At 38.7% G+C, this 228864-nt stretch overlaps 1 protein-coding gene across 8 annotated transcripts; it reads left to right on the forward strand.

Moving 5' to 3' along the window:
• The first annotated feature begins 2708 nt into the window (after positions 1 to 2708).
• On the forward strand, positions 2709 to 180540 carry LPAR1 (lysophosphatidic acid receptor 1). Of its 8 annotated transcripts, XM_037798043.1 has the most exons (5): positions 3750 to 3914; positions 72034 to 72118; positions 75579 to 75738; positions 109022 to 109769; positions 178187 to 180540. In XM_037798043.1, exons 3-5 carry the CDS (start codon positions 75694 to 75696, stop codon positions 178486 to 178488), a joined length of 1095 nt encoding a protein of 364 aa, XP_037653971.1. In that variant the 5' UTR covers positions 3750 to 3914; positions 72034 to 72118; positions 75579 to 75693; the 3' UTR covers positions 178489 to 180540. The 8 variants fall into 8 exon arrangements, with proteins under 8 accessions (XP_037653974.1, XP_037653972.1, XP_037653973.1 ...); XM_037798046.1 differs by lacking the exons at positions 3750 to 3914; positions 72034 to 72118 and adding an exon at positions 2709 to 2849; XM_037798044.1 differs by lacking the exons at positions 3750 to 3914; positions 72034 to 72118 and adding an exon at positions 3146 to 3402.
• Positions 180541 to 228864: the final 48324 nt, after the last annotated feature.

Genomic DNA, 228864 nt, shown 5'->3' on the forward strand with positions numbered 1-228864 from the left:
AAACACTGGAGATGCACAAACACCCCATTTTAAGAAGGAAGAAACCTATGCCCAGGGGCATCTGAAAAACTTTTCCAAGCCGGGTAATTCTCTCAGGCTATTGTTTCACCAAAATATATTCTTTGACTCAGTCTCTACATTAATAGACTGGTGGGAAAGTTTCCAACAGATCTTTTTGCTGATAGTTTTGATTACTCTCTAGCAGAAAATTTCAAAGGCCTTTTGCCAGATAGAAAGGAACGTGAAGAGGAAGAGTGAATTGGCATGGACAGCAAACCCTTTTGAACAAATAATAGTGCCAAAGGCAGTCACAGTGAGTTTTTCAATTCTAAGTGCTTCTCAAATTATACTCTTTGGACCACTAGATAATATCAATAATCCAACAAAGTCTGTAGTGTCCTTTAAGATAACTAATGTAAACTCCTCTTGAAAAATCCCTTATCAAAGTTTCTCTTCGTTTTCCTGAGAATATTTTTTTCTCACATTTGACAGCACCAGTTGTCTTTGGGCCTTTGGCTCTGCTGAAGTCATTTGAAGAAACAAATCTAGAGAGGTCCTGCTTGGCAGAGGATAAGAGAGGAAGGTTAGGACGCAAGCACCAGGATGACTGTCCAAGAAAAGGTATAAGTCTGAATGGCAAGAGGTAGGTAAAAACATTAAAAAAATTATATCAATTAAGGTATCTTTCTTCATCTCTGGTGAAACAGTATCATCCACCTTAGCATTTCAGCAAGCCCTTTCACATACATAATCTTACTTTGATAAAGACAGCCTGGAATCCTATTGAATAGGCTTGACTATTAGTAGTATCCTATTTTACAGATAAGGAAACTGGTTAATTTGTAACACAATATTAGTTTTGATGGATCAGTCTGTTTGCTGAACTGAATTCTGCACTGTATTTCATTTTCTCTCTCGTTTTACCCTGGAAACATAACTTACATTTGATTCTAAAGTTATTGACCTAGAGCTGGCTGCAAAAGCATTCTCATTCAGACAGGTCCATACTTGCTAGAAAGACAGGTCTGTCCAGGCAGACCTTGTAATTTGTTCTCCGTTTCATTTTCAGCCATGGTAGGCCAACTGAAGAGGAAGTAAAGTGTTTTAGAGCAAATAACTTAGAACTGTTGAACACATGTCTTGTGGAATTCACCTCCCCATCTGATGTCAGAAAGCACCACAGAGTAATTAGGACAGTTAATATATACAGAAGGAGCTGTATTTCTTAAGACAGTAAGAGACAAAATCAATATATTAGAAAATATTCAAGCTGAGTTGTAGGCAGGAAACTCATTTGTACTTTACCTTTTATTTATGGGGAAGGGCTAAACATTGAAATAATTAATTTTTAAAATATTCTTTTCTTAGCTATAGAAGTGTTGGTATTGAGAACCCTAGCAGTAAGTAAAGAGAGTGTGTAGTCAGAGAGAGGAAAATTAGGTAATAAGTTAATTTTTCTGAATTGGGTAGAGCTATGGTTTAAAAATAAAAGCTCCTCTTCTTCTTAACAGTATAATTTTTTTGTTTTATTAGATTTTTACAGTAGACATTCCTATTCATCCTAATATAATATTTCTTGGACTTTAAAATCAATCCCTCTCATTATCTGGAAGATAAGGGAGTGGTTTTATTTTCCCATGTGTGTGTATTTCTATACATTTCTCCATGCTGAATATGAACATATTAGTGCTGTGCTAAAAATTTTCACATTTTAAGTGGATTATTATAAAATAAATCATAAATTGGAAGGCAAGAAGAGAAAGCAGAGTAGTTTAAAATTGATTTTAAAAGGGGAGTGGGTGGGGTGGGTGCGAGAGATTGTTTTAAGAGGAAAGAGCATTAGATTCTAATTGACTTGACGCCAGAGCTCAGCCTTGAAAACCACAGGGAGACTTTGGTCTCAGTTCCAAGAAGCCAGGGACGGGAGATGGTCACCGGCCCTTCAAAGTGCACCTCACTGGAGGCTTGAACAGTTTCCACCCCCTTCAAGGAGGCCTCCCCTTCCTGCCCTCTGCGTTTTGCGGTGACCTTTCTCTTCTGCAAAGCCCAAGATTACCTAGTGACCACCGCCAGCGCAGCCCTCCCTCGCTGTCCTGAATTTTCTCTCTTGGATACAGTAGTATCAGGCTTTCCAAGTCCCCTTGCCTTATTGCTGTCTTACCCTCATAAGTGCGCTTTCCAACGAGTACCAGGCGAGAGCTCACTAAGCTTTTTACTCTTAAGAAGCTGCTTTTGATCTGTGGCAGTCTTAGGATTGGGGCGAGAGGCAGAGAATTCCGAACACTCCGGAAATCGAGGGGTGGGAGGTGGGTGGGGGTGGCGTGGCTGGAGAGCCCCCTATTGACTAGGTGTTGTTTTAGGGCCTGGGCGAATCCCACAGGCTGCCACCCTCCTGGGAACCATCCCCAGGCCTTAGTCCGGCGCCGCGCCCGCCCACACCTCCAGGTGTGCATTCCCCGCCCTTAATTGCTTCTACTAAAATTGATAGTTTGCACTTGCAAAGTTACACTGGGAAAGCGGAAGAGAAATTTATAATCATGGATATGGAGAACTGGGGTCGCAGAATCAGACTCGCTTTGGTTTGCAGACTCAGGAAATTGAAAATCCTGGCATAGACATTTCTACAACCATTCTGTGCGGCATTCAGTTCAACTCTGCGCTGGGAGAAACTCTGTGCCTTCTGGAAAAACGTTTAGAAACTAAACTACGAGAAGGAGGCCATATTTCTAGGGGTTTACGGGCCCCGCAATGTTTTCCAGAGTTTTTCAGGTGGAAAGAGAAGAGCGACAAAATGAAAATGCAACATGCCCGGGAGTCCACCGGAGTCTGGCAAGCGGTCTGGGGCGGAGGTGAGCGCTGGAGAGGGCGGTGGAGGCTTAGCAGGGAGAACCCGGAGCGGGCGGCAGCCGGTTTCCCGCCGGGGGTGTGTCGGATTTAGGATCCGGAGCCAGGCGGCGCGAAGGAGGGTGGGGGGGGGGGGGCGATAAGAGAATTAATGCTAGACGTAGGCTACAGTCATCCCCTCCTCCATCGACCTGCGGCCGCGACGGGAAGTCCAGCAAATGAATGGACGCAGAGGGTGGGACGCGCTGGAGGTGGCGGGACGCACTGGTCGGGGGGAGTCTGGGGGTGCGAGAGGAGCTGACTTGTGCCTCAGCTACGTGGAACGATGAGAAAAGAAAGAAGGCGAGGAAGAAAGGAGGCTGACGTCCGCGCTGCTGCTTTGGCCCTCCTCGCCGCCACTGCCAGCGCGCCAAAGCCGGAGTGGTAGGGGTCGGGCGGCGGCTGATGTTCCCGCAGTTGCGACGCCCCTGGCCCCATGCGAAGCGCTGCCGGGATTTGGGGCGGCCTGGGCCCCGGCGCTGCGGAGCCCTCTCTGGCAGTGCGCGGAACCCCGGCGAGGTGGGCGCAGGGGGCGGCCCCACTCCGAGGGGCGGGCGGAGGGCTGGGCTCGGCTGGCGGCGGGGCGGGGGCTGCGGGAACTGGCCGCGCGGCCAGAGGCCAGCCCCGGGGCAGCAGGAGCGGGACGCGCGGCAGCGGCGAGCGCAGGTAAAGGGGCGGCGCGGGGCGGGGGTCGGCGGCCCCTGGACGCTGAGCCAGTGGTCGTGGTGTCCGCTCGGCAGCCAAATGGCGCGCTCAGATCGCGCTGTCCTCCTGCAGACAGGCTTTGTGGCGTGTGCGTGTGTGTGCGCGCGCGCGCTCTCGCCTGTGTCGGGTGTGGGTGGGTGGGTGTGCGTGTGTGCGATCCGGGCTGCAGGAGGCTAGTTTCTGCTGGCCTCCTTTTGACGGAGCCGTGGGAAGGAAGTTGTCGCAGCAGCCCGGGCCACCGGCCCTGCTGTCCCTCGGCCAGGTCAGTGCGCCCCAGAGTCGGCGCTGCGCCCAGTGTCCGCGCCCAGGGACCGCCCAAGTGACACGTAGGTTGCCTTCGGTTACCTGGGTCTGGGTGAGGACACGGGAAGGCTTGGTGGGGGCGCTGGAAATTTCCCCAAAGCCTCGTCCCAGTGGGCGTGGGATGGCTGGGTGGTCGGGGATCTCGGAGAGCCGAGACGCTGAAGACGCAGGGCTCTGCCACCACTTGGTTCTCACCGACGATTTAGGACTTTTCACCTAACTTTCTATCCAACCGCCTAACAAACATGCTTAGCAAGTAACAACTGGGAAATGTAAGTCAAGGGAGGGATCTGGCTTTGAGTTGGTGGTTTTGAAATCGACCGGCTGGTTTGGTTTGTGGAGGACTAGTTTGTTGTGAATGGGTTTAAAGTTTATTCCTATTTTTCTTTGCTGCCATTTGGCCTGTGATGTGTAAGAGTGACGGCATCCAGCACTAGTTGCTGCCTTACAGTCTGGGGCCTGAGATTGCTACTCTCTGCTGTTCCTTCTTTCTCTCTTTTCCATTTTGTTGAGATCTATGAATTTTTCCGTACATGTGGGTTTCTAGTGAACACTGGCTTGTTACAGTTTCACTATGAATGCGGTGCTTCTCATTGGAATAGATACATATTTGTAAACATGACTATTGAAAACGTGACTCTGGTTATTAGATAAAAATCCTCTATTGCTTCAGGCTTTAACAGGCTGTGCTTTTCACCTATTTGAATAAGTGTCCTTTGCCCAGCCTTAGCATGACTGTGAAGCTGAGCAGTCTGTTTTAGAGCCGGCTACTGATTGAAGGGAGACTGCATTTGGAAAACTGTTAAATTTTTGTAAGAAGCCATTCCCTTGTCAGACAGAAGAGTGATCCCCAAGGAAAAAGGGGTGTGTGTTAGATTATGTTTGTTTGGACCAAAACACGATTTAAATTTTATTAAAAAAAAAACAAAACAAAAAACCACAACATAGATATAATGCCATTTAGTTGGTTTTGCCCGTGATTCTCCAAATTAAGGTAGGAGTGAGCATTCATGAATGAAAAACTATGAATAATGATCAACATTGTAAGTAGATTAAGAATGCATCTCTCTCGATGGACCTTAATTTAAGGATAAAGAAGCCAAGTTGAGAGCAAGAAGAGGTAGCGCGGGGCGGAGAGGCACCGGCGGGGAACAGAGGCGGGCGGTGTGGGTGGTTCTAATCCCGGCCGGCGCCCGGCGCCCCCTAGCGGCGTGACCTTATCCGGGCAGGTCAGCGGGTCCCCCTTGGTCGCGGTTTTCTCATCTGGAAAAGGAGATAATCTTTGCTGTTCTTTCCAGCTCCCCGGATAACTAGGAACTGGCGTATGGTTATCTCACGTTAGATCAGTAGGAAGGAAGTCAAGGGAAGTGTGAGAGGATTGGGCTGGGAGGGAAATGAGAGGGCAGGAGGCCAAGAAGGAGGAAGAAAACCCAGCAGTTGCAGCTGTGCCTGGAAGAAAGGGCTGTGAGCTGGGAGTTGACTACTTTCTATGTTTTCTTTCACTTGCTTTTCTTTCGTACTTCTCTCATCAGGGTGTCAAAATACCTTGGCCGCTCGGATCCATCCTTCCTTATCCTTGTTATTTAAAGTTGTGCGAGCCTGCTTAGCTTAGGTGAAGTCAAAGTGATCCTGCTGTCTGACCCCTTCTAGATACTACCTGTCCATTTTCCCACCCATCTTCCTGTTTTCCTCACTGTTTCTTAGGGGCTGAGTGTTGTGAGCCTCAGCTTGGCTGTCAGTAGCTCTGTTAATGATAGGGAAGAAACCAGAAACAGAGGTGGGGGTATGAGTGGCAGCCTTTTCAACAACTCGTTTTGAAACTTCTTTTATTTGAAGCTCATGTTTTCCAACAAGTAAATTGATTTGTTTTTTAAATTATATCACTGACTTTTCAAGTTTTTGCTGATATCTGTTCTGTTAGACTTAATGAAGCATTCAAAGAAAGTTAAAAAAAAACTCACTTGCTAAGCCATTTTAAAAAAATTTAATTGTTTATTTATCAACAGAAATGATTCCTTAGCTCACATATTAAAGTTTCATAGTTCAGGAACATAGATAAATCAGTGACAAACACCCAGGGAACTCAATGCAAAGAAATTCCCAAATCACTTTGCACTTTGAAAGATACCAGCCTTCCTCTCTCCTCAGAATCTTTCATGGAATCAGTTTCCGTAGAAATCTTTGTATGCCTTCTTTCTTGGTTCTTTCTTGATTCAGCCACAGCAAACTTACAGAAAGCTGCAGTTGCCAAGGACACAACGAATTCTCCAATAATATGAAATTGCAGATGCTTGGCCAAAAGGCCTTGCATTTGAAGTTTTGCCAAAGCACGGGAAGGCATGGTGGTTACTCTCTTTAACACCCTTGCTAAGTCTTTTTGATACACAATGACATTCAGCCTGAAATTCACGGTCAAGAATCCTATTTCAAATGCTTAGGGAGGAAAGTTGAGATCTGGGCAGAATACACTATCATTTGTACTGAGTAACTCCAAGTGTTCAGCAAATGACAAGATTTTTGAAATTTAGTTTGAGGTCAAGATTTTAATGTCTGTGCCTGATGTGTGGCCTGTCTTGCTTTTCTTTATTAGTATTCTTTTGTATCAACATGCATGCATACTTGAAGGACATGTTTTATTTTAAAAGTGAAGTATGATATAATAAAAACTCAAACTTAAATTCTTGATTAAAGTCTGAAAGCCTGCTCTGGCCTTAAGTCAGCATCATATTATTGTTTGGCTTCTTATTTTTCACATATCATGTTATGCAAAAAAGTCATGATAGTGTTGTTTAACTAGCTCATGGAGAGCTCTTATGGATGTGTTAGAAATTTGGGGGTAAAGGAGGAAATTTTAATTCAAGAACAATTATTGAATTTCTTCTGTGTGGCAGATATGAGGATGCTGAAAATGGGGCTCTAGAAAGAGCTTCATTGCAGGGTGGAGGTGGGGTGAGGGTGGGAGGGATGTAGCTAACTTCGATATACCAGCTATATTGCATAACTGGGTGGGAGCTGCCATTTTTAGCATGGCAGAGAATGGAAAATTAAATTCTGACTTTGGGGAAAAATTCATAAAAGGGGCTTCAGGGATGAAAATGATTCTTAAAAGAAGAATGATGGGAGATTGAAGAACTGCTCTCAGAGGAGGATGAGCTCAGAGTTCAGGGTGATGAAGGTGGGAAGGTACAGGGCAGCAGGTTGATGGGTGGGGGGGAGAGTTGGGTGTTACTTTAAGGAGGGGGAAGAAGTATTTTTTAACCTCTAGATGCAGGAAGATGAAGATACTGAGTAACACATATGAGTGAAATGGTTGAGGGATGGCTTTTATTCAATTATATTCTGTAGTAACTCGTGACTAGTGAGTTTTAAGACACTATTGCTGGAGTACATGAAGTTGTAGAATGAACTAATATGAGGTTTATTTCCCCCAAGTTGATGGTGGCCTTTGTACTTTTGAGAAATTTAACTTGATAAAAAATTAAGGAAGTTACTTTGTTACACTTGGTCCTTATGAGCTCTTTAAGTCTGTGGATTAAAATCACTCTCTAGGCACAGCGCTGACCATAATAGAATTCTTTTGTTTTGGGAAGGCCTTCTAGCTAATGCTAATTTAAACATGACTTTTCTGGAAACCAGCATTCTTGACCCTGTTTATGTTATATGTAGTATTTAACCACAGAAGTTAAACATTTGCAGCATTGAAGAGCAAGAATCATTATTAGTTCAGAAATGGGGTTCATGCCCCAGTAATGGGGTGGGGTGGGGGGTATGGGGACAGGACGTAGAGAGAGAGTGGCACTCTTGGTCTTACAATGAGAGCGACACAACCCTGAAAATCCTTTAAGTTTAACATTCAGTACAAGTAGCTTGCTCTGTCCTTAAAGAATAATACTTCTTTAAGAACATTTTTCTCTGATCATTTTTTGTTTTTAATCCTTAGAGCTAAGGTGTTTAGCTCATTATCTCTGGAATAAGAAGACTCTCTGTGGGATCCAGTGGGGTGAGGCCTTTAGTTGTTCAGTTGGGGTCCCTCTCACACCCCTAATACTTCTGTGTTACGGATGGAACAGGATGTCTTTTCACCTGCAGTTTAAACCTGGGACTGATTTGGATAAATTCTCTGCTTGCTCTTGAATCTGGGGATGCTAGGCCACCAAGAGACAGATAATTAAGTTAGCTTCTTCTTAACTGTCATCTGAATACGATTCAAATGATCCTCCCAGCAATCTGTTTCGTTTTCTGCAAGGGAATTTGAAATGGCAAGTTTAATACATTAAGTTAAAGTTGAAGAGGCCCCAGATTAGTATACTTTATTTCTTAGAAGGTTACATTTGTTTGGAGGGATAGGTGGTAGGATTTTAAATTCCCTGGCTTTTTTTTTTTTTTTTCCCCAGTAGGTTAGTATGATTTCAAAGAAGTTTTGTTATCTGTTTATTTTGATTTGTGGGTATGGGCCAAATGCATGAAGCAGATTGTCTCAATATTTTCATGATCTGTGCTATAGAAACTAACCTTGAAGTTCATGTAGAATTCAGATTTCTTTTAGAAATGACAGAGGACAGAGATTTAGGTTATAATTTATTTTATTTTTGTGGTACTGCTTTAAATAAGTGACATAATGACAGGGCAGACTCTTAACTTTAGTCCAGTGCTAAAGTAAACAGGTTTAAGCCTGAATGAAGTAGATCAGGCTGTGTTTATTGTGTTTAAATGGAGATGAGGGAAAATGATTAAAAACCAGCCTCTTTTTCTAAAAGAAAAGGGTTATTAATGACACCTGTTCATGGACTTTTCTTTAGGGTGGGATTTTTCAAAGTTTTAGTCATTAAAGGAAATTTTGTTCATTACTATTCATTATGGCTGCCATGTGTGCTTCTGCTTCTTAAGTTTTCAGATTCACTATACAAGGGTTGCTACTGTGAACCATTCATTTTTAGTAAGTTGTTTTCCCTTATTATTTTCTTAATTCAGTTTTATTGAGATATATTCACATACCATACAATCATCTATGGTGTACAATCAACTGGTGACAGGACCATCATATAGTTATGTATTCATCATCCCAATCTATTTTTGAACATTTTCCTTATACCAGAAAGAATCAGAATAAGAATAAAAAATAAAAGTAAAAAAGAACACCCAAATCACTCCCCCATCCCACCCTATTTTTCATTTAGTTTTTGTCCCCATTTTTCTACTCATCCATCCATGCACTGGATAAAGGGAGTGTGATCCACAAGGTTTTCACAATCACACTGTCACCCCTTGTAAGCTTCATTGTTATACAATCGTCTTCAAGAGTCAAGGCTATTGGGTTGGAGTTTGATAGTTTCAGGTATTTACTTCTAGCTATTCCAATACAGTAGAACCTAAAAAGTGGTATATATATAGTACGTAAGAATGTCCACCAGAGTGACCTCTCGACTCCATTTAAAATCTCTCAGCCACTGAGGCTTTATTTTGTTTCATTTTGCATCCCCCTCTTGGTCAAGAAGATGTTCTCCATCCCACACTGCCAGGTCCAGATTCATTCCTGGGAGTCATATCCTGCTTTGCCAGGGAGATTTACACCCCTGGAAGTCAGGTCCCATGTAGGGGGGAGGGCAGCGAGATCAGCTGCTGAGGTGGCTTAGTTAGAGAGGGCCACGTCTGAGCAACAAAGAGGCACTCAGGGGGAGACTCTAAGGCACAATTACAAGCAGGTTTAGCCTCTCCTTTGTAGCAACAAGCTTCATAAGGGCAAGCTCCAAGACAGAGGGCTCACCATACTAAACCGTCAGTCCTTAATGTTTGTGAGAACATCAGCAACAATCCAGGTGAGGAAGCCCAACACCTCCGAATCCTCCCCCAGCTCCCCACATATGTATTTTTTATTCTCCGCCCAAATTACTTTGGGATGTGTTGCTGTTTCACTCTAACCTATACAAACCTACCATATCTCACTTTGTATTCAAAGTTCCATGTAATTGTGGTGTTTGAACAAACTGACTGTAGAAGTTATATTGTTTAGAAAATACAGGTCCTGCACCAAATGAACATTTCCTCCCTTGGTCTCACATGGAAGTTGAAGTTTTAACACACAGTCAGTTTTAACTTTTACCCTTTGACCCGATCTGCCCCAGTCTCGACCAGATTTGCTTCATTCATATCTCTAATCTATTTTTTTTTAAAATATCAAAACAGTGAACTGAATTTGATTTCATCCAAATCTGCTGTGTTCAGTTTTCTTTCTCTATGTCCAGGTGGTTCTCCTGGACTAATTCCCAAGTTGCCTTCATTGTGAAATTTTGCCCTCACAGAAGGACATCCCTGGCTTTGGAGGGAGAAATGATTCAGGAGCAGATGAGACAAGTTCTGTCAACTCCAAGAGCATTTAATTGAGGGCCTGCTACATACCAGACAAGCAGGGGTGAATTGCTAAGCAAATTGCTGTTCTAATTACTACCCTTGAGGAGATGTTTGTAGACATATTAAGAGGTAATTACAATTCAGTGTGACAAGTGTTAGGAGAGAGATCAGCATGTGGCACTATAAGATCCTGAGGAGGACTCCTGACCTGCAGGGGCACGGTGGTGGGGGCGGCGGCAGAGATGGAGGGCCAGGGAAGCTTCCTGGAAAGACTGGAATCTACAGGGCTCTAGGAGATAACCAAGCCTGGAAGAGAAAAAAGGCACCAAGATAGGGGGAATCAAGAGGCTTTCTATTCCCAGGTTTGCTTGTCGCTGCAAGTCAAAGTGCCTCTCTCTTCACATCTGTAAAATAGGAATAAGGCCTGGCAGTATGTGGTTGCAAATTCTTATCTTCATTTACTTGTTCCTTAATTTAACCTATTTATTTTATTTGTTCATTTTTAAATTCCCATTCGGTAGATATTTGTTGAGTACCTACCTTGTACTGTAAAAAACTAAGATATTGTAAAGTACCTTCTCCCATGGGGCTTGCATAATACTACATTAATAACCAAAGTTCTCTTGAGGTGCTTTCAGATATGTGGCATGTCTGTTAGGTTATTCTTCAATTAGGAACATTTTCTTCAAAGTAGTCCCAGTACTTTGCTTTCTGTTTGGTTAGCTTTTTCCTCTTTAAACTTCTTGGGGAAGGAGACAGAAGCTGGTTTTCTGACCTTCATTTTATAATGGAAATGTTCCACCCAGATTTACCTGTTATTTGTAATGTCTAGAAACAGACACAGATGCTTTTATATCTGTAGCCTACCTCACTTCAATCTCATTTGGGATAGTCTTGCTTTTGACCCAATTTGCATTTGAGTTTCTAGGTTCAGTTAGTTTATGGCTTGCTTCCTAGAATAATCCAAATCACTAGACAGTCTGCTTACATTAACAGATTCAGTTGTTTGTGGGAAGTCAGGCATATTTTGAGGCCACACTATCATGGTACTTGGCTTTCTTAATGCATTTCACTTTTGGTCTTAGGATACTCAGGGATATGAACAAGATAGAAAGTGTTCTAACCAGAAGAAGATAGCTGCATTCCTGCTTCCGTCACTCTCTGCCTCCATTTTAAAAATTTCAATCATTTTAGTTACAAAAATATGTTTTTGTAATGATTCAAACAATGTAGATGTCTTCAAAGTAAATGTAGCGACTTCTTCTGCCACTCCAACCTTCCCCATCTGCTGTCACCCCTTGGTCATCAGTTTGTTATATAGCCTTCTATACTTGGACTTTTATGTATACAAACCTACAGAAAATATGTGTGGGTGAGCGTGGGTATGTGTGTTTATATGTTTATATATGCATTGTGCACATGTGTGGACACGTGTGTGCACACTTCCCTCCCTCCCCTTTAGTTCAGAGAATTTGTTATTGAGGCTGATGCCTCGGGTGAGAAGTCTGAAGCCAGAAATGGTATGGGCTCTTTGTGAATTGGTGCTGCATGACATTATTCAAGAGTGCTTGTCAGAACCCTCAGATATGAATGTCTGGCTGTTATGAATGGGGGAACAAGAAAACTATTTCCAGCTGTGTGGCATCTAAGATGACAAATATCACTGCAGAGAATGTGCTTTCCATTCTTTATCTGAGCTTCAAGCAAGGGGAGGAGGGGCCTTTCAGAGCAAGTGGTTGGCATCTGCAGGCCTTTTGTTAGGTAGAAAACAAGGCATCATGCGAGGGCAATCAACCACTTCTGGAACAGAGGAGATAGTGGAGTTATTCTCTACAGGCAGGTTACATTGTGGGGGTATTAAACGAGGAGACCCTCTTAGAAGCTGGTAATCAACAGTTGATAAGGGTGGTGTGTTCTTACTAAGGGAATAGGTCAGCTGAAACAGAATTGCCTTTTGTTAAGGGGCCGCATCGCCATCTTGGACTGTGATTTGCTGGGAGAGGGATTGTTGTTATGTCAAGAAAATGAGGCATTCATTCCATACCCAGTATTTATTGCAGTTCCACAGAAAACTGCTTACTTTTCTTTCTGAGTAGACCCAGAGACCTTAAAGGTTCAAAGGGTGGGGTGGGTCATTGACTTCTCCAAATTAAGCAGAATTTGTTCTCTAGAGACTGTCTAAGGCTCTGTCAATTCAGTTTTATGTGGCTGATATCTTTGAAGTCCCCATGCTTAGCTGAGTATACTAAAATAAAAAATAAAAAGTAAAGAAAAGAAAAACAACCAAAAAGTGTGGTCCCTGCTTCAAGGAATTCATGAACATGGAGAGAAATGGACTCAAAAGACTGTCAGGTGGCCTGGGATAAATACCATAAACTGTGTCTAAACCAAGTGTTGTTGGAGGAGGGAGGGAGTAATTCTGCCTCAGGTAGAGGAAAGATTTGTGGCAAGATGGTGGTCCTAGTGGACTAGCAAGCTGCAAAGCTCATTCCGGGCAGAAACAGAGAGTAAGAAGGGAGGCCCAGGATGCTGTATGTACCTGGCAGGCTCAGGGAGGAGCAACTGGCATTTAGCATTTGTGGCAGAGCATGGTGGTGCACATTTCAGCAGGTCTTGAAGGTTGTAGAATAGAATGTTCTGGAACCTGTTGGGGACAAAAATTAAAATGGCATATTGGTATCATTAGCAGAGAAAAGGGAGGTTGTATGAAGATTGTTGCAGTGAGGTTTGTTAGTTTTAGACATTTCTAAAACCAAATAGGTAGAGATTTCTAGCTGGTAGCTGGAAATTTTGAGTTTGAAGCTTAGCCTAAAAAGTCAGAGGTTGCAATACTGAGGAATAATCATTATTTGTTGAAGTAAATACTGTTGAAGTATTTGTGATAAGCTAGAGAGCATATTCAGAGTGAGAAGCATGACATATTCAGTATTTTAATAAGGACAACAAGAATTATTTTGGTTATTTAGGCTATTTTCCTTTATAGCAGATGATTAAAATAGTTTTATTAGGTTATCAAACATTTGTCGAGCATCTACTATGACTTCTCTTAATAGGTGGTTCTGGAAAAATACCAAGGAAATAGTGAGAGCTCCCTTGGTGAGAACAGAGTCCCTGAAATGATCCATCCTAGCTACTGTTATCTGACTTGGCAAAGGAAAAAATCTTTAAAATAATTGGAAGGCTGGTGGTGGTTTGTTGGCTGAGGGGAATTGCAAATATAGTTTAAATTCACTACAGATCTGAAAACAGTGAATGTCATTTTACTATAATTACTACAATGAAAGACAAGCTCAAAGACCTTTGGGAACAGAGTGTTGGTAAACCACAGTAGCCTAGAGATTACTCTTTGATAAACTCCAACGAGTTTGTTTTGAAGGTTTGGTCTGGTCAAGTGATTTTAGTCTTTAATTGCCTGAGTTAATAGTAGGATAAATTTCAACTTTGCTCTTTACCTAGTCAAGAGAAAATATTTTTCTAATGAAGAATTTATTTCCATTTCAGATAATTATATTAGCATGCCTTCTGGCGTGTAAGATGAAACACAGATAAATTTGTTCCTAGTTTTATTTCTTTCTAGGCAATTATGATTCTTTATATAGTACTCATTTCCATTTGATAATGAAAACATGTTCATTTTAGAACATTTGTGATATGCAGGCCCCTCAACCATAATTCTACTACCCAAGAATAATTTCTTTATTTCATGTTGGGATAATTTCTCACAGTTTTAAAATATTTGCTCTTACTAAATATTTAATAGTACTTTGTTTTGCATCATAAGTGTTTCCATATGCCCTTAAAATCTCTTTCATTTTTAATTTCTAATGACTACATAATATTTAATATGCACCATAATTAATTATCCTCTATCTCTGCTTGCTTTTTTTCTGTCTCTTTTGGTCTCTCGGCCAAGTATTGGTGCTGCTCTTCCCAGAGTTCTGACCTGTTTTTCTAAATAATCTCCATGTATGAGCTTATCCACACACAGGGATTTGGTTTCCAGGCCTTTGTCATCAGCTGTCCCCGTTCTTTTCTCACATATCCATATATTTGCTCTCTCTCCATTTTCATTCAAATATCTCTTTCATGGTGAGGCTTTCTCTAATTACTACATTTAAAATTGCATGATCTCTCCCACTCCCAGTTTATCTGGCATCCCTGATATTTATTTTTCTCCATTGTACTTTTCTCCTTCTGACTTCTTATTTGAGGAGAGGGATTTTTTTTTTAATGCCTGGATTTTTTTTTTTTTTTTCCCTGCTGTCTTCCCAATGTCTAGTATAATACCTGGCACATAGTAGGAAATCAAATTTTTTGAATAAAAAATTAATGAAATTATGATGAATATTTCAGTAAATGAATATGTATCTGCTGTCTACTGAATGTATTATAGTAAATAAGATACAGTCTTGAGTTCATGAGATTGACCGTCTCGTGAAGGAGACAACCTGTGAACAAGTAAGTACAGGTGTGATTGGAATTAGGGAGAAAACTAGGGTTTCCTGAGAAAGTGTACTAGAGAGACTAACTCCTTTGTCTGGAAGGGGAGGAAAGTTTCTCTGAGAAGTGGCGTTTATGAGTTGAAGGATGAGTTGAAACTCCCAGTGAAGCTGGGAGGTGGGGGATGAAGGAGGAGGGAGACATTGATAAAGAAAAAAAAAAAGGAACTGGTTTATGAAAAAGAAAATCAAGAAAATAGACTTACCTCTGTAATAGCAGCCATTTAGAATGTTTTCTAACTAATTGCTTATTGATTATATTCTCATTTTCTTCTTCATGATGTCCTTATGATTATTCTTCTATTATGGTTCTCACTTCTTGAGTTGATATTAGGTCATTTATTTCAAATGTTGAAAGTATGTGAGGATAGAAATATCAGCTTTTTTGGCCTTTTTGATGTGGAGTACTTCATTTCCAATAATTTTGAAATACTCCATCAGTATTTTTATTTAAAATTTTGAGACAGTAGTTACTGAGGAAGGAGGGATTTTCCATGTGGTGATATTTTTTTGATGGAACTAGCTTAAATTCTACATTTCATGCTAATACAACTTATTGTCAAAATTTAAAACAGTACAAGGAGAGTAAATACGCTTTTAATACCTGACTTCATTGGGAATGCTACTAGTGGTACAATATGATTGGCTGAAAATTGTGTTATGTGTTTATATGTGTAAATTTTTATCGTGAATTACTGGTTTTAGTTATCATGGTAAGTGAATGTGGGTTGTACAGTTTTTATGTGTTAGAAATTAAGGATTACTGTTTCCTGAATGCTTGAAAAGAACATAGTTTTCTATAGGTGACAAGTACAACATACGTTTATTGATTCAGGCATTAAAATAATATTATTCACATCCTCTATGCCGTTTTCTCCTTGAGCTAATATAGACTGATAATGGACCTTTAGTCTCTCTATAAATGTGCTTCTGTTAATTTCTTCATATCAGTTCTACATGTTAAATAACTATGCAATACATAATGGTCCCTGGTAGGCCTTTGTTATGTGTTTACCAATATAAAACAACCCTTGGTACATTTGGAATTACATGCTACTTTTTTTCTGATATTCATGTTGCAACCCTCTTTGCTTTTTTTTTTTTTTTTTTTTTTGTCTTTGATTACTTTATTCATCCTTTTATTTTTAACCTTTTGGTATCATTTTGTGTTAGATATTTTGCCCGCCATCAAGATTTAATTGGAGTTTGTCTTAAAATATCCCTGGGAAACTTACTGCTTTTACATATATTGTTATAGCCAATAGGTCTGATCTTAATTCTTTCATTGTAAGATTTCTGTTTGTTATGACATACTCTAACCTTGTAAAGAATACTGCCTTTAATCAGATCATGTTTTAAAGCCTCTTTCCATCAATATTTAGCTGGTTGACCTTAGACAAATCACATGATGCCTGTAAGACTGTATTTCTTTATTTGTTGTTGTTAGGTTGAATGAGATGAAATTGCTGACATTTGACTGCTCTTAACCGATAAAAACTGCAGTTTTGTATGGTTCAGTCTTCCCTTTTGTATGCTTCCTGGGTTTTCCCCTTATTTTCTGTCCTTTTCTGTGTATTTGTATTATATATCTGTGGTGATTTAGAATGACTAAATCTATTTTTCAGTTTTGCTAGAGTTTGTCTTTATGTTTTCCAGATCCATTCATAAACCTTTGTTTCTCTGGTTCTCAAGGTCAAAGAACTAAATAATGATTTTAAAAATATTTATTTATATGTTTATTTATATATATATATTTAATGAAATAATAATTTTGAACCCACTCTTGTGCACAATGAATGTAGATGCCTTTACTTTTCTTGACTTTTTGACCGTTCCCAATTTCTATTATTTATACATACATAATTTTTTTTAACCTCATAACTTAAATATTAAAGAAAAGACTTTCGTTTTTGTATTCTATTTTGTAATCAAGTTGGCAGCAATATTTTGTCCATCTCCATAATTGGTTTTGCCCCTCATAAGTACATGGGGCTGTTTAGGCCCCTTGCTTTGGCTGGCTTGAAAGTTGCCTCCCGTGAAGGGTACATCCTCATGTTTATCTGCTTGATTGCATCTTGTGTATTCCTAGGTTAGACTCAGAATGCTCCCTACATGCATTGCAGCAAACCTGTCTTGTTCCACTTCAGAGGGTTGTGAGTGCAGTGTGCATGCATTTCAATAAGTGCTTCTTACCCCATGAGTTAGTGAAAATAATGCCTTGATTTTGGCCTTTTTGCTTCCTCTTATCTTTCTACACCTATTGCCAATTTTTGCATTTTTGTGCACCCCCTTGAGCATTTCATGGGAAGCTAGTAGAAGTTGAATTGGGGCATTTGTTTCATGGCTTTCAAACTTTTTTGGCCATGACTCATAGTTAGAAATATTCATACATATATGAATGAAAGAACAGTTTCATACAGCTCACTATATGCAGTAAACTCTTTTCTATTTTTATCTATTATAATCTATTCATTTTCATTTAAAAAATGCTGGTCACAGCTCAGAAGGTTTGAAATCACTGATGTAGTCACGAATTTGATAAACGTTGATCTGGTCTGCTGCTGTGTTATGTGGAATTATTCGACATATATTTGTTACGTACAGTACCAAGTCTTGGACCAGTAGCTGGGAATAGAGTGATGAGTGAAGCAGTCGTTTTCCCTGGGTGCCTGAGGCATAGGTGTAGTAGAAGGAGGATATTGACCACACAATCAACCTAAAAACATAAATACAAAGTATGATAAATGCTAGGAGGAAAAAGAATAGGGAGTTTTAAGAGATTAAAAAGGGGAACCTCCTCTGACTTGGGGGTGATTCAGGAATTCTCTGAGGAAGTGACAGTTGATTAGATCTGCCGAATGAGAATGAGTTAACTATGCAAATGGCTGTTGGGGCAGGGATGTGTGCTTGGGTTCTAGAGTCATGCAAGAAATGAGTAAAGGAAGTGGATGACGGGTGGAAGGAGGTGTTTTATGTTTGGTGAGTTGGGATTTTTTGTGGTACTTAGTGGTGCTTCCTGTTTGTGGCGTCCCCCTCCCCTCACTCGACAGAAGTCAAATAAGAATGAGAAAGATATTTCAGGGGTGAGTAGATGTAGGTGTGTATTGAAGAAGGTTTGTATTATAGCAATTAGGAATTTATTAAATAATAATAGCTAGCATTTATTAAAAGTTTGTACTTTTAAGTAGGAACTGTACAAATCTATGGACAGGTATGTAGGGGAGGTAGCTTTGGTTGGATTAAAACAATGCTGATATATAGTATAGTTACCAATTTAGTAATTATGCATAGTTTGTAAGGAATTAGAGAACTGAAGTTAAGTTTTGGTAAGTGAACACCAGATGATTGGGTGAATATTTCATAGTTGTTTGTTGATTTTTTCATAATGGCAAGACTTATTACTGTTCTAGGATTCTTGTTTTTATTTATTTTTAGCCATGCTAAGATTTTAGAGTTCTTTTTTTTTTTTTGCATACCTGTTTAAAATGCTATATGAAGAGTTAAAAATATTTTAAATTCGAAATCTGTAAAGTAAGTTTAAAGCCAAATGATTTGAGTGACAGTTTCCCCATTGCAGCCTGTGGGCCTTTGACAGGTTTTGAGATTCCCTTCCCAGGCCTTGAGGCCCTTGGCTTAAAATAAAGGACTTGGAATCAATTTGTACAAATCATTCTCCCAGTTCTATTTTTTCAGTGGCTCTGTGCTCTTTATTATCAATTTTGCTGTGGCTGTTTAATCTTCAAAGAATTGGTGGTCCCATGTCGTTTGGCTGACTTAGTCCCTGCAAGCTTAAGCTAAACTTAGAACTCCGAGGATTTGCGTCTCTATGTGGAATCTTAAGATAGGGCTGAGGTGGAACTGACACCCTTAACTTGGAAAACTCTGCTAATGCTCTCCTCAAAACATGGAGGAGTGGGCAAAGATTAAGAGTTTTCCTGAGCAAATCTTTAAAGTTTTTAATATCACGGTTTGTAGTTTGCCCACAATTGAAATTAATTTTTTTAACCTTTCAGTTTGAAGACAAAAAAATCATTATTTAAGGTCCATATGCTGGATGCTTGCTTTAGAGAAAGGTGCACTAAGTTGTATATAATCCACATTTTATAAGAACCCGTTGAACAGTGAGTGATTTTATCTCACAGAGATTTAAAAGGCCGAATGACATTCAGAACGAATTCAGTTTTAATGACTTCCATGTTTAAGGAGAAGTTTATAAGGAATGGATTTTACGTGGAACGAAATGAAAGTTACTTGGCAACTCAGCTTTATTTATTTATTTATTTTTACCAGTATGCTAAATCAATTGACACAGATATGTTTAAAAATTATTGTTCATATTTTCAAAATAGTGTTCAGTCTTTCAGATTTCTTAGCGTAATGTGAATACTTTATTAAACTTATTATTTTATGTTTAGAAATTGAGGGAAAAAAGGAAAGATGCACGTTTTTCTCTTTGTCTGACCTATACCTAATTCTTCATTTATAACAAATATTAATTTGGGAAGCCCAGGCCCCTGGGGGGGTTTACTTTTTGTGTTTTGGTGCTGATTCATCAGCTTACATGCCCTTATTTTCTGTTGCATACCTGATGCTGACTACTGCATGGAAACCTGGCTAGGACTGGCTTGAGGCTTCTGATTGGGCACAAGGCAGGAGCAGGTCACAGAGGTGCAGCAGTGTTTGGGATCAGGCTAGCCTAGGTTCAGGCAGGTGAGAGAAACTAGTGTTGCTCAAGGCTAATACTAGAAATAGGTTGGGTCAGAAGGGGTTGGAGGCATGGGGTTAGGTTAGGTTCAAGGCAGAAAAAGGCTGGAAGAGGCACAGAATGTTCTGATCTGCTGCCTGGAGTTCCAAGGAAAGGTATTCCTGATAGCTCTTTGAGAGAAGTTGTATAGAGAAAAGTATAAAGCAGCATGGACTTTTATTTTCAGAGCTGGGAGCCTCTATTGAGCCTCTCTGCTTGTTCAACGGAAACTCAACAACTCAAGAAGGGCTTCATGACCAGGACCTTGGGAAACTCTGTCTCTGCACCTCCTCAAGTGTTTGACTGCCTCAAAGTGGACAGCCACGAATCATCAATTCTGATTCAGGGATTTGGGACCTTCTTTATCATGAACCCAGGAGTAGGAGTCAGCCCAGGTTTCATGTCTATATATATTATTTCTGTTAGAGATTTACTGTAAGACATATTCAACATTCTTTTACTTTCAGGAAGTAAAGTGGTTTGGTTTGCTAAATGTGTTGGCTTTTCCAATAGGGTTTTATTAGTTTACAAATTTATAGTTCTAAGGCATGAAAATGTCCAAATTAAGGCATCAAAAGGAAGATACCTTCTCTGAGGAAAGGCTGCTGGCATCTCGGGTTCCTCTGTCATTTGGAAAGGCACGTAGCGACATCTGCTGGTCCTTCTCTCCTGGTTCTGGTTTCAGTGACTGTCTCCAAATGTCTCCGAGCATTTCTCTCTTTATGCTCTCCTGCTTCACCTGATTTTATCCTCTCATAAAGGATTCCAGTGAAGGATGAAGACCCACCTTGAATGGGCTGGGTCATATCTCAGTTGAAATGGCTTAACTGAAAGGTCCCACCCAAAATAGGTGGACCTATTTAACCTACAAGAATGGATTAAAAGAACATGCCATTTTCTGGGGCACATAATACTTCCAAACCTCTGAACCCCATATGCACACTACATTCATTCCATTACAATATCACAAAAGCCTTAAATCATTTCAGTAACAATAAATAAGTGCAAAGTCTTATCAAAATCAGTTACAGGCGTGGTCTATCCTAAGGCAGAATTCCCCTCCAACTGTGGGTCTGTGAAACTTAGAACAAGTCATCTGCTTCCAATATACAAAGGAGGGACAGTCATAGGGTAAAGTTCCCATTGCCATAGGGAGAAACTGAAAGGAAAACGGGTCAAAGATCCCAGACAGTTCTGAAAACTGGCAGGGCAAACTGCATTAGATTTCCAAGTCTGAGAGTCATCTACAGAAAGACGTTTTATCCTTGGGGCTTGAAAGAGTGGCAGTCCCACTCTTTCCAGGGGCTTATGCAGTGGCTCTTCTCTCTCCAAACACTGGGGTGAGGGTTCCAACATTGCAAAGCATTGGAGAGACCACTTTGTTCGTGGTCCCACCCTCCTTAAGCATCTGGGTGGCAGCTGAACTCTCTGCCATCTCTGGGGCACAGGCTCAACCCCTTCAGAACAGTGGGCTGGTGGCCAGGCTCTCCCCAATCCCTGGGGAATGTGTTCCACCCTCTCTGAGGCCTGAGGCAGCAACATTCTTCCTGAAAAACTGGAGGAAGGACCACCTTCTGCAAAATTCCGGGGCAAACTCACCCTTTCCCCATGCATGGGTGGATCCGCTCTCCTGGCCAGAGGTTTCTTTGCTCCAGACCTCAACTTCATGGTTCTGCCTTTGAAATGATTTTTCCTTCAACCTGTCACTTTGCTGTCCCTTTTACTCCAGGCTATCAGTGGTTCTGTTCATACAGATCTCACAAAAAACATTGTCAGTTTCATATGCAACACAAAGGGGTCCCAACCATCAGACAGTAAGATTTTCCACAAAACCTTTCTGGATAACTTCATTTCTGATCCTGGCTTGTCCTGAAATGGCTGGCTGGTTCCATGTTTGGTTAAATCCTCACATGGGACACTTCCCTGGGGACTCATTTTCTAAAAGCTCAGAATTTTCCAAACTATCAGTTTCTGGTTTCTTTGTACCCAAGAGTTCAGTTCTCAGCTTATCACTTTTCTCTCACATTTCGCTATAAACTGCAAGGAGAAGCCAGGCTACATTTTCTACATTTAACTTGGAAATCTCTTTGGCTAAAGATTCCAGCTTGTCTCTTTCAAATTAAACCCTCCATCCATCACCAGGGCTCAATTTTGCCAAATTCTCTGCCACTTTAAAACAAGGATCACCTTTTTTCCAGTTGGCAATGACACATTCATCATTTTTGTTTAAGGCCTCATTGAAAGTACCTTTTGCGTCCATATTTCTACCAACAGTCTCTTCAAAACAATGTAGGCCTTTTCTGTTATGCATCTCACAGTTCTTCTGGAATCTTCCCGTTATCCATTTATAAAGCCATTCCAGCATTTCTGGTATTTGCAAATTGCAGCACCCCAATCTTCTGGTACCAAAATCTGTTTCAATTTGCTAAAGCTGCCAGAATGCAACATACTAGAAATGGTTTGGCTTTTTAATTTAAATTCAGTTTATTGAGATATATTCACATACCATATAATCATCCATAATGTATAATCAGTTGCTCACAGTACCATCATATAGTTGTGCGTTCATTACTACAATCAATTCTTGAACATTTTCCTTACTCCAAAATAAATAAATAAATAAATAAATAAATAAATAAATGAATGAATAAAAGTAAAATAAAGCATTCCATCCCCCCATCCCACCTTATTTTTCATTTAATTTTTGTCCCTGTTTTTCTACTCATCTGTCCATACACTGGATAAAAGGAGTGTGAGCCACAAGGTTTTCACAATCACACAGTCATACTGTGTAAACTACATAGTTACACAATTGTTTTTAAGACTCAAGCCTACTCGGTTGTAGTTCGACAGTTTCAGGTATTTCTTCTAGCTATTCCAATACACTAAAAACTGAAAAGGGATATTTATATAGTGCATAAGAATACCCTCCAGAGTGACCTCTCGACTCCATTTGAAATCTCTCAGCCACTGAAACTTTGTTTCATTTCTCTTTCCCCTTTTGGTCAAGAAGATTTTCTCAATCCCACGATGCCAATGCCGGGTCCAGGCTCATCCCCAGGAGTCATGTCCTGTGTTGCCAGGGAGATTTACACTCATGGGAATCATGTCTCACATAGGGGAATGGGTAGTGAGTTTACCTGCAGAGTTGGCTTAGAGAGAGGCCACCTCTGAGCAACAAAGAGGTTCTTTGGGGGGTGACGCTTAGGCACAATTATAAGTAGGCTTAGCCTCTCCTTTGCAGTAACAGGCTTCATGAGGGCAAGCCCAAAGATCAAGGCCTTGGCCTACTAAATTGATAGTCCTCAATGTTTGTGAGAATATCAGTAATAACCCAGGTGGGGAAGTTTAATATTTTCACATTTTTCCCCAGTTCCTCAGGGGAGCCCTCAAATACATTTTTATTCTCTGCCCAAATTACTTTGGAAAGTATTAGGATTTCACATTAACGTGTACAAACCTACCAGATCTCACTTCCTATTCAAAGTTCCACGTGCTTATGGTGTTTGAATAAACTGACCATTCAAGTTAAATTATTTAGTGTGCTACAGAAAATGTAGATCCTGCAGTGGGTTGGCTTTTTCAATGGGGTTTTATTAGGTTACAGATTTACAGTTCTGAGGCCAAGAAAATGTCCAAATTAAGGCATCCTAAAGAAGATACCTCCTCTGAGGAAAGGCTGCTGGCATCTGGGGTTCCTCTGTCACATGGCAACATCTGCTGGTCCTTCTCTCCTGGTTCTGGTTTCAGTGACTGTCTCCAAATGTCTCTGAGCATTTCTCTCTCTATGCTGTCCTGCTTTACCTGCCTTCTATCCTCTCATGAAGGACTCCAGTGAAGGATTAAGACTCATATTGAATGGGCTGGGTTGCGTCTCAGTTGAAATAGCCTAACCGGAGGGTCCCACACATAATAGGTCTGCACCCACAAGAATGGGTTAAAAGAACATGGTATTTTCTGGGGTACATAACAGTTCCAAACCAGCACAAAAAGTATTGACTTTGGCCAGTAGTTCTCCTGGCAGATGCCAGGGGACTCCTTTGGGCTTATTCTAATCTAGAGGGTATGCAGAGAATCATTCATCTGCTAAGTCCCTTCCTTTTTTCCTTCTTCACCCCATTTTCATGACAGACTGATTCAGCAGGTAAAGCATTTTCAGTAAACACATCTTAAAGTATTTAAAACTGTTCAATTCCGTTAAAATGTTTGTTTTTATGTAAAACACTGCTTGGCATATGTTTTCGTTTCCTAGGCTGCTGAAAGTAGATACCACAAAATGGGTTGGCTTAAACAATGGGAATTTGTTAGCTTACAGTTTGAGGCCGAGAAAATGTCCACATCAAGGCATCATCAAGGTGATGCTTTCTTCCTGAATACTGGCTGTCACTGATCCTAGGCTCCTCTGCTGCATGGCAAGGCACACGGCAGCGTCTACTTGTCTCTCCCTTCTCTTCTGGGTTTTATTGCTTCCAGCTTCTTGTTTCCATGGTTTTCTCTCTCTTTTGGCATTCATTCCATTTATAAAGGACTCCAGTAATAGGATTAAGACCACCCTGAATGAGGTGGGTCACACCTTAACTGAAGTAGCTGCATCAAAAGGTCCTACTTACAATGGTTTTACACTCACAGGAATGGTTTAGATTTAAGAACATGATTTTCTGGGGTACATATACTTCAAAGCACCATAGCATATTCTTACAAATGTTTTTAAAAATTATTTTTGTAATCACATTATGGCAATATTTAGATAAATAAACCCACTCAGATTTGCAGTTCCCTGACGTAATATACTTTTTGTTTAATTATGTTCATTTTGTGGTCTATTTTCATTATGGTCTATTTTATGGTTTGCTTCTAGAGGTGACAAATGTATGTTTTTGTTTCTACTGACCATTTGTTACCTGCTGTTATACATGGCAGTATAGTTTGAATCGTTACATTTTTAATATCCTAATAACGCATTAGATCATTAATTGTTGTTTGTTTGACCATTGTCCCATTTTTGGATATTTAGTTTTATTTCCCATTTTCTTGCTCTTGCTCTTTTTAATCCATTGCACCCAACAGCTTTATAGACAGCTTTCTTAGACTAACTACCCAAGAGTGGGGTCACTAATTTGAGAGTGATAACATTTGATTTCCATGTACATAAAAAGTTTGTTTTTTAAAAATTAAACTTTTTAGATTACAAAAGTAATATGTGCTTATTGTATGCAACAAATAAAAGTGTAAATAAGAAGGGAAAAAAATAGCCCAAATGCCACTGCCTAGAAATAGCCATTGTAAATTTTATGGGATATTTTCTTCTAATGTTTTTTCTGTATATTTCTATAGTCAAAATCTTGCTGGGTATAGTCAGCATCCTACCCTTTCCCTCAATAGTTTATCTTAAGTCTGTTCAGTAGTTGTGCCCTGCCAGTGTAAACCTTTGTCTGCAAAGTTTATTCTGCATTTTAGATGTTTTGTTTAGGGTAGATTCCTAGTAACAGAATTTACTGCCTCACAAGGCAGGGATGGCTTTTTTGGCTAGTGATAGAAATGATTAAATTGATTTCTAAAACAATAGTAATAATTTATAGTCCTGTCAGCAGAATTTGAGTAAAAAATTGAAAGACAGCAATTATTATGAATGAAATGAGCTTTTGCAGAACTTGAAAAATGACTAGAGCAGTGAAAAGCTTTAATAATAATTCATTTTGAATGGCACTAATGAAACTGCCTGCACCTCACGGATGTTATTTTACTCTCTCCACTTTGATGATATCCTTTCTCATCCATGGTTTTGCATTATAGCAGAGAACGTCTTCTATGAGGTTTCCTGTGAGTGCACAGAGTTTAATGTGCCATACAAAGTTTTGATTTTAACTACATTCACTGTATCTGCTGAAGGTGGAATATTCCTGTGAGCATGCTCCTGAGAAATAACTGGTTAACTACCAGAAAATGGAATGAGTGTTCTAAAAAAGATTAGCAAAGAAGTAAAACCTATGTCGTATTTATACCTACTTGTTCAGTGTCTAGTTAATCCTCATAAGCTTTATTTTCTTCCAGATCCTGTTGGTGTTGCAGTCAGGGACTACTTTTATGTTTATTATTTCTTATGGGGAAATGAAGTGAACTCTCTTAAGAGGTAGTTAATTTACCATTTCACTGTTACTGGAAGTAATCACATGTAATACAATTCAATTTGATATCCAATTAGTGATCACTGGGATACAAAGGTGAATAAGATGCAGCTCTGTCTTAAAAAACTTCCAACCGTTGGGGTGAGAAATAAATTAAGATATTGTGTGATAAATACCATATTAAAAGTTACTTACTTGTTAATTTCCCAACTGAATCAAATTAAATTTAAGTAAGCACAGGACTTAAATGTGGAAAAAGAGAACAAGAGAGAAAGCAGAGACCAAGACTAGAACTTACAGGATAGGATATACACCTCATGCTTCTATCCATGTAGTAGAAAAGGACCACATATTTCCAGTCCTTCCTAGTAGTTGACATAATCACCTGTCAGTCCACAGAACCTATGGGATAAGGGCTAATGAGGGACACAGTTCTGCATGATCCTGAGAGGAGCAAGGATTTTATCTCATGGTTCTTCAGACACTTGCTATTTTAATGTAATGAGAAATGTCTCCACATACAGTCTTTACAGTGAATACAACAGTGGGGCTCATGGATTTTTTGTCTTTGTAAGAGTGTTGCTCAATGTAGGCTGAGGGCATAATGCCAAATCTTGGAAAAGTAATTCTATGGGAGCCAAAGCAGGACAGTTCAGACAGATAGCTCTCTACTGATATGGCTCTGCCCAAGGAATGGAATGGATGGACTGGCTACCTTTCAGGGTATTGCCTGTGAATATTATTTCTCTCAAAATAGTATTTTTGATAAGTACTGAGTATCCATGAGTTCAAGTTTATACCATCTGTGTTGGTTTGAATCTGTTATGTATCTGATGAAAGACTATGTTCTTATGTTCTTTTAATCCACTCTTGTGGTGACAGACCTATTGGGTGGAACCTTTTGATGAGGTTGTTTCCATGGAGATGTGACCCTGCCCATTCAAGGTGGGTCCTAATTAGCTTTTTGGAGTTCTTAGGAGTGCTCAAGGGGAGAGAGAGAGAGTTCAGAGTTGACAGACAAAGACGCTTAGAGATGCAGACAGAAAGAGTTTGGAGATGCTAAGAGATGAAGCCCAGAGTTTGCCCTGGAGAAGCTAAGTGAGAAGCCACAGATGCTTAACGAGAAGGCCACTGGGATCAGAAGCTGAAAGCAACGTAGCCTGGGAGCAAAGGACCAGCAGACCCTAGCCATGTGCCTTCCCACCTGACAGAGGTGTTCTGGATGCATATGGCCTTTCTTCAGTGAAGGTATCCTCTTGTTGATGCCTCAGTTTGGACACTTTTAGGGCCTTAGAACTGTAAATTTGTGAACTAATCAACCCCCATTATAAAAGCCAATCCATTTCTGGTATTTTGCATTCCAGCAGATTTAGCAACCGGAACACCATCTGACACTGCAGCCTTTCCTTGTGGTTAGTTATATGTGGATCCATGTACTTTACCAGAACACAGGTATTTGGGCTAAGGGAATACCCTTAGACCCATTTAGGAGTCTTTTCACTTCAAGGAATAGAGAAAGATAAATGGAGGTCCCAACAGTTTATGCCATAGGCTAGAGTTAGCAAAACTGGCAGCTTGTGGGCTGACTAGAGTTGCCCCACCCTCACTCCCATGCATTTTCTTCAGCCCAAGGTTTTAAAAGACATTCTAGCCAGGCAGGTTATATGATTGGTTCCAGTGTGAGCATAGTTTCTATATCATGCAAGTTTAATATCTGTTTTCACTAGGCTTCATGTATCTGGATATCTGCTTGGTTCTTGGTGGCATCTTGGTTGTACCTGCCAGAGTATGTAAAGTGTGTATACATTTCAAGGGCAGCATAGAAGAGTTTGTGATTAATCTGAGTGGGAGAAGGGTCAAAAAGGGCACCATTGAGGGAGTGTTTCTGAGGCTGAGGCTGGAAGGAAGAGTAGGTGTTTACCAGGCATACAGTTTGGATGAGGGAAGGTATTCCAGATGGAACCCAGTCCATATGAAAAAACAATGGTGTGAATCAGCATTCTGTGCTAGGGGAGCTCTGATTAGATCCAAAGGTTGGAGCTTAATGAGCAAGGTGGGTCATAGCTCAAGCAGGAAGTAGCTGAAAGACTCAGTAGGCTATGCTTGAGGATGCTGGATTTCAGGCAGTAGGAAACCATGCCAGAGAGCTGGCATGATAGATTTGTGTTGCTGGATGATTATTCTCTACATGGCTAAGAGGAATGCTTGCAGGAGAAGGGACTGGAATATTCTAGGATGATAAATGGGTGCCTGAATAAAGTCAGTGACAGAGGGTTTGGAGAGAAGGCGGCTCATGTGAAAGATACTCAAGAGGAAAACTTGACACAACTTAGCAATATCAAGTAGACTTGGTAGGGCAGGGAGAGGGAGGAGTAATGTGCAGGGATGGGGATGCCATTGACTAGGTTGGAGAAGTAGGAGAGTGTGTGTGCCAGTTTGGATATATTATGTCCCCCAAAAAGCCATGTTCTTTGATGCAATCTTGCGGGGGCGGATGTATTAGTGTTGATTAGGTTGGAATCTTTGGATGAGGTTGTTTCCATGGAGCTGTGACCCACCCAACTATGGATAATACCTTTGATTAGATTATTTCCATGGAGGTGTGGCCCCACCTAATCAGGGTGAATCTTGATTGATTTACTGGAGTACCTTAAAAGAGCCATGCAGGCCCAGAGAGCAGCTGTAGCTTAGAGAGAGACATTTGGAGACGGCCTTTCAAAGCAGACTTTTGCTGACACTTTGCTCCAGAGACGCTAAGAGAGGGCATACCCCCCAAGTGCAACATTTTGAAGAATGTACAGGAGCTGAGAGAGGAGCTAGAACACAGCCTGGGGTCAGCAGACACCAGTCATGTGCCTTCCCAGACAACAGAGGTGTTCCAGGCACCATTGGCCATTCTTCTGTGAAGGTACTCTATTGTTGACACCTTAGCTTGGATGCTCTTATGGCCTTAAGACTGTACATTTGTAGCCAAATAAACCCCCTTTATAAAAGACAATCCATTTATGGTATCCTGCATAATGGCAGCATTAGCAAACCAGAACAGTGTGGGAAGGAGGAGGAGTTTAGTTTGGTACATGCTGAGTTTGAGATATTGATGGGATATGCAGGGGGGCAGTAGTGTTTCTCACATGCGTTTAGATATGTGAGAACACAGCTCAGAAAAGTGCTCCAGGTTTGGTAGTTAAAACAACCATGGTGGATAAAATTGTCTTGGCTAGTGTTTTATTAGTTTTCTAGGCTGCTCAAGCAAATACTGTGCAATGGGGTGGCTTAAATAATGGGAATTTATTAGCTTGCAGTTTTGACGCTAAAAGAAGTCTATCTATTCCTCATTTGGGTGTACTACTCTGGCCCATTTACTGAGTGATCTGAAAAACTGCTATTTTTGAGTGTGGCCTGGAACAGGAGGAGGTTCTGCAACAGGTCTAGGCTGCTGTGCAAGCTGTCCTCCCACTTGGGCCATATAATCCAGCAGATCCAATGGTGGGCAAATAGAGATGCTGTCTGGAGCCTTTGGCAGGCCCCTAAAGGAGAATCACAATGCAGAGCCTTAGACTTTCGGAGCAAAGGCTTGCCATCCTCTGTAGAGAAGTACTCTCCTTCTGAGAAACAGTTTTTGGCCTGCTACTGGGCTTTAGTAGAGACTGAATGCTTAACCATTGGTCACCAAGTTACCATGAGACCTGAGTTGCCTGTGATGAGCTGGGTGTTGTCTGACCTACCTAGCCGTAAAGTTGGGAGTGCACAGCAGCACTCCATCATAAAATGGAAGTGGTATATACAAGATAGAGCTTGAGTGGGTCCTGGAGGCACAAGTAAGTTATATGAGGTATTGGCTCAAATGCCCATGACCCCCACTCTGGTCACATTACCTTTTATTTCGCAGCCCACAGCTATGGCCTCTTGGGGAGTTTCTTATGATCAGTTGACTGAGGAAGAGAAAACTCAGGTCTGGTTTATAGATGGTTCTGCATGATATACAGGTACCACCCAAAAGTGGATAGCCATAGCACTGTAGCCCCTTCCTGGGACATCCTTGAAGGACAGTCGTGAAGGGAAATGTTCCCACTGGGTGGAACTTTGAGTAGTTCGCTTGGAAGGAAGAATGGCCATAGGTGTGTTTGTATACTGATTCATAGGATGTTACCAATGGTTTGGCTGGATGGCCAGGGACTTGGAAGAAACATGATTGGAAAATTCGTGACCAAGAAGTCTGGGGGAAAGGTATGTAGATAGACCTTTCTGACTAGGGAAAAACATGAAGGTATTTGTGTCTCACCTGAATCCTCACCAGAGGGTAACTTCAGCAGATGAAGACTGTAATGATCAAGTGGATAAGAGGACTAGTTCTGTGGATACCAGTTGGCATCTTCCCAGCCACCCAATGGACTCATGAACAAAGTGGCCGTGGTGGTAGGGATGGAGGTTATGCATGAACTCAACAACATGGACCTCCGTTCAGCAAGGCCAACCCCACCAGGCAAAGAACTAAGGCCAGCTGAAGTACTTGCTGATGGTAAAGGGAATATGGCATAGGTAGTGGAAGAAGGTAATTATAAACATGAGCTATGACCCTGTAACCAGTTAGAGAAATGAGAACTATAATGGTTATGAATATTTCTTCGTTTTCTTGTATATTTTTCTACATACATAAAGCAAATAACTTTGTTTTCTAATCTATCTTATTCCCTTACCATATAACATAAGTTGTATTAGGTTCGTGTCATAGTATTTAAGTTATAGGATATCATCTTTAAGAGTGAATTTTACCCAAGGATTTGCACCCTATTCTGGAGAGAGAGTTAGTTTGTTTCTGGTTGTACACAGGACAGTTGAGTATTTCTAGGTGAAAATATGACCTTTTTTTTTTTTTTTTTTTATTTAGAGATTAAGTATGGTTTAAGGATATGTGTAATGCTGCCTAATTGACAAGGAGTGGACTGTGGTGGTGAAGTTTGTGTGTCACCTTGGCCAGATTATGGTGTCCAGTTGCTTGGTCAAGCAAGCACTGACCTGATTGTTACTGTGAGGATAGCTCATGGACTTAAATCATCATTAGTAAGTTGATTGCATCCATGGCTGATTACATCTACAATCAACTGAACATATTACCTTCAACAATGAGAGAAGTCATTGTTGTTTAAAGTTGAAAGCTTTAAAAGGGGAAGTGATGATGTCAGCAGTCTAAAGAGAGAATTTCCATCTCTACTTTAGCCAGCCAGCTTCTCCTTGGGAATTCATCAGAAACCATCAGAGTTCCCAGTTTACAGCCTGTACATGGAATTTGGACTTGCCCATCCCCACAGTCATGAGACAATTTTTATAAGTATCTCATAATTTTTTACTGTATTTACTATATATAAAATCTCCTGTTGATTCCGTTTCCCTAAAGAACCCTGACTAATACACCAGTGATTCTCAACCTTAGCTTATTTGATGAATCACCTGGGGGAGCTTTTAGAACATACCAAGTGCAAGGTCACCATTTCAGAACAACTGCAGTAGTTTTTCAGGGAGAGGCCTGGGCAGTCACTGGGGGATTCTAATACTGGATTCCAACCTTAGATGTTGAGAGTGCTGGTCTAGGGTGAGTGTGATGGTGAGCAAGAGAAGATATCTGAAAGTATAGCCCAGGTCTTTGAAGTGATGGGTGGTAGAGAAGAGCAGGAGGGAAAGGACAGAACTTGGAGGGATGTCTTGCCTGTTATCCATTGATTTCTCCATGATGGAAATGAAAATGATGCAGTTTCTTAAAGGCTTGGAAGAAGTGTTGTCAGAAATGGAAGTTAATGGCTGCTACTGTGGGTTCAGAGATTAGAATGCATTGATTCGTAATGTATTCATAAACCCTCACCTTGTCCTAAAGTTTTCTCCAGGAACCCTCTGGAGGCCACAAATGGAGTTTGAGGTTTAGTTGGGATCAGGGTATTAAAGGGCAGATTGGCAGAAAGGAATTGAGGGTGAGGGGAAGAGGATGGGAATTCAGGTGGCGGACCATGGCACTTTGGCTGGGCATTACGAGAACAGAGGCTGGCTATGGCTAATGAGCAGGAAGAGTGGAGGGGGCAGGAAGCTTGGATCATTTGACGTTCAAGGGCAGATATGGTGTGTGTGATTACAAACAGCTTCCAGTAAGAAGGGGGGATTTTGAAGTGTCATGGGGCAGTTCTGGGTGAGAAGGGGCTAAGTGGAGTAGTCAGATGAAGAAAGAACTGAAAAGTCCAGACTGCTGGGTGTGTTGTAGTTGCCCTTGGTAATGACTTGCTTGATGATTGAGTTGTTTGGATTGAGGAGATGGAGGGACCTTCAAGGTCCCTTCCAGTCTCACAACTGAACAAAATGGCATGTTTTGAGTCACTGTTTGTTTTTATCTTTCTTTTGTTTCAGGATCAGAAGAACAGAGCCACTTGGAAAGTAATGATTTAACAATTCCATTTTTATTGATCCTCTTGTAATTGTGAATGTTTGGCAGATCATGGCCTCTTTAAATGCCTTTGGAAGCCAAAATATGTTTTATAGAGTTCACAGAGGGCAAAATAGTGCATTGGCCAAAAAATGCTTTTCTGTGCATCACTGATTTATCTTCCCCAAAGAGTTGGCTTCTAAGGCCTGTAATGGGTAATTCTGACTGGGAAGAGTTACTGAAGTTATTTTTAAGGTACCATTGATTGGATTCTTCTTTTACCACATGATAAGAGTCATGGTTGTTACATTTACCATTTGAGGTTTGGAGTTTAACCTCTTTATTGTGGATTTGTTGGTCTTAGACATTTTCAGACTTAGTTTTGTGGTAGGATGTTTTGTCTGCAGTTTTCATCTGTATTTGAAACTAGAAAGAGGTGTAGTTTTTTAAACTAGAACTCAAGAAATGTACAGAATTATACAAACACATATTGTGTTCAGTGTTGGAATTCTTTTCTTTGGTATATGAGGAAATAAATTTGATCTTCATTCTGGAATGTAGAAATGACCTTTGATTTTGTTGCAGCAATTGCAGTTATCAACTACTTTGATTTTGCGTTTATTTGGGAAAAATGTTTTCTAAGTCACATAACAGCTACTACAAACACAAGAAAACTTGAAAACTGAAATTCTGAGAGTGAGACTTCAGAACTTAGAACAAAACTACAGGCTGAATCCAGTTATTTTGTCCTGTACAGTCACAGGAATTCCCCTTCTCAAATGCTTGGGGTTTTCCTTTCTTCGTTTTTTTTCCTCTTTTCTCACCTTCCCTTTCCTCTCCTCTCTTTTGGCAGCTTCCTACAAATTGAATAGTTCCTCAGCTTTTTACCACATACCTCCTAAATCAAGGCCTAATATGAGTGAATAATTACTTTAGCTTCTTTGTTTCTCCAAATTCAGCCCCATTTCAATAACCTGCCCCTCTCATCCTCCCGCCACATCTCAGAAACTGTTCACTTTTTGGGGGGACAAGCTTGGACTGACTACAAGATGTGATCACCAGTGCCTGGTTCTACTTTCAGTTTTGCCATCAATGAAAAACAATGTCACATTGGACTAGTCATTTCATCTCTGCCTTTGGAGACTGCCAGGAGATTAAGAGAGAGTGTATGTGTGTTGTGTTTCTGTTTGTTAAAGCAATAAAAATCTGGCAAGCGTTGGGTAGGGCCTTGGTTCTCACAATTTACTGTGCATCACCAGCAAGGTGTGTATTTAACATGCAGAATCCTGTTCCCACCTACAGAGATTCTGATTTAGGAAATCTGGGAAGGATCTAGGACTGCATATTAAATTACTGGTGGACCACATTTTCTTTGAGAAACAGTGGATTTGGGGAATTCAAGTTTTGTAATTTTCAGTCTAATATTAATAGAATTTTTCAAAGCTAAACCTATTTGAGATGGCTGTTATATCAAACTGTGGCTTTTATTTCATTATATTGTGTTCTCTGAACACCTCGTATTTTATCTGAAAGTTAAAATGAGAACAAGCTAGATGTTGGTTTAGCCATACTCTGGACTGGTCAGAACCCCCCAGAACTTCCCGACATGGACACTGTATTGTGTTGGAGGGTCATCCTTTCAGAATAAAATGAGTAATCTATAGTGTCCTTAGTGGAGGGAGGAAAGGAGTTGGAAAGCATCTGTAAAAATAGGAATTATAAGAAAGAAGAAAGAACTAAACAGGTGACCTGATCTCTATCTTCACCTGCCTGATAAATCTTTAAGTGTTTGAAAGATCAGATTCAATTTGATTACAGAGAGCAGCTGGGTCCCATGGATGGGCTTTTCAGATGGGATGATTTGAACTACATTTAAGAGCGAATTTCTTGTTTTTGAGGTGTCTAAGAACTTCATTTCCAGCCTTGTAAGGTAGTGAGCTTCCTGTCTCTGGAAGTGCTCCAGCAGATACTGGCGAATGCAGAGGGGATAAAAGCCTTAGTTGAGTGGTGGAACTAGATGACCTCAGGGGTTCCTTCCAGTTGTGAAATGCTATAAATTTTATGAATGGTCACACTTGACACAGTTTCAGGACACTATACAAGAATCTGAGGGTAAAATAAGACTAAATTATAATTGGGTGATTGCTTATTAAAACCAAACACACATACACAAACACACACACACCCACATGCACACCAATGATAAATGCCAGGATGGTTTTGGGTCCTCTTTGAAATTTATTATTTGCAGGTGTTGAAGCTCTTAGTTTTAGCCTGTAGTGTTTCTAGAAGTGAAACTCTCTCTTGAACTGTCTTTGATGATTTGATGTTTATACATTATGTCTACTGTGAATTTGGAATGAACTGCAAAAATCATTCCTTTAAAGATCACAGGAACGCTGGATAGAATAAACTAAAAGTTTTCTCCTGATATTTTGTATTGTTCTCTGACTCAAGATCTGCCTTCATTGATCAGCTTTTGGGAAGGAGAAGGAAAGTTATGACAATTTGTGTGAATTCAACTAGGCAATGTAAAGTTATCCCATCGTTAGCAAATATATATATATATATTTAAAGTCACATGAAAGTATGTTGCCTGTGGTCTGAATTTTTATTCCTGAATAAATTGAAGATTAAAATCTGGTTTCTAGCTCAAGGATATTATACAAAAACCCCTCATATATCAGATGTGGTTTTGATGTCATTAATAGAAGTAGCAGTAGCCAAGATTTATCAGTGTTTGCCCTTTCTCTTGGTTGTGTTGGTTCTTTTCCCTAATCTTGAAAGGCCTTAGTAAATGTTAACTTTCCCCTTCTAAATGCCAACAAATGTAAATTTTTATGTGTTTCCAGATAGGTGGTTTCAGCCTGTACCTTAATTTCCCAGTCCTTTTGCTTCCACGGTTCTGGTTCCCAAGGATCAAAATTAAGGCCAGATGTGTGTAAACAGAGAAAACTGACTGGCTCTCTTGTTCTCTCTCTCCCCAGATATTAATGAAAAAAGGAAACCACACCACCAGGGACAGCCACTGTAACATTCTTCTATGATTTCTGCCCGTTATTCCCCTGCAGTTTCTTTATGAGATCTACCTGTATTTTTGTTTTGTGCTTTCAAATTTTCACGTTTTAAAGGCAACACTTTTCCATGACATTGCAAGTCTCTGAAAACATTGTATATAAATATGTAAGGGTGCTGCATATTTCTTTTCTTTTTAAGCACTTAATTTATTGGATGAGTTAATGAAGAGAAGGCCACGTAGAATACAGAGAAGGTGTAGTAGTAAGAGGAATAAGAGGAGAACCCTAAGAGTTTGATTTGGTGCCAGTGATGTTACATCCAGTGTCCAGACCTGATTACTCAGGACGGAGAAATATAGTAGATCCTAGGAGAGTTGTTGGATTCCCAGGCAAGCCATGGAGAATTCTCGTCCTTTATCTACTTGGAGAGGACTAAGTGAAGAGTACTTGTTCCAGCCAGACCCATAAAACCCTAGAGGTGCCTCACCCAATGGAGGGGACCTAAGGGATGCTTTTTATTGTCTTCTGAGATAAATATAAAATTCCTTACTAGAATTGTGTAAAGAGTCTGTGGGCATCTGCAATTTGTTTGCAAAATTCCTATAGGTCATTTTCAGCTTATCAGTTCTGCTCTTTCTAGATCTTGGAACTCCTGGTTCTTAGACTTCCTCTTTTTTGGTTCTGTATCTTGGCTCCTGTGCCAGGTTGCCTTTACCAGAGGTTTTTATTTCTTTAGGCTGCTTTGAGCTGCTGCCCAGTGTCTTTTTTTTTCAGTCTGAAGAACTCCCTTAAGCATTGCTTGTAGGGCAGGCCTAGTGGTAATTAACTCCCTCAGCTTTTGTTTAGCTGGGAATGTCTTAATCTCTCCATCAATTTTGAAAGAAAGTCTCACTGGATGTAAAATTCTTGGTTGGCAGTTATTTTCTTTCAGCGCTTTCACTGCCTTCTTGCCTCCATGGTTTCTGATGAGAAACTGATACTCAATGTAATCAGGACTCCCTTGTATATAACACATTGCTTTTCTCTTGCAGCTTTCAGAACTCTCTCCTTGTCCTTTGCATTTAATAGTGTGATCTGTATATGACAGGGTGTATTTTTCTTCATGTTTATCTTGTTTGGTGTTCTCTGGGCTTCTTTGTATAGGAAGTTCTCCATGATTATTTCTTTGAATATCCCTTCTGCCCCTTTCTCTCTTTCTTCTGCTTTTGGGATGCCCATAATGTGTATACTTGATGTGTCCCAGAGATATCTCAGGCTGTTTTCACTTTTTATAATTCTTTTTTGTTTCTGTTCCTCAGCCTGACTTATTTCAAGTGTTTTGTCTTTGAGTTCACTGATTCTTTCTTCTGCCAGCTCCAATCTTCAATCTGTTTTTGAAACCCTTTCTGAGAGTTTTTCATTTCGTTAATGTTGTATTCAACTCCAGTAGTTCTGTTTGGTTCCTTCCTAAAATTTCTATCTCTTTGCTAATATTATCGTATTGCTCATTCATTCTTTTCCTGATATCTTTTAGGTCTGTTATCTCCTTGAGCATTTTTTAAGATTGTTCTTTTAAAGTCTCTGTTTGGCATGTCCACATTCTGGTTTCCTTCACTGGTGTTTTCTGGATTTTTATCCTCTTCCTTTGGATGGACCATCATTTCCTGTTTGTCTTATACTCTCTTGTTGCAAACTGTACATTTTAGCATTTATTCTCTGAGATGTCTATTTCTTGATTTAATGACCAGCTAGTGGTAAGACAGAAATTTTCTTGAGCTTCAGCCCTCCTGTCAGGAATGTCTGCCCAAGGTGAATGCAGTGTGCAGGGTTTCCCGTGTCTTTTCCAGGCCTGTATCTTGTCCTGAGCTTGTGCTTGTTAGTTGTTTTGGAATTGCCCTGTTTACAGTAGTTTGAATGCCACCTCTATTTCCCAGGAGAGAGAACCCCCCTTCCGGGTGTTTAAAGCAGGTAAGCCTTTGCCTCTATAGTTTCTTATATTCCTTTGGTTATCTGAAGCTGCTTTCGCCTGGAGGGCAAATTCTGGCAGGGGCGGGGCATGCCAGAGAAGAGAAGAGTTTCCCAAGTCGGTCTTCCCAGCCAAAATAGGGTGAGGGACCTAGAAAGGGGGCACAAACCAGCTCCAAAGTGCTCTAGGGAGGGGATCAGGATGGGCACCAGGAGCTTCTTCCACAGCTCCCCAAAGCTGTGCTTTCTTGACTTGCTCAGCAAATGCAGCCTGTCAACTAACTGTCCCCTCCAGCCCGAGGAAGCATAGTGTCTGTTAGTCTCTTCCTACCACCTTTGTCTGAGGTTTGTTTGATCAATGGCTGCCCCTGGAGATAGCTAATCAAAATCTGTGATCAGCAATTGGCTGTGCCCTCCTCTGGTCTTGGGAAAGAGGATTTTTATGTCCCTTTGTATTACCAGCAAGCTAGCCAGGGGCCATTCCCCACGGTGCCCTGCTGCAAGAGTGTGAGGTGGGTGCTGGTAACCACCATAGAGAGAGAGCAGTTTACTGGTCTGTACTGCAATCTACCAGCCTCTTCCTCCCATTCTTCCCTGGATGCTGTGCTGTGTTCTTCTGGCCTCTGGAGTTTCAAAATAGTTATTTCAGACAGTTTCTGCCTGCTTAATAGTTGTTCTGGTTGCAGGACTGAAATGTAGAGCTTCTGACTCTGCCATCTTCCCACAATCTTCTCCACCATCTTTCCACATCCCTATATTTCTTACCAGTTTTGATTATTTTAAATGAGATTTTCTTGCACAAAATTTTACCTCTAGTTCTAAGACTAACTGACTTACCTATCGATCCATGTGCTTATATAAGATATTTCATAATTGTGAAATGACAAATGAAAACATGTAAAATATAGACAATAAAAACAGCAAATGAAAATTTATAAAATATAAAAATCATAAATCCTTTAGTAACTTAGCATCCATAATAAAACCAATATTATTGTTTTGAAGTATCAACTCTTTTTCCTTTCTGTATTTTTATGTATAATTTATTTGGTCACCAATTAGAAAGTATAGGTAAAAAAAAAAGAAATCTAAATTGTCACAAATTCTCACACTCTTCAAAAAACAAAAATGGCACCGGACTCTATATTGCTTTGTGTGTGTGATAGTGTGTGTGTTTCGTTAGAAATATATCAGACATTTTTATGTCAATACATGGTCTATTAAATATGTTTTGGTATGGATCTTGCTGTTTTCCAAATCTGAGGATTCATGCTTCCCACCAATTTCTGGGACATTTTTAGCCATTATTTCTTTGATTAATGTTTCACTCTTTTCTGTCGGTTCCCTGTTTCTGGATCTTCATTTAGATCCATTTAGATCGGATCTCCTTTTCACTATCATTCATGCCTCTGAACCTCTCTTTTAAATTTTCATCCCTGTGCCTTTGTCTTCCATTCTGCGTAATTTCTTCATAACAATGGTCTGGTTTATTAATTTGCTCTCTAGTTGTACTTCATCATCTGCTTAACTCACCCATTGAGTTTCTAATTTGAAATAATAGAAACTCTATTTGGATCTTTTTCAAATTTGTGTGGCAATTTCTAATATATCATACTTTAAATATATCCTCTTATTTTTAAACATATTCAACATTTTAATTTTATACTCTGTATCACATAATTTCAGTATCTACAGACTCTGCAGGTCTGATTTTGCTGTTTATCATTTTTAAAATTTTTTATTGAGATTGTTCACATACCATACAACTATCCAAAGATCCAAAGTGTACAATCAGTTGCCCATGGTATCATCATACAGCTGTGCATCCATCACCACAATTAATTTTTTTTTTCAATTTTTAGAACATTTTCATTATTCCAGAAAAGAAATAAAGACAAAAAAAGGAAACTCAAATCCTCCCATACCCCTAACCACCCCCTTTCCATTATTGATTCATAGTTTTGGTATAGTGCATTCGTTACTGTTGATGAAAGAATGTTAAAATACTACTAACTGTAGTGTATAGTATGCAATAAGTATATATATATTTTCCCATATGCCCCTCTATTATTAACTTCTAGTTATAGTGTCATACGTTTGTTCTAGTTCATGAGAGAGATTTCTAATATTTGTACAGTTAATCATGGACATTATCCACCACAAGATTCACTGTTTTATACATTCCCATCTTTTAACCTCCAGCTTTCCTTCTGGTGACATATGTGACTCCACCACCTTCACACACCATTCAGCATTGTTAGTTACTCTTGCAACATGCAACCATCACTTCTATCCATTTCCAAATGTTTAAGTTCACCCTAGTTGAACATTCTGCTCATAATAAGCAACTGCGCCCCATTCTTTAGCCTCAGTTCTATATCCTGGTAACTTATATTTCATGTCAATGAGTTTACGTATTATAATTAGTTCATATCATTGAGACCTTGCAATATTTGTCCTTTTTTCTGCTCAAGTCCTCATCAGAAGTATCTTTAGAGTCCGTATTTCCATAAACAGTCTCTTTAAAGCAGTTTTGGCCTTTTCTATCAAGCTCGTCCCAATTCTTCCAGAATCTTCCCCTTATCCATTTAAAAAGCCTTTCCAACATGTTTGGTATTTGCAAACACAGCAGCAAAAGCACCCCACTTCTCTGGTACCAAAATCTGTCTCCTCTTCAAAACATCACTCACAGCTGCACTGAGTTTCCTCTCTTTGAGTCAGCACGTTTAAATGGCTCCACTGATCAAGGCCCACCCTGAATGGGTGGGGCCATGCCTCCATGGAAATATCCCATCAGTTATCATCTACAGTTGGGTGGGGCGCATCTCCATGCAAACAACCTAATCCCAAAGTTCCAACTTAATCCCCACTATTATGTCTGCCCCACAAGATTGCATCAAAGAGTATGGCTTTTTCTGGGGGACATAATACATTTGAACCGGCACATACAGTATGACTTTTTTAATAGCAGGACATATTTTATTCTTTGAATATATCTTTATTTACCTAAATAACCCCCTTCTTGGAGCATTAAGGTTGCTTTCAATTTCGTGGTTAAAAACATGGTTGCAGTAGATGTCCTCATACAGATATGCATGCATAGATCACTGATTATTTTCCTGGGATAACTGTCTTGATGTAGAATTACTGAAGGCTTGTTTGTCTGGCATTTTGGTATTGCCAGAATTCCCTTTGGAATGATCATTTCATATTGGAGCTCCCAATCACAGTGTTTGAAAATGCCATACTTTCATTGACCCTGAGTACTATAAATTTTTAAAAATCATTAATATGTTGGGGGAAATGGCATTTTATTTTTAAAATTTAGAGTTCTTTCATCATTCAAGAAGTTAAGTGTAATTTTTCTTATTTCATTAACCATTTGTATTTTTCATAAATTTTTTGGCCATGTTTATCAATCATTTATTTCCTATTAGACTTCATTTTTTTCATATTTAATTTCAAATTTTTCATATTTAATTCTAGTGCATAGAAAGTGTATTTGTTTTTGCAATGTAAAGATCTACCTTACACCTCATACAATTCTAGATTTCCTATTTGAATTGATTTGCCTAACTGTGTACCTGTTTGGAGGTATGAGTTGGACAAAGCCAGCTCATTTGGGAATATTTTTTGTGTTGGGGCTGTAACTTTTCAAAATGGAATTGGTAATACAGCTGTTTAAAGAGTGTTAAGGAAGAAGGAATGATTAAAGAAATGTGTAATCGAAGAAGTTTTAACCTGTAATGGTAATTCTTGTTAGAACATCTTAGTACCAATTTGTGTTGCGTGAATGAGTTACTAAAGGAGAATCACTGGTTAGGAAATACAGTTAAGTTGTATTTAAATACTTTGTAGTTTTGGGCACATCTGTTCTTTAGTTAAGTTTTTCATCTCTAGTGGCCATATGTCTCCATTCATTCCTCCTTTTATTATTCAGCAAGCCTTTATTGAGCACCGTCTATATGCCAGCCACACTGAACATTAGGATAAAAAGATGATTATGGTGCTGACTTTGTCCTCAAGGAGCTCAAAGGCCCATAGAGGAGGTTGCCATATAAATTAATAGAGCTTAGTGTGATAAATGTTATCATTTATGTGCAAGGTTACAGAGATGACATACAGGAGAGCACAGCCAACTCACTGCTGTTGTTGATGTGAGTGTGGGGCTGACTACAGAGGAGAATTCTGAGACTCGAGCTGGATATTGAAAGACTGAAAGATAAATAGGAATTCCCCTTGCAGATAGGCAGTAGGAGAGAGCATTTCAATTGGTGAAAATAGAATATGAGTAGAAATGAAGTAACATGGTGTTTTCTAGAAACTCCAGGTACTTTAGTTGGTAAATATTGGAAGAGATGCTGGTGGATGAGGCAGAGGCCAGCTCATGGATTGTCTTGTGGGAGTGTACAGCGGAATCTGGAGTTTGCCTCCTCCTCCCAAATTATTAACATTCGAAAGGATTATAAGTTAGATCATTATAGGGGGTTGAATTGGAGCGGAACAGAGGAGTGAGTAAGATTTGAAATAGAGACATTTGCATTTGTGCAGGAGAGATGACCTTAACTGACAGTAGGGGCTAGAGGGGACAGAATAGATTTGAATACTGTTGAAAAGTGTGGTCAACAGGATTTAATGGGAAGTTTGTTGGATTTGGGATATTTTGGAATTTGAGGTCCTTTACAGATTAATTGGAGTGTGGGAGTATGTTCTGGAATAGAGATGCATATTTAAGAATTGTCAGCCTGTAGGTTCCATGGAATCTAATGGATATGGAAAAGATATGGAAAAGATATTGGATATGGAAAAGATATGGAAAAGATATTGGATATGGAAAAGATGACCCAGTGAGTGAGCAGAGGGAGAAGAGAAAAAAGCTGAGTTAAGAACTCAGGAGGCACCAAATTTCCAGCTGGGCAGATAAAGAGGATCTTGCAAACATGTCAGAGAAACAGATATTCAGAAAGTTGGATAAGAATCAAGAGAGCATGGTGCCACAGGTAGGGTGGGCATAAAAAGGGAGTGATTAATGATGTAAAATGCCACTAAAAGGTCAAGTAAGATAAAGACAGAGAAACGTCCTTATGTAGAGGAAACTGATTTTTTTTCAAAGTTCTGAGTGGTAGGCAGAAGCCATGCTGTATCATTTGAGGATGCAGAAGCAATGAGCACAGACTGTTCCTTCAGTTTTCTTGGCCTTGAACTTAGTGAGAGAGAGGGAGGGAGGAGTAGAGGGAAGGGAAAGAGAGGGCAAGAGGAGGAGGAGGAAGAAGAATTTGGGGTCAAGGGAGCATTACTTTCTTTTTTCTTTTTTAATGGGGATTTTAGCATGTTTATATGCTGAGGGTTGGGAATGAGGAGAGAAAAAAGCTGAAGTTATGGAAGAGAGAATGATTAAATGAAGTAAACTTTAGTTCAAAATTAGACATGGCCAATTGAGGACTAGGTTGGATGGGAGAAATGTCTTGCAAAATCGGTGTTGGCAAAAGTCGGTGACTGTTGCTGTCATTGGAAGATTCAGGTTTTCAAGGCAGGTATTTCACAAAGGTTTATGGGCACAGAAACTATGGCAGCTGTCTACTGGGCGTGTGGTAGAGCCTTGTTTATGGCCTCATGGAACAACAACTAGTTGGGTGTTTTCCCCTAAGTCTGAATTGTTGCGATAAACTTTATTGAAATAAGTAATATGACTGTTGACACTACAATATAAAGATATCAATTGAAATGAAGACATATGTAAATAAATGGTTACTTTTGGTTTATTATTGCTTAGCTTACTTCTGGTTTCTATTACATTCCTGTTTCCAAGAGCCATATGAACCTAAGGTACAATAAAAGGTTTTAAGGGCATAATTACTAAGATACCTGGCTCCAGCATCTTGCCTTCACCTCTACAGAGACTGGTTTGGTTTTCATGCTCCAGCTCTGTAGGATGGTGCTCTCAGGAAGGAAGGAAGCTTCTCATCCCACCATGTTGCATTGTCGTCTGGGTGACTGCCCATTCTATGATTGCTGCCACCACCTTTTAGTCTCTGCATCCTAAATAGGAGTTCACCTTACTCCCCTAACCCCAGTCAGAAGGATGTTTTCTTTCCAAGGAAGAAAACTCTTTAAGGAATCCTCACAGGTGCCTGTGTTTGGTTCTTCTAGTACTTAAAAGATAGTCTTCCTCTTATAATCTGTGGTTCCTTCCATTGAGCAAATTAGATCAGGCTTCCCCAAAGGGTGGGCTCTGGGATGATTTGTGTGTTTCCATCTTGGTCTCACCTTTGCCAGCCTTTTTCTGAAGAAGCACTTGGGATGTGAGTGTGCACTTATTGATTCTTGGAATGTTCTGGCTTATTTTCTAGATACCGGGGACTGGGGCAGCCATAACCACTTCTTCCATGTTTGAGAATGAATCTCTGTGGTTTACTTTCCTGGTGATCCCATTCTAAACTGGCTTCTGAATCCTGCCTGGACTCTCAGCATTCTTGATCTGGGTGTGGAAAGTTGGTGTCATGTAACGAACACTTTCATATTTGAAAGAGAAGTCACTCACCAGAGTGCTTCAGACTTTGTTTGGACACATCTTTCTGGAGCCTGGCCCTTGTATTACTCTTTAATGACAGCTTTCATTGCTTTGTTGTATTAACCTTGGTAGGAAAAATCCTGTCTGTATTTGTGGTTTTAGGTACCTTGGTTTATCCCAGTTTTGGTGGAGGGAAGAGAACACTCATGTACCTAGGTCTCCAGAGGCAAGGGCTATTGCATTAAGTTCATCCTCATTATCTCCCCTTTGTTAGTTTACGTTGTGTGACACTTTTTGCAATTTTTAGGTTGAGTTATTTCTGAAATACTGTGTTCTCACTTTGCATTATGACTCTGATTTTGTGTGATTAACTGACACGGTGTATATTGAATGCCTATTTTGCCTCAAGATAACTTGAATTACTGTTTAGTGTAGAGATTGGGGTAGTTTAGAAGTAAGTTTGAAAATTGGTTTCTCAAGAAAATTTTAAAAGGACAGTATAAGAGATGACTGTGTAATTGGAACCCTCTTCCCTTTAAGGAACATTACTTAAATCAGCTCAGAGTTTAAATGTGTTTGACTTTAATGTATTAAAATTCAAATACATACAATGACCAAAAAGGGGTTATTATGGGCTTATTATAACTGTCTCAACTTTTACATTGTTCTAGATGCATTTAGTTAGATTTAATTCTGACTCCAAAATGACAAAACTCTCTGGAGACTGCATTTTATAGGAAAGAATAATACTACTTCCATTTTAATTGAAAAGTAACATAGCTTTCTTCCACTTCACAGTTTTCTTTGGCAGTTATGCCAGGGCTATCCAATAGAAATTTCTGCAGTGATGGAAATGTTCTATTACTCTGTTGTCCATATATGGCTAGTAACTGTAATACTGGGCAGTGCAGGCCTAGATTTTAGAGTTAAAACCATTTCCCATTTACTAGCTTTGTAGCTCTTAACTGCTTTCAGAAGACTCATCCTTTTGGGCAGGCACAGCTCCACACTCAGGTGCACAGCTCAGAGAGTAGTGTAGTGCTTGCTAGATTTGCAGCCCCAGCTCTCCTGCCTAGCCAGGTGATTTTGTGCAGTGAAACAACCTGTACCACTGTCTGCAGTGGCTCTGCCGGTGGTTGTCCCCATAACCATCCTTGCAGGCTCTGCACCCTGACTGCTGAAACAGCAGGAAACCCTGGTGCCATTCCCCAAAGAAGTCTCCCCAATCAAAGTGGGGTCCATGCTTTCCTGAGTTACAAATCGATGCTAAGAAACTTGGCTAGCGACAAGAAGAAATTCTTCCTGTATTCAGATTTTTTAGAACTGGATTTCTGTTCTCTCATATTCAGGATGCCATGGACCATTATGTATTTAAATACGAAAATATGGTATTTAATGATTTATGAAAACTTATTTTCATAGAACTTTTGGAAGTGTTGGGAGAAAGGGGGTTAGTGAATAGTTGTCTGGTTGTTTCAGAAAGCAGAACCCCATTGTACTGGGGTGTCCCTGCTATTCTGTTTAGAACCTACTCTTTATACTGAAAAACATGATGAGTAAACCTTCAAAACTACTTTTAGCTGTACTTTCTCACTAAGCAGAACATTCAGCGGACATTGATTGTGTTGAATTCAGCTCCATCTGCACTGAATTTAACAGATATTACTCCCAGATTCTTGTAAATGGCTGGCTGTTATTCTTGATTTCAGAGCCATTTTGAGTTTTTTGTCTTTGTTGTCTTCATGTATCTTAACTGGAAATTGGGTGGGGACATATCAAGGAATTTGGGCTGATGTCATCTTTATTCAGAAGTCAGTTTATGACCATATACAGGATTTATTAATTTAACCACAGCCTTTGATCCTAATGAAACATGTCTGGGTTGAACTGATCTCAGAGATTTTAGACTTTAATGTTTCTTAGAACTATTGATACAGCCACACTGAGAATCACATATATATATGAGAATTGTCAAATTCCATTTCAAAATGATATTAAACACTATTGTGTCTTCATCCTGCTGCATTCCTTTTAATTTATAATTTAATAACTTAAAAATTTTTTTATTAATTAGATCTTGCCTTTCCACTGTATCGATGCTATGATCTTATGTTCATGAGCAGGAAATGAACCTCAGACCTGTTAGCCAGTCCTTTTCTTAGACAGCTTGCTATTGACTTTGCTAGAAAGAAGTCTGTTGCTTTTGGCAGACACCCTTCAGCTTTCAGATGGACAGTATTACACAGCTTCATTCCACAGATGAATTCATATAATGATGTGGTGGGTACATTTTGCAGCTCTCTTATTCTTGTGGACACACACTGGGATGCAGTCTTGCTAAAAAATAATGTTCTTGGGAGCTTTACTATGTGTGTGTGTGTTTTTTTTGATGTCCGGTGTTTCTAAATGGTAAAACCCGCCCTTAGATCATTTCTTCACTAGTCAATGGAGTTTCAGGTAAAGCCTTTATTGAATAATTAAAAATGCCTTCCTAAGAATATTTTTGGCAGTCCTCCTAAATGAAAAGGTGAAATGACCCTCAATTTGTATTAAAATGTAATTTATTTTTTAAAAGCAAATACCAAATTTGCTTTTTATACCTGGTATCAAAAGCACATGAAGCTGATTAAAAAAACTTTTTTAAGAGAATTTGTAAATATACAGAAAAATCATGCAGAAGATACAGAGTTTCCATATACACCCCCCCCACACACACAATTTTCTCCATTATTAACACTTTGCATTAGTGTGGCACCTTTGTTACAACTGATGAAACATTATTATTATATGTGAAATTGTTTTTAATCAATAACAACACTGAACAGTTATACTTCAGGCACTTATCAGAGACTTTACTTCTGAGTTACCTACTTTCTAGTTATCTAAAGGCCATGTGAGGCAACTAATTTATTAAACGGGTGGTCAAGTGAGTAGTTCTCAAAGTGTGGTCCCCAGACTAGCAATTCCCGCGTCACCGTGGAACTTGTTAGTAAATGTAAATTGTTAGCCTACTCCAGACCTACTGAATCGAAACTCAGTGGGTACAGACCAGCAGTCTGTGTTTGAACAAGTCCTCCACTGGGTTCCAATGCACTCTAAAGTTTGAGAACCTCTGATCTAATGTAGTAGCTGATACATCTGGTTTTCAACCTAGGCTAACTTTGAGTGCTTGTTAAAATACAGGTTATTGATTCCTTCCCACACAGAGTCTAATTTCATAGGACTAGGGTAGAGATGAGGAATAGTATTTTTATATTCTATGACAAAGTCTGCTTTGGGAACCTCTGCTCTCACTTTATATTATGTTATATAACTCACTAGTTATAAATGTAGAATATAATACATTTGTTTCCATATAAATGTCTTCATAGAACTCTGATTTAAGATAATGACATGTAACCAGAGGCTTGCTTTAGAATTACTTGAGAGTTTAAAAATACAGGTGTCTGGGCTCTAGTACATCAAAAGTTCAGGTTAGGGGTGAGGAGAAGTGTTTGTTTTGTTTTTGTTTTGTGATTAAGTTTCATGGGTGATGTACCCTCTGAGTACCATGGATTTTTGCTTTGAGCTTTCATTGAGGTTTGATAGAAGAAATGACCACACTAGTATTTCTGTATATTTTGTACCACATAATTCTTTTTTTTTTTTTTTTTAATTTTTGTTGTGAAAGATATGTATACAGAAAAGTGATAACCTTGAAAGTACAGATTAACAAGTATAGAGCAAATTTCAGAGTATGGTACGGGTTACAATTCCACAATTTCAGTTATTTCCTTCTAGCTGTTCTAATACACTGGAGACTAAAAATACCTATATAATGATTCAGTCAGTGGTCATAATCCTTTGTTAAATCCTATCTCGTCTGTTGCTACTCCTCCCTCTCGTATGATCACTTTCTCAATCTTCATGGATATCTAGACAATGACCACTCTAACTTGTTCATATTGAAAAGGGGTGTTGACATTATGGAGAAAGGGCATGCAGCTGGTTCTTGAAGAGACTGGTGACTCTGGGATTTGGGACTTCTCTGGCATAATAACAATTTGAAGGTTTTAAATTTATGAAGAATAAACTTAGTGACTGAAACTTTTATAAAGTCTAAGATAGAGACCTGGGTTTTTTTTTTTTAGGGTTTTCAGGAATACTGTTGGTTGGGGCTTCGCGTACTGTGGCAGTTTGTAATATCAAGCTGAAACTTGCATAAGAGTAACCCCGAGAAGAGTCTCTTGACTCTACTTGAAATCTCTTGGCCACTGAAACCTTATTTCATTACATTTCTTTTCCCCCTTTTGGACAAGAAGGCATTGTCAATCCCATGATGCCAGAGCCATGCTCATCCCTGGGAGTCATGTCGCACGTTGCCAGGGAGACCCACACCCCTGGGAGTCATGTTCCACATAGAGGGAAGGGTAATGAATTTATTTGCAGAGTTGGGCTTAGAGAGAGAGAGGCCACATCTGAGCAACAAAAGAGGTTCTATGGAAGTGACTCTTAGGCATAATTATAGATAGACTTAGCTTCATTCCTTCTTACTGCTGCATAATATTCCATCGTATGTATATACCACATTTTGTTTTTCCACTCATCTGTTGAAGGACACTTGGATTGTTTCCATCTTTTGGCAATTGTGAATAATGTCACTGTGAACATCAGTGTGCAAATGTCTGTTCGTGTCACTGCTTTCAGATTTTCTGTGTATATACTGAGTAGTGGAATTGCCTGGTCAAAGGGCAACTTGATATTTAGCTGAGGAGCCACCCAAATTTCTTCCACAGTGGCTGTACCATTATACATTCCCACCAGCAGTGGATAACTGTTCCAGTTTCTCCACATCCACTCCAGGATTCGTTGTTTCCTGTTCATTTAATGGCAGCCATTCTTACAGGTGTGAGACGATATCTCATTGTGGTTTTGATTTGCATTTCCCTAATAGCTAATGAAGATGAACATTTTTTCATGTGCTTTTTAGCCATTTGTATATCCTCTATGGAAAAATGTCTATTCATATCCTTTGCTTATTTTATAATTGGGTTGTTTGCATTTTGTCACTGAGTTGTGGAATTTCTTTATATATGCTGGATATCAATCCCTTAGCAGATATATGGTTTCCAAATATTTTATCCCATTGAGTTGGCTGCCTCTTCACCTTTTTGACAGAGTCCTTTGAGGCACAGAAGCATTGATTTTGAGGGATTCCCATTTATCTATTTTTTCTTTTGTTGCTTGGGCTTTGGGTGTAAGGTCTGAGAAGCTGCCTCCTATTACTAGGTCTTGAAGATGTTTCCCTATCTTATCTTCTAGGAGTTGTATACTGTTGTGTCTTATATTGAGGTCTTTGATCCACTTTGAGTTAATTTTTGTAAAGGGTGTGAGGTACGGGTCTTCTTTCATTCTTTTGCATATGGATATCCAGTTCTCCCAGCCTCATTTGTTGAAGAGACTGTTCTGTCCCAGTTCAGTGGATTTTGAGGCCTTGTCAAAAATCAATTGAACATAGATTCTGGGGTCTGTTTCTGAACTCTCAGTTCGATTCCATTGATCAGTGTCTATCTTTGTGCTAATACCATGCTATTTTGACCACTGCGGCTTTATAGTAAGGCTTTAAAGTCAGGAAGTGTAAGTCCGCCCACTTTGTTCTTCTTTTTTAGGATGCTTTTGGCTATTCAAAGCCCCTTTTCCTTCCAAATAAATTTGTTAACCTGCCTTTCCAAGTCTGCAAAGTAGATTGTTTGAATTTTGATTGATATTGTGTTGAATCTGTAGATCAATTTGGGTCAAATTGACATCTTAATGACATTTAGCCTTCCTATCCATGAACACGGAATATCTTTCCACCCATTTAGGTTGTCTTTGATTTCTTTTAGGGAAGTTTTGTAGTTTTCTGTGTAGAGATCCTTTACATCCTTAGTTAAGTTTATTCCTAGATACTTAATTATTTTAGTTGCTATTGTGAATGGAATTTTTTTCTTGTTTGCCTTTTCATTTAGGTTTCTACTGTATAGAAACATTACTGATTTTTGAACGTTAATGTTGTATAGCACCACTTTGCTGAATTTATTAGCTCAGGTAGCTTTGTTGTCGATTTCTCAGGATTTTCCAAATATAGGATCATATCATTCCAAATAATGAAAGTTTTACTTCTTCCTTTCCAGTTTGGGTGCCTTTTTTTTTTTTTTTAATTTTATTTTGAAATAAATTCAAACTTACAGGAACAGTTGCAAAAACAATACAAAACCCATACACAAACCTCCAGCATACCCCAACCCCCCTCCCGATACCCCGATCCACCAACTTGAACATCCTGTCACACCACAATTTCTTTATTTCTCTCCCTATCTATCATCCATCATCTATTGCTCTGTGTATTGAACGTATGAGAGCAAGCTGCACACATCCTTGAACAAACAATATAATTCACATCTACAATTCCCATGAACAAGAACATTCTTTTATGCAATCCCATTAAGCACAACTAAGAAGTTCAAGAAATTCGACATTGATACAAAGCTTACATTCTATATTTCCTTTTTTTTTTCTCTTATGTCCCAACTGTGTCCCTTTGAGCCTCCTCTCCTCCATCCTCAGATCCCATCCAGGATCATCCTTGGCATTTAATTGTCGTCTATTTAGACTTTTTTTTTTTTTTTTCAGTTGTGGAAACATATATACAGCCTAAATCTTCCCATTCCAACGCTTCCCTAGCCTTCCATTAGTGGGATTAATCACATTTAGAATGTTGTAATGCTATCACCTTCCCACCATCCATTACTAGAAATTTCCCTTCATCCCAAACAGAAACCTTACACTCATTTCTTAACTCCCCATTGTCCCTTCCCCCACTTCTCGTAACCCATACTCTACTATTCATCTCTGTGCTGTGGTCATATTCTCTGGTACTTTCTTTGTGTTTACCGTGGGGCTTAAATTTAACCTCTTAAATCTATAACAATCTTGTTTTTCTTTGATACCAACTTAACTTCAATAGGACACATAAACTATGTTCCTGTACTCCTCCATTCCCCCACCTTTAGGTAGTTCTTGTCAAAAATTACATATTTTACATTGAGTCCAAAACCACTGATTTGTCATTATAGTTTATGTATTTTAGATCCTGTAGGAAGTAAATAGTGGAGTGACAAATCAAAAATACAGTAATGTTGGTATTTATATTAACAATGTGATCTTTACTGGAAATCTTTATTTCTTCATGTGGTTTCAGTCAGTTGTTTAGTGTCTCTTCCTTTCAGCCTGCTCAATTCCCTTTAGCATTTCTCATAGGACTGATCTACTGGTGATGAAGTCCCTCAGCTTTTGATTTTCCAGGAATGTTTTCATTTCCCCCTCATTTTTACCCTCCAGTTGTTTGTGAATTTTGTAAGTCTATGATGGTTATTGACTTCTATTTGTATTCCATTGCGGTCAGAGAATGTGCTTTGAATAAATTCAACTTTTTTTTAATTTATTGAGGTTTGTTTTATATTCCAGCCTTTGGTCTATTCTGGAGAAAGATCCATGATCACTAGAGAACAATGTGTGTCCTGGTGATTTGGGATGTAATGTTCTATATATGTCTGTTAAATTTCTCTATATCTCTCTCTCCTTTCTTTGTTTCTCTCTCGTTAGGGCTCCCTTTAGTATCGAAGTAGGGCAGGTCTTTCATTAGCAAAATCTCTCAACATTTGTTTGTCTATGAAAAATTTAAGCTCTCCCTCAAATTTGAAGGAGAGTTTTTCTGGATAAAGTATTCTTGGTTGGAAATTTTTCTCTCTCAGAACTTTATTTATGTCATGCCACTGTCTTCTTGCCTCCATGGTGGCTGCTGAGTAGTCACTACTTAGTCTTATGTTGTTTCCTTTGTATGTGGTGAATTGCTTTTCTCTTGCTGCTTTCAGAACTTGCTCCTTCAATGTTTGACAGTCTGATCAGAATATGTCTTGGGGTGGGTTTATTTGGATTTATTCTATTTGGAGTTCACTGGGCATTTATGCTTTGTGTATTTATATTGTGTGGAAGGTTTGGGAAGTTTTCCCCAACAATTTCTTTGAATACTCTTTCTAGACCTTTACCCTTCTCTTCCCCTTCTGGGACACCAATGAGTCTTAAATTTGGATGTTTTATTTTATCTATCATATCCCTGAGATCCATTTCAATTTTTTCGATTTTTTTCCCCATTCTTTCTTTTGTTCTTTCGTTTTCTGTTCTGTGGTCCTCGAGGATGCTGAGCCATTGTTCAACTTTCTCTAATCGTGTATTATGAGTATCCAGAGTCTTTTTAATTTGGCCAACAGTTTCTTTTATTTCCAGAAGATCTTCTGTTTTTTTATTTACTCTTACAATTTCTTCTTTATGTCTTCTAGGGTCTTCTTTATGTCCTTTATATCCTGTGCCATGTTCTTCTTCATGTCCTTTATATCCTGTGCCATGCTCTCATTGTTTGTCTGTGGTTCTTTGATTAATTGTGCCAAGTACTGTGTCTCTTCTGATCTTCTGATTTGGGTGTTTGGGTTTGGGTTCTCCATATCGTCTGGTTTTATCATATGCTTTAAAATTTTCTGTTGTTTTTGGCGTCTTGGCATTTGCTTTACTTGATAGGGTTCTTTCAGGATATAAAAAATATTGATCTCTAATTTATCAGATCTACAGCTTGGTGGTGTACACTTTCTCTAACTAACCACCAGATGGCATCTGCAAGTCATCTATTCCCCTCAAGTCAGTTCTCCCCAACTTTGTCTTTGTGGTGTGTGGGGATCTGATTCTTGTGGGGTTCAATTGGTGCACTAAGTTTGGGTGTGTTGTTGGTGCTGTCTGCCCTGAATGTGGGATGTGTGTCTGGGTGGTTAGGGAGGCACGCCAGCTTTAATAGTCAAACCTCCCAGGTGTTCCCAGAGATTTAAGGCTGTTGCAAGAGTCTGAGCTTCCATTTCAGTCTTTCCACAGGTTGTCTCTTCCGCTGACCCACAAGACCTTGGTATTGGCGTAGGATCCCTGGGATTTCCGAGCAGGCCCCCCTTCTCAGCTGTGCTCTTCCAGGATCTCTCTAAGGGAAGGCTGCGCCACATCTCAAGTGTGCGCCAGCCCTCCAGGGAAGTCCTGGGCCGCCGGGACATGCAGGGGCGTTCCCAATCTGCTTTAAAGATGGTTGAATGAGCGTGTTAATTTCCCCTTTTTCATACAGCTCTGCCTTCCCAGCTCTGGGACAATTAGCTGTGTGTGTACTAAAGGCCACTGTCCACAGCCAATATTGTGGCGTGTGCGCAGTGCTGCGGGAATCACTCCCTGTCACACTGGGACCCTTGGCCCGGCACTGGGCTATATCTCCGGCCCAGGCAGGAGCGTCTCCAGGCTGCCAGGGAGATGGCTGTAAGGGGCGCGGTTTCTTTCTCCTTTTGGCTCCCCTCTGCCCCTCTGGGCCCAGGACAATCAGCAGCAGGCTATCCTCCATGCCAAACACAGAGACATTGGTCCAGCCTGCTCCTGCTGGGTTTCACTGCACGGTTCTCACTGTCGTAACCACAGCCATTCCCAGTTTTTTTTTTTTAAGAACTACTCTGTCTCCAAACACTAACCCATGGTTTTCCCACACCACAGCATGGCCGCGGGATTTTCAGCCGGCTCACTCACTCGTTTCAGAATGCAGATCCTGGTTTCACCAAATGCACGGTCGCTGTCGATTTAGCAGACCTTGTCTGGCTGGTGCATAGCTGGAACTGGTGTTCTGGGTCACTTTCTGGCTTTTATCTAGTATTTTTCATGGAGGTATTTTTTTGCCCTGTCTCACCTAGCCACCATCTTAGGTTCTCCCTTGGGTGCCTTTTATTTCTTTTTCTTGCCTAATTGCTCTGGCTAGAAATTCTAGCACAATGTTGAATAATAGTAGTGACAGTGGACATCCTTGTCTCATTCCTGATTTTAGAAGGAAGGCTTTTAGTCTCTCATCATTCAGTACTATGCTGGCTGTGGGTTTTTCATATATGCCCTTTATCATATTGAGGAAGTTTCCTTCAATTCCCACCTTTTGAAGTGTTTTTATCAGAAAAGGATGCTGAATTTTGTCAAATGCTTTTTCAGCGTCAATCAAGATGATCATATGATTTTTCCCTTTCAGTTTGTTAATGTGTTGTATTATGAATGAACCCCACTTGGTTGTGGTGTATAATTCTTTTAATGTGACTTTGGATTTGATTTTCAAATGTTTTGTTGAGAATTTTGCATCTATATTCATTAGGGAGATTGGCCTTTAGTTTTCTTTTCTTGTAGTATCCTTATCTAGTTTTGATTTTAGATTAATGTTAGACTCCTAAAATGAATTAGGTAGTGTTTCTTTTCCTCCAGTTTTTTTGAAAGAGTTTGAGCAGGATTGGTGTTAGTTCTTTTTGGAATGTTTGGTAAAATTCCCCATCTGGCCATGGGCTTTTCTTTGTAGGAAGATTTTTTTTATGACTGATTGGATCTCTTTACTTGTGATTGGTTTGTTGAGATTTTCTGTTTCTTCTCGAGTCAGTACAGGTTGTTCATGTGTTTCCAGGAAATTGTCTATTTCCGCTAATTTGTCTAGTTTGTTGGCATAAAGTTGTTCATTGTATCCTCGTATGATTTTTTTTTTAAATTTCTTTGGGATCCATAGTATGACCCCTTCTGATTTCTGATTTTGTTTTTGGATCTTCTCTTTTTGACTTTGTCTACCTAAGGTTTTGTCAATCTTGTTGAACTTCTTGAAGAACCAACTTTTGGTTTTATTTATTTTCTCTATTGTTTTCTTGTTCCCCAGATCAATTATTTCGGCTTTAGTCTTTGTTATTTCTCTACTTCTACTTGCTTTAGGGATGGTATGCTGTTCTTTCTCTAGCTTCTTCAGTTGTTCAGTTAGGTCTTCAGTTTTAGCTCTTTCTTCCTTTTTAATGTATGTGTCCAGAGCTGTAAATTTCTCTTTCAGCACCGCCTTCACTGCATCCCATAGGTTTTGATATGTTGTATTCTCATATTCATTTGTCTCCAGATTTTTACTGATTTCTCTTGCAATTTCTTCCTTGACCCACTGATTGTTTGAATGTGTTATTTAATTTCCATATATTTATGAAAGGTCTGTTTCTTCGATGGTTACTGATTTCCAGCTGTATTCCATTATGGTAAAAGAAAGTGCTTTGAATATTTTCAATCTTTTAAAATTTATTGAGACTTGTTTTGTGCCCCAGCATATGATCTATCCTGGAGAAAGTTCCATTAACACTAAAGAAGAATGTATATCCTGGTATTTTGGGATGCAGTGACCTATAATATGTCTGTTAGGTCTAATTCATTTATCACATTGTTCCTTTATTTCCTTATTGGTCCTTTGCCTAGTTGTTCTATCTATAGAAGAGAGTGGTGTATTTGAGGTTTCCCACTATTGTAGAAACATCTGTTACACCCTTCAGTTTTGCCAAAGTTTTCGTCATGTACTTTGGAGTTCCTTGATTGGGTGCATAAACATTTATGATTATTTCTTTTTGATGAATTGTCCCTTTTTAACATATAGTGCTCTTCTTTGTGTCTTATGACATCTTTGCATTTAAAGTCTATTTTGTCTGATATTTGTATAGGTGCCCCTGATTTCTTTTGGCTATAGCCTGTGTAGAATTTTTTTTTTTCCATTCTTACACTTTCAATCTCTTTGTGTCATTGTGTCTAAGATGAGTCTCTTGTAAACAGCATATAAATTGATCATACTTTTTAATCCCTTCTACCAGTCTGTATCTTTTAATTGGGGGGTTTAATCCATTCATATTCAAAGTTATTACTGTGAAGACAGTTTTTGAACTAACCATCTTATCCTTTGGTTTTTATTTGTCAGATCTATTTTTTTCCTGTTCTCTTTTTTTAATTCTTTTATGTTACCCTTACTAATACTCTTCAATTCTGTGCCCTTCTCCAGACCTTTCTTTCCTTTCTCTTTTCAGCCAACAGAACTCCCTCTCTTCTTGCAGGGCAGATCTCTTGTTAACAATTTCCCTCAGCATTTGTTTGCAAAAATTTAAAATTCTCCCTCACCTGTGAAGGACAGCTTGCTGGATAAAGAATTCTTGGCTGGCAATATTTCTCTTTCAGAATCCTAAATATGTCTTGCCACTGCCTTCTCACCTCCATTGTGCCTGTTGAGTAGTTAGTACTTAGGCCTCTATGGTTTCCCTTGCATGTGATGAATCACTTCTCTTTTGCTGCTTTCAGGACTTTCTCCTTCTCTTCAGCATTTGACAGTCTGATTAGTATGTATCTTGGAGTAGATCTATTTGGATTTCTTCTATTTGTAATTTGTTGGACTTCTTTCATTTGCATATTTATACCTTTTATAGAAGTTGGGAAGTTTTCCCCAACTATCTTCTCAAATACTCTTCCTAGTCCTTTATTCTTCTCTTCTCCTTTTGGGATACCAATGATTTATTTATGTATATATTTATTTATGTGCTTCATGTTGTCCATCATTTGCCTGAGATCCAGTTCAAATTTTTCAGTCTTTTTCACCATTTGTTTTTTGTGCATTCACTTTCAATTGCTTTGCCCTCTAGTTCACTTATTCTTCCTTCTGCCTCTTCAAATCTGCTGTTTTTTGTCTCTAGATATTTTTAATTTGATCTACAGTAACTTTCATTTCCATAAAGTCTGCTATTTTTCTAATTACTCTTTCAAATTCTTCTTTCTGCTCTTCTAGTGTCTTCTTAATGTTCTTTACACCTTTAGCCGACCCATTGAAGATGTTTTGGAAATTTGTGTGTACTTCTTGGATTAGTTGTTCCAAGTTCTGTGTCAACCTCAGTTTTTTAATTTGGTCACTTGGCTTGGCCATATCCTCTTGGATCTTTATATGCTTTGTGATTTTCTGTTGTTTTCCTAGCATTTGTTTATCGTAATAAGGTTATTTTGGGAGATGCAAGTCTATTTAGACATCTATATAAAATTTGGCAGAAGCTTAATTTGCCAGAGAGCACTTTCCTTGTCTTCCCAGCAGATATCTCTCTTGGAGTACCTCTTTCCCCATGCCCATTTTTCCTTGACTGTGGCTGCGTGCTAGGTGGGGCACAAACCAGGTGGAAATGTAGTCAGCACAGCAGTTGTCAATGCTCACTGGAGACTGCCATCCCTGGGGTGGGGGTAGGCATTGTGCAGTTCGGTGGGGAATCTACCTGATGGCACTGTGGGTCTGGTGATTCCTCTGGTCCAAGTGGATTAATCTTAGGCTGTGGAGCTGAAAGTTTCACCTTTCCCAGCCCTCAGCCAGCTTGGAAGTGCCCTGCTTTTTTGGGCCACAAGGTCCCTGCCTGCTATGCACCTGCAGGCCTCTGGGGTGGGGGAGGGGCTCTTGGTGCTTTCGTGTTGCACTGTCCCTCAGCCCTGCCTCTGTCTATGCATGCATGGGCCTCTGGGGAAGGGATACAGGCAGCACTACACAAACTATCTCTCACCTGCTAATTGTCTAATCGGCTCTCCTCAGCTCTGTGTCCCCTCTTCTCCCAAGGGCCACCCAATCCTCCCCAAAATCAGGCCCCTGAAACAGCCTGCCTCATGGTTGAGGGGTAGTCCTTTTAGTCGTAATTTCTCCGTTTTTTCATCCAGGGCCCCCTTATATATTGTGGAGGTCCTTCTCTGGCCACTTGTTCCCTGGAGCCGCTATATTGTGGAGGTCCTTCTCTGGCCACTTGTTCCCTGGAGCCGCTATCCCATTTGTTTTTCTGTCTTTTCTCTAGTTATTCCATGGGGGAGAATTTTGCTTTGCCTCTCCTATTCTGCCATCTTCCCAGAGGCCATGATAATTCTTATTAGGATTTAGTGGAACAAAATGGTCTCTTTTCCTGATAGTTATCATGAAACTCTTTGTTTTCTCTTTTGCTTTAGTTACCAGAGGACTCAGTAAAGCCTTGCACACCATATTGAAACACCTATTTCCCTTGCTCACTCCAGTCCACTACTCTTGTTCTTCTGTGACCTGACTGAAATGTGTTTGGAGATATGTGGGGTCTAAAACTAAGTAAATGGTGGAATATCTGCCCTTCCCTTTAGAATGGGCTTCTTGTTTGAAGAACCTTTCCCACTTCTGGGTCAGTGTCTCCCTTATGTCTTCCTCCATAAGATGAGTGCCCTGTAGTTGTCAGTTGGCTGACTGTGGAAGGGTTAATGTTTCCCAATACCAGGCACTGACACAGGCAGTAGGGGGAAATCTGGTTCATTTTGTTTCAAAATACTCCATACCTCAAATAAGTATAAGCAGCTGCAGTGTGGGATTGGGGCCAAAAGAAATCTGTGGCACGATGGACTCCAGCTGAGAGGAGTTTGTGTAACATGGGTCTGAGATCAGGCTCCATAACAAAACCATCAGGACCCAGTAGGAGAAGGTCCTTACATGTCACCCCAGTCACCCCCACAGCCACCACCCAAAGAAATGGGTTGCTTTTCCCTCCCCCCTCCAGAGCCCCATTTCTGTAATGGATTGAGCACACTACATTCAGTTCCTTGCAGTACTAGAAACACAGGACTATAAATTAAAGAAACGTTGGAATACAACGGACTTTTAGATATGCCATCTGCTTATTTGATCTCTGTAACTTGACTTAAAATAGCGGTCAACCCTGCAGCACACTCCTTCCTCCTCAGGCCCCTGGAAGATCTCAGTCAGGTAGAAATTGCAGCCACTGCATCTTTTGTTTTTTCCTTCATTTCCCAGTTTTTTTGGGGGGTGGGTAATAGCAGTTCAGCAAAACTTCTTCATTTTTTAGCTGATCCTTTTGTATCTTAATGCACTCTTGTATCTTAACTCCCTTTCTAAGGCTTTAATGCCTCATCTCCTCTTTGGACTGATCAAAAATCCCTTTTTCAGCCTAATGAGAAATTTTTTGCATTATGCTATTTGCAACACATTTGGGTTTTCCCCCTGTGTTTTTCTGTCATATGGGACAGTATCTTCCAGGCGGATGGCTAGAAGTCTTTAAGGTCTGACAGCTGTTTTTAGGTCTTCAGTTGTTTTTAGATTGTGTCTCAGGCATAGGGGCGATGTGGCTTATTTGTGGTTTTTCTCTCTCTCCCTAGTTTATAAAAAGTTCCCTTTTCCCTCCCATTTTTTGATGCTTTTTTGATAAACAGTTTAAACAATTATTTTAAAAAGTGTCTATTATTACAAAGAAAATTATTTTAGAGGAGGAAAACAAGAGTTAGAATACCATTTGCATTAAGTTAAGGAGGAGGCTTTTTTGTGTTTATTTTTATAGTTAGTTGCTAAATCATTGTAGACAGAGGAGAGTCACTTTTTCGCCTTAACTTCAGTTTTCTAATTTCTTAAAAAAGGTGGTAATGTTTGAATTGTTACTCACAGAATTGTTATATTAAAGAATGAGACCAGCTTTTCCTTACTGATTCTTTGAGTTGGTAGAATCGTTTAGTGGAATCCCCAGGAAACTGCAGTATTTACATATCCTCAATCCAGCTGGGAATAATTCATCCTCTAGCACAATGCTAGTTTTCTTTAGGTTTTCTCTCTACCTACTATTTTGAAGAAGTTTTTTAAAGAGATATTGCTGGGGGGGAGGGGTCTTCACTTAGGAGGAAGGGTGCATACAGGGAGAAGGAAAGGAAATGAAATTAAGTGCCTCATTATTTTTTCCACAGTGAAGTAGATATTAGAATTGTTTTCTACAGGTATTATTTTTTTTTCCCTCAAAAGTTTAAGCAGAATGTATACATCTGACTTAGGTTATATACTGATTTTAATTTTTAAGCTAACTTTTATTGCCAGCATAATTAGAGGTTTAGTGAAGGAAATTAGATTTTCTTATTTGGCTCTTGAACCTTCATATTGCTGAATAGTACATTGTGGGCCAAACAATATCTGGAAGAGATTATTCTCACTGTAGCAGAAGAAATTTCATAATCTACTGTCTTCAAAGAACATGGTACCTTGTCACATTTTCCCTATATCCTGGAAACAGAGGAAGTACTTAGTTCCACATGGCTGGAATTTGTTTTGCTTTGAACATAAGTGTATCTCTCTCCTAGCTTAATATTTCCTTAGTTTTTGAAAATACAGCAAAACTTGGTGTATGATGCTGCCTGCACTGTTCACTGTGATCCTATTTGACTTTTGGAAGCTTGCCTCTTATGCTTTGCGATTTGTCTTTTGTCTGACATGTCTTTCCCTTTCTCAAACATCAGGCACATGTGTGTCTGGGATTGTCCTGTAATTTGTAACAGTGTTCTTTAGCCTGATATACAAAATTACTAAGTTTATTCTTACTCATGCTTATTCTTATGGTTAGTACTGACATTTGAACACCCTCTTCCAATTAAAAACAGTTTCTTTTAGATGATGTTGTTTCTCCCCTTCCATCACCTCCTCTCCTTCCTCTCCCAAACTTACAGAAAAGTTGCAAGTACAGTGCAACAGAGGTACAAAAACCATTTTATCTCACCAAATCAATTAAGAGTGTATTGCTGACATGATGCCTAACACCCACAAATACCTTACAATGCATTTTCTAAAAACAAGGACATTCTTCTACATAGTCACAGGACACCCATCAAAATCAGGAAATTAACATCAACATCTCATTATCATCTAATCCTCAGATCCCATTCAAGTTTTCCCGAATTCCCCAATTGTGTCCTTTATAGCAAAGGATCCAGTTCAGAATTTTGCATTGCATTTTGCTGTCATGTCTCTTGTTTGTCTCCTTCAGCATGAAGCAGTTTCTCAATTTTTTTCTTGGCCTTTATGACCTTGATAATTTTGAAGATTACAGGTTAGTTATTTCTTAGGATGTCCCTCAGTTTGGTTTTGTCCCATGTTTCCTCTTGATTCCAGTTTGAATCTTTGGCAGGAATATCACAGAAGTGATGCTGTGTTCTTCTCACTGCAGCCTATCAGGTGTCACACAGTATTGATTTGTCCCCTTGCTGGTGACATTTATTTTGATCACTTGATTAAAGTGGTGTCTTCCAGACTCTCCAGTGCAAAGTTACTGTTTCACTTTGTTATTAATAATTATTTTATGGGGAAGTACTTTGAGTCTAAGTAAATATCCCATTTCTCAGCAAAATTTAAATTTATTTATATTAAAATGAACTCATGGATTCCTATTTTATTCAAAAGGTTATAATCTGTTGCTGTCTCTTTTGAGGATCAGGAATGTCCAGTTTTGGCCATTGGATGCCCTTCAAGCTAGTTTATTTGTTTTTTTTATATGCACCCATAAGTCTTTGAGTACTGTCTTACTTTCTGGCACAGAAAGATGTTGTGAGTCATCATGAACTTTCCCTGCTCCAGCACTGGAATCAGACATTTCTCCAAAGAGCCCTGGTTCCTTTTGGTAGAGAATGGTATTTAGAGACCAAGATCTAAGCACTAGGTGTGCTCATTGTTGTGGGGGTATCTCTGCCCCCAGGCCTTTCAGGGTGCACACACACACATTTACACTCATACTAATTTCTTTATAGCCATTGAAAACCATGAATTGATACCTCTGTCTTCTCCTTTCCTGGATTCCCCCTCACCTTTCAGGCTCTGACACCTCCTTTGGGTTGCCTTTCCATGGGGACATCCTTCTCCCTTCATGTAGTCTCTTGACGTTCTGCATTAGGCTGCCCTTACATTGGTAAAAACTTATGACTTTCTCAACTCTGCAAATAAACTCACTCCCTTCCCCTCCCAGGGGTATAAGTCTCTCCGGCAAACGTGGGTCATAACTCTCAGGGATGAGCCTGGGCCTGGCATCGTGGGATTGAGAATGCCTTCTTGGCCAAAAGGAAGAAAAGAAATGGAACACAATAAAGTTTCAGTAGCTAAGAGATCCCAAATAGAGTTGAGGGGTCATTTGAAGTATCCGGCAAACTTTAGCCGGATACTTCAAACTACCACAGTATTCCAAGCCCCAACCAACAGTATTCCTGAAAACCCTAGGGAGTGCCCTGAGCTCTATCTAAGTTTCTATGAAAGTTTTTCTTGGTAAGTTTATTTTTTCAGAAACTTTAGGCCCCCTGATTGATCCCATGCCAGATAAGCCCCGAAACCCAGAGGTACCAGTCTCTCCAAGAACATCAACCAGTTTCATTCCTCTATCCCATAAGGTCAACACCCCTTTCCAGCATGAAGAAGTTAAAATGGTCTTTGCCCACATATCCCTGAAGATTCAGAGAATGATCAAATGAGAGGGCGGAGGCATAACTGAGAAATTAGGGTTTAACAAATTCCTGTGACTACTGACTCATTACATAGTCTTTTTTTTTTTCTAAGTGTCTAGTGTTTTAGAATAGCCAGAAGGAAATACCTGAAGTTGTTGAACTGCAATCCAGTAGCCCTGATCTTTGATAATGACTATATAACTATATGGCACACAAAAAAAGTCAGTTGCCCGTGTTTGTGTGGATCTACTTCTGGATTTTTTGTTCTGTTCCACTGATCTATATATCTATCTCTGACAATACTACACTGTCTTAGTTAACTTCCATCTATGGTAAGTCTTAAAATTGGGTAAAGCGCCACAGTACTGGTCAATGGTGGGGTGGGGGGTAAGGGGTATGGAATGTTAGGGGTTTTCTTGTTTATTTTTATTTCTTTTTCTGGAGTAATGCAAATGTTCTAAAAATGATCATGGTGATGAATGCGCAAGTATGTGATGATACTATGAACCACTGATTGTATACTTTGGATGGGTTGTATGGTGTGTGAGTATATCTCAATAAAATTACGTAAAAAACTTATGACTTTCTTAAAAATAAGTTAAATAAATAAACAAATAAATAAATTTTCTTGCAGGCTTTCCATTAGGGGCAATTTTATTTAAAAGACATGTTCAAAAATCTGTAAAACAGCATTTTAGAAATAAAATTTTTCTATTAATATAATTTTTTTTCGTGAAGACATACACAAACTGCGCATATTTAAAGTGTGTAATTTGTTTTGTTTTGACATATGTGTTAACCTGTGAAACCATCACCACACTCAAAATAGTGAAGATATCCGCAACCCCCTTTCAGTATTTTAAAGATGTTGATCCCTGTCTTCTTGCTTGCATTGTTTCTGATGAGAATTCTGCTGTCATCCTTAACTGTGTTCCTCTCTATGCCACATGTCTTTTTTACCTATGGTTGTTTGAAAGATTTTCTCTTAATTACCATTTTTTGATCAATTTGATTATGATGTTCCTTTGTGCATTTTTCTTTGTGTTTCTTGTGCTTGGGGTTAATAGAGCTTCTTGAATCTGTGGGTTTATAGTTTTTATCAGTTTGGAAATTTTTGGAAATTAAAAGTATTTTTCTGACTTCTTTCCTTTCATGACTGGTTGAAATTTTCCCACAGTTCACTGATATTCTGTTTTTTTTTATTATTCTTTTTTTTTTCTCTCATTGTTTCATTGTGGATTGTTCCTACTTCTATTACTTCACTAGTCTTTTCTTCTGCAATGCTGTTAATCATATCCTGTGTATTTTTCATTTTATACATTATATTTTTCATCTCTAAAAGTATTATTTGGGTCTGTGTTATATCTTTTATGTTTTTATTTAACTTTTTAAGCATGAAATATAGCTAAAATAACTTTTTTTAAGAAAAAACATACAAATTTTAATATTGTATGTTGTCTGTCAATTCTGATTATAAATTAAGTTGTTTTAAGGATTTAGAATACATGACTTTATTAAAATTAAGTTAAATTAGCCCCACACACTTACCAACTGCTTTAAAGATAGATGAGATATAAATACACAGAAAAGCACCAATATTACTTTATATGAATGTTTTAGGGTAAAGTCATACTTGGTGGTTGTGATGGTTTTGTACATGTGTCAACTTGGCCGGGTGATGGTGTCTAGTTGTTTGGTCAAGCAAGCACTGGCCTGATTGTTGCTGTGAGGATATTTCGTGGTTTTAAATCATCAGTCAGTTAATTGCATCTATGAATGATTACATCTACAATTAACTGAGAAGAATACCTTCAACAGTGAGAAAAGTCTCATGCAGGCAGTTGAAGTTCTTAAAAGGAGAAGTGATGATTTAAGCAGTCAGAGAGAGAATTTCCATCTTTGCTTCAGCCAGTCAGTTTCTTCTGGGGGATTCATTGAAAACCCTTACTGGAGTTTCCAGCTTGTATCCCCATGGTTGCACAAGCCAATTCCTATTAAAAAAATCTTACAATATTTACCATTATTACTAATTATTTACTGTTATTACTATTTACATAATATTTACTACAACATATTATAATGTATATATATCTCAGTTCTGTTTCCCTAGAGAGCCCTGACTAATACAGAGATTTGGTACTAGGAATGGTTCCTGAGAAACAGAATCTTAAGTATGAGATCTCTGAGTTGGTTGGGTTTTTGGAATTGGTTGCCTAATCTGATTAGATTCAAAGGCACTAACAACTCTGTTTCCAATGATAAAGATGGCACTGATAGTCCATGATGTGAGTTGGCAATAGAAATATGCAAATGTCACCACTGGACGTGGCTACTCAAATGCTTATAAGAGACAAGACTCTGGGTGAGAGTGTTTTTGACACCTTAACAGACTTCTGTGGAGTTAAAAAGTATAATGATTAAAATAACTACTTTAATGGGCTTGTCTGCTAGTTCTAACATTTGTGTCAGTTCTGGGTTTCTTTTAATTGAGTGATTTTTCTCCTAATTGTAGGTCATATTTTTCTGCTTCTTTGCATGACTGGTAGTCACTGATTGGATGCCAGATTATGTGAATTTTACCTTGCTAGATGCTGGCTATTTTTATGTTTCCATAAATATTCTTAAGCTTTGTTGTGAAGCATAATTAGTTACTTGGACACAGTTTGATCTTTCAAGTCTTGCTTTTAAGATTTGTTAGATGGGATCAGTGCAGTGTTTAGTCTAGGACTAATTATTCCCCACTACTAAGCCAAGGTGCTTCTGAGCACGTTACCCAAAGTCCCATGAATTATGAGGTTTTCTAGTCTCCCTAGTGGGAACAGGGATTTTTTTCCCTGTTCGGTAGGAACACTAGGTAGTGGCCCTTGTAGTCATTTTAGGTGTATTTTCCCTGCCCTCTAATACTTTCCTTACCTGCATGTGCTCATCAGTTCTCTGTTGCGTAGTCAAGGGAAAACCTCTGCAAATGTCTGGGGTTTTCTCTCTGTCCAGTTCTCTCCAATCTGACACTGTTCTGTGAACTCTAGCCACCTTAACATTCCTGGATTCTCAGCTCCATTTTTTCAACTAGGGAGTTCCTTGATCTCCACCTGGATCCCCCCTCCCTAGGCAATTATGGGGCTCATCTTTTTACCCCCCTCCTCTCAGGGACCATTGTCCTTGGTTGCCTGAGAACCTTGAAAACCACTGTTTTATATAGTTTATCTTTTTTTGTTGGTGGTGTTATTGCAGACAGGCAGCTAAATCTGGTTCTTGTTACTCCATCTTTGCCCTATATACTCTTTTTCTGTAAAAAATTTAAATGCCCATAACACTCCCACCTTAGGGTATATAGGTATACATATCCTTTCATATATATGTATATATTATCTATGTATGTATATTTTCTCAAGTGGGATTAATTATATACTCACACGCATATTTTTAATGCAATTTTATTGAGGTATATTCACATACCATACAAACATCCAAAGTCACACACATATATTTTGAATGTAATTTAATTTTTACTGGGTGTATAAAATTGAGTTGCATGTAAACATACTTCAACTCAGATGGCAAGTACTATGTTATTGGATATTTAGATTGTTTCTAAAATTTTCCGTACATACATAATCCTGCATTAAGCATCCTTATAGCAAATCTTTCCCTTAATATTAATTCTTTCCACAGTTTGTAATTCCTAGTTGTGGGGTTACACACACTCTGATTCAGCATACTTTGTAGGATCTTGATGCAGACCACACACACACACACACACACACACACACACACATCCGTATTGCCTTCCAGAAAGGTTGTAACAGTTGCATCTACACTGGAAATGTATTTGAGTCCCTAGCTTCCCATATCATGGCAAACACATCTGAAAACTATCTTTCAACTCTAAATTGCTTATGCTGAGGTACAGTTTTAAATCATGCTGCTTCAGTTCAAGTGCTCAGAATTGCTTTTGATTTATTCTTCTAAAGGTGCTTAAAGTTCAAGCTACTTGAGACCTTAAATAATGGAAGATGACTTAGTCATCAGAATCCCTTTGTACAAAACTGTTTTTCTGGACTGAATCACTTTTCTCACTACAGCCACACACCCCGCTGTTCTAACCAGCCATTTTGGCACTTGCCCCTCCCCCACTGCTTTCTTTTCTTCCCATTTTCCCTTCCCACAACCTCCACTAATATGAATGTGTTTATTCATAGTCATTCCATACTAGGTCATTTGGTAGTCACTCCTGATATTAGGAATATGCACTTGCTCTTAAAAGGAAATATCTTTCAAGACTGCTCCATCTCCACCGGCTGTGGTTGGAAGAGTCTCAGCCAGAGGCTTGGTTATAGAGGCGGTAATTATCCTTGTCTTGGGAACTATGGGGCAGGGAACTCCCAGCACACCCCAGATTGGTGACTCCTGCCTTAAGCATTCCTTAGTAGAAAGGGATCCACCCTATCCTTTAGGGTATTTCCTTCATTAGGTGGAAATCCTAATTCCTGTAATTGCTATTTGTCTTTCCACTGCTCTGAGTCCCTCTGCAAACGGCTGAAGTTCATGGCATGGAGGTGCCAAGATCAAGTGTTCAGACACTGTGGGCTGTGGGCTCAGGGAAGAAACAGGGCAGTATTACCTCTGTCTCTTTCCCAAATAGAACTTTCATCTAATTCTCCTACCTTTCAAGAGGATTTTCTCAGTCCTCTTGGTTGACTTCTCTTCCTTTCTTTCCCCCTAAAGCATACATCCCATCCCCTTCTCTTCTTGTCCTTTCTCTTGGTGTCTGACTCAGAAACCTGCAATTCCAGCCCATTCCTGATCTACTGTTCCTAAATGGCAAACCTTTCCCCATTTTCTAAGCACTGTGTTATAACACAAACTAACTTGAACTTGACACTGTAAACAGGGTTTGGCCCAACATCCTTTGCCCTAATAGTGACAGCTGTTTCAAGAGAATTCCACAGATTGTTCCACATTTCCTGGTTATTTTGACAGGTTTTAGGATAGCATCTCTTCTCATCAGGACACTGTTGTAAAGTGAAAACTCTATCCCTGTCAATACAGAGCCTTTGAAACCAGGACAATGAGTTTATTTAAACAATTTTCAGTCTGTTTTTTTCAGTTGCTAAAATAATGGATTTTGCAATTATAAAGTATATGTAAAGTAGTGTTTGTGGTATGTGCGTTTCTCTTCCTACAGTCAGCATGAAAAGGATAGGCTAGCTGTAGTCTTTCTTTTGACTGCATCAGCTGAGTGCCACATGGAAAGAATGATAGGCTTTTAGGCCAAATGTGCAATAAAAGGTCTGATTGAAAAGCTGGAAAAGCAAGTGGAAAAACTGATCCTATATGTGGAAAAGGAAAGACTTCAGAACATGAACTATGTTGTCTTCTATGTGTATACTGAAGCAAGATCTTGGGCCTGATACTTCAAGGAAGAGAGGAAAGTTTCTGCAACCACAGGTGGAGATGATATTTTAAAACAAAACATGAGGAGCTTATTTGGTGTCTTAAGTGCATTTCTGATTTCTTTGTTCTAACCCAGCATGGGAGGCTAATGGACTCTGAAAGTGATCACAGCTTTCTTCTCCCAGCTGGTCCATTTGGTCACCATGTTCAGGGGAGACAGTGGGAAGGATAGATTAGAGAGCCCAGCTGCAAAATGTAGCATGGCCATCTCTCTGTTACCCTTGCTTTTCCGTTTTGGTTCTTTAAGCCTAAAATTCTCATTTTATCAACTTTACATATAAAATTACAAACAAACAAAAATAAAGTCTAGAAATAAATACATTTAGAAATCAAGCATTGATTGACTTCTTCAAGAGGTGAAGAATTTTTTTTTTTTTTTTTTTTGCCATTTCCTAGAGTTTTTATCATAGTTCATTCGAGTTTCAATTGTGCAGTTATTCTTTTGATAATTACAGAACCTGCAGTCTTCCTGGTAACCACTGTCATCACAGGTATTCTGTATTTTCATGGATTGATTGTGGATTATCAGTCTGTGTGTGCCAAAGTTTCTCTGAGCACATCATTTGATTTGGTCACATGATTAGTTGCATTACATCATCAAGGGGATTTTTCAGGGTGAAATGTATCTTGGTTATTCTATATCTTAAAATGTCTTGTTCTTGCTAGTACAGGTAAATGCTGGCTTGACTCTGAGTGTAGAATTTTTGAGTTATTAATATTCCTGACAAAACCTTGAAAGTTGTTCCTTTGTCTTTTGTGGCCAGGAAGGTGGGCTGTCTCCAGCCAAACTTTTTTTTCCTCTTGTGATTTGAATTTTCCCACTTGATTTTTTTAATAGGAATTCTTTTAATTCTTGAAGTTTAGTAACTAAACAAGCCTGCATTTCAGCTGTAGATCATGTACTTCTTATCTTTCTTGGAATGTGGTCAAATTTAATATCTTCTTCCTTTAAGGAAAGTTTACTTTAGCTGTATTGTTAAATAACTTCTGTTCCATTTGTTCCTCTCAGGTATACCGGTTGTCCTCAGTTGAGTCACTATTTTCTTTGGCCATATGTTGACTCTGTATTTTCTGTGCTCCGTATCCATCACTTCTAATCAATCTAGTAACTGCCATGATTTTGTAATTTCCTTCTGCACTGGGTGAGTTTTCTCAGGCCAATCTTCCATGACATCAACTTGGTTTTCTGCAATGTCATTTCTGCCTCTTGTTTTAAATTTTTGGTTTCAGCAGTGATTTTTTTATTTACCCTTTTAAAATCAAAGTTACAAATTTTGTAATTTAAAATGTCAAAAAGCTCTATGAAGCTTTTTGAAAAAAAGAAATCCCTGCTCCTTCCCTACCAATTTACCTTCACCCTAGCTTCTACTTTCAGCTGCTTTGTTTGGTGTTTGCATTGCATCTCTAAGAATTATTTCTACTTTTTGATATTTCAGTTCCCATGTGAAAGGAGTACCATACACCATAATTCCTATATCTCATGTTGTATTATATTATTTTGCCATGATTTTGCTTAAGTCATTATTCAGTGTTGATGTTATTATGACTTTTTAAATGTAGTTCATAACTGAGTCAAGTAAACTTCTATGAATCCTTTTCCTTTTTTTTTTTGCCAATTCTCTTTTCTCTTATAACTTAATAATTCTTTTTATGTTTGCTTAGATTTCTATGTGCTTATTACTCATTTAACACCAAAGTCTCTGCCAACTACAGAAATCTGTTTTCAATATATTCAGATAGATCAGTTATTCCATCAACGCTACTTTTTGACTCTTCTCACCTGTCATCCAAGGTTGTCCCTTTATAATTATACCAGGGAGTCCCTTTGTTGTCCTTTTATATTGAACTCTTCTTTCCTGTATCTTGTCTTTCTTTTTCTTTGGCCTCCTCCTCCCCCAACATGTTGGAAGAGCGAAGAGCGCATCCTCCAGTAGAATGCTAGGCTGTGAATAACTTTCCCTCATTCTCCATTGTCTTCTGGCTTCCAGCCTTGCTGTTGAGAAGCCCAAAGCCTTTCTGAAGTCTTAATCCTTCCTATATGAGCACCCCCCCTCACACACACTTTCTGATAGTTTATAGGATTATTATTATTTTTTAATCCCCAAAGTTCAAAACATGTCACAATGATGACCTTAATGTGGGTGTATTAAAATCCATTGAAGTGGGCAGGGACGTACTCAGTGGACCATTACAATCTACAAACTTATGACCTTCCAATCTGGGAAATGTTTTCAGTTAGTTATTGATTTTTTTTCTCCTCCATTTCCTCTACTCTTTCATTCTGGAATTGCTTCTATATGGTTTTAGACCTCCTGGACTAGTCTTCTTTCTTATTTTTTATTTTCTAATTTTCTTCACTTTGTTCTTTACTTTTAGGGTGAGATACATAGATATAGATCTATAAATATGGTAATTATCAGTTTCTAAGCATCCTGCTTTTGTTTCAGTGAGTGCAATATCTTTGTCCTGATGTTACTATTATCAACCTTTTCATCTGTTCAGATTCCAGAGATAAGCATCTTCCCATCTCATGCCTTAGATGGTATATTGGTTGACATTGGATTGCTTGTTAGCACTGGTACTTCTCTCTCATTTTCTTGGTGCTCCAAGTTTGGGGTTCAGAACTTTTTTTACTTAGTTCCTGCCAGTCTGTAGAGATGTCTACAGAGGGATACACAAGTTTCAAGTCTGATTTTTTTTTCTCATTTGATCTAGATTGTTCTATATTCGTGTAACACTTTTCTAAACCTTTGAAGATAAATTTATCCTTTCCTTGTTTTGGCATTGGTGGCTTCTTCTTTCCTCTTTTAATAATTTTTGTTCATCTGTTCTGTTTTGGGAGTAAAGACTTTAAAATATTTACCCATACAGCTATTTTCTTTTTTTCCTGGAAGCTCTGGCTTATCTTTTGCTTCCCCAAATTTACTTTCTGTTTTGTCTGATGTGGTGTTCACTGCCTTCAATCAAAGTTTATAATTCAGATTTTCTTTTTTGTTTGTTTAATGCAAACTCTTTTCTGATCTCATATTTCTTTCCATGACTACCTACTCTATTTTCAAAGATGCTGCTATAGCCTCAGAATTTTAAGACATTAAATTAAGAATTTAGAAATTATTAGAAATTTTCTAAAGTTTTCTTTTTTATGGAGTACATATATTTCTTAAGTAAATATTTGCTCAGATTCTAGAGTCACCCCTTCTTTTTAACCATAATATATTTCATATGCCTGGTGGATTTGGATTTTTCTGTTATTTGTTCTTAGAAAGGGAAGCTTATGCATATTCAGTATGGCTATTGCTCTGTGTTCTTTCAAGAGATGGGTATGAGTCACTGCTTGACTCAAGTTCAGATGAAGGAAAAGGGTTAGGTTTGTAGGAGATTAATTTACCAATTAGAAATTTGTCTTCCTGGGAGGCCTGGGAAGGGAGCCAGCGCCAGCTCCAGAAGTAATCAAAGGAAGTTTGCCTCAGAACCAGGGAATTTCTTTTAGGTGTTTGGTGTGCCGCTCAGTAATTAACAAGGTCATTGTCACCTGGCATAGCTGACCTTGTCAGAAGCCAGGTAGTTATATTTTTTCCTTCACGTGTTTTCTGGGGGCAGTCATCATAGCCACATGTAAATCAGAAATAAATGCAGCCAGGGATTACTTGCTTGGTTGATCCCTGGAGTCAGGAACCTCCACCCCTTTAAAAAAAATTTTTTTTTATTCCAATAATATATATACAACCAAAAATTTCCTATTTTAACCACTTTATAGTATATAATTCAGTAGTGTTAATGACATTCACAGTGTTGTGCTACCATCACATGATAACATCCATTACCAAAAGTTTTCTATCACCTCAAACAAAAGCGCTGTCCAATTAAGCATTAACTCCCCATTCTCTACCCCACCCCTGCCCCGGTAACCTATATTTTAATTTCTGACTCTATGAATTTGCATTTTCTAATTATTTCATGTAAGTGATATCATACAATATTCTTTTCTGTGTCTGGCTTATTTCACTCAGCGTGATGGCTGTCTTCCAGGTTCATCCATGTTGTAGCATGTATCAGAATTTCTTTCCTGTTTATAGCTGAATAGTATTCCATTGTGTGTATATGCCAAATTTTTGTTTATCTGTTCTTCTGTTGATAGACACTTGGGTTCCTTCCGCCTTTTGGCAATTGGGAATAAGGCAGCTATGAACATTGATGTACAAATATCTGTTTGAGTGCCTGCTTTCAATTATTTGGGGTATATTCCTATAAGTGGGATTGCCAGGTCATACAGTAAGTCTATACTTAACTTCAGGAACCCTTTTTAAAGGAATGAGTGTATGCTAATTGTTCCCCAACTCTCCTTCGGCTTACGGGTTCCCTTCTCATCCCTCTAAACTAGGGTTATCATATCGGTCTATTGGGCTCTCCACTGTTTATTTTCTGTATGTGCAGTTGCATTTTCACACAAATGGAGTGTTTTGTCTTAGTATTTCTGTCAACCTCCAATGTTGATTATTTCCCACATATATTTCTGGAAATTTAAGCACTAGCTGGAATCCGTCTTTATCTAGGACTGATTCAGCTATTTCCTATTTATATAGTTAATTGATTATTTCTATGACAATTGGTCCAGCAAAATGAGTTTATGTAGCTTTCTTATTTGGAATTGTATTTTATATATGCATTTTGAATTTTAGGGGAAAAATATTGAGGTAATTCATGTCCAGTGAACTGAGGGAAGTGGATGAATTGATAAGTAAATGGTAACGCTCATCTTTTGCAAGTGAGGAGATAGAAAGGTAGTTTTGTGGGTTTTGAGAAAAGGTGATATAAGGTAGAAGAGATGCCTAGGAAAGTGGAAAATGCAGTCAAATAGGAAAGAGGAGAAGGGGGCAACAACAGTGAATGGCCCACAGGTAGCTGGAAAGTCTGAGGTTTGCGGGGCTAATCCACACTCTTTGTGGTTTTCTGTAGCTGGAGTGCAGTCTTGGAGCTCAAGCAAAGGAAATGGAGAGTTACGTTAATGCCAGATTGGGAGATTTGCAGAACATGTATCCAGGTACTTGAAAGAGTTCAAAGCAAAGAGGGATGTTTTTCTTTAAAGCTTTTTTGGGAACTCTCTCTGGGGCTTTGGGAATGTAAGGGGCCTAGTTTGTCCAAATCAACCAGCTTACTCTCCTAGAGACCTAATGGCATTATTACTTAGGGTATTGTCTTTTTTTGTCATCCTGTCCAATTCCCCATGATTCATATACTTTTGTAAATAAATTGTCAAGTAAATACATTTCATAGATGTAAGACATCACTGCCGAGAGAGCTGATTTATATCCTTTGAGGTACTATTGCTGAGCTCTTATATTTGCAGACTTAAGTAACCATTCATCATTTTATAAAGGGTTCTTGTTAGGTGAGAACGGGTTCAACAAAAGGCTCAAAACTAGATAGGTCTTGAATATTTTAGGGAAGGCAATTAATTTTCCAATCTTATTTTCTTCTGGAAAATATGACACTAATAATCTAAATTATTCTGTATGCCTCTCAAAGATAGGTCACATAAATCCAAACTGAGGATTAAAGTTATAAAAGTTTTATATAAACGAGAGCAGCATAGGGCTCCCCTTTTCAGTGTTAAAGGAAAATAGTTACCTTGCAGGTCATATGACTTTTTTCCTGTTTCATTCAGTATTATTGGAAATTTTTACTTAAAAAGACTCCATGCACTTTCCATCTCCTTTTGATTAGTCTATGGAGGATTAGTCTATGGAAAAATCATGGACCCTGGAGTTGGAGCTGGTGTCAGGTCTCAGAGTTCTCATTTTGTGGCCTTTGGTTCTGTTGCATAACCTTTCAAAGCCTCAAGACTTCTCATCTATGAAATGAGTTAATAATATCTGCATCAAATTGCATGTTATGGATTGCATCATGTTCCCAATACAGATACATTCAAGTCCTATCCCACGGTCTGGTGTGGTGTGAACCCACATGTAAGTAGGGTCTTTGAAGATGTTATCAGTGAAGGTGAGGCCAAACTGATTCAGGGACTGAAACCCTTACAAGCAGAGGAAATTTGGATACGGTCAGGAAGAGGAGACAGATGGGGAGAGAGATGGCCATGTGACAGAGGCAGAGAGTAACGTATGGACTGCTAGGAAGCTACCACCAGACTGCTGAGTGCTGAGGAGTTCAGAGAAAGCCTGGTCCTGCTGACACCTTGATTTTGGGCTTTGGACATTACTGTGAGTGATAAATTCCTGTTGTTTAAGCCAACTAATATGTGCTACTTGGGTACAGTAGTACTGCAAACTAAGGCACTGTGTGTGACATGACTACTCCATTTCATGTGTGAAATGACTGGTCCATTTCACTGTATGTGACATGTGTGGGATTGTGTAGGTTTTCATTAAATCTCAGTTTCCTACGTCCCCCTGTACTGTTAGCACTGATGCCCTATGGCACATTTGTTTCATGGGTCACGTAGATGTTTATATAAAAATAAGGTGCCCAGTACTCACCCATCAGGCAACTCTGTGAACTCTGTGAAAATTAAAAATATTTTAAGGTTATATTGCTTAATGACTTAGCTTTGCCAGAAATGATATTGGACCTGAGCACACAATTTGAGTCTTTAAGAATGGACTCTTGCTTGCCTTCTTGTTTTGTTTTTGTTATCATGCCAGATAGATAAATAGATAGATTTATCTGTCCACCCCACTTATAATAGAACAAGATAAATGAATTATAAATACACATGAGAAAGGAAAATAAAAGTTGAGGCAGGTACAAACTGATGCCAGGAATAAGTTCAGTACAAAACAGCATACCATTGGGTCCTGTAATTTTCTGTCTGTGGTCTTGGGGTTTTAGCAGCCATCATGAAAAATCAAAGGGACTCCTATATACATGTGCCTTTCTCATTTACATTCATAGCATGGTAAATAATGAGTCTTTTTTCCTTGTACTGGGACTAAGGAAAGCATCAGTGTTATCTCAGGGCGGCTAGTGAATTCTGTGTTGAATCTTATACCAAGATATCTTATTTGTTACTTATTGATTCTTATTTATTAATAAAAATAGTCACTCCAGTAGGGGATAAGAAATAGGAAGGCACCATTGTTCTAAACAATTAACAAAATAAAGTGATTGAAAGTGTAGTATGACAGGTAATACACAGAGACAGAATGAAAATCAAACTTTAAGTTCAAAGAGATTGCTACCAAACTTAGATCGTTTCTTTGGAAGGCAGTTCTTTTGAGGTTATGTGACTTGCCCAGCATCATCCAGCTAATACAGAGTATCACCATGGGATCTTGAGTCCAAAGATTTGGAATAAGCATCTAATTCTACCACTACTGCTGCACAAGACAGGTCTTGTGATCTCTAGCTCAGTACTTTTACCATTATGAAAAGTTTCATTTTCCAATGACTTAAAAATGTTTAGTATCATTTTGTCTGCTGGTGAAACTAGAAAATGAATGTACAGACAAAAGCACCTTGAAAGCAGGGATTGGCTTATCTTATTCATTATGCCTCTAGCTCAATGTAGATGCCCGATAAGTATCTTGAAAATGAGAAAGGATTTTGTTAGGTGGTATGCATTTTTTTAAAATGAAAAAGTCCCCTCCTCTAGACTAAATTGCAGTATGGAAAGAATCATATTGTCTTTTGACAAAACTAGGCCATGCTTTACTGCAGAGAATTCAGCTTTTTTTTTTCCAATTTGTCTCAATGAACACATTAGGAACAAAAGATGTGTTTATAATTTGTTTAGCAGCAGCATCTCTTAGAGGATGTCAAAAGGATTTTATAAATTTACTCTTTCTCACACATGTGGATGTCTGGACTTTCATATTTTGTAATTAAGATTTACTAAGTCCCCTGACTCGCTCTTATGACCAGCTTCTGTGATTTGGGAGGTATTCCTGCCTTTTTTACGTCTTGAGAGTGGTAATTAAATTCCTCAAGGAAATGTAAACCTGGAACATATTCACTTTCCTGTGTTTCATACTGGCTGGGAATTGGCGGTTGCTTTCTCATTAGTTCTGGTTCTGCTAATCTAGTCCCTTCTCCCCTTCCAGCCTTAGTTCTTTCATCTGCCAAAGAATGAGGTTGAAGGGGTGATCCTAAGACACTTGATGTTACCATCCTCTTTGCCCTTCAAGTATACACTCTCGGTTCTCAATTGTGGGTTGTTCGGTTCCTTGATTGCTTAATGACAAGGTCTTCTCCCCCTGCCCTCCTCTCACCCTCACCACTTGAAACTCTCTCCCCAAAACATCTAGCCAGCACACAGGGTTGGATTAAAACTTGTGAAAATATTTCAGCTTGGCATCATTTGGACAAAATGGTACAGAAGTCATGGCTTTTAAATTTTTAGATGCTTCCTACTGCACTCCTCTTTTAATTAAGCTAGTCGTTGGCATTTGGTATAACGTATTTTTGGTCCTCCTCCAGCCAGTAGACCTTCATCCCCGTGTGCTAGTCCTCTTCAGCTAAATCTGAGTTTTCCTGTCCTTTTCCAGGTACACAGTTTCTCCTAGCATGACTGCATTCTGATCAGCACCCACAAGAATTCGACTCCTGAATCCAACGCCGCAGTTCCGGGCTGAGTTCACCGCCCGCAGCTGCCGAGCTGCCATGGCCGCTGCCTCTCCTTCCACCCCTGTAATTTCACAGCTCCAGGTAATTAATTCAAACTCGCACAGGTCTGGGCTAATGAGAGTTTTATTGAATACTTAACACTGAGTTTTAGAAGGTGTGTTTGACTCTAGGGATTGTGTGTATCCCCCTAATTATCATTTGGTGTGTATCTGGATAATCGTGCTTTTGTGAAGGAGGTGCCATTTAGTTCAAGAAACAGCTGGAACAATGAACAAGGGCTTTTAGTCAACTGGCCTCTGTTGGTAGGGGCCTTGGCTTTCAGTGCTTAGGATGCTTGACTATTGCTATGGGCATCAAACTCCAAGTCCTGCTGCTATTTGGGGTTTAATGAAATATCTTAGAACTTTTGAATACTGTGTTGTCGTGTCTCCTCCTCCTGCTCCTTTTTATTCTTACTGTTACTATTATTTTGCCTTGACCTGTTCTAGGAACCTTGAAAAAATGCAAACCTAGAACTTTCTGAACAGCTATCATGAAATGTTACTTTTTTTATCCAGTGAAGCATCAGTAAATCAGCAGGAGCATTATCTTTAATCAGATTTTTATAAAGCCTGATCTATCTGAGTATTAACTGGACTCTTTCAGTTTCAGCAGGCAGTGTGGTACAATGGAGAAGCAGACTTTGGAGTCCTGCAGTGAGTTCACATCCCTGCTCCCCTGATTGCCAGATAAGGAGCCTTAGTCATGCTAAATGCAGCCTCAATTTCTTTTCACGGAGTGTCACATGGGTTAAATGATAGCATATACGTAAAACGCATAGTAGGTGCTCACAAATGTAGTTTACCATTTGTTCTTCCTCCATCTTCTGCCCCTCCTTCTAGAATGTGAGCTCTGTTTGATCCATGACAATCATTTTTAGGCAAAGTTGTAGAAAAAAGTATACTTTCAAGAAAGAACCATATTGATGGAAAGTTGAGTATTGATGATACAAAATGTCCTACAGTTTTTTTTTTGTGTGTGTGTGTGTGTCATTTTGCAGGCTACTAAACTTTGTGTGTATTTCAAGTAGGATTGTACATGTGAGAACAAGAGAGGGAGGGAAGGAGGGGATGAAGGAGAAAGAAAGGGGCATTCTTACCTCATTTATTATAACGTCTTTCTTCTCAGAAGACCTTGGAATTTATCATGTGGATAAAGTCCTTGCTGTTCTTTAACATTTTAAAGTTTTTGGTTTTACTTACAAGAGTGTTCAGTATTAGTGCCACTATGTGCATTTCTCTTTCTAGTAAATGGATCATTACCTTTTCAACATTTCATTTACTGTCAATGTTTGGTTTCCTTTTCCCTCAATAGGTGTTTTGTTGTTGTTATTCTTTTAGTTCCTGAGAGACTTGGTGAATGGGTAGAGATTTAGTGCCTTGAACCTGAGGTCATCATTTCAAAGTCCACTGCAGCTGTTCCCAGGTAGTGACTATTTTTAGCCTTTTGTGAGATGAGTTAGACCCTAGTACAGGTTTCCTGGACCAAGCATTACAGCATCCTAGACTTACTGTTTTTATTTGTCAGCATTTCTAAAAGCCTCATCTTATCTACCCATCTTCCCTCTTATGTAAGCTACTATCAGCTGGTGAGTAATATAACTACTTAAACATGACTCATTTAATTAAAATGTTTAACACCACCCAAGGTAGAAAGAGGTCATATTTAATATAAATAACACTTGGGGAAATGGATATGCTTTTACATTCTCTTTGGGAAGGTAAATTGGGACAGTTACTCTGCAAGGTAATTTGACAATATCTATTAAAAGTATATATTAAAAGGTTAGGGTGGTCACTGCCTAGACATCCCTGAAGATCGAGAAAGTGATTAAACTAGAGGAAGGGGCAGCAACAGACAAGATGGAATTTAACAAAGAATTATGAATTCTGAATCTTCATATAATTTTCTTTTTCTTAGTTGCTAAGATATTAGAATAGCTAGAAGGAAAGAATTGAAATGGTGGAACTATAACGTATACCATCCTTTGAAATTTGTTCTATAGCTACTTGTTAAATTGTAATATGAAAGCTGTACCTTTTTGTATATATTTCACAGTAAGGAAGTAACTAAAACTATGATACTATAACTCATAACCACTTCAGAAATTTCCTATATATCTACTTGTTAAATCATACTTTGAAAGATATTACCTTTTTTGTATATATGTTATATTTCATGATAAGGAAATAACTGGAACTGTAGAACTGTAACCTATAATATTCTTTAACTACTTGTTAAATTGCACTTGGAAAGTTATCACTTCTATATAAATATGTTATATTCTACAATAAAAAATACGATAAAAAAAGTATATACCTTTGCACATACCCTGTTCCTGTCTTGGTATCTACATTAGAAAAACACTCTCATATGTACTCAAGGATGTATGCATGCAGTCACTGAAGCATTGGTTGAAGGCCAAGAAGTAGAGAAGTTTTAGACATGTTAAGATTGAAATGCCTTTTGGACTTCCAAGTGGATGTGTCAAGTAGAGTTGGATGTAGAAGACTGAATTCAAGGGAGAGGTCCAGGCTGGAGATGTGTTTGTGCGTGGTCGACATATAGATACCGAGCTTTGAGACTGGATGAGCTTACCAAGGAGTGAGGGAAGGTAAAGAAGATAGAGGAGGCACAAGGACTGATTCCTTGGGTGCTCTGACATTAAGAGGTCAGGATGTGAGGTGGAACCAGAGAAGACTGAGAAAAGGTAGTCCAAAAGGAGGGAAAAAGACCAGGAGTGCTGAATCCTAGAATGGGTGAAACATGTTTCAACAAGGGTGTAGCATCTGTGTCAAAGGTTGTGGACAGGTCAATTAAAATGAGGCTAAGGTTTGGTCATTCAACTTAGCAATCTTCTATTCTTGTTTTCTACAAACGCAAGATCATATTCTTGTTTTCTACGAGTGCAAGTAAATCAACTTTCACGTCATTATTTTAATGAATTTATTAGTTACAAAACAAAGTTTTCCTGGTTGTGGTATTTTATGCTTGTTATATTGTGCTGTTGGATGTGATAACATTTATATCTATCTATAAGTGAGAGTCTCCTTATTGGTTTTGATTATCAGTTATTCTAGGATCAGAAAATGTAGGACAGCTCCCACATTTAATTTTGCTCTATAACACTATATCATGGAATTTGTTTCTTGAAAGTTTGAAAGAATTTAACTAAGATCTTTCTCCATAGGCACTGTCTTGAGGAGTGACTGTTTGCTATTTTAAACTTTTTCTACTTGGTAATTGACAGGTTCAGTTTTTTGTTTGTTTGTTTTTTTTTTAATTGGATCAGTTTTGGCAATTGCTATTTCCTAGAAAATCACCCATTTTGTCAGTATTTTCAAATGTTTCCATGTAGAGTTAGATTGGTATTTTCCTATTATTTTAATCTCCTCTGTTTCTATACATAAGTCTTTGGTTTTCTCCCTTAGTTTCTCTTTTTTACTTTCATGTTGATTAAGTAGAAAATTTTCTATTTTATTGGATTTTTTCAAAGAATAAATTCCTACATGCATTTTCCTATTTCATAATTTATTTATTTCTATTTGTATACTTATTTCCCGCTCTTTACTTTCCTTATATTTTGTCTTTTTAACTTTTAAAATTAAGTCATTTATTTATTCTCTCATTCTTGCTAAAAAATTAAACAAATTGTATTCTCTTCTGGTTACAGCTTTAACTGTACCCTTTCATTTTAACAGATTTTGTTATCATTTTTTTCCTAAATATTCTGAAATATCCTTGATTTCTTCTTTAAAAAGAAGACCCAAGAATTGTTCAATGGAATATCTTAATACTTTTTAAGCAGATACTTTTGTTGTATTTACAATTTTGAGTAATTTTTTTGTGGTATGGTGAGTTTTATTTTATTGTAGTGAGATTGTACTTAGTCTTATGCCAATTGCAGTTTTTGGAGTTGATTAATATTTTTAATAATGTGTGATATTTGGTCAATTGTTATGCCTATTTCACACTCCCTTAAAGTGGATATGTATTTGAAAATATTCTTATTCAAATCCTTGTTATTTATTTTTTACCTACATTAAAAAAATAATGAAGGTTTCAATTTCCATTAATTTGTCACAATTTATAACAGCTTTTGCTATGTGTGTATTTTAATACTATATTATTTACTATGTAGATACAGAATCTCTTTGTTGTGGCTTATATCCTTCATTAGTGAAAGAAATTCCCTTTATCTCATTGAATACTTTTGCCTTGAAATATTTGATTTGATCTTTTAATACGTAGTATTCCATAAAAGAAAATTCCTTACTACTTTTCCTTAAGTTTTCTCTTTAATTTAAATTCCATGTTTTCTTTTAAAAAATTTTTTTCTTTGGCTAGGAATTTACAAGTCATTCAATAAGTTGCCATATTTTGTAAAATATGCTTGATCTTATGTTTTTACTTATAAATTCAAAAATAGAATTGCATCTGATTTCTCATTCTCCCCCTCCCCCCTTCTGTTACTCTTTATTTTGTATGTTTTTCTGGAATAATTAGGGATTTTGAACTCAATTATTGCTATTAAAATATCTTCTGTTTCCATAGATTATTGCAGAATTTAAATTTCATAAATAACTGCCAATTAATTTTATAGTACTCCTTCATACTTCTTAAATGTATATCTTGTATACTGTTTACTCTGACCTTTTATGCATCAACTTGCCTCCTTATGATGTATTTATTTTGATTCATCTCTTGACTAGCCTTTCTGTAATTTTTTAAGGATGGTTATATGGGTGGTATTTCCTGTGTTCTTGCATTTCTGTAGATTTCCTCTATTATTCCCCAATTATTTTCTATAGAATTCTTGATTTACAGATTTTTTTTCCCAAAACGCTGAATTTTGTAATTGAGAAAATGTCTGAGGGCAAATGGATTTGCCTTTCTCTGTACAAAAACTTCTTTTCCTTTCTGAATATAGAATTTCTTAATTTATTCCTCAGATGTCTAAATATCATCAAGATTTGTAAGTGTTATTTTGCTTCATTTTCCCATTGTGCATTGAACCCCTGTGATCTGCATTTGCTCATCTTCCCTGAGCATCTCCTGTGTGGCAATGACATGGTGGGAGAAAAAGGGCTCTTGCGTTACACTGCTTGCGTGCAAAGCCTGACTCTACCATTTACTGCGTGAGACCTGGGAGAAGGGATGCGCCTCTCTCAGTGCCTTCATATCCTCATCTGTAAAATGAGCATCATCATAAGGTGAACCTCATGGGGTTGTTTTAAGGATGAAATGAAATGATACATGTGACCTTGGAAAAGTGTCTGAGCCATATAACTAACAATACCAGTTAGTTATTATTGTTCAACAGGCACTGTGACAGGCCTGTGGATAGAAGAATAAACAAGATAAACAGAGTTCAGAAATGTAACAGGAGGTACGCAGATAAGGAAACAAAAAATGGCAATGCTGTGTCATGAATGCTGTGATTAGAGTGTATGGGTGCTCTGGGGGTAAAGAGGAGAACCAAGACAAGGCAGGAAGGTTCAGGGAAGGCTTCCTGAATGAAGATCCCTGGGTTGGGAGCTAACACTTGAGTAGAAATTATTCTGATAAGGGAGAGGAAGCGGCATGTGTGAATGCCAGGTGTCTCAAGGTGCGAGACAGCACAGCATTCAGCAGAATTTAGTTGGGCATAGTTGCCTTGGAGTGGGGTGTGGGGCTGTAAGCCGTGGTTCTGCTGGAGCCGGCTCTGCCAGCTTACAGAGCGGATTGTTAAATTTGCAGGAATTTTGTGAGCCTATTGACTTTGTGCTGGCAGCCTGAAATCATCCACAGTGGGAGTCTTTATACCACAGAAAATGGCAAATACTAGAAATCATTGCCCCTCCATCCCCGAGAGCTGGTTGTTAACTTACCAGCACATGGGGGCTTGGCAGGTGTGAGGGGTGGCGCTGATGGGTTAGCTTATAAGTTTGGAGAAGATTTTGCAGCCTTGACCACCATATTAAGGATTTAATGTTGGTATTGAAGAAGCCGGCGTAGCCTGGTAGTTAACATGCTTTGGAGTCTTCTAGACCTGGATTCAAGCCCTGATTGACAATTTTGTTGAGCAAGTTTATCAACCAATCCCAACTAGGTAGTTAAGTCCCATTATTCTCATCATATGTTGGGACCAGTAGTGGCTTTGATAGTTGGGGCCCTGACTTCTTGGAAGGAATCCGGTGTAAACTGAGGTACTAGGTCACAGAAAGAGGCAGAATATGGGGTCACGTGGCTCCCAGGGTCCTCTGGTGGGTGATGTGAGCTTCCTGATTATCTATATGACAGCTCTTCACATGTAATTTCTGCAGCAAAATTCTGGTTCAAGGCTGACTTGCCCTTGTCCCCAAGCCCACAGTGATATCTTCTCTCCTATTATCAGTTTTCCCCAGGTTCAGTGAAGGTAAAAATAATTTAAATCTAGCATCTCCTTAAGCAAAGCATAATAAACATTCCCTCAACCAGCTTAGCCTGGTATTGTCTGGCACATCAACTTGCATTCTTTTAGAGTGATTTCAGGGGCCTGTCTAAAGATAAACCCACATTCATGTGTGAAAGGCCTGAAAATCCTTTGCTAAAGCAAAAACAATTAAAAAAAAAAAAAGCTTTTAGTTTTGTTTGTTACTCCATTCATTTGATAACAAAGAGCATTTTTTTTTCTCAAGGCTGCCTAATACTAGATATAAACTAATTCATATGAACAAATAGCCTGTGATTGTTTCAGACAGTAATAGGGGAGAGAAAGCGTTCATTGTCACTCCTGCTGGACTTGCTGTTTGGTTAGTGAAAGATACGCCTTGTGCTTTGAAGTGGGACAAGTTTGTATTCCTTGCTTTACTCCTGCCTTGTCTGTAAGATGGATTTTTGTTTTCTCATATTGAGAAAGCACCTAGTTCTTTTGACTTTAGGTAGTTGGAGGCAAAACCTGGACTAGCAGCAAGAAGACTGTTTGTAGCTGGATTATAGTCTGCTCATTTAGGCACTGATAACGAGCTTCCTTTTCAAAAGGACATCTGAAGGATGTATTTGCAGACAGGAACACATTCTTCAGTAGATTAAGCTAATTGTTCATGCCCTACAGATACTGGGGGAAAAGGGGACAACAGAGGGAGGGAACCAATAAAATTAACTTGCCATTTTTATAGCTGTTTTCTGTTTCTAGAAGTCTGTTTAGCATTACCTAAATTTTGGTTGATCAGTTTACTGTGGATAGAGTGACCTTTTGGATTAAAAGTTTTATTTTCATTCTTAATGGAGGTGTCAATAGCTCAATTTCAGAATGAGTGGTTTGACTTCTTTCATACCCATGACCAGTAGTAGAGAACAGAACAGGTTTCTCAAAAATTCAAAGGTATTCAGCTGTCACACCTATGATTCCAGTAAGGTAGGAGTCTTCTTTATCAGTGTTTTACAAGGTGTTTCATTTTGTCTCTTATTTCCTAAGTATTTTGGCCTTAAGCCAAGTAAGCAAAGGTATTTTGATCCCTCCAAATGATTCCCTGTAGCTTTGATTAATGACATGAATTTGGGTAGATTATTAATGTCTTAAAACAGGCTTGCTCCTCTAGTTATTGTCTGTTGCAGAACAACTTTTTTTGAGATAACATTACCTGTAGATTCTCTTAACAAAACCTTTATATTTCCAAAATCTATGTTTTGGAAGTTTTTATTTCTCATATTAGAGAGTGGGTATTTTTGAATTAATGCAACTGAATTCCACATTAAATGTATTGCACTTTTGAGGCTGAAAGACTCTGGTGTTTTTAGAACTTTGTGTTATAGAAATTTTCAAACATTCACGAAAAGAAAAAGAAAAAAATAACGAATCCAAATGTATCCATCACCTAGATTCAACAATTATTAGCGTTTGCAACACTTACTTCATTTACTCCCACTTTCTTGGGATGAAGTATTTTAAAGCAAATTCCTGGCATTGTGTCATCTCATCTCAAACCTCATATATCAATATGCATCTCTGAAAAATAATAAACTTGCATAACCACAGTACCATTATCACACCTAATAAAATTAAGCACAATTCTTTAGTATTATTTTATACTCACTTCATATTCAGATTTCCCCAGTTGTTTTTTTAAACTGTTTTTGTATGTGGTTTGTGTTATCTTTTAAAAACATTGCTTAAATCAGTTCACTCTCCTGCAGAAAACTATTCAGTGACTTCTTAAGGTTTAAAAAGGTAATTCTGTTTTTCCACTTTATTCTCTAAGTGAGGAAATGTATCAAAATTATAATCAGAATATTTCATCATTAGAGAACACAAAGATGAGACACACTGAAGGCTCCAGAATAAGGGAATTAATACAATGGTTGCAATCATTAAAATAAGGGATCACAGGTATCTTCATAATACTTTCTTTTAGACTAATGTTTGAACAATTATTTGCAGTATGAAGTATGTTTCTAGTGCCACATAATGAGGCTCTAAAATAAGGGATCACAGGTATCTTCATAATGCTTTCTTTTAGACTAATGTTTGAGCAATTATTTGCAGTATGAAGTATGTTTCTAGTGCCACATAATGAAGACAGTGTGGTCTGACTTCACCCTATGTGGCTTTGAGAAAAAAAGAATGCAAGGCCTTAGGTCCAGGTGAATTTTGGTTCAAATCTGGGCTATTGCACACCATCACTAGAGTATCTCACTATATTGGTATCTCTTTGAGCTTTAGTTTTTTCAGTCTATTAAACTTAAATAAATACAGCATCCTCATAAGTTTAAATAGCATAAATCTACTAAGTGCTTTGTATAGTATCAGCCCCTTAATAGGTACCTGACATATGTTCCCTTTTCCCCATGATTATTCTGGGAGTTCTTTACAGGGAGAAAGTGGTTACCTCCACATATGGTCTGTGTATATGCAGTACTTATGTGATATGCCAGAAGATCCATCAAAGGAAAGCCAACTTAGATAAACACTCTACGGAAAACTCACAATGTATTGCCAGGAATAAATGCATGTAGAGATAAACACTGAGATTTCTGATTACTCCAACTTCAACCATGTTTCTATTAGAAGTTAAATTTGTTCTCATATTGCAATTTAAATTCATCTATTCCCACTTTTGTGTTTATAAAACTCAGATAAATTTTGAGAGGATATCTTATTTACAAGTCTGAGGGTATCTTTTGAGTTGTCTACTTATAAGACAAAATTGTACAGGGACACCTCATATGAGCCACAAATAAGACCTGTTCACATTTGTTTCTTTTTCTTTCTAATACTTCCTTTCTAATTGGTTTATGTCTCTCATGATAAATTGTGCTACTCCTTTTATCGTTCTAAGAGGATGTGGCTTTCTCCCTTTTCCTGCCCATTATGGTGCCATTTGCCTGTTCTTTTCATACTCCTAGATCTTTTAGCTATTTCTTTTTGAACTTTTTTTTTTTTTTTTGGCAACATTTCTGTGAATAAACACTGAGATGGGACACCACCCTAGTGTTGTTACTAGCTGAGATCAAAATCATAAGGTCCAAAGGATTTCTCTTTTTTTGAGAACTATGCCTTGAGGTCATTTAAAAAAAAAAAAATCAACCTTCATTTTCTGTGTGATGACACTGCCATTTGGTAAGTATATAGCATCACTTAAGAATTCCCTTAAGTTAAACTTATCCCATTTCACAAAGGAGTCCTAGAGAGGCTCAAGCTGAGAGAGAAGTGAAAATGATTTGAGACCTGCTTCTTAGCATCAGACAAAAAATTTATCAGAGGGCCATGGAGCAGATCAGTTCCTGACAAGCTATGTTGGCAATAAAGTGCCTTTCAAAGATTCAGACAGTTCCTAACAGCAAGAACTCAGTTCTGCTAGAAGAGAAGTAGGGTATGGATGTTGGAGAATCAGATTGTGCCTTATTTTAAAATCAGAATGTCTAGCAGTTGATTTCAGAATATTTACACTTAGATGAACTTCTACCAGGCCTGGGTAGGAAGAGCCACTCATCTAGGTCCACATTTGGGCCTTAGCTCTAAGGGCTTTGCATACCAGGTGAAATAACCTGGTAGTGGAGGACCCGGGAAGAAGCTCAGCCCCATGGCCCATAGGAAAGGCTGTAATTCAGGGCTTACCCAGGCCATACTGGATCTGTGCAGATGGCTGAAGGGAACTCAGGACTTCATAATTATGGTCAGGCTACCTATGTAAGATAGGTCAAGATGGAGAGAGACTCAGCTGCTGCCTGCCCCATTGTTTCTTCCAAGATTAGGGTAACACTGAATTTGCAGATAGAAAGTCAACTCTATGGCAGTGGAGAAAGAAAAGGTAGGAGGAAGAAGATGGAAAATGATAGGGAATCTGTAAGTGTTTTTAGTCATTAATCATACCATATTTAACTCTTTCAAATGATCTATTAGGAATGTACTTTTACTTATAAAAGTCTTATGAGAACTTTTTGCAAGAATTTTTTTCTTAAAATTGTTAAAATCAATTGCTACTAAGCAAGAACCAGCATCTAGGAACTGAGCACTGTGCTCCTCCCTCAGAATGAATGGAGGCAAGGAATATGATATTTATGCCCAAGAAAAGCAGAATTTCATCCAGCACCTCTCCCAGATTCTCAAAGTACTGACCAAGGATGATATGGGACACCAGAGACGGGAGAACCTATTGCCTGGCTCGAGGACACCCTGGAATACAGTGCCATTGGAGGCAAGTACAACCGGGGTTTGACAGTGCTGACAGTTTTCCAGGAGCTGGAGGCACCAAAGAAGCAGGATGCCGACAGTCTCCCACAGGCCCTGACTGTAGCTGGTGTGTGGAACTGCTCCAAGCATTTTTCCTGATGTCAGATGACATCATGGATTCATCCCTCACCCGATGGAGTCAGCTCTGCTGGTATCAGAAGCCAGGCATAGGTTTGGATGCCATTAATGACACCATGCTGCTGGAAGCATTTATCTACCCTTTGCTGAAGCTCTATTATCTATTATCTGAACCTGATCAACCTGGTTCTGCAGATTTCCCATCAGACTGAGATTTGGCAGATACTAGACCTTATCATAGCCCCCAGGGCAATGTTGGTCTTGGCACACTAACTGAAAAGAGGTACAAGTCCATTGTCAAGTAAAAGACAGCTTTCTACTCCGTCTGCCTTCCTGTAGCTGCCGCCATGTATATGGTGGGCATTGATGGGGAGAAGGAGCATGCCGATGCCAAGAAGATCCTGCTGGAGATGGGAGAATTCTTTTGGATTCAGGATGATTACCTTGACCTTTTTGGAGACCCCAGTGTGACTGGCACAGTTGACACTGACATCCAAGATAAGTGCAGCTGGCTTGCAATTCAGTGTCTGCAACAGGCCTCTCCGGATCTGTACCAGATCCTGCAGGAGAATTCCTGCAGGAGAATCGTGTGAGGAGCTGGAGCTGCCAGCTGCCTTTACACAGTACAAGGATGGCAGTTAGAGCCAACTTCTGGGTCTCACTGAGCAGTATTCTGAGCCCCTGCCCTTGGCTATCTTCTTGGGGCTGGTGCACAATACCTACAAATGGAAAAAGTGACCCAGAGACTGTGAGGGCGGGGAGGGGAGGCTCTTAATAAATTAGTCTAGCCAAAAGAAAAAAAAAAAAAAAATTGCTGTCAATTTTTATTTAAAATATCAAATGCTGCTTTTTTTTTTTGGTTGCACATTATATTGCTTCCTTTAAATTAGATACAGTAAAACAAAAAGTTTACAGAGACATACTATTTGGTAATAATAAAAGAGCACAATAAGGGTAGGGGTTTTAGAAGTTAGCAAAAACTAAAAGAACTAGGCATACAATTATATTTTTTGAAATTGAATTGTGTGATAGTTAATTTCATGTGCCAACTTGGCAAGGTTATGGTGTCAAGTTGTTTGGTCAAGCAAGCACTGGCCTGATTGTTACTGTGAGGATGTTTAAGGGATTTAATTCATTAGTATGTTGGTTGCTTCTTGGCTGATGAAATCTACAATCAACTAAGGAGATTGACTTCAACAATGAGAGAAGTCTTATCTAACCAGTCATAGGCCTTAAAAGGAAAACTGATGATTTCAGCAGTCAGAAGGAAGAATTTCCATCTCTACTTCAGCCAGCCATCTTCTCCTGGGGAATTCATTGAACACCTTTGACAGAGTTCCCAGCTTGCTGCCTGCCCTATGGAATTTGGACTTGCCCATTTCCACAATTGCATGAGCCAATTCCTGTAATAAATCCCCTTTCGGTTCTGTTTCTCTGGAGAACCCTGACTAACACAAATTGGAACATGAAAATAAAGAAACGTATTCTGTTATCAGTCTATGAACAAAATGGGCTAATGGAAAATAATTTTTCATTTTCTTCATAGGATGAACTATGTAATCATGGTTTTAATCTGTCAGTTCAGTTAAGACTGAGTTTTAGAGACGGTTTGGTTTATGAAGGTTCAGGCTTTCTGGATTGCTTTATTTAAAAGATCAGATCATCAGATGTCACAGAAACAGCTTAACCAATTTTTTTTTTTTTTGCCCCCCTTTTTCTATTCATCCATCCATACACTGGACAAAGGGGAGTGTGGTCCATATGGCTTTCCCAGTCACATTTTCACCCCTCATAAGCTACATTTTCATACAATCATCTTCAAGATTCAAGGGTTCTGGGTTGTAGTTGGATAGTTTCAGGTACTTAACTGCTATCTATTCCAATTCATAAGAACCTAAAAAGGGTTGTCTATATTGTGCGTAAGCATGCCCATCAGAGTGACCTCTCGGCTCCTTTTGGTATCTCTCTGCCACTGAAGCTTATTTCATTTCCTTTCACATCCCCTTTTTGGTCAAGAAGATGTTCTCCATCCCACGATGCCTGGTCTAGATTTACTCCCCTGGGTTTCAGATCCCACGTGGGGGGAGGGCAGTGATTTCATCTGTCAAGCTGGCTTAGCTAGAGAGAGGACCACATCTGAGCAACAAAGAAGCATTCAGGAGGAGACTCTAAGGCACAATATAGCCTAGCCTCTCCTTTGCAGCAACAGTCTTGCCAAGGGCAAGTCCCGTGGTAGAGGGCTCAGCACATTAAACCACCAGTCCCCTATGTCTGTGAGCACATCAGCAACCATCGAGTTGGGGAAGCCCAACACACCTGCATTCTCCACCAGCTCCTCAGGGGGATTCTGCATATTTTTTTCATTGTTTTTGATTTTTTGCTTAACCAATTCTTAATCCTTAAAAGAAAGTGGTAAGCTGGGTATTTTCCACTTCATTCTACAGCAGAGGAAATTAACTTTCCTGAGAGGGAGGTGTTAAATAATTTATTTAAAGTCATATTAGGATATGAAATAATTGGAATTTGAACTGAGGTCTCACCCATTCCAAAGCCTAAGCTCTCAGCCACAAAACAATATGACGATATCTCACATGCTCTTTGCTGTCTCCCATAACATAGTAATTTTATGCAAAGCAACACCACATATTTCAGTTTTTATCTGTTACTTTTTGGGCCTCCTAAAGTCTAGAAATAGTGCTTGCTATCCCTCTCTTCTTCTCTTCCTCCTTCCCTTTTCTCCTTCCCTCCCCCTCCTTCCCCTTTCTCCTCTTCCTTTTCTTTCTCGTCCTCCTCCTCCTTTTTTTCCTCCTTCTCCTTTTTTCCTCCTTCGTCCCTTTTCTCTTCCTCCTCCCCTTCCTTTCCTCTCCCCTCCCCACTCCCTCACCTCCCCCTCACCTCCTGTACCTTTCCTCTCCTCCTCTCCCTCTTCCTCCCCTCTCCCTTTCCCTCCCTCCTTTCTCTTAATGACAGTGAAGACAAAGCCCCATTTGTTGACTCAAGACTGAAATAGGTTTTTTTTTTCAGAATGAAATATTGTAATCATACAGAAAAAGTATGAAGAGTTTTATAGTACTGTATTAGTTAGGGTTCTCTAGGAAAACAGAATCAATGAGAGGTGTCTCTGATTATCAAATTGTAAAAGTGGCTCACGCAACTGTGGGTATGCATGAGTCCAAATTCTGTAGAGCCGACAACGAACTGTCAACTCCAAGGAAGATGTCCAATGAACTCCTCAGGAAACGAACCGGCAACTTTGACGAACTCCTCGGGAAATGAACTGGGATCTTCGACGAACATGTTCGATGAACTCCTCAGGAAACAAACCGGCAACTTCGACGAACTCCTCAGGAAACGCTTCACTGGGCAGCCGAAGAAGTGAAGGTCCTCTATCTGTCTTGCTTATAAGTCTTCAACTGATTAATTGGATCAAATCCAGCCAATTGCAGTCTCTCATTGTGGAAGGCACGCCCTTTGGTGAGTCATCAGTCACAGGTGCAGTCAATTGACTGATGATTTAATAAACCAGCCTGTTGGTTTATTAACCAGCCTCAAACGTCCTCACAGCAATTGCTAGGCCAGTGTTTGCTTGACCAGGCAGCTGGGTCACCTGGCCAAGTTGACACATGAACCTAACCATCACAGTCCATCCCTTGTCAACTTGGCAGTTATACACATCACCTAAAACCATACCTTCAAAATGAACATTACAGCTTATGCCATATGACAAGGGGATAAGACAGAGAAGAAAGCAAAGATATTTGCTTTACAGACAAATACAAACATAATCATAACAAAATGAGGAGGAAATATTCATGTCATCATAGTCCTCGTTTCTGTAACTGGTCACGTGGCCGTAGTTCATATTTATCATGACCTTCTTCCACTACCCATTCCATGTTCCCTTTACCCTCAGCAAGCACTTCAGCTAGCCATGGTTCTTTGCCTGGTGGGGTGACCCAAACCTTCATTCCTGAAGTTTCTTGGCCATTCGTAGTCCTGCCTGGATTGGGTTGTTGCAGTTTTCCATTGACTTGAAACACAGGGCATGGTAGTACTAAGAGATGCCCTAGGGGATCTCCTGTATTCCAGGAAAACTCTTCTTTACTTCCATTGTGTAATTGCAGTGCTATTTCCTCTTGATAGTCAGGATCAGTCACCCCAGCCAGTACAGTAATCCCCTTCCTTGCCTGTTGATTCGGAGGCATAAGAAGCCCAAAGTGGCCAGGTGGCAGTCTTAAGTTCCAGTTCAATGGGATTACTGTTGTGTTTCCTGGTGGAAGCACTCCTCCTTTTGGAACCAAGACCTGTAGACCAGCAGAGCTTAAGCATGCAGGGACAGGAAACAAAAATTTCCCTAGTGGATCACTAGGAGTGATAGTGAGTGGTGCCACTCCTGTTTCCACCCCTTGATTCCTGGACCCGTGAATCCTGGCTATGGGAGAAACAGCACCAGAGAGTGGACGCTGATTCAGAGCATACACAGCCTCCTGGAGAACACTGCCCCAACCCTGCAAGGTATTGCCACCTAGTTGGCGCCGTAATTGAGTCTTCAACAGGCCATTCCACCGTTCTATCAACCCAGCTGCCTCTGGATGATGGGGAACATGGTAAGACCACTGAATTCCATGAGCATGTGCCCATTCCCTCACTTCATTTGCTGTGAAGTGGGTTCCTTGGTCAGAAGCAATGCTGTGTGGAGTACCATGACGGTGGATAAGGCATTCTGTAAGTCCACGGATCATAGTTTTGGCAGAAGTATGTCGTGCAGGGAAGGCAAACCCATATCCGGAGTATGTGTCTATTCCAGTAAGAACAAATCGCTGCCCCTTCCATGATGGAAGTGGTCCGATGTAATCAACCTGCCACCAGGTAGCAGGCTGATCACCCCGAGGAATGGTGCCATATCGGGGACTGAGTGTGGGTCTCTGCTGCTGGCATATTGGACACTCAGCAGTGGCTGTGGCCAGGTCAGCCTTGGTGAGTGGGAGTCCATGTTGCAGAGCCCATGCATAACCTCCATCTCTACCACCATGACCACTTTGTTCATGAGCCCATTGGGCAATGACAGGAGTTGCTGGGGAAAGAGGCTGATTGGTATCCACCAAACGGGTCATTTTATCCACTTGGTTATTAAAACCTTCTTCTGCTGAAGTCACCCTCTGGTGAGCATTCACATGGGACACAAATATCTTCATGTTGTTTGCCCACTCAGAAAGGTGTATCCACATACCCCTTCCCCAGACTTCTTTGTCACCAGTCTTCCAATCATGTTCCTTCCAAGTCCCTGACCATCCAGCCAAACCATTAGCAACAGCCCAGGAATCAGTACACAGATGCACCTCTGGCCAGTTCTCCTTCCAAGCAAAGTGAACAACCAGGTGCACTGCTCGAAGTTCTGCCTACTGGGAGGATTTCCCCTCACGACTGTCCTTCAGGGACATTCCAGAAAGGGGCTGCAGAGCTGCAGCTGTCCACTTTCGGGTGATGCCTGCATATTGTGCAGAACCATCTGTAAACCAGGCCCGAGTCTTCTCTTCCTCAATCAACTGACTGTAAGGAACTCCCCAAGATGCCATAGCTATGGGCTGGGAAAGAGAAGGTGAGGTGGAAGGAGTGGGGGCCATGGGCATTTGGGTCACCTCCTCATGTAACTTACTTGTACCTTCAGGACCTGCTCGAGCTCTATCTCGTATATACCATTTCCATTTTATGATGGAGTGCTGCTGTGCACGCCCAACTTTATGGCTTGGTGGGTCAGACAACACCCAGCTCATGATAGGTAACTCAGGTCTCATGGTAACTTGGTGGCCCATGGTTAAGCGTTCTGTCTCTACTAAGGCCCAGTAAGCAGGCCAACAGCTGTTTCTCAAATGGAGAGTAGTTATCTGCAGAGGACAGTAAAGCTTTACTCCAAAATCCTAAGGGCCTGCATTGTGATTCTCCTATAGGAGCCTGCCAAAGGCTCCAAACAGCATCTCTGTTTGCCACTGACACTTCCAGCACCATTGGGTCAGCTGGATCTTATGGTCCAAGCAGCAGAGCAGCTTGCACAGCAGCCTGGACCTGTCGCAGAGCCTCATCTTGTTCCGGTCCCCACTCAAAACTAGAAGCTTTTCTAGTCACTCGGTAAATGGGCCGGAGTAGCACACCTAAATGAGGAATATGTTGTCTCCAGAACCCAAAGAGGCCAACTAAGTGTTGTGCCTCTTTTTTGGTTGTAGGAGGGGCCAGATGCAACAGCTTATCCTTCACCTTAGAAGGAATATCTCGACAGGCCCCACACCACTGGACACCTAGAAATTTTACTGAGGTGGAAGGCCCCTGTATTTTTGTTGGATTTATCTCCCATTTTCTGCCACGCAAATACCTTACCAACAAATCTAGAGTAGTTGCTACTTCTTGCTCACTAGGTCCAATCAACATGATATCATCAATATAATGAACCAGTGTGATGTCTTGTGGGAGGGAGAAACGATCAAGATCCTTGCGGACAATATTATGACAGGGCTGGAGAGTTGATATAACCCTGAGATAGCACAGTGAATGTAAACTGCTGGCCTTGCCAGCTAAATGCAAACTGTTTCTGGTGGTCCTTGCTGACAGCAATTGAGAAAAAAGCATTTGCCAGATCAATAGCTGCATACCAGGTACCAGGGGATGTGTTGATTTGCTCAAGCAATGATACCATATCTGGAGCAGCAGCTGCAATTGGAGTCACCACCTGGTTAAGCTTACGATAATCCACAGTCATCCTCCAAGATCCATCTGTTTTCTGCACAGGCCAAATAGGAGAGTTGAATGGGGATGTGGTGGGAATCACCACCCCTGCATCCTTCAAGTCCTTAAGAGTGGCATTAATCTCTGCAATCCCTCCAGGAATCCGGTATTGCTTCTGGTTCACTATTTTGCTAGGCAGGGGCAGTTCTAGTGGCTTCCACTTGGCCTTTCCCACCATAATAGCCCTCACTCCAGGAGTCAGGGAACCAATGTGAGGATTCTGCCAGTTGCTGAGTATGTCTATTCCAATTATGCATTCCGGCACTGGGGAAATAACCACAGAATGGTTCCGGGGACCCACTAGACCCACTGTGAGACAGACCTGAGCTAAAACTCCATCAATCACCTGACCTCCATAAGCCCCAACTCTGACTGGTGGACCAGAGTGACGTTTTGGGTCTCCGGGAATTAATGTCACTTCTGAACCAGTGTCTAATAATCCACGAAATATCTGATCATTTCCTTTTCCCCAGTGCACAGTCACCCTGGTAAAAGGCCGTAGGTCCCCCTGGGGAAGGCTGGGAGGAAGATTAACAGTATAAATTTTTGGCAGTGTAACAGGGTCCTTCTCCAAGGGTACCCGGCCTTCCCTTCATTCAAGGGGCTCTGGATCTGTAAACTGTCTCAAGTCTGGGAATTGATTAAGGGGCCGTGACTCTTTGTAATTCAAGGGAGACTTTTGTTCACGTGACCTAGAATTCTTCTGCCTATATAGTTCAAACAAGAATTTAGTCGATTGCCCATCTATTTTACTACTTGGTACTCCATGATCCACTAGCCAACGCCATAAGTCTCTGCGAGTCATATTATTTTGATTGCTGCTTTGAGCCTGTTTTCCATTATGGTAGCCCTGTCCACCTTGTCTGTGGCGATTAACTGCAGCCACTGGCTTCTACCAACTCGGGACCCAATTATCCCCACTGTATTTAAGGATTCCAGCTCAGTGACAGCAGTTCCTACAGTAATATCTGACCTACAAAGAAGGGTGACTACAGAGCTCTTCAGGGATGATGGAGCTAGTCTCACAAATTTATTCCTTACAGTCCTGGTAAAAGGTGTGTCCTCTGGACATTCCAGGGCTGTGTGAACAGGTCTTCCATGATAAATCCACTCTAACATTCCAATCTCTCTAAGCCTTTGAATCCCCTCCTCCACATTGTACCAGGGCAGTTCTGGCATTTCAACCTCTGGTAATGCCGGCCACCTTTTGATCCATCTTTCAGCCAGCCACCCAAACAAACTGTTAACACCCTTTCTAACCCCTCGAGCTACAACAATGAATGCAGAATCTCTGCTTAGTTGGCCCATATCAGTAAATTCAGCCTTATCCAACCTTATATTCCTTCCGCCATTATCCCACACTCTTAATATCCATTCCCACACGTATTCCCTGGTTTCTGTCTGTATAAGTTGGAAAACTCATACAGTTCCTTTGGAGTATAGCATACCTCTTCATGGGTCACACTTTGTATCTCACCCTTTGGGGCTTGTTGGGACTTAAGCCTAGTTATAGGTCTTGAAGCAAAAACTGGTGGTGGGGGTGGGTCATGAAAAGAGTTAGAATTATCTCTCAAGCCATTCACCTCAGGACATTCTGTTGCATTTTCATCTCTTAAAACAGGATTAATCTCTCCAGACAAAGGAGTGAGGGCTGCTTCCTCAGGGGAGGTGATTACAGGATTAGCAGGCACTGAAGGGTTAATCTCCTTAGGTGGGGGTTAGGTGGCAGGCTCCTTAGGGCAGACTGGAGGTAGGGAAGCTGTTTCCCCAGGACAGCCCTCTACAGGTAAATCTAACAATGACCCAAAGAATCCAGGGTTCCAGTGTTCTCACCGTCATTATTGTCAATCCATATGTCCCCATCCCAAGTTTCCGGATCCCATTCTTTTCCAATCAATGCCTTTACTTGAACAGCAGACACCCTGAGAGATTGAGATTTTAGTTTACGTTGTAAATTTGCTACTCGCACAATGAGAGACTGTCTGGTTTTCAGAAACTTCCAGTCTGCGGGCACAGGAAATAAGATTTTCTTTTAGGACACACATGGAAAATTTTACATCTGTCATACGGCATTTAAGTTTTGAATTTGAAGCCTTTAGCTCATCCCTTTCTCTTACAACTTTATCCAAAGTATCTAAGAGCAGCCAGCCAACATCATTATACCTCTTAATACTGCAAAACTCTGTGAAGGTGTCGAAAACACTGTCACCCAGAGCCTTGCTTCGTACTGGAGTATGATTAGGAGAATCAAATGGTGCTATTTTGTGTATTTCCTTTGCCAACTCATGCCATGGACTGTCAGTGCCCTCTTGATTATTGGAAATAGAGTCATTAGTGCCTCTGAATCTAATCAGAGTAGAAAACAAATTGTAAAAGCCCATTTTAAAATTCTGTTTCTCAAGAACCACTCCCAGTACCAAGTTATATTAGTTAGGGTTCTCTAGGGAAACATAATCAATGAGAGGTGTCTCTGATTATCAAATTGTAAAAGTGACTCACGCAACTGTGAGTATGCACAAGTCCAAATTCTGTAGAGCCGTCAACGAACTGTCAACTCCAAGGAAGATGTCCAATGAACTCCTCAGGAAACGAACCGGCAACTTTGACGAACTCCTCAGGAAACGCTTCACTGGGCAGCCGAAGAAGTGAAGGTCCTCTATCTGTCTTGCTTATAAGTCTTCAACTGATTAATTGGATCAAATCCAGCCAATTGCACTCTCTCATTGTGGAAGGCAAGCCCTTTGGTGAGTCATCAGTCACAGGTGCAGTCAATTGACTGATGTTTTAATAAACCAGCCTGTTGGTTTATTAACCAGACTCAAATGTCCTCACAGCAATTGCTAGGCCAGTGTTTGCTTGACCAGACAGCTGGGTTGCCTGGCCAAGTTGACACATGAACCTAACCATCACAAGTACAATAATGTATCTATTACCCAGCTTTATAAAATATTAACATTTTGATGTAATTGTTTCAAACTCTTTTGTGCTTAATAAATAAAACATATGATTAATTATTTGCTATAGCTGAGGTGTCTTATACTCCTTCCCAATTCTCTCACCCTCCCTCTTTGCCTGGAGGTAATCAAGATCACAGAGTTGATGTTTATCATCTCTCTGCGTATGTTTGTGGATATATACATATGTGGGCAAAACATAGACAATATATAGAGTGTGCTGTAAGTTTTTAGCATTTACAAGAATGGTTATTGCATGTATACTTGCAGTAAATTGCTTTAGTTACCAGCATACATATAGCACTATTTAGATCATTTTAACAGTTTTACAGTACACTTTTCTGGGTATAGTACAACATATCTGTTCTCCAGTTGATGGAAATGTTGCTTCTATTATTTTGATAGTAAAAAGAGCTACAATGAGAACTATACCTGTCTCCTTAGGTACAAAACGTGTGAGTTTTGTTAAAGTTGGGATCTCTCCATCTAGTTATGACCCTGTCCAACTTTACTGTTTTTTTGCCAAACTGCTTTTCAGAGTAGTTGTACCAAATTTTAGACCTACCGGTATTGTATGACAGTCCTTACCAATTTCTGATATTTTCAGACTTACTACTTTTTGCCAACTGGTGGAAATAAATTGGATCTCTGTAGTTTGCATTTGTCTTTCTCTGATTCCCTGTAAGAAATCATCTTTTCATGTGATCATTGGCCTTTTTTATGAATTGCTTCTCCACTTCTTTGTCATTTTTCTATTCAATTGTTTGGCTTTTCCCTTTTTGATTTGTAGAAAATCCTTGCATTTCATTGGAAACTAACCCTTTCTTATGTGCATTATCAAATTGTCTATTCATCTTACCTATTTTCCCACTGATTGGCTATAAAGTATTTTGCAATTCTGTCAATTTTTTTTTGTTTAGAAAAATCCCCCAATTTGTAGTTATAAATGTATTCCTTATTGTTTTCTGAAAACTAGAGATTTACTTTTTCCATATATCTTTATATATCATCTGAAATGGATTTTTATGTATGATGTGATATAGGTATTTGATTTTATTTTTCATATGGATGACCAGTTATGCCATTTCTCTGTTGATGGGGAAATCAAGTGTTCATATAAGTGTGAATGTGTTTTAGGCTCTCTATTCTGTTCCATTGGGCTATTTGTATATTTCTGTGCCAATATAACAATGTCTTAACTACTATCCACTTTAAAATAAAACTATCACTTCTATGGGACATCTAGTTTTTTATCTTCCAAGTTATCTTGAATGTTCTTGTTTTTTCCTACTTTCATATCAGTGTTCAAGGACCTTGTCAGGTTCAATGAAACCCTTTTTGGGATTTTCATTATATTGCATTGAATTTATATATTAATATTGGGAAAACTGAAATCTTGACATCTTTATGAACATATTTTCTCCTTTAATTGGGTTTTCTTATAAGTCTTTGAATATTTAGACATTCTTAGGTACATTATATATTTTATTATAAATGTATTCTTTCTTGAAACAATTTTTAATCTTTTTTCTGATGTTTAGGAACACAGTTGAATGACATTGCTTCATGTTTAATCCAGAAAATTTGCTAAACTCTCTTAATTGTTCTGCAGTTTGTTTATAGATTATCTTGCATTTTCCATATAGCTAATTATATTACCTGTGAATAACAGCAAATTGTTCTTTTCCAATCCTTTTCTCTTTTTTTTCTAGTCTTACTGGCCTGGCTGTAATCATCACTACATGACGAAAGCAATTGGTGAATGAGATATAGGTTCCCTGTATAATCATATGGTTATGCATTCACCACCATGATCTGTATAAGGACATTTCCATTTCTTCCACAAAGAACAAGGAAGAGGCAAAATAAATTAAATAAATAAATAAATAAGAAAAAAGAAAAAGAAAGAAAAAAGTGATAAATAAAAAGCAACAAAAGAAAAAATAAAATAAAATACAATGAAAAAGTCAGACAACAATACCAATGCCAAGAATCTCATACCCTCCTTTATATCCCTCTCTTAAAAACATTTAGCTTTGTTATATTGTCTTTGTTACAGTTGGTGGAAGCATATTACAATGTTACTGTTAACTATAAACTCTAGTTTGCATTGATTGCATTTTTCCCCAATACTACCCCATTTTTTAACACCTTGCAAAGTTGACATTCATTTGTTCTCCCTCATGTAAAAACGTATTTGTACATTTAATCACAATCATTGACCGCTCTAGGTTTCACTAAGTTATACAATCCCAGTCTTTATCTTCTATCTTTCCTTCTGGTGTTCTATGCCCCTAACCTTTCTCTTTCAACCATACTCACAGTCATCTTTGTTCAGTGTACTTACATTATTATGCTGCTATCACCCAATATTGTGTTTCAAACCTTTCTCTCCTGTCTTTTCCTATCTGTCTGTAGTGAGTGCTCCCTTTAGTATTTCCTGTAGAGCAGGTATCTTGTTCACAAGCTCTCTCAGTGTCTGTTTGTCTGAGAATGTTTTAAACTCTCCCTCATTTTTGAAGGACAGTTTTGCCAGATATAGAATTCTTTTTGGCAGATTTTCTCTTTCAGTATCATAAAAATATCGTACCACTGCTTTCTCACCTCCATGGTTTCTACTGAGAAATCAGTACATAGTCTTATCTAGCTTCCCTTGTATGTGATGGATCACTTTTTCTCTTGCTGCTTTCAGAATTCTCTCTTTGTCTTTGACATTTGATAATCTGATTATTAAGTGTCTTGGCATAGGTCTACTTGGATCTATTCTGTTTGGTATATGCTGTGCTTCTTGGATCTGCAATTTTATGTCTTTCATAAGAGATGGGGAATTTTCAGTGATTATTTCCTCCATTATTGTTTCTGCCCCTTTCCCTTCTCTTCTCCTTCTAGGACACCTCTGACGCATGCATTCATGCACTTCATGTTGTCATTCAGTTCCCTAAGACACTGCTCATGTTTTTCCATTCTTTTCCCTATCTGTTCTTTTGTGTATATGATTTCAGATGTCCTGTCCTCCAGTTCATGAATCTTTTTTTCTGCCTCTTCAAATCTGCTGTTGTATGTCTCCATTGTGGTTTTCATCTCTTGTATTGTGCCTTTCATTACCATAAGTTCTGCCAATTGTTTTTTCACACTTTTGAGTTCTTCCTTATGTTCACCCAATGTCTTCTTTATATCCTTCATCTCTTTTGGTATATTTTCCCTCAACTCATTGATTTGATTTTTGGATTAATTTAGGAGATTTGTTTGATTAATAATTAGTTGTTTCAATTCCTTTATCTCAGTTGAAGCATAAGTTGTTCCTTTTACTGGGCCATATCTTCATTTTTCCAAATGTGACTTGAAATTTTTTGTTATTGAGGCATCTGGTTTCCTTGATTACCCCAGATTTTCCCAGACGAGACAGGCCCAGGTCTCAGTATTAGGTTTACTCAGTATTAAGTGTCCCTGAGGATGAGTCCTAGAAGATTGACAGACTTTCCTGTGAGGACTCTAGACTCTGTGCTTTTTCTATCCTGCCAACAGGTGGTGCTTGTCAGCCTGCAGCTTCCCACTGGTGTAAAGAGGGTCTCAGGGGACCCTGTCCTGGCCAGAGGCTGAGGGTATCAGAAGCCAAGCTTAAATTGTTTCTGTTTACCACCCCCCTGCCCCCCAGACCCTGTTGTCTGAGTTCTCTGTAGGAGGGCAGCCACTTGAGCTGGGCCCTACCCACCTTTTCTTAGGGCAGATATACCCTTTAGGGAGTTATCTTCTATACTTAATTTCCTCCTTTGTCTCTCTGACTCAGTTAACTCCATCCTTGCCTGGGTCAGAGCTGACAATTGAAAATGCCTGAGGCTTTCTCTAATTAATTACTTGGAATAAGGGGAAAAAAAAAAAAGGATAAAGAGGAAAATCCCCTTTCAGAGCCAGCCCCCAGACCCCCAGTTTCACCAGTCAGCCAGTGTGGGTACCTGGCTCTCTTTGCCCCTTTTCTTGGGACACAGCCATTTTCCAGTATTCTGAGCTCAGCCATCTCCAAAAGCCTCTGTTTTTATTTAGTTATGTATTTTTTTCCCTTCAGCCCTGACTCCTCTCTGCTGGAAGGAACCTCAGACTCCTGCTTGCTCCGAGTTTATCTGTGCTTGTGACTTGTATTCAGAAGTCCAAATTTGTTAATTAAACCACAATTGGAGTTTGGTTGAGCTACATTCCCTTGCTCCTGGAAGCAACTGCTTCTTTCTACCACAGCAAAGTTTTGCAACTCAGCTTGCCATGCTGGGGGGAGGGCACTGGCTTTGCAGTTTGGGGAGCTTTACTTACAGTTTTTATGCTGTAGTGTCAGCCATTCCACCCATTCCAGGCTGGTGAACAATGTGTGAACAGTTATGGATGTCCCCTAACAGTTGTTCCAGACTGTTTACTAGTTGTTCCTGGCTATTTGCTAGTTGCTCTAGAGGACTAACTAAATTCCACACCTCTCTATGCCACCATCTTGCCCTGCCCTCCCCCTATTTTTAAATTTTTTTCTTCAGTAATATGAGAAGTATTCATTCTACTTTATAACATTAATTATTCAATTTGTCAGTTTTTCAATCAGAATATTTAAACTATCATTTGAAAATTATTTTTAATGTTATAATTTAAATAGTATTTTTGTCTCTTTCTTGAATAAGAGAAAAATAACATACATTTATAATCTTTTACTCCCCCATTTTAAGTTCTTGTGATACAATAAGTGATTTTAGTTCCAGATTATTATGCACTTATTTTATAATAATGTGATTTCTTTCAAGAATTATTTTGGACATTTGTTTTAAGTTTTATAAGCATATAAAGAACAATTAGTTGGATTTAATTTTATGTGTTTTACCAGTTTTGATACTTGCTGTCATTTTTTTATTCTATGTTTTTTTTTAAAAAATTAATTGTTCTTCAATAATCCAAGAAGAACAGATAAGCTATTTAACGTTCTGGGGATGCCCAGAAATGACTATGGTCTGTTAATTTCTGATGGATGTAGTAGGAACAAGTTCACTGAAATGTTGCTATAGTATGTAACTTTCTTGGGGTAAAGTAGGAACATGTTGGAAGTTAAGCAGTTATCTTAGGTTAGTTGTCTTTTTCTTACTCCCTTGCTATGGTCTCTTTGAAATGTTCTTTTATTGTATGTTTGTTTTCTTTTTAACTTTTTTTTTTCATACAGTTGATTTGAAAAAAGAAGGGAAAGTTAAAAAAAAAAAAAAAAAAGAAAAAAGACAAACAAGGAAAAAAAAAAAAAAAAAAAAAAAAAACGATGTAGTGCCCCCTTGAGGAGCCTGTGGAGAATGCAGGGGTATTCGCCTACCCCACCTCCATGGTTGCTAACATGACCACAGACATAGGGGACTGGTGGTTTGATGGGTTGAGCCCTCTACCATAAGTTTTACCCTTGGGAAGACGGTTGCTGCAAAGGAGAGGCTAGGCCTCCCTGTATTTGTGCCTAAGAGTCTCCTCCTGAATGCCTCTTTGTTGCTCAGATGTGGCCCTCTCTCTCTGGCTAAGCCAACTTGAAAGGTGAAATCACTGCCCTCCCCCCTACGTGGGATCAGACACCCAGGGAAGTGAATCTCCCTGGCAACGTGGAATATGACTCCCGGGGAGGAATGTAGACCCGGCATCGTGGGATGGAGAACATCTTCTTGACCAAAAGGGGGATGTGAAAGGAAATGAAATAAGCTTCAGTGGCAGAGAGATTCCAAAACGAGCCGAGTGATCACTCTGGTGGGCACTCTTACGCACACTTTAGGCAACCTTTTTTAGGTTCTAAAGAATTGGGGTAGCTGGTGGTGGATACCTGAAACTATTAAACTACAACCCAGAACCCATGAATCTCGAAGACAGTTGTATAAAAATGTAGCTTATGAGGGGTGACAGTGGGATTGGGAATGCCATAAGGACCAAACTCCACTTTGTCTAGTTTATGGATCGATGTGTAGAAAAGTAGGGGAAGCAAACAAACAGACAAAGGTACCTAGTGTTCTTTTTTACTTCAATTGCTCTTTTTCACTCTAATTATTATTCTTGTTATTTTTGTGTGTGTGCTAATGAAGGTGTCAGGGATTGATTTAGGTGATGAATGTACAACTATGTAATGGTACTGTAAACAATCGAAAGTACAATTTGTTTTGTATGACTGCGTGGTATGTGAACATATCTCAATAAAATGATGATAAAAAAAAAAAAATTAATTGTTCTTATGACTTACCTATATTTGTATTTCTTTAAGAAGGAAATGTAGACAATGTTCTTTCTGAACTCCCAAATCTCTGAGATTCTTCTTTATTGTCCTCAGATGAGAACATCAATTTAATTGGCTGTGGAATTTATGGATCTCAGACTTTTTTCTACATATAATGGAGAGTTTGGTTGCTTGTGTACTGTCCTTTGGAATTCTATAGTAGGAGCTTGGGGATATTCTGTTCTTTATTATTATTATTATTATTTGGCATTTGATTTATTTGCTATTAGTTTATTTTTATTTCTAACATATACTGTTAGAATTTTTTTCACCTTTGAAATTATTGAATCTCACATTTTAATTGACTGTAGACTCTAACTTTGTAAAAGCTTTGAACTTAAACCATAACCTGAGGTCTTGCTTCTTAAGCAATAACTTTTCTTTTCTTTGATTGTGTTACTTCAGTTTTGTCCTAGACTTTTTTGAATTCTTAGTATAAGTAGATTTTTCCCATATGTGCCTCCTTTCCTTTTATTCTGTCTTCTCTGATTCTCTTCTCTGAGTATTGGGTGAATTTCTTAAGTATGTGTTCTAATTGCCATTTCAGTTTTCTGAAATTTTTATTCCTCATTTCATTGCCTCCATTGCCTTAATTCGGGCGTTGTTTTTTATCTCTTTGATAGACAGAACAATAGCCTCTTAAAGATGTTCATTACATAATCCGGGAACCTAAGACTATGTTTCCTTACATGGCAAAAGGGACTTTGCAGATAAGATTATGTCAAGGATCTTGAGATGGGAGATCCTTGGGTTTGTCCATAAATGTGGAAGGGTCTCTAAATGTGCAAGAGGGAGGCAGATCAGTCAGTGTCAAAGTGATCTGATGTGGAAAGATTTGGCCATTGCTACCTCCTAAGAAGGATGGAGGTCATGAGCCAAGGGATGTAGACAGCCTCTAGAAGCTGGAAAAGACAAGTAAATGGATTTCCCCTAGAGCCTCCTGAGAGGAACACAGCCCTGTCAACACCTTTATTTTACCCAGTGAGAACAACTGGGCTTGGACTTCCAGAACTGGAAGATAATAAATTGATGTTTTTAGCCACAGGTTGTGGTAATTTGTTCAGCAGCAATAGGAAGCTAGTACAGTCTCCATGTAGTTTTCCTCATTTCTTTTTTTGTCTTCATAATGCTTTGCTGCATTTTAAATGATAGTATCATAGTAAAACACATGGAAAACACAAATCAGAAATTTCCATAATTAAAATTTTTTGTTTTCCCCTCCTCTCCCTTTTTTTCGTAAATGTGCTTCAGAGGGAGATTTTTTCCTTACTCTTCAGGGTGATCATCTCCTTTGAGAATACATTTTCTGCATTGTGTCTGATGTTTCTTTTTCCTTACACATCACCATAGCTATGTGTAAATCTTATTGGCTGATAGTCCAATAGTTGTTGAATCAGATCCTCCCAGAGCCTGATGTAGGTTTCTGCCTGGGTCCTTCAGGTCCTGAAGAAGTGAGAAAGCCTGTTCAGTTGCCTGCTGACTGCTTTGGAGGTTCTGCCAGGTTTTCCTCCACTCATTCTCCAGACCTGCTGCTTTTTGCAGATGTCAGGAAAAGAATTTTAATTCCTCTTTCAATTCAGTCCTGTTGCATTAAATCTAGCTGAAATTCCTCTAATTTTTTTCTCAGTTGTAACTTTTCTATTTTTAATTCCTGACATATTTTCTTACTCTTTTAATAATCAGCTGGCAATTTTCATGAAATATAGGATCCTCACCCAGAATTCTCTTGGTATAGAATTTTAAAACTGAAATAAACTTTTCTGTCATTTAGTCCCATTTCCTCATTTCACAGATGACAGAACTGAGGTTCAAAATAATCATAAATTATGTCATTAAATGTGGCATGCTTTCTGTAGTATTGCAACTCATTTTTTGAGTGATAAGTGATGGCACAGGACTGGGTTCCATGCCATTTGCTGTTTTAATGCATGGGATGTCACTGTAGAAATTCTGTCAGCTTTATTAATCTTAGCATAAATGGCTTAAAAGACAATTTATACTTTTTAATTTGCCATCCTTAACTATACCATTTTTCTCTGTGGGAAATGCTAAGAAACTGTACATTTCCCTGCTTGAGTTCACTGGTGTTGGTATTCAGAAGTTGGAATCATGCAAAATAATACATGCTTGATATTAGGTTCAAAAACTGCTCTTTATCCAGAGAAAGTAAGTGATTACTGGGGTAATAGAAAGAAAAGAATTTGCATTTAGATTTGAAATTTTTGTATATATTTTGCAGAAAGGAAACCTGTGAAGTGTAAACATTTTTGACCTATCTTTAATTTATTAATGCATCAATATATACTTAGCATCTCCTCCATCTAACAGGTGGCTGCTACACAGTAATAAGAAAACTAGAATCTCTGCCTCCATAAGGTTTATAGCCTAGTTGGGGGCAGGCCAACATATAATTAAGAAAATATGAGACAGTATGATAAATATTGTTACAGGGGAACCATGGTAGAAGACCCTGTGTCAAGTCTTGGGAGTGTCTAGGGAGAGTGATTAGAAGGAAAATGTATCTATTAGAAATGAGTATAAGGTAGCCAGGTGAAGATTGTTCTGGGTGAGTGGTACTCCCAGTGGGATCCCTGGACCAGCATCATCTCCATCACTTGGAGTGTCACTTCAGACCTACTGAATTAGAAATGATCAGGGTTGTGGCCAGCAATCTGTGTTTTATAAACCCTCCAGGTGATTCTGATGCAGAAAACCGTCATTCTCACTGATGCTAAGAACCAGAGGTGAGAGAGAGCACAGTCTATTAAATAAAACCAAAGCAAAGAGTTTGAAGCAATTAATAGCTTGAACTGAGGCTGGAGAGGCAGATAGGCCTGATAAGGTGTTTGAAGAGTTTTTGTTTTATCTTAAGTGCACTTGTAATTCATTGAAGCATTTTTAGTAGGGGAACAGCTTGGTCAAAGTTGTCTTTTAGAAAGATCACTAGAGAAAAGATTGGAGCTGGGTAAAAGAACACTTAGGAAGCTAGGATAGAAATTAATGCTAGTGGCTATAAGGATGGAATAAAGTAGACAGATTGAATACATATTTAGGAGAATTAATTTATAGAATTTGGCTATTGATTAAGTGAAGAAGAAATTCCAAGGTTTAGCACTCAGGTGACTGGATAGATAGTGGTTTTCTAGCCTCTGGGATACAGAATGTGGGCAGAGCATGAGGAATAGCATGTGTTTGAGGTTGCTTTTGAACCCTGAGACTGAGGTACTGATGGATATCACTGTTCAATTTGATATATACCTAGAGCTTAGAAGAGAAATACAGGTTAACTATATAGATATGGGAGTATTTTTGCATATATGAGGTAATTTAAACCTTGGAGGACAGTGTGTTGAATGAGCGAGAATATAAATAGTGTAGAAACATAAATATTGGGCAGAAGAAGGGGAACCCACAAAAATAACCAAGAAGAATCAGTCAGAGGGAGAGGTAAAAACCCAAAAGTGTATGATATTATAGAAGCCAAGGAAAGAGAATTTTCTAAAAAGAGCTTCTTGGTCATGTGTCTTGTGCTCTGGGGAGGTCTGTAAGGTGAGAACTGAAAAGCTGAAAAAGCCACAAGGAGATTGAATGACTTTAGGAAGTTATATTGGTCTCAAAAATTTCATTAGCTTGGATTTGATGTGTGGATAAGAGTAAAAGCCATACTACAGTTAGTTGAGAAATCAGTGGGAGAGAGACACAAGAGAGCATTTGGCTATGAATGAGAAAAGTAATCAAAGCTAGAAGAAGACATGAAGTCAAGGGGGACTTATTTATTTCTTTTAGATGGCAGAGTCTTGAGCTTTCTTGAGTGTTGATGGAACAGTTAGGGGAGAGCCGAGAGAAGGGAGAGGTGAGGGAGGAGTAATTGAAGATACAGGTTGGAGAAAGGAAGCTAACTATAGAACAAGGTCCTTGGAGTAGGAGAAAGGGATAGGATTCAGAGCATTTAGATGGCAAAAGGCACACCTCTTCTGCTGTAACAGAACAGAAGAGGAGGAACAGTGGATGCTTGAACAGTGGTTTTTGTCTTTTTGGTAGGAGAAAAATGTGGGACTTCCAATCTTGTGTTTTCTGTTTTCCTCTTTTGTCAACTGCTGTTGGAGAAAGGGAAGATGGGGCTCAAAAATTTGAGAATGGTAGGTAAGTTTAAGTTAGCCATCACAGAGAATATATAAAGTGATAATTAGGCAGAAAGTCAGAATGTCATATAGCTTTGAAGTCCCAGTTGAAGTTAAAACCCATGAATTTTTACTCGAACTAATCCATGGATATGTTGATTTTCTCCAACATTTCTCAGAAGCCTGGGTTTGGAAGTGGCAATCAAGATCAGGGTTTATTTAAGAAATTGTCTATGGAAGTAGAGTGGGACAACGGGATTAAAAGGTAAAGTTCTCTGCTGTCTTATCTGAAATTCCAAAATTCAAGAATATCTGAAAATTGGAGGTTTTTCATAACTCATTTTGTGGCAAAATCTGCCAGGAATGAATTGGTTTGAGGCTATTTATAGTCTTTATCAAATTTAGCACATATGTTCATATGTTTTGCTTCAGAAATTAATGTGTGTGATTGTGGAGTGCTGCCCTCAACTCTGCTGGGGATGTTACATCATATGTGAAATATGCACTGTATAACTCTTCATAAACAGCAAAATTATGAAATGTGATGTTTTTGAGAAGAAATTGAGTTCCTATGTTGGCAATAAAGAGGTTGAAATGGTATACTATGGAATGTAGGATGGATAAGAAGGGGAAGATGGGAAGAGTAATAAGGTAAGAAAAAGTAGAGCAGGATCCAGGAGATAGATGACTTCAAAGAACTGGTGTATTGGGAGTCAAATGAGAAAGCAGAGGAATGGAAATTTGTGATTACTAATTAGTATATGCAAATTAATTATTTCTGAAAAGAGACATTTCTGTGTGGTTACATGTCCATTTGTGACCATGGGAGGAGGAAGCTGAGTTACAATGAATAGAAGGCTCTTCAAGATGAGGTCAAAAAACTGAGACAAGAGAATTAGATGAATTACCCAGAGCAACAGCAATATTTGGATTGGAATGGAAGACTATAAGCCAAGTTCTCTAATCATCAATGAATGAGGCACTGTGGATGGTACATAAGAAAACAAGATGTTTAAGACAAGGTTTTCACTCTTCTCCAGGATGATCATTTTAAGAAACAGGCAAATAAAGAGATAAATAATTATACAGCATGATAAGTGTAATGATAGAAGCATGGTCTAAAAGCCATGAAAGTTTAAATGAGGAAAGAGACTCCAGATGTCTGGGTCAGTCGGAAGACTAATCACTTAAGAAATGTTTGCCCAGTTTTGGAATTTTCAGTGTTTGGTAATCATTTATTTACATCCCAATGGCTGTTCAGTAAGTAGAGTATGTTATCAAAAATAGCAGTTAAATTGGTCATGTTTACTAAATAATTTGTTCAAAGTAGTACAAGATAAAAACAAAAAGGTAGAATGTGAACTTTGTCCTCAAGAAATATATTCAAATTCTAAAAGTCTTAGAGAAACTTAAGGCTTCATGAAGAGTGAGGATTTATTCTTTTGATGCATAATTTTCTAGTCTCTTCTATATGTTACTTTTTATTTTCTAATATAGTTTTAATAGTTTTATTGAATACCTATATCGTTCTATTATAAGTTGCCTCAATCCTTTTTGGATTCAAATGTATTCTAAGCAACGATGTGGGAAAAAATAAGCGAGCACATTGTAATGCATTATTTATCACTGCACCTTTTAAAAAATATACTTCCTCTAATCTGAGTGTGTTTTACTTCCTGTAGAGAAGTGTCCAAGTGCCAGCTGCTTCTTGGAGGTTACATTGGGCTAGCAATTTCTTTTGTCTTCCAAAAAGAAAAAAATCCTCAAACATCATACATCGGTTGATGAAGGCTATTCTGAGGATAAGGAGTCTTGGGGAAGACAGTGCTGACCACAGGAATGTTGAGCAGCACATGCTGGCTTTTGGCAAAGGACCTTTGATGCATGGTGACCTCTCTGAAATGTTGGGACTAATGGTCCTTGTGGGAACCTGCATTACAAAATGTCTCTTAAAGATCAAACACCCTATATAGGGATCAAAATGCAGAATAATAGGGCAATAATACCCTATCTATAAACCAACCATGTCCAGATTCCCTAAATAACAGGTCAAAATTGATTTCACTAGGGTAAATATTCCAATTGCAATGTTCTGCAACATTTGTGTCCGTCTTGTGTATTTTAAGCAAGGTTTCTGGCCTTTGTGGCTTTTCTAGTAGACTTCAATGAAATGTAACCGCCAAGCACAGACCTTGTCATTTATTTAACTCCAACTGTCTTCTTTAATCTCAACGGGACAGCAATACTGTGAGAAATGTTGGCATTTCACATAATCATAGAATGGTATGCAGGATCAGGTTTTCAAATTGTTTGCTTTTCTTTTTCTGCCGTATTCACTATAGAAATCTTGCTCTATCTGTATGTCTTTAAATTTGGATGTGAGGGGTTTTTTGTTGTTTTCTTTTTTATTTTGTTTCATCCTCTTTCTTCCTTTCTCTTTTAGTTCACGGCCATGAATGAACCACAGTGCTTCTACAATGAGTCTATTGCCTTCTTTTATAACCGGAGTGGAAAGTATCTTGCCACAGAGTGGAACACAGTCAGCAAGCTGGTGATGGGACTTGGAATCACTGTGTGTATCTTCATCATGTTGGCCAACCTACTGGTCATGGTGGCCATCTACGTCAACCGCCGCTTCCACTTTCCTATTTATTACCTAATGGCTAATCTGGCTGCTGCAGACTTCTTTGCTGGGTTGGCCTACTTCTACCTAATGTTCAACACAGGACCCAACACTCGGAGACTGACTGTCAGCACATGGCTCCTTCGTCAGGGCCTCATTGACACCAGCCTGACGGCATCTGTGGCCAACCTACTGGCTATAGCAATCGAGAGGCACATTACGGTTTTCCGCATGCAGCTGCACACACGGATGAGCAACCGGCGGGTGGTAGTGGTCATTGTGGTCATTTGGACCATGGCCATTGTTATGGGTGCCATACCCAGTGTGGGCTGGAATTGTATCTGTGACATTGAAAATTGTTCCAACATGGCACCCCTCTACAGTGACTCTTACTTAGTCTTCTGGGCAATTTTCAACTTGGTGACCTTTGTGGTAATGGTGGTTCTGTATGCTCATATCTTTGGCTATGTTCGCCAAAGGACTATGAGGATGTCTAGGCATAGTTCTGGACCCCGGCGGAATCGGGATACCATGATGAGTCTTCTGAAGACTGTGGTCATTGTGCTTGGTGAGTATTGTCTTGACTGTAACTTACTTTACAGATTCTCAGTGTCTTAATATCATCTGCATTAGATTATGATAGAGGGTATCAATTATATGAATATTCACTAACTATGTATGCAGGAATTACAAGTTGATGACATACCTTTATATCCAGTATCTGTGAAGGTTAAGCATATAAGTCTTTCTGCAATTACAGAAATGCCTTTAGGGAAATATGTGTTTCAGTGGTGCAGTATAAATGATGATGAAGTGAAAGATATCATTGAAGAATTTGGCTATATGGTATTGAAAATGCCAGGCTAATGGATCAAGTTCATTTAGCTTCTAAAAGGTTTCCCTACAGCCCAAATTGTTGAGCTTTTGCCTTGTCTCTGAATTGTAGATTTTCAGATAGAAAGTACTTTTATATGTGATTATGCTTTCAAGTGTAGTTATTTTATTGGTTTATTTCTAAATAGTTTTTCTTTTTTTTTACATTCTCTATTTCTTGGTGCATTCTCGGTAAATATTGTATCGATTTACCATAGAAAATAGGAGACTGGAAGTAATAGCATTCTGTGACAGATGTCTTAATGAAAATGAATGACTTTTTCATCATTTTTGTTTGTAAAAGATGAAACTAATTCATATGTTGCGGTGAAGAGCAACATTTTATTCTTTATGTAGACTCAAATAACTCTTGCCTTTAAATAGTTACTATTTTTCCTGAATAAAAACTTCAAGGCAGTGGTCAGGAGGAATATATGTATTTATTCGTTGGTATACCTCAGCAAATGGTTAATGAGCATCTACTAAGTTCCAGGCCCTGTACTGGCCCCTGGAGATGTAATCATGAATATGTCAGACACAGAGCCTTTCTCTTGGAGCTTAAAGCAAGTGCCTGTTTTAAAAGTTCACCTCCTGAGAATCTGTTTATATAATTATCCCATTGAATTCTATAATCTCCATGGACTATCTATATTCAAGTTTATGTTTGGTCATCTGTTTTTGAGCCTTTCTAAATCTTGTTTTAATCTTTTATCATTTCATCTTTCAAATGGAAATTCAGCAAAAAGTTCCTCTAATTCTCTTGTCTCCAATTTGTAAAGTAGTGAAGAGTGCTGTAGCCTGGAATTGTGTGGCTTCTCGGAAACTCGAGAAGTTACATTAGTTTTCTTCACTGGAAAAAGATAGAGCCCTAATTATCATTAAATAAATTAGCATACTGGTTGATGCATTGGTCTTACTCATTTTGGTGAGGGCAAATGCATCATGGAGATCATTTATGGATATACTCAGTGTGACCTGTTTTTAGTCTTATCAGAATGAGAACTAGACCTTGAAATCACTGACCGCACTGAAGTCCTGCCTTTGACTAACTGGCACACTCAGATAACAGCCTCACTAGAACCCCGCCATCAATGTGCGGTTGTCTTTTTCCATCTAAGGAAGTTTAATGGAAGTGCAAAAATGGTTTCCCTGTGTATTTATTTATCAACAAAAACCTTGAACATTCCTGTGCCCCAAGGACCTAGTGAATTAAACACATTGCCCATGATTTGGAGGAAGCACATCTTATTTTACCACGGATGCTATTGTTGTCTGAAATTAAGTAACATGACATATTTTATTTCTGTGTTTACTTAAATGTTTGCTGATGACCTGAATGTTTGCTGACACTTTTGATATGGGTGTGCGTTTTCTGTTATTCCATCAAGTGCTGCCTGTAGTTCCCAGAACCTCCAGCAGTAAATGACTACTGAACAGGGATGGCGAACCTGCCAAGTTCTGTTTTAATTTCTGAACTTTGTAATAGGCCTGATGTGTGATATGCTTAATGATTCATGTAAAATTAACTTTTGTGCCTCATAGGGTTGTTTTGCAGTTTAATTGAGCCAAGTATTTTGAGGGTTTATGGGCCAATAGTTTGAGTGTATATCTGCCCCAATGCCCCCACCCTACCCCTACTAACCCCAAACTTGAAACAACCAAAACCATGTTGCCCTCTGAGATTTAAACTAGCAGACTCTACAAAGATTGAATGTGATTAACTATCTCTGGAACAAATAACATGATTTCCATGATGGAAACTCTATTGGGTAAGTGGTGAAGAAATTTCGTGAGGCAAGATGGGAATACAGGAAGCAGAAATTAAATAAGGGTGTGGTAGCCTTTTTGAGAGAAGCAGTGAGAACATGGAGTATGATCAGGGATGGAAAGATTAGAGTAGGGAATTCACAATCCTGAACAGTCAGAGGTTTGCAGATTGTGGCCAGAATGGTTGAAGCAGAATACCCTAGTTGCCAAGCTCAGCCTGTTTGATGCTGTAGGAGGGTGATGCTTGATGCAGTTAATACAACGTACTTCCCTGCTTGGATTGTAAGTGTCCATCCCTACGTAGGTCTGATTTCATGGAGAGGATGTGTTGATTTTGGCAGGTATAAGAATTCTGTCTGCTTGACAGTTACTCTTCTCATTGTAAATTAGGCTATTGACAATCTGTTTTTTTTAAATTTGGTTTGTGTGCATTTGGTTTTTAATATCTGTCTTCTCGGCAGATTGTCAGCTTTGTAAGCTCAGGTAAGAACTGTAATTATTTGTTAACTTTTTCCCTCCTTTGCTTGTCACAGTATCTGACACAAAGTAGTGGCTTAATAAATAATTGTTGAATGAATGAATGAATGTGATGACAAAACCAAATTTATGAGCCTTCAAAGCTGAGGACCAGAGTCTGAGTGAATTCACTAAGGTAAATTCCACTTTATTCAGTCATCTGCCTGCCTGCCAGCCAAAGCTGGATATGTTACTACTCCACTCCCTGCCTTCCAATCAGAATGCAACCACTTGTAAAGTGACTGGCTACAATGGGTGCTCAATAAATATTGTGTTTGTTTTACTTTATTTATTCTGAAGATGATTATGGTTTAATTAGCTGCCTGTAAAATCTTCAGCTTCAGTTTTCACCACTTCAAAATAGCCAAACTATTTAGTTACAGGTGATCAAGAGAAGGGTTTGTTGGTCAATAAGCTGAATTTCTAGGAGTCAGTTTAAAAATGAAGAGACTTTTGAGATTTATGATAGCAATACCAGTGGCAGTGTTTAAGCTTGAGGTTGTGTAGAAGCAGCCCTTGTGGGAGTGTTGGATCTTAATATTTATTGTTATTTGTTAAACACTTGTGTAGCATTGATCTTGTGCCCGGTACTACTCAAAGCATGTTGGAAATTAATCTTTGTAAGTCACAACCTATGAAGTATAGGTACCATTATCTATTTGCTATTATTTTACAGAGGGAAAATCTGAGATAGAAGTTAGGTAACTTCCTCAAGATCACATAGCTAGTAAGTACAGGAGCTGGGATTCAAACTTGGGCATTGTGGTTTCAGAGCCCATGCATCTCACCTCCAAGCTATGCTGTTTACCCCTAATAAAAACCACCAGCAGCACCTGCTACAATGTTGAGTTGAGTCTTGATGGATATGGAAGAGCTTGCTATTATATAAGGTAGGATGGGGATGGAGAAGAAGCAATAGCAATAGTAGTGGTTTTCATCTTTGCAGAACTTGGAGTAGTCAAGTGTGATTGGCACATGGGGGTATATCAGACGGAGTTGCGATCAAAGGGTCAAAGCTTTCATAACATAATAAGCAGTTTGGGCTTCTGCCTTTAGGTGATGGGTAGATGATGAAGGATTCCCTGAAATAAAGAACACCAATTCCTTATAGGTAGGGTGCCCATATAATTTATTACTCAAACTGAGTACTTTTGGTAGTGAAAATGGACAATCTTTGGGATGCTGGAACAGTAGACATAAACCAAGGATGTATGTTTACCCTGCTACTGGGCTTTTCTTCCTCTTGTTTCTGGCCCTTATTTATAAGGTTCTAGGTTCTCTTTTAGCTTTCAAATGCAGAACTCAACTCTGGACTTACTCTGTTTACGATGGCAAAGAAAGACTTTTTTTTTTTTATTTTTTAAGGCATGGATCTGTTCAGGTTTAGAATGTTCGAGCTGAATGGGTCCATAAAATTAACATTACCCAACTCTCTCAGCTTAGAATGAATAGACTGTGGCCCCCAAGTGAGAAATTTAGCTTCTCTGGAGCAAAAGTCTGCTTTTAAAGGCTGTCTCCAAGATGTCTCTGTAAGCTGAAGCTGCTCTCTCAGTTCCAGTGCTTTCTTCAAAGTGTCCCTTTTGGCTGTAGCTCCTCTTCAAAATGTCACTCTCAGCTGCAATGAGTTCCTTCTATTTGTCAGCTCATTTATATGGCTCCAGTGATTTAATTTAGACCTACCCTGAATGGGTGGGGTAACACCTCCATGGAAATTATCCAATCAGAGTCATCACCCACAATTGGGTGGGGCGCATCTCCATGGAAACACTCAAAGGATTCCAGTCTAATCAGCACTAAAATGGCTGCCCTACAAGATTGCATCAAAGAATATGGCTTTTTCTGGGGGACATAATAAATTCAAGCCGTCAGTCACTTTCTCTGTGTAAAATTTCTCTATGCCTTCATCAGCAGAATGAAGTTGGCCAATTTGATTCCCAAGATTATTTAGAGTTCTATTTGTTATTCTATAAATGAAATTTTAAGGGCAGTAACTATCATGGATCAGCCATGCAGAATTTTATAGGGTAAACATAGAAATGGAATTGGAGCAAAAAGCAAGGAACTCTGAGTCTTCCTGCTATAAATGGTACATCAGCGTCTTAAATAATTAGCTTTAATGGAGTATCTCCCTGTGGTGACTTAGAGCTGCATGCACCCCAGAAAAACATGTTCTTAAACTTAATCCATTCCTATGGATGTGAACCCATCATAAGTAGGACCTTTTAATAAGGTTTCTTTAGTTAAGGTATGGCCCATCTCAATCAGGATGGGTCTTAATTCTATTATTAGGGCTCTTTATAAGTAGAATGAAAGTCAGACAGAGAGGGAGAGAAAACTGCAGGAAGCAAGAAACTGAAATTCAGTGGATACCGAGAGAGAGTGGAGAGGCCAAGAGAGGCCACCACGGGCACTGCCACGTGTCAGAGGAGCCCAGGACCAACGATCGCCAGCAGCCAGCCCCAGAACACCGGTCTTCGGGAAGAAAGCATTGCTTTGATGATGCCTTGATTTGGACTTTCTCTTAGCCTCAAAACCATGAGCTAATAAATTCCCATTGTTTAAACCAGTTCATTACATGGTATTTGCTTGAGCAGCCCAGGAAACTACAACACCCTTATTAAAGAGAGTGGCACATTTATAGAGGATATTCTCAAAGGAACCAATTTTCTGGCTTTACTTGCCTGTGGAGAGCTGTGTGGCAGGAAGGGAAAGCTTCCCAGCTGGTCCTGTTGCTAGGCAGAGGGAGTGGACATAAGGCTTTTATTCCTGACCACAGGTGACTAGCTACACATCCTGTTGCTCCAAAGAGGGGACCAAAGCTACCCAAGTCTCCTCAAGTACCAGTCGTGTCCCTCTGAAGGCCTCTGTGGGTAGAACCTGAGAGAATATTCATGAGAGCCTTGATTGTTTGACCAGCCACTGGCTTGGCCTGGCCTTCTGGGCAGCGGGCAGGAGCAGGCACTCCACAGAAGCTCCATAGTGCTGCTCAGACACCAACTCCTGGGCCAGTCAAAAGGGAAAACAACTTTGAAACACCAGCTCTTTATACCCTTTTGTTGCTCATCTCCATTCAAATATTTTTACTCAGAAGAAACTTTTAGAAACAAACAAAAAACAAAAATACCACATTAACCTGACTGAGTTCCTTTTGAAGTGTGTACGGAGCAGCCAGAACATGAAGCGCTTTCTTATTTTAGTCTGGATGAGAATGATTCAAACCTTGTCTCGAGGAGGCTCCTGTCAGTTCAAGTATGAATGTTCCAGGGTCATCTGGCCTTATCATTGACAGTGATAAATGAGGCAAAGGTCCCCTGAATGAATGACCACTGGGAATCGCTGTGGGTAGGGGCTGAGAACTTAGATTTGGAGTAAGATGAGCCTGAGTTTGAAGTTCAAATTCCAGCTCCTCACTTATTAGCGCCACACTCTGAGAAAAGTTACGTAACCTCTCTGAGCCTCAGTTTCAAAATTAGTAAGTATAGTAATATCTTCCTCATCCAGTGGTTGCAGGGACTAAATGAGCTACTTCTTGTAAAGCATTTAGCACTGCGTCTGTCTTTTTAGAAAACACTTGCTAAATAGCAGCAAATACTATCATTACCATTAGCCTCTTTCCACATATGCATTCATCTGCCTCTCTCTGTCAGACAGACAGACAGACACACAAACAAGTATGCTTACAATAGTGGATTTGGTGATTGAAGTGTTGTTTCATTTCTATGGCATGGTGTAAATGTTTATTGTGTTTCTGCTGCTGTTGGCTCTGATTAAAAGGCTATTAATTTTATTCGGAGTGGCCTTTGCTTTTCCAAAGATAGGTCTTTACTTAGAGTTGCCTGTACCTTATTTGCAGAGTCTCAGTCCTGTATATGAAAAGTCCTATTAGAGCCACAGAAGATTGCAGGTAGGATCTGGAAACTCTCTGGAGATGGTTAAATAGTGTTGACTCTTAAACTGAGTTTTGGAATGGAACAGGCCACTTTGTCCATGTCTGTTAGATCATGTCATTAGCTCCTTCAGATGGACTGGCAATGCCTAAGGCCTGTCCCTTTCCAGCCATCATTTAGGGCACCATTCTGTTTCCTTTTGATCAGCAGTGAAGAACTGTGTTTGGTATACATGGAGGAAAAGGCCAAATGGATGGTGTCACGAGATCTTCTTGCTCTTCTTCCATTGGTCACAACTTTACAGAGTGACCACCTGAGAATCATTTAGTCTGGGCTTCACCCCCACTCCCCTAGGATAAAAGGTTATTTAATTCCTCTTCCACTCATTCCTACCCCATGAGTATCTATGGAGAATCTGTGTGGTCGTCCCATGATGGCAGGGTTTTGTCTTACATCCCAGCACATAGAACAGAGCCTGGCACTTAGTAAACATGATATTTTTTGAATGAATAGCTGAAACACACCTCTTATTCTGGATTGAAAGTTTACAGGTTGCCTAATAACAATAGTGGGATACCTGTAAAGTCTGAAATTCAGTGTGATTTAATGAGTCCCATTCAAAGGGATATTTGTATAAGGTAGTTATGATATGGCAGTTCCACATTCTGCCTGGCAAAGACAGTTTTTTCTAGCTAAGATCCACTATGACCTTGTTAACGATATTTTATTTTGTCAACAAACATAAATCAAGTGTCTCCTAGGCCGCCTTCTAGGGAGTAGGGAATGCAAAGATCAATTAAAGTATGAGCCCTATTCTCAGGAGCTCTCAGTGTAGTACATAATGAGAGATAATTTAAATAAATAAATGCAATATAAAGCAGTAAATAAAATTTGCAAGGTGCTGTGTGAGTGCTGTATTCTGAGAGGCAATGGTGAGGAGAGAATTCAAGGTGAAGGTGATCTTGAAATACATATTAGATGATGTATAGGGGTTTGCTTGGCAGACCCAGGCAAAGGAATTATTTCTATTAGATGTTCTTTGCACTCTGAATTGAAAATATTCACTCACTTTCCCTGTGTCACAACTAATATGTCACTTAGATGTGATAGCAACCTGTGTAAATAGCTTTTGTGTCATTATTGATCTATAAGGAGAAAGGTGAATTTCTGTATGTGCAAATTAGAAAGTAAGAAGTGCTCTATGGTGATGTGTAGGTGTATCGGGATGTGAAAGGTCATTGCCAGAAGATGTTGCCATCTAACCCTGAAGCTTGTGACATCTCGCAGTCTAATGGGCTTGTAGATAGGAAAATTTCAGAATGTCTGTAGTTGATTTTTGTTATTGGAACTCAAAGGCAGCTATTACATCTAGAAATATACAATTAGGTTTTCAGAATTTCTTTGGGACTCTAAGCATTGTGGCATTTCTAATTCCCTGATACAGATGTACCAAACAAGAATGAACATACATACACACATACACACACACGGGTTGCCAGATTTAGCAAATAAAAATAAATGCATGGGATATACTTAGTGTTGAAAACATTCTTCATTCATCAAAAATTCAAATTTAATTTGGCATCCTGCATTTTATCTAGCAACCCTAACACAGACACACACACACTGTGTCTCTTTCTTCCTCCCTCCCTCCCTCCCTCTCTCTCCGTCTCTCTCCTTCTCTCTGTATTTATTGACTGGGGAATACATTGTTTTAGATGGCAGCCAACCCTCTGTTACATAGATTTTTCTCCTGGTTTTAGAAGTTTCCCAGTTACCGTAGAGATCAGTTTAAGTACACCTTTTCATATTTCTGATTTTTAATTTGAGTTGTCTGAAAATAGATAAAGGGACATATTTGGTGCTATTACAGAATCTTACATTTATTTCACAGAAATGTATGAATGCTTATAAACAGTCAATGTTGTATGCCTCTAGTTTGAAACTGAATTATTCTCCACTTTTATATATTCTTTGTCATGTTCTTTGAAAAATGCATTTTAATGAAATTTTTTTTACACATAAATCGGGGATTTTTTTTTTTTTTTCTGTGTTTGTACCCTTGATATTTTTTCTTTGACGTCTAAACTAGAGCCTGTGCCTCTGAGAAGCTTTTGATTCACGGAGTTTAGCGAAGATGATAGTGTTTAGACTGAGTGTGGTCACAGCTTTCCTTAAACCCAGCCCCGTCTCCTCCTCCAATAGAAGATTTATTGTAATGATCCAAAGCAAATATGAAGTTCTAATAGGGTGACACAGCAACAACAGGGTATTTCTGAAGAGCTGGGATTTAATCTGGCATTGGGAGACTGGAAATTCATGGCTTCACCTATTTATTCTACCCAAGTAGAATTTTGTTGACACAAAGAACACGCATTTTAAGTAGAGTTTTCCATGAGTTCATTCTAAATGAGTATGTCTGCACTTCAAAAAGCCTCTCTTCATGTAGCAGGCATGAATTCATTTGCTGGAGTTATTTTCCTTTCTCTTGGGAGAGAGAAGATAGCTGCTTAGGAAACCTGTATTAAGGGGCCTGGGCAGGAGACTGAAAGAGTGAAAAGTTGAGCAGCTTTTGCTGGAGTCTGCAAATGGTTCCCCACCTTTATACTTAAGGGATTCGTGTTGCTTTGCTAACTTTGCTGAGCCCATGGTGCACAGGAATGCTCTTTTGTATGTTGACTCAGCCTGAAAGGAAAAGCCGAGCTATAAATCGAGGGGCTGGAATCAGTTTCTGAACTAAAACAAAAGAGGCTGTATGTAGACATCCTAAAAAGTACATGTATAATGATCACATTGTCAAAGAAACAAAAGTTGTAGAGATTAGAGCACTAGCTTTATTTAATTTGGCAAGTTTTCATGTCTTGGGAAGAACATGAAGTTATTTTAATTAAAAATCACTTTTTCTAGGGCATCATGCATATATTCTGCAGTGTTTACAACTATCAATACATGAGAACAAGTTATTTAGAATGGAAGAGAGTGCAATATAGAAACCGAATTTGAACAGTAAACCTACCTGTAGCATGTGTGATTACATTGATATGGTGACATTATGAGATTGATATAATTGTATAATGGAATCTCCTGACTTTAATTTAGTTCAATCTGAATGAATTCTACCCCTTTTAAGGCAAGGAATCTGTTTTTAAAGCATGCATAAATATTTTAAAAATAAAGTCAGAAATAGGAACAGAAAAAATACTTTCATTTATATGTGTGGATCTGTCTAATGTTTTACATAATATATTATATATCGCTTTTACATTATAATACATTACATGTTCAATGTGTTATCCCTCAGCAGTTGCTGATTTATAATTTTAATAATAATGTTTATAGCTTTATTACTAGGTAGCTCATTGAGGTGATGGGATTTTTGACCCACTGTTCTGATTATACTTCGAAAACATTTTTGTAGTCTCATTATGAACATAGATATTTAAATCATAATTGTAGGAACATTAAATTTTTGTTGAGAAGGTATTTTCTGTGTTTATTATTAGATAATTCTAATCCCTTCAAGTAAATGTATAGCACAGTTTAAACATTTCTAGTTTGCTACATTTTGCAGATTTAACTTAACTGAAATTTTCATCAGAATCAAATCTTTTTGTACAAATTGTACAATGAAGATTTAATTTATTGATTAGGTTTTGGACATATCATATTGTAACAGAGCACCTACCATTGTGAGTTTTCATTTTCCTCTCACATTTACTTTCCCTTGGCCTTATTTTACAGCTAATTTTATCAAAAAATTTTGTCAAAAAAAAGTTTCAGTATTAAAAATTTTACTGTGTGCAGTTTAGGCTATTTTCAGCTTTATTTTTAATTAATCCTTTTCCTGACAATTTTAACTTTTCCTGGGTCAATATTTATTTTTTTGAGAGTTTCTAAAAAAAATAATGGTTAACATTTGGTTGCTTACTAGTCATGAGGACTTAAGTCCTACTTTGCCCCAAATTAAGTATAATTTTGTGCAAGAATATTACTCTTTCTGAATTTCTGAATCTTTGTGAAGATCATATGTGATAATGATTGTGAAAGCTCTTTTGGAGGGAAGTTCCATATAAATGTAAGTGATGAATATTTTTTCGGCTGTTACTTATAAAGCCCACCCAAATTAAAAAAAAAAAAAAAAAATTGGAAGCCTAAGTAAGAAATGCAATGTAGTGTGATTGCAAAGGCATTAACTGGGCTCTAACTTCAGATTTGCCACCTACTGGTAGATGTGACTTCGGGCAATCCACTTAACCTTGACAATTTCCTTATCTCTAACATGAAGGGCTTCACTATGTCAGAGTTTCTCCAAGTGTGTCCAAAGACCACCAGCATCTGAATCATCTGGGATGCTTGTTAAATAGGCCAGTGCCTGGGTCCCAGCCTGGTCCTACTGGAGCAGAATCCTTGAGTTGGAACCCAGCAGGCATCTGTATTTCAGCCATACAAACCTCAAGATTGGCAATGCTAGGAGTCTTTAGCTTTGATTTAAATTACACAGCATTAAAGCTTTCGTTGCTCATTTGTAAACTCATTTTTTCACCTTTTCCACTGAAACTAACCCATTATTGGTAACACTTAAGCAGTGAGTGAGGACTGTGATTGCTCTATGTATGTGTGTTTGCCAACTTGCTTTGCAGGGGAGGGGATGAGGAGGGAAAGATAAATGAAGGGGAGTTAGGGAGAAATGTAATAGGACCAAGATAATAAGTCTTGGTTCTTAAAGACTTACTATCAAAGGAAACGGATACTTTTACACAAAATTGTTATTTCCTCTCTCAAAATATTTGAAATAGTCATGTTAGTTATGTCACCCTTTAAAAATTTTTCATCTTTAACTTAATTGCTGGAAATGCAACTGACCTAACTGATCTATTACAAAGGTACCTTGAGAAATTATATAATATCTAAGTATCATAAGGAAGGCTTATGATTTTATGTTATTCTAAGGATAAACCTTTTATCCTCCTCTAGAGAGGAGATGTAGCAACAATGTTTCTTTGTTTATCTTTGCATTAACCTAATACAATTGTATAAATCTACAAGGAGGCCTTTGCAGCAAAAGGGTACATCAATTATTTAGTTGTACGTAGGCTACATGAAGATTTGGGTTTTGGACACATATGTACATGAGTTACTGAATCTCAATTCTTCTGACATATTAATTGTGTGACCTTGGACAATATATTTGAACTTTTTGAGCTTCTATTTCCACATCTATAATTGGGGAGGGCAACACCTGCCACTCTATTTTGTAGGTGAGGTTGTTGTAAGAATTAAATGTGATACGTTTAAGTGCTTGCTTAGCATGCTGCCTGGCATATGTTAGGGTAAACATGAAATTCTCATGTCTTTCCTGGTGCTCTGCATACATGAAAGTGCCGCCTGTGGCCTGCTGCAGTTAGTGGTTTGAACTGTTTCTCCAGGATGGTCTTACCTTAGAGCAATTGAACCTCTTTTATGAGTCTCTTCTATGACTAGAGTCATTTTCCCACTGTCTTCCTGTAGAAATGGAACCAAAGCTCCTGTCTGGGGATCTCACTCATTACCTTGTTTGTTCATCCATCCATTCGTCGCTTAAACATTCATTCAGCCAATGATGTAGAATCCTAGAAAGCTGATGTTTGATTATGGCGTTCACACCTCTTTCAAAGCTGGGTATGGATCTTCTGTACAACAATGCATGGTTTTTCAGCCTGTGCTTAAACATCTTGGACGACAGGGAACTCCATTATCCCCCATGAGGCCAGACTATCTTCAGAGACATGGACCACTGTATATATTGAGCCAAAACTCTAGGAAAAAACTACTTTCTGGGGCAGCACCAGCTGGATATAGTTCTGTTCCCTCGGTGCCATAAAGAACCCTAAAGCTATGAACAAATCAATTCTGTTCAGTGGCCTGTATTTCCTAATGTGTGTTGTTACAACAAATACCAAAATATAAAATCCCTACTCATCTACAAAAATGGCTGAAGTATAAGGTAGAATGAGAGTAAACCGTACCACAGATAGACTTGAAAAGAAAATGTGGCCCTGCCTTCCTAAAAGCCTGCAGTCTACTTATACTCTATTAAGAAAGATGCCACGTGTACACAGGTAATTATCATGAAAGGCAAGAGCTGGCATAAATACCATAAAAGAAGAATAATTAAAGCTGTATGGGAATTTAGAAAAAGGAGAGAATCCTGTCCATAGGATAATAGGCAAAGCTTTAAGTAAATGAGATTTTGAGTTGGGTGAAGTACACGTGATGTTCTGGAAATGAGGTATTCCATTAGATTGCATTTACGCTTTAAAGTACTGAATCTTGTTTTAATAATGTTTATTAGTCTTTCTTGATACCAAAGTAACACATATTCATTGTGAAAAAAAGGAAAATTTAAGAAAATTAAAATCACTTAGAATTCTACCATCCAGAGAAAAACCAAAATATTAAAAACGCTATGTCTTTCCAATCTTTGGTGCTAATGTGTAGTTTACAATGGAGATAATATAGTATATTACATTTGATTGCATGGTTTTTAAAAACATCTTGAGCATTCTATCATGCCATTAAGTAATCTTTGAAAACATGGTTTTTCTAGACAAAGTTCAGTACATCTGTATGGTAGAATACTATATAATCACTGGGCATTTAGGTTTTCTCTTTTTTCCTGTTATTTGAAATAACATTGAGATAAATATTATATAATAAGCATCTTTAATCTCCTTACTGAGACTTTATGAATCATGATTGCTTATTCTTTAATGCCCTCCAGAAAGTTTGTGCCAATTTACATTCTTACCACAAGGGAATGAGTGTATTTTGTCACATTATATTTTTCTGCCTAATGATGCCATTTGCCATGTTGTAACCATTTACACTATTTTTATTCATGAGGATAAACATTAGCAAACCTGCAAAGAGATGGAAAATTTTAGGGAATTGGAAATGAAGAATAAACAAAAACACGAATACTCTGGTCACATTTAAATAGATGTAATACTTGGAACTGATCTGTTACATGTAAGGGTCTGACGTACATTTGTTTCTTTAGAAACCAGGAGGCCTAACAGCCAAAGAGGACAGCACAGTGGTTAACAGTTTATTTACCTCTGAAGTCCCAACTGCCTGGATTCTAATTCTGGTTTTCTCACATTCCGGCTGAGTCAATTTGTACACACATCCAATTGCTCCAGGCCTCAGTTTTCTGGTCCATAAAATGAGGTGTAGGGAAAAAAACCTATACAACCTCAAAAGATTAAGTAAGACTATTATATAAGGTGCCAGGCATATAAGTACTTGATAGATATTATCATAAAGTACATAATACATAAATAACTTGGTGTTTTCATACATCAAATGATCGTATTGTTATGCTAAAATCTGAAGTCACTGTATCAATTCTCATAGTGGTAGATCTTCATTATATCGTGAGAAGAAGGGGCAACCCAGAAGGATCAGGACCCAATATACTCTTTGACTCAGTGTGGCAGGTCTTTCTCTTTTGGACAGGGTGAAGTTTCCATTTCAAAGGATCCTGAAAGATACACCACTCGCTTCTGAGTTCCCCCCACTTTTCTTTCTCCCCTAGACAACTTTAATCCTTATTGTGGAGGTTCCCAAACTTTCTTGGTTCAACATTGCCCTTACTGTCTCAATTTTTTTCGCAGTGCCGCAGGGCCAAAAGAAATACATAACAGTCCCATTTACTAAGCATTTACATCAATGTAGTAAGTATATAGGTCCTAGTAAATTAGCAGCCATTTGGTGTTAAAATCAACAAGCAAAAAAGCCACCACCACCACCAACCAATCACACCTAAATTGAAAGAACAAATATTTTGATCTATTTCTTATCCACAGTTACTTAGTAAGGGGATGTATGTGCATGTTGGGTACTGCACAGTTTTTCAAAACTCAGAATCAGATCTTGACACTGCTGTCCTCATTTCCTATTCCACACTGAGAATTGCAAAGTCCTTGCTTTTTGTCATAGCAGACATCAGATTGCAAAGCTGTGACAGACAGCATGGAAAGCGATGTAATGCCATCTCATGTGGAAACTGTGAGCTACCCTCAAGCTGGTGTTCCACAGATGTTGAGTGTCAGCGTGTCCCTCATACGTGTCCTTTGAGCTTACTGTGGCACCCCTAGGTGCCTGAAGGCACAGTTTGGGAATCAGGGCTCTGATGTATTCCTGGTTTCTGGCTTTACTTCAGTTTTATTTTGTGTTGTTTTTCTTCTGACTAGTTGACTCCTCTTGTTCCCTAGTTCCTGTTTTTATTTAATTCTTGGCTATAGTGCTCTAGTTTCCTTTCTCATTACCCAGGGCTATTCTCTACCTGTCATTATCAAGCAGCGGCTCTATCTGTAGCTTCTCCTAGAACTTTGCCAACCTAGATGCAGCACTGTAGGCTCTGATGTGGATGGTTTGGTAGCTGTCTGTAGGACAATGGATGCACTGTAAATCTTACAGGATTTTCAGTTCACAACTCCTGGGAGCTCTATTTCCATCATAATCTGCCTAAAGGGCATGTCCATGCGGAGGCTAATCTCTCAGTGTCCACCTGCTGAGATCCCCCTACAGTGTGGACAGGCATTCTCTCCACAGTGGGCTTCCCAGCTCACCAGGAGCACTCGCCACCTTACAGCAACAGAGACCACTTGTGGCCAGCCCACAGCTCCTGTTTCAGAGTGGGAGCCCACAAAATGTATTTGAAGCAGTAGAGTGGTTAATTGTGGGCTCTGGATTAGTCTGCTTGCTTTTGTATCTCAGGTTTACCACTGATCGCTTAATTTCCTAAAACTTCAGATTCTTCACCTGTAAAATGTAGACAATAATAGTCTTAATTCACGTGAGAATCAAATGAGAAAATATGTGGTTCCTCTTTGCAAGATGCCTGGCTTATAGTAAGCACTCAATCAGTGTTAACTGTTACTATTACTTTTTCTCTTTTTCTGACAATAATGTTGAAATTTATTTTTGAATATTTTAATTTTTGTTAGGAATAAAGTAACAAGCTATTCATTAAAAATGTTTGATATCTGTCTTTGTCAATGTATGAGGGAAAGCATCAACATTAAAAGAAAAAGCACCTGACATTCACGTAACATTTTATTACATATACTAAAGTATCTTCATAGACATACGATAATCTCTTATGATTTTAATGATCTTAAAGGTATGACAGTTCAGATAATATTTTGTCCATGTTAAAGATCAGAAAACTGAGAGAGATTATGGGAATTGCTGAAGATAATTCAATATTCGCTGGAGCCTGCCCTCTAACCCAGAATTTGTAATTATAATACTGGTGCTCCTTACCTGTCACCTTGCTGCCTTTAATATTTCAATCAAAAGTTAAAAACTAAAGGAGAAAGAAAGGAAGATATATATATATATACACACACATATACATATATATATATACACAAAAACACACATATAGAGAGACATAGAAAATATGATTGTTCTAGATTTTTCTAAGCAATCAGAATTATCTGTTTCTGCTGTGTCTAGAACATTTAAGAGTTACTAATATTATATCAGTTCGATTCTTAAAAGTATATAAGAACAGTTTCAAAAAAATGCCATTGCTCTTTTGTTAGAACTAATCTCAAAGCAGAAAATGCTTGGTGACCTCAATGGAACTGTATGTCAAAAACATTCTAAGCCCAGCTCCAATCAAGATGGCAAAGTGGGATGCTTCAGGGCTTTGTCCCCTGACAGAAGCTTTGAACAACTAGTGAGAACTGGCAGAGATAACTTTCTTAAAGCTCCAGAAAATAGTTAAAGGACTGCAGAAACAGAGTGAGTGCCACATCAACAAAAAGGCCACTTAAAAATGGTAGGATTACATGGTGCCCTTGCTGGCCTCTCCCCAACCCCTCACTAACTCAACATGGAGCTGACTTATGCTCCCAGTTTGGATTCCTGGTCCCGGTTCTGGAGGGAGCAGAGTAATCCCCATACATGAACTGGGAACATGTATCCAAACAAGATAAACCCAACTAAAACCAAATATGTGGCATATTATAATCAAACTGCTGAGTTCCAAAGATAAAGAGAATTCTAAAAACCCCAAGAGAGAAGCAAGGTGTCATGAGCAAAGGATCCTCAATAAGATTAAGTGCTGATTTCTCATCAGAAACCATGGAGGCAAGAAGGCAGTGGGATGACATATTTAAAGTGCTGAAAGAAAAACTATCAACTGAGAATCCCATATCTGGCAAAACTATCTTTCAAAAATGAGAGAGAGGAGGATCTAAGATGGTGGCATAGAGAGGAGTGGAAGCTAAGTAGTCCCCCTGGAACAACTGAAAAAAACCAGAAACAGCTAGTAAATAATCTGGAATAACTGCGGGGGAACAAACATGATCATCCACTCATCATACAGCAACCTGAATTGGGAGGAATGCCCAAGATCACAGCATAAAATCTGTAAGTAAAAACTGCAGATCCAAGCCAGGAGACACCCCCCCCCCCCACAGCCTGAGCTGCAAAGCCCCGTGGTGCCAGAGAGAAGCTTTCTCCCAGGAAGTGAATATAGCTCAGCTGAGCTCCAACTGGTGTTTTAGTTACCGATTGTGAACTGCTCACTATGAGCTACGAATCCCCAACAAGCAGACAGAGGCTTTGGGTGACAACTGACCTTGGAGAGCCGGAGGGTTGCCTCGGACTAGCTCTGAAGGGGACTATTTGTTCCTTTTTTGGCTCAGTGGAGAAAGCCTCAGCCATTTTCAGCTCACAGTGCTGTGACCCAGAGAAGGGTGGAGATAGCATAGACAGAGAGACCATTGAAATGCTAATGACCTCCCCCAGGGGGTCTATCTTCTCTAAGAGGAAAGGGGTGGGGCCCAGCTCTACTACCTGCCTTCCATTCAGAACCAGATCCCAGAGCCTTGGGGAAAACAGCCACAGGCAACACCTCCTTACACCAGTCAAGAATTACAGGCTAACAGACACCACCTGCTGGGCAGAAAAGCACAGTGACCTGAGGCATCACAGGGTGTACCAATTTTCTAAGACATACCCTCAGGGAAACTGGATACTGAATATTTCTTCCTTCTGGGACCTGAGTCCTTTGTGGTCTGGGAAAACCTGATTGGGGTCTAGGAAATCATGCCCAGACAACAGAAAACTATAACCTACACTAAGAAAAATGAAGTTTTGTCCCAGTCAAAGGAACAAACTAACATTTCAACTGAGATACAGGAATTGAAACAACTAATAATAAGTCAATTCAAAAAGTTTAGGGAAGATATGGCGAAAGAGATGAACCATATAATTAAAACACTGGGCATACATAAGGTAGAAATTGAAAATTCGAAAAACCAACTGGCAGAATCTATGGAAATGAAAGGCACAACACAAGAAATGAAAGACACAATGGAAACATACAACAGCAGATCTCAAGAGGCAGAAGAAAATGCTCAGGAACTGGAGAACAAGGCACCTGAAAGCCTACACACAAAAGAACAGATAGAGAAAAGAATGGAAAAATATGAGCAACATCTCTGGGAACTTAAAGACAAAATGAAAAGCAAGAATGTATGTGTCATTGGTGTCCCAGAAGAAGAGAAGGGAAAAGGGGCAGAAGCAATAATAGAGGAAAAAATCAATGAAAATTTCCCATCTCTTATGAAAGACATAAAATTACGGATCCAAGAACTGCAGTGTACCCCAAACAGAATAGATCTGAATAGGCCTATACCAACATACTTAATAATCAGATTATCAAACACCAAAGATAAAGAGAGAATCCTGAAAACAGCAAGAGAAAAGCGATCCATCACATACAGAGGAAGCTTGATAAGACTATGTGTGGATTTCTCAATAGAAACCATGGAGGCAAGAAGGAAGTGGTGTGATATATTTAAGATACTGAAAGAGAAAAACCACCAACCAAGAATCCTATATACGGCAAAACTATCGTTCAGATATGAGGGAGATCTCAAAATATTCTCTGACAAACAGACAATGACAGAGTTTGTGAACAAGATACCTGCTCTACAGGAAACACTAAAGGAAACACTGCAGATGGAAAGGAAAAGACAGGATGAGAGGTTTGGAAAACAATTTTGGGAGATAGCACAGCAATGTAAGTACACTGAACAAAGACGACTGTAAATATGGTTGAAAGAGGAAGGCTGGGCCCATGTGGGACACCAGAACAAAAGACGAATAATAAAGACTGGGACTGTGTAACTCAGGGAAACCCAGGGTGCTCAACAATTGTAATAAAAGGTACAAATATGTTTTTACATGAGGTAGAACAAATGAATGTCAACATTACAAGGTGTTAAAAATAGGGTGGGATTGGGAAGAAAATACAATCAATGCAAACTAGAGGCTAGAATTAACAGAAACATTGTATTATGCTTTCCTTAATGTAACAAAGGCAATATACCAAAGCTAAACGCATATGAGGGTGTGGGGAATAGGGGATGGGGATGGGACTCCTGACATTGGTGATGTTGTCTGACTCTTTATTCTACTTTAGGTTAATGCTTTCTTTCCTTTTGTTGCTTTCTAGCTATCAAGGTTTTTTTTAAGTTTTTTTTTATTTGTTTGCTTTTCTCTCTTTCTCTTTTCTTTTTCTTTTGCCTTTCTGCCTTCTTTGACTCTTCCTCCATCTTTGTGGATGAAAGGGAGATGTACTTATATAGAGAGTGGTGATGGTGCTCAATACATAAATTTGTGACTATACGGGGAACCAACGACTGTTTACTTAGGATTGAATGTGTGGTGTGTGAACAAAAGCATCTTAAAAGAAATGGGTTGATGAAGAATCCTTGAGGGCACTATATTGAGTATAATAAGAGACACATAAAGGCGAATATTGCAGGGTCTCACTGATATGAACTAATTATAATATATAAACTCATAAACATGAAATATAAGTTACCAGGATATAAAAATGAGGCTAAAGAATGGGGAGCAGTTGCTTATTATGAGCAGAATGTTCAACTAGGGTGAACTTAAATGTTTGGAAATGGACAGGGGTGATGGTAGCATGTTGTGTGAATAACAGTGCTGAAAGGTGTGTGAGGGTGGTGGAAAGAATAAGCTCAAAGTCACACATGTCACCAGAAGGAAAGTTGGAGGTTAAAAGATGGGAATGTATAAAACAGAGAATCTTGTGGTGGACAGTGTCCATGATTAACTATACAAATGTTAGAAATCTCTCTCACAAACTAGAACAAATGTATGTCACTATAACTAGAAGTTAATAATAGAGAGGCATATAGGGAAAAAATATATAACTATTGCAAACTATATACTACAGTTAGTAGTATTTTAACATTCTTTCATCAACAGTAACAAATGTACTATACCAAAACTATGAATCAATAATGGAGGGGGGCATGGTTAGAGGGGTATGGGAGGATTTGCGTTTCCTTTTTATTTTTTGTTTTTATTTCTTTTCTGGAGTAGTAAAAATGTTCTAAAAATTGAAAAAATAATTTTATTGTGTTGATGGATGCACAGCTGTATGGTGGTGCCGTGGGCAATTGATTGTACACTTTGGATCTTTGGATAGTTGTATTGTATCTGAACAATCTCAATAAAAAAAATTCTTTTTTAAAATGAGAGAGAGATTAAGACATTCCCAATAAACAAAAGCTGAGGGAGTTTGTCACCACAAGACTGAGACTGGCCTTACTAGAGATGCTAAAGATAGCTTTGCAATTTAAAAGGAAAGGACAACAGACAATGGATCAAAGCCGCATGGATGGAGATCTCCAGTGTGGGTAACAACAGGGTAAATGTAAATGCCACTATGATTGTATTTTTGGTTTGTAACTCCACTTTTTTTTACTTCCTTCAGGGTCTAAAAGCAGATGTATAAAACATAATGATAAACCAGTGGTTTTAGACTCATAATGTATAAACATGTAATTTGTGACAAGAATTATGTAAAGGTGGGGGGAATGGAAGGTTATAGGAACATAGTTTATATTCTTGAAGTTTAGGTTGGTATCAAAGCAGACAAGATTTTTATAGACTTAGGATGTTAAATTTAAGCCCCATGGTAAATATAAAGAATATATTGAAGAATATGTAAGCTCATGAAGACAAGAATTAGAGTACAGGGGGCAGGAGGAATGAGGAGTTAATACATATTGAGTGTAGGGTTTCTGGTGGGAAGATGGAAAAGTTTTAGAAATGGAAGGTGGTAACTGTACCCCAATATTGTGAATATGAATAATCCCATTGAATGGTATACTTTGGAGTGGTTGAGATGGGAAAATTTATGTTGTATATATGTTCCCACAATTAACAACAAAAAAAAACAAAGAACAACTAAAGAGACAAAGCCAATTTAATGTAAAACATGAGATCCTGGATGGGATTTATCAAGGGAGGAGAAAAGGCTCAAAAGGACATTACTGGTGTCCCATAAAAAAATGGAAAATAGACTGTAAGCTTAATATCAATGTTAAATTTCTTAAACTTGATAAATGCCCTTAAGGTGGTTACGTAAGTGAATGTCCTTGTTCTTAGGAAATATATATGGCCGTATTAAGTACTAAAGAGCATGATGTATACAATCTATGCTGAACTGTTCAGAAAATGGGTTAATAAATAAACATTGATAGTCGGATAGATACAATGATAAAGCAAATATGACAAAATGTTAAAATTGGTGAATCTGGGTATCTGGAGTGGAGAGAAGGAGTATCCTGGAGTTTCTTTTATGAGGTTTGTATATTTTTCTAACTCTCCTGTAAATGGGAAAGTATTTCAAAATTAAAAGTTTAAAAAAATTATATTCTTTGCTCAAAAAAGTACCATACAAGAATTTTTCACTGTGACTTCCAATCAACAGAAAAATGCTTCAGAAAAAGAAAGACAATTTTCCCTCCCCTTGTTCTCCTTTTCCAAGTGTTCACATACCTAACCCTTTCACCCATGCTCGAGCCATTGCTGCCTAACCACTTTCTGGGCACAGTGGCATGGAAATACATCATCAGGGTATAATTTTACACACAGCAGAAAGAACATGCTATTAGGGAACCAAGGGTAAATGGGATAGCCTAGCTTTAGACTGTGTTTTAATGTCAGTGTTAAAATGGAAATGAAGCTTTGGCTCCTCCTTTCAGATCTGGGTTGCTTGCTGGTTGTTTGCTGGTTCCGTGCTCGCTTGGTAGTTTTCTTGCCTAAATAGTAGGTTAGGGGAGAACAAATAGCTGCGTCGCTTTGAGGTTGAAGACACTGACTTGAGTATGCTGAGTCACTGTAACAATCTAAAGCTGTTGCCCGACTAGAAAATTCTACGAGCCATAGACTGGGCCGGGCTGAATGTTTCCTGGCTTATTGAAGGCAGGTTTCTTTGGAGAGAAGCAAGCACTGAATCTCCAAAATGTGTGACTGTCTTCTAACCAAGTATGCTGGGCATGGTGGTAGCAGCTTTAGTTTAAGCGTCTAGAGTATTTAATGTGAGAGAGCCTTGGCTATGTCTGATATGGGAATTTAGCAAGTGGGTCTGAATTTTCTGCTGCACTTTTTCAGTTTAGTTAAAATATTATAAGGCAATACCCATGCAAATTTACACTTTCTCTTTTAACATTGTATTAGTTTTCTGTGTTATGTAACAAATTACCACAGACTTAGGGGTTTACACCCATTTATTATCACACAATTTCTATAGGCAAAAGTCCACACACATGCCTTAGCTGGGTTCTCTGCTCAAGGTCTCACAAGGCTGAAATTAAAGTGTTGACCGGGCTGCACTCTCATCTAGAGGCTTGACTAGGGAAGAATCTGCTTCCAAGCTCCCTCAGGTTATTGGCAGATTTAATTTTATTGTGGCTGTAAAATTCATGGCAGCTTGCTTTCTTCCAAGTCAGCCATGGAGAAAGAGAGACTCTGCTGCTTTAGTTTCTGGCCTCTAGATTGTCCTTTAAAGAGCTTACCTGATTAGGTCAGGCTCACCCAGGATGTTCTCTCTTTTGATTAACTTAAAGTCAATTTAATTACACCTGCAAAATCCCTTCACCTTTGCCATATAGCAAAGTCGAATCAAAGGAATGACATCCCATAACACTTTGCCATATTCTATTTGTTAGAAGCAAGCTGTAGGTTCTGCCAACACTTAAGGGGAAGGGATTATAGCCACCCTAGGATGTATCTGCCCTAGATGCATGATGTGTTTTAATCTGAGTACCACTGGAAGAAAAAATAGCTTTTAAAAATGTCATTTTGAAGGAATTATTATTATTAGATTGAGGACTGAAGGATTAAATTCTATGTATTTAAATCTATATTCTTTTTTTAAAATTTGTACCCAAAATATTTGTCTTCCCCTAAAGAGTGTGGCATTTAACACTTTGTCCTTGAAATTTTCTCTTCCTTTGCCTGCTGAGACACTACACTTTCCTGATTCTCCTATTTCTGTACCAGTTCTCCGTTTCCTTCATTTGCCCTTCCTCCGTCCACTCCACTTGTTTGTTTTTGAAATGTCACATCTCTAACCTGACAGTTCCCTTTGTCCACCCATCTCATGGATGGCTTACACCTTGGATCACTTACTTCCTGAGTACAGCAACAAGGAAACACATCATCATGATATAATTGTGACCTTTCAGAGAAACCAGAAGTTTTGTTGGGGTCAGATAGTAATCTGAGTGCTTGCAGAATGGCCTGTGGATGACACTGTTAAAATACAAATGAAAATTTATTTTCTCCTTTTTGGTCTATACGAGGCATGCTGGTTCTGTTCATGTTGGGTGGTTTTTAAGTCCAACAGCAGTAATATGTAAACAGTCTCACAGACATGTGCAGAGTATTTGTCTGTGTTTATTTATACTTCACCTTGCATAACGAAAGGATTTAAGGCAGCTTAAAAAGATGTATACAGTTCAGAAGGACAAAGTCAAATTTAAAATGAGCAAGAAAAAAGAGGGAAGGGGAAAGTAAATGTAAGATAATAACACAGAGTCAGGTGAGAACATACTTTCTAGCAGTTAAGGCAGATGTAAACATAATTGGGTTCACAATTTGGCCAACATAAAGTCAAATCACAAGAAATAACTCTTTTAAGTACTGAGCCCAAGGAGACATTTCTCCTGTCTTCATCTGTGATGACACATCAGCCCGGGTGGGATGTCCTGGACAACTCACAACATTCCTTACAGCCTCTGCAGGAGCAGGTCCCATAAGGTCATTTCTTATAACACTCCCCAGTAAAGGCTGGAGGCCAGCTGCCAAAGTGCAAAGTGCAGTGAAATAAAATCATTTCTGTAGGGCTTCAAAGATACAGTCCGGTCACTTGACTTTGTAATATATTGGTTGGCTCTATCTAGAATCAAGTTTTGCCTGGTGTTTCTTAGTCTTTTTTTAAAGCTACCCCCCCCACCCCCCACCCCCCCACAATAGTAGAGAACATTCTGAAATTTTGTTTTCCATCCCTTAGATTCTAGCTTGGAAAGAAGTTGTTTTATTTTCCAACCATAAAGTTGTTAGAGTATTGAAAATGAACACAGGCACAGCGCTAGATATTCCACTATATCCTCTGTCAACAACCTTTAAAAATCTCTATTTTTACTTATCTAGAAGAATGAATTTATAATTTGCCATGTATATTATAGTATAGCTCTTTTTTCCAGGTACTGAACTGAAATGAGTTTCTGATGACATTTCCTGACATTTGGACCTTGTTATATTTTGTTTCTAGAACAGAATGTTTGTAGACATTGGGGTTTTGGGGGGTGGGGGATTAATATTCTCTCGTGAAGGAGGGAAACGGATGGAGATAAAGAGAAATCTTCTTTCATAATTTATTAAGCCATCTTCCTTATAAGTATCAACATTCTGCCTCCCTTGATAAGAAAATTGTCTGTCTAAGAAAGAGGGAAAAGATGAGTTATTCTCATAACCAGGATTGTTCTAAAAGTTTGACAGAAACACATTCATTAAAAATGTTTGTTTGTACAATGAAAAGACATTTTTCAGGGTTAAGGAGGCAGCTAAGTAAGAAGACAAAGAGAAACATAGTTAGAATCCAGCAAGGACTGGGAGTCTGTAAGTTCTTGGGTGTGGAGCTTGCCTTGCCCTTTTCAGATGCTGGCATCCTTTGGGGACAGGAACCAAGAGAAAAGAGCAATGGGGAATTCCTCCCTTTTGTTCCTTACCTCCTGCCAAAGATAAAGGGCAGTGATACTTGTCAAGTTTGCACATGTCTCTAATACAATCTAAAAAAAACCACCAGCCTGCCTGTGGAGGAACAGAGCAGGTACTCAGTTGAGTTGCCTAACCATTCTCTCCACTTTCAGGAACTCTCCCTTCTCTACATCCTACAAAATAGTCATGTTGATCTTCCTAATCAATAATTTAAGTGGCACCCCACTGCTTAAGATGGAAGGCTGAAACCTCTTACCCTAATATTCTTATCCCTCGCCATTATATTGCAGCCTGTCCTTCTGTCTGTTTTTTTCACAATAACCTTTCACTTTGTTCCATCCAAAATGGGCTCACTGTTCCTTGGGCATATCACGTGCTTTCCTGCTTCTATGCATTTGTTCACGTTTCTTTCTAGAATGTCCTTCTCTCAGCATCCATACCTTTCATTTAAATATGTACCATTTATGTGCCTCCTTGGCACCTGCCACTTTTAGGTTAAACTTTCCAGTTCCTGCTCTCAGTAACTTCTTGAAGTTGCATCCTTCTAGGTGTGGCCCACATGGCTTCCACTCGCTCTCCCACCCCATGAAGCCTTTTCTGACCACTGCATTCAGAATAATTTCTTTCCAAAATCCCATAGGACATTCTTTGAACTTTTCCCATTGAAGGCTGAAGAGAAGAAAGCAATCATTTACTGACTTCATCGTTGTAATCTCTGTGCCATAACCCTGATATATAGGGAATTATGATTCTGACTTTATAGATGAGGATCCGGATGCTCAGAGATAGTAACTACTTGTTCAATATCCTGTAGTAATGAGTAGAGATGGGAATTGAGTCTACTGCCGCCCAGTCAAAAGTTCATGCAGTTTTCCTATTAAGCTCACAGAGTCCCATGGTCTCCTTATCCCTTCTCAAGGTCTTCCCTTTTACCTAGAATGCCAGAGATGGGTGGGAAATCGAGTTCTGAGGGCTAATGACTTAGTGGAAATCTAGAACCATTTACTATAAATTCAGATGTGCATCATGCATTTCACATTTTTATTTCAAAGACTGAATTATATCTGCTGGTTTAGTTATTACATGTTTGGACTATCTAAAGCTAAAAATGGATATACTTAGTAAAATGATGCTGAATCTATACGACTTTTCACAAGAACTTTTGCAAAACTTTGAGAATTGTGTGTGTGTGTGTGTGTGTTTATCCATAAGGACAGGTTGGTACAGATACTCATTTCTCCTAGGAGTACCAACCTCTCTGGTTTGGTTCTGGGGCTGACTAGTAATAGTGGTAAATACTGCCTTTGGAAACCTGTTCTTAATCTAACAGCTACTCTAAGTCTTCCGTGTAGCATAGTCAGATGGAAAAATGCCTTTGGAGTCAGAGAGTTCAATGCTTTAGTTCCATAAATGTCTCAACACTTTAGTTCCATAAATACCTGTCAAGCCTGCATTGTATGCCAGGCACTTTTTTAAGTCTGGGAATACAACAGAAGGTCTGGATTTGAACACAGACTTCAGGTTGATTGCCAGCTTGACTTGTGTCTCAGTTTCCTGGGGTTGCTGTGTAAAAAGGGACCACAAACTGGGTGGCTTAAACAACAGAAACTTATCGTCTCAGAGTTCTGGAGGCTAGAAGTACGAACTCAAGGTATCTGCAGGGCCAGGCTCCCTCTGACACCTGTGGGGAAGAACCCTTCCTTGCCCCTTCTAACTTGTGGTGGTTTGGCTGACAATCCTTGGCTTGCAGCTGCAGCCCTTCAGTCTCTGCTTCAAATGTCACCCTGGTCATCTCCTTCTCGTCTGTCTCTTTTTCCTCTGTCCTTTTATTCCTTGTGGAAGGAAACCAATCATATTAAATTAGGGGCTTGCCTTTCTCCAGTATGATCTCCTCTTAATTTAACTTATTTCATCTGCAATCTCCAAATAAGGGCACATTCTGAGGTACTTAGGCTTAGGGCTTTAATATGTCTTTTGGGGGGACGCAGTTCAACCCATAGCAACAAGTCGGTCTAACTCAACTTCAGGTTCCTAATCTGTGAAGCTGGACAAATGGTCCCTCTTCATAAGCCATGGTGAGGAGGAAATGCAGAATGGCTGCCACAGGGTCCTTGCTCACAGCCCGTCGGCCTCCCTGCCTTATTTATTTTAAGCCAGGCGTTCCTGAGGCTGAAATGAAGTCATCTTCCCAGGTTTGGTCCAGTGTCTCCGTTCCGGTTGAAGTCAGCCCTTTTACTCCTTGGGACTCTCCAAGACAGGCAAGATGTGTACCCTGTAAACGAAAGGGGTTCTTCTACCTGGGGATGGGGAAGGAAGGACAGGGTCCTGGTCACATTTAAAATGGAATCGCTAGCCCTTATCCCTGGATAGTTTCTGAGTGTTGAAAGAACTGTGATGTTGAGACGACATTCTTTAGTAAGAGACATATGGCTGTATTTTAATAGTTGGTTCAAATTTAGACTATACCAGTTTCTGTAGTCAATGAAAGCCTAAATACCCTAAACACTAGCTCCATTATTAAAATTTCAATGCTCTCTGAATGACGAATGTCAGAAAACCCTTTAAACTCATTTAATCTTTCCCCTTTCCTCTTTGCTTTTAGAAGTAAAAATCATTAAATGAGAGCTCTGCAGTCAGCAAAAATGCTTTTGACCCTGAGTGATTCTCCTTTTCTGTCATGAAAAGACAAGGGTTTCTGTCTCTGGGTCTGGGTCTGGGATCCGGGGGTTTGAATCTATAAAGAAGTCGGAATTGCCTGTGAAGGGTGGAGATTCCTGGCAATTCCTTGAGTCCCGGAGGTCCGTGTTCTGGGATCTGCAGTTCTTCCAGTCACCTTTATCATGAGAGGGTCACGGTGCAGAGGCCCAGCCTTGTGGGTGGCCAGAAACAGGGTCTGTTTGGAAAGAAGTTGTGTTTTTCTTTCCATATTTCTATTACTAAGTATTCAAAACCTGTGATTTAATGACTTTGTTTCTGCGTGGCTCTTCTGCTCTCCTTTTCTCCCCTCCATTCCCCAGTGATTCAGATGCTTTTCACTGAGAGCTCCTCCACCCCTGTCCCCCGGGTTTCTCTGACTGTGAGATTTGCTTCAGGCTGAGATCCTGTCTCCACAGCCTTTCTGCATCCTCACTCTCTCTTAAACCCCCGGCTGCGGGGAAGGTTCAAAGAGGTGTCAGGAGCATACCCTGGCATTCTGGTCTGTAGTTCTCTTGTCCCTTCAGAAATGGAAACTCAGAGTCACATGGAGCAGCTGTTGCTTATTCCCCCGTGTGAAGCTCATCAGGTCCTGCGAGGGCGCTGGGCACGCCTGCCCTTTCCTTCAACCTGGCTCCTCTCAGCTCCTGACATCCCTAAGATCCCACGGCCTGCAGAAGTCACTCGACCCTCGGGATTCACAGGCCTTCTAGCAAGTTGTGCTCATGTCAGGGAGTTCCTGGTCCACAGAGAAAAAGACATTTCTTCACAGTACATGGTCAATACCAACACCTAATGAATCTCTCTCCGAGAGACTTGAATGTTCTATTCAATGCAGTAGCTAAAACGTGTTTATTCTTTTAGGATAAATAATAATCTTCATATTTCCCTTTGGGTTTCTTTTCAAAGGTCGCATTTGAAAAGGCATTACTTTGAATAAGAATTTGCTGTTTTATTACTTTAATAATTAAAGTTAAATGAACATTTTAATTTCATATATTTAAATTGTAATGGTGGCATCAACCATCTAAATAATAATTTAATGTTTTATTAATTGTTAATAAATTGTAAAATTATTTAAAATGTCTTAAAATATTTAAAAATAATAAAATATTTTAAAATAGCTGACTAAATATTTCTAAGCATTTAAATAAGAAATCCCACAATTCAATTCCTAGTTTAAATGGAAAATATTCTCAAAACATGCTTAACTAAAAAAAAAAAAAAAGAAAAGGTGAAAAACATACTGATTAGTTACTTCCCAAGAACAAGTAAACAAGAAGCAACTGAAGAGAAGCCAATTTATTTGGTTTGGAGATGAGCCCTTTATCCTCTGTAGTATAATTTTCTTATGATTCCTAAAATTTTAGCTTTGCCTGAAATTACAAAATCTGTGTGTGTATGTGTATGTGTGTCTGCATGTGTGTGTGTGTGTTTTGCTTAAAGATAAGTATTTCTTTTTTTGTTTTTATAAACATTTTAGGACAATTAAATCAGAAATCTCAAATATTTTTCAATAGCAAGTTCTCATTCTGCTCTCTGTAGTTCTTGCTGTTTCATTCTGTCTTAATCTCTAAATTATTAATTAGGTTCATTTTTTTCCATTATAAAGGTGATATATGATCAGCACAGATAAATTAGGAAATATAGCATCAAAGGAAGAAGTCACCAGGAGTCCCATTGCACAGACCATAACATGTCTATTATCTAATAAGGTCTTATACATTATGCATTATGTACCTGTTTATGTCATCTTTTTACAGGCTGACAGGGTTAGATCCATAAGTTCTTCAGGGCTTGCCAGATCTCTAGTGGAGCATTCTAAGTCCTTCCCTTCTATCTCTGTTGGTCTTAGGTTCTCTCCACCCTCTCTTGGTGGTCTCATGACCTTATTCACTGAGCGGCACATTATCAGGAACCTTTATTGTTTGTGACATCGTTGTCATGAAATTATTAAATAATATGTAATCTCTTCTTAGATATGGTGTTATCCTTTCCTGCCCCATGTTAAAGTGATTTGATCAGTGCATTTTTCTTACCTATTAGGGTTTTGTTTTGTTTTGTTTTTTGCTGGTAACATATGCAATGCAGATTTTTCCATTTCAAACACCTGCAAGTGTACCATTCAGTGATATGAATCACATTTACAGTATTATTCTACCATCACTAGCATCCATTACCAAAATTTTTTATTACCTCTAACATACTCTGTATCCATTAAGCATTAGCTCCCCATTCCCACAGCACCCTCTCCCCCTGGTACCTGAAATCTTATTTCTGTCTCTGTGAATCTGTTTATTCTAGGTATTTCATTTAAGTGAAATTATACAATATTTGTTCTTTTGTATCTGACCTATGTCCCTCACCATAATGTCTTTAAGGTTTGTCCATACAAGTTGTAGCATGTTTCAGAACTCCCTTCCTTTTCATGACTGAATAATATTCCATTTTAGGTATATACCATATTTTGTTTATCCATTCATCTGTTGATGGTCATGGGTTGCTTCCATCTTTTGGCTATTATGAGTAATCCTGCTGTGAACATTGGTGTATAAACATCAGTCTGAGTCCCTGCACTTAAATTAAATAATAATTAAGTAGAGGGTGTGAAGTGGTATTTCATTGTGGTTTTGATTTGTATTTCCATCTCTTTGTGTACTTTTTGACCATTTGTGTATCTTCTTTGGAAAAATGTCTGTTCAAGTCCTTGGACCATTTTTTAATTGGGTTGTTAGTCTTTTTGTTGTTGCATTTTAGTTCTTTTTATGTTCTGGATAGTAAGTCCTTCTAAAAGTCGTCTTTTCACTTTCTTGAGAATTTCCTTCAATATACAAAAGTTTTTAATTTTGATGAAGTCCAATTCCAATTTGTCTAATTTTTTTCTTTTGTTGCTTATGCTATTGGTGTCATATCTAAGAGTTCATTGTCTAACATAAGATTTTTCCCTATGTTTTCTTCTAAGAGTTTTATTGTTTTAGTTCTTATGTTTAGATTGTTGATCCGTTTTGAGTTAATTTTTGTATATGATATGAGATAGAGATACAATTTAATTCTTTTATATATAAATATCCAGTTATCCCCACACTGTTTGTTTAAAACATTACTGTTTCCCCCTTGAGTAGACTTGGCCCCCCTTGTTGAAAATAGAGGTGAGGGTTTATTTCTGAACTTTTGATTCTTATCTATCAGTCTGTTTTTCTGCCTTATGCCAGTATTACACTGTTTTGGTTATTGTAGTTGTAGTACGTTGAAATTGGGAGATGTGAGTCCTCCAACTTCATTTGCTTTTTCAAGATGGCTGGCCACTTGGGGCTCCATGCCATTCCATATGAATCTGATGTGATCAATACATTTTTAACATTTCCAAACATACTAGCTTTTGTGATTAGGTAGCTACATGGTAATCCCAGAAGCTGTGTAAACACTAATAAAAAATTCTATTCTTAATTTTAGTTTTTTGAAACTACAAAATTAAAATACTAATCTGAATCCTTTTTGCATCAAAGAAGGATTTCTTCATATAATTTTTAGAAACTCTCTTTATCCTTAAGTTGGCCTTTAATGTATACACTATTGCTATAGAAGCTTTGGTCTTACACATAAAATACATAATTCATATTCTTTATGATATGTGATATATTCATTATATATTATATTTATTAGATATATTTATACATTTTATGTATAAAATCATTTTAATGTACAAAGTTTGTCTCAGAAGAAAGCTAAAACCAACAATTCTTTAAAGTACTTTGATAGCTGATTAGTATTTCTGATAGTTTTGTTGTTGTGGAACATTCTGTTTTTCTGAGTGTAAAAGTGTCAAACCCAAGAAAAATATTTAAATACGAAAAAAGTTCTATCAGAGAATGATTGGAATGTGTGCTTTTATTAGATCGTTTTTTGAGGTGACCATTTTGGCCTATGTTGGACTGATATTAAAAAAGAAAAGATAAGCTTGCATTTCTACCACAGACTAAAATTATGGAGATGACAGGCTTAATGATTCATGTATTTAATCAAAATTTCCTCCCAGAGGAAAGAACAAATGGCTTGAAGTAAGCTTTTTTTAAAAAAAAAATCACCCGTGTCGGAATTCTTATTATACAAATAGGTGGGTAGGATTTTACCTTGTCTTGTGGAACACATTACACCGAGGGAAGATGGAGGGTGGCATCAGCAATGTTGTCATGTGGCAGGTGACCATGGAGTTCCGGACATGAGCACAAGAGACTTCTGGCTTCAGAGGTAGCATCCCTCGGGTAGATAGAACTGAGTATATTTTTGCGCCATGACCCTCACCAATCTGATCTCTTGAAATGCTTCATTTTGTGTTAAAAATGATTTTTATTTCTGATAACAAAGTTTCTGACAAAAAGCATGTCACTGGATTATGCTAACTACTATAGAATGCTTATTATATGCCAACACTTGATGCATATAACTTTTTTTGGGTCTTATAGCTATCCTATAAAGTAGTTTTATTATATTCTTTTTACAGATGAAAGTAGGCTAAGCCAGGACCCAAGTGCACAAATCAGGGTTCTAGCCTGGGTCCATCTGACCCAGGATCTTCAGTTAAGCCTAAGATCTTAACCACCACGTTGGACTGCCTTCCTGCATGATTCCATCCGATCCCACCCAGGAAACATTCCTCCTTACCATATAACATAAGGAATTCCTCCTTACCATATAACATAAGGAATCAAAGCACATTTAGTCTTTTTAATCCCCACAAATCACTGATAAGAAAATGGGAGCCTTTTTACCTTATTGTAAAATTAAGGAGTATGTACTTGATAATGATACATGGTTAAAGCACCTTTTAAAATTTAAATGCATCCCTTTATCTAATGAACCAAACCCTCCATATATGATCTAGCACTTCCCAAAGATAAGATACTCTTTGGACCATGTCTGGAGACTTGAAATAGGATAGCATGGTGAGCTGAAGAGGCATGTTGTGTTGGTATACAATGATTGGTAGCAGACAATTTTCATATAATTCCTTTAAGTTTCAGAGTTTGACACAAGTTGATCTGAGTGGAATGGTAAATGAATAGCAATAAATAGCTGACTCTTGTCTTTCTTACTTCTATTCCCTACCAGTGGTGGGAAAAACATGACAAATTCCTCTAAGTGAAAATGGTCTGTATGCCAATGGGCCTGTGTTAATATTTGGAGTCTTCTCCCACTTCTTCTCCTCTCTTCTTTGTAATCTGTGAGAGCTTTGAGTGTTTTCTTTGATTTGTAGACTATTTCATAGTTTTTAGAGCACTTTTACAGATATCTGAATCTTAAGAATAATGCAAGATGGATGAGAAGAGTGGAAGCCATAATAACTTATAGAATAATCAAATTTCAGCACTGGAAATAGCCTATGTTATTTTACAGACCTATCTCCTGTCTCTCCAACAACTACTATTTCAAAGATGTGAAACTGAAGTCCAGAAAGTTCTGGCAATCTGCATTCCTAGTTAGAGTCAGATCTTGCTCTGATCTAGATCTGTTCCAAGACTTTTCCCTCAGTGACTTTATGCTTCTATATAAATTCAGCTGTCTAAGATGCAGAATCCCAGACAGATATTCAGGGGCTTTTAGGGTTGCATCTTGATTTATTTATAGTGTTTTTGAGTGCATACCTTTGTATAGTTTTCTTATTGGTTGCTCTTGGTATTACAATCTACATATGTGACTCCACTGTCTACTGATATCGGCTTTTTACCACTCTGAGAGAAGTGTGGAAACCTTACTTCCATTTAGGTCCCTTTACGTTCCACACTTTTATAATTTTTGTGTTATAATTTTTTATTCAATCGTCTAATATGTCTTATAAAACTGATGAGGATAATCTATTGTCTATACCTATGTTTCTGCTCTTTATTCTTCCTTCTTTCCTGGTGCTCCAAGATTCCTTCTTTTATCATTTCCTTTCTGTTTGAGAAACTCATCATATCCATTCTTTAAGGGTAGGTATTCTAGCAACAAATTTTAGTTTTCCTTCATCCAAAAATGTCTTTAATTTCCCTTCATCCCTGAAAAATAGTATTGCCAGTTATAGAATTTTGGTTGACAATTCTTTTCTTTCAGCACTTGTAAAATGTCATGCCACTTCCTCCTGGCCTCCATGGTTTCAGATGGGAAAGTTGCTGTTATTTGAATTGCATCCTATGGGCTATGTGTTGCGTCTCTCAGACCACTTTCAAGGTTTTTTTTTTTTTGGGGGGGTGGGGTGGGGGGATTGGGGGCTTTAGTTTTCTAAACTTTAATTATGATATGTCTTGGCATGGATTCCCTTGGGTTTATTCAATTTGGGGTTCACTCAGCTTCTTGAATTGTAGGTTTATATCTTTTCCAATTTGGGGAGTTTTCAGTCGTTTATCCTAATAGTCATTCAACTCCACTTTCTTCTCTCCTTTTAAGACTCTGATGATATGAATGTTGAATCTTTTGTTGTTTCACAAGTCTGTTCATTCTTTTTTTTTTTAGTACATTTTCTCTCTGTTACTCAGATTGGGTAAATTTTATTAATCTGTCCTCAAGTTCACTGATTTTAAACTCACCTAGCAGCAGTTAAATTTTCACTGTTTATTCTTTTAGTTTTGTAATTTCCATTTGTGTCTTTTTGTGTAACTTCTATTTCTTTGCTTAGATTTCCTATATTTTTGTTTGTTTAAAGAGAATTTGTAATTGCCTAGTGAAACATTTTTATGATGGCTGCTTTCAGATCCTTGTCAGATAATTTCAGCATCAGATTCATCTCAGTTTGATTTCATTTCTCATTCACGTTGTGATTTTCCTGGTTTTTGGTATGATGGGTGATTTTTTATTGTATCCTGGGCAATTGGGCTACTACGTCAGGATTCTCTGGGTCCTATTTAAATATTTTATTTCAGCAGGGAGTCATCCCCTTGAGCTTTAGTGTTCAGGCCCTGGCCTAATTTTGTGGGGTGTGTTCCAATGATAATTAAATTTTCAGGGACTTTGTGGTGCTGTTTTGTCTGCTTGGTTTATCTGATGCTGCCTGAGAGGGCAGCAGTTTCCTCTGGCTGGGCTGCCGGGAGCCTCTGGTGGTGGGAGAGGGATTCTTTATTCTTCGGCCACTGGGGACAAGCAGGTTTCCTTGGGATGGGCACTTGTGCTTGGATCACCTTTGTCAATGCTTCCTCCGTCCTCTCTCTCCCCACCCCCTTTCCCAGGGAGAGAGTTCTTTCCAGGTGGGCCACTTGTTTGGCAGGACTGCCTTTGCTGGTACTGCCAGCCCCTGGTGACTCTCAGTGGGGGAAGGGAGTCTCAGGCCCAGTGAGGAAGGAAAGCTCTTCCCTGGGCACTGTTGTCAGTGGGGCTGCTGACCCACCTCCCTTGCCAGTGCTTCCAGGCTAACGTGGTCTTCTTGGGGCTCCCGTGTGATCTGAGTGAGTAACAAACCTACCTGAGCTTTCCTCTGCTGCTGGGTTGATGGTCCAGAAACAATGGGTCTGGCTGTCCTCTTCTGTTGGGTGATGGGCTGTAATACACCCTGGCGTTCCTAACCAATTCACCTTCCTCTCTCTACCTTTCAGAGTTCCCTTCGGTTGCCTCCTGTATTATTTCTGGGCTTTATAGTTACTTAGCAGGCAGGAGCAGGTAGGAAGTAGTCTACACCATCTTTTCCAGCCTGGAAGTCCTATCTGGGGACTTGCAAGGGGGAAAATAATCCTAAGACTATCCATGACGGTAAAAATGAATTTGATTAGCAACTTTGTATTAGCGGAAAGTAATGGATCCATTCCTTTATATTTTCTGTCTCCCATCTTTCCCTGGAAACCCAACCAAAATGAAATCTGTTTCTCTTTTACTTCCTTCTCCTTCCCCCCAACTCTGTAATCATGCTTCTGTCAGTGGAGGTCCTTGCATGTCTGGGAGTGTGGAAAAAGACTTTTTAAGCCTCAGTTTCGGTTTGCCATTCTTCGTGGTAGGAAACCCAGTCATCAAATACTCTATCCTTAGGCTGCCACTTCTCCCTCTCTCTTCCTCTTCATTGCCTCTTGTCAGCCTCATCCACCTTAACTTCCCAGGGCTGGGAAAATGAGCCTTTAAAAATATTTAGTCAAATCATGTACATCAAACTCGAAAAGGAAAAGAAACCCTGAGTGTAAATGCCATCTGGCTTTATTTACTCATCATACACCATTTCTTTCCAAAATAGTTGAGCAGATGCAGTCTTTTACTCTAAAGAGCAGTTTAGTGGAAACAGATTAAAGGAAGGATTTGTTTAAAAGATTTTTGAACTATCATCTTCAATTAACTTTGTCACTAATTGTTCTGTACTTAAGATACCCCAGTCCTTGGCACATATGAGCAGAAATCTAAAGAATACAGGAAATTTGCTGATAAAGCTTTTGAATTAGGGCTCACATAAACAAATACCCCTTTCAATAAGTGAAATAATAGGAAAGGTAAAGGAAATTTAAAGAAATAGTAAATTATAACTATATATTTAGAAATGAAATTCCTAAGTTCTAGGAACCATCCAAAGATTCAGAAATGAATGATTATCCTAATTTCTTCGATGTTGAAAGTATACTTTTATACTAGTTGCCTTTATTGAGTTGGGGAGTGATGGGGCAGCCATGCTTGAGAACTGTAACTTTTTGTAACATTAAAAGTAGAAAAGTGACTCTTCCTTAGACAAATTTATGTGCAAATGAAAATATAAAATATTCTCAAATACGAAAGTACTTGCTGCACAGAATAAAAGTGACAATTTTCTAGGACTTTGGGGAAAATTATCTTAAATTATTTTACATGCGAAATTATTTGCTGCTTTAGATTTTTACTTTAATACCATGATAGGCAGAAAAATAGCCATCCTCCCCCCCAAAAAAGATGCTGATGTCCTAAAGCCCTGAACTTGTGAATGTATCACCTTCAGGACAAAAGGGACCTTGCAGGTGTGATTGACTTGGGGACCTTGAAATGGAAAGATTATATTGGACTTTCTGGGTGGGCCCTGTGCCAGTTTGAATGTATTGTGTCCCCCAAATGCCATTATCTTTGTGGTCTTGTGTGGGGCAGAAGTTTTGGTGCTGGATGGATTTGCTTGGAGTGTGCCCCACCCAGCTGTGGGTAATGATTCTGATGAGATGTTCCCGTGGAGGCGTGGCCCCGCCCATTCAGGGTGGGCCTTGATCGGTGGAGCTATATAAAGGAGCTGACTCGCGGGGGAGGAAACGGAGTGCAGCTGGGAGTGATGTTTTGAAGAGGAGCAAGCTTGCTAGAGAGGAACGTCCTGGGAGAAAGCCGTTTTGAGGCCGGAGCTTTGGAGCAGACGCCGGCTGCCTTCCCAGCTAACAGAGGTTTTCCGGACGCCATTGGCCATCCTCCGGTGAAGGTGCCCGGTTGCTGATGTGTTGCCTTGGACGCTTTGTGGCCTTAAGACTGTAACTGTGTAGTGAAATAAACCCCTGTCTTATAAAAGCCTATTCATCTCTGGTGTTTTGCATTCTGCAGCATTAGCAAACTAGAACAGGCCCCAATGATGTAATCACATGGATCCTTAAAATTGGTGTTCAGAGTGAGGAAGAAGTGACTACAGGAGGATGGTCAGAGAGAGGCAACACTGCTGGCTTTGAAGATGGAGGAAGGGACCAAGTGCCAAGGAATGTGGCAGCCCCTGCAAGCCGAAAAAGTCAAGGAAATGGTTCTCCCTTGGAGGCTCCAGAAAGAAATATAGCCTTGATTTTTAGCCCACTGAGACCCATGTTGGACTTTTCACCTCTAGAACTATAAGGTAATACATTTGTGTTGTTTTAAGCAACTAAGTTTGTGATAATTGTGTTAGGGCAGCAAAGAAAATGAATGCAAATACCTGAGTTAAATTTTTTAAGGTTGATGCTGTTCACTTCATATACCTTTCTAGATGAAAGCATGATCTAGATCAGTAGTTCTCAACCAATGATTTTGGTAATGCGTGGAGACATTTTTTTATTTTAATGACTAGAGGTTGCTGCTAGTGTTTGGCAGGCAGAATCCAGGATGCTACAGTGGGAAAAGTCCTCCACAGCAAAGACTTATCCAACATAAAATGTCAGTAGTGCTAAGGTTGAGAAACCCTGATCTAGATTGATCTATGTAATCAAAGCATGCGGGAAATCGAGGCCCACGAAACAGTTTACTCTAAATTAACTGCCTGGTCTAGAGGTATGCTGGCCAATGGGGTAACCATTAGATCCACATGGCTATTCGAATTTAAATTAATTAAAATTAAATAAATTTAAAATTCAGTTCCTCAGTCTCACTAGTCACATTGAAGGTGCCCGCCAGCCACATTTGGCTGGGGCCTACTACTTTGGATAGCACCAATACAGAATGTTTCCTTCATTGCAGAAAGATAGTGCTGGTCTTGACCGTTCCTACTCAAAGTGTTATACATGGACAAGTAGCATTAGTCTCACATGGAGAGCTTGGTAGACGTGCAGACTCTCTGGCCCCAACCCAGACCTACTACATCAGAATCTGAAGTTTAGTAAGATCCCGAGGTGATTCATTAGCACATTCTAGTTTGAGAAGCCCTCCTCTAGGTGACTTTCTCTTGACTTCTTTCTCTCCCTTTGTGATTCTTTCCCTTTGTTGCTTCCTACTCCTATGTCTTCTTCTTAGTTACATAAATGCCTTTCTGGGAAGTAAGTTCTTCAGTTTCTAGTTTCTTCAAGTCATGTCTGAGTCTTATTTCATCTCTGTATCATCCCAAAGACAAAACACATTGCCTTAAACAAAATGGCATGCTTGGTATTGTTTTTTGCTTGACTTTCATTGAATTACTAACTGAAAATTCATATTGTGTGTCATTTCCCTTTTAACTGGAAGGATGGCTGTCTTCATTTTTAACTTTATAATTGAATTTGGGCATTTCCTAGAACTTCAATTTGAGAAATCCAACCTTTTGAAATATCTGAAAATATTTCAAAATTGTAAATTGAAGGTTCCTAATGATTTCACAATGTGAAGAAGAAAATACGTCATAAGCATGCTATATGCACATTCTTCTCTGTATGTTACAAAATATAGCAAAACTTTTCTTTCTTAATCGTAGCCACAAACATCTTTAGAATCATTATTTGTTCCGATGGAACAGTATGTATTATACACCTCCTCCACCCATATCACACACAATACCAACTACCTGATGTTTGTCTGAGACACCTAAAAGCATTATCAGGTTTTTGGTATATATTAAAATCTGTTACTTTATATGACAGCTACAAGAAATTAACTTGTTCTTCCTTTGCACTAACATAATGAAAACATTCAAAGAATGTTTTAGGCTTAAGGATATGCACACTATATGAAATGCTTGTTTTCATGATTCTTGCTGCTTAGAGCATAAATCAGAGTTAATTGTCGTACAAAAGAGGCAAAAAAATTCTATCTGACTTAGTCATAGACTATTCAGGCTGCAAGTAAAGATGAAGAAACTAAGATCTAGAGAAGTTGCTCCAGGACTCATATATGGGTTCCCGACTACCTCCCAACTTTTAAGCTAAAAGGCCAGATAGTTGCTTGTGTTCTGTGGAATGGGGAACATTGGACACCCTTCTACTAAACTTCATTAACTTCACCTCATAAATGTGTGCGGTAAACCACATGATTTCTGGGTACTGCCTACCTTTTAAAAATTTTTGATCTAATTCTCCTCCTCCTAAATGTGATGTTCTTTTTATAGTTTCATCCTGCTTCTCTATATCCTGAAAAGGAGTAGAGGGTGGAAACCCTCACCATAATAATAGTTTTGAATTTAGATTTAAATTCAGGGTTTTTTTGCACATATTAGTTTTTTTTTTTTTTTTTTTTTTATTTATTTATTTTTTTTTATCATCCTTTTATTGAGATATATTCACATACCACGCAGTCATACAAAACAAATTGTACTTTCGATTGTTTACAGTACCATTACATAGTTGTACATTCATCACCTAAATCAATCCCTGACACCTTCATTAGCACACACACAAAAATAACAAGAATAATAATTAGAGTGAAAAAGAGCAATTGAAGTAAAAAAGAACACTAGGTACCTTTGTCTGTTTGTTTGCTTCCCCTACTTTTCTACACATCGATCCATAAACTAGACAAAGTGGAGTTTGGTCCTTATGGCATTCCCAATCCCACTGTCACCCCTCATAAGCTACATTTTTATACAACTGTCTTCGAGATTCATGGGTTCTGGGTTGTAGTTTAATAGTTTCAGGTATCCACCACCAGCTACCCCAATTCTTTAGAACCTAAAAAAGGTTGTCTAAAGTGTGCGTAAGAGTGCCCAGCAGAGTGATCTCTCGGCTCGTTTTGGAATCTCTCTGCCACTGAAGCTTATTTCATTTCCTTTCACATCCCCCTTTTGGTCAAGAAGATGTTCTCCATCCCACGATGCCGGGTCTACATTCCTCCCCGGGAGTCATATTCCACGTTGCCAGGGAGATTCACTTCCCTGGGTGTCTGATCCCACGTAGGGGGGAGGGCAGTGATTTCACCTTTCAAGTTGGCTTAGCCAGAGAGAGAGGGCCACATCTGAGCAACAAAGAGGCATTCAGGAGGAGACTCTTAGGCACAAATACAGGGAGGCCTAGCCTCTCCTTTGCAGCAACCGTCTTCCCAAGGGTAAAACTTATGGTAGAGGGCTCAACCCATCAAACCACCAGTCCCCTATGTCTGTGGTCAACACATATTAGTTTTTATGAAAAAGTTTTTACTTCATAGGTAGATGAATAAAAGTGCCAAATTATATTAATTCTATGATATCATAGTTCTATAATTTCCAGAGCTACTAGACAGATACTTTTTATTTTTTAATTGCTGAAGCACAAGTAGCCCTGGAAAAATTGATTTGATTCAGAAATTTTGGTGCGAAAGGCCTGAAATTGTAAGCAAAACGTTGTTTTAGGACATTTTTTTTTCTGAGGATAGACCCATGGCTTTCGTTGGACTCTGAAAGGGTCAGTGGCACAGCATTAAGAATTATCAGTCTTTTCACGTCATGAGATATATCTCTGAAGCCCAGTGAAAATGTGACTTGCCCAAGATGATGCTTCTGATTAGTAGGTCCATTGTTTTTTCCATTGCATGTTTTATCTTTCCTCCAAAAATGTTATGATTGAGGATTTTCTGTGTAACCCTTGGGAGGTAATTCCCAAATGATGAAAAGTCAGCAACAACAGTGATGTAGAGACAATAATTATGACAAGAGTAGTGTGGATATCTGTGTAGTTAAAAAAAAAATTCAAAGGGCTGATTTTAGTCAATACCCAGTTCTTCCTCTTTCTACTTATATCCTGTGTTTCTCCCTATCTTTTAGAATTAACTCTTCAATTAATCTTTTTCTCCTACCTTATGTCTTCTTCTCCTGTGCTCTCATTTGAAGAACACAGATGCCTATAATTTGTTTAAGAGAAAGCTAAATGATAGTCTTTCTCAGATAAAGCATTGGCGCCAAAGCAAAGATCTCTTTTCTCCCTCGATGGTCTGTTTGCAATTCCGATCCTAGGACCTTCCCCAGTGTGCTAAGGCAGGGGTGGGTGTGTGTGTGCAGGGTGGGAAAGCAGGATGCAGGGGAGAAAAATTCTCTCTCTGACTAAAAAGTTCATTAGACAGTTGTGTATTCATATACAAGTTCCCGACCACCTCCCAACTTTTAAGTCATCCCGCAGTTGGCTGTTATGAGCTCAATCCAACGCAATTTTATGGCTTGGAAAACCATTGTGTTAGATGTAAATTTAAATATGCTGGTCCTACTGTGAAACAATTGAAAAAGCAATAATTAATGGAGCAGATGAAATCAATATATGAAGAATAGGGGTTTGGGCAGAAATCCTTGTTTGGCATAATTCAAATATATTTCTGTATGAGGAACAAATAGAGAGTGAAACTGTTTACCAAAAACAGTCAAAACGAACATTCAATATTATCTACTGAAATGGATAATATTAGCACTTAAGGTTTGTATTTCATGCCTGTACAATTGCAAAGCAGAAATGATTAATATAATCATAAAAGCAATTTTATTTTTATCCCCTGTCACTTTAACCTTGCTCAGTGGAGGTAGTCCTTCCCTTACCATAAGGATGGGACATGGAGCAGATCCCATGACTTTTCTGGCCAGTCTGTAGTAAACAAATTCCTGCAGTCACTAAGTTGGAAATAGATTCAACTTGGGTAATTCAAAGAGTTGAGTCCACATATTAATCAATATTTTATTCCTTTTTTTTCTCTTTCATGTCTCCCTCAAGTGGGGTTGGCTATAATAGGGGCTTCCTTTTGGGGGGTCTGGTCCCTCTCATCTTTATCTCCATCTGGCATTTCTCCTCTTCCTACAGCCTGCTAACTGTGGATTTTTCTCCTGCAGGAATTAAGTCTCAGAGGGAGGAATTGTAAAGGGAGCAGGGAAGTTCTTATTTGCCTGATAGTATCATATCCCACTCTCTGTAAAGCTGACTCTATCTTGTGGGTGCTCACATAAGTTTCTCCAGAGAACTCTCTTCTCCCTCAGCTGCTACTCCCATGATATGGACACACATTCTCTTCTTTCAGCTGCCCCTGCCTCCTCAGTGCCACGGTTGTCCAGCAGTACACTCCACAGACTCTCTCTGCTAGAATCCCAACACACTTCCAAGCATTCCTCTTAGGCAAGATTTCTAATGACTCCAGACTGGCTTTCTTTCCTCTTGCAAAGATCACCCGTGGTCTGTCCAAACCATCCCTGCTCCTATTGCCCTGAGAAATTTGGAAGTGCCTACTAATTCCAGCCCAGCAGCAATTGTCAGTCACTCTTCCATCAAAGCAGCTGGCAGTCTGTCTTCTGGCCCTAGACTTCCCAGGCAGGAGCAAAACCTCAGTCCTCTGCCCTATGACAGCAGGGAACACCTGGCATGCTTTTTGATTAAGTTTGAGGTGAGCAGAAGGGTGTCTGTCACCTCTCTCCCTTCTGAGGAAGGGTGGGACTTGAGCACACCAGCAGCTCACTTCTAAGAAACCTCTTTACAACATTTAATTTCAAACTCAACCTTTTTATACCCTTTACGGGGGTGATGGGCTTTCAGAGTGTATAATTCTTTTCAAGCTACTTCCCTGGACAAATGGTAATCTCACAATTTATTTTGTGTCTGATACTTCCTGTGTTTAGGCAACTCAGTTGAAAAGTCAAAGTTAACTTTTTATCACAACCAAAGAAATTATTCTATTATAATTTTTAAATAACAGTAATAGCAAGATATATGGGGTGATTATCTCGACCTATGCTCTTTATATTCATCCCTTCCTTTCCTTAGCCATGCTATGAGTTAGCCATTATGGTTCTCCTTTTACAGATATGAAAATAGAGGTTCAGAAAGGCCTTTAACTTGCTCTCTATGGTGGTTTGGACATCTGTGTATCCCAGAAAAACATGTTCTTAAATTTAATCCATTCCTGTGGATGTGAACCCACTGTAAGTAGGACCTATTGATGAAGTTACTTCAGTTGGGTCTTGATCCTATTACTGGAGACCTTTATAAGTGCAAGGAAACTCAGAGAGAGAGAGAGAAAACACAGAGGAGCAGCCAGAAGCTGAAATCAACGAAACCCTGAAGAGAAGGAAGACATCAACAGGCTGCCATGTGCATTGCCATGTGACTGAGTCAAGGACCAAGGGTCGCCAGCAGCCAGCCCCAGAACACTGGTCTTCGGGAAGAGAGCATTGCCTTGATGATGCCTTGATTGGGGTTTTCTCTTAGCCTCAAAACCATGAGCTAATAAATTCTCCTTGTTTAAGCCAGCCCATTCCATGGTATTTTCTTGAACAACCCAGGAAACTAAAATATTCACCCTCTCTTCAACTAGTAAGTGACAGAGCTGGGATTCAAACCTCATGCTGTGCAATGCAACAATCCCTCCTCTTAACCACTGTGATATAGTTTCCCCTATAATTTTATGACTGTGAGACAACACGTGGTTGTCTAGTTCTGCTCAAATACTTTTGGAAAAGAGAAACTCATCACCTTAAAAGCCAGTTTCTTTAGCAGAGAGCAGTATCAGGGGTGAAAAGTCTCATGTTGCTACATTCTCTTCCAACTCTAAAAACCTATGATTCTTCTCTGCAGTTGTATTTTAAACAGTCTTTCTGTTTCCACTGAATAAAACTATCAAATAAAACTGTAGACAAGGGTATTCCTACCTGCCTTAATCAGAAATCTCCTATCATGTGCATATGGATATGTTTATTAAGGCGTGTGCTTGTTAAATGTCCATGCAGCACTTTGCTCTTCAGAACTATTTGATCTAATAACCTTACTCTGGGTTCCATCTTTTTTACTGTCCTTGCTTATCCTTTTATCTTACTTAGTTACGTGTACTGTTAGTTTTTACATTGTACCATGGAATCCAGTGGGGAATAAAAATTCAAATACTGAAGTACAAAATAAATTATAAATTTAGCAATCAGACTGAGGGAGTAAATTTTACATTCTGATATGCCTTGTAAATGTTCCAAGAGCAGGTTGCCCCTGATAAGTAAAACTAAGCATTGTAAATATTAAAATGCACTTAAAAATATAACACCTTAAAACTTGACATAGTTGAAAACCAAAAAGCCACAAAGATGTAAACAAAGAGCAGATGTCTGAAAAATAAAGATTGATTTACAGGAAACTATCAGTGGTGTTTGTGAAAAATAATGAGGACCCTGGAAGGCATCAGCAGAGTTTAAAATCTTTAGTGGTAAAAAGACTAGTTATATGTTAGCCTTGAAGCGCTTCATTAATTAGAAGCATAAACCTGGATCAAATCTAGAAATTCTATTTCCTCCCCTCCCATCTAAAGTGAAAACAGAAGCTCTATTAACAGCTTGGAACTAAAGATAGGCAAATGAACTGACCTAGCTCACATCTTCCCTAATAAAGTTTTTTTTTCTCTTCAAGCCTGATCTTATTATAGGCCTTTGGTTCAGAAGTGTCTGTAAAGTGAGCAGGTTAATGTGGCAGGAGAAACAAAATAAATGCCCAGCATGACCCAAAGGTTCTCTCCCCATCCCTCCCCTCCCAAGGCCAATGTGAAACCCCCCTGGACTTCTTTTGGTTCTACATTGTTATTCTGTTTCATAGGAAAATTATTTCTTTTGCAAAAACTGATCTGCATGGAATTCTCTTGGTGCGGATCTTTTCCCAGCAGCCCAACTATTTCTGGAGGGTGGGGTCTGATCCAGTGGAGGTAGGGAGAATGCATCCAACAGTCAGTACCGCCCACCTACCTAGCCCCAGTCCCCACTCCCATCCCCGACTAAGCTGTAACCTGCAAGAAGACAGAAAATGGGAGGCCATGAAGTTCCCTCCCTGCCTTATCTGTTTTTCTACATCTCAGTCTCATCCTATTTCCCAGGTAGGAAGATCTGACTTCTACGTTAGGCACTGGTTGGGGGGCCTTTTGTGATGGAGGGTTGGGGGCTGCACACTGCCAAGAGCCAGGTCCCAGCCTTGGCCCTGGAAAGGACAGCTGGGAGCCAGCTGTGCAGGAACTCCGCTGGCTGAGCTGGGCACCACCTCTTCGCCACAGCTCTGAGCATGCTCGGTGAAGCATCCACCGCTCTGTGTTCCCAGACTCACCAAAGCCAGAATGATTTCATCCTTTTTCTTGAGGCTGTTCTTTTTCAGAAAGGTTGAGGCGTTGTGGATTTAGGAATATGACTAAGAGCAGCCACTTTCCCCGGGAAAGAAAGCATAGCAGGGTGAATAGGCCATAACTCTTTAGAAATTGTTCCCCTCTGCCTGAAGCATAAAAGTTAAGGACCATTTACAATTTTTATTATGTGTTGCTTACCTCAAGTCTTTTTTTCAAATAAGGTGGGGTCTAAAATTAACAAAAGAAAATACTCATTTTGTTTTCAGGTTTATGCAGAAAGGAGGCTGACTCTGAAGTTTGAAAGCTCAAACAAATGCAGGAGGGTTGTTTCAGAAATTTTGCAAACTGTAGGGAGATGACTCTGTGGCTAGTGTGACAGGTCTAGCAGGAAATAAGTCTCCCTCATTTGCTTTCTCTGGGTTGGAAAGATGAGTAAACAGTCCTCCCCAAATAGGCATATTTCTTGTAGGTTTATTCCTTGGGTATTCCCTGAAAAAGGAAGAAAGGGAAAAAAAAAATAATAAAGGGAGAAAAAAGGAAGGAAGCCTATTAGGCAACTCTGTGCTTGACGTTCTCTCTACAATGTGTCATTTAATCCTTGCAACAGTGTTGAAAGTAGGTAGTATCCTCATTTGACAGATAAGGAAATGGAGTTGTCTGAAATCAGTTTTGTGATTTGTTTCTCTTGACAGGTTTTTTTAATTTCCCCCTCATTGGAAGGGGAATCTTTCTCTCTGGAATTTAAAATGCATACAAAACTGTGTTTGATCAGCACTCAGTGGGCCCCCTTTTGATCCAGAAATTCAAATCTTTCTTCAGCTAAGGCAATGTTTTCTGACATTTCATTGATTATTGCTCTTCCTTTCATCTATTATACTATAAGATATTGACCTGCTCTCTCTTTTTTCTACATTGTTAGAAAATCTTTAAATTGTGTTTCCAATTAAAAATTTGGTTTAGATACAGTCTGTTTTTCTGGTCAGTTACTGTTAAATTTTTTCTTAATTTCACAGTTTTACAAATTATATCTACTGACAGACAACATAATACTTTGACCCCTTAAAGAAACACTTTCTGTGCTGATAGTATGACCTCAGTTACATTATAACACGTTATATTGTTATATGTTGTAGTCAATTGAATGCATAGGTCAAATAGCAAGGCAAAACTGAGATTGTGTGAAGGGGATTGATTTAAATGATTTTGACACTATTGTAGATATTCTTCCCATTGTCTGAGTTTTCACAGATCAATTTAGATATAAAGTAATCACTTATTTGGAGTGTAGGATTAGCATTATGAGAACCACCATTGATTATTTCAAAATCACAACAGAATGCTGTTGTTGGTATAACAAAGGAATCAATAGCTACTTTGAATTTCTGGCAGCTCTGTTAGCATCCTTTTGTTTAGCTTAATGTTGGCAATTGTGAACTCAATTTCAATTTTAAAAAATTAATAATTTTTGAAATAATTGATTCATGGTTAAAAGAAATACCCTAATAGTGAAAAGTATAATACAAGAGCGAGTCTTTCTCTCATCCTAACTTTCAGCCATCAATGATAACCAATTTTTGATGTAGCATTCCAAAAATATTCTCTGTATATATGTGTATATGTATGTGGGGTGTGTGTATGTGTGTGTGTATGTGTGCGTGCACGTGTGTGTATGTGTAGGAGACATGCTTACATAGGCAGAGTATAGACCCATTCTTAATTGACTTTCTCTTAGCCAACTTGACGTTAGTCAAAACTCTGTGAACTATAATCACTAGTGCCATGGCCGCTTTTCTCCTTTTCACAGCAAAACCAGAGTTGTCTATACGTGGAGGATATAATCTCATTCTTTCTATTGTCTCTTGGACTTAACTCCTATCAGGCTTCCATCCTCAATACTCCACTGAAGCTGTCACCAGTGACTTCCTTGTGGCTAAACCCATTATTACAGTTGTTTGGAAGTGTCCTTGACTCCTCTCTTTCTCCCCCATATCCAATGTATTAGCAGATAATATCAGCTCTACTGCCAAAATGTCTGTGATCACCACCTTTCCGCACTCAAAGCCATCCTGTTCTTGCCTGGATTACTGTAAGACCTTCCAATCTCTCTCCTAGCTTCTACAGTTACTGTCTATTCTCCAAGTAATACCTCTTTCTAAAAGTATTTTATTTATTGATTTAGGTAGTTGTCTTTCTCCTCTCTCCCAGAACCTAAGGCCAACCAAGCTCAAGAGTTTCTCCATTTGATTCACTGTAACATCCCCAGTATCTAGAGTTATGTGACATATAGTAGACACTCTGTATTTGGATAAATAAAACACTCTAAAAATGTAGTACATAATAGCCATCAGCCAAGTAATTAAGCTCCTGACAGTTACCAAGAATCAGTTGTTTTTGCTCCTAATGCTGTTTATGCCAGGCTATGATGATTATATAACTAGTTAAATATTAATATTATCTAATGAAAATGAATGCAAAAGGGAAACATTGCTTCTGCGGAAACTAAGATGAATATTCAATGGAAGGCAAGTTGCAAAAAGAATTTGCTTTGAAATTGCTGGCGGAAACAAGTGTCAAAGTTTAGAGAAAACCACGAAAAATCTACAAGGTTTTTACAGTCAGATTGCTTTGCAAGAATTTGAAGTTCTGACTCTGCTTTGAAGAGGCCAAGTTGGAAGTAGTATGTGATGTTTTATGGGTGTGGCTTTTGCTTGGAAGATGATGCAGAACTCCTGTCTGCAGACATGTAGTCAAAGCTTTGGCTCTGAATTGAAGGACTGGCAAATGAATAAAATTTATAGTTGAAGTCCAAATAAAAAGTTTAAGGTATCGTTTTTATGATTTCCTCTTCTAAACATTTTTAAATTAATTGATTATAAGCCCCAATTGGGACTTATTTTGAGCATCTGTGTGTGTGCATGCATGCCTTTTTCATTGTTGCTGTTGTTGTTAAAGCATAATTGGTAACATATTGTTCTGTATCTTGTTTATCTTACTTAATGATATACATTGGAGATCATTCTGAACCAGTAAAAACAGAATATCTTAATAACCTTGAAAGGCCAAATAGAATTACACTTTATGCATGCAGTATATTTCCCTTTTCTGTTTGTAGTTATCTTGGTGAGTTCCAATTTTTAAAAAATAAACAACACTGCAAAGAATTCCTTGCACATGCATAATTGTCTTGTGTGTGAATCGATCTATAGAATAAATTCCTAGAAGTAATATTGTTGCATTTTATTTTAACAACTTTAGAACTCATTGACTTTTGGTCAGGATTTATGTACTAGTCAGAATTGCTTCATGATGTTTAGAATTGGTTTTGCCAGTTTTGAATGACTAATTTTTTTGCTCTTAACTTCTAGTTAAAATAATGGAAATTCATATGGAAAAAGATACTTTTATGATTGTGAATCTGGAACTTTTTAGCCTGAACACCCATTTCCCAAATGAATAATTGTGTTTATAACAAAGTTTTTGATCATGGGAGGTATCTTAGGCACACTGCTATCATATTATACCAGAACAGGCTGTAACTCCTTCCTCTGCCAAGAATCTGAGCTTCATAAATATCAATTCAGGACATTTGGCAATCGTGGGAGACATAACCAATCTCAAAAAGAATGACCACGTTTACAATTTCTGCTGTTTTTCTTTCCATGTTTTTTGACCATCAGATATATATGTGTGTGTGTGTGTGTGTGTTTACCTACACATATATGTATTAACATTTTTAAGTTACAAAAATATTTTACAGAATTTTTCTGAGTTTGCTTTTGAATTAAACTTTTTCCTCCTTTGTGATAGTAAGGAAATGAATTATAAATGAAATTTCCATTACATTTCTCTGTCCTTGAAGTTTATCTCCTGAGTAATACATATCTTGTTGATCCATGCCAGTAGTTCATGAACTGCAAAGAACAAAATCTGCAGGATTCTGTCATCAACTATATTCCAGCCTTTATTGTTCAAGCATTTTTTCAGCCAGATTTCAGCACTCGTTTAGACTTATAGCACTTGGGGGTGAATCTCAATTCATAGCTGAGAAATTAGGTATGTTACAAAACCAATTGTAAACTTCCTGTTTGTGTTGAACTTTTGCTGGGAGAGATTCTGGGGGGAATTTCATTCATCCTTTTAAAGGGATAAATATTATTCAAATCACCTTGGTAACAGCTGGACCACAATCATGCAGCAAGTTTAGTATCACTTTCCAAGTTAGATCTTGTTGGTCTGAAGTTGACAACATTGATTTTCTACAGTGTTTAAGATTTGCTATTTTTAAGATAAGGGGAAAATAATTTGCCTTTTAAAAACTTTGTGATCTATCACTAGGTTTAGGAAGTAAAACAGATTTAACCATTTTGAGAATGGTGAATTATTTTCTACGCGAAGTGGCACCATCTTTTGTGCTTGGGTCTCATAGTCTACTGCACGTGAAGGAAAATAAATTTCATGGTCCTTTTAAAGACACTAAAATACAGGACTGTTCTGAATGTATGTGTGTGTTTTTATTTTTTAGCAAGTTTAAACCCTCGTTGTTTGAAATGGGGATGGGAGGGACTTAAAAGAAAATCCTTTGATAAACCTTTGGAGTAGCATTGTGTCTTGGTTTTTGGTGGGTAATAATGCTCCAGTGACCTGTTCTTAACCCCAACTACTTCCCTCCAAGGCAGAGGTAGGTGCAAATCAGAAGACTTGTTTAGCGAGGGAGGGGAGAAATGGTGACCTATCTTAACCTGGTTTAGATGGGATTGGTTTTGTTGAAATTAAAAAAGTGTTTCCTGTTTTGCATGCTTACTATGCCTAGAGATTTCATGGGTCATATACTCTGGGAGAACATTAGCTGCCTTGGGAAGTGTTGTGTGTGTGTGTGTGTGTGTGTGTGTGTATTTGTAAGGATATGTAATGCAGTGCATCTTTGTTTAGTTTGTTAGCTGTCTCTTGATTTCTCTCGGAATTTGAAGTTAATTTGATGGCCACACTTCTTACTCACTGTATTATTTGAGCATTATTTAGACTTCATCTTTTTCTATTCACAGATCATACCAGTCAGAGGATCATACCTCTCTCCATGTGATTGCCTAAGGTAGCATTTTTTTCCTACTCATTAATGGCATTCACTAGATGATTTCAGTATAGGGAAAGCATTCGTTATACTGTCTTCCCAAAGGAAAGGAGGGCCCTTTTCAAAGAAGCCTCCTGTGTAATGGGCAGGCATTCCGTGAAGCATGGTGCCTCCCGGTACATTTATATGTTGCATGGCATCTTACACAGAAACAGCAATAATATAAAAAACACTAAATAGTTCCAAATAAATTCTAATTAATATCCTCACAAATTCAAGAGAATATTGTATTGATGAAATTAGGACACAATGTTATATATAAAACCATCAATCAGAGAACAAGAAAGTGTTCCTGAAAATACAAAATCTTATTGCCTGCTCTCTTTTACCCATAACTAAGAAACAAACAGACATACAAAAGGTAGCAAAATGAGCATAGCTGAAGACCAAATATTTGACTTGGAAAATAAGTCTAGAAAATCTGCTGGGATACCAAACAAAAAACAAGGAGTTGAAAAACAAAAGAAAAATTAAGAGACTTCAAGGATAAATCCAAATTTTACATGTAGGTTCTAAAATATCCAACATCCATTGTAAAAGGAGTCCCAGAGGGAAAAATGAAGAGAAAAACACTCAAAGAAATAGAAGAATATTTCTCTAATCTGAAAATGACCATGAGATTTTAAATGAAATTGTTCATCAAGAGCCAAGCAAGAATTATTGACAAAGACAAGACATCAAATTACGTATATTCTGGTGACATTTGAGATCTCCCAAAGGTAGAGGCAATATATATATACACACACAAATATATATAAATATATTTTATTGAGATTGTTCACATACCATACAACTATCCAAAGATCCAAAATGTATTAATTGCCCCCCGCACCACCATACAGCTATGCATCCATCAACACGATTAATTTTTTTTAAAATTTTTACAACATTTTCACTACTCCAGAAAAGAAATAGAGACAAAAAAAAAGGAAACTCAGGTCCTCCCATACCCCTAACCACTCCCCCCTCCATTATTGATTCATAGTTTTGGTATAGTACATTTGTTACTATTGATGAAAGAATGTTAAAATACTACTAACTGTAGTGTATAGTTTGTAATAGGTATATATTTTTTTCCTATATACCTCTTTATTATTAACTTCTAGTTATAGTGTCATATATTTGTTCTAGTTCATGAGAGAGATTTCTAATATTTGTGTAGTTAATCACGGACATTGTCCACCACAAGATTCAGTGTTTTATACATTCCTATCTTTTAAACTCCAACTTTTCTTCTGGTGACATGTGTGACTCTGAGCTTACCCTTTCCACCACCTTCACACATCTTTCAGCACTGTTAGTTATTCTCACAACATGCTATCATTGCCCCTGTCCATTTCCAAATATTTAAGTTCACCCTAGTTGAACACTCTGCTCATAATAAGCAACTGCTCTTCATTCTTTAGCCTCATATCTATATCCTGGTAACTTATATTTCATGTCTATGAGTTTACATACTATAATTAATTCATATCTTTGAGACCCTGCAATATTTGTCTTTATGTGTCTGTCTTATTTCACTCAATGTAGTGCCTTCAAGGTTTCTTCGTCAACCCATTTCTTTTAAGGTGGTTTTGTTCACACACCATATATTCTGTCCTGAGTAAACAATTGTTGGTTCCCTGTATAGTCACATATTTATGTATTCAGCACCATCGCCACTATCTATATAAGGATGTCTCCATTTCTTCCACAAATATGGAAGAAGAGTCAAAGGCAAAGAAACAAAAGAAAAAGAAAAGAGAAAGAAAGAAAAACAAACAAACAAAACAAAACTTGATAGCTAGAAAGTGACAAAAGGAAAGATAGCATTAACCTAAAGTAGAATAAAGAATCGGACAACATTACCAATGCTAGGAATCCCATACCCTTCCCCTATTCCCCATGCCCCCCCATATGCATTTAGCTTTGGTATATTGCCTTTGTTATATTAAAGGAAGCATAATACAATGTTTCTGTTAATTATAGTCTCTAGTTTGCATTGATTGTATTTCCCCCCAATCCCACCCTATTTTTAAGACCTTGCAATGTTGATATTCATTTGTTCTACCTCATGTAAAAACATATTTGTACCTTTTATTACAAACATTAACACCCTAGGTTTCCCTGAGTTATACAGTCCCAGTCTTTATCGTTTGTCTTTTGTTCTGGTGTCTCACATGGTCCCAGCCTTCCTCTTTCAACCATATTCACAGTCATCTTTCTTCAGCATACTTACATTACTGTGATACTATCTCCCAAAATTGTTTTCCAAACCTCTGACTCCTGTCTTTTCCTTTTTGTCTGCAGTGCTTCCTTTAGTGTTTCCTGTAGAGCAGGTATCCTGTTCACAAACTCTGCTATTGTCTGCCAGAGAATATTTTAAGCTCTCCCTCGTATCTGAAGGATAGTTTTGCTGGATATAGGATTCTTGGTTGGTGGTTTTTCTCTTTCAGTATCTTAAATATGTTACCCCACTTCCTTCTTGCCTCCATGGTTTCTATTAAGAAATCCACACGTAGTCTTATCAAGCTTCCTTTGTATGTGGTGGATCACTTTTCTCTTGCTGCTTTCAGGATACTCTCTTTATCTTTGACTTTTGATAATCTGATTATTAAGTATGTTGGCATAGGCCTATTCAGGTTTATTCTGTTTGGGGTATGCTGCACTTCTTGGGTCTGTAATTTTATGTCTTTCATAAGAGATGGGAAATTTTCATTGATTATTTCCTCTATTATTGCTTCTGCCCCTTTCCCCTTCTCTTCTCCTTCTGGGACACCAATGACACCTACATTCTTGCTTTTCATTTTGTCCTTAAGTTCCCGGAGACATTGCTCATATTTTTCCATTCTTTTCTCTATCTGTTCTTTTGTGTGTAGGCTTTCCGGTGACTTGTTCTCCAGTTCCGGAGTGTTTTCTTCTGCCTCTTGAGATCTGCTGTTGTATGTTTCAGTTGTGTCTTTCATCTCTTGTGTTGTGCCTTTCATTTCCATGGATTCTGCTAGTTGGTTTTTCGAACGTTCAGTTTCTACCTTATGTACGCCCAGTGTTTTCATTATACGGTTCAGCTTTTTTGCCATATCTTTCCTAAACTTTTTGAATTGACTTATTATTAGTTGTTTCAATTCCTGTGTCTCAGTTGAAGTGTAAATTTGTTCCTTTGACTGGGCCATAACTTCATTTTTCTAAGTGTAGATTATAGTTTTCTGTTGTCTAGGCATGGTTTCCTTGGTTACCCTAATCACATTTTCCCAAACCAGAATAGGCTCAGGACCCAGAAGGAAGAAATATTCGGTATCCAGTTTCCCTGAGGGTATGTCTTAGAAAATTGGTACACCCTGTGATGCCTCAGGTCACTGTGCTTTTCTGCCCAACAGGTGGAGCCTGTCAGCCTGTAAGGAGGTGTGGCCTGTGGCTATTTTTCCCCAGGCTCTGGGGTCTGGTTCTGAATGGAAGGCAGGTAGTAGAGCTGGGCCCCACCCCTTTCCTCTTAGAGAAAATAGACCCCCTAGGGGTAGGTCATTGGCATTTCAGTGGTCTCTCTCTGCCTGTGCTGTCTCCACCCTTGTCTGGGTCACAGCACTGGGAACTGAAAATGGCTGAGGCTTTCTCCACTGAACTGAAAAAGGAACAGAAAGTACCCTTCAGGGCTAGTCTGCAGCGACCCTCCGGCTCTCCATGGTCAATCGCCACCCAAAGCCTCTGTCTGCTTGTTGGGGGTTTGTAGCTCATAGTGAGCAGTTCAAACTTGCTAATTAAAACCCCAGATGGAGCTCAGCTGAGCTATATTCAGTTTCTGGGTGAGAACTTCTCTCTGGCACCATGAGGCTTTGCAGCTCCAGCTGTGGCTGGGGAAGGGGGGAGTCTCCTGGCTTGGATCCTCAGTTTTTACTTACAGATTTTATGCTGTGATCTCAGGCATTCTTCCCAATTCAGGTTGGTGAATGGATGGTCACATTTGCTCCCCACTCTCCCGCTGTTATTCCAGATTATTTACAAGTTGTTTCTGGTTTTTTTCAGTTGTTCCAGGGGGACTAACTAGCTTCCACTCCTCTCTATGCCACCGTCTTAGATCCTCCCCCAAAGGCAATATTTTGACAGGTTCAGGTAGGAGTGAAGTGAGAAAAAAAGTTTGGTTAATGGGCTAGTTTTCTAGCTAGATCATTATTCTTTCTTTTACTCATTTTATAAATTCATTCAACAGATATTTATTGAGAACCTGCTGTATGGGAAAGACTTTGCCAAAAATGTAGATATGGTGCTAAGCAGAAATAATCTGAGACAGAGAAAAGTAGTACTCAATAAATCACAACTCTGATAACTTCTACTATGGAAAGGTATTTAGCTGAATTATGAAGGCGTCCCAGAAGTAGTGATGTTTGAAAAGTGAGTAAGAATTAATTAGATTATGGTGGTGGTTGGTGTGGGGAGTGGGGGGTGAGTAACATCCCAGGAAGAGCGAACAGCATGTGCAAAAGCCATGTGGTAAGAGAGACTGTGATAGTTTGAAAGAAACGGAAAAGTTCCTATGCCCAGAAAGCAGAAAGCCAGCATGAAATGTCTCCAAGGAGAAATTTTATAATTAAAGACTTGGAAGTACATCTATAACAGGCTTCCGATGAAATAAACCATGTGTTTCTTCTATCCGTAACAAAAAAAAAAAAAAAAAAAAAAAAGAGGAAGAAAAGAAAAAGCAGTTCAAGATTCAAGGAGAAATAAAAAGATATTCAAAGTTGTGGAATAAATACCAAGTTGAAATGTGGCTTGTTTTTGATGAATTGATGGATATTTTTTAAAATGATGTTCCAGAAGTAATTCAGGTAGAATGAACAGGTCCATTTACGGTAGGTACAAGTATGGTAATTAATTCATGATCTGTTGTGTAATTTTCCTTTCTTGAAAATATTTCACTTTTATAAGCCTTTTTTAACAAATCATCCCTTTTTCTCTATTAATTTTCCCTAATGAATCATCCTACAGTGAAATTTGTGGTTCTTGTATTTCTTTACATTTTCCTTCAGAGAAAAAACTCTCTCAATTTTCATGGCTTTACCCAAACTAAGTTAGACATCTCACCAGAAATTTTAAAAGCAATTTTTTTTGCAGTATTTCTTTATTGAACATCACCAAAGCAATCCTCTTCAAGATATATATATATGTGGTATATATACACACGATTCAGAATGCATTTTCCACTGATTCTCACTGACTTCAACCTATCGGTTTTAATATGTAGTATTTTTATTGTCATTCATTTGTATAAAACTTGTTCCTTTAACCAAAGAGTTATTTCAAAGTTTGTTTTAATATTTCCAATTATACTTTTTTGCTATCTTCTTTTTGTAAATTTCTGGGTTGTAATGGATTCTGGCCTGAAAAAGTGATCTTTATAGTTTCTTCCTTTCTAAGTATGAGATTTTTTTTATATCCTAATACATAATCAGCTTTTTATATCATCATATATAACCACTAGTTAATAAATATTTAAGTGTCTACAGTGTACTAGGGCCTTTCTCTCTCTCGAAGTGAATGAAACAGACACAGTCCATGTTCTCAACCAAATTTGCAATATAGTTGTACGGTGGCGGGGTGGAGGTGGGGGTGCCTCTGAACCAGAATGTGATAGCTGGGAGTTATGTACCCCCAAAAAACTGTTTTTAATTTTAATCCATTCGTGTGGGTGTGAATCCATAGTAAATAGGACCTTTTGAGGAGGTTACTTCAGTTGAGGTGTGACCCACCTGAATCAGGATGGGTGTTGATCCTGTTACTGGAGGCCTTACGGAGAAGGAAGTCCACAGAGAGGGAGGACACAGGGAGCAGCCAGGAGTTGAAGTCAATGGAACCTGGAAGAGAAAGAAGACACTGCCATATGCATTGCCATGTGACAGAAAAGCTGAGGACCGAGGATTACTTGCAGCCAGCTCCAGAACTCCACAGTCTTCGGTGAGAAAGCATCGCCTTGCTGACACCTCAATTTTGGATTTCTCCTAGCTTCAAAACCGTGAACCAATAAATTCCCATTGTTTAAGCCAACCCATTGTTTAGTATTTGTGTTAGCAGCTAGAAAACTGAAACACTGAGGAATCAATATATAATTACAAGCAAACAAAAAAAATGAATAGGTAGTTAGAAATTTAGAAGAGGGCTGTGAAATGCACAGATTCTGTGGTAGAGGATTTAAAGGAGGCATTTTTCAAAATGGGATGAACAAAGAGTCTTTATGAGGCAGAAACTTTAGGATGAGGAGCAGCCAGCAATGTAAGGAGGTTAAGAATATTCCGGGCTGCACAAATTGCATCTGTGAAGTTTCTAGGAAAAGAAAGCTTGGAGTGTTCATGAGCCAAAAAGTAGTCAGTGTAGCTACAGCACCAATAACTTGTGATAAGGAAATCAGAAAGATATTTTTTATCCTTTTTTTTTTCCAGGAGGTATACAGTTACAAATAGGTAGAATCATGCTTGTTGACAGAATTATTTAAATTTGTAAAATTGTGTCCATTTTTTTTCTACTTATATCTGTCGGTTTTACGAGATGTGCTAGGCTCAACCACTATGTGCTTTTTCAAAATCTGTTTTCATTTATAGGAGAATTGCCTTATGTAATTCAGTACTATGTTTATCAGCCCATAAAGGGTAATATTATAACAGATTCTTAGCAGATACTATGTGTTTTATGTCAGTATAAAATATTCCTCTTTTCCCATTTTATGCTTTTTCTTGAATTCTGTTTTCTGTTTTTCTTGGTGATATCCCATTCTGTTTTAGACTAGTCTCTTTTAAACAACACAGGCTATGTTTCTTTGGGGTAATGGAGTATTGTTTGTATATAATCAGAGAATCTGTTTTTTAATAAGGGAATTATGTGCATTCACATTTATTATGACTAAGATGTTTGGGCTTATTCTTGACATCCTGTTTACCATTTTTTGTTTGTTTGTTCTTGTGTTTTATCTGTTTTTCTTTCTTTTCCTTTCCTGCCTTTTGAAATAGAGGCATTTTCTTTCTCCTATTTCCCTCCTTCTTTCCTTCTTTCTTTTTTAATTCTTTGTTCCTTTAGAGGTTTGTGCTGTACATCTGAAATCTGTTTTTACTAGTGAAATATATTTTTACTGTTTTGAACTTAAGTTAAAAAAATGCTTCTTTTAAAATTTAAATTTTAAATTCAGTCTTTAGAGAATATCAACACTATCGCCCAAGCAAGACAAGACCGAGCACGCTTTCTACTATTCTATGTGCTCTCCTCATTTCTTATTGAAAAAAAGAAGTGGAAATTTTAGTTTCATGTTAATTTTTTTATTTAAAACTTCTGATTGTGAAATATTCAAATATACAAAAACACATAAAATAATATAACAGACCTTTAGTTGTACAACACTAAAATCAAACAGATAATTAAGATTTTATCTTATTTATTTCTGATTTTTTAAAACAATTATAGATATGACCAAAGCCCTACCTCCATCCCTTCCTCCTGCCTCCCTTTTTAGGAGTTGTTTTGAAGTTGCTGCTTATCACTCTCATGTATTTTGTATTTTTACCACAGATCTATGTACCTATAAAAAAATCCACATACACTTGAAAGCTATTTGGGAAAGTATTATATAGTTTAAAAATAGTAGGCTGAAAGTTCTTGACCTTCAAAATTTTGTAGAACTTTTTCCATTATCCTATAACTTATGGCTGTTGATGATTCATTTTTAATTTTTATTCCTATGTAGGTAATTTATCTGCCCTGTCTTTCCTCCCTGAAGCTGTTATGATTTTCTCTTTATACTTAGACTTCAGAGAGTTCATAAGGATATATGTTTATATGTTTATTCAGTATCTCTGTTCAGCACTAAGTGAGCTTTTTCAAACTGAAGACCCAAGCATTTTGCTCAAGATGTGTTTCTTCTTTTGTTTCTTTGATTATATCCTTCCCTCCATCTTTCTGTTCTCTCCTTTTGGAACTCTTATATGTGAACATGGCAATGCCTGCCATTCAAGATTGTACATAAAGCGCTTAGCATTGTGGAAAGGACACTGGTATAAATATAAAATATGGCTATAGATGTGTATATTGTCCATATTCATATAAATGTGAAGTCATTGACAAATAGTGTTGAGAAAATTAGCTATTTAAAATATTCACCAAAATAATTTCCAAAAGACTCAAAGAGTACAAAATAAAACATGAAATCACTAACAACTGGAAGCAAATATGTGTAAATACGTTTACATTCTTTGGATAGAAAACGACTTTATAAAAATAAAGCCAATGAGAGATTCCAAATAGAGTCAAGAGGTCACTCTGGTGGACATTCTTATGCACTATATAGATAACACCTCTTAGGTTTTAATGTATTGGAATAGCTAGAAGTAAATACCTGAAACTACCAAACTCCAACCCAGCAGTCTGGACTCCTGAAGACAATTATATAATAATGTAGATTACAAGGGGTGACAGTGTGATTGTGAAGACCTTGTGGATCACACCCCCTTTATCTAGTGTATGGATGAGTGGAGGAATGGGGATAAAAACTAAAGGACAAATGGGGTGGGATGGGGGGATGATTTGGGTGTTTTTTTCACTTTTATTTTTTATTCTTGTTCTGGTTCTTTCTGATGTAAGGAAAATGTTCAGAGATAGACTGGTGATGAACGCATAACTATGTTATCTTACTGTGGACAGTGGATTGTATATCATGGATGATTGTATGGTGTGTGAATGTATTTCAATAAAACTGAATTTAATAAAAAAAAAAAGCTTTTGAAAGTAATTACAAAGGATGATTGACATTTTTTAATACAAATTTTAACTCTGTCAGAAAAACATAAAAGGTTTTAAAAAACCTGAGAAAATACATGCAGTTAATATGTTCAATAAAGGTATATGTCTTAAATATAAAAGGAGTTAATAGCATTTTAGTAGTGAAAGCATTAATAGCCAAACAGAAGGTGGGCAAAGGATGTGAACAGTTAACAGACAAAGAAATTCAGATAGCCTGTCAATATATGAAAAAGTACTTGATCTCATGACTATTCAACAATATGGGTATTCACAAAAACAAAATACTTTTTTTCCTATCAAATTAGCAAAGAGTTTAAAAGATCATAATTCTCAATGCTCTCAGAGGCTGCATAAAAAATTCTGATACACTGCTTACAGGTGCCTAAATCTGTATAACCCTTCTGAAGGGAAATTTAACCCTAGTGACCACGGCAAAATGTGTTTACACTGTTTTACGCAATAAAGATTTGGTCAAATATTAAATGTACAAAAAATTCATTGAAACTTTATTCATAATACTCCTATTATGAGTAATTGGTCATTTTCTTCATTTATATCTGTATGTAAACAGTTAAGTTGTTGTTGTAATTATGTACAGCAAAGGAAATTCATGTTTGCAAATACTATTTAATGATATGGAAAATGCACATTATATAAAACTGTGTACATAGGTATAAATGGAAAAACTAAATGCATTTGTTTTAAAGTATATGAAATATAAAAATGCAAATACGGTTATCAGAGTTATGATGAGAGAGATGACAGAGTATTAGTTTCATTTTGTTTTTCAGATTTTCTGTATTAATTTCATATACAACAAGGAAAAGCATAATTATAGCATTAAAAGAAGCAACATTTTAAAAATACAGGATCATATATTAAAATGCCTGTAGATTGTTGGATTATCAGTGATTTTTAAATTCCTGTTTCATATCTTTTCTGTATTTTGAGGCTTTCTATTGGAAAAAAATAGACATAATTCAAGGAACTTATTAGCTTCCTACCATCATTTAAACATTAGTCATAAAAAACAGATCAGCTGATATACAATGCTGGAAAGAAAAATTAGGTTGATTAGAATTATCTTTATCATCTTTTCATAAATTATTAGTGTCCCTTGAATTAAGTAAGTTGTATTACAAATTATCAGGATATGAATATATGGAAACAACTCACTGATTTTGAGTCCCTGTAGCAAAATGCAAATATGACACTTAGAAAAAAAATTATGAATATTAAACTTACTGTGGATGGACACTGATTATGCTGATAAATAATTCTAACTGTACTTTATACTAAAAAAATGCTAAGAAAGTATATGCCAGGTGCGTAGGATATCTTCCCTTCCCCCGTCCTGCCATAGCTAGAACATAGATGTGATACTTAAGCACGGCCAATCAAATGCCCGGATGGAACTTTGAATAATCAGGGAGTAATCCAAAGGCATGTGGGGACAATTAATGATTTTTTCAGGCAGCTACTGAAGAACCTAGGTTCTGATGGTGCAGCGGTGTCTAGGGGCAGCAGAGCCCTGCTTAGAGAAGTGTTTATTGATGGCAGCTACATTCCTGTAGCAGAAACTTGATTGTGTCATGTCTCCCTTAGGTCCTTGACCCAACCTAGATCTCCAGAACTTTGCAGATTCCATAGATGATCCAGCACCCTTCAGAATCAGTAATAATCGATTAGTTATGCTTCAGTAACATACACAACAAAATTTCTGGCTTAACACAATGCAAGTTTATTTCTCAGTCCTGCAAAATTTACTGCAGGTCCAGGGGCTCCCAGAGCTGCTCCCTTCCAAGCATTGACTCAGGGCTCCAGGCTGCTGTAGGTGCTGCCATCTTGTGGCAGCACCACCTGGAATCTGAGGTTTCCTTGATTGTCACAATAGAGAATGAGAGTTGGAGGATTGTGCACCAGTTCTTAAATGCTTTAGCCAGAATGTGATGCACATCATTTTCAGCCGCAGTTCGTTATTCAGAACTAATCATATGGCTCCGTATATCCCTAAGAAGGCTAGGAAACGCAGGGGATGTGGGCATAGATATTCAGTAAATAATAAATGTCTGCCACATTTTCCAATAAACTAACTTCTGCTTAACTTTAAGAGTATGGTAAGACCAAAGGTAGTAACTAAATTCTTTCTCCCCTGAGTTCTTTCTCACCTTTTTCACATAATACCCATTCTAGAAAAACTAGACTGAATCATGTTTCACAAACATATACTGATTTCTGGATTTAGTAATACATCCCCTCTGCTGCAGTTGCACTTTCACAATCTTTTACTTTTAAAATTCCATCCCTTTTTCAAAGCCGTTGTTAGATACTCCCTTTTCCACAAAGCATTCCCTAAGTCCCTTCACTATGTCTGTGCTTACTCTTTTCTGAAGTTTTGCAGGGCTTTTGTGAAATTCTCTTATGGTACTGATCCATTCTGCTACATTGTTGTACTAAATGTACTCATGTTATCTTCTTCCCTAGATAATGAGACTTTTGCATATAGAGTGTGTCTAAGGCCTTAGAATGCCCTGCAGCATACATTCAAAGACTTGGCAAACTGTATATATAATATTTAGTTTCTAAACAGAATTTAATAACTTTTCTAATTAATTTTCCTTGTTTTGGATATGCCTATTAGACAGTTAGCTGGGACTTGCTAATTCATTCAGCAGAAGCTATTTATTGAATATCCACTATATGCCAGGCACTATTCTCGACGCCAGAGATACAGAAATGAAAGAGAAAGCACATTCCTTCCTTCACTCCATGAAGTAGAGGGAAGATAGGCAATAGACACATAAACCAATAGATAACTTGGGGTATAGATAAAGGATATGAAGATGATAAAATGGGATAATGTGGTGGTGGTGGTGGTGGGGGCTGCTTTAGCTAGGATAGCCAGGGACAGCAGCCTTTTTGAGGAGGTAGCAATCAGTGGTAAGTAAGCAGACATGAAGATCTATAGGAAGGATGTTCCCAGCAGAAGGAAACATAAATGCAAAGGTCCTGAGACAGAAATGAGCTTGAGCTGTATGGCTAGAATCTGGTGAATGAGGAACTGAGTGGAGAGAGATAAGGTCTGAGAGACTGGTGAGGAATCAGGAACCCTGTAAAGGATTTCAACTAGGAAGCCTTTGGAGGATATTAAGCAGGAAAGTTACGAAGGGCAAATTGATTTATGCTCTTGAAACATCATTCTGTCTTCTGTGTGGAAGCTGGTCTGCAGGGGACAAGAGTGGAGGAAGAGGGGCTGATTAGGAGTAGAAGTTCCTCACTTTTACTCCCCTACCTCCCCTCACAAAATACCAACCAACTCTTTCTCCTGTTGCAATAGGCAGGTGAAAGGTATTGCTCACTCACTTGGCTGTGTTATAGCAGTGGAGAAGTGGTTTTGACTGGCTTTTCTCATGCACAGAATGGTCTTGGGAAGACATGGTATTAGCAGGCAAGTCGCTCAGCCACATGCTACAGTTGTAGGATAAAGTTAGAATCTCAGGCTATAGGGCACAGAGCAAGTATGTATAGGACACTCACTGCTTAATGGTAGTGAGAGCAGAAGGTGCCAGATGCAAAGCAGTGTTGGCATTCCTCTCTGTGTAGGAAAGTCAGCACTGTGTTGATCAGAATAGTGTTTTGGGGCTGAAATTTTCACCCAAGAATGTTAAAAGAGAACATAACGCATATTCTACTCCTCTTTAGAGATCTGTGTGTTGTTAATGCACTTTCTAAATGAAAATGTTGCTCTCAGGAGTGAGTGATGGAAAACACTAGAGCACATTATGCAATGAATGAAATAATTTTCCAGACTTTAACTGTATTTGGCAATTACTATGACCATGAAGAAGTAGAAGCATTGGGCAGAAATCTAGATGAAGTAAAATTGGTGTCAATATAGAAATGACATATTGTAAAGATGTCTCAGTTGCATTGATTATCTTACCAGTGTTCTGCAAAATGGATTTTATTCTTAATCTAGGTTACTCTTCTAGAAAAAGTTCTAATTTCAAAAGGCCATCCACATTCATCACCATTATAATGATCCCTTAGCTCTTAAACTAAGGAGTAAGATTTGTATGTGAGGAATATTATCTAATGTAGCCTCTTAAGATATATAATGTAGGAGAATTTCCTAGCTAACCACTTTATGTGAGTTCCTGAAAGGTAGAGCTCACAGTGTAATTACAGAGATGAAATAAAATTGGATTGGATCCTGGGATACCAAGATGTCTGCCCTGAAGGAAAACATGATTTAGTGGTAATAGAAAAAGTAGTTTATGTACTTGAACACTTATTTTCTCACTTGATCCCCATCACAAGCCTCTGAAATAGGTAAAGCTGTTATTAAGGAGAAGAACGAGGCTAAAGAGAGGTTAACTTGGGCACAGCACTGGTGTAGAACTGATTAACCTTGACTTGTTTTGGATCTGTGGGATGTCTGATTTTTATAAAAACACAAATTTGCCAGCCAGGATGGAAATGTTTTCTGTATGTGTGTGTTTTTTTTTTTTTTTTCATTGAAAAATCATGGGCTCTCTCCCTAGAGGTCCTCTCTGTCAAGGACTTTTTTTCCCTTTAACTTTGGTTCTTATGTTCCATATATAAGCAAAGTTCAACTTGTTAGGAAAAAGTCACTCTAGAAGAAAAGACTCTAATTGTGACGCCAGATGGTAAGCATTACTTGGCTGATGGGTTTGTGTAGATTTGAGGGAAGGTGTGGTAATATGATCTCGTTCGGCAGCTGTGACCTGTTGTTCCAAAACAGCTTTCTTCCTCTCTGCCTTCTGCGTCTAAATTCCAGCACCTCTCCTTCCCTCTTTGTGGGCATCAGGACCCTCACAGATTGATTTGACAGATGAGTAAGGAAATAATGGAGCTTGCTCTAGGAAGAGCAAATTCTGTTTATTTCGACCCATGGATATTTTTGAATATCCACCCCACCTTGTTACTTGTAATATTGGCAAATCATGCAGAATTTAACTATATGCTTCTTCTGCACACTGAGAGACAGCTTCTCAGGACTCAAATAGCCATGAGTCTATCCTGATGTTTTTAGGGCTTTCTCCATCTGATGTCTTGCAGGTAACTCAAACTAAATATACATAACTCTGATGATCACTTCTACTCCATCGTATCCCCTCACAAAACACCCACTGTTTCAGTTTGCTAAAGCTGCTGGAACACAATATACAAGAAATGGACTGGCTTTTAACAATGGGTAATTATTAGCTTGCAAGTTACAATTCTAAGGCCATGAAAATGTCCAAATTAGGGCATTAACAGGAGGATACCTTCTCCGAAGAAAGGCTGTTGGCATCTGGGACACCTCTGTCACATGGAAAGGCACATGGCCAATGTCTTCTGGTCTTCTTTCCTGGGTTTGTTGCTTTCAGCTTCTGGCTTCAGTAGTTTCCTCTCTGCTCTTCTGTGGGTCCTCTCTTAGCTACTCTGGGCCTTTTTCTCTCTAAGTTCTCCCAGCTTTTTCTGTCCTTTATCTTCTCATATACAACTCCAATAAAAGACTAAGACCTACCTTGAATGGGGTGGGTCGCAACTCAATTGAAATAACCAAAAGGTCCCACCCACAGCAGGTCCCACCCACAGCAGGTCTGCACCCACAGGAATGGATTAAAAGAATATGGACTTTTCTGGAGTACGTAAAGCACACCAACCAACCCCCGCTCCTGTTTCTCCTCCCTCTGAAAGGTACCACCATCCTTCCTTCTTCCAAACTGAAAATCTGTATCCGAGACTCTTCCTTCTTTTTCATCCTTTTCATGGAGACTTTCTCCTCAACACTTTTCCAATTTTTTCACCTCTTTTGCCATTGCCACTTCCTTGATTCAGGCTCTCATGATTTCTCCTTGGAATTGAGAAGCATCTGATATTTTGCCTTTATCTTTACCTAGGTCATTCTCTTCCTCCACTCTGTCACCAAATTTGTATCTTAAATGAAAATCTAACCAATGAGGCCAATGAAATAAAAATCTCATGGGGGGGTGGGTGTTTGTAAAAATCATTTTTTTTATAAGCTCTGCAAACTTTATGTTTGTAACTATGGTTGAGAACCAAAATTCTCAAATGTCTTCCCTGATGTACAAGGCCCTCCATGACCTTGGGCACCTTAGGTTCTGCCGCTTCTGCTTCCAACTTTACAGTAAATAATTGTAAATGACTTGTATTTTCCCTTGCTTTCATACCATTGCACACCGTTCCATGGTTTTGTACCTTGTTTTATGGGGATTCCTCTGTCAGAAATGTTCTGGAAATATACAAGCTACCTGAAGCACTGGTCCTATTGTGTACCAGTGATATAGTCAAGAAACCCCTGGTAGGTATTAAGTTGGCCCCATAAGAATCTCCAAAATGATTCAAATCTTCCATGCTTCTCTGTTCCCTCTCTCTCTTCTTCCTTGTTAACCTCCTTTATCCAACTACAAGTCCTGGGAGTCTTTTATAACCAGGCTGATAACATCTTAGAGCTTTTTACAATGCCAGGTCTCTGTGTTCCAGAACATACTTCCATGTTCTTCCCTAGGGGACATCTACCCCATTACTGTGCTATGCCAGCCCTAAAACATCTATGCCTCCCACAAAGGCAATAAGTAGTGGTGGTCAGGTAGATGCGGTTTACAGAGGGCTTTTACATATCACACCTCAATTTGATCCTCGTGCTAGCCCTGTGAAGTAAGCAGGGAGTTATCACTTTTCCATTTTATACATGCAGAGATGAGGGTTCTTTTCACTCTTGTCAGTCTTCCTGTCATGTATACGTACTTGGCTCTCTGTAGGTTGTGTTGATAATGTCTGTGATGGACATCTCAAATCCTATCATCCACTTGAATTATGTTTGTCTACTTATTACTAAAGGGGCTTGGGTGCCATTTGTTTTTGCTTTGGGAAACATGGGGGGAAATTAATAATTTGAGCAAACTTGATTTCAGAGTATGCACTCACTATTGTTCTGAAGCCTAATCACCCTGGAATTTTCCAGGCCCCATTTTTTCGTTTGTTAGTGCATTTTTGTCTTTTGGTCAGTTTCATCATTGGCACATCTATGAAAGAAAAGGGAGGGGAGAAGAGGGGAAATTCCATATTATCTGTTTTAGATGTTGATTTCTGAGGCCTCTACAGTAAGTCCCATAAATTACTTGATCAAGTCTAGAAGATCCAAATATAGAGTGTTGGTACTGTTTGGTTGGACCTCATCATAGTAGGAAAAACATTGCTTTTAATGAAGAAGGAGGGAGAGGACTCAGTTCTAGTGAAGTGTTCCTATATGCTAGCATGGGTGTCAAGGCCTGATGTTTTCCACTTAATTTCTCCAGTCTAGCAATCTGATCTCCTTGTATTTTTTGGTCTAAAATAAGGCCCATGGACTACTTTCTGAGACATAACTCTTTTTTTTTTTTTGGAAAGATATTATTCTCTTTTTGAGAATTTTTGAACTTTTAAAATGAGAAAAAATTATAAACAATTAACTATTTTATTTCTGGAACTTTTGAACAAAGTTAAGCAGCTTGAGCAAGTGTGTGAGAATAAGGTTGTTCCCTTTTGCCTCTTGAAGGAAAAAATTATCATTTTATTTAAAATAAATCTGTTGAGATACATGTTGCCAGTATCTAATCAGGCTCTGAACTGCAGTTCAATTACATGTTTGATAAAAGAAAGGGAAAAGGAAAATTGAAAGAATTCTCTTCTGTTCATGAAGGGGCTGTGTGTTTTTAGTATCCAAATGGAATAATGGAACCATGTATTTTCCTTCCAAGCATTTTCCACCATGAGAATAATCCCTTCCTGGCTTCTCAATGAATAATGCATTATTTCAGAAACCCAAGAGGCATTCCTTTGATTTTCCTTTATGTTTAGCTTTCTGAGTGATTTTAAAGCAAGGAAATTCAAGGACTTGGAATGAATACTTTATTAACATTTTTACTGGTGGTTAAAATAGTTTCTTGGCTATTATCTCCTGATATTTGAAATGTTTTTTTCCTCTCTAAGGAGAGTCTAAGGTATTGTATTTATTAGAAAATGAAGCACCTTGGACAGTCTTCAAAGTGAACAGCAGTTTAAAATCAATACACATTGGTGTTGCAGAACAAAAAGCTTTAAGGGGATACTTTTCTCCTTTCTTTGTTTTCATTTCCCTGCTGAAAAAGTTCAAAAAAGAAAGCTCACGTACAAAACCAGGCTGTTGGGAGATGGAATCTCTTTTGTTTACATTTTGTGAAACTCATTCCTTGAGGTTAGTCCAAATCCACGACCCCAGTCCAAGGCTGCTCCCACCTAGGCCAGCCTTTGTTGAAATCCAAAGATGCAGATGCCCTTCTGGGGTCCCCACCCCCCATCTGCTCATCATGCAGCCTGATTATACATATGGTGCCCATTAAGTGGGAGGTAACGGAACATGACGGTGCCCGCGGGTCCTTTTGGCGCATGTCTTTTCAGTCAAGGATTCCCAGCAGATCCTGGGATAACATTATGGTAGGTCTTAAGGCCATTTCGCATCCTCCATTTCCCTGGGGGGCAAATTGTGAGTGATTTCAGCAACTACATAAAATAGAATTAAGAGCATAATCTAGATTTCTGTTCTTACAGTTACAGTAAAATCTTAACGATTCAGAATAAGTGGGGGGAGGAAGAGAACAAACATGATATAAATTAGTAATAACAAATAAAATAATTAATTTTATTAGTTTCAAGTAGTGGAAGTAGAATGTAGTATTTTCTGGAGTGTGGAATTAAGAGCCAGCCTCTGAGAACAGAAACTCTGGGATTTGCCTCCCATCTGCCACTTTCTAGTACTGTAACCTTGACCAAATTATTTAATCTTTCTGGATCTCAGTTTCCTAATCTGTACAATGGGATAATAGTTTCAGTCTCATAGTTATTATAAAGATTAAATGAGTTAGTATTTATAAAGCACATTAAAAAGTAGTATGTAAGCAATCGCTGAATAAAAATTAAAGTACACAAACATTATCACTGGAAATTGCTATATCCAATCAGGCCCATATTACTGAGCAGATAATAATTATTGTCATGATTACTTTCCAAGTACTCATTTAATCCTTACGCCGAACCTACTTAGGTAAGTATAATCAACTCTATTTTTCGGATGAAGTAAGGGAAGTAATTTGCCCAAGCTTGCCCGGTTTATTAAATGGTGAAGCAAGAATTTGAGCCCAGTCAACCTGGGTTCAGAAACTGTGCTTTAGGTGAACATCAAAGGACATTGGTCACTAGTGCTTACCTTTTGCCTGAAAACAATCTTATGCTATTAAAAACCATGTTTTTCTAAGCAGTGAAGTATGTCTCTTCAGTGCAGTTTTCCTTTCTCAATTTCTTATCAGATTCTTCTTTGCTAAACGAATTGTCATCATTGTTATAGATACTCAACTTTAGTAGGATCTGAATTAATGAGGTTTTATTAAATTATTTTATCGTTGTTAAAACAAACACTGATTCAGAAAATGGGCATTTCATTTGAAATGATGGTCTAGTGCTTTGACTCTCAGTATGTTCAAATTTAGATCACCAACAGAAATCATTTCACTCTGGTTGTTTGTTTTATAATTATATGTTCTCTTTCTCTCTTTTCTTGAAATCCTCCCAATCCGTCCCCTGCCACTGTAGGTGCCTTCATCATCTGCTGGACGCCTGGATTGGTCTTGTTACTTCTAGACGTGTGTTGTCCACAGTGTGACGTTCTGGCCTATGAGAAATTTTTCCTTCTCCTTGCCGAATTCAACTCCGCCATGAACCCCATCATCTACTCCTACCGTGACAAGGAGATGAGCGCCACCTTCAGGCAGATCCTCTGCTGCCAGCGCAGTGAGAACACAAGTGGCCCCATGGAAGGCTCAGACCGCTCCGCTTCTTCCCTCAACCACACCATCTTGGCTGGCGTTCATAGCAATGACCACTCTGTGGTTTAGAAAGGAAACTGAAGGTGAAAACCCAGCCATGATCCACGGAGAGATGAACAGCCTCCCCCTACCAAATTGCAAGAGCAAGGTGGGGTGTGAGAGAGAAGAGAAAATAAACTCATGTACTTAAACACTAACCGATGGCAGTATTTGTTCCTAGACCCCACAAGACTTGATATATTTCGGAAATTAGCTTATGTGACAACCCTCATCCTGATCCCCATTCTTTATGAAAGTAGAAAGTGGGGTCCTTATAATGGAACTCGTGAACAGACTGGAGTGTCCATTTAGATCACACTAACTAGACTTTAAAAGATTTTGTGTGGTTTCGTGGCAGTCAGGATAAATTCCGACTAATTGAGCCCACAAATTTCATTTACATACAGGCTTCCCTTTTTTTATTTTTAAAGGATACATTTCATTTAATAAACATGTGTTTGTTTATGCCTATCAGCATGTTTGTGATGGACAAGACAATAGCCTTTTTTTTTTTTTAACTACCGTAGCTCCAGTTTTTTCCTTATGTAGGAAAGCTGTAAATTAGAATTATTCTCTTTGAAAGCATGCATGTACTATATGCATGCATTATGCCTTACGTAAAAAGATAAAAGAACACTAATGGTAAAATCTTCTAGAAAATGGAAGAACCTAGAGGTCAAAGCCAGTATTTGTTTAGGTTATGAAACAAACAATGCTCTAATCACAAAAAGGTTTTCATTAAAGTGTTGTATCAAGTATAGAGCAAACAGGGAATGTATGTTTACTATCAAAAGTCCTTGAAGTTGAAGCATGGTAATGTTGTTCTCACATATTTATGATATACAAGTGCATTCTAATTACCAAGTACATCAGAGGAATTTTTAAATAGTCTGTGTTTATCTGAGTTATAAAATAACACATACTCATTGTAGAAAACTTGAAAACTATAGAAATGAATAAAAAAGAAAAAATAATTACTGGTAATTTCACAAGCCAGACATAACCATCATTAACAGCTTTTTTTCCTCTCTGTATGCCTATATGTATATTATATACTTTTTGTTTTACATAATTGGGACCATACTGTAAGCAGTTTTGTAACCAGATCTTTTTTCTATTTCAGAATTGCCACATTTTCCTATGGCATTAAACATTTTACAGAAACACAATTTTAATGGTTAGATAATATTCCTTTTAATGGATGCACCTCAGTCTGTTTAACGTTTCCCAGATTGTTGACTATTTAGGCTATTTCCAATTTTTCATTATTATAAATAATGTTGCAAAAATTTCATGTACATAAAACTTTGTCCATATAATTGATTATTTACTTAAGACATATTCCCATGAAGGATTTTTTTTTAATGTGAAATGTGTTTTATGGTTTTTCCTTTTATAAAAAGGAATTCACTGCTTTTACAATGCATGGTGATTGTGAGGAAAGCCAGAGAAATTGCCTTTTTTGCAAAAGAAATGCAGTGTTTATTTTAGTCAAGTGACTTTTTTTTATATAAGAAGATGGACTAAAAACAGTCAACTATTACCATTAATTAGGATACCCTTATATGTCTAGTAATTTCAAATTCCAGTCATCCTGCTCTTGGTAGCCATGACTATACTGTAGAATTGAAGAAAATACAAAGAAATCAGATGTGCCAAGTGAATAAAGGATTTTCATATGAAATAGCTTGAGGCCCTTCTATTAGGTGGTTTGAGTATGGCAGTATGTGACTGGGTATCCCATTTCATAGACTGCCTGTTTAATACATTGTCCAAGTAAACTAATAAATGCAGCAGTTTGTTGTAAGGAGTAACGCAGTCATGAAGTAGGTATAGGAAGTCAGAAGTATGTTTAAGAGAAAGGTGTCCAAAGAACGGCTGTTGAGGAAGGAGGAAGTCGGTACATGGCTGGCATTTGAGCAGTTGGTAGACTTGTAAAGTGCACAGTGAAACGGAGGTGGGGAGGTTACTCACCAGTTAGCAGAATGGTATTGGCACAGATTCTGTACAAAATACAGAGCATTCTATACTGGAAGTAAAAAAAAAAAAAAAAAAAAAAAAATAGAATGGGTTTTTAATCATGTGCATTTTTATTCTGAAGGAGATATGGATTATTTGAAATTAAAAACACTAATTGGACCTTAATAAATCACTCTCAATCACTATTTGGTAATGTGTGGTTTTGGTCGGTGCTTGTCAGTTGCATGGCAGGTTGCTTCCCTCCATGATCTTCTTTATTTCCTTGCCACAAGGGGCTGCTGAACTCTGAGGTGACTTGCTCCCTAAGTTCAGAACTGCTTTTTCAACTTGAGAAATAAGTCTTTTCAACATTCAAGAAATGGTGGTTAAGTTCCATAAAAGGAGGGAAAACATCTTAGGACAATACTTAACTTCCTCAAGATAATTGTCAGGGTGAGTTTTTTGTTTGTTTTTGTTTTGTTTTGTTTTGTTTTGAAAAACCGACATAAAAAAAGTGACATCTTTATGGAAAACTCTGATTAGGAGTTTATAAAGTCACAGCAGTCTTTATGCTTATAGGTCTTATAACTAACAAGATAAAAAGATCTTTATTTCCAATTATATGCCAATTATGTTCTTTTCAATACAGGGCTGTAATGGTTTCCTAGAGCTGCTAAAACAAATTACCACAAACTGGGTGGCTTAAAACAACAGAAATTCGATCTCTCACAGTTGTGGAGGCTAGAAGTCTGAAATCAAGATGTCATCTGGGGCGTACTCCTCCTGAAGGCTCTAGAGAAGAATCCTTCCTTGAGGGGAAACTAATATAAGCTCATCCCCTTTCCTGCTAGATAAACCCTGTTGAAAAACATCTTTAATTGGGTTTTCTTCACAATACCAAGTTAAGCAGAACATTTTTTTTGAGACCTTTTGACACAAATTGCTTATTTTTTAAGTCCAAGTGAGCATTACCTGATCCCAAGCCCTCATATAGATTTGGAGTTGTTTGTAGGATAGGATTTAGGTACCATGTGACAATTTCTGTAAATATGATGCCTTTTACTCAAGGGTTCTTGATTGGCCATACATACAAGTAATAGTTATTGTTGGCACTATCATTAATTCAATTTATTCATTCACAAATAATTTTTGAGGGCCCTCTATCTACTAGGCCTGTAGGATGCTGCTGTGAATAGAATAATCAAGATCTTTCATCTTATGGGTGCTTTGAATTTAGTAGGGGTGAGAAAGCACAGTCTAGGAAAGTACCATCTTAGTACAGGACTGTCCCTCACCTTGGGCCCGAGATGCACAGAGGTGTAGCTTTGATTACTCTGGTAATCAGTGCACATCAAAACAAACCATTAGAAAAAAGGAAAGCATTTAGCATGTGTAAATAGGAATTCCAGATGTACAGGTGCTTGGGATGAGAGAAAGTATGTCATTTGGGAAAGAGAACCAAGTATAGACTATGAGAATGACGCTTGAAGGTCTCAGGCAGCTATGAAGTCTGAAGTGATCTTGAAAGTCATTTTATCCTGAGACTTACAGGGAATCAGTTAAAAGATTTAAGCAACTGAGTGGCACAGTCTGGTTTACCCTTCAGAATAAATTAAAAAGAAGAGAAGACTAGAGGCAGAAGTCAAGGTCAAAGGCTGTGGCAATAGCAGCCTGGTGTCCTCTCGTACCTTGACTCCAGTTGTCCTTGTGGGCCCCGTTGGTGCTCAGTATCCTGTGCACATGTCTTGCAAGCAATGATACCATGAGTTTGATTTCCAGATCCGATGAGTTGAATGGATTGCAGCAGTCACCATTGCTGCTGGAACAGCTGAAATTGGTTATCTAGCTTACGAAAGACTTTCTGTTAAAAATTGCTGCAACAAAGCTATGGCAAACCTTCATGCCCAGAAAGACAACCCCAAGGTAGTACATGCTTTTGACATGGAGCATTTGGGAGATAAAGCTGTGTACTGCCGTCATTGGAGGTCCAAAAAGTTCCCACTTGTGGATGGGTCTCATGCAGAACACAGTGAAGAGACTGGAGACACCGTAGGACTTCTGATCATCGAGGAAAAAGAACTTAAATGGACAGTTTTGATGCTGCAAACTAATTTGTCATAATGTTACCTGAGTTTTTCATTAGAATGAATACCATTTCTGTCTAATTCACATTCTCTAGGTTCTAGATGTGATATATTGCAAATTGCATCTTTCATATTCTTAGCATTTGTTGAAACATTGTGGTGCACATTTGTTTAAACTAAACAAAAAAAAAAAAAAAAAGGAAAAAAGCACTCATGACCTATGGGTTATTTTGGTCATGTAAGGAAACATTTCTTTAAATTTAAAATAATAATGTTATATAGTTGTATGCTGAAGTTAACAAATTATTCTCAAAATCACATATATGCAGATTGTACTTGTAACTTTCAAAGAAAAATTCTTACCTCTGCATATTACTTAGTTAACCTAGGAAGTAAGTTGGTTGTGATTAAACTACATTAATTTCTTAATACACTCTAAAAAAATCATTTTATGACCTTGATTTTCTTCTTGACAATAGTAATGACACTGACAAAATGTGGCTTCTGCATTTTCAGTTTTCAATCAAAACAAACTATGAATGTCATTTCTGTTTAATTATGAGTGGGCCAGGTCAATAGTGAAGTTAGTGGTCACTTCTTTGTATTCATCTTCATGAATACTTAATTGATCCATTAAAGGAACCAATAGTGTAAATTTAGATCAGAGTGATACTAGATTTAAAATAGTTGTGAAGGATCTCTTAAAATGTAATGTCCTCGAATTCTAGCCCAAGAAGCAGCAAGCACTTGAACTGGGGATTTTGAAGGAATGGGGGAAGGACATAAGAAGTCTTATGAGTGCCCATCCACACATCCATGATATAAATGGTATTCACACATCTAGACCAAAGGTGTGGAAAGATCTTTTTCCTCATTTTGGCTAATCCAGCACATGGCTGATACTAGGAGAGAAACTATTTTGAAAAGAAAATTAAGAATTATATCCTTCTAAATTGTGTATCTTTTTCTTAAAAGCAAACATTTGATGATAAGTGTTTATGTAATGTTCTTCTTCAAAGACTGAGACCAGAAACCTTGCATTCATTACTGATTCAGAAAAAAAGAAAATGTCAAAACCAAAAACAATTAGGAACAAAAAGGCATTAAGACAGGAGTTAAATATATGTTTAAAGAGAGATTGTTTTGGGTTAAAAAATGACAATTCATTATACGATGTATATTTAATTAAAACAGATTACTTAAAATTGGCAAAAGTACTCAAACAGGTAAATGTTCTCATTATTTCTTTTAATATAATTGAATTCTCGGTCGTAGTCAATCACAAGTTTTCTCTTGCTAAAGTCCAGTTCCCTTGGAACCTCAAGAATCTGTGAATCTAGATATTACTGTTCCTATGTTATATATAATCATTGATATTTTTAAAATATATAGTGTGTATTACAGAATTTTTGCAGATAAAGTTGATAGTAAAATTGTGTAAAAAAAAAGATCAAAGGCTGTGACATTAGTTGAGGTGAACGATGAAGGTGGCAGTGGAGTGCAGAGATGGGTGGAATTGGGGGGGTGTGGGTTGGGGCCCCATGGTGGTTGGGATAGGGAGGTATCCCCAGGTTCTGACCTTGGCCCCTGGATAGATGGGACATGTTATGTTGAGATAAGGAACACAGGATGAAGAACAAGTTCACAGGCAAAGATAATGAGTAAAGTTTGTGTTATCTATGAACTATCCAAGTACATGAATCTCAGGATACATCTCTGGACTGAAGATGGAGAGTTGGAGTCAGGTTTCTGCTGCTGCCATCCTGCCACTCTCCTTCCCAAAATGGAAAGAACAGAGCCTTCCATCTGCTTGAAAAGAAAGAAAGAAAAGGGAGAAGCGAGTGAGTATAATTAATGTCAAAGTATTAGCTAGAAACGTGGTGATGTTCCTTTACAACAAAATAAGATTAACTATATATATATAGTGTATTTGGCTTTTTGCCATTGCATGATAGATCCATATCCAATGTTTATAAGTATGTATCTTCCTCTCGGTGTAGTTGAGGTAGAGCTTATTAGAACTCATCAATATCCTGTTCTCTTCTTCCTGGATTCTTGGAAAACTACAGTTCCCAGTTAAGCAGGTCCATGGGACTCGCTATGGCCAGTGGACTGTGAGTAGATGGGACATGTGTCATTCCCAGGCTGAGGAAGTGAAAATCCCCTGTGCTACTCTCCAGGTCTTTAGTTCCCGAAAGCCAAGCATGGAGATGGCGGCATCAGAAGGGAGTGAAGTGTGCTCATCAGCCTGGATCCCTGAGTGACTCTGTAGAGCAAAAACCCTGCCACCTCTCACTGAATGTATAGCATGTGCAAGAAATAAACTTTTGCTCTATTTGCAGTGAGTTTGTGTGGTTCATTTATTACTGCAACATAACCTAGCTGATCCTGACTAGTAAATAGTATTTAATTTTGATGAACATTAGGGTTATTTCTAATTTTTTGTTTTTCTGGATCACAGGGAACGCACATTTTAATTTTTAGTTTTGGTAGATAATACCAAATATGCTCTGAAAATACTGTTTTCAGTTTATAGTCCCACAGTGCATGGTATATTTTTAATACATATCTTCACCATTATTGGATGCCGTCAGTCTTTCAAGTTTTTTTTTTTTTTAATTAGAAGAGAGTTTGAATATCCATTCATGTGATAAATGTTTTATTAGTTATCTATTGCTGGGCAACAGAGTATCCCCAAACTCAGTGGTTTTAAATAACTAAACATTTATTCTCTCTCACTTTTTCCTGTGGATAAGGAATTCTGGAGAAGTTTTCCTGGGTGGTTCTGGTTTGGGATTTCTTTTAAAGGTTAGTCAGAGGTTGGCTGGAGCTGGCTTCATCTCAAGGCTTGACGGGCGTGAGGGTCTATGGCCCCTGTTGTCAATCACCTGGCACATCGGTGCTGACGGTGGATGGGAGGCCTCAGCTCCACACCACATGCTCTGTTTGAATATCCTCACCACATTGCAGCTGACTTCCTCCTGAGCAAGCAAGCCAAAAGATCAAGGCAAAGTAGCAAGGGCTTTTATGACCTAGGCTTGCAAGTCACTCTGTATCCCACCCAACCAGCTCTGATTCAAGGTGGAAGGGGAACACCTAAGTTAATGGATATCAGGAGGCAAGAGTCACTGGATGTCAGCTAGGAGACAAGCCATCAGAGTACCCCCTCTGCACCCCAGTGATTCAAGTTCCTCCCACATGGAAAACATACTCACTCCCTCTCCATGTTCCTAAAAGTTTTATCCCTTTACAAGATCAGTTCCAAGTTCAGGATCTAATCATGTATAGTGCCAGATGTGGATGAGGCTCCTCAGGTGTGGTACCTCAAGGGCTTCTCAAGTAGAGTTTCAATATGAAGATCTGTGAAATAAAGAGAAAGGTTATCTGACCTCTCCCCCAACAAATCAAACACAGTTATAGGGCTGAGTGGATCCGTGTAATTAACTGGTGTGTGTTTCCCCTGCAAGTGTGTAGTTTGGTGAAGCACAGAGCTGAGTGTGGGCTCTGTACAGTGTTGACTGGCTAGATTCTCTTCAATGAGTGTCTCAGAAAGCAGACTGGCAGGTTTTAGACTCACTGTAATAGCAGAGCTGTTGACATTGGGAATGAAAGCATATTATATCTTATGCTGGGTGGAGTTGTTTTTTCTTGCTCTCCCTCCCTGGTCCATTGTGGAGGGCCCAAACTTTCTCAGACTCTATTCTACTTCTTTACCTGACCCTTACACCCTCCAAGCAGTGCAAATAAATTATGGTGCCTCCATGCAATGAAATGCACTACTTATAATTTAAAAGAATAGTGTAGATGTAGAGGCACATAACCTTAAGATGTCTAGAATATGGTATACGAAAACAGTAAATTAAAGAAAAATATTTAATATTAGTTACTTAAGAATTAAGTGTGTCAAAAATATGCACTTGAACTCAGACACACCCTATCCTGATAAAAATAGAACATATTAATGGTGTTTACCTTTAGGGAATGGAATTGGTGGGGGAACGTTTGATTTCACATACTATGCATTTGTATCATACAAAAGCAGGGCCAGCTACGTAATTCATAGGGCCCATTGTTCAAACTCATGGAAATGTGGGGCCCCTTGCTCAAAAATAAAGAATTTCAGGACAGCAACAGCAGAGCAGTAACCCAAGCCCTGTGCCCTCTGCACAGGGTGCACGCCCGTGAAGCTGCCTTGAGAAGTTCAGCCAAGCCACCCGATAGGAGGTTGTGGTCAGGCTCGGAGTAGAATATCTGAATAAAGTGATTTGAGAGGTGGAGCCATTTCAGATTCTAAGGTCTGAGGGAAGTTGGTGGTTCAGGTAGGGAGAAGAGCAAGGTCCCTGGAGAGGAAGAGGACAAGAATTTGTGCAGAGTGCTGACGGGGCCAGCCACGTGGGTTATGGAAGGTCCTGTAGGGTGCTGACTGGGCTTAGTAAGGTGGAGTGGAAGCCTGTGAGCCAGCACCCAGGGTCTCCAATGGCTCGGGAGCTCTGAGAAGCATGTCCTGGAGGCCGGTAGATGACAGCAACCAGGAAGGATGGGGAATTTTTGACAGGAGGAGGCAGAGTGACTTGTCTGGAAGCAGTCCTGGGAAATGAGGACACCATGACACAGGCCCTATCCTGAAGTGCTCAATAATGCAAAGTGAGCAGTTCAATGAGTTCAATGAGGACCTGAGAGAGGATAAGACTGGACGTGCTGGTCTTTAAAACATTAAGACTGGATTAGCAGCATCAGCATCATCTGGGTGTGTGTCAGAAGTACAGAGTCTCAGGCCTGCCCCCAGACCTGCTGAACCAGAATATGTATTTTAACAAGACCCCCGGGCTATATGTATGCACACTGAAGTTTGAAGAGCTCTGCTCTAGAGAATACGATAAAAATGTTTAGGAGAAGCAGGAGGAGGGGAAGATTAGACAAGGGTGAGGAAGTACACAAATTATTTTGATGATAAAATGGAGGGGTGATCATTTTGGCATATATTTTGGAAGAAAACAAACTTCAGGCATGGTATTTTTTTATTTTTTCTTAACTGATATATAAGAAGCCTTTCATGTAATAAAGTGTATTATCTCTTTTTCAGGCGTGCTGTGAAATTTATCAATTCTCCTTTTAACAAGCCAAATAACTAATGAACTAACTAAACTCATTTGCTTATTTATCCATTTATATGCTTATTTTAGTTTGCATAATTTAAAAAGGTGTAGTGTATATCAGTCTTTTACTTTGTGATTCCTGATTGCAATAGCTGGTTTAGAATTTTGTTCCCCACATTTGGGTTCCTTTAATATACACCTCTATTTTCTTCTGGTACTCTCATGGCTTAACTTTATACAATAAAAGTGTTAAATCATCAGGAATTTATAATTTTAGGAGGTATACGATATATTTTTATTTCTCTCTGTGCCGTTTTATAGTTTTGAAAAAAGAGAATATGTATAGGTATTGCATTTATATTAAAATAATTTGAAAATAATTGTCATTCAAACATTTAGTTTCTCTCAAGTCACAACTTTTAGATATCCCAGTTAAAATTTAGCTTTCTTCATGTTATTCCCAACCATTTCATCAGTGCTTATACCCATGTATTTTATATTTTGGTTGACAATATAAATGGAATATTTTCCCCCATGATATTCTTTAACTCATTATTATTGGTACATAGAAAAATTATTAAATTTTTTATGCTTATTTGAAATTGTACACCATACTCAGTACTCTTATTTCGTCTAACAAACTTCTAAATATAGCACTGAAGTGCATCGGTTAGGATTCTTGGTTGTACTAGCAGAATCTTATCCGGCTAACTCAAACGAAAGAGAATTAATTTAAAGAAAATTTAGAGTCCAAAAAATTAACGATAGGGTTAAGAAACTAGTATTAAAAATAAACAGGAGGTAGAAGATGGGGAACTAAGATGGCGGCTAGCTGAGACAGGGCGAAAAAAACGCCTCCATGAAAAACACTAGCTAAAAACCAGAAAATGACCTAGAATACCAGCTACAGCAATGCACAAACTGGATGAGGGCTCCTAGCTCCAGAGGGGCCGTATACTTGGTGAAACCAGGAGTCGGCATTCTGAAACGAGTGAGTAAGCTGGCTGGAAGACCCGCAGCCGTGCGGCGGGCTGAGGAAGCCAGGGTTCAGCGTATGGAGACCAGCTGGCTGTTTTAAAAAAAAAAAAAAAAAAAAAAGAGGAGCGGCTCCAGTACCAATTCTGGGAACCATGCAGAAAAACACAGCAAGAGGGGGCTGGGCTGGCCTTTTGCTGTCTTGCCGGGAAGATAGCCCGCAGCAGATACCCGTGGGTTCGGGGGAACGGAGGGGAGAGCCGGAAGCAGAAAGAAGCCCCACGGCTAGCAGCTAGTCCCTGGAGGGCTGGATAACTCCTGCCCGGGGCTGTGCCCACAGCCCAAAGCCCCACCAGTTGTCCCGGAGCTGGGAAGGAGGAACGGTGCGAGGAGGAGGGGGCTGAGACGCCCCATTCGGCTATTTTTGCTTCGGGCTGGGAGTGCACCGCCACACGGCCTGGCGGCCCGGGGCTTCCCTTGTGGGACGGCGTGCACTGATGACGTAGCACAGCCATCCCTTGGCTGAGCTACTGGAGGAGCACAGCTGGGAGGGGGGATCCGCTCGGAGAACCCAGGGACGTTACGACAAGTCTGGTGGTTTATGGATCAGCGAGAGAGAGAGGCTGGGGCTGAACTGAAATGAAGGCTTAGACTTTTGCAGCGGCCTTGAATCTCCGGGATCCTGGGGGATTTGAACATTAGAACTGCCCTTTCTCCCTGGCTACCCGTACACACGCCCCACATTCAGGGCGGACAGCTCCAGCAACACACCCAAACTGAGTTCTCCAACTGAACCCACAAGAATCATTTCCCCACACAAAGTGGAAAAAAGGTTGAGAACTGACTCGAGGGATCTAGGTGACTCACAGACGCCATCTGCTGGTTAGTTAGAGAAAGTGTACATCACCAAACTGTGCTCCTGAAAAATTAGATCGATATCCCTTTTTCTTTACAACTTGAAAGAGCCCTATCAAGCAAAACAAATGCCAAGAGGCCGAAAACAGAAAATCTTAATGCATATGATAAAACCAGAAGATATGGAGAACCCAACTCCAAACAAACAAACCAAAATATCAGAAGATACAGTATACCTCGCAAAGTTAATCAAAGATCTACAATCGAGGAATGAAAACATGGCAAAGGATTTAAAGGACATCAAGAAGACCATGGCCCAGGATATAAGCTACATAAAGAAGACCCTAGAAGAGCATAAAGAAGACATAGCAAGAGTAAATAAAAAAACAGAAGATCTTATGGAAATAAAAGAAACTGTTGGCCAAATTAAAAAGACTCTGGATATTCACAATACAAGACTAGAGGAAGCCGAACAACATCTCAGTGTCCTAAAAGCCCACAGAACAGAAAATGAAAGAACAAAAGAAAGAATGGAGAAAAAAAGCAAAAAAATCGAAATGGATCTCAGGGATACGATAGATAAAATAAAACATCCAAACTTAAGACTCATTGGTGTCCCAGAAGGGGAAGAGAAGGGTAAAGGTCTAGAAAGAGTATTCAAAGAAATTGTTGGGGAAAACTTCCCCAGCCTTCTACACAATATAAATACACAAAGCATAAATGCCCAGTGAACTGCAAATAGAATAAATCCAAATAAACCCACTCCAAGACATATTCTGATCAGACTCCCAAATACTGAAGAGAAGGAGCAAGTTCTGAAAGCAGCAAGAGAAAAGCAATTCACCACATACAAAGGAAACAACATAAGATTAAGTAGTGACTACTCAGCAGCAACCGTGGAGGTGAGAAGGCAGTGGCATGACATATTTAAAACTCTGAGAGAGAAAAATTTCCAACCTAGAATACTTTATCCAGCAAAACTCTCCTTCAAATTTGAGGGAGAGCTTAAATTTTTCACAGACAAACAAATGCTGAGACTTTGCCGATGAAAGACCTGCCCTACTTCAGATTCTGAGGGGAGCCCTGCTGGAGGAGAGATAGGGAAAGGAGAAAGAGATATAGAGAATTTTAACAGACATATATAGTACCTTACATCCCAAATCACCAGGACACTCACTTTTCTCTAGTGATCACAGATCTTTCTCGAGAAGGGACCATAAGCTGGGACATAAAACAAGCCTCAAGAAATTAAAAAAAAAAAAACCATTGAGTATACGCAAAGCACATTCTCCAACCACAATGGAATACAAATAGAAGTCAATAATTTTTGAACTATAATTCCACTAGTTACTTCCTACATGATATAAAATACACAAACTCTAAGGACAAAGCAGTGGTTTTGAACTCAATGTAAAATATGTAATTTTAGACAACTATATAAACGTGGGGGAATGGAGGAGTATAGGAACATAGTTTATGTGTCCTATTGAAGTGAAGGTGGTATCAAAGAAAAACAAGATTGTTATGCATTTAGGAGGTTAATTTTAAGCCCCACAGTAAACACAAAGAAATTATCAGAGAATATGGCCATAGAGATGAAACGTAGAGTATGGGTACCGAGAAGTGGGGGAAGGGGCAATGGGGAGTTAAGAAATGAGTGTAGGGTTGCTTTTTGAGGTGAAGGGAAATTTCTAGTAATGGATGGTGGGAAAGAGCATTACAACATTATAAACGTGATTAGTCCAACTAATGGAAGGCTAGGGAGGGGGTGGAATGGGAAGATTTAGGCTGTATATATGTTTAGACAACTGAAAAAAAAAAAAAAAAGTCAGTCTAACTAGATGACAATTGAATACTAAGGATGAACTTGGATGGGACAGGAGGATAGAGGACAGGTGGCTTAAAGGGACACAGTTGAGACATAAGGAAAAGGAAATATAGAATGTAAGCTTTGTATCATTGTTGAATCTCTTGTACTTCTTAGCTGCGCTTAATGGGATTGCATGAAAGAATGTTCTTGTTCATGGGAAGTGTATACGTGAATTATAGTGAATGCTCAAGGATGTGTGCAGCTAACTCTCATATGTTCAGATGACAGAGCAATAGATGATGGATGATAGGGAGGGAGGGAGGGAGGGAGGAAAAGAAATAGCGATGTGACAGCAAGTTAAAGTTGGTGGATTGAGCTACTGGGGGAGGGGGAGTCAGGGTATGATGGAATTCTGTGTATGGGGCTAGTTTTGTTTTTGCAACTGTTCATATAACTTTGAATTTATTTCAAAATAATAAAAAAAAAAGATGTAGAAGAGAGCAACAGATGATGGATGATATGAAGGAGGGAGGGAGGGAGGGAAAGAAAGAAATGGTGGTGTGACAGCATGTTAAAGTTGATGGATGAGGATATCAGGGGAGGGGGGTCAGGGTATGCTGTGTACGGGGTTTGTATTGTTTTTGCAACTGTTCCTGTAACTTTGAATTTATTTCAAAATAAAATTAAAAAAAAAAAATAAACAGGAAGTGAGCTGAGAAGCAGGAATTATAGGAATCCTCTTTTAGCAGAAACAATCTGATCAGAATGTCACTGTAGAAATGGATGGATTCTAACGATTTTCAGTCTCTTTGACTTTCTGCTCAAAATTTGGATTCCAGAAAGGCCTATCTTGAATCACCTCCCAATGCCTGGATCCGGGAAGGGCAGGGGAGGAAAAGGCATACACAGTCTGTATCCCGGGGGGAAAGAGCTAATTCTTTAAATGAAAATTGGGGGACTTTCAGGGAGGGGAAAAGGATGCTGGGCAGTTAAACTGCAACTGCCCAATTTGGTTTTCCAGGCTGACAATCATGTTGTCAGCAAAGGATGGCAATTTTTCCTCTTTCTATTATATCTGACTTTATATGGTTTTCTTGGTTAATGGTGTGGGCTAGCATTTCCTGAGCAATGTTATGCAATAGGCATAAAGCCTCTTTACTGAATGCAGTGGGAATGTCTCTTGACGATTAACTATTAAGCATATCCTGGAAATTGGTGTAAGACAGAAATTTTTACATTTCAATAATATCCTATTTCATTTAAATAATAAAATTTTTGAGTTACAATTTGTAAGAATTTTGTAGGAAATTAATGTTGACTTTTATTAAATGGGTTTTTTTACCTATTAAGATCATATTTTTTCCTTCGAAAAATGTTTTGAATTATATGCTAAGCATACTAGTATCAAAAACAACTTTGTATTCCCCTACTTGTTTATTATCTTCTTGTTTAATATATCCTACTCAATTAGGAATTTATGTGTGTGCATACATACCTACAGACTAATATGTAGATATAGATATATATAAATATACATATGTGTATGTGTATGATTGATTAATCTATGTGCTCTTTATGTGCTCTTTGTTAAATTTTTATATGAGTGAAATGCTTACTTCATAAAAGGAATTGATATTTTCCACTTTAGTCTGTGTTCTGTTATAATTTAAAAGCTAATACTAACATTTTTATTTGAATGGTTAAAATAATTGGACTTCCTATCCCAGTGCATTCCATGGGATGGATGAAAGCGGTGAGTTCTCTGATGTTTTTCAATTTCTTCCAATGTTTATGGATCTTCTCAAGTTTCTTTTTTTTTTCTCTTTGAGGGCTATTTTGAGTAATTTTTATTTCTGTGGTATGTTCTCATTTTATCTAGATATTCAATCTGTTAGCATACAATAAACATAGTTTTCTCTTATTAAAATATTACTTTTGTATTGGTTATATTCCATTTCTCACTATTAATGTATTGATATTTCCTCTATTTCTTGATTAGCTTTGGTAGAGGCTGTCAAATGTGTTAGAATTTTCCAAACAACTCTTAAGTCTTATTGTTCCTCCTTCTGTCCTCCTACATTGTAATTCATTAATTTCTGCTTCTGTTTTTGTTAATTCTTTTCTCCTGATACCCTTACCTTATTTTGTAGCACTTGAATTGAATGCTCCATTCATATATAAAATATTTTAAAGATGGGAGTTTACCCTGAGTTGAGATTTGGAATAATATATTAGATTTTGTTTAAGATTAATTTATTGTGTAAAATTTAAATAACCATTTCACACACAATAAGAGAATGGAATGATATATTCAGAATAATCATACACACACACATATATATATATAAATAGAATACTCAGAAGCATGTGGATAAATTATGAGAACAGATTTTAGCTTTTGGATGTGGTAAGGAAAATAATAATCATTAAGAATTACTCTTATTGCTCATGGCATTAATTTATAGAAATCTTTTGGAGCAGAAGTGGCATGACAGAATTCAAGTGTTGTCTGTATTAAGGAGGCATTGGCCTCACCCAGGCCATTGTAGACGAGAGGTTTCAGGACTTGGCATTATGGTGAAGGCAAACCTAACTAAACATAACTAAACCTAACTAAAGCTCAATGACACTGACTCTACTAGGGATATTTTTCTTCTTAGTGACCAGAGCACCTGTCTCAAGGAGAACGAGAATGGTGTAATGCTGTGGTTCTCAACTCCATCAGAACCAATGCCTCCTTTTATTAGCAATTTTTTGTTAAAAAATTATTAACCTGAAATGAGATTCTTACATAATGCAATCTAGATAATGCACAATTTTTAGTAAATCAACTAAATTTTCTAACTAGTAAAATGGGAAACATATAATAGGAGACTACCTTATGATAAAGTAATATTTCAATATAGGACATAATGAAGTAGTCAGGTGTTTGCAATCTCTATAGTGAATCTGTTTAGATTTAAGAGAATTAAGACATGACTTAACCAAATATAGTAAACCCCACTAGTAATACAATATGTGAAATTCAGTTACATCACATTATTAAAAGGTCAATGATTTGACTAAGGCAAACCTGCAAGCAGTCAGCCTAGTGGTATTTCCTGGAGTTGACTGTGTGGGTCAAAACTCTTCTCCCAATTTCAATTTGGAGCCTTCTGCTGAAAGCTGCCCTGCTCTTGTTTAATATTTGTGGGAAGAATTCCAGCCCCTGGGCTGTCAATTCTCCTTGAACTGAATTGTAACATCGTACAACTTCCCTTATTAACTAATGAACTAAATAAGACTCCTTGACACATGTTCATTTTATTTTTATGACAGTCATGATTTCACCTCTTGAAAAAACATGATCACTTAATGCTATTGTCCACCCACCAGCACACCTGAAAAACGTGTTGAACTGCACAAAGGCTGAGAGACCCAGTGGATGGAAAGAGGCTAAGGTTCAGAGAAGGGGTGGGGGCAGGAACTCATGGCCTGAGGACGTTAAAAGCCACAGACAGCTGTGGGCATTCTGCAAACACCCAAAGCAAGGCAGGGCCTGCTATACCTGGGCAGAAGCTGGTGGTCAATCTGCAGACACCAGATGGGACAGGCCTGGACTCGTTGGGCACCACAGAGACAGATCAAGCAACCTCCTTCCAACTCCATGCTATGAGCGAGCTGCCCCTTGTACCCAGAGGCCTCTAGTGAGAAGTTCCAAGACCAAGTAAAGGAGAAACTGGAATGAGGAGAAAAGTATGCACCAGAGGAGAATAGAGTTCAACAATGATAAATTTAGTTTTAAACCAAATTTTGAAGTTACCTTGAATGAGCAAGATCATTTTTTTTCTACCACTGATTGTAAATAGGGCCTCATTCAGTTATAAAGAAATAGTTATATTTTTGCACCTCCAAAATGTGACTATAAATTTCTACCTCAACACACAAAAATTAGATCATGGCATACTGCTATACTGTAATCTGCTTTTTATTTCTGAACAACTTTTCATGCATATGCATATACATGTATCTCAGCCTTTAGATGACTGCATGATATCCCATTGTGTTCCTGCACTGTAATTTAAAAATTATTTCCTGGTGGACACAAGTTTCCACAATTTTTCCCTCTTATAAAAAATTCTAGGATAAGAATCTTATATATCTTTGTGCATCTGTTAATCACTTCCCTAAGATAAATCTCTAGAAGTATGATAAAACAAGCATGTGTATTCAGTTTTTGATACTACTCATTGTATGTCCTTGCCCTGGAAGATTTCCTGTTATTAGGGAGCCCATTTCCCCATGCCTTCATCAACTGGTTGTGAGTAATCTTCTAATTCTTAGTCAAATTGGTACGTGTTTCATTATTTCTCACATTTTTTTTATTCGTGAGATTGAGGTTTCTTCATAAGTTTATTTTCTTCATTTGCATATGCAATATATTTTGGTCTTTTTGTTATTTGGGATCTATTTATTTGTTAACATATTAATCCCTTGTCTTTCTTACATATTGTGAATGTTTTTGTTTTCTAGCTTTGCATATAATGTCTCTAGTTATATAAAAGTTTTACATTTTTTCCGTAATCAATTCTATATTATTTTCATTTATGGCTTCTGGAAATTGTGACAAGATTAGAAATGATTTTTCCTCCCCACTCTATAAATGTCTTTGACTATCTTTTATTCCATTTATTTTGTGCTTCTATTATTTTTATTGTTTAAGTATTCAATCCCTTTGCAATTTGTTTAAGTATATGGTAAGAAGTGTAAATGTGTCTTTCCTAAGAAAAGAACTAATTTTTCTAACACCAATTGTAGAATTGTTTATATATGTACAAGTGTGTGTCGTTAATATATGTATATACGGATAAAGAGGAAGAAAAAAAGCAGAAAAAGAAGCCTGTTAATCTGAATGATTCTAGTCTCATAATTTAATATTTATTTTAATTATCAGAATTTTAAATGTTTAAATATCTGGCATGGAAACTTACCCCTACTATTGTGTCAATATTTTTGCAGATATTCTCACACATTTTTTCTTCTATATACAATTTAGAATTAATATGTCAAATCCCTCAAACTTGGAAAATTGGTGTGCTCTTTGTTTACTGGATATACAGATCTCTATTTCCTTTCTAATAAAGTCTGTGATTGATATATTTAATTTAATATATCATTGTTTTCTAATTTGGGTATCAAATTAAGATAGTTTTGCTACAGTCTCCTATTAAGATTTTGATTTTGGCCAAATTAAGTGCTTATGGCTTAGACTGGCATTGTGAAACATTTTCTTATTCATTTGGTTACACAAGTTTTTGTTTCACTGGTTAGCTGTTTGAATTAAAACTGCTCTGATTTTAGTATATGAAGTCTACTATCTTTCTTCATTTTCCAACTCTGTTATTTTGTTATGAAGTTTGCATCTTATAAACAGCAAAAAGCTTGGTTATACTTTACTATTCATTCCAAGAGGCTTTGTGTAATAGGGCTATTTAATTGATTCTCTTTATTTATCTTTATGCTTTTTTTATGAGTGATTTTATTTTTCTTTGTTCTAATTTGCTATTTTGAAATTACTTTTCTATTTACTTGGAAAGTGTACATTTTGAAAATGTTTCTCAAAAACCTCTATCAATAACAAGAATAAATGGGTGTGTATTTCCCTTTTTCAAGTTCAGCAATTTACCACTGTGTTGCTTCCTTCCTTCTCTTTTTTCCAAAACACCATATAAATAAATATATATATGTATTTAAAGTACTTTCATTTTCAGATCTGTTTTTTATTCCATAATGCATGTTCTCTTTCAAGGATCTTTGCTAACACATGCCAAGATATGTTAGATGACTCTATTTTGCTGGTAATATTGCTTGTTATGTTTTTTGTTTTAATACCACATCTTCCTCTTTCTTTATTTCTATGCTGAATCATTTTTCTTTTGGCTTCCATAAATTATTTCTTTTTCAGAAAACACACTTCATGACTGTTTGCATGCGTGAAAGCATGTTCAGTTTTCCTCTTGCATAAACAATTTTGGGCTGAGTTTAGAGTTCTTGGGTAATAGTCTTTTTCCTAAGAATGGTTTAAACATTGCTCAATTGTCTCCAGCATTATGGGTTGCAGGATTGATAAACAAATCATAATGTAGGATTTAATCTCTATTTTGGAATTCAGATATTTCAAGAGTTTCTGTCTTGTTATCTATCCTTCTTGTACGTATCTTATATATGCTTGAAAAGAATTAATATTGGAGGCAAAATTCTATATATTTTTGTTAGTTCAAGCTTTGTTAATTACATCTTCAATTTTTGCTACTTTGCTGTTTTCATATTAAGACCTTCATCTTTAATGGTGTGTTTGTCATGTGTTCCCTGGGAGCATGTGTATTTCTGCTTTGTATATGTTTATTGGGAGCATTCACATTTAAAATTATCTTCCTAGTTAATTCAATCTCCTATCATTGCTATCTCTATTAATATTTGTTTTAAAATGCAATTTTATTGAGATATATTCAATGTACACAGTCATCTAAAGTGTACAACCAATTGTTCACAATACAATTATCTAGTTGTGCATTCATCACCACAATTAATTTTTGAAGATTTTCATTACTGCAAAAAAAAAAAAAAAGAATAAGAATAAAAATTAAAGTAAAAAAAGAACATCCAACATATCCCATCTCTCCCATCCTATTTACTTTTTGCCCCCATTCTTCTACTTATCTTTCCATACACTGGATAAAGGGAGTGTGAGCCACAAGGTTTTCACAATCACACAGTCCACACAGTGTAAGCTATACAGTTACACAATCATCTTCAAGAATCAAAGCTACTGAGTTCAATAGTTTTGGGTATTTCCTTCTAGCTATTCCAACATACTAGTAATTTCCAGAATGTCCTCTTGACTCCGTTTGAAATCTCTCAACCACTGAAACTTTGTTTCATTTTTCTTCTCCCTTTTGGTCAAGAAGTCTTTCTCAACCCCTTGATTCTGGGTTCAGGTTCATTCCTGGGAGTCATATCCCATATTGTCAGGGAGATTTATACCCCGAGGAGTTATGTCCCACGTAGGGGAGAGGGCAGTGAGTTTACCTGCAGAGTTAGCTTAGAGAGAGAGGCTACAACTGAGCAACAAAAGAGGTTCCCTGAGGGTGATGCTTAGGCCCAACTATAAGTAGGCTTAGCTTCTCCTTTGCATTACCAAGCTTCATAAGGGCAAGCTCCAAGATCGAGGACTTGGCCTTCTAAATTGGTAATTCCCAAATTGGTAATTGTGACAATGTCAGTAATTCCCCAGGTGGGGAAGTTAATATTTCCACATTTCCCCCCAATCTATTAACAGGACTTTGCAAATACATTTTTATTCTCTGCCCAAATTCCTATGGTATGTATCGGGGCTTCCTGCTAACCTGTACAAACCAACCAGTTCTCACTTCCTATTCAAGGTTACATGTAATTATAGTGTTTGAATAAACTGACCATACAAGTTAAATTACATAGTGTGCTATAGAAAATATACATTTTGCACCAAATAAACATCTCTTCCTTTGGTCTCACACAGAAGTTGTAGTTTTAAAACACCATCAATATTGTCCTTTATCCTTCAGTCTTATTTACCTTAGTCCTAACCAAGTTCATTTTGTTCATATCTCTAATTGAAGTCTGATATCTTTTTCAGCATCTTGAACATTTGCTGCATGGGGTAGTGCTGACATTCAAAGCTGCCAAACCCTGGCTCTGAGTCTTAAGTGTAATGTCACACAGATACCTGAAGTTCCAGGGACCGACCAGGTTAAATACAAAGAGCTCAGCATCTCAGAATTTAGAAATAGCTATTTCAACTCAGGAATAGACGTAACTGCTTTAAGAGCTTACAATTTAGGAACCTTTACATAAGCCTTCCCCTGATAACCCATGCTCTCAGATTCAATTTTCCGAGTTTGCACATTATAGTTAGTCTATATTAGTGAGGCATTATAATGTTTGTCCTTTCATTTCTGGTTTATTTCACTCAACACACTGTCCTCAATGTCCACTCATTTAGTTGCATAGCTCACAACTTCATTCCTTCTTGTAGCTGCTCAATATTCCATTGTATGTATACACCACAGAGTTCGCCATTCCATTCATCAGTCAATGTGCCCTTAGGCCACCTCTATCTTTTGTGAATCATGGACACTGCCACTGTAAACCCCTCTGTGAAAATGTTCATTCATGTCCCTGTTCTCAGTTTTTTCCAAGTATATACCCCATAACAAGGTTGCAGGATCACATGGTAACCCCATACTTAGCTTCCCATGGAACCACCCACACTGCCCTCCAGATGGGCTGCACCATTCTACTTCCCCACCAGCAGTGATTAGGTACTTTCCCCTCACCACATTTTCCACAGCACCTGTATCCCTCTGTTTATTTTTTAAACAGTTTTATTCACACACCATACATTCCCTCCTAAGTAAACAATCAAAGGTTCCTGGTATAATCACAGTTATGCATTCACCACTACAATCTATATGAGAACATTTCCATTTATTCCACAAAGAAAGAAAGAGGAGAAAAAAGAAGCAAGAAAAAAGAAAAGGAAAAAAAAATGATGACAAAAAAAAGTAAAAAAAAAAAAAAAAACAATAAAAAGTTCAGACAACATCACCAACTCCAAGAATCCCATACCTCTCCCTTATATCTCCCTCTTACAGACATTTAGCTTTGGTATATTGCCTTTGTTACAATTAATGGAAGCATGTTATGTTAACTATAGACTCTAGATTGCATTGATTGTATTTTTTCCCCAATAGTATCCCATTTTCAACAGCTTGCAAAGTTGACATTCATTTGTTCTCCTTCATGTAAAAGCATTCTTGTATTTGTACATTTAATCACCATAATTGACCACTCTAGGTTTCACTAAGTTATACAGTCCCAGTCTTTATCTTCTGTCTTTCCTTCTGGTGTCCTACATGCCCCTAACCTTCCTCTTTCAACCATACTCACAGTCATCTTTGTTCACAGTGCTTACAATATTGTGCTACCATCACACAGTATTGTGCTATCCATTTCTGGATCTATACAATCAATCTTCTTGAATATTCTAAACTCTTCAGCATCAAATGCCCCATCTCTACCCTCTTTCTATCTCCTGATATCTTCATTTATGCACTCTTCTCCAAACCTCTTTCTCCTGTTTTTCCTGTCTGTCTGTAGCACTTCCTTTAGTATTTCTTGCAGAGGATGTCTCCTGTCCACGAACTTTCTCAGTGTCTATCTGTAAATATTTTAAACTCTCCCTCATTTTTTGAAGGACAGTTTTCTTGGATATGGCATTCTTGGTCGGCAGTTTTTCTCTTTCAATATCTTGAATTTATCATGCCACTGCCTTCTTGCCTCCATGGTTTCTGCTGAGTGGTCTGCACTTAGTCTTATCAAACTTCCCTTGTATGTAATAGATTGCTTTTCTCTCTCTGCTTTCAGAATTCTCTCTTTGTCTTTGACATTTGGCAATCTGATTAATAAGTGTCCTGGAGTAGGCCTATTTGGATCAATTCTGTTTGGGGTACGCCGAACTTCTTGGACCTGTAATTTTATGTCTTTCATAAGAATTGGGAAAATTTTCATTGATTATGTGTTCTATTATTCTTTCTGCCCCTTTTCCCTTCTCTTCTACTTCTGGGATACCTGTAAGACATATATTCATGTGCTTCATGTTGTCATTCAGTTTCCTGAGACCTGCTCATATTTTTCCATTCATTTCCCTATCTGTTCTTTTGTATGTGGATTTCAGATGTCATGTCCTCCAGTTCACTAATCCTTTCTTCTGCCTCTTCAAGTCTGCTGTAGTAGGTCTCCATTGTGTTTTTCATCTTCTATTGTGCCTTTCATTCCCATAAGTTCTGCCATTTGTTTATTCTAGTTTACGAATACTTCCTCATGGTCACCCAGTGTCTTCTTTATATCTTTCATCTTTTTTGTTATATTTACTTTCAGGTCATTGATTTGATTTAGAGGATTTGTTTCAACATCTTTAATCAGTTGTTTCAACTCCTGAATCTCAGTTGAGGTGTTGGTTTATTCCTTTGACTGGGCCATATCTTCATGTTTCCTTGTGTGGCTCATGATTTTTTGCTCTCTAGGCATCTGATTTTCTTGATTAGTTTATTCTGGAGGTTGTTTTCTCTCTTTTGCCTAGGGTTTTCTTGTTGGTTGTCTTTGATCTCTATATTTTCTTTCTTTCTCTCACTGGCCAATTGTCAGATTGGCTTTGTCCCCCAGTCTTCCCCCCAAAATCATGTGTCCACCATGGCCTGTCACAGGGATGAGAGGTAGGTACTGGGCACCCCAGCAAGTTCACTGTGTGTGGTAATACAAATCTGCTGACTTCCAGTGGTGCTCTGTTTTCTGCCAGCCAGTAAGACCTGGGTTTGTTTTAGAGCCCTGCTTTAACAGTTGGGTCTTCCATATTTCTCAGCCAAAACAGGGCCAGGTTTCCATACAGGGCAATCAGTCTCTTTGTCCCTCCATGACCTGGGCCTTGAAATGTCCTCCCCTGTCCCAGGGTCTTCAAACAATGGGGGTAATGAGATTTTATAGTCTGTGTCCATGATGGGAGGGGTCCTGTCTGCTAATTCTGTGCCTTTCCCACACTGAGCCTGAGTGAGGTGTTGCCATGTTGATGATGTCACCCCCTCTAATAATACTTTTTAACTTGAAAGTTTTTAAATCTGCTAGTAATATAACTGAATGCTTATTTCTTTGCCATTCCTCCTCAGGACTCAGTGAGGTCTTTTGCTATAAGCCTCAATCAGCACAGAGAAATTTTCTTGTATTGTTTCTTTCATGTGCTTTCTAGTCTCCTTCTGAAAGACCTAATTATTTAGATATTGAATCAACTTGATATATCCTTCATATTACTGACTTTTCCTCATCATTTCTAGCAATGTCTTTTTTTCCCCTCTAAATCCTGGAATAATTCCCACTAGAATAAAAGCTCCATCAGAGCATGAATTTGTTTTGCTTCTGAATGTTTCCTCACTGTCTGAATAAGAACCAGAACTGAGAACAGAGGAATTGCCTAAATAACATTTACTGAAGAGGTGAGTGTTATTCTAATTTGTTTTACAGGACTGCAGTATTCTTTCTGCTATTCTGTATACGTGTATGCATACACACATGTTTGTGTGTGTGTGTATGGGTAAGGAGAGTTATTATAAGGAATTGGCTCATGTGGTTACGGGATGGCAAGGACAGGCCACGGACTGGAAATTCTAGTAACAGTGATGTTGAATTCTTGAGTCCAAATTCCTTAGGGGAAGCTGGCAGACTGGAAATTCCATTAGGATTGATGTTGAAGTCTTGAAGCAGAAATCCTCCCAACATCTGGAACCCTTGATTCTTGCTGTTAAAACCTCCAACTGATTGGATTAGGCCCACTGATATTATGAAGCTAATCTCCTTTACTTAATGTCAGCTGATTGTAGATGGTAATCCCATCTATGAAATACCTCCATGGTAAAAACCAGGCCAGTATTTGACCAAGGAACTGGACACCACAACCCAACCAAGTTGACAGGCAAAATTAATCATCTTACCTATTATGCTTTTAGTCATGTCAGATCCTCTTTGTATTTCTAATAAATTTTGTTGGTTTATATTCTGATGGCATGTTAGAGTCAATTATTGTATTTTAGGATGATTATTATACCTTTAATAAAAATAAAGAAATGGTCTTTGTCATCCTTCGGTTTTGACAAGTGACACAAAGTCATTGAAAATGAATCAAGCAAAATATAGAAGAAAGAAAGTACAACTTCACTAAAATCCATCTCTTATTTATTTGGACCTGGTATATTTTTACCTATCCCTTTTGTATTTCACCTCCTCTGAGTGTTAAATACAACTGTTTCCTTCTCATTGTCCTATAATAGTAGAGTTTAGTCCTTTTATGTTTATTGTGATAAATGTTATGTTTAGTCAGCTATCATCTTGTTTTGTGATTTCTTTTTATTTTTAAAATTGCCACTTCTATACTGGGAATTTAGCCTTGCAGTAACTGCTGCTGACCTGCCAGTTAGGGAGAGCAACCCGTGCCTTTAGTCCTGCATCACTAGCTCCCAAGTCAAAGACATCTGATTGTACCCTAAATGCAAGGAGTGTGCAAAAGTAGGGGTCTAGCATTTTTCATTATACATGGAAAATTGCTCATTAAAAGTGGTCTTTTTTATATGCAGGGTGGCTGTGCCGGTTTGGATGTATGATGTCCCCCAAAAGGCCACGTTCTTTGATCCAATCTTGTGTGAGCAGACTTTATTGATGTTGATTAGATTGGAATTCTTTGATTGAGTGTTTCCAGGGAGATGTGACTCAATCAACCATGAGCAAAATGTTTGATTGGGTAATTTCCATGGAGATGTTACCCCTCCCATTCAGGGTGGGTGTTAATTGGATCACTGGAGTCGTATAAAGGAGTTCACAGATAGAGGGACTCAGAGCAACTGAGAGTGACATTTTGGAGGAGCTGCAGCTTACAAAGACATTTTGGAGAACACAACCCAGGAGCAAGCAGATGCCTAGAGAGGAACGTCCTGGAAGAAAGCCGTTTTGAAACCAGAACTGCAGAGCAGACACTGGCCACGTGCCTTCCCAGTTAACAGAGGTTTTCCGGATGCCATTGACCATCCTCCAGTGAAGGTACCCTTTGTTGATGCCTTACCTTGGATACTTAATGGCCTTAAGACTGTAACTGTGTAACCAAATAAACCCCCTTTATAAAAGCCAATCTATTTCTGTTATTTTGCAAAAGGCAGCATTAGCAAACACTGGCCAAAATGAATGACAAATCTCCAATAAGCTACATAAGTCCAAGGGTAGAAATTTTGAGAGTAGGATATAGTTGCTCATTATTAAAACAATGTTTCTTAACATATAAGCAAATTCTATTAAGGGTCTGTCTCTTTTACAGGCTCTTATTACATGTTAAGGTAATCCTAAAATTTATTACAATAATATTATTAGCTAAACCCTCATAAATTCATAGTTTAAAAATGTAGTCATTATTCTGCCAACACTTTATAATTTCATAGGCATGGATAAAACTCACTAGTGAAAATGAGAATAGAAAATATCACACCCATTGACTCTTGGAGAATATACTATAACTCATTAATTGAATGGATGAGAATGTAGTAGGACATTAACCTTGAAACTTTCTTTTTTACCACTGCTTTGGCAGATCTCTCGTCTCCATCCCAAATAATATATTAGGCAGAAATTTAGTCTTCTTGCTCACATCCAAGTATTAGCAAACCACAGCACTTTTGATTTTAAAAAGTCTGGTCCAGTCAAATATAAAAATCTCTACTCTCTCCTGCAATTTAAAGCTTCTCCTCTCACTCTCCCTTCCCTGGCTCAGGCATGACCCAGGGTTGTTAGCCAGCAGTAGGGAAAATAAGTCAAGTTGTTTTTTTCCTCCCTATTTCTACTTTCTCTCAACTCACTAACTACAATTTCATGATATGGGTGCAGTGTGTAGGAGGTTTTAAAAGAAAAGAGCAATGGCTTATGTGGCTTTTGTTGTCATGACCTGCATTGGAGCCTTCTGCGTGTCAGATTCCCACGTGCTAGTTTTCTTTCATGGGTCACATGGATTCTTTGGAGGTTCCCTGTGGGGACCTTTGACTCAGCACAACTCGCTCATATAGGTAATGCACCTTGTGCCTGCCACCTACGGTGGCTTCCCATCAGCTTCTGCTTCTGGGTTATGCCTCACAAAGCCTCTTTCTTGCCCTGGCTAACCCCTTGGGAAGCCAACTTTCATGATGACTCAAGTCAGGCTACCTGGTGAAGCATTCACTTAAACCATGGGTAAATTCTCTGCACCACCAAATTCTTCAAGAACAGACTACATTCACACAAGTGCTGTATCTTTGCTTTGCCATCACATGGTGCTCAAGGCAAGAATAAGGCTCCCATCCCTGGACCCTCCAAATTCCAGGAAACATGTGTCAACTCTTGATGTGATTCTCCATTTCCCTGAAAACTGTGCCCAGTTAAACTTGGGGAAAGTGAAAATCATGCCCTTGTAAACTTTAGGGAAACATGCCTAAGTTTTCATGTACAAAGCAATCAGGCTTCTAATTGGACTTTAAGGTTTTCTAACATATCTCTTCTACTATTTACTGCCTTCACTGTGTTTTGAAATTGGTAATTGTGACGGTGGTGTGGTATTCTTGGAATATTCTTGGCTATCCTTGGGATAATTCCATTAAAGTTCTTTCTATGGGCATCATGGAGAGGATTCAGAATCTGTCCCTCCTTGATTAGTTCAAGGCTTCCCCTGACTTCACTGGGTGGGGTGGGGGGTTGGATTCCATGCACTCCACACCCTCCATCCCTAGGGGCTTCACAACCCCCACTGGACTTGTGGTTTAGCAGATTTTGGAAGCATTTGATACTGGAAAATTGCTACCCAAAGCTTTAGACATCACAGCACATAACGTGACAGGGATGTTCTAACATGTAGTTAGAACATGACACAGAAATGGATAAGGAAGGCCAGATTCTGCAGAGAAATACTGCTATGTGAGTGCATGTCTGCTGGGCTCCCCGATCAAAATTATCGTAGACACAGTCTTTCAAAGACTGACTTTTCTGAGCAGAGCCACCTCATCGCCTTGGATCAACATGGAAAGTGACAGGACTCATACTAATTTATAATGTTGATAAGGGGCCCATGATTTGTCTTCCTGTTTAGACTGTCAGGGCTCTCCTTCCAGGGGTGGGTGAATGAAACGTGAGGCGGGAAAGCTTAAGTCAAATAGGATTGATACAGTCTTGATTTAGTCAGGAATAAATAAACCATAGTGAACTTCACTGCTACCCTGAAGCCTCCTAAGTCTTTGTTTCGGTGAAGAAGAGTTGAGAAGGAAAAGAAGTCAATATTAATATCTTTCAGGGAGGCAGGATTTCTTAATAAAATTCAGAATTTATGCTGGGATACAGTGTGTGGACACACCTCCCCTCCTCATAGACAGTCCCTAAAGGAGGCACCTGGTACTTTCCAAGGCAGTCAGGTCTGACTCGGAATTGCCACTTCTAATTACTCACTCTGAGCTCTATCCACCTAGGTGTTCATCCCCCCCCCCCACTGGTTCAGATCCTAAACAGGGTGGAGACCCATCTGTCTTCGTTTAGAATGAGGGGAAGAGGGACATCTAGTGGTAATCTGCAACCACGATGATTGTTACCAGAGATATGCAACTTCGGTGACAAAATCTGGGAGAGAGCTCCTGAATTGACTGGAATTTACCTACCCTCAGTTTAGTAAGGAGGGATTATGGTTGTCACCTGGAAGACTTCTAAAAACACAGTTGCAAGGGCAATTACAGATATCCCTAGTAGAAGAAAGGAAGTGGGGAGTTTAGACTATAAATCAAAATAGCTTCTGGGAGCTTCACTTAATAAAATGTTTGTGTGTGTGTGTGTGTGTGTGTGTGTGTGTGTGCACACAGTGGGTGGAGGGGGGATTTTGATCAGAGGAGCAGCGAGACATTGTCAAAAATTATTTACCTATGGCAAATCGTTTCAGCATCCCTCTTCCGCTAAGAGAACGCTGTTTCCCAACTTGGCTATTTCCCCTCCACCATCCTCTCAGGAAAGTTTCTCTTTGTCTCACCAGCTCCTGGAAACAGAAACAGAGACAGAAAGACCCAATCAGCAATGGCAGTGGGGTGGGCAAAGAGCAAAGAGTTGTGGAGTTGATCTTCAATAATATCTTAGAAGCAAGGCAATAGTTTTGAATTGGATTCCATTTAGTAGTGTTTACTGTTTCTGTTTATTTGTTTTTTTTTTTGTTTGTTTGTTTTTCTTTGAGTTGCATGGTCAAGATTGAAATTATTTTTAAAATTAGTTTTGGCTGTTTTGACTTTGCTTCTCCAGAAACCAAGTCCACTTATATCCAAGATCCATAATGGTCACAGCTTCCGGACTTGCTGCCATATCCCAACTGCCTCCTGTTCCTGACCTAGATAGTTCCTAACTTAACTAGACAGAGTTCAGAATTCTGGCTCTTTCCTGAATTAGCCCTTCAAACCTTGTCATATGAACATCTCACTCTGGCCTCTCTGCCCAAATTTTAGGAAGGACCTCATTCTTGACTCCCCATTCTATTACCTTGACCCAACTCCCAACTCTTTCCAACAGTTCGGTGTCTGATGCTTCCTTCTGATATTCTGCTTTTGCTTTGTTCCTTTTCAAATTCTCCTGCCATCTCTGACAGCAAGAGGCATATTAACTGTCCTGATGTTTTTTAAAGCGCTATACTCCCTTTCATTAGTCCCCAAACAGAATCTTTTCTAACTAGCATTTCTGCTATTTGGTAATTCCCAACCCATAGGAATCCCATACTAATTTATTTGTTCTTGCAAGCTGATTGTCCCATGTGCAGACTATTTCTAATTCTAAGCCTCTTCCCTATTAGCACACAGATTGTACTTATTGTATAACAACAGGCATATTTGTGATTTCTTGTGAAGGAAATCAATTGCAGTAGAGAAAGAAAGCTTTCCTTAGTTTTTCTTCCCTTTCCAACCTATACTGTGCTTATAGTACAGGCCATGCTGGGGATATTTGCATCAAGGTAGACTGCTCCTTTTAGATATCTTGAATTTATTGCCAAAGAAGAGACATTCACGGGTTTCACTTCTTTTCTGGAAAACAGAACTTCAAGGTAAAGCCAAACAGATCGTGTTGCTTGACTTGAACTACTAAAGCTGATGAACAGTGCCAACATCAAGCTTATGAAGGGCTATTGTTAACAAGTTGGGACCAGCTGCTCTGAGTCATGCTTGTTAAAAGCCAGACCAGGCAGTAGATAGCTTCTGGGGTCACCAGATAGGATGGAAGCCTTGGATTCATTCTCTGAAAATGAAATTAAAATGAGCCTTCTATTCTAGTGTGTAAGCACTCAATGAAAAAGGGCAGTGCTTTTGTTGATGAGACCATTTCAAGTTCTCTAATGAAATACCAAGGTACATCCCATATTCAATCAAGAAAACCAGTCATGAATTTATAATTGAAATCAACAGTAATCTTCTCACTTGTAATGGGTCAGAGGGACTACAGACTGTGTGGAGCCCAAAAACCTAGAGCCAAAGAGTGAGTCATTTATCTCCAACACAGTTCGGGGAGGGGGGCTGTGATAGCCTAGAATAAGGAGTAGATAGGGGTACCTCGATAGGGGTACCCCTATGGGGACACTGTTGGAAGGTTTTTTCACTGCCTTTTCTGGTTCCATGCTCACTGAGAAAGGTTTGTTTTTCATTTTCAATTTTTTTGGTAGATGTATTTTATGTGAGACATTTATTGTTTTTGTCTAAAGTTATATTTCTACATTAAATATTTTGAATAATAAAAGCATTTAAAACATTACTCAATTCCACTAACCTAATGACCACTTTTGACATGCAGGTGTATTTTCTTTCAGCCTGTTTTCTATGAATATGTTATATTAACACATTATGGAAATAATTTTGTTCTCTGTTTTTTCATTTAACATTATATCATAAGCATTTTCCATATAGTTGAATCATGTTCTTAATTGTCATTTTAAAGCCTCTACACAAATATCACAAAGCTTGCCTTCGTAAGTACAATACAAAATAATTAGACGTGAAATTTCTGTATCACCATGTGAAAAGTGTTCTGGTAGAAGTTGTCCATGCCAGCTTGACTGTCCCTCAGCTACACCTGAGGCTGCACAGCTCTTTAACAGCTGCAGCAATGCCTTTTCATAGGTGTAAGAATCAGGTACCCTGATTGCCTTTCTCTAGACTCATAGTGTGGTTCTTGGCCTGCCTATTCCTCTGGGTTTGGAAATGAGTTTGGACTGCAGAGCAGTCTTTGGGTTAGTGTCTCCCCAAGACAGTGCCTTTCAGATTTCTTTTCTCACTGGCAAATCACAGACTTGCTATCACCCATGCCAGTTACAGGCTTCTGAAATACTGATCCCTTGATGGAATCTAATGCCCAAGGCCCTTGCTTGTGGCAAAGAAAAACTCAGGAAGAAGCACTGGAATAATAAAAGTAGTTTTACTTGCAAAGTTTTTCAAGTTACTGCAGACTCCCAGAGAGCCAGGCTTGCTGAATAGAGGACACTAGGTATTTCAATCACACGTATACATCCCAGGGCTACAGTTGGTCTGTTCTTGGCAGAAAAATAGAAGGAATAAAGGAAGACTTCATGTTAAAGGACAAATGAGCTGATCATCTCATGAGGATGAGAGAAGAGTTAGTTGGGGGTTTGGAATGGCATTCCAACAGAAGAAACAGAGAGTAAGAGGCAGGGATGTATGGAAGAACATGACAGTTTTGGGAAAATAGAAGTGATTGGAGTGCAAGGGATATGGGAAGGTGATTGAAGATGAGGGTAGAGAGGTAGGCTAAGGCCCAACCATGAATGTTCTTGTGTATATAATAAAGGTGCATAAATAACTTCAGAGCCACAGAAAGCTATAGAAGAGTTTCAGATTTGCCTTTGATAAAGGTCATTATGAAAATGGTATGTAAGAAATATCGTTGTGGTCCAGAAAGATGGCGGGGGATTAGCAGAAAGTAGAGAGGCTACTGAAGGAGATATAAGATCCTGAATTAAGGCACCGAAGGTGGGGATGATGAGGAGGGAAGGGGTATACACATGGTAGAAGCCACAATACTCGATGATTTAGTTGTAACAGTTATGGAAAGGAGTTTTGCTTCTCAAACTTTGCTACCTGAAGTGTTATCCACACACCAGTAACATCACCTTCACTTGGGGAGCTTGTTAGAGACGCAGAATCTGAAGCCCCATCCCAGATCTACCAGATAAGTATCCGCATTTTAACAGGCTCCCCAGAAGATTTGAGAAGCACTAGTCTACAAGGTCCCTTAGTTTTCTGACTTGGACAGTGTGGAGAGGCCAAGAGAGAGATGTTTAGCTTAGTTTGGGGCCTGTTAAGTTTAGGTCTCCATGGTTTGTTCAGGTGGAGATGTCCAGTCCATAGTCCTGGGTCTCAGGATAAAGCTCTAGGACTTGACTCTATGGATTTCAATGAGGCTACCCAGGGAAAGTTTTTTCAACCCATATAACATAGTGCTGAAGATAGATCCTAGATGCAAGGAGTGAACTAAGGAATAAGAAGACTCAGCTGACAGGTAGAACCCGAGAGGTAGTGTCATGAAAGCCCAGCAAGAAGAGTTTTTAAGAAGGAAAGGGGATCAGCAGTGTCCAAAGCCATTGAGGTTGAGTGAGATTTCAATAAAAGGCTCTATTGCACATGGAAATCCATAGGTTACTGGTGCATAAATGAGGCTAATTTTAGTGCAGTGATAGTTAAATGGCCTAGCCACAATCACAGATTATAATTAAAAGACTGATTTGGGACTCAGTCCAGGGATCCAAATCAGTTGTCACCTGATGCACCTCAGCCACTGATTTATTTTTACAGATAAATTAATACACTCACAAATTAGCCACCAGAGCCTTTGTGGGAGGGAATGGAGTAAAGACACAAGTGGACCGAGGGCTTTCAATTTATCAAAAAGTCTCTGGTGAGTTCGTTAGGTGAAAACTCTCAGATATCCTGATAACTTCTGGTTGAATGGATATATTTGGGTTTCTGGATATGCAAACCCGAGGATTCCCTTCAACTGGACTCCTGGCAACTCCAGCAGTCTGCAAAATGCCCCACCACACTATCACTCTGCCATTTCCTTGCAGCCACAGGAACTTCAAAGGAATCTGAGGTCCTTTCTTTTTACTCCATGCAGCTGAAGGTTTTGAATACTAAGTAAGGGAAGAAGGGAATACATAATGTTGGCCCTAATCTTTTCCACTCTCCCTTTGCAAAAGGTCTTTGTTTTTCCATGTGAGTGATAAATCCTTTAAGTAATAAGGTGTCAAATTGCCATAACCTAAAGATCCATGAAAAATCCTCTCCTCTTCCTTCCAGTTAAAATCTTGACACAGAAAAATAAACTATGTGTCCCAAGCTGTGGTTTCAAGTAGTTTTCCAGGCAAAATAGGCACATGTAAAGAATGTAAAGAATGTTAACTGGTATGCATTCTTGGGAGGTGATGGAGGACTTAATGATTTCCAGTTTAAGGGGAATTTGCAGCCTGAAAAGTGAATTTCCACTCCCACCCGGACTCCCGTTGTGCCTGCCCCCACATTTATCTTGGATTTTTTTTTTTTTTTTTTTTTTTTACAAACTTTCATTCACAGTTTCTTGTATTACTGAAATGTTATGTTACTCAAAGTGATTTTGAAGTTGAATTTCTTGTATTTTCCTATTTATGCAATTCATAGAAACAATTATTTTGCATTTTCTTTTTCAAGAGAAATCTCATTTTTTTTTTTTTTCCCTTGTTACTAACACTACATTGGCTAAAACTTCTGGAACAAATTTAAGTTATGGTGCTGACAATAGACATGTGTGTCAGTTTGAATGTATTATGCCCCCCCAAACGCCATTATCTTTGATGCAATCTTGCCTGTTGGTGCTGTTGATTAGATTGTAATTCTTTGAGTGATTCCATGGAGATGGGACCCACCTAACTGTAGGTGATAACTCTGATTGGATAATTTCCATGGAGATGTGGCCCCGCCCATTCAGCATGGGCCTTGATTAGTTCACTGAAGCCCTATAAAAGCTTAGACAGAAGGAGTGTGTAGCTAGCTGCAGCTGAGAGACACATTTTGAAAACGGCTGTTGGAAACTGACGTTGACATTTTGGAGAACGCCATTTTGAAATGCAACCTGGGAGCCAGCAGACGCCAGCCAGCCACGTGTCTTCCCGGCTAAGAGAGGTTTATGGATGCCCCCGGTCATCCTTCAATGAAGGTACTCTGTTGCCTTGGACACTTTGTGGCCTTAAGACTGCAACTTTGTAACCAAATAAACCCCCTTAATAAAAGCCAATCCATTTCTGGTGTTTTGCATTCTGGCAGCATTAGCAAACTGGAATAACATGTTTCTTCTTTATTACATGTGCACACCTTCATGGTGTCTACTATTAGGTATTACAGCTATTTGAGATAGATGTGCAAACATCCTTTTATTCTTGTTAACTAAGAGGATTTTTTTCCCCTCATTTCCCCCCTAGAAATAGATTTTGAATTCTTTCAAATGTTTTATGGCATTTGATCTTTTTTTCCACTGGAATTATTGATATGTCATGTTACTATGTTCATTCAAATTGAAACATTCTTACATTCCTTGAACAAGCTCTACTTTGTTTGTGAGTTATTTTTATAGTATATTATGGTGATGGTGTTATAGCATAGTGAAAAGAGTGCATTCTGAAGGCAGACGGCCTGAATTTGAACTCCAGTTTCTTTACTTCCTAGTTATGTGATCTTGGACAAGTTTTAACCTCTTCTACCTCAGTTTCCTCATCTGTAGCATGGAGAGAATGTTAGCCCCACCACATAATGTTACTGCAAGGATATAATAGCTTGTGCAAGTGAAGTGTTAGTATGATTCCTAGCACATAGTTGGTACCCAATAAATGGTAGCTAATGATAGCAATATTAGTACTGATAATATTTAGTGCTGTGCTTGAGCACTTGGGTTTTGTAACCAGACAAATAACGTAATCTTTTTGCAGCTCAGTTTCCTTAGTGGAAAGTGGAAATAATAATAGTATTCACCTCCTGGGTTGTTATAAGGAATAAATATATCAAATCTATTTCAGGCACTAAGAACAAGGTTTGGCAAATAGTAAGGTCCCAGTAAATGCTAACTTTTATTAAAAAAAATAGTTGACTGGTATTTTATTTATGATTTTAAATATCTTTATTCTAAATTATATTGGCCCATTGTCCTCCTTTTTTTTTATTTTTGAAAAGTAAATCTCTGGTTATTAAGGAGACATTCTATTATTAATATCTATTTTAAAAATTATAAGTAAGAAGAAAGATCTAAAATAAAGCTACAACCATAATGTTGTGAGATGGTCATTGTTATGAACTTGGCATACAGCTTTTCTCCTTCTTACTTTTATTCTCTCTCTCCCCTGCCAATGAATATATATGTGTGTTTTATTATATATTGCACATTAACTATGTTATTACATGTAATTTATATACTTATATCCTCTTCATGTAACACAATTTACAGAGGTAATTCACAAAATGAGATTATACTCATACTTTTTTATTACCTGATTTTAAAACTCAATGGCCCATAGTGAACATCTCTTAAAATCATTAAATATCCTCTAATTCTTTTAATATATGTATGAAAGACCACATGATGTGCCATAATTAATTTAAGCCATCTCATACAGGTAGTAACTTTAGAGTATTTTCAATTTATTTTATTATAAATCACACTGAATTATATAGCATATTAATACTTGGGATATTAAATAATTTCATTTAAACAGTTTGGATAAATATATATTTTGTTGAAAATATATTAAAATTATCAGGAGGTTGCTTTGGTTTGTGTTAATTGGGCTACTCACCATTTATTCCTCCTCCTTCTAATGTAACTCCCCCTTGCACAGACTGGGGGACTAAAACCTCCAGTTCCCAGACATCTTTGCACTTAATGTCTCTGAATCCATTTAGACTTTGTTAATCGGATGCAATTGTGTGAGACTTGACTTTGCAAGTGAGCTGACTGGGGAGAAACACATAACATCCATTTCACTGGTACAGAAAATAGCAAAGGCAGCATGGTTTCGATCTTGCAACCGTAAAAGCTACTTAGCAAGTTGGCACCAGCTCCCCTAGCCCAGATCTGCATGTGGCTTTGGGAATCATTCCTGAAAGTGTAGCCTTGTACTCTCCTTTTTTCCAGGCTTCTTAATGATTCTGTAAGCTATTTAATACCACGTAATAAATTCCTCTCTGCTTCAACTAGCTAGAGAAGATACTGGATTTTTGCAACCAAACGTGACAGATGTATAATGGTTCTAACTTTATTTTTCCACTGTCTAATTCATTACTAATCCATTCTGTTCCCATTGATTTGAAATGTGACCTTTATCATATGCCAAATATTTACATACACTTGAGTCTACTCTTTATTTTTAATTGATTCTTTTTCTATTTATTCTATTGCCAATACCATACTTTTTTGATTATTGTAGTTTCTGGTAATCTTTAGTATGTGTTTGGATAAATGCCCTCCATAAATCCAACCTTTTATAGCCTTCATGGGCTTTTCTTCTAGATGAATACTTTTGTCAAGTTCTACATATATCTCCATTGAATTTTAATTGAATTCAGGAGATAACTTACATCTTCTAATGTTAAATACTCCTGTCTTGAAACATCTATTTACTCAAGCAGTCTTTATTTCCATAAATAGAGTTTAGTGTTTTTCTTATTGTTACTGTTACATAGATCTTATACATTTCTTTTCATGGCAATTCCAAGCTTTTAATTTATTTTCTTTGTAACTATTGAGAGTGACATAGTATGTATTATATATTTTGGCCAGTTTTATCTATAATATATTGATTTATATATGTTTCTTTTTAGCTATTTGCCTCCTTGAACTCTTTTATAAGTTCTCGTAATTTTTAGTTACTCATCGGCTATCCAAGCAGTCAATCTTATCTGTAAAATGAATCCCTTTCTACTCATCTTGTCTTAGTGTGTAAAGTTATGCTTTTTAGTATGGTGGATTAGGTATTCATTGGATGGATCAGCGGTGGACATCCGTGAGATTAGGAGAATAAGCCCTCGTGGGTTGGGCAGTTTCTTTGAAATTCAAGTGGTGTCTACTGGGGTCCATTCCCCCTTGACTACGATGACACATTTACTCCACACCTTTTTGTCCATACATCCAAAGATTCCCTGGCTCAGCATGTTCTCACTATCCCATATCTAACCACGAAAAGATCTCATTTTCCCAGTGGGAGAAACCCAAAGTTATTTCAACAGCAGCCTGGTTTTCTGAGTCTAAAAACTCTTCTAATATCCATTCCTTTTGAATTTCTGTGGCAAAGTCATAGTGTGGGAAAGCTATTTCTGAGTACACCAGCCATTAGGATATGAAAGAGAGTCAAGTTTTGAAAGAATGGTAATGTCCAAAGTTAGTAAGAGTGTGGAGGAAAACAAGCACCTGTTTTGGATAAATGAATCCCTATGTCCTTTCTGGAGAATAAACTGGCAATATACTTCAAGATCTTTATAATTTACGTACGCTATGTTAATTAAAATTCTTTGGTTGCAAGTAACAGGAAGGAACTTATGTTGAAGTCATTTCTTCCCACAAAGAAAAGGGGTCAAGGAGTTTAAGAATTTAGAAGTATCACAAACAACTCAAGGACAGCTTTGCAGCTGGGCCTTAGAAAAGTCATAGAAGCAAGAAATGAGAGCTGTCAAGAGCTCAGGCTTCCCAAGTCTCACATCTCTCCTCTGTGCATCTGTTTCTTTTAGCAGTACTTGTCTGTCGTTCATCTTCCTTGCCATGGAGCTTGGTTCTCAGAGGTGCTCTGCATGGCTTCTGACACTCCTCCTAATTCTGTATCATTGAAATTAAATGTGCTGCCCTGCCCCTGTATTTAGGCTTCCCATACAGCCACTTGGTGTTCTGTGCTGTTAATTTCTAACTCCAGCTTTTGCTCAATATCCACATTTTGCCATTCGTTCTGTCTTCTCCAAGGTGCCCACCTGGGTTTCCGGCTTTGATCCTACTGGCTTAGCAATAAGCTATAACTGGCATTTTATCACTAAATAAGTGCCTAAAACTATGACTTCAGTGTGGGAAGAAATGGCTTTTGTAACTATGTTTCTATGACACATTGATTTTCAAAATAAATTACTGGCCCTTTCCTCAATTAGGGTCTGTTAGGACAGAGTTTTTGTATGGGTTTGGCTGTAGGGTCTACCCCAAAGAGAAATGGGACTTGGGTGGGCATCATTTTGGTTTGGGGCTGTCAATCTCAGCCCCAGGATAGAAACGACAAATGCCAGTTGGGCTTCTCATTTCAGCTTTCTTGGCTCATAGTAACTGAAGTGACTCAGCTTGGGGTTTTATAAAACAATGAGTCAACAAATCAAAACGTGGATTAAAGTGTAGTACTTTTATTAAATTACCTTACTCATCACACACACACTCTCTCTCCCTCCTTCTCTCTTCATATGCATATGTAGGGTGAGTCTCTATTGTTAGTTACCAATTCTGTATCACTAGGTTATTGGTTAAACCCTGAACCTGGAGTGATCTCTGCTAGGTTGTTCTGCTCTGGACCTCATGTCACATGAGATATCCCATGATTTTAGCAGAAAAAAATGATTTCACAGTTCCTGGTCTGTAACAGGAAAAAGTTTAGGCTTTAAGGCACTTTCTTCTATGACTGCATGGATTTAATAGGCGATTACCCATTACTCGGGCTTTTTCTGTTCTCTTTTGCTATCTATGAAATGTAGGGAGACCGGAGTTCTGTCTGTTCTGTAATGTTAATTTTTTAAAAATGCCATCTGAACAATTTGTGAAGCTGTGGTGGGGGAGGGTTTAGAAACTTCTCTGGTTTTATGCAGAGAAAAGAATATCTTTCAAGCTGTATGTTGCCTGGAAGATTTTGCCTCCATTAATCAGAAGGCTTTCTTCTATGGTTTCTATTTACCAATATTTAACATCTCCTTGGCAGCAAGGGGTAGGATTAAGAGCTGTACACTTGCAAACTTGCTGGGATAATGCTTTTTTTTTTTTTTTTTTCCTGGAAGTGGAAAACTTCATTAATTATTTTTCAACCTATTTACGGTTGTAATGATAAGCATGGGCTGATCCTTTCTCTGTTAACATGCAGGGGGAAAGATATTTCTAAGGAGAAACAAGACGGATACTTACATGGTGATAACACTATTTTTAAAGCATGTTAAAAGCAACTGGATGTAACAATTCAAAGTCACGATAGCAGTTTTCCAAAGGACTGTTAGTAGTTATCCCTCTTCGTTCACTAAAAGGCCAGTTAGTGAAATAAACCACCCCGTCTTTAAAAACTTGGCCCTGATTTACAGGCTTTCTCCTTGTTTAAACTAAGCAAGTGATATTTTAAAAGGTTGATTATTTCAGTCAGTAGTTGACTTGCCATTATGGTTAACAGACATTTTATATAGAAAAACTGTTTTATTCTTTCAATTAGCATTCTCCTCCATAGTCTGAAAATTCTTAATTTTTTCAGTTTTGGAGAACTATTCAGGATACACACTCTCTTAATCTTCTTTATGTGTGTCAGCTGCTGGTCCCTCTCCAAATGTCGAATTAATTTGACTAAGCACTGCCAGGGTCTTTTCTGTGGGGTTCCCCTCCCCCACCCACTGGAGACTTCTCTTCCTCCTGAATGCCCCTGTCTGGGAACGATTATCTTGGCAAGAAACAGGAACACTGGGAAATAAGAGAGGGCAGCTTATTTGTTGCCAAGCAGGAGCAGTGCCTAACTGACTTCACAGAAATGTGAGTGGGAGAAGTGAGAAGTTCAGAGTCCCTCAGTCTTCAAGAAGTGCAAGTGATCTCATTCCTTTCCTTAAATGACTTTAATCCCGTAACTCAAAAGAGATGCCTGAGAGCTTGACATGGAAGCTGATCATTCCCCTTTTGCACAGCCACTGATATGTTGACATGTGATCCAAAAACAGCAATGCCTGATTAGGGGGCATGAAGTTGATACTGTTTTTTGAGCACTTAAAAATGAGTCATTTGATGTATTTGTCAAATTTTCAGGACTCTGTGACTTCTGTATGTCTCATGGCTATCCTAACCAGCAGAGTGATGTTCAAATGGTATAATGGTGTGCACTGGGCACCAGACCAATTGTTAAGATATTGAAATACTACAAGGATCCACTAATTAAAGTGTTATCATCTGGCAAGAGGGGGCCTCCAGAATGCCTACAGACAGTTACCTTTCTACCCTGTCAATGCCTGGCCATATCAGTTAGTAAATGTTTTGACTATTGCTCCTATTAACCAATCTTCTTTCTGGTTATTTCTCTCTCCAATGCATTAGTTCATTTTTTAATTCATTCATCCAACAAATCCTCACTGATTACCCACTAACTGCTATGCACCATTGTGGATGTGGGAGAAACACTGGTGAACAAGATGGGCAAGTGCTCTGAAGTCAGTATAAAGCTAAGGGAATAATGGCCAAGGAGGGGTTCTTTAGGTAGAGGGTCAAGGAAGACCTCCCTGGAAAAGAAGACGACTTGACTGGGTGGTTCTTCTGGTCCTTGCTGGCTTGATAGTATGTCTGATGGTCTGCAGGCTACCGGCTGGGGCTCTACTCTCACATGTTTACAGAAGCCTAGCTCAGGCATTTCTTATGGAACAGGCACAGGTGGGAGAGAGGGAGGTCCTAATGCATTTTTAAAGATTTTGCCCGCGTCACTTTTGCTAACATAACTGGCTGAATGCAAGTCATGTCTGCACCCAAAGATGCATTGGGAGGGTACCACAAAGTTAAACAGTGAAGGATATGAATGAAGTGGGGGTAAAGAAATGGGATCATTAATGCATTAAACCAATCATATATATTCTTCTGTTGACTTTTCTCTTTTAGCCAAAATATTTACACAATTAAAAAAAAAAAACAAAACTTATTGTTTTCTTCTCTTTTTATATAGCAACCTGTTCTTGTTGCTTTGGATATAGGCCCTCAATATCTTCTGAAACTTCTCAGAGAACACTAATTTGCATATTATTTCTTAGATCTTCTCAGTTCTGTGAAAAATCACTGTTTCCTCAGGGATTATTATCTTTTTTTGTCATTTTCTTCATCTTGTTCCCTCTCTTTGCTGCTATGGCTTGTCTCACACGTCTTCTCTGCTGATGTTTGGGGGTCTTTTCCTTTTGGTAAAGGACTAGGTAGATGAACATAAGGCATAGCTGGGAGCTTTTTCTATTGGTCTTTCCCCCAGCAAGAAGGATTCTTCCCCAAATGCTGTGGCTTACTGCAAGCCTGGTGTACTTCGCGGGCTTTAATTTAGAGAGCAAGAGTGATGAGCAGGCCAGCAATTGCCAAAATAAGGATAGTTTTACTCTGAGGTACCAGTACTTACATGGGCAGTCTGTCCTACTCAGATTAAATTATTTGATATTTTAGAGAATATCCTCTAGTTATGGTGCCATTAAATGCTGGTGCCATCTGTCACCATGTGGCCAGGGGCCTGGGAAAGGCACAGAGGGTTGAGATTAGCTGCTGCTCCATTGGCAGAAAGAAATTTCTGTTTCTTTTACCCTTTCCACTCACCATCCCTGCCTTGGCCTAGCTATAAACCTCTCAAGAGTTTAGCCAAGAAGAATGGCTTCTACTGTCACTGCATCGTTCTCATTTCCTGTGTTGTCATCCATCAGATGACCCCATCTGCTTCCCATCTTCCAGAAATTGATCAAATCTGTAGTCTACTGAGGTCTCAGATAACGAGGCAAACACATGTACTCTCTCTACCATCTTCAATAGGAAGCCCGTCTCAGAATTTTACACCCCACAATAAACTCCTCCCAAATTTTCCTTTGTAACAACAACAAAAAAAAGAGTATTAATTTTAAGTGTTTCCTTTAAAAAACGTGCACACACATACACATAAAATCTACTATTCATTGCCTCTTGGTGCTAGCTATTTCAGGAGCGAATTACCCAAAGCAATTACAGTTTTAACCTAACTTGAACTGAACACTCTTTCTCTTAAAACTGTTTGACAGCTCTCAGAAGCTTCTTTATTTGGGAAAGACACATTTAGACATGAATGGGTATTTTTGAAACCCCTTGACTGAAAAAACACCTCCAGGAAAGTAGACCCTTTCCTCATCCCCAGATCCCCCATTGCTCCAGCCTGCCCCCAGCAAAGAAATTTCCTGGAGATAAACTGTTCTTAAGCCAACTATTCTGCCCAAGAGATTACAGGCTCACAGCTGCTTCGGGCAGATTGCCCACCCTGCACCACTGGTCTGCAGCCAGGGGTTGTCCAACAATACAAAGCTCTAGTTGCTCCCATCTTAGGGGTTTGAGATTTAGGGAGGGCAAGCAATTATTTCATCCATTTGCCTGAAGTTTTGGTGGGAGGCTTCCTCCTCTTTTCCTGGCTTGGAGAAGTGAAAATAAAACCTGGACTATATATACGCGATGTAATTGAAATAGTTCTAAATGAGTTCATGATAGCAAATCCCTTTTCAGAGCACAGGAAAACTATCTCTGACTGGAATATTGTTTGGTCATTGAATCATGAAAGGTATATAATTGTGTCTCCTAGAACTTGAACAGAACATGTTTTGAGTTGTTTTGGAATCTGCTAATTTCAACGAACCAGTATATTCTAAAGGAAGAAAAGAACACATTTTAAATCAATTAGTCCTTTATATGCACACTGTAATTCCAACACTGCTGTGGCTGCTCCTGTACCCTAAATATCTCCCACGATACTTACTAGTATCTCTGGTTGGAGATACTAGTAAGTAACCATCCATGTGTGCTCCCGTGCTCACCAATCCAGAAGACATGCCAGAGAAGCATCTCGGATTGCTGCAGGGGTTAGCTGGGACCCCTTTTCTGTGTTCCCATGAGATTATATCGTTTCTTCCATTCCATACCCATATCTCACCCTGAAGATGGATAGAAAATGGGTAAGTCCATCTGAGAGACAGAGAATTTTGCATGAGGGGATTGAGTACCTAAAAGACTGTTTAAATAATTTTACTGGACCAGGTTTGGTAAACTAACATGTAGGTGTCTTCTCTGTGCAGCAGGTAGGAATACTTAGGGAAGCAATAAGGCTACATTTTCTATATTTTCTCTCCACCGTGGTGTGAATAAATCTGTGACTCTGATAGAATACATATTTAATGGCCTGTTTCTCCAGATTGGGATAAAATATAATCACATTTCTAATTTTTCCAATTAATAATTCAATCATCCAAGAATTCTTCCTTTTGAGTTCTCTCCTCCTACTTCCTCAATTGTCCAAGGGCCCCAGTCAGCCTTCCAGAGGAGAAAGGGAACGTGCGGTGCGATCAGTCCATCTGCTCTGCTGTCGCAGTTGTGGCCTGCAAGTGTTGTCGTTGGAGACTCTTCTACACAGCCCAGTGGATGCTTGTCCACAGTGGGAGTGAGTCTTTTCTCTGTGGTGGCCAGGGTTTGGACTGGCAAACCTTCTGTTGGTTTACACTGATAAACAGTTATGGCACGACACCATTGAAGGGTCACTGGTCACTCATCCAGGGCATGTTTATATATATGTGTGTGTGTGTATATATATTTGTGTGTGTATATATACATATGTGTGTGTGTGTGTATGTGTGTATATATGTGTGTGTGTATATATATACACACCAGGATATTTTTTACAATGTTATATAAAATGATGCATAATGTGTAACCATCAACTATCCTGCAGGATCATTTATTGAGATATTACTTTAGGTTTTCCTTTTGCTGCTGGAAGACTCAGAGAAATCTGAGATTCTTTTCCCTCTGAAATTTGCTCCCAGTTTTGAGAGGGTCTTTGTTTCTTTTAGGCACAGATGTTTTCAGAGTGCCTAAAGCCTGAGATGCTTGAATACAATCTTTTTCTGGGCACTTGGGAAAGCTTAACAATAATTGGAGAGATTATGTAAAATGCCTTAGGTGGGGGGGGGGGAGAGGAGAATACCATTTTTTGAGGAGTGACAAGTTCCACTGGTACAAGTTATTTAATCTCCCTGCAAACATGGACCCTATAGGGTTGTTGTGAGGATTAAGTGAGTTAATATGTATATTGCTCAGGACAATGCCTGCCATGGGTTTATCATTGTTATTATTATCTGAACTGAATTGTATATCTATCTATTACATCTATCTATCTATCTATCTAATCTATCTATCATGTATCTATCAATCATCTATCATCACCTCTGTGCCAAACTCACCTCTAACATTAGAGGGGGCCTGGAACAAGGACAAATAAGGGCCACATACCATATGCCTAGTATTTCTAAGTTATAAATCAATAATCCATGCTCACAAAATTTGCACCCTTCAGTATTGACAAATATCCCTGCCAGGTCAGGTCTGGGTTGGGAATTGTAGGGCTCCTGAGAGAGTCTTTGCCTGAATGTGATGATGTGGGAAGAGCTGGCACCTGGGCCGTGGGCTTCCTGCTTTCTTTTCCCACCCCTGGGTCTGCCCCCAAATAAAGGTCCTAGTGCACTCATTCGTGTGCATTCTCCTCACAACAGCTGCCTCTTAGTCACCCTTCCCCACACACCCAGCCTGGAGGAGTGCACACCAGAAGCACTGGCCACTTTAGGGTGGAAGGACTTGGGGAACGGCCTGTGGCAGCACCAGGAATTCTGGGGTTCCTGATACCTGGAACATGGTTTAAAAGTGGGGATACTAGACCAAAGGAAGAGATGTTTATTTGGTGCAAAATCTATACTTCCTGTAGCATGCTATATAATTTAACTTGTATGCTCAGTTTATTCAAACACCATAATTACATGGAACCTTGAATAGGGGATGAGATCTGGTTGGTTTGTACAGGTTTGTGTGAAACCCCAATATATCCCAGAGTAATCTGGGCAGAGAATAAAAAGTATTTGCAAAGCCCTCTTGATGGCCTGGGGAAAAATGTGGAAACATTAAACTTCCCCACCTGGGGAATTCTTGATATTTTTGCAAGCATTGGGGGCTACCATTGTAGTAGGTTAATCCTCAATCTTGGGGCTTGCCCTTGTGAAGCTTGTACTGCAAAGGAGAGGCTCAGCCTACTTATAATGGTGCCTAAGAGTCACCCCCAGAGAACCTCTTTTGTTGCTCAGATGTGGCCTCTCTCTCTCTAAGCCCACTTGGCAGGTAAACTCACTGCCCTCCCCTCTACATGGGACATGACTCCCAGGGGTGTAAATCTCCCTGGCAACATGGGACATGACTCCCGGGGATGAGCCTGGACCCGGCATTGTGGGATTGAGAAAGCCTTCCTGACCAAAAGGGGGAAGAGAAATGAAACAAAATAAAGTTTCAGTGGCTGAGAGATCTCAAACGGAATCAAGAGGTCATTCTGGAGATCATTCTTATGCATTAGATAGAGATCCCTTTTTAGTTTTTAGTATGCTAGTATAGCTAGAAGGAAATACCTGAAACTGTTGAACTGCAACCTAGTAGGCTTGATTCTTGAAGGTGATCATGTAACTATGTAACTTATACGGTGTGACTCTGTGATTATGAAAACCCTGTGGCACACACTCCCTTTATCCAGTGTATGGACAAATGAGTAGAAAAAATGGGGACAAAAAGTAAATGAATAATGGAGGGGGGAAGGAGTTTGAGATGTTTTGGGTGTTTTTTTTTATTTTTATTTTTATTCTTATTCTTTTTCACATGTGGTAATGAAAATGTTCAAAAAATTGTGGTGATGAATGCACAACTATGTGATGATACTGTGAACAACTGATTGTAAACTTTGGATGATTTTATGGTATGTGAATATATCTCAATAAAATTGTATTAAAAAAAGTGGGGATACTGGCTCTAGGTGGGTATGTCTCCTTGGTCCCCTCAACCCAGGAAGAGGGTCATGACTGAAAAACGACAAGTGTGAGGCCCTCTTCATCATAGGACCCAAACAGCGCCCCTTATTGCCCAGGTCTAAGGTGGGTACTGGTCTGTGCTGTGGATTATTCACCGTGCATGCAACTCATGGCTGCTGGCTGGTGGGTAACGTTCTTTAGTGCCAAGCTTAGAGTTTTTCTTGCTGAGCACGTCCTTCTGTGGGATTTGTGAAAAACTGTCAAAGCTGCATTTAGAACTTTTCCAAGTGTGAGCAAAGATGTGAAATCCTTGAAATAGAGTTCTGGTTTACCAAGCTCTAACTGGGCCACCTCCCTTTCTCATTCTAGCACATAGAGGCATGGGCCTCTAGGAATATTCTTTATCAGAGCTACAGAAAAACTTCAATTTCTTCTTAAATGCTGAGAATCTAGATTGCAACCATCAGAGAAATCAGGGACATGCCATGCTTTGTAAATAATAAAGAGGACATAGGATTGTCTCCCAGCTGCTTCTGCCTCTTTGCTTGCCTGTTCTCAGCATTTGTGCTGTGAGGATGCTGAAATGCAAATCTCTCATTACAAATAATCAGTAGTAGCTTTCCTGTGGGGAAGAAGGCTTAGTTGATGGACTAAAGGCATGTTATTATTCAATAGAAAAAAGGTGGTTTAAGCAGTTTTGGTCTCATATATTTTGTAGCCAACTCAGGTGGAGTTTGGAGAGTTCATTCTGTCCTCTGAAGTTCAGCTGCTTCTTCAACAAGAAGAGGAAGGCAGGGCCCTGGACCATCCTAAAAGATTTGATTTCCCTATAATGAATTATGCCATATCTGCCAGCAGTGCTAAGGGAGGTCTCTGACATGCAAGTCTAGTGTGTCATGATTCTTTAAAAAGATAATTGAATCCATACAAATAAGCCCAAAAAATAAGGAATCTTTCCAAACTGAAAGTTCAGAAATTCAGGAAACTCAAGACTGATTTCAAGATGGTGATTTCACCATACCCCTCCCACCCTCTTCCAAATATGTTTGAATCAATCAAAATTCCAGTAAGAGGGAATATTGTATTGGAAATGGAAGCTAGGGAAGGTTGTCATCTGCAACTCAGAAACTTTGAGGATTCTTTTGCAAGATACAAATAGGTGGGACTGGATTGATGGCCAGTGAAGGAAGACTTTCAAGGAAGCACATGGAAATGACCTTCATCCATCAGAATTCTCTGGAATCCATTAACCCAGGGTGGCAGAGCAGAAGACAACAGGGGTGCAGCAGCTGTTTTAGTGCCCACCCCTCCCCCATCCCCCTTTTCAGGCCCGGAGACCCCTCCCCCATCCCCTTCTCCAGGTCCCAGCTGCTACAGGTTTTGGCTGCGAAGAGCCTACACCTCCACCCTTCTCCCCTTCTCTGGATGATTGCCTTTGAGTGATAGGAAGGGTCTCATGCAGAGATGCCTGATTGGTTACCTGGCACCATCCCCTCCCTGCCTCAGGGTGACTCAAAGCCAAGGGCTGATCCAGCAGGGGTATAACAGTTCAGCCTCCTTTGCCTCTGGGTAGGACAATTTCTGTGGTGCGATTCATGATTCAGAGCTGCCTGTGAGATCAAGCTGAAGCTATGCTTCAGCTGAAACCACAACTTTGCCTAGCTCCTTCATTGCCTGATCTTGCTGCTCTCGTTGCCTAATTGATTTCCCCTGAGAGCACTCCCTCACTAAATCACTTGCACGGAACTCCTCATCGCAGGTGTCTAAAGAACATGACCTAAGACGGTGACCTAGGCATGTTCCTAGAAAGCAGACTCTAAGGATGCAATTCAGCAGTGGGACCACCTGTTGACAACAATGAGGACCCATCAGTTGGGGTAGGTAGAGTTTGACAGTCCTTAGCATGAACTAGCCGTGCAATTGCTAATAAATTTCTGTGTGATGAATAGGTGGTGTGGATATGCACCAGTTTATGCAATGCTCCTGCCTTCATAGCACTCATTGCTATTTGAAATTATTTAGTTTGTAGCTTTGTTTTCATGTTTGTTGCTTGTTCTCTACTAGAATGGGAACTCCACCAAGTCAGAGACTTTGTCCGTCTTGTTCATGAGTGTTTCCACAGCATCCACAATAGTGCCTAGCATTTAGTTGGCAATCAGTAATTATTGGTCAAACGAATGAATAAAATATGGATAAATGTGTCTGAAGAAGGAATTATTGGAAAAAGATTGGTTATTAGGAGTGAGGGGCAAGACGTTTAAGTGCTAAGTTCCATGTACAGACAGACTAGAAAGGTCTGTAGGCCCCTCTGGCCAGATAATAACACTTCAATTAGTAGATCTAGGAAAACAGTCTCTAGTTAGCCTCTCGAGGGTTTAGGTAGGAAGAACGGTTTCTACCTCCATGGTATCGTCCTCTTATTTCCTGTGCTTTGTTGTCTGTCAGCCTGACCCCTTGTGCTTCCCATCTTCCCCACATTTATCAAAATCGGTAGTCCACTGTGGCCCTGGGTGGTGAGGCAGACACGTGTTCCTCTCCCGTCCCGAACGGGAAGCCCATCTAAGTACCCAAACCCCAACAACAGTTATGCTTTGTGTAATTATTGATATGCTAGGGCTTAAGTCTGCCATTTTATATTTTTGTTTTCTGTTTGTTCTATTTTTCTCTATTTTCTTTTTTCTGCCTTCCTGTGGGTCACTGGGACAATTTTTAAGAGTTCCATTTTGATTTGTCTATAGCTTTCAAAGTATATCTCTCTGTATAGCTTTTTAATATATATGTAACATCGCAGCCTGTGGGAGTCAGTGTTTTACCAGCTAGAGTGAAGTGAGGAAACTTTACCCCCCTTTACATCCTTTTACCCTCTCTCTTTTAAAAAAAGGTTTTGACTATTTCCTCTTTCATCATGTTTAAAGCCCAGTGGGGATGAAAGTCCCAGCTCCCTTCTCAGACTTTTCTGACACCAGCCCTGTGGGGAGTTGGGGTGCCTCGATATAAAGTCTACACTCCTCACTCAGCCTTTGCTGGTGTGGGTGAGGGTGAGGTCACAGCTGGTAATCTGGTGTTTGGCTGGAGGAGAGCCATGATTGCCTCCGAGCGTTCTGTCTTATTAGGCTGCCTTTTCCCTGGGCCTTTGCCTAAGAGAGCAGGTTTTTGTTGGGGCTTTTTTTGGTCTGTGCCCATTGGTGTTTCTAGTTGCCACCTTCTTCAGCTGAAATATTTGAGGCAAAAAGAAAACCCAGGGAAATCACCACCACGCGGTTCCTTGGGTCTGTCTTCATCCTAGCTAATCTGCCTTCTTTTCTCCACCTTTCAGTGTCCTATGTTTGTTTTATATAATATCCAGGGATTTTAGTTGAATTTAGTGGGAGGAATAGGGAAAAGCATATCTACTCCATCTTCCCAGAAGCAGAGTTCACTGTATAGTTTTTAAAATAACCTTTGAATATTTCCCCAAGTGAATATATTACCTATTAAAAATAATTAAATAAAATTAAAATAAATTAATGGAATGCAAACAGTGAAAAGGGGATTGGATCCCTTAGATAAGAGACGTAGTGAATTAGAAAATTAGATTCAGATGTTTAACCAACATCAGAGGAAAATCATACACAATTAATAAATGAGAGCAAAGATAAGGAATATGAAGGGCAGATGAGAATATATATTCTATTAGGGATTTCAAAATACTAGAACTGAATAGATGAAGAACGATCAGTAACAAAGAAATAGAATACCTGCAGCAATTCACAAAATAATAAAAACAAATAGTTGAAGAAAAATGCAGGGAATAAAACCCCAATGTCTCCAGAAATTTAAAAATTTCAAAGTAAGACAGGGAAATAAAGCTTCCCCCTTATTGAACTGATGAAGAATTAAAATTTGATGGTATTCTAAATTGGCCAAAGTGTACGATACAGATGCATCTCCTACCTGATCAAGGATTGAACTCTCCGTGGCCTCCCTCCTCAGGCATCTGTCCCGGTAACTGCCCGGAAGCACACTGAACTTTGGCTGCTATAACCCTAAATGCTGCCCGCCCTGAGCTCAACTTGTTTGGAGGAAAGAGTACATACTGAAATGGTTTTCTACTGCTTGCACGCAAGCTCCTGGCACTTAGCCACCTTTGTCTGTCAGCCATGTGTAACCTGTGGGCTGGCTGCCAGAGGTGTGGGCACACTCAACTGAGCTTCTTGCCAGTCTCACTGTCCATTGTGAGGTCGCTGCAGCTCTCTGTGTGTAATTTCCCCTAATACATACTTAAGGACTGATCACTCTGGTGTCCAGTGCCTCAACAGGCCTCGTTGTAGGGAGGTTTGGGGCAGTCCCAGCTGGGTCTCCCCCCTTTTCTTCTTTCTGGGCAAGTTTGCTGCTGATTCAGCAGAATGCAACACTAGAGTTTGAGCAATGGTCAATTTCATACTTTGCTATTGGATGTGTAAATTGTTGCAAGATGTTTGGAGGGTAATTTTGCAGCATATATGAAAATTCCTAAAAATGTTTATGGAGTTGGACCCAATTATTTCAATTCTGATTCTGCATCCTCAGGAAATAGTAAAAAGATATGTGTAATGATTTAGTTATAGTTTGATTCATGGCAGCTTTCTATATAATAGCAAAAAGTTGGACACAATAATAATATTAGCAATATTCTTTGTGGACTTATGTATCAGGCATTTTCCACATATTAACCCATTGAATCCTTCAAATGGTCTATGAGTGAGATATTACTATTCTCATGTTATAAATGAGGAAAATTGGGCCATAGAGGGATTAATTGCTGGAATTTGAATCAGTTCCCAAGTCCATGCCTTTCACTGCTCTACCTTCTGCCTGTCAACATAACACTTACACTACACCTAGGTAACGGATTATTATACAGCTGGTAAAATCATGTCGTAAATATGTATTTCAAATATAAAAATATGTTCCAAATTTGTTAGTGGAAAATGACCAGGTTATTAAGTAATATGAGGCAATCATTGAAAAGATATCTAAGTGTAGATTTTTAAAGTGTAGAATATAAGTGTAAAAGGTAAGATATCAAAGGATTAATGACTTTTCCTTTAGAGCGATGATGTCTTAGAGTCATCTTGTTGATTGTAGTATAGGTATAATGTGTTAGTTCTTAATGGTTAGTTCTGGACAAGTGCCAGAAAAACTTA

Source organism: Choloepus didactylus, chromosome 10, assembly GCF_015220235.1.
Source record: "Choloepus didactylus isolate mChoDid1 chromosome 10, mChoDid1.pri, whole genome shotgun sequence".
Classification (NCBI taxonomy): domain Eukaryota; kingdom Metazoa; phylum Chordata; class Mammalia; order Pilosa; family Megalonychidae; genus Choloepus; species Choloepus didactylus.

Coding starts and splice junctions, on each gene's coding strand:
- LPAR1 (XM_037798046.1), top strand. CDS start 75,694: ATGGCCGCTGCCTCTCCTTCCACCCCTGTAATTTCACAGCTCCAG. Junction 75,739..109,021: donor CTGTAATTTCACAGCTCCAG/GTAATTAATTCA, acceptor TTTCTCTTTTAG/TTCACGGCCATGAATGAACC. Junction 109,770..178,186: donor GACTGTGGTCATTGTGCTTG/GTGAGTATTGTC, acceptor CTGCCACTGTAG/GTGCCTTCATCATCTGCTGG.